The sequence below is a fragment of the Schistocerca cancellata genome, chromosome 1, assembly GCF_023864275.1.
Source record: "Schistocerca cancellata isolate TAMUIC-IGC-003103 chromosome 1, iqSchCanc2.1, whole genome shotgun sequence".
Classification (NCBI taxonomy): Eukaryota; Metazoa; Arthropoda; class Insecta; order Orthoptera; family Acrididae; genus Schistocerca; species Schistocerca cancellata.
This window is the reverse complement of record NC_064626.1, coordinates 900,156,659-900,445,016: the sequence shown is the minus strand read 5'-3', so window position 1 is coordinate 900,445,016 and position 288,358 is coordinate 900,156,659. Positions and strand designations below refer to the sequence as shown.

At 44.4% G+C, this 288,358-nt stretch overlaps 1 protein-coding gene and 2 non-coding genes across 3 annotated transcripts; all 3 read left to right on the top strand.

Annotated features, from left to right (window-relative positions):
* Nucleotides 1-10,122: 10,122 nt before the first annotated feature.
* Trnat-ugu (transfer RNA threonine (anticodon UGU)) lies at nt 10,123-10,196 on the top strand. Its single transcript has one exon. It is a non-coding gene; the product is annotated as a tRNA-Thr (tRNA).
* A 31,818-nt stretch (nt 10,197-42,014) lies between these two features.
* On the top strand, nt 42,015-42,089 carry Trnat-agu (transfer RNA threonine (anticodon AGU)). The gene has a single exon. It is a non-coding gene; the product is annotated as a tRNA-Thr (tRNA).
* Nucleotides 42,090-91,708: 49,619 nt separating this feature from the next.
* On the top strand, nt 91,709-251,031 carry LOC126112715 (uncharacterized). Its single transcript, XM_049915013.1, has 7 exons — nt 91,709-91,729; nt 111,592-111,701; nt 121,660-121,872; nt 142,012-142,172; nt 174,474-174,611; nt 184,644-184,910; nt 250,922-251,031. The coding sequence occupies exons 1-7, from the start codon at nt 91,709-91,711 to the stop codon at nt 251,029-251,031; spliced, it is 1,020 nt and encodes a 339-aa protein (XP_049770970.1).
* The last annotated feature ends 37,327 nt before the right edge of the window (nt 251,032-288,358 follow it).

The following is a 288,358-nucleotide window of genomic DNA, read 5'->3' as shown; positions in this document are numbered from 1 at the left end:
CCTCAGGGCAAGACTGGTTTTGGTGGAGGAGAGATGGCTCTATTTATTGCAGTCGATCGGTGTCAATACATCATATTTGTGTAAACTTATTGGCCCTAGAATACACACTGAAGCGCCAAAGAAACTGGTATAGGGACACAGAGATATGTAAACAGGCAGAATACGGCGCTGCGGTCAGCAACGCCTATAGACGACAACATGTGTCCGGCGCAGTTGTTAGATCGGTTACTGCTGCTACAATGGCGGGTTATAAAGATATAAATGAGCTGAGAACAAGTGAATATCAGGAACCCGGTAAAATTTCAAATCTCCAACATCGTTGCGGCCGGAAAAAGATCCTGCAAGAACGAGACCAAAGAGGGCTGAAGAGAATCGTTCAACGTGACAGAAGTGCAACCCTTCCGCAAATTGTTGCAGATTTTAATGCTGGGCCATCAACATATTTCAGCGTGCGAACCATTCAACGAAACATCATCGATATGGGCTTTCGGAACCTTGATGACAGCACGACACAAAGCTTTACGCCTGGGCTCGCCGACACCGACATTGGACTGTTGATGACTACAAACATGTTCCTGGTCGGACGGCTCTCGTTTTGAATTGTATCGAGCGGATGGACGTGTACGGGTATGGAGACAACTTCATGAATCTGCATGTCAGCGAGGGACTGCTCAGGCAGGCATAGGCTCTGTAATGGTGTGGGGCGTGTGCAGCTGGAGTGATATGGGGTCCCCGATACGTTTAGATACGACTCTGGCAGGAGACACGTACGTAAGCATCCGATCTGATCACTTGAATCCATTCTTGTCCATTCTGCATTCCGACCAACTTGGCCAATTCCAGCAGGACAATGCGACACCCCACACGCCCAGAATTGCTACAGAGTGGCTCCAGCAACAAGCTTCTGAGTTTAAACACTCCAGCTGGCCACCAATCTCCCCAGACATGAACGTTATTGAGCATATCTAGGATGCCTTGCAACATGTTGTTCAGAAGAGATCTTCACCCCATCGTACTCTTATGGATTGATGTACAGTCCTGCAGGATTCACGGCGTCTGTTCCCTCCGGCTCTACTTCCGCCATTAGTCGAGTCCGCTCCACGTCATGTTGCGGCACGTCTGCGTCCTCGCGGGGGTCCTACGCGATATTAGGCAAATGTACCAGTTTCTTTGGCTTTTCAGTGTAATAGCCTAGTCATGACGAAAGGGGGGAGGGTAGGGACGAAGTTACTCGTGGGCTAGCAGGCTTGTCAGTGATTGGCCACAGTCTGCAAATCAGCGCTTGGTGTTTGGTGGGCGTGTTTTCTTCTTGGTGTGCGCGGAAATACACAGTCCTTTGTTTGTTTGTTTGGGCAGTCTTGTCCCTGCCCTGTGAGGCTTCTGCGCCGCGACCGCTCGCGGTCCATAGGACTGGGATAGGCGGCAGCCAGGACGCCGGAAGTTTGTAGTCGTCCCCTTTGTTGATGTTGTCAGGCTGCTTAATAATTTCAATTGCCTCTAGAATTTTACTCTGGCGTGTCCACGACTCTTTCGCCAGCACATGGGCTGCCTGGAACGAGACAGGCTGTCTAGAGCCATGGTGGTGTTCCGCTATCGCCGGTTTACTGTACTGTGCTCCGCTAATCGCACATAGCGTTCACGTTCTGCTTCTCGTGTGCTAACTTGTCTCCCTGTCTTCCCCCGGTAGCTGAGTGGTCAGCGTGACGGAATGTCAATCCTAAGGTCCCGGGTTCGATTCCCGGCTGGGTCGGAAATTTTCTCCGCTCAGCGACCGGGTGTTGTGTTGTCCTAATCATCATCATATCATCCCCATCGACGCGCAGGTCGCCGAAGTGGCGTCAAATCGAAAGACCTGAACCAGGCGAACGGTCTACCCGACGGGGGGCCTTAGCCACACGACATTTCATTTCCCTGTCTTCAATATGTACGCAGCTCCGCACTCGCACCGTAGTTCATATACTCCTGCAGTATTTAGTTTGTTGACTGTACCCCTGATGCTGCGCAAAATCGGATTGAAACGTCGTCGGCGGAGGACGCTTCTTAGCCGTTCACTGGCGCCATTCACATGCGGTAAGTGCACTAGCGAAAGGTTCTCTTCCTTTCCTTCTCGCCTTGTTTTATTTCGGTTGGACTTGGTGGCCTTTCTTAAAATGTTGTTGCTATAACCGTTGGTGCAAAACGTTTGGTGTAACTCACTAAATTCTTCTTTGATGTTGTTAGTGTTAGTTATTGGTTTTACAGTTTATAACTAAAGTATTTTATACTATGACGCTACACACTACCTAGAAGAATGTTGATCATTATGACACCGTCCGCGGAAGCCTACGTAGTTACGTCAACTACTTAACAGCATTATCTCATATAACTCGACTTGTAATTATCTTACAAGAAAAAAGTAAAGATTGTCTGATTCACCAACTGAAATTTTTTTTATGTAAGGTAATGAATTTGGCTTTCCAGGTGACAAGGGCATCACAAGGGGCAAAAAAGTTTTTTCTTTGTTGTTGCATGGGGCTAAGAGCATCGCAAATGAATCTAAGACTGGAGTCAGCACCGGAAAAGGCACAATGAGTAGCTAGGTTTATTGAAATGAAGTCAGACACCCAAGTTCAGAGAAATTCCAGAACACTATACGGGAAACTACCATCCATAAGATAACGGCACAGGAACTTTCATCGGAAACAGGGGTTGTGGGTTCGAAGCACCGAGTAGGTACCAATGAGAAGTGACGAAGATACGGAGAGAATTCAAAGGCTTGCCAGCGTTCACACAAGTCTTTTCGTAAGGCATCAAAAGAACTGCGAATCCCTCGTACGGCAGTGTACCGCACACTCCTGCAGTGTCTCATCGGTTTCCGTACAGACTACAATTGCAATACGAAATCAAACCAGAAGACAAGCCAGTGCTTGATCTTACTGATTAAAAGGCAGTTATTGAGACAGCTGGCGTTGACACGTGAGAATGGGTTTCCACTAAGTTGGAAAACCGACTAGATATTTCACGTGTGACAAACGGAGCGCTAGTAGAACTGGATTAAAGAACCAGAAAAAAAACTTTAGTGGTTGGGACATCAGACAAAGTTTACTTTTTTTCCTCTCTCAGACAAAGTTTACTTTTTTTCTCTCAGTTTCAAGTCGAGTTACATGGCGCAGAAGTCGTGACGTACCTCTCGGTACATCCTGTACGACTGGAAATTCAGCCTGCGCCTAATGAATTAGAGTACCACTGATTTCCAAAGTAGTGTATACACTCCTTATTGACATAAATTGAAATAAATGATGGAGTAGCCCGTATTGGAAAGTATAACAAATGTGGCTGGCTACAGTGTAGTTGCAACTGACAAAGAAATCGCTTCACTCGCAAGAATCCACCGTCGTATCGGTATATTAATCTAACTTATGTATCACTGAAGCGATTACGCAATAATACAAAAGGCGCAAGTACATTTGTTTAGTGTGAGCCGGGTCTTTTATATCTCCAAACAATATCAATGCAACAACACACGTCATAATACAGGCTGTGAAGAGTGTCTCGATATTACGCGGATCTATAATTAGATTTTTGGCTAAAGGAGTCCAAGTACATCGCAGATCAAGGAATACCATCTGTGTATATCTGTTACACCTTCTTGGGTGCGCAGGTGTAATGTCAGCTGCGCAACAGCATCAGACAGATTTCCGAGAAGTGCCAGGAGTGCAGAGCTCATCGTAAAAAACACGAGAGACGACAGTAGTTAAGATGACCATTACGCCTTATGTTCGTGTACGTGAAGCGCTTAAGGGTATCCCCGGCCGCTAGTTTAACGGCAACAGTATGAAAACCCGTTGGCAATGTTACCCGCAACAAGAACGGATTGCGATTCAACAAGAGAACGCAATGCGTAACCAAAGGCAACGTTCCACACACACACCAGTCACGACTTCCCGCTTTTTGCGACGAGATCAGGAAATCTGTGGCGCATAGCTAGGGAGGAGTAAGTCCCCACCTCGCAATAGTGGCAGGATGGATTATTACGAGGGCTAAGCTGGGTTCTGTTCCCTCTCCATCTCAGTTAGCTCTCCGTCTTTGATGACCTTGATATTCGTTAAATTTTAATCTCTCTTACTTAGCTCGGCTTTCGTAAACGACAAACGATAATCCTAGAGACCAGCAAATGCATGGCAACATATTTCTGGGTTAGGTACCACTGCTTGAAAACACATGTCAATATATTAAGACTGGAAGTAGTATACGTTCTAATTGCCATCTTTTTTCCTTTCAAAAACGCGTATTCATTGTTACTGTGTTCTCTGTACTCTGCTGCACGTCTCTAGACTTGTTCCAAACGTGAAATCACGGAGAAAATGATTCAAACGTTCATTACTAGGGACTAAGGGGTATTTCCGCCAAGCAGTGCTTCCCTCAGGTGTTCCTTAGCGAAAGCTATGAACCCACTGCACGTAGTTCCAATGCATACAGCTGTATTCTTTGATTTTAAAGGCGCTGTTGAAACATTGTCAATGCAGGTGTGTGTGTGTGTGTGTGTGTGTGTGTGTGTGTGTTTCTTTGTTTTTGTGTTCTCCAAATGCGGGTATGGGCAAGTGCCTCATACTCGCCCATTTCAACCAGTTATTAAAAATTCCTACTTTGACACAATAGTGGAAAAGTGTCAAGGCTAAGAGCTGGCCAGTCAGCTTTATGGCTTTAGTATTAGAAAAACCGTCCCGTTAACTTAACGTTATGGATGGGAGGGTTGTAATACCACAGTTCTGTTCAAAATTTAACTTGCATGGGCGACCGTCCGGTTACTGTCGGAGCAGCTTCGCCTGATTGTTTCAGACATTAAACACATGGCGCTGCGAGCAAAACGCGTCAAGTTAAAATACTATAACGCTTCTTTCTCTTAATTCCGAATCTTAGTAACTCTCACTTAACATCTGCCACATCAGCCGGATTGCCGGAACGAATCACTTGATTTGACATCTTACGTAAGATATATATATATATATATATATATATATATATATATATATATATATATATATATATATATATATATATAAAGGGTTCAAATGGCTCTGAGCACTATGGGACTTAACATCTGAGGTCATCAGTCCCCTAGAACTACTTAAACCTAACTAACCTAAGGACATCACACACATCCATGCCCGAGGCAGGATTCGAACCTGCGACCGTAGCGGTCACGCGGTTCCATACTGATGTAATCTACACATTCCATGGAAATTCACTGCAGGGCCGCGCGGGATTAGCCGAGCGGTCTAGGGCGCTGCAGTCATGGACTGTGCGGAGGTTCGGCGGAGGTTCGAGTCCTCCCTCGGGCATGGGTGTGTGTGTTTGTCCTTAGGATAATTTGAGTTAAGTAGTGTGTAAGCTTAGGGACTGATGACCTTAGCTGTTAAGTCCCATAAGATTTCACACACATTTGAACACATTTTTTCAGTGCAGGGTACCTCTTCGAAAGTAGATCCATGTGCATGAGTTTTTGATGATCTTTCGACTTCACGGTTTGCACGTCCCTAAGAACCTGTAAACATTATAACAAGTGTCGTATTCAAACTGACGTGCTTGAGAGGAGTATGGAATCAATCTTGAAGTTGACGATCAGTTCCGTGCGCAGCCGCGGAACGTAACTGGAAGACAATGTCGCTAGACGGATCAAGAGCCTCAATAGGATTGGCTATAAAAAAATGACTTAAATGTTGAAACCGCACTGATAATAGCTGCTAAGGTTCCCAGAATGAGATTTTCACTCTGCAGCGGAGTGTGCGCTGACATGAAACTTTCCTGGCAGATTAAAACTGTGTGCCCGACCGAGACTCGAACTCGGAACCTTTACCTTTCGCGGGCAAGTGCTCTACCATCTGAGCTACCGAAGCACGACTCACGCCCGGTCCTCACAGCTTTACTTCTGCCAGTATCTCGTCTCCTACCTTCCAAACTTTACAGAAGCTCTCCTGCGAACCTTGCAGAACTAGCACTCCTGAAAGAAAGGATATTGCGGAGACATGGCTTAGCCACAGCCTGGGGGATGTTTCCAGAATGAGATTTTCACTCTGCTCTCACACGGATAATCAAGCACTCTCGAATCGAAGACTCGGTTGAACATCACAGTACAGTATTCGGCGATGCAAGTTTCGAATAGGAGGGGAGGGGGTGGATCTTTCAATTTGACAGCTATAGGAGGTACTTTGATTTAACTTGGTTTCCAAATGACGATGAATGTTGTATATAAACAACCGCAAAGCTTTGTAGGATATGTCATCCTTGATTAGATTGTTGATTGAACTACGAAACTAGGCGCTACAGTCTGGAACCGGGCGACCGCAGGTTCGAATCCTACCTCGGTCATTGATGTGTGTGATGTCCTTAGGTTAGTTAGGTTTAGGTAGTTCTAAGTCTAGCGGACTGATGACCTCAGCAGTTAAGTCCCATAGTGCTCAGAACCATTTGAACCATTTTTTTGAACTACGAAACTTAGGTGTTAAGCTGAGCTATGAAGTCACTATCACATAACACGGTACACCAAGTATTAGTTAGGTACTACTGAACGTAACACACACACACACACACACACACACACACACACACACACACACACACACACACACGAAACAACCATTACAGTTTAGCAGAGGTACTAGAGTTACGGAAAATCACGTAATTGCCACTACGGCATAGAGTATGTAGTGATTCAGTGTGGAGGCATGCAGGCGTCATTAGGTTTACAGCTGTATCGTGTCGACATGAGGCCGTAGGTCAGCAGAGCGCAGGAAGACGCTTAGCGGCCGGAGCCTGGAGCCCACTTGTGAATGCCCACAGCACGCGCCAAGCCTGTTGGCCACAGGAAGGGGCGTCGGCGCGGCGCTGACTCTGTCAGCAGGAACAAAGGCCCACCCGAGCAGCGAGCCCCAGACGTTCGGGCCGGCGCGCGGGGAAGCCAGCTGCAAGGCTAGCCCCATACCTAATAAGTCAAGGGCTGCCAACTTTACCTCTCCACAAACCATTGTATTAAAGCGCCTGTGTACACGGCCACAAAGGGTGCACGCAGCTGCTGATGCAAACTGTGACGTGCTACACATTAAAATAGATTTGTTTGTTTGGATGAGAATTTACGGAAGTATTTTCGTTGCTGTTTGTGATCAGCCGCCAACGCTACATCGGAGTAAAATTTTCTTCGTCCAGTAATTTGGTTTACACGAGTGACACAAAAATGTTACGACGAAGACGACTCGTTATGTGTCGAATGTCGCATTAAAAATATTCTCAGCATTAGGTACATACGTCATCCTCTATTATTACAGACTAGTGGGATCTGTCACTACGTCTTTCTTTCACCTTGGAAAGAAAGCATTATGGTAATCTCGAAAAAGCGTTTCACGAAACAATTAGTCATAGCTGACCAGGTGAATCGTTTAATGCCTACCTCATTACAGCCTTGAGTGATTAACATAAACCATGAAATCTATATGAGAAACGCCGCCGCTCGGTCTTGTAAGCTCACGCCTGTGAAGAAGCATACCGGAGTATTATAATGTAAACGCAACTCGGCGACAACTTCATGGTTTCCAAATGGTTTGTGTAGTAATGTGCATCTGTGTATGAGTTTCCCATATACTGATGACTACTCTGGGGCGGGGAGGGGACGTGCGGAGGGGAGACAGATAAGAGGGGAGTGTGCACCTCCTGGTGAAGCGTGCTGGAAGTTTAATAACACGGATCGTCGCATGAAGAAATGCAAAATTCAAATTACAGGTAAAAAAAAAAGCACTGTGAAATGAAAGCAAACGAGAAGGAGACCAAAACAAAATTCATCCATCACAGTTCGCCAATATGGTTTACGTAATTGCTTTTATACGCGAATTTTGTTTTTGGCGTGTTCTTTAAAATATTGTCATATATTTCTATGCCGAGCGTCACCGTATACTGAATCTTGAAAACGTATACAATCTTAGCGGTCGCTCGGTTCCAGACTGTAGCGCCTAGAACCGCACGGCCACTCCGGCCGGCGTCAAGTCTCTGAAGCGTCTTGTCTCTGTAGCGTCTTGTGTGTATTCGCCACAAACATTTCTCTCAATTCCGTTCACTGAAGCAGGAGCACCAGGCAAAAGTTACCTCGGACGCTAAAGAACATTACAATTTACGAAAAGAACCAGTCGTTTTCAAACTGCAACATGATTTTCAAGCGTTTTCGTCTGAGTATACAAGCAAAACACGAATTATATTATGTGAATGGCGTAAGGACTACAAAATATCATTGCACATTGTGACGAGGACACAGTGAAATTGCTATTCTATTGCAACTACAAGGTTGTGTGCAAAAAGGGGCCGGCCGAAGTGGCCGTGCGATTCTAGGCGCTACGGTCTGAAACCGAGCGACCGCTACGGTCGCAGGTTCGAATCCTGCCTCGGGCATGGATGTGTGTGATGTCCTTAGGTTGGTTAGGTTTAAGTAGTTCTAAGTTCTAGGCGACTGATGACCTCAGAAGTTTAAGTCGCATAGTGCTCAGAGCCATTTGAACCATTTTGCGAAAAGGGTAGTATTGAAGAGTTTTTGCAACCAAGGTGGTTTCTGTACCAGAATCACCTACTGGGGGATTCATCCCTGTCAGACGGGGCTGAGTGCTTAAGACACAGGGGTTGCGTCACGTGGTGGCGGGACGCAAAAGCCATATTGATTTTAAGTATGGTGGTGTAACGTTAAATCAGATGGTTGACTGCACTATTTCGTCAACCAGAACACCACCCCTCCTTCTTGTCTAATGACATCTATGTCGATGAGGGGTTAAACTATAGCGTTGGTAACCTAATGTGGTGTATTCCGTGTTACGATGCAGCACACAGGGTTAGGATGAACGATAAAATGAGTTTCAAGTAGGTCGAAGATTCAACGACATTCTCTATACCTACGTCATCAAATACTTTCTATACCAAATACTAATACTAAATGCTAAGAGCAGCACGTCCAGCTAGATCAGAAACGTGAAGCCTTCTTTGATAAAAGGCAGAAGTAGTTCTTCCACCACGTAAAAATATACAGTAACTGATCATTTAGAGACTGTTACTTTAAGTACTAACTAGCTGCAGTTCCCGGAGTTGCCCAGGATGTTCAATACCTGCCACACAACGTGACTAGCCCTGTGCCTTGACACTCATAGCGAATGCAAACCAGACGGAAAACTGCAATCGTTTTAAATCGAATGGCATATTTGAATCACTGGGTATCAACGGAATGCGAGAAATGAATATGTTTTCACCTGTAGCATACCCCGTGATAGTAGTGGTGTCTATAACGGTCGATATAGGTCCTTCATGGCTAGCCTTGTTCCATTGAATGGTGAAGGCGGGGTCGATGTTGCGCAATAGTATGATAGGGGAGAGCTTATGTGACGGTAATCCTAGGGGCTCAAGAGCATTTAAAAATTCTGTCACGTAATGCACACCTAGCTGTGTATGCACTACTGAATCAATGCATGTGGAGGTGAAAGAGTTGTCGGGAAGCATTTCTTGGATAAGCTCAATAACATATTTAACACTGTGGTTTCGTGGCGCTAAAATAGCCTTTTTACACAGCCATCGATGAGAGTTCTGCCAGTTCTAGCTTACATGAACAAATCAGTTCTTAAAAGTACATTAGTATAAAGGAAGCAGGATGAGTCAGCTGATAGATGGTAATACAATCTAACAGCCACGCTTACTGACGACCAAACTAAGCTAAAGTCAAATACGAAATGGCGATTTAAAGCTTTCGCTTCCTGAGAAAGCTCTATTGTGCTTTGTTATCTGTATTCGAGAAAGAAAACTTCGATATTTCTGTTAAACTTTGATAGGGACTAAATGATTTTCTATTAGCATTTTTAATTCATTTTTTCAAGCAAATTTTGAAAATGTTTTATTTTCCCTGTGCAACCGCACAGAAGGAGGACAATGGCCGGTTAGCCTTCTTCTTCTGGATGCACACGCATTGCTCGAACTCTTACGGGACTCGGTAAGATTGTCTGCCACGAGTAATGAGTATAATGGGCAGGGGTACTACGAATGTAGTGTGTGGACATTAAGCTGGGAATGTGGGTCTCACGGGGAGCGTGCAAGGGATAAATCCCTGCAGTCGCGGTATCCTCTGTGTCCTCGATGGCTCAGATGGATAGAGCGTCTGCCATGTGAGCAGGAGATCCCGGGTTCGAGTCCCGGTCGGGGCACACATTTTCAACTGTCCCCGTTAATGTTTATCAACGCCTGTCCACAGCGTAGGGTCTTGATTCAATTATCATTTCATTCTGTAGCGCTGCATGGTCACCGATTGTATCTGTTCTTTCGGACATGTCTTCATGTACATGCTAATAGCGTAGAGCTTCGATACGGCAGAACTGAGGAGTGTAATCGGCCACGCAGTGGAAACAGTACGTGTGAGGTTGTTGATGAACGTTATTGCTGTTTATCGTACCTTGCCTGGGTTTGTTAGACGATCTATGTATTTGAATCGATGCGGGTCCATCGCAAGTAATTTGTGTTGAGTGCTAGGTTGCCATTTATGACGCACGTCAGTGTTTGTTGAAGGGGCTTCCAGACAGTGCGTTTAGCCTCTGTATACGTCCTTGTATTACGCTAGTTTATTGGTGTTAGGCATTGCTGTGGCAGTTAGGGCTGCGATGGCGGCCGGCTATGTGCGCGCACGCAAGCTCTTGGTTGTAGATAAGGTCACATCAAGCCTGTCTCATTATTTGTAGTTGCCTGAGTGAGATCGCCTGATCTTTAATTTGCTTTTTTCTCAACCTGTTTGTTACTCTGCTCCTAAAGTCCCTAATGATTACTGTGTCTGGAATATGAAATCTACTGCTGCCACTTCCTTAAGATTTTGTTATTTGATGAATGTTGTAACTGCTAGTATAGCTTAGATTGTAGATTGTTGGTCAATTCATCGGTGCCCGTCTAAGTAGCTGTAATTAAGCTTCGAACTGTTATACACTAATTTTTAACTCGAGAATCCTTAATTTCAGGTTTTTAAGGTACGGGTGTTAAAGGGGAAAACGCCGGTACTACGATGAAAGGGAGTTGTTACTAAAGGTTTCTGTGATCAGGTTTTAATACAGTTTCCCTTTCACATCAGCTTACTGTGAAAATCATTTTTATTATTTGTCTCGGCCTGCTTGCGGCGGAGTCCGTGGACCGTTACATTGTATACAACTAAGGCGTCCACTTACGTTGACCGTACTGTGGCGGTGGACCCAGCTGACTTGAAAAGATTATACGATTAATCATATTATTTACTGTGTACACAAACACTAACTGTAGTGCTATGGTTCAAAGGAATGTTTAAATTTCACTGTGCATTGAATTTTAATTGCTTGGGCAATTAAAAATGTTCAAAATTGCCAGTCTGCATTTAGTGGATCCATTTCACGCTTCACTCCTATATATGTGACATCGGCCTTATTCTCAGTTACAGCAAGCTCACAGGTTGTATGGCGGTGAATTGTACTTCTATATCTACTTACAGTGAACCGTCAAAGAAACTGGTATAGGCAACCGTATTCAAATAAAGAGATACGTAAACAGGCAGAATACGGCGCCGCGGTTAACAAGAACGTGGTGTTACAGTTGCCGCACGAGCGATGGGACACGGCATCTCCGAGGCAGCGATGAAGTGGGGATTTTCCCGTACGACCATTTCACGAGTGTATCGTGAATATCAGGAACCCGGTAAAACATCAAATCTCCGACATAGCTACGGCCGGAGAAAGAACCTGCACGAACGGGACCAACGACGACTGAAGGGAATCGTTCAACGTGACAGAAGTCCAACCCCTCCGCAATTTGTTGCAGATTTCAATGCTGGGCCATCAACAAGTGTCAGCGTGCGAACCATTCGACGAAATATCATCGATGTGGGCTTTCGGAGCCGAAGGCCCACTCGTGTACCCTTGATGACTGCACGACACAAAGCTTTATGCCTCGCCTGGGGCGGTCAATACCGACATTGGTTTGTTGATGACTGGAAACATGTTTCCTGGTTGCACCAGTCTCGTTTCAAATTGTATCGAGTGGATGGACGTGTACGGGTATGGGGACGACCTCCTGTGGCTACAGGCACACTCTTCCGAGTTTAAACACTTCAGCTGGTCACCAAACTCTACAGACATGAACATTATTGATCGTCTCTGGGATGTCTCGCAACGTGCTGTTCAGAAGAGATCTGCACCCCCTCGTACTCTTACGGATTCATGGACAGCTCTGCAGGATTCATGGTGTCAATTGCCTCCAGCACTACTTGAGACATTAGTCGAGTCCATGCCACGTCGTGTTGCGGCACTTCTGCGTGCTCGCGGGGGCCTTATACGATATCAGGCAGGTGTACCGGTTTCTTTGGCTCTTCAGTGTATATACACTCCTCCCACAGTACCAAGAATTAGCGCCTCTTCCTGTTCCATTCTGTGCCGAGCGCGAGAATAATGCTTAAATACCTCTATACGTGCTTTAATCAGTCTAATCCTGATTACGCGGCCTCTAGGGGAGCGATACGTGGGAGGCTGTATTACGCTCCTGGATATCTCACTTACAGCTAGTTCTTGAAGTTTTAGAAAGTTTTCGCGATATAGTTGTCGTCTATCTTCTTCAAATATTTGAGCAGGACCGTGACGCTCTCTCGAAAGTCAAAACCAAACCTGTTTACATTCGTGATGGCCTTATTTGTATATGTTCAGTATCCCCTGTTAGTAATATCTAATATGTGATCGTTCCATATCGCGTTCTTACAAATTGTTCCATCCAAATATATGTAAGACTTCACTGATTCCAGTTATGAGTTGTTCATGTTGTTCTCATTTGAGGATGTGTTCTTTCGTTTTGCGAAGTACACACTATACCGAACATTTAAAACAACTTGTCAGTCTTTGCACCACTTTGAAATCACATCAAAATCCCTCTGAACAATAGTGTTACTGCACATGGTACTACAGTTCATCGTCTTCAAAAGATTTGAGACTACTATCAGGTCATCAATATACATCATGAACAGCAAGGCTTCTAACCCCTGGAACATGCCTGGGTTAGTTCTGCATCTCTTGATGACTCTGTCCAAGATAACACGCTACGCCCTCTCTAGCAAGAAATCCTTAATCTAGTCGGAGGTTCCGCTTGATGCCTCATTTGATGTTACTCTCGTTAATAAGCGTTTCTATGACACTGACTCAAATGCTATTCGGAAGACAATACGGCGTTCCGTATTACCCTCCTGAACCCACCGATTCCATATTCTGCTAACAGTCATTGGATCTCGACCAACGCGAGCAGCAATGTCGCGATACGATAAACTGCAATCGCGCTTGGCCACAATCCGACCTTTATCAAAGTCGGAAACGTAATGGTACGCATTTCTCCTCCTTACACGAGGCATCACAACAACGTTTCACCAGGCACCGCCGGTCAACTGCTGTTTGTTTATGAGAAATCGGCTGGAAACTTTCCTCATGTCAGCACGTTGTAGGTGTCGCCACCGGCGCCAACCTTGTGTGAATGCCCTGAAGAACTAATCATTTGCATATCACAGCATCTTTTTCCTGTCGGTTAAATTTCGTGTCTGTAGCACATCATCTTCGTGGTGTAGCAATTGTGATGACCAGTAGTGTAATATGGTGTATTGGTATCCTGAAGAAAACCAATCTGCTTTCAGAAAAAAAATTGTTGCATCACTTACTGAATGCGCATCGTACGTTTGAGGTGAGAATATATTTTGAGATTCTGCGACAGATGGATGTGAAAGATACTGTACTGCAGTTCTGAGGGTCACTTTCTGCTACCCCTCTTGTAGACGTGGTCATACCGGTGTAACACTTCACTCATTACCAGAATGAGATTTTCACTCTGCAGCGGAGTGTGCGCTGATGTGAAACTTCCTGGCAGATTAAAACTGTGTGCCGGATCGAGACTCGAACTCGGGACCTTTGCCTATCGCTCAGCCACCCAAGCACGACTCACGCCCCGTCCTGACAGCTTTCCTTCTGCCCAGCTTTGGAAGGTAGCAGACGAGGTACTGGCAGAAGTAAGGCTGTGAGGACGGGGCGTGAGCCGTGCTTGGGTGGCTGAGATGGTAGAGCACTTGCCCGCGATAGGCAAAGGTCCCGAGTTCGAGTCTCGGTCCGGCACACAGGAAGTTTCACTTCACTCATTAGTTTAAGTCTCAATTAGCCTCAATCGGCGCTAACTGCTTATTTTTTCGATAGCGAGTGCGTGGGGTGGCATTTTTATTTGTGCAACGTGAAGTGTTGCAGCGAGGGAAGGCCGGACGGGCCGCGAAGTTGGCAGTGTGGTGTCCCGTAGGAGTCACAAGGCGGCCGGCGATCTGGCACGCTCGGCACGTCGCGCCCGGCCGCGCATTACGCGCGCTAAATAATGGAGCCCCAGGCAGACCAGCAGCAGCAGCAGCAGGAGGAGGAGTTTACAGCCGATATAGCGCGCGGGTCGCGGGCCGCAATCACTGCGCCGCTCCCTCTGGTCACGCCTCTTCTTCCAGACCCTCTGTGTGTGTGTGTGTGTGTGTGTGTGTGTGTGTGTGTGTGTGTGTGAGTGTGAGTGAGAGAGAGAGAGACAGAGAGAGTATAAAGACTCCTCAGATTCACATGGATGGCAATGTGTCTCCTCTGAACAGCAAATGAATGTGTCAGAATGGATCCACCAGTCTGCAGCGGAATATACGCCGTTTTGAAACTTTCTGGCAGCGTTAATACCGCCTGCTGGAGCCAGCCTTCGGCAAAATGTGCCTTTAGCGGCTCAGCCGTCCAAACCTTCGGCGGAATGTGCTTATACCGACCCAGCCGTCCGAGCACAGAGTTTGACACTATATGTGTCTTGTTGTTCAGTTCTTCTAGGATAGATAAATTTAGAAAAAAAAATGTTGCTTTTACTGACTGAATCAGTGCCCCACCGTTCGAGAAAAAGAGAAACCGCGGAATGAAAATGGTTCAAATGGCTCTGAGCACTATGGGACTTAACTTCTAAGGTCATCTGTCCCCTAGAACTTAGTACTACTTAAACCTAACTAACCTAAGGACATCACACACATCGACGCCCGAGGCAGGATTAAAACCTGCGACCGTAGCGGTCGCGCGGTTCCAGACTGTAGCGCCTAGAACCGCTCGGCCACTCTGGCCGGCAAACTGCGGAATGATTCTGCCAAAATTTGATGTTTCCTCACATTCTAGTACGACCGAATACATAAGAGATTATTTTGATGTCGTGCAGTACACAGCTGATGAAAAGACAAATCATACCTCCTTTCCCCGGAAGTCTTCTCAGTGTTTCTTTCCGGCGTTTTGATAACGCTCAGCGAGACGGAAAAACGAGGAAGGAAACGTAAAAATCACTGAGAGAACCTTTAGACATGTACCAACTTCTGTGTACATGGCAGAACGAGGACATACACGGTCCGGTCACATTAATGCGAGTACCGCCTATGGTAGACCTTGTCGTTCAATAACTATTCACACATGGCAGGTGACAACAGTAGCTGTGAAGGGTATAAGAAGAATGTGGGGGCACACAGTGCAGCCGTTGTCGTGAGGAATACGGAGCCGTGCTGAAAGTATACTGCGCGTGGGAAAATGGCGCTGTCCAAAACCGGCGTCGACGCAGCTGTGATACACCGCGGACCACAGATGGCAGAGATGAATGACGGCTTTGAGGATGTATACGGGCGAATAGACGAGCTACTGCTAAGCAATTAACCGACCAGATGAACCAACAGCGTCTCCTCAACGACCGTTCAGCGAACGTTGCTGCGTATGTGCCCCCGTAGCAGGCGCTTGGTGAATTCACCATGCTGATTGCTGTTCATAGGCGTCGAAGGTTGTAATTCGCACGGAAAAACCGCAATTGGACGTCCACTGAACGACAGGTGATGTTTTCAGATAAACGCGTTTCATGCTTCATCGGTCAGATGGTCATTGGCGTGTATCAACAATCGAAGGGGGATATGGTCTAAGGAATGTTTTCGTGGCACTCCCTGGGTGACCTCGTCATTCTTACGTGAAGTCTGTTTTCCTTCGACACAAAGGCATCTTCCAACAAGTCAATGCAACGTGTCACACAACTCGCATAAGTGCGTGCTTTGAAGACCACCAGAATGGCTTTACCGTATTCCCCTGGCCACCAGACTCCCCAGGCTTAAACCAAATCGCGAATCTGTTAGACCAACTCAGTGATGGCGTCAATCATACCACCACACCGCCGCCCGAGAGATCGATCCGCCGGATGCGATTCTCTCGATAAACGGAACAGAAGAACGGCTGTGCTAGCCAAAGAGTACACAGCCAGTCGCAGTACCTACGCTCGCCGCGAGGCGCCGCTAGGCCACTTCATGTGCAGCAGGAGAATAGTGCAGTTGTGCCAGTCTACAGTTCGTAGCCACGCTCAGTGGTCAGCCAGCGCCGATGTTAGTCATCGTCTGCGGCTCAGTCATTGCTGCCATCAAGTCTTTGTAGCCCCGTTCCAAGTTAGTCTTCAAATTCATCGGATTCGACATTCAAGATTACGAGAGATTAATTCGTCACTGCAAGATTTGCGACTTGTAAATTATGTCATTCTACAAACGCTTAGTCTAGTCGCGTCTTCTATAATTGTCAACCAACTGATCATGGACTACAGCAAAGTTAACTAATAAATACTTTCTTATTTTGTACTCCTGCTAATTAATTGTGTTTTCCTGTTGTAGCTACCAAGCAGTCTTGGCATAGTAGAACCCACGTTTCCACCTCCTTGGCTACCTCATATTTGCCATCTCATGTTGATGGACTCGATTATGGGGGAAGATCGAGAGCCCTCAAAATCGATCAGGCTGTTTTCGCAGTGTATTCGACCGAGATACCTAGTGCAGCTGTAATCGGCATGGCTCTACATTCCTGTCGGTACCAGGCAGAACTTCACTGACACCATTCCTGCACGCCCGTGCTGCTCAGGCTTTTGACAGGTGGTCACACTGATACGACTGGACGGCGTACGATCAGCATATCGCCAATCCATCCATCCGTTGTTGCCAGTACGTAAATCCCGATGGTGCTACTGCTTCTTTATTCAAGTACCTCCTCATTTGGCCTCAAAGCGGAGTGGATCCCGTTTCAGACCTCCCTTTTTTCACCAGACAAAAATCTGAGGCAGTACCGCTACGCTAAACTTTTGGCTATGGAGGCTGTCGACACAAGGTAGCAGCAAGTGAAAATTTGGTACTGAGTCGATGTCCTAGTAATTAGGGAGTCGATGTCCTAGTTAGTAGGGCACTACCCGTGAAATTCAGGACTATGAGGCCGAATCCCAGATCTGCACACAGTTTTAACCTGTGTCATTCACCACTGCACTGTCCGAGATATGAGTTACCCAAGAATTGCTGGCTCCTTACATAACCGAAATGTTTCAAGGGAATGAGATAAAGTTATGGATGAAGTTAATTTAAGATGAATCATTAAGTCAGTGTGATCAGACATTTCGGTAAATAGAAAAAGAAATGCACTTGTTTTTCAGAAGGCCGGATTTAAAGACCCAAAGTTCTTAGCATGCATCTGTCTCCCGTTATAATCTTCTTCGCATCTATTCACCAACGAACGGCCTAAGGCGCATTTCACCAATTGCGAGCAAAAAAAAAAGAAAAATTACCGAACGACCCTTTTTACCGTAAAACAATAAATTCCCTTTTCTCTTTCTCAGCCTGGGGATCACTGCCGCCGGACTGTCAGCTCTGTGACCATGACTGGTGACAGGAATAGGGCACAATTTTTTTGGAAAGGGGTAGCGGCGGACAAGGAATAGCGTCCTTAATCCACGGATCCCAAGAGTGATGTAACTGACATCGTATTTTTTGTAATAGTAGTAATAAAGTCGTAAGTCCACGGGCCTGGTGCAAGTCTTTCAGTTGGTAGCCACTTCGGTAACTTGCGTGTCTTTGCGCCAGTGGCACCAGCTGTTTCCTCGCCGTCATCCATCAAATTACTAACCGGACCCGACGTTGCGTAACTGCGGTGATCGGGCGAGTACCGGTGTATCCTACGTGGCAACGCCGTTGACGCCATATTTTTAAAAATTTTTCCTGTAAGTTTATTCAAGTTATAGAAAAAACGTGGTTTTACAACTATCTCAATATCGTTTGAGCATTTCTCTTATTAAATGCACGTATCAGTCAGAAGAGATACAGATTCCGAAATGGCGACCGTGTTTTATGTCGATGAACTCTGCGCAAGACATGGCTCGTATTTCGAAACGAACGGGATTCGAAGCCATGTTCCTACCATCTACATTCAGGTTTGACGTAATACGCTGTGTTTTGCAGAAGGAAAAGTAAAAAAAAAACATATTTAAGTCGCAAACATGAGAAAAACGTCACGAGCTTCCAACCCAAGCGAGATGATTATGATCTTGAAAACGTACTGTACGCAGCGAGAAAATAGAAATGTATCTCTGAGGGACGTAGTTCAACAGGATCAATACGCTGTGCACATGTGGGTCGCAATCCGAAAGGGAAGACACCTCACACACACCCGAATACAGCATCGAGAGGCAAGCAACGTCACATCTGGATAAAAGCCCTTTTCGACATATTTCCGCGAGCAGACGGTCGTAGGAGGGAAAACAAGGCAGAGTTGAGTTATTCAGTGACTGGTGAAAGCGTATCGACCGGCAGCAGAGTGCGTGACGAGGCGACGGCAGACACCGGAGCGACCGACCCAGGGCTTCACCGCCGCTCCTGGTGAACACCGCCGCCCGCTGCAGCTACAGCTTTGGCTCGCGGTAATCCAGCCACGTTAAGGGTGGACGCACACGAAAGCGGCCAAAACTGCGAAAAATGTTTTACTGTTCCATTTACCATATGGTGCTGATACTTTAATTCTTGAATATTACGTTCCAATTCCACTCCTAAGTGTGATAAAAATAGTAACAGGCAAAACTTGCATGATGCCACGCCGTTTCCTTGTTCTGTATGTTCTCATACTATTTATTACTGTGGCGTTTTATTCACACACCATGCAGGGAATGTTCGTGTAACGCATCAAGAAGGCTGTGACATAGCGTCACTGCCACTGATTTTGTGTTCTTTGCCTTATAGTGTTTGCTTACAAGAGGTTGCAAACGCGTAAAGTTTACAAAAGTTGCGTGTAGATCTACTATTAGAATCTCCAGCATGCCCCGAACAGTGAACTGTAATTCCTAGAATTTAATAATCTTAGCAAACTATGAACTCTACAGAGGCTAGGATTTGATCTAGGAGCTCTCACACTGTGGATAATGAAGAAAATCGATAATAGAATTACTGCAGCTGATATTATTGCTATCTACTCAAGTTTGAAAATCAAATGAAGAGTATGCACGTGGTTTGCATTAGTTTACCCACAGGGCATTATACCACCACTGTCAAATCTTTGATTCGGGTTTCCCATAATTTACAACTTGGAAATTTTTGTACCCTTTCCTTACAAACCACTGACGTTAAGAGCACTCAGATTTGGAATGCAAATAGGCAGACTATAGTGAAATATTCAGTGGAAAATATTTTCATTTAATACAATAGTAAGGCATTTATGTAAGAGAAAATCCTTACAATTTGGTGCAATTTTTTTCACAGCTATTTGGAGAGCTGTAAAAATCCAGGAAAACATTATATTAAAATTCTATATTTGCAATAAAGGTAACCAATTTTTGTAAAAAATTGCATTAGTTTCGTTCTGATAAATTTTTCAAAAAGGGAACATATGTACTCACCTTGTTAAAAAAGTTTCCAATAGTTTATAATGAAAAACGTAGATCGTCATCAAGCATGAAAGGTTATGTGTTTATGAATATAACGTTTCTTAACAACTACGTCAAATTTAGTTACGTTGTATTGAGGACTTCGGATTATGACCCCTATGACCCCCCCCCCCCCACCTAAAGCTTGAGTTACTAACACCTGAATAGTTCCCCCGGTGTCGAGTAGACAAAAAGTTTTGTAGGAAGCGGATTTTCTTCGATCTACAACGGATCGTCGTTTATTGAGCCCTCATTAATGAATTATTATTACTATTTTTTTAGTGTAGTAACTGTACAGTATTTGCTGCCCCTCAAGTAACAGCGGCAACAATCGACCGTTTTCGATAACCCGGATGACGTGAGGTTCCTCCTAACTCGGATAAACGAGGATGCACAATACTAATTTGAGATTATGAAAGGTCCATAATAAAAGAGAAAGAACCGTGTGATATCTGATGACAGTTTTTTGGTGGCGATCATCTTGTGCACGTCACATCGTATAGATATTTACGAATAATACCGACAAGCTTGTAGTGTAACATATCACTTGATGAAGTGATATGTTGCAGAGCATCTACTGAACCCTACTAAACAGTTTTATGTAAGTGTTGTTGAGTTTAGTATAGAATGCTGTTGGGAAGCTTGTTTTCTGTATGTGCATGTATTCTGGAGTGGATGGACGCAGCGTATCTGCGAGCTGGGGCGCAGACAGCCACATCCCTGCGTTTCGCGATACCTGCTGTTTGCACGGATTATTCCGTGTTGTCGGGTCCTTCCTTGGAGATACGGTGCTTGTCATGGAAGAATAACGGCCGTGACAATTGCAATGACGTCACAAGAACAAGTGAGAAACTTTTATCTGACAAATTTAAATCGATTCTGTTACCTGGAGCTGTCAATTCAGTTTGTCCGTACTAATGTATTTGTGGTGTTCCGAGTAACGAGGATTTGTTATGAACAGTCATTGTACAATGTAAGTGAAATGTACGTCACGTTATTTATGATAAGTGTCATATTTATATCGAGAATTTCAACACTGGACTGTGCTCTGGGTTACCGGCGATAACTGCAGCACTTTGAGAAACGAAACCCGCACAAGATACATTGCCGCATGTGAAGAAATACAAAGGGTTTTCAATAATTAACGCAAATTTTTTTTTCTCGACCAATTTCGGATGAAATAACGCGGAATTTGTTGCGGGAAGCCGCGGAATATTCTCGCCTCAACTCCTATAGTTTCATGAAGTTATGATAGGTAGCCTTCAAAAGGGCGCCAGTAACGGATGTGCGTTCCAAGCAGAGAGCACTCATTGAGTTTCCTACGCGGAAAACCAGAGCATTGCATATATTCATAGGCGCTTGCCGAATATCTATTGAGGCACGCCAGTGAACAAAAGCACGGTGAATCGTTGGGGGTTTGGGGTTGTTTTTGGGGAAGGAGACCAGACAGCGAGGTCATCAGTCTCATCGGATTAGGGAAGGAAGTCGGTCGTGCCCTTTCAGAGGAACCATCCCGGCATTTGCCTGGAGTGATTTAGGGAAATCACGGAAAACCTAAATCAGGATGGCCGGACGCGGGATTGAACCGTCGTCCTCCTGAATGCGAGTCCAGTGTCTAACCACTGCGCCACCTTGCTCGGTCGTGAATCGTTGGACGAGACGCCAGTCATCATCACAACAAGGCCTGTCCCATCTCCCTCGTGCCGGCCGGCCGGCCGCACACACCTGTGACTCCTGCAACGTTAGAACGTGCGGACACACTGATTCGAGGTGATCGACGGATCGTAGTCAAACACGTCGCTGCTCAGCTGGACGTCTCTGTTGGTAGTGCTGACGCATTCGTCCCCCAGTTGGGGTACGAGACTAATCGTGACAGATGATGGGGAGTTTATCGATGCAGCAAGATACTGGCTCCAAAAGTGTGAGGTATAATATGGTGTATTGGGATCCTGAATAGAGCGAATCCGCTTTCAGAAAAAAATGTGTTGCGTTACTGAACGCCCCTCGCAACGAGGCGAGATAAACAGTAACAGGGAATCGTAGCTCCCGAGCACACTATATCGCCACTATGGAGCACACAGAACATCGCAAGCCTGTAATCGAATCAAAAGACGCGCTGCAAGGATCGACACAGTCTATACGAAGGTGAAACAGAAATGCCCGAGAATTTAAATGGGAATCCTTGGAAGAAAGATGACGTAACTCGCGCGATACCCTGTTGGGTAATTATAGAGAATATTTATTCGAAGAAGACTGGATGACCATTATGCTGCCACCTACTTATATCTCACATAGGAACCAGGAGAAAACGACAAGAGAGAGGGAGCGTACTAAAGCATGTGGACAGGTACTGAAGCATGTGGACAGTTATTTCTCCCTCAGTCAATGCGCGAAGGAAACAGGATAGAAAGTTGATAATACTGGCACGAAGTATGTACTGTACAGTGTCTTGAGGATACTTATGTAGATGTCGAAAGACAACCTAAGAAAAGTAGTGGCTGATATGACAGACCGATTGAGTGCTCATCGGCGCGCTACCGTGTTCTTTCCGAGTATAATATGCATGTTGGATCTGCTATAATACGAGGGGCGTTGAATAGGTAATCTTTTGCGAAAGCAGGTTGGTTTTTGTCAGGGTTTCAACACACCATGCTTTTGGCTACAAAAGCTTATTTTTTCAACATAATCTCCGTTCAATGCGATGACCTTACGTCACACACTGGGAGGGCCTATATAACCGCGTGGTAACACTGGTCGACGTCGGAGCCAACGCCTTGCTGCATCAATAGCTTCTCCAACACCCACGTACTGCTTCCTGCATTGGGCCACACAGATGTAAGTCGGAAGGCGCGAGATCCAAGCTGTAGCGTGGATGAGGAAGAACACTCCAATGAAGTTCCATGAGCTCCTCACGGATCCGCAGAGTTATGTGAAACCTTGCGTCCTGAGGCCGAGCGGTTTTAGGACCTCAATCTGGAACCGCGCGACCGCTACGGTCGCAGATTCGAATCCTGCCACGGGCATGGATGTGTGTGATGTCCTAAGGTTAATTAGGTTTAAGTAGTTCCAAGTATAGGGGACTGATCACCTCAGATGTTAAGTCCCATAGTGCTCAGAGCCATTTGAAGCATTTTTGAGGCTGTGTGCGGTCTGCCGGCACGCGGGAGATCGAACAGACTTGAGCGACCTTGTTGCAATCAAGACAGACGCCTCGTCCAACGAGTCACCACGCTTCTGTCCACTGACAGGTCTTCGTAGACATTCTGAAAGCGCCTATATGAGTGTCTACGATGCTTTAATTTTCCACCATAAGAATCTCAATGACAACTCTCTGCTTGGAACACGCCTCCAAATCCATATTTATAGCCAACATAGCGCCGCAACCTATCGAAACCTCCTGACATTACAGGAATATTCCATGATGTTCTACAATAAATTCCTTATTTTTTCAACCGAAAGTGGCCACAGAAAAGTGTTGCATTAGTTATTGAACGCCCTTCGCAACTCACTTCTTGCGAACGTTGAGTTCGTTCCATTAAGAGGGTAATCCTAGTCGACAATATAAAAAAATCGATTTCTTTGTGTAAAATGTTCCCTGAGGCTTCTACTTTAGTGTTCATCTAAAGTTCGCCAGAAACTCCATTATCGTGTTACAAGACGATTTAGAAGAAGTGTCTCCGAAAACAAATCACAACGGGCAAAAGAAAATCGACATCGCGGCCAATGTGGCAGCATTTTAATTTCACCAACAGTCTAACAAACATTATGGAAATCATGGATGTGCTCGAACTTGAAATCGGACCAACCTGTTACAACTTCTGCACAGAAGCGGACGAAAAGTATCGAGCGAGCAGAGCAGCGAATCTCACGAGCTGACAAAGAGATCCGGAGGACGACCATGGCAACGAAGAGGCGTACGAAAGGCTTGCTGTTTGGTCCAGGGTCGGTAACTAAACGTATGTTTAACTAAACTACATGTCAACTACCAAAATTTTATGAGCGTTTTTTTTTTCGAAACCGTATTTTTTTCAGTTTGGCGGGAAACATAACCTCAGAACGGTACATATGATTTTTATCGAAATTTGATGCTGGCATTCTAAACCGAATTCTCTATCAGCGAACGTAGCCGTTTTATGATATCTTCAAAAGCCTATTTTCGGTGCACGCTTTAGTCTCGATTTTGTGGGCGAAGAAAATCACATTTGTTTCAACATTTCACCATTTTATTAGAACTTAATATTTCACAATGAACCTATGTATGCTGATAAAAAATATTTTGAAAATTACTTATACACCATCGTAGGTCCAACAGAAGGGCTTTGGGAATTCCCGTCGATGACCACTGTTCTGGTTGGAAGGGGTCCTTCCCCATGGTGCAGTGGTTAGAGGGAGCGGCCGCCGTGGAAACAAAAATGATTTCTTAAACATAAAAATGTAAGGAATAAAATTATATCATCAGGTTTGGCATTACGTTTTATTTTATTCGGAAGAAAAATAACGAAAAATACCTATTTTTCATGCGTGCAAAGAGTATCGCCACCTTAAAGGCTGTAGGCCGCTTTCATTTTCCACCCTTGTCCGATCAGAGCTCGTGGTCCGTCTCTAATGGCCTCGACGTCGGCCAATCGTTAACTTCTAGCTTTACCTAGCGTGGTGGCACTTTGGTTAGGACAACAGACTAAACATTAAAGGCCGCGCGGGGTTAGCCGAGCGGTCTTGGCGCCGTAGTCATGGACTGTGCGGCTGATTCCGGCGGAGATTCGAGTCCTCCGTCGAGGCATGGGTGTGTGTGTTTGTCCTTAGGATAATTTAGGTTAAGTAGTGTGTAAGCTTAGGGACTGATGACCTTAGCGTTTAAGTCCCATAAGATTTCACACACATTTGAACATAAACATTAAGGAGGACAATGATTCAAATCCTCATTCAGCCATCCAGATTTACGTGTGTGTGCTATCGGTTAATCACTGAAGGCATTTCCTTTTAAAGGAACGCTGACGATTTCCTTCCAATTCTTCCCTAGACCACTGGCTTGCAGTCCGTCTCTGATGACACTGTGATCGACGGTACGTTAAACCCTCATCTTCTCTCTTCCATCAAAGCGAACCTACCTATGGGCGCGTCGTTTTCCAGACATCCGAGAGTAGCAAACATTCGTGAATATTTGTTTGCAATTAACAGTTGAAAGACTATGTGAAGGAAACCCAAACGTTAATTACTAACTGCACTTCTGAATCCCTGTTCGCTTCGAAGCACCTAGAGTAAATTAAAAACTAGGAAAAGAGTTACTAGTCCGTACTAACGGACAGAAACTACTGAAGCATGTGGTTAAGTGTTTGTGGGCTTGCTACCTTCATCAGTGTCGTTTCTGGCAGACTTGAAACCGTTGTACCGGTTTGCCCTGAGTAGCAATGACGTCAGACCGACAAGACGGCATGCGTTAAGTCATCACCTGCTGCAGCTCTCTACTAAGCGCTTCATACAAAGCAGAAAGGAATTACAGGTATCGTAATATCTCCCTCCGGTTTTAATGTAGGGAATATGGTGTTAGTGTTTTCCTCTGCTTCTTTCGATGATGTCATAGCCAAAACGAACTGGTCTACCTCGCACAGGTATTAGTAACATGAATGTGTTCATTATAGCCTCGTCATCGAAGAAAAACAACTATTAATAGCAGCTACAGTTTAAACTGAAATCATGTAAGTGGGATTTGGAATTTTGCTAAATGTAACAGTGATTAATTCCTTCGTTAACACGGTTAGTATCGCACAGATAACGTTTGTGGTAACACTGCATCGATAATAGCCTGCTGTTGTTGAATGAGGGGGCAGTGTTTGAGACAATGGACCGTATCTACGAATGCCAGAATATCTACTCTTCCTTCATAATCTTCTTTTTACACTGTATCCCAAAACAATAACCGAGCGAGGTGGCGCAGTGGTTAGACACTGGACTCGCATTCGGGAGGACGACGGTTCAATCCCGCGTCCGGCCATCCTGATTTAGGTTTTCCGTGATTTCCCTAAATCACTACAGGCAAATGCCGGGATGGTTCCTCTGAAAGGGCACGGCCGACTTCCTTCCCCATCCTTCCCTAATCCGATGAGACCGATGACCACAATGTCTGGTCTCCTTCCCCAAACAACCAACCAACCAACCAAAACAATTAACGATGAATATTTGTAGAGCTTCTTCAATAGGCTCATGGCCCATCCATCGTCCAACTGAGATAGTGTTTCAAATGGTTCAAATGGCTCTAAGCACTATGACACTTAACATATGAAGTCATCAGTCCCTAGACTTAGAACTACGTAAACCTAACTAACCTAAGGACATCACACACATCCATGCCCGATAGTGTTTTAATTATCCCGACGGCGACAGAGCCATAAACGAATAACTCTTATTAAATTGGATGCCGATAACCTCATCATTGAGCACTCACACACCCACAAACACAACAACAATACAATCAAAACTTAAACTCATGTGTCCGAGTGGTTGTAGGCACTTCAGTCTGGAACCGCGCGACCGCTACGGTCGCAGGTTCGAATCCTGCCTCGGGCATGGATGTGTGTGATGTCCTTAGGTTAGATATGTTTAAGTAGTTCTAAGTTCTAGTGGACTGATGACCTCAGATTTTCAGTCCTATAGTGCTCAGAGCCGTTTGAGCCTTTAAACTCAGATCTCAAGTGATTCTTGCTTTATGGTGACTTCACGGCCGATTTATTCTGAAAGACATTCATCACTTAGATCTGTGGGGTTATGTCTGGTATTAAACAGCCATGAAAGGTCTTCTCTCCTTTGTACGAGTACCCACGACTACTCCCATTCTCTTTCTCCCCCACTACTAAACTACGCTCGGAATGATTTAAATCAGCAACTTACAAACGAGATAGAAGTGAATTAAACGCCATCTCTGATAGGAAGTTAATTTGTTCCTTTTTCCTTACATTGTAAGAAAAGGTGCAGAAAGCTCCTGTATAAAGTTAAAAAAATGAGAATATCTACTTATGATTTAGCAAAGAGGCTGTTAATAAAAGTTAAAAATCGGTTTATAGCACAGCATCGGAGGGCGTGGGAGGCGCATTTGCAGGCTTTCAAGATTAATAATCGTCTGTGAGCGAAAGAACCCTCTACATACAGCCACAGCCGCTCTCGAACAACTTCACCGTGCTTTAACCTATAAACAGCCTACCTACACAGGACAACGTCTTCTGTAAGCAGCGACAGTGGGCGGTGTTCACCGCCTTCTGCGATGTCGCGATCCTGAGATAGCGTTCTAATTAGCGTCACAAAGTGCGTGGGCGTAGTATATCCGAGACCTTAAGCCAATTGTAATTGGCTGCTAATAATTCCGTCCTCAAAGGCGACGACTAGGAGGAGGTTTTAGCGAAATCTGGTGTTAGTCAAAGTGCTGAAAGACGAGCCTCCTTCTCTCTAATTATCACGCCGAAACGAGGAATGCATTTCCCTATTGGTATTGTAGGGAAGCAGCCTACTCACGCTGTAGTAAATTCACATCAGTTTCCATTGTGTGCCAGCCAGTCTGCTGTAACTAGCTCTGACGTCATAAATGTTGCGCAATACCTTAAAATTCAAGCAAATGATCTGAAACTTTTCCAGCATGTAAGGAATAATACTAAATTAATGTGTATTAAATATCAGTGCGATAACTTCAGCCATTTTTGTAATTTGGACGTTTTTCTAAAAAAATAATTGGCGCAACAGAAAGGAGCTAGAGACTTCAAAATTTATATTTAGACTCATCTTTCATAATGATTTAATAAAAACAGTACTTTGGATTTCACAGGTTAAGACTTTAGTGGAAATTCATGATTTTCTGGTTTTCATCTCAAAACTGAAGGAAGCAAGATAGATTAAGTAGGCTAATGAATAAGGCTAGGATGTTTAGATTTAAATAGGTTGGAGGTCCGCTATGACTATGAAGATGTGAAAAGTTTCATTTGAATACCTATAAAATTATAGCGATAGCGGATCTCAAAAGGACCAGTTCAGAGCTCACCTGCTGCGTGCAGCGTAACTTAATTATTTCTCTCGCCCAAGATATTTAACTTAGCCACGTCATAATTTTATTATAAATACTTACCTGCGTGCTAAATGCACGATTAAATTAACAGCTTCATAAGCCATCAGCAAAAGAAGCTATAAATTATTATGTAACTTGAAGTGGTGCGTTACTAGCCCAGCGGCCAGTCGTGAGAGCCAAGTTAGAGCCGGCGTTCTCTTAGCCGTCCGCACCGAGGCTATATACAATCGCACCAAAAAGTATTGGCACACGTGCGTATTTATCGTTGCTGGTTACAAACGCCGCACTTTCCGGTACACAGTACATGTACGTGCTACCTCACATACCAGACATTACAATTCTGCCCATAGTGCCTACCATTAACAAAGAAATGCAGTGTTATGGGCAAACACGTATCTCCTCTGCACACAAAAAGTATTGGCACAGAGCATGGCATCTCGGTATATTGCTGGGTTTTCAGGTACCGGAACGCCATCTGCTGACACATTAGACACTGCGTGTTGTTGACGGCCCGGTCGCCAGTATGTTGCTGTAGTGCGCGATAGTGGTCAGCATGGGGCCGAAGAAGAAGGAACATTCAGTGGCGTTGCGTGAGAGAGTGGTATTGCTCCATTCACAAGGGAGAAGCTATCGACAAATCGGAGCAGAGGTGTCTGTGAGCTACACCACGGTAAGAGCCATCATTCAGAAATATAAAGAGACTGGAACAACAGTGAATAAGTGTCGTCCTGGACGTCCAAAAGTGCTTACAACCCGAGAGCGTCGCCATATCATCGCACTTGCTCGGAAGGAACCTGCTACAAGTGCAGCAACTATTGCTGAGATTGTTCAGACAACGTCCGACAAGACGGTTAGTGTTCAGACTATACGAAATGTGTTGAATGAGGCTGACATGCATGGACGTTCTCCCAGGAAGAAGCCATACATTTCGGAAATTAACCGGCAGAAACGCCTGCAGTTTGCCAAGGACTACATCAGCAAGCCGATGGAGTTTTGGAACACTGTGATATTTAGCGACGAATCGAAGTTCAATGTGTTCGGATTTGATGCAAGAAAGAAAATTTGGCGCAAGCCGAATACGCACCTCGACATCAAACACATGCATCCCACAGTCAAACACGGTGGGGGCGGTATCATGGTCTGGGGCTGTATGGCGGCTTCCGGCGTTGGAAATCTAGCTGTAATTCACGGCACAATGGATCATATGAGATACATTGACGTGTTGCGAGGTAATTTACACGCTAGTGCACAGAAATTGGGCCTTACTGGGGTGTTTCAGTTCCAGCAAGACAACGACCCAAAACATACCGCCATGAAAACCCGGGAGTGGTTACTGTACAATGCCCCCAGAAGGGTTCTAACACCACCTCAGAGCCCTGATTTGAACCCCATTGAGAACCTGTGGGCTCATCTTGACACACAAGTCAGAAAAAGGCGTCCGTCCGGTAAAAACGACTTGGAGAAAGTGCTCCTGGAGGAATGGTCGAAAATTACCCCTGATATCACCCGGAATTTAATACAAAGCATTCCTAGGCGTTTACGTGCTGTTATAGATGCTAAAGGGATGCACACTAGCTATTAGATGGTGAACATCAATGAAGAAAACGAACACACTGTCCGATTCATATGCGTGTGCCAATACTTTTTTGGGTGCAGAAGAGCGATGTTTTTTTTCATGACACTGTATGTTACTTTAAGGACAGGTGATTTTGACATATTTGTAAACTATGTAATGTAAGGTGTCACATGTATGGGTTCTGTTCTGAAATATATGTTTCGTTTAACCTACAACCACTAAAATGTAACTGTGCCAATACTTTTTGGTGCGATTGTATATAAGAGCACTGCGCGAGTAAGGAAGGCCCCAGTTCTCTCCAGACGCTGAATAGCACGTCAGCTGTGTCGGGAGTCGCTTCGTTACGGTAGCGCTGCTACAAACTGCCTCGGGTGCCGTATTGAGTTACGATGTATACGCGTAACTGTGAAAACATTTCAAATGAAGGACTATTTTTGGAATGATTTTCATTATCTAGCTTCAGTTTGCGTGTTGTTGTATTTTCACGTGCCGTCGCGGGACAGACATTCTACCAATCATTTTAGCGTGGCGTTTGATGAGATTTTCTCATCAAATTTTGGCGAGCATTCTTTTGACATTCAATTCGGACATTTATAGTTGCATCAGCGAATTAGACTCTGAACTGCTCTGTTTGTTAGGCTGTTGGGATAATTGTGATGTTATCAGTGAATTTCAGAATATACTCAACTATTTTGGAAAATTGTTTTTGATTAGAAATCCCGAACAATCTCCTACTTCTTCAGAGCTATAAGCTGCAGCTATAATAATATTCTCAGGTTAAGTGGGCACTAGGAACTCTCATTACAGGCTCCACGTTTCGTTAAATCACTTTCTGGGTGCCAAAAAGCAAAGAGAGAGCCAGTGTTGAGAACGGCGAAAGACAGCATTATAAAACATTCCAAAAGCCGGGAAGTGCAGTGTTTTTCCCACATTTAAATAACAAACTTTATTTCACAAGCAATTTGCTTACACCACTCGCCGCCCCACATATGGTGCATCGGCCGGGAAATTTAACTAAGTGAAAGTGATTTTAACTATTCGGATTCGCGAGTGAAATGCGACACGCAACTGAGTATAGAACAGTGAAAGTGTTACATAGGCAGGTGGACAACGCAGTTGAATCAACAACGCATCTAGATTGACGGAGCTGGCACTGAGTCTAGCGGTGCTGCCGGCATCGCGAGAAGCCAGTTTCGCCGTACCGCAGTCGTCTGCCGCAGCAGCCGGGGGCCGCGCCTGCAGTTACGGGCCACGTAAACACACCACAGCCGTCGGAGTGCCGTCTGCAGTTCAACGTGCCACGTCGCATCAGGATTCCTGGTACGCCGCGCCGGCAACAACAACGTCGTGCAGAAGGAAATAAGTTAAGTGAAAAACTGTTTAAAATTTTACTAACCTGCACTAAAAGACTGTCGGCGATGGAACCGCCAAAAGAAACTAAGGTTAAACTTATATCAGAACCAATGTCTGTTGAAGGAACTGTAAATCCAGACAACGGTTCAAGTGTAAATATGCATAAAAGTGGTAATGTTAAAGTAAAATATGAAGTATTATCTCCTGACAGTAGTGTGGGAAGGGGTAATGATTCAATAATAGAGACCCCTGTAGTAAAGCAGAAAGTAGAAATTGTAAATTTATTGGATGACAGTTTCTCTGGTGAATTAAAAATGAAACAGTCATCAGAAATGGTAGAGTTTAAACAGGAGAAGTTAGGTATGACTGATCAATCAGGAGTTTCATTTAGTTTTGATGATTCTGGTGTTGGAGCTAGTTTTTCGTCACCTGAGTGTGATAAAAAGCCAGCTAGTGAGCAACCCAAAGATGCTGGGGCTGTTGATTTAAATGTGATATTACAAGCAATAGCTGCCAGTCAAACAAATTTTAATAAACGGTTTGAGGCAATGGACAATACTTTCAAGGCTGGTTGCAATAAGTTGAAAGAGGATCTAGACAGCTTGAATTATAAAATTGACTACAACCATGAGGATATTAAGAAAAAGGTTGCTCAACAATTTTCTGAAATGTATAAAACAGTTAAATCCGAAGTTGCTGAGGTTCGCAAAGACTTCCAAATGGAAGATGCGAAGCTGGAGCACAAGTTAACAGAAAAGATCGAGGCGGAATCTGAACTGTGCTCAGATAGATTTAAAGATGTTAATATAAAAGTAAACATATGTCAGGCAGACGTAGATGCAATCAGAAGTGATACTACTCATATTGTACAAAGAGTAGATAATGTCGAATTGAGAGTAGAAAATATCAGTACTAACATTGCTAACATTGAGAGTAAAGTAGCTTCAGTAACTTCTGGTAATGGTTGTGTACAACAAGTTGTAGCTGCAAACGCCGCTTTTATCGGGTGTCGGCAGTTCTTGCGGTTTGATCCAGATAAAAATATCCACCCGCTAGATTTCTGGAACGATTTTGAAGATGTGATTCCATCAACTTGGTCTGAACGAGAGAAAATTTCATTTATTAGAAGTCATTTAGCAGGTGACGCCATGCGTTGGTCAGCTGATGTTATGTTAAAGTGTAAAACATTAGCGGAGTTTAAAACAGCTTTCATTAATGAATATTGGTCTAGCAATAAGCAAAATGAAGTGTTAAGAGAATTTTGGAGTGGAAAACGCTTCAGTGCAGGCAAGGAATCGATTAAAGAGTTTGCTAGGTCATGGATCTCACGTTTGTCACATTTGTCGGAAAAACTAAAGCCAGAAATGATTATATTAGGTCTTGAAGCCAAACTGCCATGGTATTGGCAAACCAGAATTATATCGGCCCCTAGAGACAATCTTGATCGTTTCATTGAATATTTGGAACGTGTAGAACGTGTTGCTGCCAATGAGGAGCAGGCACGTAATAACAGAAATGCCACTAACAATAATAGTAATTTTAGGAATGAGCAAAATGGTAATGTAAACATCAGAACAGTAGGTATTCGCCATCCTAAGAGAGGTAGGAATTGGGGAAATAATTATCAGAACCAACAATGGCGTCCAAGAGATAATAATTTTGTTCCGAACAGAAATATGCATGTAAACAACAGTACGGGAAGCAATGCTGTGCCAGTCAATTATAATGAAACTAAAGAAAACAGCAATAGGCCGAGGCAGGAAAACTAGTTCCCGTCTATGAGGACACTGGCGCTCACCAGGCGGTTACTTTTCCTAAGCCAGTAGTTAAGGGAATTGGTAAGACAGATCAGAATACTCAAACTGAACATGTGGATGAAGAGTCGGTAGCATCTAAAGATACAACAGAAATATTAGATCACTCACAGTATTTGATAGATACCGTGTTAGAAACGCTTTCTAAGTGGGAAGAGAAAGAGAAGGCGCAGCAGTGTAACAATAGGGAAGAGCTACAAAGTATTGAATTGACAGGTGAAGAAGCAGAAGAAATTCATGCTTATATTTACGATGAGGATGATGTGCTCTTATCTAAAGTGCCTGTGCAGGATGTTGATAATGTACTAATAGACTTAGGACAGGAGATATGTGAGAATGTAGAGGGTAGGCTGTTGAGGGTCGATGAACCCAGTAGCTGTGACCAGTTGTCACTTGAGAAGGAAACCGACGATAATGGTGAAAGTGGTTTAGCTGTAACTAGTGTTATGCCCGGTCTGGAGGCGCAGAATCGCTCAGACTGCAGTAATTTGGGTTATGTTCAGCAAACTAAATGTAATGAAGTCGTGCGGTGTTTCGATTTAAAATTAATAGACCGACTGGAAAAGGCAGCTGAAAATGTAATTCAGGAAACCCCTACACACTGTGACCTAAATGTAATGAAGACAGATGTCAATCACTTTAGTTGGAGTCAAATCCAAAAGGAACTACTAGATGAATTTGAGGAACCACCTGTACAACCTAGAATAAGCCACCCTATAATAATAGTGAATATATTGGGTATCAATGTGCGTTGTCTCTTAGACAGTGGAAGTGAGGTGAGTGCAATATCTCAGTCCTTCTTTGATGCATTACCTGGTAAAGACAAGCTTACAGTAATGAGAGTATCAGGACTAAGAATAATTGGTGCTACTGGCAAGGTTTCAAAAACGGTAAAGCAAGAAGCTTTACTACCCTTTAACATTAATGGTAATTTAATAGATCATCCATGTTTAATTGTAAACAATCTCAGTATTGAGGTTTTAATTGGCATAGATTTCTTGTCAAAATATCAGAGTGTTGTGGACTTTGAGAACAGCCAATTAAAAATGGGCTTACCAATAACCGGAGTAATTATAGTACCTTTTAGTGATAAGCATGTAGTAACTGATCATGAAACTTGGGAGTTGCCTATAAGAATTTTGAAAAATAGGAGGTATTGGGACGAAGGTGTTAATCTTAGTAACAATAAGCTGAACACAGAAGAAGAAGAAGCAATTATTTTGGACAAAATAGAAGCTAAATTGCAGGAAATAGATAAGATTTCAGACAATCAGAAGGAAGAACTGAGACATGTTCTAAAAAGGCATCATAAGGTATTTTCAGATCGACCTGGCATAGTCAAAGGTTATGAGTGTCAATTAAAGGTGAAACCCGGCCAAGTGTTTTTCAGGAAGCCATACCAAATACATGTAGCTAGGAAGGAGGCGGTTCGAAAAGAGATACAGAGAATGCTGGAGTGGGGTGTGATTGAGAAAGCGGTCAGTGAGTACAATAATCCTCTTGTTGTTGTACCAAAAAGAGACGGGAGTGTCAGATTGGTCTTGGACGCTCGTTGGTTAAATGAAATAGTGGTTAGGGAAAGTGATAGACCGCAGAATATGGACGAATTATTGCAAAAATTCCGGGGAGTAAAATTCTTAACTTCTATGGACATCACGTGTGGATATTGGAACTTGCCACTGGCGGAGAGTTCAAGAAAGTACACAGCTTTCTTGTACGAAGGAGTTTGTTACCAATACCGTGTGGTACCTTTCGGACTTAATATCTCTGTTTGTGCTTTCGTACGTGTGATGTGCCATGTTTTAGGACCAGCTTTAAGTAATAAAATAACAGTCTACGTAGATGATCTGTTAATAGCAACTCCTACCTGGGAAGAACACATAGCTTTATTAGAGGAAGTGTTAGAGGCTATTGAGAGAGGTGGCATGAAACTAAAGATTGAAAAGACAGAGTGCGTTAAAGAGGAAATAGGTTTCTTGGGATATAGGATAAGTGGAAAAGGTATTCTGCCTGACCCAGGCAAGCTAGCAGTCATTGAAAAATTTGAGGCTCCCAGAAACAAGAAGCAGTTGAGATCAATGTTCGGTCTTTTCGGCTTCTACAGGCGTTTTGTTAGTGACCAGGCTTTTAATGCTCCCTGTCTTCACCTCCTGCTGAAAAAGAATACCCCTTGGGTTTGGACAGCAGAATGTCAACAGGCGTTTGAGGTGCTTAAACAATCTTTAATTAATAGTCCAATTTTACATCATCCTGATTTTGAAAAGCCATTCTGTATGTCTGTTGATGCTAGTGGCTATGGTATAGCTGTGGAAATATTCCAGGTAGAAATAGAGAACGAGCAAGAGGTGCACAAGACTATAGCTTTCGCAAGTCGATCTTTACAGGCAGCAGAGAGAAATTATGGCATCTCCGAACTGGAAGCATTAGCCATTGTATTTGGAGTTCAAAAGTTTGAGCAGTATTTATTAGGTCACAAGATAATTGTTTACAGTGACCATAAGGCGTTGACCTTTTTAAAAACCTGTAAGTTGAGGAATTCTCGGTTGGTAAGATGGTCATTGTATCTCCAGCAGTTTGACCTTGAGGTTAGATATATTCAAGGGAAAGACAATCTGGTAGCAGATGGGTTATCTAGAAGTGCGGAGCTCTGTGATGACGCGGGGATTACAGCAACACACCTAAATGAAGTTCGAATGTTTGCATTGCACGAAGTAAAGGAAGAAGGTGCATTAAAGAGAGTGATTAAGAACTTGAGACGTGAGCAGAATGCAGATGACCAACTGAAATTAGTGAAGAGCTATTTAGGAAATGCGAACTATCCTAAGGTTTCACAATACTATTGTTTGCATAAAGGTATTCTGTTTAGGAGGAAAAAGATAGGTGTTTCTGAGTGGAAGCTGTGCTTTCCCTCACAACATGTAGACTTGCTAATCGACTATGTACACCTGAGGTATGGGCACTACGGTGCAAAGAAGTGCATTGCAAAATTAAAGGAAAAGGTTGTGTTTGACAACATGTACCGCCGTGTGGCCAAGCGTCTAGCATCTTGCGTAGTGTGCCAGAAGGTCCGTGCTGCTAACAGCAGAATACAAGGGGATATGCATTCAGTAGAGCCCACTGAAACCCTAGAATTACTGGCTTGTGATTTGTTTGGCCCTCTTACTGTTTCGAGAGGTGGTTGTACCCATGTTTTTGTTGTTGTGGATGGATTCAGTAAATATGTTAAGCTATACCCAATTAAAAGAGCGAATGCAAAAACATTGGTTGAAAAGTTGGAAAAAGACTTCTTCGTGAACGTTGGCGTTCCGAAGAATTTGCTGTCAGACAATGGGCCTCAATTTACTTCTGATAGATTTAAGGAATGTCTAGATAAGGCCGGCGTGAAACATCTGAAAATATCTGCGTATTTCCCCCAAGGAAATATGAGTGAACGTATTATGAGGGAATTGAATAGGCTTTGTAGAACTTATTGTGCTCGAAAACACTCAAGTTGGGCAGATCACATTAAGTATTTTGAGAATGTAATTAACAACTTAAGACATGATGCAACTGGTTTTGCACCTTGCGAATTGATGTTTGGCCAAGAACCTCACAATGTGATAGCAGATAGGGTAGAATTCCCTATTCTAACGCAAATATCCACAGACGAAAAGAAACTAAAGGCTAGGGCTAATATGAGAAAAAGAGCGTTGGAAAGGAAGAAGCGGCATGACGCAAAAGCTGTACCTACTAGCTTTGAAATAGGTCAATTAGTCCTTGTTAAAGCCAAAGAAAAATCCAAGAAGGTAAATGCAGAAACAAAGAAATTCATGTTCGTATACCAAGGACCTTTCAGGATCATAGGAAAACCACATGCCAATGCATATAGGCTAGAATACCCTAAAAGTAAGAAGCTATTAGGTCTAAGGAACGTGATTGACCTAAAGAGATTCATAGGCAGCCAATGAAGGCTGTAGGGAGGAGGTTGTTCTGTAACCTCTACACAGTGTGGCAGCTGTGCAGTCCCAGCTGTGTGAGATCTTCTTTCCCTTTCAGGTCTCACTCATTCTTCATCTTTCCTATCCACAAAAATTTTCGACCCCTTCTTACCAATTACTAAATTTTCCGTCATGTCTATTAATACAGCATTCAGCTAATGAAGGCTGTAGGGAGGAGGTTGTTCTGTAACCTCTACACAGTATGGCAGCTGTGCAGTCCCAGCTGTGTGAGATCTTCTTTCCCTTTCAGGTCTCACTCATTCTTCATCTTTCCTATCCACCAAAATTTAGATCTCTTCTTTCAGACATGAAATTTTTCTGTCATGACTATCAGGCCAGGAGTTATGTTACCATTCTATCTACCGATCAGTGAAGAAAGATACCTAATGTGATAAACTGAATAGTGACAAACAATAGAGAAGTATGACGTAATTAAGATACAAATGTATTTGAGTAACAATTATGTGTAGTACCCTGGTAATATAGTAAGTACAAAGTGTTGTTTGGTTGGAAATGGTCCATCAACAGTAATTTAAAAAGATGTATGTATTCGTGTACAAGCAGAATCTGAAGTGGTAATGAAACCTAGTGGATACATTAGAGCTAACTAATAAATAATAAGAAAGAGATTGCTAAGTGTTATGAAAAATATGCAGATAAGTTGTAAGTTTAAACTCACCTGATGTAGCAAGGAAAGGCAGTGTAATAGAAGTGAGCAGTGTTTGTGGTTGAGTCGTGAAGGACACGTCCCTGAAGTATTTATAAGGTTGGAGCTGGCCATTATTTTAGTGTAGTGTGTGACAGGATACACCTACGCGTATTGAGGTTATGAGTTGGAGGCGTGAATGCGACCATAGGTACCCTTATGTTAGATGAGACAGAGCAGCTCATGGTGTCCTATAGGTTTAAGGAATTTAGCATTATGCTCGTCCATAATTACTTGATGCACTTTAGTGGTAGGTCTGAGAGAGACTACCTGAGGTTTCAGCGTCTGATCGAGTGAAAATGGTTTGCCACGTGAGTAAACTAATCAGCCGCAATACACTATGAATATGAAATAAATGTGCTATCCTATGCTTTAAATATTAATAGAGTGAGTGGTAAATAAGTACATACACTAGCAATATAAATAAGAAACATAATAGCAGACGTGAAACAGTAATTTTAGCTCAGCATAAATACACTTCAAAGTAAGTAAGACCCTAATTGCAGATGTGGAACTGACAACAGCAGAGGACCAATAAGTGGATTTTGTAGGCAACTAAACGTAGTGTGTTTTGAACACTCAGGACTGTACTATTACCAAAAGTTACTCACATGTACAAAGAAGCGGAGAAAACAACCACTAATCATACTCATACTATCTCTAAGAATAAGGTAATCAAAGATGAGTCAGTTAAGTGCCTAAAATACAAATGTATCAGGAATGTACCGAGCATTGGTTCAGTGTTCCGGCCCAGAAATAATAAATTGACGTTAAATAGGATTCATGATTGTATGCCATGAGCATAGATTTTCTCTAGTACGTGACTAACGGCGTTTTGAGCCATTTATTTACCGATTTTATGACATTTAAGTAACCGCAAGAGTAATGTTGAAAAAAAAAGTTCTGTTAACTTTGTTCCAGTAATATATTGGAAGTTAAAATGTATATATCCCCATTTCATTGTGACCCACCCTTAGATATTAAGTGAACAGAGTCTGAGGCACTCTTTTGTTTGTTCTACAGGACAAACCAGATAATGGCAGCCTGGTAGCTGCGTGAAAGCGTGGAGTGACTTGGACACAACTCACAGTGACCCTCCCCTTTCCCCCACGTAAGTTAGAGAGAACGTGAAGGACGCACACCATAGCAACTTCCCCTCCTCTACCCTTGTGAATGGAAGTGTAGGACGCCAGCCAAAGCGGCTACCACCACGTGTGTAAAAATTATTTGTGAACTTTCTTTCAGGTTTAGAAAAGACTGCTAAGAGATACTCATCTGTTTATGTATCATGTTATTTTCTTTGAATTTGTGTATGTAAAAGTGTATTTAATGTATTTAATGGGCCTAAGATTTTCATAATTTTTCAATTATTATGTGTTTGTTGGTCTAAGGCAATATGTATGCCGAAATATTTCAGTGACTTCGCTTAAAATTTTGAGTACTGACATTGTTTAAAAGGCAGTGAACATGCCCACAATTTAAATAATTAATGTAGATAATCAGTTTTCTTTAATGTTTCTACATGTTTATATTTCAATTTTGATTTTTATAGGGAGTTAAATTGTACTCTTGCTTCCCTTTTTGTACTTAAATTTTTTTTCATTCATTAACATTCATAAACAAAAAAATTTAAGTAGAGGGTGATGTAGGGAAGCAGCCTACTCACGCTGTAGTAAATTCACATCAGTTTCCATTGTGTGCCAGCCAGTCTGCTGTAACTAGCTCTGACGTCATAAATGTTGCGCAATACCTTAAAATTCAAGCAAATGATCTGAAACTTTTCCAGCATGTAAGGAATAATACTAAATTAATGTGTATTAAATATCAGTGCGATAACTTCAGCCATTTTTGTAATTTGGACGTTTTTCTAAAAAAATAATTGGCGCAACAGAAAGGAGCTAGAGACTTCAAAATTTATATTTAGACTCATCTTTCATAATGATTTAATAAAAACAGTACTTTGGATTTCACAGGTTAAGACTTTAGTGGAAATTCATGATTTTCTGGTTTTCATCTCAAAACTGAAGGAAGCAAGATAGATTAAGTAGGCTAATGAATAAGGCTAGGATGTTTAGATTTAAATAGGTTGGAGGTCCGCTATGACTATGAAGATGTGAAAAGTTTCATTTGAATACCTATAAAATTATAGCGATAGCGGATCTCAAAAGGACCAGTTCAGAGCTCACCTGCTGCGTGCAGCGTAACTTAATTATTTCTCTCGCCCAAGATATTTAACTTAGCCACGTCATAATTTTATTATAAATACTTACCTGCGTGCTAAATGCACGATTAAATTAACAGCTTCATAAGCCATCAGCAAAAGAAGCTATAAATTATTATGTAACTTGAAGTGGTGCGTTACTAGCCCAGCGGCCAGTCGTGAGAGCCAAGTTAGAGCCGGCGTTCTCTTAGCCGTCCGCACCGAGGCTATATATATAAGAGCACTGCGCGAGTAAGGAAGGCCCCAGTTCTCTCCAGACGCTGAATAGCACGTCAGCTGTGTCGGGAGTCGCTTCGTTACGGTAGCGCTGCTACAAACTGCCTCGGGTGCCGTATTGAGTTACGATGTATACGCGTAACTGTGAAAACATTTCAAATGAAGGACTATTTTTGGAATGATTTTCATTATCTAGCTTCAGTTTGCGTGTTGTTGTATTTTCACGTGCCGTCGCGGGACAGACATTCTACCAATCATTTTAGCGTGGCGTTTGATGAGATTTTCTCATCAAATTTTGGCGAGCATTCTTTTGACATTCAATTCGGACATTTATAGTTGCATCAGCGAATTAGACTCTGAACTGCTCTGTTTGTTAGGCTGTTGGGATAATTGTGATGTTATCAGTGAATTTCAGAATATACTCAACTATTTTGGAAAATTGTTTTTGATTAGAAATCCCGAACAATCTCCTACTTCTTCAGAGCTATAAGCTGCAGCTATAATAATATTCTCAGGTTAAGTGGGCACTAGGAACTCTCATTACAGGCTCCACGTTTCGTTAAATCACTTTCTGGGTGCCAAAAAGCAAAGAGAGAGCCAGTGTTGAGAACGGCGAAAGACAGCATTATAAAACATTCCAAAAGCCGGGAAGTGCAGTGTTTTTCCCACATTTAAATAACAAACTTTATTTCACAAGCAATTTGCTTACACCACTCGCCGCCCCACAGTATCAAATAACTCCTGGAATTGAGGACGAAATTCCTAACGTGGGCGTCTGACGTACGACGTGGTACGGATGTGAAACGGGTCGTATCGTAAATCCAAAGAAGACGAAACTAACTATTTTAGTGGACCTATAAAGTACAAAATGGAGAAATGCTAAAAATAATAGGTGAGGGGACAAATCAATGGCGGTCTCTCAACATGAGAAGTGACAGACTAGGGCGTCATCTGCTACAGCATCCTGAAATAGTTTTTGGCATTGGAAGCGGTAGCAAAGGGGAAAAACTGGGTGGCAGACAGACCAGAACACTGGTCGTCAAACTTTCTTGCTCAAGGGCCACAATACTGACACAGTGAGTCGATACCTAGGGCCGAACCATCGATCTTCTTATTAATTGGTAACCTGTATAAATTATTTGAGTGGATGGTGTCTGTTCCTTCGAAAGAAAAGATACCACGCAGATTACTCACCTGTGAAACATTTTATGTAAACTGAAGAGGGATCACCGCTATCAGCTGCAGCGGGACATTAAGCGGAAATGTGTAGATCACGGGTTCGTATACCGGTCCGGTACACATTTTCGCCCGCCGCCGCTGGTTCCGCTTAATGTCCCGCTGCAGCTGACAGCAGTGATCCCCATGTGGCGAAATAAATTTAAAAAAATTAAATTTATTGATTTTTTGAAAAGAGAAAAAAATTATGGATATGGAACTTTAGAACTTTTGAAAGGCTTTTTTTACGGTCCGTATTGAGCGGCTTGAATGCGGTCAAATTCAGTGCTGCATGAAATTTGCCTGTAGTATAATTTACAATTCCGATTAATTACATTTTTGAATTCTACGTCATTGCTGAGTTAATCAGAGTTCTCATCTTAGACGCAGAATTAGTCCTTCTGCCACAATATTTGTTCATTAGTCGCCATCGATGTTCTCTTTGTTGACCGTGTGTATCTTCCTAAGTCGGCATCGGTTTACTTCACTAAGACGGTGGAAACCAAGGAAGACAATGCTATGTCGCTTTAAATAATTCTCGTAAAACTTAAGATACTTCTCACACTTTTTTTTTTTTTTGACAAGACAATAAGACTTGCCTTGCTTGTCGCACAAACCATAAATACTAATAAGATGGCTGCCTTTCCGCACACACCAAAAATTACGTCCATCCCCTACAAGATAACAATCGAAAGTGTATCTTAACTCCTTCTTGGAGTATGAAACAAAAGAGAATCCAATATGAACATTACAGAGATTATATTCTAAATTCCTCTCAATTTTATCTTTGGCGCAGACTTTAAGGTATTGTATGTCTCTGGGTCGGAATGTATCATTACTCCCATTATATTTACATATAATGTTTCACAGCTGCGGGAGCTGTGTGGTTTCTGTTCTTCCGAAGGAACAGACAACATGCATTCAAATAACTGATAAGCCTGAGTGGGCCTTGGGTCCACTTTCTTCAGTGCCAGTGCACAAATGCGTCCGACCTCCTGTGGGAATCTCTAATAAGCGAACAGGACTATAATGGACAGGGACTGTAGATAGGTGTGGGTGGCGTTCGGTGGGAGTGTGGATCGGCCGTGAGACGTACCGGGATAATCCATGCAGTGGCGATAACGCTGTGTCCCGGATGGCGCAGTGGTTACCGCATCTGCCTAGTACGCAGGAGATCACGGGTTCGAATCCCGGTCCGGTACACATTTTCGCTCGTCGCTGCTGATTCCGCTTAATGTCCCGCTGCACCTGTTGTCAGTGATCGTCTTTCAATTTACATTCTATATAAATTAGCTGTAGTAAGGGCGCGGTTGACTGCCGCCCCGAATTACTGATAGTTAAAACTCGGCACCAATCGGAACATACCCTGTCACTGTTCTGTTTCGGACTGCTGCCACCCTCCGTGACCCCGAAGTTATGGCTGTAGCTGCCTGACGAAAACTGTTGTGTTGTCTGTGTAAGCGGATTGATTAATATAGTGATTGTATATAAATCCACAATCCACAATCCAATATTATACACGATTATAAATGTTTACTAAATGTTCTGAATGTCATTATTCTCTTACTCATTGCTTTGTATGGTAATGGCCTGAATTTCATATTCCTTGCTACAAATATGTACCGCATTTGAAGATTACCGTGTCTGTAAAGCGCATCCACGAGTCAATGATACTTCGGTGTCAAATTTTATACAACAGAGGAACTAATCGATACGAGCTGCGCACGCCCTTCGCTTGTCATTACTAGAAGCCAAACAATACTTTTCCCCTCGCATATGCTGCAATGCCTCAGCGGCCGCGCTACTTACCTCTCTGTCCCTGAGGCAAGTGGCCAACTTTAGTGTACTTAGCTCACAACCGAATTCAGGAACGTTAATTACATTTAAGCGCTTCATAAAATATTACTACTGTATCTGTAAGTAGTTTTGGTTGTCACTGCCAATGAGCAGGAAACGTACGCTCTTGGCAGGTTCTAAACATTAGATGACGTCTTTGGATTCGGCTCTTAGTCGTTGGAGGCATGTTGACGCTGTTCGTCCACTGGAGCAACGCAACGTTTTGGGCACAGCTGGATCAGAGTTGCGTTGCTCGTTCGTCCACTGATGCAATCGTCTCAAAAGTGCTGATTTTTGTCAGTCTGCTCCACAATGCCAAACTATGCAGTTCGTAACGTTCTCGTTACGTATTGGACCATGAGAAAGTTTCAAAGCGGAAATTAGGGATTCAAGCGTTCATTCGCAATCATCAGACAGCGAGAACTCGAAAAAGACGAAGAAAAAATTCAAAGGAATTTATACGATGTCGAAGAAGCAGCTTGAGAAGCTGGCTGAAAATCTTCGCAGTTTTATAAAGAACATACTGGAGGAAAAGTGTCTCGCCTGAAGAAATACTACTACTTAGTTTGAGGTACGATGCTTTTTATTGATCATTATAATCTATAAAAGAAATTTATTGTGAAACAAATCCATATACTTACGTATTTAAACTCATAACATACGATATAATTCCTCCGTATTTTTTTTAAAAAATACTGTACTTATATTTCTCAACCTTTCCGTACTGGGGGAAACTAAAATATACAGAAAAATTTACTACTTAAAAAGTTCCTTCCACGAATTTCTTTGACCTACATTGACTAAAGCTGCACAAAATTTCAGATTCTATCAGCAATGGTATTCCAGAAAAATGTACATATTTTTTTCAAACTTCGAATTTAATTTAATTATTTTAGATAACACCTCATGGCACTGTAAATATTTAGTAGCATTCCTTTAAGTATTATGATTTTAGTTGCTAAGTTTCAGTTTTCTAGGTTTGATAATAACTGGATAAAATTATAAATTTTAGTAGTGTAATTTTGCCTACATCTCCCTTATACAGACACTTCTGTTTCGGGTACTTGAGAAGTGAGTGTAATCTCTCCACTATCATTTTATTTCACTCGTGGGAGTTATACTATCGGAAGGACAGTGAAGAAATGGTGCGAAGCTATATGGAAAGAGCTGCAGAAGAAATACATGCCAGCTCCAGATAAAACCCGATAAATGTAAATGTCGTGTGACTCGGGCCTCCCGTCGGGTAGACCGTTCGCTGGGTGCAAGTCTTTCGATTTGACGTCACTTCAGCGACTTGCGCTTCGATGGGGATGAAATGATGATGATGAGGAGGAGGAGGATAACACAACACACAGTCCCTGAGCGGAGAATATCCCCGACCTAGTCAGGAATCGAGCCCGGACCCTTAGGGTTGACATTCTGTCGCGCTGACCACTCAGCTACCGGATAAAACCCGATGAAAACAACATCACGGCGTTTTCACTCTGGAACTTACCCAACTACACAGGTGCGATAGTTGGAGAACACATTTCAACTATAAGGCATATCATTCAATCGTGCTGGTGGCTGCAGCCGATTCTGATGGAAATTTTACTGCGGCTGAAACAGGATATCCAGGAACAAACAGTGACGGTGGAATTTTCAAACCTTCAAGGTTGAACCACAGCCTACAACAAGAAACCGCCAGTTTGTCTGTGCCTTGTACCTTACCACATAACACTACAAGATTAAAGTTCCCAGTTTATCTTGTTGCTGATGACGCATTACTTCTCAAGAAAAATCTCGTGCGACCATATTCTAAAAAAATAAGGAATGACGCCACACGTATTTTAACTGCAAATTGAGCTGAAGCCGGAAAACTGTAGGGTGTGCATTCGGCGTGATGTTACAAAGAAAAACACGGTAGTGAGCAACATTATAAAGGTTGTGTGCGTGATGCACAACTTCATCAGAAACACAGGAAAGAAGGCACAGTCAGTAAGTGAATATGGCGTTGACCAGGATCAAGTTGGACAGCCAGTGCAAGTAGCTGACATCATTCCCGCTGATTACACCTCGAATGCACAACAATTACGAAATCATTTACCGCAATATTTCTTGACACTGCACTTTGCTTTACCTTGACAATGGAAGTATTTTGTTAACAATAATTACATCGAAATAAAAACAGTTATCTGCTGAGCAAGCGCATGATAGTTTGTTGTTGCTCTAATAAAAATGGTCTACAGCAAGTTTTTAAAAAATCAGATGATAATAGTGAAAATTGCTGTACATATTCCACGATTTCATTATGTATAATGATTCTACTGAAATAACTAACAACGTACTTACCACTTACATCCGTTTCTTTTCCTACAGTTTCCCACGGCTTTTCTACAGCAATTTTGTTCGAATACTCTAGCAAACCGTTACTGTACAGACACGGATGCGTCTCAGTGCTGCCACAAGCGTTGCCACACTGAAGAGCGCACCATCTGTCGTACCAGTGATAGCTTTCTGGTTGCAGACCTAAAGACGTGCGTTCGCTTTTCAAGTCGTTTAAATTAGACATAAAAATGCGAATTAATAAAGTCAGTTGCCATACACTTATCGATACGAAATTTTATAGAACCTTTTAGATAACTGTTGTACAATTTCGGAGACATAAAAGTACATAAAACCAAAAATTGCAAGTTCTCATACAATATACAGTCACGTACTTTAATATGTTTTTCTAAGTGCATCACAGAATGACAAACTCAATACTCACCAAAATAGTTAGCAATATTTGGTTCAGAGCTGGGTAAATTAACGTAATTTTCCAGTTCCGAAATAGTAATGACTCCTTTCAGTTGTCTGATACATTATTTTAGTTTGCTGCGCAATCAGAACAAAGCGGTGAATGCAACATGCATATGACAAATTCAATACTTCGTCACCAAAATAGTTAACAATATTTGGTTCAGAACTGAGTAACTAATTTTCAGTTCGCAAATATTAACGACTTTTTGGTTTTTTGGCATCATTATTTTGAGTTGTTACGCTGTCTTAATGAGGGGATGAATGCACCTTGTATGTAGTGGCCAGCTTAAGGATCGTAGTTCGAGTCCTCCATCGGGTAGGGGTGCGTGTGTTGTCATTAGCGTAAGTTAGTTTAAGTTAGCTTAACTTGTGTGTAAATTTAGGGACTGATGACCTGAACAGTTTGGTCCCATAAGATCTTACCAAAAATAACCAAAGGATCGCAGAACCAAAATATGCACTTCTGTCCTCAACACAAATAAGGATGATATTATTTTCGGGTTTATTTACTTCTCGGGAAATACTGATTTTGGTAAATGATTAGTATATATTTTGAATCTGGATTGTTCAAAAGAGGGAAATTTCCGCGCTCTCAGCGAAAACTATGAAACTGATTGGCTGCAATAAGTTTCAGGCAGTCAGATGACAGAACGTTCTAGCATTCTGTAAGAGAGAAAAATATGCGCGCGAGGGTCTCGGAGAATCGCTAATGATCTGTGGTTGCATGTAGAACTAAGTTAATGTGAGCAAGTAAAAATGTTGTACGTTTCCAGAAGTTTTCGGGAATCTGAATTTCTTCTGATGGGCTGAAAAAATTCCGGGTGGCGTGCAATGTAATCATAATTTTGATCTTAAGGTTACTGAATATGGATGAACTGTGCAGTACTGAGCGAGAATACAGAACCTGGTAACGTTGAAGATTTGAAACGTTTATTGACTTCAGGCAACGGGCCGCGAGTTCTGCAACGTTGGCTGCTATTGAGAGAATGTGCGTGAACAGTCCAAACTGTGAGAAAATGTGTTTTGACATCGGGAGTTGAGTGTCAGGATGGACATGGTAGCAGTTTACGAATCATTAAAATGTGAGTATTGTGCAAGAGCCTGTTTAATTCAGTAGCTTCAGTTAGACCTAAAATGAACATTTTTACAGCATGTAACAGAAAGTTTTATGCACTCTGCTGATACCTGAAGTGCATCCTGCCGTTCTACACATCTTTTCCACGCTGAACTACATTACACGTCCTTCAGGGCAGGACATGGATCTAAGGAAACTCACGGAGGTTAATGAGTAAATTCCAATAGGCAGACAAAACATGCATCGTCGCACGCAAAGATGAACAGAGTAGCTAATGCAGGAACAGTTGGAGGACATCACCAAACCAGACTAAATATTGCCAGTTTAAAGAAAGTAACTACGGCGAGCGAACTCGAACTTTGAGCACATGTTTATTACGAGTAATTACTTCATGTTACTTCATACTAATGATTGGTGCAAGGGTTACACGCAGTAGCCTACACAAGGCTCCATAATAATTGCAGTTTTCGTTAAATTTTACACTAACTCTCATCCCATTGACGCAAGAGGTTATGGAATCTTTATCGCCTTATTTCTGCTTGTGAACTTACCAAAGTACACAAAAAATTGAAGATACACAATATTTAGGTAAGTCGACAACGATGATTTCCTCGCGCTTACGCAAGTCTATTAGTAAACTGGACTACGAAACTGTCGAGATATATTGTTTTGCGTCTACCGTGACTTTCGTAGTCAAATGGAGGCTGGATAAAAAGCATTACTATCCTGAACTTTATCTTCGGAGAGAAGTAATTTACTGTTAAAAAAAAAAAAAAAAAAAAAAAAAAAAAAAAAAAAAAAAATTCAAAGTTCAAATGGCTCTGAGCACTATGGGACTCAACATCTTAGGTCATAAGTCCCCTAGAACTTAGAACTACTTAAACCTAACTAACCTAAGGACATCACACACACCCATGCCCGAGGCAGGATTCGAACCTGCGACCGTAGCAGTCCCGCGGTTCCGGACTGCAGCGCCAGAACCGCTAGACCCCCGCGGCCGGCAATTTTCTGTCGATTTTATCGGGTTGTTAGTGTGGAGATAATATGTAATTACTGCGTAAGACTCTACATTGTTTTCTCTGTGTGGGTGCAATAACAGGAGAGTGGAAACGAGAGAAATATTCTTGCTAAAATTAAAGACCATATTAATTAAGTTATACTCCCTAAAGAAATAAAATTAGTTCATGGATGATCATATTATTGCATGGACGAGGGACTTCAGCTGATATTATATAAGAGGAAAAGTACCACCACAGCTTACTACCACCACAGCTTACCTTTATTCTATCACACGACTAGTTTTGGCGGCACATTACCGACATCCTCAGTCTTTTTTAATGTTGCAAAGTTGCGGAAATTGTCTATCGTTTTATTAGAGCAAAGAATTTACGAAAATCGAATTATTTACTTGGAGTAAATGGGAGTCACTAAATACCTGACCAGGATTTCATGTTCGGAAACAAAAATGAATATTAGCTGCACTAAAATTAATAAAATACTAAGAAGTGGAACTGCATGGAGGGATTCAATTCCGAACACAAGAGACATGCTTGCACGGTTCTGGCGGTGTTTGTGAATGAAGCCGCAGCCAGCCACTTGTTACACAGTGCGGCGACTAAAGCAATTGTTCTGAGTGCTTTCGTAGTCCCGTCACGACTAAGAGCCGTGTTGCGATGCGCGCTGAGAACAAACCACGCTTCCATGGACGGAGGCTTCTCGGTTGGTGCGGAACTAAGATGAGTAAAAAGGAAACTGAGCAATGAAACTCACTTTTGAAATAGCGAACAACTGCCAATAAATCTGGAGCTCAAATACATGTGAAGGTGACGACCTTCCTAATGATGCATAATGGTGGGCAAGTCAGGCGTGCCTGTCGTCACCAGCAAAGTGTGAAGAAGCACTCCCGATAGAATCAGCGGTCATGCATGCTGTACTAAATGGCGTGGCCTGATAAGGTGCAAATAGTTGCGCAAAGATTAGTTGTGCAACGCCTACAATCAAGCATAAAGCGCTGTAATGGCCGGCTTTGGTGACCTAAAGAAATCTCGCACTTCCACGAATAAGGCAGTGAAAAGAACCCTTCTGAACACTACGTCTCCATGCCTCATACGAAATACAATTTAACAAATATTACATTTTGTGTAAGTCCTCTATTTATCGACCTTCATTCCTTACAACCAAACTTCTAATGTTTTATCGCTTCAAACAAGAAAGAGTGCTAAACCATATGCAAGAAAGTAAAAACTTTATTTTATAATCTGTTGTTGTTGTTGTTGTCTTCAGTCCCGAGACTGGTTTGATGCAGCTCTCCATGCTACTCTATTCTGTGCAAAGCTTCTTCATCTCCCAGTACTTATTGCAACCTACATCCTTCTGAATCTGCTTAGTGTATTCATCTCTTGGTCTCCCTCTACGATTTTTAGCCTCCACGCTGCCCTCCAATGCTAAATTTGTGATCCCTTGATGCCTCAGAATATGTCCTACCAATCGGTCCCTTCTTCTTGTCAAGTTGTGCCACAAACTCCTCTTCTCCCCTATTCTATTCAATACCTCCTCATTAGTTATATGATCTACCCATCTAATCTTCAGCTATCTTCTGTAGCACCACATTTCAAAAGCTTCTATTCTCTTCTTGTCCAAACTATTTATCGTCCATGTTTCACTTCCATACATGGCTACACTCCATACTAATACTTTCAGAAACGACTTCCTGACACTTAAATCTACACTCGATGTTAACAAATTTCTCTTCTTCAGAAACGCTTTCCTTGCCATTGCCAGTATACATTTTATATCCTCTCTACTTCGACCATCATTAGTTATTTTGCTCCCCAAATAGCAAAACTCCTTTACTACTTCAAGTCTCTCATTTCCTAATCTAATTCCTTCAGCATCACCCGACTTAATTCGACTACATTCCATTATCCTCGTTTTGCTTTTGTTGATGTTCATCTTATATCCTCCTTTCAAGACACTGTCCATTCCGTTCAACAGCTCTTCCAAGTCCTTTGCTATCTCTGACAGAATTACAATGTCATCAGCGAACCTCAACGTTTTTATTTCTTCTCCATGGACTTTAATACCTACTCCGAATTTTTCTTTTGTTTCCTTTACTGCTTGCTCAATATACAGATTGAATAACATATGGGACAGGCTACAACCCTGTCTCACTCCCTTCCCAACCGCTGCTTCCCTTTCATGCCCCTCGACTCTTATAACTGCCATCTGGTTTCTGTACAAATTGTAAATAGCCTTTCGCTCCCTGTATTTCACCCCTGCCACCTTAAGTCTACAAATGCTAGAAATGTAGGTTCGTCTTTCCTGAATCTATTTTCTACGATAAGTTGTAGGGTCAGTATTGCCTCACGTGTTCCAACATTTCTGCGGAATCCAAACTGGTCTTCGCCGAGGTCGGCTTCTACCAGTGTTTCCATTCGTCTGTAAAGAATTCGCGTTAGTATTTTGCAGCTGTGACTTATTAAACTGATAGTTGGGTAATTTTCACATCTGTCAACACCTGCTTTCTTTGGGATTGGAATTATTATATTCTTCTTGAAGTCTGAGGGTATTTCGCCTGTCTCACATTTATAATCTAGTTACGGTAAAGTATCTGCCCACAGGCTGCAGCGCTTATTGTTAAAGTTCCAGTGTAAATAAACAAAAAGTAAATACCAGAAATATATACCAAAAGGATACATACTCAAAGAATGTACGAGCAATTTGAAAATAACAGCGTGCACCACATCGGTTTCACTGTTCCGGTAATTTAATCATTCGATTTGATTTAGTTTTTGTGAAATGTCGTTACAAGAACCTCGCAGCACTGATTCAGCTGTTGCTCAAATATATTGCAATCCCCTATGATTACAGTCAAATTTAGGAGAAAGGGATGAAGTAGAGGGTCACCTGAGAAACAGTGGTCACTCTACAGCGGAGGATACTGTTTAATTAGAATGTCTGGGGAGATTACAGCCGTGTAGTGTACCAGGATTCGAAATGAAGTATGTCACAGATCTAGAATGGATTTGTAGCCCTGTAAGGTTACTGTACTCTTATAAAATGCTGTTACGATTGTGATCGAAACATACGTGTCTGGAATGTGATAGTCATCACCCTGTAGCACGTATAGCTTCTTCTTAGGCATGAGTATTGTTATCACGAGTTCTCAACACAAGCAATGCGAAAAAAACCTCAAATAGCAACTAGCACAACAGTCTTCCAGATGCGTACACTACTAAACTAAAACCTGGAGGCCGAAATAAGCTAGCAGGTAACACCGCAGCAACAAATTAGTAATAAAACTCTTGATTTCTTGTCTTGATCTATCAAAACTACCACCTGGGAGCGTTATCAGCAGCCATCAAATCCGTAACGTAAATAAAGTATAGATAGGATCTGGTGCGGAATCATAAACGTGGGAAGAAGACCCTTGCTCCACCTTTGAGATATCTGCTCATCGATAATCTGGACCCAAATGCTAAACGGGATATGGTTCAAGCTTGCCACACCTCTGACACTGAAGAACGTCATCTTTAGCACGCCGGCCGCTGTGACCGAGCGGTTCTAGGCGCTTCAGTCCGAAACCGCGCTGCTGCTACGGTTGCAGGTTCGAATCCTACCTCGGGCATGGATGTGTGTGTGACGTCCGTAGGTTAGTTAGGTATAAGTAGTTCTAAGTCTAGGGGACGGATGACCTCAGATGTTATGTCCCATAGTGCTTGGAGCCATTTGAATTTGAATCTTTAGAGCTACAGCGCACCAGCATCCACAGCAGAGTGAACCTGCACCATGTATCTTCTTATTCCCTAAGCCCAGAGAAAAGATTCGAGCATAATAAGTTTTCTTTGAATCTAGAATATACAGTTGCCAACATCAGCGTGATGAAAGTCTTTTTCCAAGGATATGGACAACGTATTGTTGCAAAGAATGGAAAGTAAAAGAGTTTAAGTGAAATGTTCGAAAAAGTAGTAGTGCCGAAGGTGAATGAATGTTGCAGCTACCAACATTGGGTACGGCTCCCGTACCAATATCAGACTTTGGTCGTTTAGTGTAACGGCATGTACCACGTGTTTTATGCATTTCCGATGATTCCTTCGTATTTAACAGTGTAGTTTATGCGAAGCGGTCACAGGACTGGTGGTTCTACAACGGGCAGGTGGCAGAGCATTCAGGGCTCTCCTGGCCCTGAGCCTACGAATCTATGGTTTGGGAGCAGCGGAGCTGGTAGGCCAGACACGATGGGCGCCGTGGGGCCCGTTGTGGCGCCGTTATTATGCTAACCGGGGCCTCGCTTGTCAGTCAGCCCGCCGCAGCCACCTGAGAACTTACCCACGCATCCACTGTGCGCCGCCGCTCTTGCCTACCGCCCACAAAACACCAAGCAGTCGCCGGTGATCCTCCTCACAGGCTTCTCCATACTTACGTTTGGCACTGAGTCGGGTTCTATGCGCTTATTATGAGGACTGTCTACTACATTCAACATCAATCCCCACCCCCAAATCGTTGCATCGCTCCGTACAGCACTACGGGCACTAATTACAACAGTCTACTAATATTCTAGTGCAGGACAAGGCATTAAACTTGCCTGTCTTATTTTACGGACGCAGTAAACAAACATATCGGACACTGTTCTTTCGGCTACTTTATTTGTCCGGGAGCAGTGAAGAGTAACGCCCAACTACACTACTGGCCATTAAAATTGCTCCAAGAAGAAATGCAGATGATAAACGGGTATTCATTGGACAAATATATTATACTACAACTGACATGTGATTACATTTTCACGCAATTTGGGTGCATAGATCCTGAGAAATCAGTACCCAGAACAACCACCTCTGGCCGTAATAACGGCCTTGATAAGCCTGGGCATTGAGTGAAACACAGTTTGGATGGCGTGTACAGGAACAGCTGCCCATGCAGCTTCAACAAGATACCACACTTCATCAAGAGTAATGACTGGCGTATTGTGACGAGCCAGTTGCTCAGCCACCATTCACCAGACGTTTTCAATTGGTGAGAGCTCTGAAGAATGTGCTGCCAAGGCAGCAGTCGGAACATTTTCTATATCCAGAAAGACCCGTTCGGGACCTGCAACATGCGGTCGTGCATTATCCTGCTGAAATGTAGGGTTTCGCAGGGATCGAATGAAGGGTAGAGCCACGGGTCGAAACACATCTGAAATGTAACGTCCACTGCTCAAAGTGCCGTCAGTGCGAACAAAAGGTGACCGAGACGTGTAGCCAATGGCACCCCATACCACCACGCCGGGTGATACGGCAATATGGCGATGACGAATACACGCTTCCAATGCACGTTCACCGCGATGTCGCCAAACACGGATACGACCATCACGATGCTGTAAACAGAACCTGGATTCATCCGAAAAAATGACGTTTTGCCATTCGTGCACCAAGGTTCGTCGTTGAGTACACCATCACAGGCGCTACTGTCTGTGATGCAGCGTCAAGGGTAACCGCAGCCATGGTCTCCGAGTTAATAGTCCATGGTGCTACAAACGTCGTCGAACTGTTCGTGCACATTGTTGTTGTCCTGCAAACGTCTCCATCTGTTGACTCAGGGATCGAGACGTGGCTGCACGATCCGTTATAGTCATGCGGATAAGACGGCTGTCATCTCGACTGCTAATGATACGAGGCCGTTGGGATCCAACACGGCATTCCGTATTATCCTCCTGAACTCACCGATTCCATATTATGCTAACAGTCATTGGATCTCGACCAACGCGAGCAGCAATGTCTCGATACGATAAACCGCAATCGCGATAGGCTACAATCCGACCTTTATCAAAGTCGGAAACGTGATGGTACGCATTTCTCCTCCTTACACGAGGCATCACAACAACGTTTCACCAGGTAACGCCGGTCAACTGCTGTTTGTGTATGAGAAATCGGTTCCTCATGTCAGCACGTTGTATGTGTCGCCACCGGCGCCAACGTTGTGTGAATGCTCTGAAAAGCTATTCATTTGCGTATCACAGCATCTTCTTCCTGTCGGTTAAATTTCGCACGTCATATTCGTGGTGTAGCAATTTTAATGGCCTGTAGTGTATAATCTAAATTAGTCGCCATAAAACTAATCGCAGATTCATTACAACAATCCTCAGAAATGTAGTCCATCCACGATGCAGGTGGGCCGATAGAGGGAGTAGAGATCCTAAGAGGAACAGCGCGTTTCGTCACAAGTTCATTTACGAAGGGGACATTGTATGTCCTATGCCGTCGATGTTAAATTATCGAATTTTGTGACCCATTCTCTTGGAAACTTTTTAAGACACCAACTTACAATTTTCCATAATTACTGAATGCACCTTTCTAGATACACTGAATTAGAATTATTACTAACATTGTATTATCGTGCATGTTATCTTTTTTTTTTCAAACACTCAATTTTTTGACAGAATTTTGTAAACAAATGAACATAAAAACGAAACAACTCAGATATTTTAATTATTCTAGTTCCATATGAGTTAAATCTCGCACTTGACATGCTGTGAAAATTTCATGCCTCTTCCATGAGTACCTTTTTTAGAAACCGGGTCATTTATTGCAAAAAATGTAGTTCAGAGATCACCACACTGCAACATCAAATCGCTACGGAAAGAAGACAATGCTCTGTGTTTGGTGGGATCAGAAGGGTGTCATCTATTTTGAGCTGCTGAAACCTAGTGAAACACTGATCGCTACCAACAGCAAATTATTGATTTAATTCGAGCATTGCGTGAAAAACGACCGGAATATGGAAAAAGGCAACACAAAGTCATATTGCTCCATGATAACACCCCATCACACACAGCAAAACGGGTCAAAAACACGATCGAGGCGTTCAGTTGCGAAATACTACGGCATGCGGCTTATTCTCCAGACTTGGTTCCTTCCGATTATCATCTATTTGCATCACTGGGACACGCTCTCGCTGAACAACACTCCAATTCGTATGAAAATGTACGAAAATGGCTCGCTGACTTGTTCGCTTCTAAGACTGTTTTTTAGCGTGGCATTCATAGCCTGCCGGAGAGGTGGGAGACATGTATAAATATCAATGGGGATTATTTTGAATAAAATATTGTTTATAAGCTTCAAACAACAGACGTGTAATTATTGCAATCAAATTCCAGTTTCATACTTCTACACCGGGTAGATGTATATAGATATAGGTGCAGAAAGTTCCTCTTAAAGAAGTCTTACTTCGGGAAACAGCAACGTGAATGGTCCCAAGAAAGAAAAATACATAAATTTACCATATCTGATTGGTGGAACGAGTGCCTCAGGACGCAAAATCTCCCAGTCAAGCTTCTGTTTCAGAGGAAATATGGTGACTTCTGCATCTACAGTTGAATTATCCTCTTGCCTCTGGGCCATACATGGTAGAACTTGCACAAAAGTGATTTCGAGTCACAACATTTATTAGCCGATGGTTCTCAGCAGAAAAAAAAAAGAAAAAAAAAAAGGATAGGAATTTTCGCTTCCATTAGGCAACCCATCCACTCACTGGTTTTCCGGTTATCTGCAAATATTTTCGGTAATTCCAAAGTGTAGATGAATTCATGACCAACGGGCTCTGTCATGGCGCACTTTTTCAGTAACTTCATTTCGACGAGGCATTGCGTATTTCAGTACATATTTGGAAAAAGGTCTTTGGTACATTTTGACACATGTGCAGGTCTAACAGAGTATATGTTGTGTGCACAGATCGACTGCAGCCTCCGAAGCGGGCTCCTCAGGTAGGCGAGGGCTGAAAGGCAATGACGGGTCTAGAGGCTGAAATGAAGATTTAAATACGGGCACCCGGGCTCGAGCTTAATTAAACGCCAGCGGGTCTCCCACGTCCAGCCATCGTCTGCCGTCCCTCCGCCTTCTTCGATACGATGCAGGCCCTGGTGTTCTCTTCTAATTTCATAACTCCTGCTGCACCAGAATACATGAAAGTTAACTTCCAAAACTAAATTCTTTTCAAAATGAAGCTGAGAGAATTCATGAATCCCTTTGTAGTATATATTGACAAGAAATCAGTAAATACAATATCAATGGTACAGTTAAGTTCCAGAAAAAAGGACATACAGAGTTCTCTGTGTATTTCTCATCATTACTCAAGACTCTTTCAAATATGAAAAATATGCTAAAGAAAAAAGGAAGGAAAAACATCATGCATCAGTACTCTCTTGAATTTCCCGAAGACGATCCACATACAATTCTATGTAATCAAATATTGTTCTATGGCTGATATTTACTATGTTCGAGCTACGTTCTATTTGGACGCTCATATGTGGAGGAAGTAAACATTCGATTATCACGACAGGGTGGTCGATGCAAACTTCTCCTCAATTCTTACTAACGTTTCTTTCTTTCCCTCTGCAGGTGTCTTCCTAACGTTTGTTTCATGGTTTGTTAGACTTTTGCACTGTGCTGCCTGCTTAGCTGAACTGTTATTCCCCTATGTAAAAGGCATTATCATAGCTTTTATCGCCGTCACCCACAAATGCAGATTATCTTGCAGTCTTCACGTTGATCCCAGAGGTTGAAAATACCGCTTCAGGTGTAAAGTTCTTTTATTATCACACGACGGGTTTCGGGCTATTATAACCCCATCTTCAGGTGTCACTTGGTGTTGTGGCCCCCGAGCGCCGCGGTGGGCTTACACCAGGCGCAGTGTGCTACCTACGAGCGCAGAACAGCGAGTGCGGATGATCCACCACCACGAGTGTTCACGTTGATCGATTTTTTTTTTGACACGTTTTTGGAGTACAAATGTAGTTATATCAGTTCCCGTGTAACAGGAAACGGGAAAATGACAATCTTCAGTTTTCTATAAAAATTACAATTCCGCAACGCAATATGTTGATAAGCATAGCTAATTCTTTAGTACAATTTCAGTACATTATCTCTCATAGTCAACATTTCTCGCGACTGAGCAATCCGGGCACGACTCTTGTCAAGGGACTCAGTTTCCCTTCTGCCAGTACCTCTTTTCTACTTTCCAAAATTGACAGAAACTCTTCAGCATACCTCGGCAGGTTAGTACTGCTTAGAAGAAAGGATATAGCTGAGAAATTGGTTAGTTGTAATCTGAGTATTGTCTCCGGAACGAATCTATCACTCTGCAGATCGTTGGTTGTGCCAGTATAGCTCAGCGGTGAAAATAAAGTCTCGGGATCTGCGCTCGAGTTCCGTGCCGAACAGAGTTTTAATCCGCCAGGAAATTTTAAAACAGCCCACACTACGCTACAGAGTGAAAGATTTCGGTCCACTGTCAATTGGAAAAGCACTGTGGACTGATCAGTCGATATTATTACAGTCAACTTAAAATCTGGGATACTCTTCGGTGTTGCTTGAACCAGAAGAAATTTCCCGTTCACGTGTAGGTTACACTTAAAAAAAAAAAAAAAGGTTCAAATGGCTCTGAACACCATGGGACTTAACATCTGAGGTCATCAGTCCCCTAGACTTAGAACTACTTAAACCTAACTAACCTAAGGACATCACACACATCCATGCCCGAGGCAGGATTCGAACCTGCGACAGCAGCAGCAGCGCGGCTCCGGACTGAAGCGCCTAGAACGGCTCGGCCACAGCGACCGGCGGTTACATTTCAGATCGGTGATCATATAGCTTATGCCGTAGGTCTCAAACACTGAATTTCGAGACGTTGCCCATGCAGCAAATGCGCAGCCGCAAGAGAAAAGACATGGGGCATGTCTCCAGTAACGCAATACATGTGGGAAGCTGCACGACCACGGCTGCGGTCTGCGGCCGCAGGCAGACTGTTGTAGCACCTGCCGAGTGAGGTGCGGTCGTTGCGCCACCGGACTCGTGTTTAAAGAGTTCTTGAGTTCAAGCCCCCCTGTCCAGAAGCCCTGACCCAACTCTCCTGACGCTTCACGCGAGTGGCGGGAAGACAACAGTCGATTTTTTGTTCTCATACAACTATATTTATACTACGCAAGCCACCCAACGGTGTGTGGCGGAGGGCACTTTACGTGCCACTGTCATTACCTCCCTTTCCTGTTCTAGTCGCGTATGGTTGCGGGAAGAACGACTGCCGGAAAGCCTCCGAACGCGCTCGAATCTCTCTAATTTTACATTCGTGATCTCCTCGGAAGGTATAAGTAGGGGGAAACAATATATTCGATGCTTCATCCAAAACGCACCCTCTCGAAACCTGGACAGTAAGCTACACGGCGATGCAGAGCGCCTCTCTTGCAGAGTCTGCCACTTGAGTTTGCTAAACATCTCCGTAACGCTATCACGCTTACCAAATAACCCTGTGACGAAACGCGCCGCTCTTCTTTGGATCTTCTCTATCTCCTCTGTCAACCCGACCTGGTACGGATCCCACACTAATGACCAATACTCAAGTATAGGTCGAACGAGTGATTTGTAAGTTACCTCCTTTGTTGATGGACTACATTTTCTAAGGACCCTCCCAATGAATCTCAACCTGGCACCAGCCTTACCAACAATTAATTTTATATCATAATTCCACTTCAAATCGTTCCGTACACATACTCCCAGATATTTTACAGAAGTAACTGCTACCAATGTTTGTTCCGGTATCATATAATCACACAATAAAGGATTCTTATTTCTATGTATTCGCAATACATTACATTTGTTTAAGTTAAGGGTCAGTTGTCACTCCCTGCACCAAGTGCCTATCGGCTGCAGATCTTTCTGCATTTCGCTGCAATTTTCTAATGCTGCAACTTCTCTGTATACTACAGCATCATCCGCGAAAAGCCGCATGGAACGTCCGACACTATCTACTAGGACATTTATATATATTGTGAAAAGCAATGGTCCCATAACACTCCCCTGTGGCATGCTACTTAAACGTCTGTAGACGTCTCTCCTGTCAGAACAACAGGCTGTGTTCTGTTTGCTAAAAACTCTTCAATCCAGCCACACAGCTGGTCTGATATTCCGTAGGCTCTTACTTTGTTTATCAGGCGACAGTGCGGAACTGTATCGAACGTCTTTCGGAAGTCAAGGAAAATGGCATCTACCTGAGAGCCTGTGTCTAATATTTTCTGGGTATCATGAACAAATAAAGCGAGTTGGGTCTCACACGATCGCTGTTTCCGGAATCCATGTTGATTCCTACACACTAGATTCTGGGTTTCCAGATATGACATGATACCCGAGCAAAAAACATGTTCTAAAATTCTACAACAGATCGATTTCAAAGATATAGGCCTACAGTTTTGCGCATCTGCTCGACGCCCCGTCTTGAAAACTGGAACTACCAGTGTTCTTTTCCAATCATTTGGAACCTTCCGTTCCTCTAGAGACTTACGGTACACGGCTGTTAGAGGGGGCAAGTTCTTTCGCGTACTCTGTGTAGAATCGAACTGGTATCCCGTCAGGTCCAGTGGACTTTCTCCTGTTGAGTGATTTCAGTTGCTTTTCTATTCCTTGGACACTTATTTCGGCGTCATCCATTTTTTAGTTCGTGTGAGGATTTAGAGAAGGAACTGCAGTGCGGTCTTCCTCTGTGAAACAGCTTTGGAAAAAAGTGTTTAGCATTTCAGATTTACGCGTGTCATCCTCTGTTCTTGTCATTGTCTAAACCAGTTAGTCCACCCTCGCTAATGATGGACAAGTCAATGAGAGATTAAGTTCTAATTTGTCTTCTGGCACACTATCAGTGGTCAGCTACTGACACTTTTACGCGGTGTGAATACCAAATATTTAACTTACTTTCTACTAAACTACTTAGAGTATGAACTTCGGAAAAACTCGAAACAGCAAAGACGAAAAAAAAAAAACCAAACAATAACACCAAGAAGGAGTTGTTGTTGTTGTTGTGGTTTTCAGTCCTGAGACTGGTTTGATGCAGCTCTCCATGCTACTCTATCCTGTGCAAGCCTCTTCATCTCCCAGTATCTACTGCAACCTACATCCCCCTGAATCTGCTTAGTGTATTCATCTCTTGGTCTCCCTCTACGATTTTTACCCTCCACACTGCCCTCCAATGCTAAATATGTGATCCCTTGATGCCTCAAAACATGTCCTACCAAACGATCCCTTCTTCTAGTCAAGTTGTGCCACAAACTTCTCTTCTCCCCAATCCTATTCAATACCTCCTCATTAGTTACGTGATCTACCCACCTTATCTTCAGCATTCTTCTGTAGCACCACATTTCGAAAGCTTCTATTCTCTTCTTGTCCAAACTAGTTATCGTCCATGTTTCACTTCCATACATGGCTACACTCCATACAAATACTTTCAGTTAAGCGAGATAAAAGAAAATTGGCAGGCGCGTTTCTACATCTGAAAGATGGTTCAAACTTCGCACCAGTCGCTTACGAGTGGCGCTAGTAGCGGTACAATCAGGACGCATATCAGGTTTGCATTAAATACTGGCTGTAACGGTCGTCAACGTTAGGTAACTTTGAGCTCGGGCGTGGAGATGGTGAATTGATGTTACTCAAGAATGCCCTTAAGACGACAAAGACGTCATTATCAACATTTCACTGAGTTTGAACGAGGTCGTGCAGCGGGACGGGTGAGAGGTACGCCGATATGGTACAGAATCGCATCATCCCCAGCCTGGCTGATAAACACCTGCTGGAACGTGCGATCTTCATGCAGGATGGCGATCCACCCCATATTGCTAGACGCGTGAAAGATCTCTTTCGAGCGTCGTTTGGTGATGATCGTGTGCTCAGCCGCCACTTTCGTCATGCTTGGCCTCCCAGGTCCCCAGACCTGAGTCCGTGCGATTATTGGCTTTGGGGTTACCTGAAGTCGCAAGTGTATCGTGATCGACCGACATCTCTAGAGATGCCGAAAGACAACATCCGACGCCAATGCCTCACCATAACTCCGGACATGCTTGACAGTGCTGTTCACAACATTATTCCTCGACTACAGCTATTGTTGAGGAATGATGGTGCACATATAGAGCATCTCCTGTAAAGAACATCATCTTTGCTTTGCCTTACTTTTTTATGCTAATTATTGCTATTCTGATCAGATGAAGCGAAATCTGTCGTACATTTTCGAACTTTTGTATTTTTTTGGTTCTAATAAAACCCCATGTCACTCCAAGCATGTGTGTCAATTTGTACCTCTCTATCTACATTATTCCGTGATTTATTCAGTTTTCAAATTTATACTGACTTTTTGATCACCCGGTATATTATTGCTGACAGCGGTGCTCACGAGAATGTATGATCGCAAGAACACCGGGCTCGGCCCTATCGAGAGGGAAGACCATCGTGATCGGCATATGGCTCTAGCGCTTCGTACTGCATCTGCAGCAGCAATCTGAGCAGCAGTTGGTACCACAGTGGCACAACGAACTGTTGGTAACTTCAAGGAAGTCTTGAGCCCGACGGCCTGTAGCGTGCATCATTCCACTGGCCCCAAACCACCGCCACTTGCGGATTAAGTGGTGTCAAGCGAGAGCTCATTGGAGGGCAGAGTGGAAGTCTGTTAGTTTTTCCAGATGAAAATGGATCTGCCTCGGTGCCAGGGATTGCTATGTGTTGGTTAGAAATAGGCCGGCTGATGGCCTGCAACCGACTGTCTGCATGCTAGACACAACGGACCTACACCTGGAATTACGGCCTAGGGCGCGGGTTCGTATGCCAGCAGGAGCACTGTCGTCGTTGTCCCACGCATCCTGATTGGAAATTCGTACGTCAATCTGTTGATTCGATTTGTCGTGCTGCTATTCATGAGGAGCATTCCAGGGCGTGTTTTCCAACAGAATAACGCTAACCCACCTACCGCTGTTGTAACCCAACTTTCTCTGCAGAGCGTCGACATGTTGCCTTGGCCTGCTCGGTCACCAGATCTGTCTCCAGTCGAGCACATATGGGGCATCATAGGACGAGAGCTCCGTCAGCATCCACAAACAGTATTAACCGTCCATTGACCGACCAAGTGCAACAGGCATGTAGCTCCATCCCACAAACTTATATCCGGCATGGAGAGCAGCGCGCTTCGTTACAGGATCATTTAGTAATCGCGAAAGCGTTACGGAGATGATAGATAAACTCCAGTGGTAGACTCTGCAGGAGAGATACTCAGTAGGTAGGGGCTTTTGTTGAAGTTTCAAGAACATACGTTCAACGAGGAGTCAAGCAGTATATTGCTCCCTCCTACGTATATCTCGCGAAGAGTCCATGAGGATAAAATCAGAGAGATTAGAGCCCACACAGAGACATACCGACAATCTTTCTTTCCACGAACAATATGAGACTGGAATAGAAGGGAGAACCGATAGAGGTACTCAACGTACCCTCCGCCACACACCGTCAGGTGGCTTGCGGAATATAGATGTAGATGTAGAATGTATTCCCGAAGTATCATTACTCTACATTAGTTATTCATCTTCGGATCTGCAAGGACAGAACCAGATTGATAGGGTAATAATTTTACAAAATGTGTAGTTGTAATGTCCACTGATGTGGAAAAGTTACATACCTTCAACTTTACAATTCAGAAAATCTCCACTGTCTGCGCTTTGTATACACAAAACGTAAGATTAATGCGCCCATTGTCCGTGTTCATGCTCGCACCACAGCTGAAAACGGTCTATGAGGTCAAGCAACTGCAACAGTACATCGTATAACTGGCACATTCAACCATTCCAGTTATATGTTATTCAGCCTTTTTAATAGCTCCCTTTAATATAAAAATAATTTTATAAACTTGTCTGGTCAACACCACTTAAGTCCCTGATTGTACTGGGCGCCGAGAAAGAATGACGACTAAAGTTGAAAATCTTTTTAATTATTACTTTAACAAATTATTGTACAGCTTCTGAACTAATACGGTAACAATTCTTAGTACTGTATAGCTGTACCTTGAGTTATGTAAAACCGAATTGTAAATTTCACTGCTGCAGCGCCATCTGCCGAGCTTACGATGCAGTGCTGCTTTTACTTGACATCGTAGCGTGTATTTAACTGTGGTATGTGCAAGAACACTAGCAGTCGGCGCATTAATCTTATGTTTTGTATATGAATTTATTTTAATTTTGACATGTCAACATACATTTGTGATACGACACGACACAAAACGCAGATGGCGGAGACTGTATGAATTTGAATATATGTAACTTTTCCATACGTAGGCCTATAGCATGCCAAATGCATTTGGTTAGACCTTTTGTAAAATTATTAACCTGTCAGTATGGTTCTATCCTTGCGGATCAGCCGGCCGCGGTGGCCGAGCGGATCTAGGGGCTTCAGTCCGGAACCATGCGGCTGCTGCGGTCGCAGGTTCGAATCCTGCCTCGGGCATGGGTGTGTGTGATGTCCTTAGGTTAGTTAGGTTTAAGTAGTTCTAAGTCTAGGGGACTGATGACCTCAGGTGTTCTCAGTTGTTAAGTCCCATAACGCTTAGAGCCATTTGAACCTTGCAGATCCGAAGATGGTAATACAGTCTTACAGAATGAGGTTATCTAAATACTTTACTAGCGAAAATGGCTGTCTGGAGTTTCTCCGGAGTACATTATACTACAGATCTCCCCTTTTGTGGCAATGTTTGGAATATGTATCGTTTAGAGAAGATGACTTTTATTCCTTTCACATCTGGAAGTTCGGAACTGGTGGAAAATAATCAAACAAATAGCGGTCGATACACCAAAAGAGACAGAATGAGGCAATCAAGACCGCTTTCGGAGCAATGATAGAGATTGTGGCTAAATTAGAATCGACGAGAAACAAACGATTTCGTATACTGGGGCAACATTCCGGCTATCACATGTAAGTTCGCAGAAACTGCAAAGAGTTTAGTTTTTGGTAAGATAAGAGATATTAAAGAAAATTTTACGCGTGGTCGTGAACGCCTCGACCTGTCAGTACATTCCATGGCTGAAACGGATAGATATGCATTTCCCTGCCATACTCATAAGAATATTGTTCTATCAATCCTGTGGAACCTACGACAGTGTTAATAAAATCTAGAGCGTACCCACGTGGAATGAAAGGCAACGAAGCGAACATCTGAGAGAAGAAGCATTGGCTTATTTTATAAACATGAGTGAAGGCGTCAGCCACTGCATAGTTTAAGCAATCATCCCAACATTCGGGTCTAGTGATTTAAGGACCGTTACGGGGAAACTTAGCCAGAATGATAGGATAAGAATACGAATTTTGCGCCTTCCGAATACAAGTTAACGACCGTCGTCTCTGGCGACAGTGGAAGTCAAAGGAACCGGCAGTTAATCAACAGCTGGTTGGGAAAAAACTATCGTTTCTGTTTCTCAGCGCAGGTTGACGCTATTAATACTGAAATAAATATTTGCTCTCGATACCTATACATTTGGTGTTTCCAATAATATACATTTTAGCTTGATAATTGCCATGTTATAAATTTTTTCTGGGTGCACATTACTTCCTCCAAGTGTGTGCTTCGATGCAAATGGAGACAGGAAAAAATCTGCTCTAAGGAATTCCAAGTAAAAACATCGAGAACAATCAGGTACAAAAGGAAATTTAAAATGAAATGTAAATAACATATTCCAGCTATCTTGTTGCTTAAAGTGAGGACACAAGAGAATCGGCAAAGAAAATTATGTGAGATCATTTTCGTTATACAGTCCAACTTGATTTAATATCTGTTATTCATTTACAGATTCACAAGTTCGTCATTCTTTATTATAAAACAGCAAAACTGTAGCTTTCACTTTAGTTGTGAAGCATAATTTGTACGTGAAATACAGTTTGTATGCAAGTCTGTTGGTTTTTAAGGAATTGCTTGTATTGCATTATTCTCTTCACCTTGGCTGCTCACAGATGGACTGCCCTGACAAATTCATCCGACAGGTAATGGATTTGGCTTCACTGCTGCACACGTTGTGCATTAATAAAACGCTGTCAACGAAATGGAACCTGCTATATTGAATTTCAGATATCACGCATAGTGAAATTTTCGTAATAACTGCCACCGGTACATAATGCAGATCTTAGGCTTGTGAATAGTAATTACGAACAGTATGATTGTAGATTCCAGTACGTTGTTAGTGCTAAGTGTAGCCTGCTCTTTCCTGATGAATTAATGTTTCATATTTCTAACCTATACAGGTGACTACTTAAAGAAAACCTGCGTTCCATTCGCGAAAAGAGAATTTATCTTTCAATTTCCAACAAAAACATTATGCACACGAGGTTAAGTACGTTTGTTCGAAGAAAGAAAGAAAATGTGATGGCTAATTATGTAACTAACTCTCCTTGCCTGTTTTGTTACACTGCACTCGTCAACAGGCAATCTCGCACCATGACCCACAGGGAGAAACAGAGGCAACTGCTACTGACTCATTGGTCACGTAATGGTTGTTAGCCTCCAACATATCCATCAAATAACATCAGAGCGCAGTAACGAACAAGGAATCTTTTTTCTTCACGAAGTCCTACTGAAGTTCCCACTTGACGTGAATTTTTACAACAGACAGTTAGTGGATGTTCCGTAGTTTTATGGTTCGTAATTGCAGCAAACAGTCTGAGAGAATACTTCGACGAACCAACTGCCTTCCGAATCCAATTTTATTACACAGCAAGTAAGGACATATATCGCACTCGATCTAACAGCAACCCATCTGAACAGCCTTTAAGAAGTTTCAGAACGATAACCGATCCGAAGGAATCTTATTGATTGTAGAGCTCTAACCTTAACCTCTTTAAAATTAATGGTTTATTCGTCATTTACAGCCTCATTAAATCGGCCTAAATTCCGAGACTCGTCGTCAGGTTCCTTCTGGGTTGCACATACTCGTATACAGTTGGGGAAGGAGAGGACATCACGGATTAATAAGAAATATCAGACTCTTGCATAAGCATACGCATGTGTCCCCTTCCCCGATCTCTATTTCATGGAGTGTGTGTGTGTGTGTGTGTGTGTGTGTGTGTGTGTGTGTGTGTGAGAGAGAGAGAGAGAGAGAGAGAGAGAGTGGAATCGAAGTATTAACATAGTGTTCCGAAGAAAGCTAACCCGGTCCACTTAAAGAATTATCTCGCCATTCGCTTGAAGTCCTGTTACTTAATAAGTAACTTGTATTCTACGAGCTGCCTCATTGTACTTTCCTCAGCACGTTTAAAAATTTTGCCAAAAATTCTGGCATGTGAAAATATTCGCTCTCTTTCTGAAATGCAGCTCATCTTTAACTCCCACAAGCTCCCCTAACTGTAACTCGCCCCCACTCATTCTTCCATCGCTGTAAGTCGTTACTACCCATCCACTCCTACTTGCCCATTCTGTCGTTACTACCCATCCACTCCTACTTGCCCATTCTGTCAGTCAGTCATTCAGCCCAACTCATTGTCATTATCTCTTTGTGTCTTTCTGTCAATCTCCCCTGTATCACAACCACAGTCACAATCACTCTCTCCCTCTTGCTCTCTCTTACTGCTATTCATTCAATCCCACTGCTGCTATCTCTTCTCACTGTCACCATCTCTCTCTTCCTCGTTGTCATTGTTATAGCACTGTCTCTCACCCGCTTCCACTTTCTTCTTCTCTTTATTCATCTCCTACCTGCACTGTCCCTTCACTCTTTTCCTTGTTCTGGTCTGTCACTGCCAATTATGTTCCACTACCACTGTGTCCCTCTCTTTCTCTCACAATGCCATTGTCTCCTTCGCGCTTACTATATCACAACCACCGTCTGTATCTTCCAGTATTATTACTTCCCTGCCTCTTTCCCACAGCCACTGTCTCCTCCTCTCTCAACATAAGAAAGCGCGAATCTGTTCAAAAGCCAGAATATCTGGGAAAATTTGTAAAGTGTTCAGAGAGGTAGGGTGAGGCAACTCGTAACTCACTTTTCAGTCACAGTGTTTTAATAAAGAGGACCATATTTGCCTTTTTGTGCTCTGTTAGGAGAATTTTTCTGCTGGTTTTCTTTTTTTCTGCTACAGCACGCCATGTCAATCATATGAAAAGAACTTCATAGACCGGTAAAATGTTGACAGTTTACTTGCGTGAAATTGAAATACAAGTAACACAACAGTATATAACTTTATACGTCAAACCGCATTTTACATGAAAAAAAGTGCAACAACGTGGTATTCCCAGAACCCTTTTGAGGATTAAAGAGACACTTTCAAACATGTTTCTCCGTGTTATGTCGCTTTATAAACAACGTTTTCGCCTCACACAGGATTTTACGCGTACAAGTAGGATAACTTTGAGCCTCTGTATCTCGAAACGGATAAAGATTTCAAGAAAATTTTCAATATTGTTCGAAATCAGGACCTTAGCAACATATGGTAAAAATTAATGCTGTTTCAGATGCGTAGCCATCTTGGAACACGCGGTTCTGTTTAGATATCCAAAAATCTTGTTTTCTGGGGGCGGCTCTGGATAACAGGTAAAGATTTTTGAAAACGTGAAGATGGGACTTCTAGATAAATGCAGAGAGAATTACACCGTTAAAATTTGAACAATTTTCTGCGATTGTTTAGTTTTAGATTTCGCGTCGCACCAAATGTTTGTATTGTACAGGGCGAATTGGTAACTCTGCATCTCGGAAACGGATAAATATTGCATTACCAAGTCGGGCAACAGGTCTTGAAACAGAGATATCGCGACTAGTTATTAAACATGTACGACTAGAAGACTCATATGGTGGATGAAAGGCTTAACTGTAATACTCTGTTGCAGCAACATAGCCTCCTGGAATACCGTAATCATTTGGTCTGCTGCTTCCGTTTTATGTTCCGTTGCTTCCGTTTTCTGTTCTTATTCAAATGCGTACTCTCTAACGTAAAAATGTATTGCTGATTAAACCTCTTCTGACCAGAGTAAGTCTATCATTGTTATCACAACAGTATGGTATCGTTTAATACCCTATTGTATTCATTGACCCACACTGTAAATATAAAAGCATTACTGTAATTACTGTTCTGCGAATTTACATTCTCCTCAGATATGTATCGCTTGTGTGCCATCTTTTCTTCGTTGGTGTACACTGTACTCACACAAACCTTCAACAAAAGACGGTTGACTGAATGACCAGTCAGTCTTTTCCTCGTATTTCCATTAGTTTCTACATCTACGTCTATACTCTGCAAACCACCGTGAAGTGCATGGCAGATGGTACGTCCCATTGTACCAGTTTCTTCCATCGTGAAATGCATGACAGAGAGTACGTCCCATTGTACGTTATTAGAGTTTCTTCCCGTTTCCTACACGTATGGAATATGGGAAGTATGACTGTTTGAATGCCACTGCGCGCGCGGTAATTATTCTAATCTTATCCAAACGATCCATATGTGAGCGATACTTAAGGAGTTTTAATATAATCCTGAAGTCATCATTTAAAGCCAGTTCTTAAAACTGTATTAAATAGACTTCCTCGGTATGGTTTACGTCTACCTTCAAGAGTCTTCAAGTTCAGTTCCTTCAGTATCTCTGCGACGCTCTTCCACGATCAAGCAAGCCTGCGACCAGTCGTGCTGCTCTACTCTGTATACGTATAATATCCCCTGCTGGGCCTATTTGATACGGGTCTCACGAACTTGAGCAATATTCTAGAACCGGTCGCACGAGTGATTTGTAAGCATTCTCCTTTGGAGATTGGTTGCACTTCCCCGTTATTCTACCAGTAATGGTTGCACTTCCCCGTTATTCTTCCAGTAACGTCTACCACCTGCTTTACCCAAGACTGAGCCTATATGATCATTCCATTTCAAACCCTTACAACTTGTTATATCCAGGTATTTGTATAAAACGGCTGATCCCAACAGTGGCTCATCGATATTATAGGTGCAGGATACTGACGTTTTTTTCCATTTGTGAATTGAACAATTTTACATTTCTGGATATTTAAAGTAAGTTGCTAATCTCTGCACCACTTTGAAATCTTGTCGAGATCTGACTGAATATTTAAACAGCCTTTTTCCGACTGTACTTCATTATAGATTAGTGTATCATCTGCAAAAAAATCTGAGTTTACTATTTACTGTCTCAGGTCATTAATATAGAACATAAACAGCAAGGCTTCCAACACACTTCCGTGGGGCACACCTTAAGTTCCTTCTACATTTGACGATGGCTCTCCATCCAAGATAACATGCTGTGCCCTCCCCACCAAAAAATCCTCATAAGCGTATGTGTGCTACTGTGTCAAATGTTTTTTAGAAATCAAGAAATACTGCATCTATTGCACTGCCTTCATCCACAGCTTTCAGTACGTCATGTGAGAAAAGTGCGAGTTAGGTTCCACATGATCGATGTTTTCGGGATCCGTGCTCGCTGGCACTGAGGAGGTCATTCTGTTCAAGGTACGGCATTAAGTTTGAGCTCAGAAAATGTTCTAAGAATCTGCAGCAAATCTAGTCAATAATACACTCCTGGAAATTGAAATAAGAACACCGTGAATTCATTGTCCCAGGAAGGGGAAACTTTATTGACACATTCCTGGGGTCAGATACATCACATGATCACACTGACAGAACCACAGGCACATAGACACAGGCAACAGAGCATGCACAATGTCGGCACTAGTAAAGTGTATATCCATCTTTCGCAGCAATGCAGGCTGCTATTCTCCCATGGAGACGATCGTAGAGATGCTGGATGTAGTCCTGTGGAACGGCTTGCCATGCCATTTCCACCTGGCGCCTCAGTTGGACCAGCGTTCGTGCTGGACGTGCAGACCGCGTGAGACGACGCTTCATCCAGTCCCAAACATGCTCAATGGGGGACAGATCCGGAGATCTTGCTGGCCAGGGTAGTTGACGTACACCTTCTAGAGCACATTGGGTGGCACGGGATACATGCGGACGTGCATTGTCCTGTTGGAACAGCAAGTTCCCTTGCCGGTCTAGGAATGGTAGAACGATGGGTTCGATGACGGTTTGGATGTACCGTGCACTATTCAGTGTCCCCTCGACGATCACCAGTGGTGTACGGCCAGTGTAGGAGATCGCTCCCCACACCATGATGCCGGGTGTTGGCCCTGTGTGCCTCGGTCGTATGCAGTCCTGATTGTGGCGCTCACCTGCACGGCGCCAAACACGCATACGACCATCATTGGCACCAAGGCAGAAGCGACTCTCATCGCTGAAGACGACACGTCTCCATTCGTCCCTCCATTCACGCCTGTCGCGACACCACTGGAGGCGGGCTGCACGATGTTGGGGCGTGAGCGGAAGACGGCCTAACGGTGTGCGGGACCGTAGCCCAGCTTCATGGAGACGGTTGCGAATGGTCCTCGCCGATACCCCAGGAGCAACAGTGTCCCTAATTTGCTGGGAAGTGGCGGTGCGGTCCCCTACGGCACTGCGTAGGATCCTACGGTCTTGGCGTGCATCCGTGCGTCGCTGCGGTCCGGTCCCAGGTCGACGGGCACGTGCACCTTCCGCCGACCACTGGCGACAACATCGATGTACTGTGGAGACCTCACGCCCCACGTGTTGAGCAATTCGGCGGTACGACCACCCGGCCTCCCGCATGCCCACTATACGCCCTCGCTCAAAGTCCGTCAACTGCACATACCGTTCACGTCCACGCTGTCGCGGCATGCTACCAGTGTTAAAGACTGCGATGGAGCTCCGTATGCCACGGCAAACTGGCTGACACTGGCGGCGGCGGTGCACAAATGCTGCGCAGCTAGCGCCATTCGACGGCCAACACCGCGGTTCCTGGTGTGTCCGCTGTGCCGTGCGTGTGATCATTGCTTGTACAGCCCTCTCGCAGTGTCCGGAGCAAGTATGGTGGGTCTGACACACCGGTGTCAATGTGTTCTTTTTTCCATTTCCAGGAGTGTATCTGACAGTAGCTTTGTCGATCACTTCTACTACCTACTACCCTTCTTATAGACGGGTGTGACCTGTGGTTATTTCCAGGTACTGGACGTGGTTTTTTGTTCAAATAATGTACGATATAGTTAGAAGAGGGACTGACTCAGCTGCAAATTCAGTATAGAATCTGATAGGGATTCCATCGGGCCCTGGCGCTTTGTTCAATTTTAACGATTTCACCTGTTGCTCAACACTACTAACACTAACATTTACTTCATTCATCTTTTCAGTGGTGGGGATTAAATTGGGGCCCTTCTCCAGGGTTTTCCTTTGTAAAAGAATATTTGCAAACGGAGTTAAGCATTTCAGCTTTTGTTTAGTGTCAGCTGCAGCAAGTGGACGAGTTACGTTACCCAGGATACCTGCACTGTGTGCCAGTACAGGAAGCTAAAAGACTGTTATGAGTTACGTTTCTAACGTCGTCATGTTTACGCGAACGGTAATATATGATACATTTTTTTAGAATAGGTCTTGAGGAGTGAAAACGGATTACGGAACAACGTAATGCGGATCTATTGTTTTGCTTCTGGACAAAAGGTTTATCTGGGGTGAGGGGGTCCGACAGCCGATCAGTTCCAGTCATTTTATCAGGAAGGAGGTACACGGCTCGTGTTTTCTGTAGTTCAACCATGCATAGACGGTCAATACGGCGGTTCGATCGCGTCCGCATTGTTACTTTGTGCCAGGAAGGGCTCCAAACAAGGGAAGTTTCCAGGTGTCTCGGAGTGAACCAAAGCGATGTTGTTCGGACATGGAGGAGATACAGAGGGACAGGAACAAGCGATGACATGCCTCGCTCAGGCCACCCAAGGGCTACTACTACAATGGATTACCGCTACCTACGGTTTATGGCTCGGAGGAACTCCGACAGAAACGCCACCATGTTGAATAATGCTTTTCGTGCAGCCACAGGACGTCATGTTACGACCTAAACTGTGCGCAATAGGCTGCATGATGTGCAAGTTCACTCCCAACGTCCATGGCGAGGTCCATCTTTGCAACCACGACACCGTGCAGCGCGGTGCAGATGGGCCCAACAACATGCCGAATGAACCGCTCAGGATTGGCATCAGGTTCTCTTCACCAATGAGTGTCGCATATGCTTCCAACCAGACAATCGTCGGAGACATGTTTGGAGGCAACACGGTCAGTTTGAACGCCTTAGACACACTGCCCAGCGAGTGCAGCAAGGTGGAGGTTCCCTGCTGTTTTGGGGTGGCATTATGTGGGGCCGACGTACGCTGTTCGTGGTCGTGGAAGGCGTCGTAACGGCTGTAAGATACGCGAATGCCATCCTCCGACCGATAGTGCAACATATCGGCAGCATATTGGTGAGGAATTCGTCTTCATGGACAAAAATTCGCACCCCTATCGTGCACATCTTGTGAATGACTTCCTTCAGGATAACGACATCGCTCGACTAGAGTGGTCAGCATGTTCTCCAGACATGAACCCTATTGAACATGCCTAGAATAGATTGAATAGGGCTGTTTATGGACGACGTGACCCACCAACCACTCTGAGGGGTCTACGCCGAATCGTCGTTGAGGAGTGGGACAATCTGGACCAATAGTGCCTTGATGAACTTGTGGATAGTATGCCATGACGAATACAGGCATCCATCAATGCAAGAGGACGTGATACTGGGTATTGGAAGTCCGGTGTGTACAGCAATCTGGACCACCACCTCTGAAGGTCTCGTTGTATGGTGGTACAACATGCAATGTGTGGTTTTCATGAACAATAAAAGGGCGGAAATGATGTTTATATTGATCTCTATTCCAACTTTCTGTACAGGTTCCCGAACTCTTGGAGCCGAAGTGATGCAAAACTTTTTTATGTATGTAGATTCCTTAATTGTTGTTTAATTATATTAGCAACGTCCCTTTAAAAGGGGTACTGACGTATAAGTAGAGTCCAGCACCGGAAAATACCTTCTATAACACTCTTAGTAGTAACGACGCGATTCCTATAACTTCTGACTTTTAAGGCTGCCAAAAAAAAAAAAAAAAAAAAATGCATATTTCGTTCATTGCTCTTTAATTGTACTCTCAAAATACTTGTTACAGAGATATTGATGTGTACGGCCCTGAAGCTGGAAATACTGAATGTCGACATTCCCTGGCACTGCAAGAGTTATACTGTGAGGATATACACGCCGTAGCCATCTTGACAACATTATGTCGAAGAAGGTAATAAAGAAAGGCAGCATGATATAAAAGTTTTTTCTTTTGTTTCGCGTTACAAACGAGCGCTCAATAATATGGAACTAAGGAAAACCGCTCTCCATAACAGAGTGCCCGCTGTTATCTCTTCATGCTGTTTTCTAATACAGAACACATGGTGTCTTTAAAAATAAAATGAAAAGAGAGAGAGAGAGAGAAGCTTTCATCACGAGCCCCTCTCGTCACGTGCATATGCTATACTGAACTTCCTCAAAACACACACCACTGGGACAAGAAGTAAATGAAAAGTGTAAATAACTCCTTCATGTCCATAAATCTGGACGAACACACAGCGAAAATAACCGGCCTCGTGGCCATTTTCACGCGCCTGAACTGACTCCACTCCCATTACGGCGCGCACACACTAGGCCAACGAACAAGAGACTGGATTCGGCCTAATGTTGGTCTCCAATGCATTAGCGTTCATCTTCTCACCCACACCAAATGAAGGACTTGAGGCCAAGGGATTCGGCCATGTAGAATCGCAGTTGGCTCTGATAACTTTTCGACTGTGCTCCCATTCTGTTACTGTTATAAAATAGCGTTTTAATTACAATTTCACCGGTAGACGTTATGAGGGAAGAGGGGGATTTAGTAGTCGTCGCATGTGCAGCAGTCAATTTACTTCACGAACCTGGTCATCAGAAAAGAAGAAGAAACGACGCTTGTGGACGAACTCTCTTTTAAAAAGCAAGGAGCAGTGCGAAGGGGTAAAATTAATGTCTACCTTAAAGCTGATTTGGACTATGGGATATTTCATTATTTTTTTCCGAATCAAAGCTATAGATTTCGAACTGTCTTTGAACTGTGTAGGCCCAAAAATTTCCAAAGCTGACACCTATTTTAGGAGAGCTGTACCTGCAGCAGAAAAATTAATTCTCAACTCCCAGTTTTGTTTGTTTCTCTTCGTCGTTCACGGCGAAAATATGTCAATACAGACTCTATTTTCTTTCTCACATCCTGCACATTTCTTTCTAATAACTCACTTATTTCTCTCCACGCGTATAATCTTTCCACTTTTTTTATTTACGTTTTTAAATAACCGCAGTTGGAAGGGCCCCATTATCGTTGCCATTCACGACAAGACTGTCAGCTTCAATGTTTTCTCCATACACCCTTAACGAGAATAGGCATTGAGTGCAGGGGAAACAATGACTGTTGAAATTAAATTTTTCAGGGCAACCACAAATCGCACTCGGTGTGTGTTATTGGCAGGTTTCACTCTAATTTAACAAAAATTCAAATGGCTCTGAGCACTATGGGACTTAACAGCGGAGGTCATCAGTCCCCTAGAACTTAGAACTACTTAAACCTAACTAACCTAAGGACATCACACACATCCATGCCCGAGGCAGGATTCGAACCTGCGACCGTAGCGGTCGCGCGGTTCAAGACTGCCACTCCGACCGGCCTAATTTAACAGCTAACTTCTGTGCTTATAACTGTAAATTTCAGTGTTTCTGAGTATGCTCTTGCTAAGCTAACGAGCGAAATCAGTCAATAAACGTACTACGTGCGTTCTACAGACACAGCAAATCGCTACTGAACCAACCAACATTCGACTCTGCGTTCACACTAGGAGAGGGGTCACAAGGCCAACCACCCGCCAACACTTCGATGTTCCGCCAGCAGATCGAACCGCAACCAAGGCCAACCGCTTCTTTGACTCCTATATGGCGCTCGCACATACTAAGCAAATCTCGGCCAACGAAGCAGTTGGCTGTCGTTCGTTGGCGTTGGTTGGGCTATGTGTAGGTGTTTTTACAAAGCGTGCGGAGCTGTACTGTGCCCTGCTATACTTCGGGGCGAAACTCGTTCAACTGTTCACACACTCGCTGCAAGTGAATCAGTATCATCTGGGGGAAACAAATTCAACTGTTCATACACTCATGCCAAGTTTATCATCTGTGACAGTTGGCATTCATTGGGGAGAAGGCAATAAAACATATTACGTGTCCAAGGCATCGCGTGTACATTGTGCATGAAATAGTACGGAAGCAGCCGGCCGCGGTGGCCGTGCGGTTCTAGGCGCTACAGTCCGGAACCGCGTGACTGCTACGGTCGCAGGTACGAATCCCGCCACGGGCATGGATGTTTGTGATGTCCTTAGGATATTTGGGTTTAAGTAGTTCAAGGTTCTAGGGGACTGATGACCTCAGATGTTAAGTCCCATAGTGCTCAGAGCCATTTAGTACGGAAGCTCAGCGTTGTCTTCACGAGCACACACTTCGCTTGCTCAATTTTTATATATCAGTTTCGATTAGAAACAGCGGCAGCACGCTGTGGCAGTGGAAGCATATGGGAAGCGTCAAGCTGAAATGTGTAGCATGCCGACCAGCCGGCTGCGACACTGGAAGGCAGCCGGCCAAACGAAGCGCAGCAAACTGGGTCTAACGAGGCAGGCGGCGCTATCTAAATATTGACGGGCGTGCTGTGCTGTTGGTGCCGCTGCTGCTACGGCTGTGGCCACTGCGAGGCCACACATCCTAATGACACGCGTCGTCAGCGCATCACTGAAAAACAGCCGCAGGTCGCTGACCGCCACAAGTGCCGCCTCCATTGGCTCCAAACGTGCGTCTTATGTAACCAGTCTGCAGCTCGACCAAGCCATGTGTTTGCCTACAATAACAACGGTGCAAGACCGCACTATCTGACGTGTGTGGTTTTGCCACGACGACGTTTACCTCATTCTTTTCTACTTCTTCGTTGCGGACTATAACAACACATTCTTACAGCTTAAAAACAAATCTTACTTGTTTCATTTGATTTAACTACACAGAGATATCCAGTACAGAGAGATACCGACGGTGTTAACTTCGACAGAAAAACCACCCAAACACGTCATTCAGCTTTGTCTCCCCCGACGGGGACATAAAACACACACACACACACACACACACACACACACACACACACACTCTTAGCTAGTTCCGCCTGCAGAGTCGGGGTAATGAAGAAACTGACCGTCGGTTTTACTGCTGTCTTGGGCAGTGCTGTCCGCACACGAACGCCAGCGGCTGAAATGCTAACCACTTACCTGCCTCTCCCCCATCGAGTAGCAACAGTAATTCGTACATGGTTACCTCCACGTGTCTACCTTGTGCGATAGGAGACGCACACAGACCAGTGGACGGAAGGAGAGGCAGGTTTTCGCCCTGATCGGGACGAGAGGCCGTGCGATATGAATTCCTTACAAAGACTTCTGCGTAAACCAACCTACACACACGAAAGGAAAAAATGTTCAAATGTGTGTGAAATCTTATGGGACTTAACTGCTAAGGTCATCAGTCCCTAAGCTTACACACTACTTAACCTAAATTATCCTGAGGACAAACACACACACCCATGCCTGAGGGAGGACTCGAACCTCCGCCGGGACCAGCCGCACAGTCCATGACTGCAGACCGCTCGGCTAATCCCGCGCGGCACGAAAGGAAAAACACGGTTTTAATTTTTCAAAATGGTTCAAATGGCTCTGAGCACTATGGGACTTAACTTCTGAGGTCATCAGTCCCCTAGAACTTAGAACTACTTCAACCTAACTAACCTAAGGACATCACACATCCATGCCCGAGGCAGGATTCGAACCTGCGACCGTAGCGGTCGTGCGGTTCCAGACTGTAGCGCCTAGAACCGCTCGGCCACCCCGGGCGGCCTTTTAAATTGGACACGATAGTTATTATCAATATGAATTCCTTACAAAGACTTCTGCGTAAACCACCCTACACACACGAAAGGGAAAATACGGTTTTAAATTGGACACGATGGTCATTATCACATATATATATACGTAGATATGATACATACTACAAATTAAAGTTCCCCGCCCGGTTTTTCTGTCTGTATGCGAAAGGTACTCTCAGGAACTACTGCAGACGTTTTGATACTGTTTTCACTAATAGAGTGACTCACGAGGAAACTTTCTGTGTGTAATTTATTGCGCCAGACAAATCGTCCGGTCATAGATACGTAGGTACTTCAGAAAGTAAGATATAGATGTCGACCAAGCTAAGAAAGACCTTCTGCTGCCAGTCAGAAATAATTCCCATTTCTCGAAACGCGTCGTGCGAAAAGTAAAATAAAGAAAAATCGTGACTGGTAGCAGAAAATTTATTTATTTATAAACAAACCTATTGTTTCTACACTCGCAGGCTTTCAAAAAACATTTATAATGGATCAAATCACACTAAGAAAGACCGTTACCCAACAAGACTGGCGCAGTCAGAAGAGAGTACATGTGCAGAGGCTGATCTGCTGCGGTACGGACAACAGCTGCATGACAGCGTGCGCGTAAAATGGCGCGGCGACTGGGAACGTGCTTCCAAAGTTGAAGCACACGCGACAACATGATCCTGGAGGACGCACAGATCTACGGCGAACTCCTGACGGTGTATGATTCAAATACAATGTCGTGTCCAGCCGTAGTGAAGTAGTGCCAACAAATTCACCATAGCCGCACAGATGAGGGTGATGCGGACCCGACATAATGTCCGGATCTTGCACCATGCAATTTCCGTCTTTTCTGGAAGCTGAAAGAACACTGCGAGGGTCACAATTTCTCCAACGATGAGGATGGTCACACAGAGGTTTTCAAATGGTTCCGGGGCCAAGAAGCCGATATTTCTCGTCGTTGAGGAATTGAACGATTGGTAGAGTGTTACGACAGTTTTTTTTGCAGAGCTATGGTTGCTATATTGAAAAAGTAGTGTAATGGATCTGGATCACATTGAAAGGTAGTGTAACATTCAGTAAAACTTGCTTTTTGAAGCCTCCACATCATCAGTGATAGCCGTGCGAGCACAGGCGGATCGTTAGTAAACAATTAAAAACGAGCGAAAAATGTTCTGGTGTGTGTGTGTGTAAGAGGATTCACAGAGAATGGTTACCGTCTCATATCGAAGCCTTTAAACACGCCAGCTTTTCAGACGCAACTGTTCGTTGGTGTTAAGTGAAATCATGCGTTTCAGTTGCTGAATTTGTATTCTAGAATTCGATTTCCCGTAATTACGAATAATTTTATAGCTGATTAAGTATTTATGCTGAGGGCAGCGCAACAAAACTACGTTCAACTAAGTGAGTCTCATATTCAGAAAATGAGCTCTGTGGGCAAGGTCTTAGTGGAAGTTTCTGCTCCTACCTGTTATGACGTGTCAAGTTCTTCTGTATGTCGCGTATATGATTTACAAGTGATTGTGCAGTGTAGTGTCATGCTTGTGTTGGTATGGATGAATGGGAGAGGATGAAACCCGCTGCCACCCATATTCTCTCGAATAGCACCAAGCGGACCGCCGAGCTTCACGTTCCCATCCGATGGAAGAGTCACCCACCATCAACAGTCACGTGTCCTCACAGCACAATATGCTGCAAAGAGGTTTCGAATTTAACCCAGGCGCAAAGTCTGGTACGCTATCATCTCTCCTCCCCTTGCCAGTCAAATAACACCAACGAAAATTTCTTCTTCGCCGATCTGATTAAGTATTCAATCTTGATCGGGGCTCAGTTCGAAGCGGGACTCATCACTGAAGACAATTCTACTCCAGGCAATGAGATTCCAGGCCCCCGTCGGGGGAGACAAAGCTGACTGACACCCACCATACCGCTCGACAAACAGGAATGATGGTCTGGGATGGCACTTCATTTGACAATAGGAGCCATTTGGTTGGCATTCATGACACCCTTGCAGCACAACAGTAAGATGCGATATTCTACGCCCCGTTTTGTTGCCCTTCATGATAAGCCACCCTGGACTTACATTTCAGCAAGATAATACCCGCCGGCACAAGGTGAGAGTTTCTACTGCTTGTACTCTTGTTTGCCAAACCCTACCTTGGGCAGTAAGGTCGCGGGATCCCCCCCCCCCCCCGCCCCAATTGACAAACTTTGGATTACTGTGTGCAGGATCCTCCAACCATCTCAGGAATTTGACGATCTAACGCGCCAATTGGATCTCGTGCGATGCCCTCGGGAGGGCACCCAAAAACCCTACGGATCAACGCCACGCCGAATAAATGCTTGCAAAAGAGCCAGATAAAATTGATAAAAGCTTGATAAATTTGTGAAAGCTCTGTCTCTTGAATAAAGCTTCCATTTTTTTCTGAAATTGTAATCATTTGTTTGTCTGTACAAATACGTCACATCTACCGATTTTCGTCCCATTCGGGTAATTCCTTGGTGGTGCCGTTCTTTTTTCTCCCTTTTTTTCTTAGTGTATTTCAGAACTGTCCGCAGCTCGTGGTCTCGCGGTAGCGTTCTCGCTTCCCGAGCACGGGGTCCCGGGTTCGATTACCGGCGGGTCAGGGATTTTTCCTGCCTCGAGATGACTGGGTGTTGTTGTGTCGTCATCATCATCATCATCATCATCATCATCCCCATTACGGTCGGAGGAAGGCAATGGCAAAACCACCTCCACTATGACCTTGCCTAGTAAGGCGGCGCGGGTCTCCCGCATCGCTCCCCTACGCTCTGTAAAGAAGTATGGGATTCATCATCCTCATCATTTCAGAACTATGATTACCCCTTGTTGTACTTGCCACACGGCTAGAAGCGTATCTGAATGGCCGACAGAACGCTACCGAGTTATCGATTACATTCCTTGTTCCTAAATGTTCCAGATCCAATAAACCGGTGTGTGGGACCATCATGTTCACCGTAATGGTTGTGTGAAAATCGCCGTTAATCAGCTGTAGGTGTGGTCCAGACAGTATTTCCCCGCATAATCGTGGAAAACTTAGCTTGTGCTCACGTTTACACACAGGGACCTGCAAGATCTTCCACATCAAACTAAAGAATTCGTTTCTTTTACTACTATTTCGTAAGAAAGAGCTTACCTAGAAAATCCGGAAAGCCAGCTACACGGTTAAGTGTAAGTGATGAGCCGCCTAACCGCAGCGTTTGCGCAGTGTAGCAACGATGAGGGCGAGTGGTGCAAAGGCTGCGCTGTCGCCTCACCTGGCGGCGGTGCCGTCACGCCGCAGCTGACTCAGGGACGGAGAATCCGGCCGAGGTATTCCGACAGGAAATGCGGCGCTACTTGACTAGCGATCTGACAGCCACAGCAGGAAGTTTGACACCGCCTCCTCTACTGGCGTAGAAATCAATAGCTCTGCGCACTAGAGCACCCATTCCTCCGACTACAGTGGATGGGGTAAAAGCAGATCTGAATTCGCGTGTAACTGCAGTGGGTTTCGTAAGGTCTTTCCTGCTGAACTCGCGTAATTATATCCAAAGGCAGTATGGAATTTTAAGGAAGTAATTCTTGCTTAGATAGTTGACATTTTTGTAATTAGCCAAGCAGTTTTTCCAATGACCCAATATAAAGAGGGTAATAAATCATTGAAACATGGATAGGATCCCTCGGTAATTAGTGCTGTATATGAACTTTTCATTTAAAATGACCAGAATGTGGGGTCTGAAGCTTGGCTTTTATGGGCGGGGACCTTACAGAACGGACGAACCAACTCAAGGCATCAACTTTCCACAAACTTGTAGAACTAGCGTCTCTATGCTCTTGAAAACACAATGCTTACAGGTGTTCTTCATTCTCACTGAAAACATCATTTGGTACTTCGATGACATGTAGACGTCATTAATCAATCGTTGCATACTGATGATCCATTCAATTGCGTAATATTATCAACATCTTTTTTGGGCAATCTTCGACATTATAATACGCTGATACTTCCATAACCATTATCTTAGGAGGCGTACTATCATTTGTTTCGATACCTACAAACAGCTTGTGAAGGTTGAGGGATGCGCTGAAAATAAGTGAGATCCCAAAGTCCGTCGAAGAATTTCCGGACGTTGTTCAGGAATATTTTGTGAACATCTTGGTACATGAGACCCGTAGTTTCCGGTACCTCGTTACAGAGTGATAATATAGGGGTAGTCAAATGAAAGCGAGACAGATGGGAATAAACTACACTGTTTTCAAATTTCAAAACTAAACTCCGTAACTGTTAACACGTTTATCTCACTTTGAGACACGACGGTCTTTGCCTTCATGGAACAATATTAGCGGTTGCCTACGGAACCAGGTGTGCCCCTCTTCGCCCGAAGCAAATCAACGGCCACGAACACCTTTCTTGATGGTGATATGAAAATCTCACGGGGAGAGATTGGGACTGTATGGATCGTGTGCAACGGCTTCCCAATGAAACTTCTGCAGCGTACACGAAGCAAATTTGGCAATATGTGGGCCCACCCAGAACAGGTGCACGCCTCGGTACAATCGTGGTAGCATCAGCAACCGCAAACACTTTTCCATGAGGGCACTGACCATCTTGTCTCACAGTGGGATAAATGTATTAACAGTTATGACGATTACTTTTGAAATAACCTCACTTGTCTCCACCTGTCTCGCTTACATTTGACACGTTCAGAGTCTGAATTTGAATTTGACATATTCAGAGTCTACAGATGCAGAAATAAATAAGGGTAAGAAACATCGAATGCAAAGGAATTATCCTGCAACGAGTAATACCAAAATACTCAGGGAATGTCCCTCAATAACCTAAGCCATTTTGTCGGTGGAGTTTGGTTTGAGCGCGTATATACACTGGCGTTATCTCAAGTCTCTGTGTTCGTTAGCAGAACCTAGCCCTTTCCTCGCGGCAGTTGTGTTAATGCGTCTGTAGCCTTCTTTCCAGCTTTAATGTGTGTGCTGCTATTCGACGTCTGCGTAGGAAGACAAGAGACCAGAATTGAAATCAAGTCACTCTTCAACCACTAAACTCTCGCTAATGCGGCCCTCAGTACTCCGGCCTACTCAATAATCCGGCACACTTCTAGTTTCTAGTCGTTCAACCTGAAATGACACCTACAATAATGAAACGTCGTCTGCAACAATGTTGTCAGTCAATTATAATATTCAACATTCTTGTACACTTTGAAATTGTGGCTTTCCTTACGGATCATTATCGTGGCTTCTAAAGGGAAACACGTGATGCTAACCCTCAAGCAGAAACTCTAAATTAAATATAAACTGAACTAGGTTCGTCACAGAAAACCATTGTTGCTGGCAACAGTGTTGGACGAGCAACTACACCACGGGCCATTAAAATTGCTACACCACGAAGATGACATGCTACAGACGCGAAATTTAACCGACAGGAAGAAGATGCTGTGATATGCAAATGATTAGCTTTTCAGAGAATTCACACAAGAATGGCGCCGGGGGCGACACCTACAACGTGCTGCCATGAGGAAAGTTTCCAACCGATGTCTCATACACAAACAGTTGACCAGCGTTGCCTTATGAAACGTTGTTGTTATGCCTTGTGTAAGGAGGAGAAATGTGTACCATCACGTTTCCGACTTTGATAAAGGTCAGATTGTAGCCTATGGCCGGCCGGAGTGGCCGAGCGGTTCTAGGAGCTACAGTCTGGAATCGCGCGACCCCTTCGGTCGCAGGTTCGAATCCTGCCTCGGGCATGGATGTGTGTGATGTCCTTAGATTAGTTAGGTTTAAGTTCTAGGGGACTGATGACCACTGCAGTTAAGTCCCATAGTGCTCAGAGCCATTTGAACCATTTTTTTTGAGTAGCCTATGGCGATTGTGGTTTATCGTATCGCGACATTGCTGCTCGCGTTGGTCGAGATCCAATGACTGTTAGCAGAATATGGAAACAGGGGGTTCAGCAGGGTAGTAGGGACCGCAGTGCTGGATCTCAACGCCCTCGTATCACTAGCAGTCGAGATGACAGGCAACTTATCCGCATGGCTGTAACGGATCGTGCAGCCACGTCTCGATCCCTGAGTCAACAGATGGAGACGTTTGCAAGACAACAAACAACAGCACGAGCAGTTCGACGACGTTTGCAGCAGCATGCACTATCAGCTCGGAGACCATGGCTGCGGTTACCCTTGACGCTGCATCACAGACAGGAGCGCCTGCGATGGTGTACTCAACGACGAACCTCGGTGCACGAATGGCAAACATTTTTTCGGATGAATCGAGGTTCTGTTTACAGCATCATGATAGTCGCATCCGCGTATGGCGACATTACGGTGAACGCGCATTGGAAGCGTGTATTCGTCATCGCCATACTGGCGTATCACCCGGCGTGATGGTATGCCATTCGTTACACGTCTCGGTCACCTCTTGTTCGCATTGACGGCGCTTTGAACAGTGGGCGTTACATTTCAGATGTGTTACGACCCGTGGCTCTACCCTTCATTCGATGCCTGGGAAACCCTACATTTCACCATGATAATGCACGACCACATGTTGCAGGTCGTTTACGGGCCTTTCTGGATACAGAAAATGTTCGACTGCTGCCCAGACCAGCACAATCTCAGGACCTCTCACCAATTGAAAACGTCTGGTCAATGGTGGCCGAGCAACTGGCTCGTCACAATACGCCAGTCATTACTCTTGATGCAGTGTGGTATCGTGTTGAAGCTGCATGGGCAGCTTTACCTGTACACGCCATCCAAACTCTGTTTGACTCAATGCCCAGGCGTATCAAGGCCGTTATTACGGGCAAAGGTGGTTGTTCAGGGTACTGATTTCTCAGGATCTATGCACCCAGATTGCGTGAAAATGTAATCACATGTCAGTTCTAGTATGATATATTTGTCCAATGAATACCCGTTTATCATCTGCATTTCTTCTTGGTGTAGAAATTTTAATGGCCAGTAGTGTATTTATGCCCAAAATTCAGCAGAAAAGCGATAATCATAAGCTCGTAGGAAAGTCACGATGAAACTGATGAAGAGGTGGCATAGGAGGAGAGAACATGAGGATATCTCAAGCTGAAGCTGGAGACGTCTTCCTGTAGTACATTATGCAACAATCAGTAACATGGTAGCACCTATGAAATGCTTGTAAAGCCGTTGTGTGACAATGCATACTACCATCGCCTATCATCATGGTGACAACCAAAACGTTGGGACATCTTTCATAGTGAATGTGGAGTGATACTAATATGTGTATACACACTCAAGGACTAAATTTTCTGTAAAAATGTTTGTATATTTTGATTTTGATAAAGTAAAATCCCTATGTGTTTACACTAAATTTTAGACACTCTCAACAATCCGGCACTTCCGCTAATCCGGCACCCATACGTGCGAGGAATGGCCGGGTTAGCAAGAGTCCAGTGTAGTTCAAAATTGTTTTTCCATATATTCGTACGAGGCAATGGTGTCTCAGAATTTGCGCTGCCACACCAGAGGGCAAGCGGGAAACCCGTATGGAGTTGGGTACGGAGTGGTGGCAGGTGTCGCCACGGAGCGGCCAGTGACCCGTGACGCGCGGCGCAGGATGCACACAGCGGCCGGTGAAAGCTTTCCCGCGTAGCGCCGGCCTTGCCCGCGGCGTAACCGGCTTAGCGGCCACACACGTCCGCGCTGACCGCCCCGCGCGTCTAGTGCCATCCGTGTAGACACTCCGTGCACGGCCTGAAACGTGTCTTCGCCAGGCGTGAACGCCGTCTTCCGTGTTGACCTCGGGAATGTACGTAGCGGAGGTCCCACTGACGCCGCGTTTCTCGATTCCTGAGAGCTTTTGATGCAGTTCCGTACGGTCGCCTAGTAAACTAAACTTACTGTCGGTAAGCGACTGAATCTAAGATGATGTCCAACGAAATGAGAACTTTTTATATAACATACGAGTTTTAGGAACTGATAGTATTAAAAGATCACGTAACTAATGAGGAGGTGTTGAATAGGATTGGGGAGAAGTTTGTGGCACAACTTGACTAGAAGAAGGGATCGGTTGGTAGGACATGTTCCGAGGCATCAAGGGATCACCAATTTAGTATTGGAGAACAGCGTGGACGGTAAAAATCGTAGAGGGAGACCAAGAGATGAACACACTAAGTAGATTCTGAAGGATGTAGATTGCAGTAGGTACTGGGAGAGTAGCATGAAGAGCTGCATCAAACCAGTCTCAGGACTGAAGACCACAACAACAGTATTAAAAGAGGTGAATATAGGGGGTGCCGCAGACAAAAGTACCCCGTAAGCACCGGCCGGGGTGGCCGTGCGGTTCTAAGCGCTAGAGTCTGGAGCCGCGCGACCGCTACGGTCGCAGGTTCGAATCCTGCCTCGGGCATGGATGTGTGTGATGTCCTTAGGTTAGTTAGGTTTAAGTAGTTCTACGTTCTAGGGGACTGATGACCTCAGATGTTAAGTCCCATAGTGCTCAGAGCCATTTCAACCATTTGAACCCCGTAAGCTGAAATGGATTTACAATTTATATACAGTTCAAATGGCTCTGAGCAGTATGGGACTTAACATCTGAGGTCATCAGTCCCCTAGAACTTAGAACTACTTAAACCTAACTAACCTAAGGACATCACACACATCCATGCCCGAGGCAGGATTCGAACCTGCGACCGTAGCGGTCGCGCGGCTCCAGACTGAAGCGCCTTGAACCGCTCGGCCACATCGATCGGCTTATATACAATGAAAAATAAATTTATAGGGTATGTTGAAAGTGACCCACTGCAAGATCTTAATACAGCTGTGCACGCCTAAGCATATTCAGATACACCCACTGGTAGCAACTTCACGGCTGATGTTGTCTTTCAGTTCCTGTACTGAGTGTGGATCTGTCTCATATGCATTGCTCTTCAAGTGTTGCCTCAGGAAAAACTCGTAAGTTGTTAGATCCGGCGAATGTGGTAGCTGCAAATTTTTTCTGCCAGTTCGTTCCTCACAGCGAAGATATCATGGACTCGTTCCAGCCATACCCTAGACTGTGGCACGTTGCCCCATCTTGCTGGAAGAAGCAGTATTTTCATATTCAGTGAAGTGAGCACAAAATGTATCAAAACTTCCCAGATATGCAACCGTGTTGAGCGTTGTGTCAAAAAATATCGGTCCTGTTACACCGCACCAAACGCCGATTTTTTCATAATTGAGTGGTTGCTGACATGCAATGTTAGGGTTCTCCATTGCCCAGTACCTCGTGTTCTGTGGAATCACATGACCGGAAAGATGAAACCATGCTTCATCACTGATTATGCAATGGAAAGGGTCTGACAAAATATCGTTGATGCTATTTCAAAAGCCACGTGCAGTAATCTGGGTGTCATCCTCCCGTAATTGCTGCGCAACCCTCACACAATATGGCTTCATATTAAGACTGACTTTTCAACATCCGATGGCAACTCCTCCTGTCGGGCCAATTTACGTGTAGACTTCTGTGGTCTCTGCCTAATTCTTCGGCGAATGTCAGCAATAACTTCTGGTGTGCGAACTGAAGGAATTCTTTGTCGTTTTACATCCATAGGTGCGCCATTTTTTATACAGACATTGTACTGCTCTCTTTGCTGGTAGCCCTCTATCCGGATGCTTGACCCCGAAAACTTCGCAAGTTTACTTAACCGCGCCTGTTTTCACATAGGCTTTCAAAGTTTAGATTATTTCTTCTATCGAAAATGTCGTTTTGCCTTTCTTCCACTGCAGTCGTCTGTTTGTGGTTTCACTCCAATCAGAAGTTCGAAAACTACACATGTTGTAATTTTTTATGTGCCAATGTTAGAAAACAGTATTTTTTGTTTAATTTGTGACCTAGGGCAGAGTTTTCTTTGCTATTCAGTTTTGCAGTGTCTACTGTGTTCTTTGTTGCCACTATGAACCATTTTAGTCTTTAACCTGATGTTTTCCTTCGCATACAAAGTAGGTATAAGTGGGCCAGTGCAGACGAACTATTTACCCCACGTTATAGGAATGTTGAAGACTGTGCGTTGCAGGATTTGCGTTGTCAGTAGTTTTAGTGCCATCAGTTGCCGACAGACGCCGGTACTGTTACGGCGACGTAGGGTTTAAAAACAAGCACCAATGCGCATTACAGTTGCAGGCACGGCCCTGGGCAAGGTGAGCAGGGCTTGACTCGTAAAGCTGTTTATCAAAACAACAGCAACAGTGCTGCTGCTCTTTGGGAGTGTCGACGCAGTAAACGAATACGGAGAGGTCTTGTTTCCGCACCGGGATTTGGAGAACACAATTCCGAAGTACGAATTAACTGACAGTTTGAGATTTAGGAATTGCACTTGGGAGATGCCTGCGGCCAACTGCGCCACACGTTGTTTCAAGTTACTGTTGCCACACACCACACACGCAGGAGCTGCAAGCTGAGCACAGCGACGGACACGTTTCGGGCAGCAGTGGAGCAATCTCTAGGGCCGTCCCACGCCGTCTGGATGCAGATGGTCGTCGCATTGGGCAACGTTTGTAACTAGGAACGTAAAACAATGGTTCAAATGGCTCTAAGCACTATGCGACAACATCTGAGGTCATCAGTCCCCTAGACTTACAACTACTTAAACCTAAGTAACGAAAGGACATCGCCGGCCGCGGTGGTCTAGCGGTTCTGGCGCTGCAGTCCGGAACCGCGGGACAGCTGCGGTCGCAGGTTCGAATCCTGCCTCGGGCATGGGTGTGTGTGGTGTCCTTAGGTTAGTTAGGTTTAAGTAGTTCTAAGTTCTAGGGGACTTATGACCTAAGATGTTGAGTCCCATAGTGCTCAGAGCCATTTGAACCATTTTGAAAGGACATCACACGCATCCGTGCCCGAGGCAGGATTCGAACCGCAGCAGCAGCGCGGTTCCGGACTGAAGCGCCTAGAACAACTCGGTCACAACGGCCGGCCCCAGGAACGTAAACATGACACACAATTAACAGATGATCCCCTCTAATACGGAAGTTAAAATGTGTGTCTTTCTATGGTTTATCTGTTATTTGTCTTCCGCATGTCCTTAAAAATATTTCCACGAAATCTCACTGTCCTACGACCACTCGATTTAATGGGGGTCCTCTCAAGTAAGAAAAGTTTAATCAGAACCACCCTCTATTTCAAACCTTTATTTAATAGGTTGAACTCTTTCTTGTTGAATTTGTGTTTGTGTTCTTCACTACTCTACTGACGAATAATACTATTTTCTACTACTGATACATAAAAAACATAAACTTTATATTCTCCGACCTTCTGATTGCAGTAAAACCACAATAAGCCGACTGCAGAACAGGAGAGGCACAACACGACACAAGCAAACATCACATAAAATGCCACAGTTAATATCTGAACTTGTAATAAGAATAAATTCTCGAAACGTGTTGTGTCATGAATGAAAAAAATAGATAATTGTTGCAGCGTTTTATTATTTAAACCACAAACGTGAAATTTCTAAACAATCATATCTATCATTGTGTAGTATCACTTGTATAAAACTATGTCTATTTTGAAATGTTCACACGGTACTAAGACACCCACATTGCGTCTGTTTTGCACACTCAAATATGGTTCAAATGGCTCTGAGCACTATGGGACTTAACATCTGAGGTCATCAGTCCCCTAGAACTTAGAACTACTTAAACCTAAGGACATCACACACATATCCATGCCCGAGGCAGGATTCGAACCTGCGATCGTAGCGCTCGCGCGGTTCCAGATTGAAGCGCCTAGAACCGCTCGGCCACGCAGGCCAGCCTTTGCACACTCAGCTGGCGATATACTAAACGTCGGATCGTGGTTTCATCCCATGCTATACAAGGAAGGAACGAACGAATTTAGAGTAGAATTTGACGTCTCGTTGACGGCGAGGTGGCTTAGAGACGGAGCACAAGTCCAGATTGGTGGGAGGATATCGGCAGCGCCCTTTCTAAGGAAGCCTCACGGCATTTGCCTGGAGCGATTTAATGAAATCATCGAAACCTGGTATTTGAACTTCGGGACGCGGATTTGAACTGCCGTCCTCCCGAATACGAGTCCAGTGAGCTAACCAATGTGCCTCGAGATAAAGTTACCGAGCCAAGGTGGCGCAGTGCTTAGCGCACTGGACTGGTATTCGGGAGGACGGCAGTTCAAATCCGCGTCCGAAATCCGGATTTACGTTTTCCGTGAGTATCGCCTCAGTTGTGTGACTGGATTCGTAATTTCCTGTCGGAAAGGTCATAGTTCGTAGTAACTGATGGTAGGTCATCGAGTAAAACAGAAGTAATATCTGACATTTCCAAGGAAGTGTTACAGGCCTCTGTTGGTCCTGATCTACATAAACGACATAGGAGACGATCTGAGCAGCCGTCTTACATTATTTGCAGATGATGCAGTCATTTGCTGTCTGCCGGCCAGAGTGGCCGAGCGGTTCTAGGCGCTACAGTCTGGAACCGCGCGACCGCTATGGTCGCAGGTTCGAATCCTGCCTCGGGCATGGATATGTGTGATGTCCTTAGGTTAGTTAGGTTTAAGTAGTTCTAAGCTCTAGGGGACTGATGACCTCAGAAGTTCAAGTCCCATAGTGCTCAGAGCCATTTGAACCATTTGATTTACTTTCTTGTGCGAAGAATGGCAGTTGACTGTTAACTAATGACACGTGTGAAGACATCCACATGAGTACTAAAAGAAATCCATTTCGGTTACTCGATAAATCATACAATTCCAAAGGCTGTAAATTCAACTGAGTACCGAGTGATTAAGGATTACAGTTACGAATAACTCAAATTGGAACGATTCACACAGACAAAGTTGTGGATACAGCAAACCAAAGACTACAATTTATTGGTAGAATGCTTGGGAAGTGCAGAAGTTCGCTTGACCGTCCTCTTCTGGAGTACTGCTGTGCGGTGTGGGATCCGCATCACTTACAACTGACGAAGGACATCGAAAAAGTTCAAAGAAGGACAGCTCGTTTTGTATCATAGCGAAATAGGGGACAGAGTGCCACGGACATGGTATGCGAATTGGGGTGGCAACCATTAAGGCGGGATCTTCTCCTGAAATTTTAATCACCAACTTTCTCCTTCAATTGCGAAAATATTCTCTTGGTGCCCGCCCACATACGGAGAAATGATCACCATGATAAAATATGAGGAATCAGAGCTCCCCCAGAAAGACTCAAATGCTACTTTTTCCCGCGTGCAATTCTGGAGTGGAACGGCAGACAAATAGCCTAAAGGTGCTTCGATGAACCCTCTGCCAGGCACGTAATTGTGGATTGCAATGTAATCATGTAGTTGTAGATGAATTTGTCGAGCTGTCAAATAACAATGTAAATATAGCGAGTCAGGCTAACGAAAATTACAGAAAACTGCTGAAGTGTATACATAAAAAAAAAGCGATTCAGCTCGACAGATTACGACGATATGTAATGCCTGAGCCTGGTAACAATGAATTAAGTGATATTTTTTTAATTTGAAGGTGGCTCGTCAATGAGCTGACACTAGTAACCAGTAAAGGAATTTTAGCGATATTGACCTACGATTTCTATGCTCACATTCTGATCTTGCTTCCTCTTTTTCTGTAGGTATGTTCCTACGGTTCATCATTTCCGTGAGTTTATATTAAGCTTGGTTTATAGTTAATTCGTGGTCGTTAGCTGGGTCTGGACCTTGTAAATATCCGGTTCGTATCACGTTGGCTAGATACATTTTCATCACGTGTTTAGCTTGTCCAGTGAGAATGAGAAAGGGGATGGAGTACAGTTGCTAGTCAGAACCTGTGCGCCCTTGTCTTTGTTTTTAACCAGAATCTTTGCACAATATTTCGTGCAACGAGACTGTGTGACATTGCTGATAGTAATGCGTCCACTGAAGTGCGGCCCGTTTCAATGCTATTAGGAAGGAGTTGGCTACACGGTTCACTCATTCCGTCCCACATTAACCAGAAAAACAGTATACTTTATAAGCAGTCGTCTCTATTAAACTGAGCCTCTTAAAACACAAGAATCACCAGCTTCCAACGGGCGCGGAGGACGAAATTTGTAAGTATGCAAGCGATAAGACTTTCGTTTCTTTCGCAGTGAACAATGCTTTATTTTCAACAGACTGACAATGATAACTGCATAAATTTACGAATCCAAGGCATTCCATCGAAATCCTCTTGCGCGTCCCAAATGAATCGTGTCATTTTCCGCCACGCTCGAACGCTCACTACGTTGCCCAGCGCCATTTCGATGAACTTCAAAGGTGTGCGATGATACCCTGTTCAACACACTAGGTATTTCTTCTTTGATAGCATTTAAAGCTCCTTAGGTTATCTGATGGAGTAAAAAATGGTTCAAATGGTTCTGAGCACTATGGGACTTAACATCTGTGGTCATCAGTCGCCTAGAACTCAGAACTACTTAAACCTAACTAACCTAAGGACATCACACACATCCATGCCCGAGGCAGGATTCGAACCTGCGACCGTAGCAGTCGCGCGGTTCCGGACTGATCTCCTAGAACCGCTAGACCACCGTGGCCGGCTCCTTCCTAACAAGGGAACCTCCCCATCGTACCCTCCTCAGATTTAGTTATAAGTTGGCACAGTGGACAGGCCTTGAAAAACTGAACACAGATCAATGGAGAAAACAGGAAGAAGTTGTGTGGAACTATGAAAAAAATAAGCAAAATATACAAACTGAGTAGTCCATGCGCAAGATAAGCAACACCAAGGATAGTGTGAGCTCCGGAGCGCCGTGGTCGCGTGGTTAGCGTGAGCAGCTGCGGAACGAGAGATCCTTGGTTCAAGTCTTCCCTCGAGTGAGCAGTTTAATTTTTTATTTTCAGACAGTCATCACCACACGTACTGTTTATCAACACAAATGTAGGAAATAATCTTACAAATGTTGGACAAACGTTCGATCCCTTAAGGAACTTTCCCATGCCTTACAGTTTGGAAAATATTCATTGACATTGTTATTGAAGTCGCGAGCTATATTTGCTGGATTCATATTGCCCACGGAATGCATCCCACGTATTTAATGCACTCTCGTTCAAAGTAGCGAACAGTGAACTGCCAGCCGGGGAGCCTCGTTAGCAGGAATACTCTCTCTTCCGTGCGCTGTAGTCGACTGACGTCATGTGTTTCGATGTTTGTTTAGGTGTAGCGTCATCATACTACGGCGCAGTTACCTCGCATCGGACAGATAATAATTGTCTGAAAATAAAGAATTAAACTTTTCACTCGAGGGAAGATTTGAACCAAGGACCTCTCGTTCCGCAGCTGCTCACGCTAACCACGGCGCTCCCGAGCTCACACTATCCTTGATGTTGTTTATTTTGCGCATGGACTACTCAGTTTGTATATTTTGTTTATTTTTTTCATAGTTCCACACAACTTCTTCCTGTTCTCTCCATTGATCTGTGTTTTTCAAGGCCTATCCACTGTGCCAACTTATAACTAAATCTGAGGGGGGTGCGATGGGGATGTTCCCTTGTAAGGTAAGCTACTTCCCGTCTGTACCAATCTGTCTGGCGACGAGATATTAAGTCGTAACAAAGAGAGAAAACGGGATGCGGGCTGGATGATACGGTGTCACAATACTGTAAGAGGATTGAGAATGGATTTCGATACGCGGTTGGAATTAGCAACAGCTGTCCGACTGTCGAAATGAGCGTCCCCGGCGAATCCCCGAGCAGCTGCAAAGCACGGAGCGCAGTGACACAGACACGCCAGGTCTAGACGATCGTGGCGCTGGGTTCATTACCATGTGACGGGACTGCCGCTACCTTCCGCTTCCAAATAAAGGCCGGCCTTGACGGCGATGGCCATAACCGCAAGACGGGCGGGTTTTTTGTGTCTGGTCTGCCTCTTTCCTGTGTGTGTGTGTGTGTGTGTGTGTGTGTGAGGGGGGGAGGGGGGGGGGGGAAGCGCAGGGCGCAGTCATCCGACGGCCGCTGTGTACGCACAGCTGCGCCGCACGCAACGCACTGCAGCCCTCGTCGCAAGCTATCCATCCCGTAGTAGCACCAGGCCTTCTGGGATGCAAGCAACTTGCTTCAGAAACTCCACGCCGATCTCAAGCGATTATCGCTGGCTGTTTTCTGGTGGCAATGAGTCGTTGTAATGTTATCCACACCTGCGAATTCTGTCACACAGTCGCAATATTATATTCACTTCGGATATCGGACATCAGTCTACACCTTTGTGTACACATATACTCCACGAACCACCGCACCGTGTTTGGCGGAGAGTACTTCATGCACCATTGTCATTCCCCTCTTTCCTGTTGCATTCGCAAATGGTGCGAGGAAGAAAACGACACACTGCTATTTTGCATCTGTATACGCTAGATATTCGATTTTGCCAGCATGGTCATTTCGCAAAGAGTAATATGTTGATCGGCTCCTTTACGAATATACGCTCTCGTAATTTCAAAAGGATACACTCTGTGATGCACAACGCCATTCTTACGGCGTCTCGCACTATACAGAGTTGGCAATAATTCCGTGACGCTCTATGTCTACAATCGGTGACGAAACCCGCTACTCTTCTTCCGATATTTTCAATCATCTGCCCTACTATCTACGCTCAATTCGGACACGGAAGGATCGTGGGCACAAACCCAGAGGAACCACATGTAAATTACATACATGTATTTAACAATAAATTAAAATATATCTGTAAGTTACAATAAGCAATACACAATATCACAGCTTGCACAATTTACAACAAATTCAAACATCACTGTCGTTGCAGATGCAACGGGAGCGTAGCCTTGACAATTAGAGATGGGCAAACTCGTTCATCCTTGGGAACCGTTCATTTTTACTCGTTCACCGTTCATTTGTGCTTGGTATACGGTTCTTATGAAAAATTGAAAAGTAGTAGCATAGGTGCTTTGATGTTGGATGGCACCAAGAAAGGGCACTTGCTCCGCCCTGGAGTACAGAGTTTTTATTCATAACAAAATTCTCACACAATTGTAATTTTCGTGATTGTGCAAAACCTCTCGTTTAGCCAACTGTAGCGTTATGTGGCTGATCGCAGTGAAATAATATAAGGTGGAGAACGAAAAACCGGCCCCGAGTACAATTCGCTCGCCAATTACGCACGATTTGTTGACCGCTACGAGCTGAACAGATAAACATGTAATAATTAGGCAGAGAAGAAATAACAAATGAGCTAATGCAAACAACAACTTCAAAACAATAGATGACGATTGGTGGAGGACAATGAGTAGTCTAGTACACGGGGCCGATTTTTCGTGCGCCACCCTGTACCACTGAAATAATATTGTAGAAGTTATCATATTCTTTTTACAAAATGTGACACCATGCACTTTATTATGGAACGCGGACTTGATTCGGCTGTAAGTCGGTCTGCCTTCCATAACAATGAACATGCTCTTTTACCTTGGCTCAAAGAAAGACGGAAAATAGCCACTCGTGTGTGCCGTGCCGACTTCCTTTGCATGTGTAATAAAAATATCTTGCCTTTTTACAAGTATTTCTTCTGCTGTTTATCGAAATAGTGAAGTAAGCTGATATGCTGTTTTGTTACGTGAAAAGATGTATGTATTACATACCACGTATTTCATGTAATGCTGAATAGAATACGAAAAGTACCAGAAGTTCAGAGTTCAAAAAAGGTTTGAAACAGATCCAGAATGGGCGTGCGCAGGGAACGAAACGAAAAACAACTCGATACTGAACTAACTAGGAGCAGTCGTCAGTGGAACTGCAAGGAGTGGCCACGCAAAGAAGGACGAGTCCGGCCGAGGGAGACCGAGACCGAGGCTGGAACGAGACCGGCCGACGTGCCGTTGCGGGAACGAGACCGACCGTTTCCCGTTCCCGGGAACTGTAAGTAGAAAGCCGCGACCGAGACCGACGGAAAGGGGCCGAGGCTGGAACTAGAGAGTTATCTGCGTTCAGCTCTGGGCCGAACAAAAGTGCCTGTTCAAATGGTTCAAATGGCTCTGAGCACTATGGGACTCAACTGCTGTGGTCATAAGTCCCCTAGAACTTAGAACTACTTAAACTTAACTAACCTAAGGACAGCACACAACACCCAGCCATCACGAGGCAGAGAAAATCCCTGACCCCGCCGGGAATCGAACCCGGGAACCCGGGCGTGGGAAGCGAGAACGCTACCGCACGACCACGAGATGCGGGCATAGTGCCTGTTCTGCAGCGCATAGCTCTATCGCGTTTTTTATGTTGTCTCGTCATCGGCTTTTCCTGGTCATAAAACACACGACGCGATAAACTTTATCTTTCTCTTTACTCAACGAGTCTTCGGTATTGCATCGTAATAAAACACATGATGACTTATCTTTTCTCTTCTTAGTTCAATGATCGTTAGCCGACTCGCCGCCTTATCTATGTGGAATTCAAGACATGTGCCCTAAAATCACGATTTAAGTATGATAGTCTTGTTGTGGACAAGCAGAGATTCTGCACAGAGCTGCTCGGTCATTATACTTACTCCCTAACTCTCAAGCTGCTTGGAAATGCCAGGATTCGAAAAGTAGCACGTGTTTGTTGCATTAAACGTGAAAATTTGGTCTGAATGATTTTATGCTTTCAGTTGTGTTCTCTAACATAAATAAAACGGATTTCAATTACGGGGATGACACAGTCCACGAAGAAGTCATAAATGACCCTGAACCGTCGGAAAAGAATGTGTCCGAAGCTCCATGAGTAAACAGAAAACGAGACGGGCATCTGCTTGAGCACGACCCAGCTATCCCTGTCATCACTCACGTGGCCCTGTATATACATTAGCATACGTAGTCCCTCATGTGCACACGTAGGACTTCCTTGTTTGTTTTAACACAACGTTTCCGGTACTGTCATTAAGATTCCCTCATTATACAGTGTTTAATATTCAGAGAGATGACAGGAATGTCTGATACTGATAAGCATGGGCTCTAAAATGCACTTAAGAGGTATGAGCACTACTACATCTCCGTTACTGTGAAACATACGTCTTCTATTGCAAGCTCTTTGTTTTCCATATTTTGAGAGTGGGAGGTGGTAGTAAACATGTGTTCTGAAGTGCATACCTCAAGAGCAATCTTCGCTGCTACGAAACACATCTCTTCTACTGAAGAAGTGCTCATACCTTTTAAGATACGCACTTTGTTTTGGTCTATACTATACCTCTCAAAATATGGAAAGCAAAAAGCTTGCAGTAGAAGAGATTTGTTTCACAGTATCGAGAATGAACAAGTGCCCGTATGTCTCAAGGTAGCATCTGAGAGCCAATGTTCACTACATCTTTTTGTTTAGTGATGAGTCCTTTCATATCATGAACATTGACCAGTTCTCCTTGGACACCTGTATGAAGGCGAACGAAGCAGATTAAGCAATTCCGTTACTGACAAAAATAACGGACGAAGGCAGAAGAAGAGGTGATGGAAAACGTAGAATCGCAACAGAAAGTTAAGTAATTCTGAAAATGAGAAATTTGTTGACATCGAAAATAAATGGGTTATAAAGTCTTCACTGAAGGTGTTTGTTTGGAATTTGGAGTTGTACGGAAATAAAACTGGACGATAAACGGTTCAGAGAAGAACGGAACAATAGCTTTCCGAATGAGGTCGTACAGAATAATGTTGAAGATTAGATGAACAGACAGGGTAACTAATGATGAGGTACTGAATCGAACTAGGGAGAAAAGAAACTTACAACATAACTCGACGAAAAGAAGGGATCGGTTGATAGGACACGTTTTAGGGCATCAAGGAATCAAGTCTAAATTTGATAATGGAAGGAACTGTGGAGGAGTAAAAATTGTAGAGGGGAGACTAGACTACCGTATGAAGGTTCAAACTGATATAGGTTGTAATAGTTACGCCGAGTAGCATAATACTGCTTCGTACTGAAGAAGACAACAATACAGATTATATGGAATACATAATGTATAAGTGTTTGAGACTGGAGCTACCGGGAGGAAAATGACCACGACAGGTATGAAATTCTCTTCAATAACGTGATTGCCGGCCGCAGTGGTCTAGCGGTTCTGGTGCTGCAGTCCGGAACCGCGGGACTGCTACGGTCGCAGGTTCGAATCCTGCCTCGGGCATGGGTGTGTGTGATGTCCTTAGGTTAGTTAGGTTTAAGTAGTTCTAAGTTCTAGGGGACTTACGACCTAAGATGTTGAGTCCCATAGTGCTCAGAGCCATAGTGCTCAGAGGCAATAACGTGATCTCCGGAGGCAGCAATATCTCATCTGCACAACGTTTCGATACCCTCCCAACATTATTTGCGGCCGAAAAACGATACGAAGTATGAATGCCCGCCCCTCGAAACAGTTTAGTTTCCACTCTATTTTTCGGAACCAACGAGAGTTAGTGAAAGTTGTGCAGCACGGCATAAGGATCAGTAGGGTAGGAGAAAAAAAATGGGTCGAATCTGTATTAGCTACTTACTGTTCCGAAGACGCTGTGCAACGACAGCATGTACGGAGCGTGCTCCCGCTGTTCGTTAGGAGAGCTCTCGGCTAGATTTGACGCACAGCAAATCCTACCACGCAGTGGACTACATCGGCTGAGTAACGTTCACACAACGGGCGACAGTTTGTGTACGATATAAGACTGGTTGCAGCCACGGCCCGGTAAGCCGCTTGCTATAGGGCGGAAGCGGGCGCGCGTGCTTGTTTAGCCCGCGTCTGGTTAGCGGGAGCAGCAGCAGCAGCAGCAGCAGCTCAGCGGGATTGAAACCCTGCAACAGAGGGGGGGGTAAGGCGATACAGGGGGCTGGCCGGCCCAGAGAGCAAGGGCTGCAACTCGAGCAGGCGCGCCGCAGCTGCGCGGCCACCTCACAAGTGAACTGCGCACCGCCTCATCTCAACAAAAGGGACCCCTCGTGTCGCCACAAACTCTGCCCACATTGACACAAGCGCAGTGGCTACATTATTTACCTCGTGAACGCGTCTTCCCACATATCCAACCCGTTATGCCAGTCTGAATGGTGACATACGCAGAGCCAGCGTTCGGTTCTGGAGGGTAAGGTGGCTCTTCTCTCTCTCTCTCTCTCTCTCTCTCTCTCTCTCTCTAGCCAAATATAACTTTCAGTCACCCTCACTACTGTTGACCATCATTTTAATTACAATAAAAGAAATGAAATGAAATAATCGTATGGCATTGTTGGCCGGAAGGCCCCATGCGGGGTAGTTCGGCCGCCGTATTGCAAGTCCTTTTTAGCTGACGCCACTTCGGCGACTTGCGAGTCAATGATGGTGAAATGATGATGAAAGACACACACAACACCCAGTCATCACGAGGCAGAGAAAATCTCTGACCCCGCCGGGAATCGAACCCGGGACCCCGTGCGCGGGAACGCTACGGCAAGACCACGAGCTGCTTACAATAAAAATAAAATGGCTTAAAATAGTAATATTTTGTTCGAATTAGTACGTAGTATAATTCATATTCCGTTTTCGAACATAATGAATTACCTTGAAGAAAACAAGTTATTGATTAACAGTTAGCACGGATTCAAGAAAAATCGTTCTTGTGAAACACAACTAGCTCCCTACTCTCACGAAGTAATGAGTGCTATAGGGAGGCGTTGTCAAATTTATTCCATATTTTTAGATTTCCAGAAGGCTTTCGTCACTGTCTTCTAATCAAACAGCGTGCCTATGGAGTAGCGTCTCAGTTGTGCGACTGGACTCCTGAGTTCCTGTCGGGTAGGTCGCAGTTCGTAGTAGTTGACGGGAAGTCATCCAGTAAACCAGAAGTAATATCTGGTGTTCCCTGTGGAAGTGTTATAGTCCTTCTGCTATTCCTGATCTACATAAACGACATAGGAGACAATCTGAGCAGTCACTTAGATTGTTTGCAGATAGTGCTATCATTTACCTTCTTGTAAAGTCATCATATGATCAAAACAAATTGCAAAAAGCTTTAGACAAGACGTCCGTATTCTGAAAAAAAGTAGCAATTGACTCTAAATAACGAAAAGTGTGAAAATATCCACATGATTACTAAAAGAAATCCGCTAAATTTCGGTTACACGATAAATCACACAAATCTACAGACTGTAAATTCAACTAATTGCTTATGGATTACAATAACGAATAATTCAATTGGAACGATCATACAGATAATGTTGTGGGTACAGCAAACCAAAGACTGCGATTTACAGAACAGTTAGAAAATGCAACAGATCGAATAAACAGACTGCGTGCACCACGCTTGTTCGCCCTCTTCTGGAGTTTTGCTGTGCGGTGTGGGATCCGTATCAGGTGGGACTGACGGATGACATCGAAAAAGTACAAAGAAGTGTAGCTCGTTTAGTATTATCGCGAAAAAGGGGACAGGGTGCAAAGGACACGATGCGTGAATTACAGTAGCAGTCATTAAAAGAAAGGAGTTTTTCGTTGCGGCAGAATCTTTTCGTGAAATTTCAATCACCAACTTCGTCCGAATGCGAAAATATTCTGTTTAACTCCCATCTGCATAGCGAGAAATGATAATCGTGATAAAATAAGAGAAATCAGAGCTCGCACAGAAAGATTTTAAGAGCTCGTTTTTCCCGCGCGCTGTTAGAGTGGTACAGTAGAGAGAGAGCTTGAAAGTGGTTCGATGAACCCTCTGCCATGCGCTTAACTGTGAAATCCGGAGTAATCATGTGCATGTAGAAGCAGTTGTAGATTTAGATGATAGTTTTACCGAAACTTCCAAAAAAACTTCATTTCAGTGAAAAATTTCATTTGAAAAGCATTTCTCTGAAAATTGAAGTCGAACATGTCTCCTGTTACTGATTTAAGAATGACGATAGCAACAAACTCTCACAACTTTAATAAAGTTATAATTTACACGGTATAATATCGAATTGTGAAATCAACGTTCTCAGTGTTACACAAGCACTTGCGACTGTGGAAACCATTCTGAGGAATATGGATTGCGAGCGTGTGAAGGGGAGGAATGCTGGATTTTTAGCCTACGTTTGTTTCTCAGCTGAAGGTCTTCCCCATTCTGCCTGGTCTTATTCAAGTTCATGCGGTATGCAGGGCTTTAGCTGTGGACTCACGAACCGTGTCGGGCGGGTGTACTGTTGGCAGTAGGTTCGGTCAACATATGAATAGGAGCGCCGGCTAAGCTGTAGGCTCATCCACGTGTTCTGGCACTTGGTAAGTATAAAAGTTTTTAGTAAAATATTCTTCGAGAAGGAAGAGGGGGAGGGGGCGGAATGGACATCCTCCCTCCACCAATCTCTGCACAGGGGCCACTGTGTTGTGCACGACTGTTGGCAATGTTTTGCGTTAAACTTTTAAGAAGCAAAATACCAACATACACTGAAGTCACAAAAGTCATGAAATACCTGCTAACTTCGTGTCGGATCTCCTTTTGCCCAACGTAGTGCAGCAGTTCGACGTGGCATGGACTCGACAATTCGTTGGAAGTCCCCAGCAGAAATATTTAGCCATACCGCCTCTACAACCGTCCATACATTGTGAAAGTGTTCCCGGTGCAGGATTTTGTGCACGAACGAACCTCTAGATTACGTCCCACAAATGGTTCAAATGGCTATATCTGAGGTCATCAGTCCCCTAGGCTTAGGAAAAAATTGTTCAAATGGCTCTGAGCACTATGGGACTTAATGTCTGAGGTCATCAGTCCCCTAGAACTTAGAACTACTTAAACCTAACTAACCTAAGGACGTCACACACAACAATGCCCGAGGCAGGATTCGAACCTGCGACCGTAGCGGTCGCGCGGTTCCAGACTGTAGCGCCTAGAAGCGCTCGGCCACTCCGGCCGGCCTAGACTTAGATCTACTGAAACCTAATTAACTTAAGGACATCACACACACATCCATGCCCGAGGCAGGATTCGAACCTGCGACCGTAGCAGCAGCGCGGTTCAGTTGCCTTGTTGACAACATGGGTCCATGGTTTCGCGCAGTCTGCGTCACGCTCGAACCCTACCATCATCTCTTACCATATGAAATTGGGACTCTTCTGACCGGCTCTCGGTTTTCCAGGCGCCGAAGGTGCAACCAATTTGGTCATGACCCTAGGAGAGCCGGTCACGTCGGTCGTCTGCTGCCATAGTCCATTAACGCCAAATTTCTAACGGATACGGTCGTCGTACGCCTCACACTGATTTTTGCGATTATTTCACGCAGTGTTGCTTGTCTGTTGACACTGACCACTACGCAAACGCCACTGCTCTAGGTCGTTCAAATGCAGGCTGTTGTCCATTGAGGTGTCCGTGGAGAGAGCTAATGTCTGAAATTTGGTATTCTCGGGTCACTCTTGACACTGTGAATCTCGGAATACTGACTTCCCTAACGATTTCCGAAAGGCAACTTCCCATGTCTAGCTCCAACTACTATTCCGCATTCAAAGCATGTTAACTCCCGTCGTGGGGCCATAATCACGGGAGAAACCTTTTCGCATAAATCACATGAGTACAAATGACATCGCCGGCTGCGGTGGTCTAGCGGTTCTAGGCGCTCAGTCCGAACCCGCGCGACCGCTACGGTCGCAGGTTCGAATCCTGCCTCGGGCATGGATGTGTGTGATGTCCTTAGGTTAGTTAGGTTTAAGTAGTTCTAAGTTCTAGGGGACTTATGACCACAGATGTTGAGTCCCATAGTGCTCAGAGCCATTTGAACCATTTTTTACAAATGACAGCTTCGCCAAAGCAATACCCTTTTATCCCTTGTGTACGCGATACTACCGCTATCTGTACATGTGAATATCGCTGTCCAATGACTTGTCACCTCGGTGCAAATTTCTTCTCAATTACTCTCGAATGTAAGAAAAGTTTCATTTTTAATCAAATCCAGCTGCTTTAGCATCTCTCTATATACAAAAATATTACTAACGTTGGCAGTACAGCAAAATACTAGCCCTTTCTGCACCGGACTGTCAGTAATCTTTGTATTCAACTGTATTGGAAGGATTTGATGTTACCCGGTAGGTAGGTAATTAAGTCCTGTCTACTATGCCACTTGTGTTATTGGATGCAGTGTTTCTACTGCTTCTTACCATTTAAAGCGAAAGAATTCAGTCCCTTTGAAAACACACGGTGACAAGCCTGATCATGTATTTCGTTAGCATCACGCCTTTCAGTCGCCAGATCACACGATACTATACCGACGAGAGGCATGAACACTTGTGAATCTGTGATTACTGCCAATTCGCTACAGTAATGGCAGCTAACGTATTACACGAAACGGGGATAAAATTACGAGCTAAATTATGTTCGTTTGTGTGTACTGAAAATCACGGCATGTCTGAAATTGGCTACGAGCGAAACATGGGAAATGGAGATCACTGCCTCACTGTGACGGAAACTATTAGCGCAAATGAGAAGCGAAATTGTTGTCAAATGTTTCAAACAAGTGAAGGGGGCAACGTAAGCAGATACACCGTGCCTGTGAGGTTTAATAGAAATTTGCGCTAAAACTTGCGTTTCTACAGCTGAAACGTTTCAAATAAGCTTAACGCTAATGAGTCGCTTGAAACGATTTCGAAACTATTTCTCGAGCTTACTAACTACCACGGAAAAATGTTTCAAACATGATGTAGTCTCAGTACAACCGGGACACGTTTTCTAGAAAAATGATGGTCGGCGACAGTTAAGTGACTCACACTAGAACTCATTAATGAGATAAAATGAAATGCCGCCATGTCGCCAGTTACGTCTACACTGCCTGAGCGCATTCTATATTCTTGTCTGCATGATGGGATTTTTCTATCGCTGAAATACCTACAGAAGGAACTTATGTTGGTTACAGATAAATCATTAGACACCTGTTACTACTGGAAGAGTAGCGATTCCACAAATGGTGATTTTCCACTTAGGTCAAGAACAGGCATTACTTTGAACGTTTTCTGAAACAGTTGCCATTTGTTATATTCCTTCAGCGTAATTAGTTCAAATGGTTCAAATGGCTCTGAGCACTATGGGACTCAACTTCTGAGGTCATTAGTCCCCTAGAACTTAGAACTAGTTAAACCTAACTAACCTAAGGACATCACACACATCCATGCCCAAGGCAGCTGAACCTGCGACCGTAGCGGTCTCGCGGTTCCAGACTGCAGCGTCTAGAACCGCACGGTCACTTCGGCCGGCTCAGCGTAATTAAAACGATATATCTGAAAAGAGGCAAAACGATCTGTACAGATAGATTCATTCGGTGTATCCTACTCGCTGAGAAGGATTAGTATAGTCCGATTAAAATTACTTGACCGTTAACGTCTGTCACTTACGCTCACTGTTGGCACGTCGGCTTTCGCTCGGTCAAAGGCGACATGAGAACACGGCAGTCACTTTACAAATGGTGAAAGGGTGATCGTGTAACACGGGGCAACTTTGGAAGTGGCTGCCGCGAGGAATGGTGGGAACGTAAGAGACTCCGCACACACCTGATTTTAAGTGACTAGTGACAGCTGCGGCAGATGGAGTGTTTTGTAGCCCTGAATTTACACTGATGTCCTAACCATTGCTGTGCAATGTATCCGACAAAACGACGGCCAACAATCTGCGACAGAACTATTAATCAAGCTCGTTGTTTAAATCAGACCTCTAAGAGCAAACAAAAGACGGAAAATTTTTAGTTTCAGCACTAAAGGCGAACTGTAACTTCTTGCTTTCAATGTTTGTCTGAAACTACCTTCATACTGGTTATACGAGCTGAAGCGATATCAACCGATGAGCAGTCCAGCTCGGCACTCGGTTACGGGTTATAGAGTACACACGCAAATTCCAAATTCCAAATGAAAAAAAAAGATAGGTGGAAAAAGTAAGAGCAAATTTAAAAAAATAATCCAGTGATGAAAATGGTGCGACAAAAGATAAAAAATCATTTAAACCAATTAATTGAAAACAATAATCAGAGTTAATTTGACATCAAAAATTTATATCACCTCACCTCACAATATTCGAACCTTGACATTCTGCACATCAGAAATGTAACTTATCCATTGCTCTACGAAATCACTTATGGATTCACATATAGAACAAGTTGCAAAAATGATTTGCTGTTTTCAGAAATGTCGTGTGAAGCTTACCTACAGTAGGCCAATCTCTATTATTATAATAATGGAATATGTGACGCCGAATCACGTCTTGTGTGAAAGGATCCAGTATTTTTTGCTAGTGCTGTGTATGAAACGTGAGGATGAAACACGAAATAAAGGGGCCAGACCCCGGGACTCGGGATCCGAGCATATTAAGAACAAAAGCCTTAAGAGGAACTGAAAGTGAACTGACCATCTGTTGTGGTATTTTGGCAATGGCGAATAGTTGGGACGTCACGCTGAGTGCTCTGACTGGAGGAAGACAGCTCCAACGCGTGAAGCGTTAACTGTCAAGTGATTTTAATCAGAATGTAGTCGTTCACACAGTAACTGCTCGATAGTCTGCCCCTTTCAGCGGCAGAAGGCTTACTGCATCTGGAAACATGGGAGAGATCTCTTCGAACGCCGCAGTATTTGGGTGCTGATAGCAGAATTAAACAAATTCAGTTTGAAGAGGATTACTAGCCGTTCACACAGTAGCTGTTTGCTAGTCTGCCTCACTTCAGCGCAATACGGAAACAACGGAGACATGTGTTCGAGCCGTCCGGTGTGACCGAGCGGTTCTAGGCGCTACAGTCTGGAACCGCGCGACCGCTACGGTCGCAGGTTCGAATCCTGCCTCGGGCATGGATGTGTGTGATGTCCTTAGGTTAGTTAGGTTTAAGTAGTTCTAAGTTCTAGGCGAATGATGACCAAAGAAGTTAAGTCCCATAGTGCTCAGAGCCATTTGAACCATGTGTTCGAACGCCGCAGTATGTGGGTATTCATGCAGTACACTGACCATGTGCATGCTCTATGTTTTCGCCCATCAGAACGTAGCACGCGTCACACAGCGCCAGCGGCACTGTCCAGCGTCGGTGGCGGAATTACATTCCTGGGCAGCTCGCCAAATGAGGCTCATTTGCGTCAGAATGTTGCCGGCGTCAGCCGTGGATCAACGTCGGCATAAATTTCAACACCTGCTCCCGGAAGATGGTTACTTTCGTTCAGTATTACCCCTAAAAGCAAGACATCAGTTGATTCCGATATTGCCGAGTCAGATTAGAGAGAAAAAGTTACGAGAGCCAAAAATCCTCATCTGTGTTGACGAATTTACTCATACTATTCGAGATATCACAGTAGTATAGGACACACACCGTCACATGGGGATTCCTTACCTCCGTTTACATGAAATGCTACTAGAATAGAACTTAGCATCACATTGTCATTACTTACTTAGCGCTTTAAATATAATGCACCTCAAATACACAACTGAGCACTGATAAAGAACGTGAAGATGACTACAATAAACGTACTGGCGTCCCTCCCTATACCCCACTTTTCTAATAAAGTACGTTATGGAGCAAACTTCCTTACATATACCTTTGAGCCTGCTTTGTGATGTCAAACCCTAGCCTTCTGTTCACGATACCATCTATTTATTATACACCTTCTATATTACAAAGATATGTGAGGAGTGCCAATATGATCTGCATCCGTCGGATATACACTCCTGGAAATTGAAATAAGAACACCGTGAATTCATTGTCCCAGGAAGGGGAAACTTTATTGACACATTCCTGGGGTCAGATACATCACATGATCACACTGACAGAACCACAGGCACATAGACACAGGCAACAGAGCATGCACAATGTCGGCACTAGTACAGTGTATATCCACCTTTCGCAGCAATGCAGGCTGCTATTCTCCCATGGAGACGATCGTAGAGATGCTGGATGTAGTCCTGTGGAACGGCTTGACATGCCATTTCCACCTGGCGCCTCAGTTGGACCAGCGTTCGTGCTGGACGTGCAGACCGCGTGAGACGACCCTTCATCCAGTCCCAAACGTGCTCAATGGGGCACAGATCCGGAGATCTTGCTGGCCAGGGTAGTTGACTTCACCTTCTAGAGCACGTTGGGTGGCACGGGATACATGCGGACGTGCATTGTCCTGTTGGAACAGCAAGTTCCCTTGCCGGTCTAGGAATGGTAGAACGATGGGTTCGATGACGGTTTGGATGTACCGTGCACTTTTCAGTGTCCCCTCGACGATCACCAGTGGTGTACGGCCAGTGTAGGAGATCGCTCCCCACACCAGGATGCCGGGTGTTGGCCCTGTGTGCCTCGGTCGTATGCAGTCCTGATTGTGGCGCTCACCTGCACGGAGCCAAACACGCATACGACCATCATTGGCACCAAGGCAGAAGCGACTCTCATCGCTGAAGACGACACGTCTCCATTCGTCCCTCCATTCACGCCTGTCGCGACACCACTGGAGGCGGGCTGCACGATGTTGGGGCGTGAGCGGAAGACGGCCTAACGGTGTGCGGGACCGTAGCCCAGCTTCATGGAGACGGTTGCGAATGGTCCTCGCCGATACCCCAGGAGCAACAGTGTCCCTAATTTGCTGGGAAGTGGCGGTGCGGTCCCCTACGGCACTGCGTAGGATCCTACGGTCTTGGCGTGCATCCGTGCGTCGCTGCGGTCCGGTCCCAGGTCGACGGGCACGTGCACCTTCCGCCGACCACTGGCGACAACATCGATGTACTGTGGAGACCTCACGCCCCACGTGTTGAGCAATTCGGCGGTACGTCCACCCGGCCTCCCGCATGCCCACTATACGCCCTCGCTCAAAGTCCGTCAACTGCACATACGGTTCACGTCCACGCTGTCGCGGCATGCTACCAGTGTTAAAGACTGCGATGGAGCTCCGTATGCCACGGCAAACTGGCTGACACTGACGGCGGCGGTGCACAAATGCTGCGCAGCTAGCGCCATTCGACGGCCAACACCGCGGTTCCTGGTGTGTCCGCTGTGCCGTGCGTGTGATCATTGCTTGTACAGCCCTCTCGCAGTGTCCGGAGCAAGTATGGTGGGTCTGACACACCGGTGTCAATGTGTTCTTTTTTCCATTTCCAGGAGTGTATTTTCGGCGGCGGCGATTACGATCGTTAAAGTTCTTTTATTCTTTTGTTTTTCGTTTTTTGCTATCGCACCATAGATTATTTACTTCAAATCTTGAAAGTAGCGAGTCAGCTCTTATTTGCAACCCAAGCACCCTCGATAAACTGTGAAGTACTTAAATGATTTTCTTCGCAAACCAATATTTTTTATTTGTAAATCATAGATGAAAGGCAGTACGTCTTCTCAGTTTGTGACCATTAACGAATTATTTACGACCATTTACTTTCGTTTCATATGACTGGCTATTAACATTCTGAAATGACATGAAAACTGTAAATTAGATGAGGAGGCTACAAGCAACATTAAATGTGAGAAACTTATGCCAACGGGAGCAATTTTATGGGGCGAAAAATCAACTGCCGTGTAACTATGACAAAAACATTCCAGTCCGTGAAAGAAAAAATTAAAAAACATTTCATCTATCCGTCCCGAAGGTTGGAACTTAAAAAAAAATTAGAATCCTACATTTACTGAGAAGAGTGAGTTTATCCACAACGTGCAAAATACGGTATTGTGCTGGAGTAATACCTGTCCAAAAAAATCACATATTTAAATTGTACAAAATAACAGCTACCGCTAACAAAGAACTAGAAGCCATGTCAAGTGAGTCACAACTTTTCACGACAAAGGTCCTTTCATTATGTGTGATGATTTCATATTAGTTAATAAATGCTTCCAGCATCTGTTTTTGCAAGCTTCAAAGAACTACAGTACATAAAATAATGAATCAAAGCGTTGGAAACGGTGCCAAACCAGGACATTACAGATTAAACAAATATTATTACTACTCACAAAGCCGGCCGCGGTGACCGAGCAGTTCTAGGCGCTTCAGTCCGGAACCGCGCGACTGCTACGGCTGCAGCTTCGAATCCTGCCTCGTTCACGTTCTAGGGTGCTGATGACCTCACATAGTGCTCAGAGCCATTTGAACCATTTTTACTACTTACAAACGACGGTTTGGTGGGTCGTACACCGCCCTCCAAGAAGTTCCTAGACTGATTTTATTCCTGGCGTATAGGCGCTGTTAGTGCAGAAATTAACGATGGCAGCTTGCAGCACATGTCCATTCGGGCAAGCAGTGTTAATAATGGACCTGCGGCTGTACTGTGTCAACGTTATTGTAACAAACCGCAAATCACGTGGTCATGACGTTCCCCAAAATGTTTTGAAGATAAGAAAAGGGTGTGCAAAGTTTATCCCAAATCCCGAACGAAAACAACGATGTGAGTTGACTGAAATGAAATGATTCTGAGAAGAATCATCTTGGGTGACGACACGTGGTATTATTAATACGCATCTACCACAAAACGACAAAGTGCAAAAATGTATGTAAAGGGTCAATGCTTTGAAGACGATCAAGGCAATGTGTCTGGCTTGTTGAACAACACTCCAAAGGACGACTTCTCTTACGGTTTCACGTGGTTCTATGAACGTTCTTTGCTTTGCACTGAAGTAAGGGTGGCTATGTGGAACAACTGAAGCATTAAAACCGCCATCTTTCCTTTTCTTTATTTTTATTAATCCAGTCTCGAAATATTTTGGACTATTAGGAGTGCTATTCTTGTATATCTGAAGTAACATAAAGCTTTGGTGCATAAAATCGACATGGTTCGACGAAGCGGAGTTTGAAACCTTTGCCTAATACTGGGTTTCTGTGTGAAGTACTTATAACCTGATTTTCTTCCTTCAGTAAGTTTTTATTTGAGAGTGTGTTGGAGAAATTCACTTTATTTCTCATTCTTGCTCTTTGGGACAATGTAGATTATTCTTGTTGTGGCCTACTGACGCAGCATGTATGGTCAGCGTGATCTTGAGCCGAGTACGCGAATTAATGGGGCTGAGAGTTCTCGGCTTTTGCGTAAAATATTCTTGCGGCTTCTTTGTACCACTGGCCGCAGTACTGGAACGTCCGCGATGACGTGTAATTCTTGTGTCCGGAAGTCCCTGCATAGATGCTACACCCCTTCCAGCGCCCTCATCTGGCTTGTTTGTAGGCGCAGTAAATTTGTGTCGGCAGTATTGCCCGAGACGACGGCTGCGTTTCCAAGAACTGGGCGAATCACAGCCTGATATAGCGTCAGTCCGAGCTGCTCTGGCAGAGTCGATATTGGAGTGAGCACTGGGTGTAGTAGTCGGAGTCCCCCCCAGTGCTTTCCCGCTGGTATCTCCTACGTGCTGACGCCTCGCCAGTCTGCGAACGATGGTGATACACAAGTATCTGGGGGTGGTGCTCCAAGGTACAGGGCTTTCCCGCACCGAAACTGTCGGCAATGCAGGTGGGATATGCCGCTTGCTGGTTATCATTGCCCGGCCGACTGCACACGACATTGCAGCTGCGACTGTATACAGCATTTTTATCGGCCTACAGAGGTAACTGGGCTCGCTCCGTTCGTGGTTCGTCTACTGTGTACAACGAACAAAGGGTTGGTCAGATGACGCTCCCTGGACGATCCACTGTCTGCCCCAACGTGAAACGTCCTCCCTCCGAGATACGAGGCGTGTTTTTTAAGTAAGTACCGTTTTGAAATTAAAAAAGGACGTGCTAAGATATCTCAATAATTTTATTTTTACATGAAAGCCTGTACCTTAATCTACTTTTCTACATAATTTCCGTCAATATTAGGGCACTTGTCATAACGTTGTACTAGTTTTTGAATACCCTCCTCATAGAAGTCTGCAGCCTGATTTGAAACCACTGCATCACCACTGTTTTGACTTCGTCATCGTCTTGAGCACGCTAACCGCCCAGGTGTTTCTTCAAGTGCAGGAACAGATGGTGGTCACTGGGCTCAAGATCGGGGCTGTACGGAGGATGATCTAGAGTTTCCCATCGAAAAGATGTGATGAGATCTTTGGTCTGATTCGCCACTTGCGGACGGGCATTGTCTTGCAGCAAAACGATGCCCTTGCTGAACTTCCATGGGCTGTTGCATTGATTCTGGTGTGACGTAGGCGACCCATGTTTCATCGCCCGTACCAATTTGGCTGAAGATATCATCACCGTCGTTGTGGTACCGTTCAAGGAAAGTCAATGCACTGTCTAAACGTTTGGTTTCGTGCACACCCGTCAACATTTTCGGTACCCAACGTGCGCACAATTTACGGTAATACAAGTGCTCGATCACAATACCACACAAATGGCCCTGAGCACTATGCGACTTAACTTCTGAGGTCATCAGTCGCTTAGAACCTAACTAACCTAAGGGCATCACACCCGTCCATGCCCGAGGCAGGTTTTGAACCTGCGACGTAGCGGTCGCTCGGTTCCAGACTGCGGCGCCTAGGACCGCACGGCCACTCCGGCCGGAAATGCCATATAAAACACTACGAGAAACATTAGGAAAGTCATCCCGCAAGGAGGAAATCGTAAAGCGGTTGTTTTCTCTCACCTTATTGTCCACTTCCTGCACCAAACTTACATTAACTATCGAAGGACGACCACTCCGTTGTTCATCATGTACATTTGTGTGACGATCTTTAAATTCTCTCACCCACTTTCTTACTATTCCATCACTCATAATGTTTTCTCCGTAAACTGCATAGATCTCCCGATCAATATCGATCGCTTTTAGGCCTTTACCACTAAGAAATCTTATAACAGCCCGTGCTTCACAGTCCGCGGGACTCAAGATTATCGGAGGCATCTTACTCAGTAAACAACGTAAACAAGGAAGAATCAGAGTGTAATCGCGTCAGTGCGTAGATTAAGGTACAGGCTTTCATGTAAAAATAAAATAACTGAGATATTTTAGCACATCTTTTTTTAAATTTCAAAACAGTACTTACTTAAAAAACACGCCTCGTAGCTTTGGAGGAGACTCATGTGCTACGCCGGGACACCTAGTACAAAGGGGTTGATCCACGTATATAATGTGTCGTCTGTAGTGACCTAATTGCCAAGATAAAGATTTGAAAAGTAAACAAATGCATATAATACACTACTGGCTATTAAAATTGCTACACCACGAAGATGACGTGCTACAGACAGGAAATTTAACCGACAGGAAGAAGATGCTGTGATATGCAAATGATTAGCTTTTCAGAGAATTCACACAAGGTTGGAGCCGGTGGTGACACCTACAACGTGCTGACATGAGGAAAGTATCCAACTGACTTCTCATACACTAACAGCAGTTGACCAGCGTTGCCTGGTGAAACGTTGTTGTCATGCCTCGTGCAAGGAGGAGAAATGCGTACCATCAAGTTTCCGATTTTGATAAAGGTCGGATTGTAGCCTATCGCGATTGCGGTTTATCGTACCGCGACATTGTTGCTCGCGTTGGTCGAGATCCAATGACTGTTATCAGAATACGGAATCAGGTGGGTTCAGGAGGGTAATACGGAAAGCCGTGCTGGATCCCAACGGCCTCGTATCACTAGCAGTCGATATGACAGGCATCTTATCCGCATGGCTGTAACGGATCGTGAAGCCACGTCTCTATCCCTGAGTCAACAGATGGGGATGTATGCAAGACAACAACCATCTGCACGAACTGTTCGATGACGTTTGCAGCAGCATGGTCTCCGAGACCACGGCTGCGGTTACCCTTGACGCTGCATCACAGACAGGAGCGCCTGCGATGGTGTACTCAATGATGAATCTGGATGCACGAGTGGCAAAACGTCATATTTTCGGATGAATCCAGGTTCTGTTTACAACATCATGATGGTCGCATCCGTGTTTGGCAACATCGGGGTGAATGCAAATTTGAAGCGTGTATTCGTCACCGCCATACTGGCGTATAACCTGGCATGATGATAGGTTGTGCCACTGGTTACACGTCTCGGTCACCTCTTGTTCGCATTGACGGCACTTTGGACAGTGGACGTTACGTTTCAGTTGTGTTACGACCCGTGGCTCTACCCTTTATTCAATCCCTGCGAAACACTACATTTCAGCAGGACAATGCACAACCGCATGTTGCAGGTCCTGTAAAGGCCTTTCTAGATACAGAAAATGTTCGACTGCTGCCCTGTCCAGCACATTCCCCAGATCTCTCACCAACTGAAAACGTCTGGTCAATGGTGGCCGAGCAACTGGCTCGACGCAATACGCCGGTCACTACTCTTGATGAACTGTGGTATCGTGTTGAAGCTGCATGGGCAGCTGTACCTGTACACGCCATCCAAGCTCTGTTTGCCTAAATGCCCAGGCGTATCAAGGCCGTTATTACGGCCAATGGTGTTTGTTCTGGGTACTGATTTCTCAGTATCTATGCACCCAAATTGCGTGAAAATGTAATCACATATCAGTTCTAGCATAATATATTTGTCCAATGAACACCCGTTTATCATCTGCATTTCTTCTTGGTGTAGCAATTTTAATGGCCAGTAGTGTAATTTGATTGTGGTGTGTGTGTGTGTAGAATGTAGCTTTTGGTTCATGCATTTATCCTCATAAGCGCAAGGTGGCGCAGGACGCCGGGGGCGTGTTCAACTCGGCGGGCGGCCTTGCTGACAGTTTTCCACGATTCAAGTAAATTTTGAGAGAAGGTCACAGCCCATGTCGTAGTCCACTATTTTCCAAACCGGGCCTCTGTTCACTCTGTTATCTACAGGACGTAAATTTTTACCCATTCCGCCCTTCCTTCTCGTAAGCTGTCACCCACTCGCACTGCTCTGTTGAAAGAGGCACGACACAAGAAGGAGGCTCGCCTGAGGCAGCGACAGTGCGGAAGACGAGCGGTGCAGCGGCAGCTCGCGCTGATGGCGGCCATGCGCGTCACGGAACAGGCGAGACGAGCCGGGATGAGACAATTGGCGGCAGCTGCCAAGTGACCCGCCACGGGATCAACTGGCCGCCTCTCCGCTTACGTTCGTTCGCTGCAAACAAAGACCAGCCTCTCTACGTCTCCTCGTATTCTGCACCTCGCGATGTACACCAACACTCGGCAGTATTTAATTACGATGTTGCTCGACGCCTTGTGTTTGTTTGGGCTCAACTTTTACTCCCAAAGCAAGTCTCCTTCTTGATTTCAGCGTCTCCTGGACGATGCAGCCATCGTAATCGGACAAGCCAACATTATCTACCGCAGGTATTCGATTTGTCATACCGGTCTCCTACCGGGGTAAAGATTGTTACCAGTACATCTAGTCTTTGTCTACGTACATTTGAACGTCTCTGGCATTATCGCAAACATTTTAATGGGTAGATAAATACGGTAGTAGTCTAAATGCTTTCGCCAATATTTATTTTACACGATGACCGGAGAAAAAGACGAAGGCAGACCAGAGATTTGAAACCGGTCCCATCGGCATACGAATCCGATGCCTCATTCTTCGCGCCGTCAACTAGTCCGTGTGACCGCGGTAGTTATTTGATGACGCTTAGGGTCAGCATTAGCAACGACGCATTAACAAGGGCTATACAGTCATAATGAAATCTTCGATGCCTACGACATATTAGCGAATATTGCAATGAAAGCAGTTGTTTCAAAGCACACCGTAAGGGGGGAAGAGGCCACCTCACGATCATCTCTGAATAAAACAAGTTTTTCTCATTTTTTAAAATTTTATTAACCTTCAAAATAAACAAGACAGTTCATCGAAGTACCAGGATTCTCAAAGAATTCTGTCAGGAAATGTTTGGGAACCCCTGCCTCATTGCATCAACTTATCCCTTCTTTCCGTAAAGGTGCACCTTTTTTCATATCAATCTAATCTTCAGCACTCTTCCGTGGCACCACATTTCAGAAGCTTCTATTGTCTGTGCTTTTTTTCCCCCCCTTCACGTTTTACTTCCATGTACGCCCCAGTAGCTGAGTGGTCAGCGCGACAGACTGTCAGTCCTAAGGGCCCGGGTTCGATTCCCGGCTGGGTCGGAGATTTTCTCCGCTCAGGGACTGGGTGTTGTGTTGTCCTAATCATCATAGTTTCATCCCCATCGACGCGCAAGTCGCCGAAATGGCGTCAAATCGAAAGACTTGCACCAGGTGAGCGGTCTACCCGACGGGAGGCCCTCGTCACACGCCATTATTATTATTATGTGTCTGTACATATATTCCACATGGGATTTATTACTGCCAATATAACTAATTCAGAACAAACTGAAGCACTCTTTCAGTGAACACCAGACGATAAAGCGGATATGTACTTGCATAGCGTTTCCTTACTCACTGAAAACAGAGGTATGCACTAATCAATAGGTTTAATTTTCAATCGGCTTGCAGAACTGAAAACTACAGTTATAACCACAAGTATTCAATTCCAAGTTGACAGCATTTTTTTTTGTGGCACACTCATTGTATTCTATACGAATTCCTTGCAGTAGCTGAGAACTTTCCTCTCAGATGTCGTCTTCTTTATTCTTATATTCTCTTTCAGTTTTTTCGTTTCTTATCAATTTTTTCGCTCATAAGTTCTCAATCAGTATTACGTAAACTATGTATTGACTCGTTCCATGACCAAGTTCCCGCGGAACCTGATAGACAAATAAAATGAAAATCAAACACTCCAGAGAAATGCTCTCAAGAGAAGGTTTTCCATCAAAATAAATATACATCGGATGTTAACACACTTCTCTCTTTCTGTAAAACTCTTCTTCCTATTGCTAGTCTGTATTTTATTTCCTCTTTCCTCTACCGCTGTCACCTATATTACTGTCCAAATATTCGTAGGAAAGTTGTTCTACCCGTACTACTTTTTGTGTATTCATTTCCCAATCCCTTCACCCATCGCCTGATTTAATTCGATTACAATAAATCACATTCGTTTTACCTTTGTTCACATTCATCTTATAAACGCGTATCAATAAACTATTCATTCCATTCAACTGTAATTATGAAAATAACTACCTATAATTAACGCTTTATTATAAACATTGAAATTTAAGTGACTTATTTTTCATGCTCTCTAGTACCACATCAACAGAGCTATTCGGCATAACAATGGTGAATCTAACTGTGACCCAGAATCCAGGTCGACAGCTTGGATGTCTATACGAATAAGAGCTTGAGAACAAAGCTGCGACAAGAACTTGTCTAGGGAATAGATACAGCTACGGAAAGTCTATTTCCAATACAAATACTTTATCAGCTATGGACCCGGGGAACAGAATTCTCCACCGAAAATAATAGAGAAGATTATGACGAACGGTGGAAATCGCGAAGGTAACGGCCTTCAGTTTCTGCAGTTCGAGGATTCCACGTCGTTTGCGCTGATTTACAATAATCTGGTTGACATGGCAAGAATACCGCGTAATCCGATAAAAGTAGTTTGCAATTCCAGTCGGCGTTAATTAGGCGCCGAATCCGTCCTCTGGCAGAACTCGCGCTTGGGTCGACAGCACAATTGAATAATTGCGAAGCTAAACTCTGGATGGCTCGATATGAAGTTTGGCTCCTTTCAAGGCAGAAACCGTATAACTTATCCCTTTGAGGTTGAAAGAACTCGGAATGAAAACAGAAAAAAATCCTTTGTATGTCTTAAACAAATGCCACTCACGAAAAATTCCAGCAGCTCACTGAGACCCTCCCCCCGTGATAAACTTTACATAAGAGGAAAGTAGCGCGCGCTTTGATACGAAGAGGATCAACCCCCAGCAATTTATGTCAAAATCAGTTTTCGGAAAAGATTATCAGTGCTTCCTCTTCAAAGCATCTTAGTGGGGAAATAAATTCCAAGATGCCGATGAACTCTGACAAAGTTACACAAAATCAAACTCAACTGGTTTCACAGCTGACTACACTAACGTGAAATGTTTAGAGTTTTCCAGCTGTTAGTGACGTAAATTCGTATGGCATGGTTGGCTGGGGGTCCCTCAAAAGTGTTTGCATTCTGTCAAGTGGATGCCACTTCGGCTACATGAGCTCCCTTAACCTACCACAGTAATCTATCCGTGGAAAGGTGGCGTCCAGTTAACGTGGAATCCGAACCACTTATCAAATGGTTCAAATGGCTCTGAGCACTAAGGGACTTACCATCTGAGGTCATCAGTCCCTAGAACTTAGAACTACTTAAACCTAACTAACCTAAGGACATCACACACATCCATGCCCGAGGCAGGATTCGAACCTGCGACCGTAGCGGTCCCGCGGTTCCAGAATGAAGCGCCTACAACTGCTCGGCCATACCGGCCGGCTACATAATATAGACATGAACTTTGCCTACCAGGCATCTTTTGTGGCGAGTGCCAGCTGAAGTTTCCTGAGATGCTGCGCGAAGACTCGTTCCGACAACCTTGGCTTTTTGCAAGCGGACAATATCCAGGCATGACCTACGACCTCTCTTCCCACTACCACTTCGCTTCTGTTCTTATAACTGTATAATATCCAGTGTGTCAGTTCTGTGCAAAGTAGCTAATCCTACTATTCTGTGTATACACGGTGATTCAGTTGCCTTTGCCGATTACATTTTATGCAACACACAATATTATATTTGGCCTTCAAAAACCGCGCGCGAGATTTTCCTATTCTCTTGCTCTCTGCACGGGAACTATTAGTCCTACAGAAAAAATGAACAGGCCTTTTTGTAGGAAATTTAATTTAGTTAAATATTGTATAGGAATAAGTTTTCTCTGGAGCCATTTAAGATATTCAAGAAAAACGTACAAAATCGACCTTCAAATGAATTTCTACCTCAACACCCATCCCATGTTGCTCGTGGCACTGCCTCCTACTATTGTACAAAACTTTCCGACTACACGAACTATTCATTTTCGACCACACAAACTATTCCAGATATTCGACTTTCTTTGCTCTCAACTGACTGGGCTATTACGCCACCAGCATAGTGGGCTATCTCGTTAACATTACTAATTTAAACGTGCCAGTGAGGGTAATGAAAGAAAAACTACTTTTGCAATCTAATTATGTTGACAATTCGATTCAAACTTAATCCTTACAAGCACAGTAGTTTCTTAGTCAGAAGGCCTAACGAATATAACGATGTAACTGTTTGTTTTATGTTGTTAATAACTCACAAAATTGTTAGGTAAAATTTAAACAAAGGAAACGCCGGTGGCGTTTGATAAGCCCACTCAATGAAAACAAAAAAAGGTAGAATGTGGGAAATAATTTGTGCAGTCGCAAATTTCGGTACAATGCCATGGACAAACATCCTAGAAACGCTGACTGGTGAAGGAGGAGTGTGGGAATGGGAGTACGTTTGGCGCTCACTTCCGTACGTTTTTCTTCAATAACTCGATATCTATGGCCCCTAGCGGAAACGTACACCAGGTCAGAATTTAACTACATTAAATTTCCTACAACAAGATCCTGTTAATTTTTCTTTAGGATTAATAGTTCGCGCTTAGCAAGCAAGAGAATATGAAAATCTCGCGCTTGGTTTTTGAACGCTAGATATATTGTTGCGGATTGCATAAATCGACATCGATAGGGGCATGTCAATCACCCTGTATTTTAAGATATCAAAAAAATATTTTCCGATGTTGACAGAAAGCAATGGGGAATTGTTTTGCTGTGTAGTTAATAGTCGCACTGAAGAAAATATATTTTTATTTCAAATAGGACAACCCAGTATTTAACAGTATTCGACATATATACCAGGAGCGCTCAGTAAAATGCAACATACTTTTTTCTGGGCCAATTTATTTTTATTTCAAATAGGTCAACCCAGTTTTTAACGGTATTCGACATATGTACTAGGAACGCTTAGTAAAATGCAACACACTTTTTTCTGGGTGAATGCGAAATTAACTATGGGACATCGTGGAATATTCTCGCTTGTTCCTGCAGTTCCAATATGTGGAGATGGTACATGTAGCCAAAACGGCGTCTGTAACACAGATTGGTTGCAGGCACAGAGCTGTCATTGCGTTCCATCTCTTTTCGAAAATCTCGTTTTGATATAGCGAGCCGATAATGAAGTATTAGTGTTACTCGGACTAAAGTGTACCTTCTGAAATGAACAAAGACGAGTCGCACACTCACTAATCGGCAGCCATACGTTTCTTGTGTATGCGAATATGGTTTTTCGTCGAGTTCCCGCAGCCTGAACACCACGTGCTGTGGGGATGGCTGAGGGCTTGTGCAGCCTTAGGTGCGTGTCAATGCTGTTACCGCAGAGTAAGGAAGGAAACTAACCAAGGCGATGAAATGCCGGACCCGCACGTTAGCTGTTCCTCTCGAAAATGTTCTGCCTCTACATCTTCATTTGACGAAAGCTCACAGAATGTACTTCGTACATTCCATGTTACACACATACCGGTATGCATTTGTGGCCACGTAATCCACGTAAAACACATTCTCAACTACTGAAAAATCACTGCGTATCCCACTTTCACTACTTGAATGTGCACACCAAAATCCGTTGCTGGAGTACTGAGAAAGATGGAATGCTCTTTTAACAGAATGGAGAGCTGCACATCCCTAGCAACTAGTGGTATGGCTCCTCAGGGGCGGGCACCGGATCAGTCGTGGCTGCGACACTGCATGGGCGACAACTTTCTTCGCTACATTGTCGTTGCTAATTACCAAAGTCTGTAGACAAAACGCGCAATGGACTAATTGCATGGACAGGTATAAGAGATTTGGCGCAGTGACGAAACAGGGACATGGCAGCCGGGACGCGCGCACTGAGCCCAATTTCCACTGCGGACAGTTTTGTAAAGGGTGATAAACGAGGTATCGAGCACGGCGGCTATACATGACCAGGGTTGAAATCCTCATCCGAGTATCCAGATCCAGTTTTAATGAGGGGAATTGCTGGAGGAATAGGAGCTAGTGTTTGTGTGCGGGGGGAAAGGGGGGTGGGAAGAGGAGGGGAGCGGATATAGGGAGGAGGGGAGCATAGTCGCAGTTTATGCAGGTAGTCAGTGATCCTAGTTATGCCAATGCTTGGGGACAACGTTAAAGATGGTAAGATAACCAACACAGACTCTAACTACTCTAACAGCAAAGTGCGCTTAAGTTAACGGTAGTATTTTTAAATATGAGTTATGGAGGAAAATCGGACAGCTGCGAGTAGCAATCGCCCTCTGAGAGTCCCTTACAAACTTAATTACGTATCCAGATAGTTCATCTACAACATTTAATGTGAGTTAGAGTACATCAAAATATGTAACATAAATGGTGGCATCTTTTGATAGCACACTGACTTAGAAGATTAAAATTTTTTACACCACCAAGGCACCGTAGACCTTAGTATTTGACATAAATTACAACTTGATACCTCTACTCGTTCCTGACAAAACTAGGTCTTCACTTAAACAGTGGGGCAGACAACAACAAAGTGATCCTTTAGTGGTTCAGTTTTTACCAAGTAAGGAAAGGAACCCTAAAAATTAATAACGAAAGAGAGCAAATTGCAAAATTTTATCTTTTAATACCATTCCTGACAGGTTAGAATAGTTGTTGAGAGCAGAACATTTGTTTGTACAGTGATAGCCCTTCAGAATACTACATTATGTTATCTCTCAAGGTTTAAACGATTCTCTTTTTCGTCCCTATACAACACCTTAATTGCAGTAGCTCAGATGGTAGAGCACTTGCCTGCGAAAGGCAAACGTCCTGAGTTCGAGTCTCGGTCCGGCACACATTTTAACCTGCCAGGAAGTTTCATATCAGCGCACACTCCGCTGCAGAGTGAAAATCTCATTCTGGATCTTAAAATTTAATTTTCGAAATGCCTGCCTTTAATAGGCACCAGCAGAAGCCGTCCGGGTTATTCTAACTCACTACGTTGAAGATGTACGAGTGTCTCCGTTCTTTTCTCTGCCTCGTGATGGCTGGGTGTTGTGTGATGTCCTTAGGTTAGTTAGGTTTAAGTAGTTCTAAGTTCTAGGGGACTGATGACCATAGATGTTAAGTCCCATAGTGCTCAGAGCCATTTGAACCATTTTTGTCTCCGTTCTTAAATCTCCTGCGCTTTCCACACAATACTGGCTGACTGTTGTTCTCATAACTGACCCACACACACTTCATTAGGGTCATCACCAGTCCATATTCTTCAATACGCTCAGATCTCAGTTTAGATGGACAGCGCACTCTGCTAGGACGGACCGCGTTCTTGGCGTCGCCGTGCCAGTATATAGTAATCGCTTTTCCCCCAAACGTGTATCAGCTTAGGACGTTGGTGACGTCCCGTAACAGCGTTGTGCAGCTGCAAGCATCCAGCAACGGCCACGTCGATGCTATTAATTACCGTGAAGCGTCATGTCCCGCCGCTCCGTCGTAAAAACGTAATAAGTGTTCGCCGCTGCCAGGCCACTAACGACACAGCCGTCAAAGCTCCATTACCGGCTACGGCCTCCCCACGCTACCTTATCGGACACTCTGACCCTGCGCAGCGTCAAGTACACTCCGTTCAACATTTCTTCCTAGTACTGCTTACTGAGACGCTTTAGGAAACGATGAAAACTGTATTTGCATCTTCTCTGCATATTTATGTAAATAATTATTTAAAATCGTCGCCATCAATACGGTATATGAAGGAACGGCTGAAACCAACTACCTCTCTTCGCTTCTGTCGTACTATTCCACCACATCAGATGCATTTTTCAAATAAATAAAATGGCCCCGGCTTTGTCTCAGCTGCACAAGCAACATCATCACTTAACAAATTGACTATCGTCCTTGTGTTTGTACAGGAATATATTTTCATCGTCATATCTAAATACGCCTCACAATATAACGACGTCCACGATGAGTTATAATTAGCTTGAAATAAAAATTTACACTGCTCCTTCTCAAATAGCAAACTAGTTACATTCCTATGTTAATGAATGTTGTTGAGAATTTTAACTTTAAATTCCCCGCGAAGTTATTTTTATTAGTATTATCTTATCATGAAGAGAAAATATTATGTTTATCGAAAGAAAACCTGTGTGGAATTATGCCACATAGCGAATATGGAAGAAACTCGTCTGATATTTGGTGTGCCGAGTAGCATAACTGTTGCTATGAAAGGTGCTAAAAGTGAAAGGTGCTGAAACTGCAACTGTTGGTATTTCATGTTGTGCTGATGGTACTAAATCCAATTGTTATTTTCAAGCACAAAACAATGCTAAAACCTTCTGAAATACCGTCCGGTATTCTTGTTCACGTACATGACACGGATTGAATGGTCGAGGCTGGTACACAACAGTGTGTGGGAGAAAAGGAAAGGTGCTTCATTGATGAAGAGTTCCCTTCTTGTGCTAGATCAGTTTAGTAGTCATTTGAAAAATTATATAAAAGAGAAACTGAGGCAGGGAAATACAGAGCTTGTTGGTATTCCGGAAGAGTGACAGAAGACATTATTATTAAATCTTTCACGAGGTGTGGCACAAGTAACGCTCTCGATGGCAGTGAAGACCATCATATGAAGTGGGCAACGACGACGACGACGACGAAGAAGGATAAAGTTCAGATGACGATTTTCACGGATTTTAAATGTCAGTTCGGTTTAATAAACTAAGAATTTTTTAGTCTGGCTTTGAAATCTAATAATTAAAATGTCAAAAATGTATTTTAAAAAAATCCTTAAAAATTATGGTGCATCTTGTAGTCCGTAGCGTCTTATAGTCCGTAAAATGCGGTAGGCCTATCCTGTAGGATAAGAAATAACTTGTTATCAACAACACACACCTGTTTCTCATACGACACGCTAATACTCAGAAAACTTTGGTTTGGGTCCATAAGTTACTCGAAAAACGACTAAGAATGACGTTATGAAATTAAAGTAAGCGAAGTATGCTAGTATTTTTAGTTTTATTTGATCAACATGCGCACTACAAAAAACAATTTGTTTCTACAGTTGCCGGCCGGTGTGGCCGTGCGGTTCTAGGCGCTACAGTCTGGAACCGAGCGACCGCTACGGTCGCAGGTTCGAATCCTGCCTCGGGCATGGATGTGTGTGATGTCCTTAGGTTAGTTAGGTTTACGTAGTTCTAAGTTCTAGGCGACTGATGACCTCAAAAGTTAAGTCGCATAGTGCTCAGAGCCATTTGAACCATTTTTTTTTTCTACAGTTCTGGGGTACGCTCATCCCTATTGAACTTATAAAAGTTGTAATTCCAAGAAATTAACTCTATCAGCTTCTTTTATCGGCCTGTCGTCATGTTTTAGACATATAGTTGGAGTAAACCTATTACGAATTCGGAAACTGCGTATTGCGTGTTGACGTTTAGAGCAAAGAATTGGTTCGAAAGAGTACACTACATTCACCGTTCATTCAAAAACTGTACACGATTAAATGGTCTACAGCGAACCCAGTAATGGCACGGTTCCCTCGTCCGGACGACGAAAAAATGAGTCGGATGGTCTAAATCTACATTACATTAAGTCGCAGATCTAAACATATAGTCTCCCGATGCATTCAACTCGGCCGTATGTGGGTCACACTTTTCTACTATGCTAATGCCCTGTAAAGGAATAAGACGGTGCAGAGCAGCCGCGATCCCTCGGGAGACGTGGACTAGACGGAACAACCTCTGGAGTGAATCGGTGGCAGGGTAAGCGCATTGTGGGATGCGCTTTCACGGGGCGGCCCCAGAGGGGTAGAGGAACGCAGCGCCGGAGGCCGACAAAGAGTGCGCAGCCCAGCGCCTCAGAGCCTCCTCCAAAGGCCGCGCCAGGGCCCTGCGCCAAGGTCGCCGCCGCCCCCGCAACAGCAGCTGCACCAGCAACCGCCGCGGCGGCTCTGCTCTACCTGCGCGCCGGCATAATAACAGTCCGTGGCTGCACAACGAAACTATACCACACTCACATGTAATATGTTTCTTCATGTTTCGACGCTCATCCCACCGTCCGGCGACAGTATATTATGTTAACGATTACAAAAAGGAAAACTGCTAAAACTGGGGTAAGTTTGAACACGACAGTGTTCTACAAGTTGTAACACCATAGCTCTAACGCTGTACGGATTTATTTTGCCTTTTGTTTTGGTTTAATGTTATAACATTGAGTATCTGTAAAGGTTGTTGGATTAAATCGATATGAGAGTGTTTATTCTTTTCTGTGTAAAAAACTTTGATGCCATGGTTTGATTCTATGCAATGTAGTGTATCTATCATTTAAATTCTTTGTCCCAATTGGAGGAAGACAAAACTTACTGTATATATTTGGAATTTGTTTAAATAATATTTTGTAGAAATGTCAATATGTGCAAATGTCCTGTTTTATTTAATATGCTTGGTTGCTGTTATATAAACTGCTAACCTTCACTTAGGGTTCTTAGTTATTTTGTATGTAAAAGGTGTTGTGGTTCCCCTCGGGAACGGAACTGTGTAACGCGCGCAAATTGTGGTTGGCCTAGGTAGGAAAGATGGAACCAAGAGTCAGTCGGGGACGAGCTACCAAACTGTCAACTGCTTATGTAAAAGTTGTATATTGTGCTGGTGCCGAGAGAGGCTTTCCGTGCCGCTTTCCAATGCCTCCGATGGATGGATAAAGAGTTGGAACTATTCTGGAATTGATATCTAGCATCGCCACCAAGGAATGACAAGAGTCCAGCAATTCTACCTGCAAATCCACCTACCAACATGCAGACGCCACCACATTGCGCAATCACTGTAATGTACAGTGAAAAATCAGCTTATTGGATGTGTTAGTGTGCTCAAATATAAGGTAATTTATAACTGAATTTATGTACCTACCTCGATTTTTTTTCCTTGTCGTAACACCTCTCAGGTTCCTCTCCGTTTGAACTAAAGTGATTACCCTGTGTCCTTATTGAAAGAATATTAAAGCCTAGTGTTTTAACTAATTAATGCCTCTTGAACATAGTAAAAAGAAAGATAAAGTTAATGTGGCAAGAGAGAGTGAACTAAAGTAATTGATGCTTGCAGAAAATAAAGCACAACGAGCATGATAAGACATAAGAGCAAAAATATCACATTCGACATCCACAACAGTTTCGAAGAGCGATAAAGAGACAATCTGGGATAGGTGCATGCAAATGCGTGCGTTGCGTCTGTGGCCTTCCAAACTCTCATTGGAGAAGGTTTTCTAGTTTTTTTACAAGATCTAATCGGAAATGAATATATGTAAATAGTCTCTAGTTATATATTATACATGCAATACGCAGTTCTGTGTTCTGCATTAACTGTTACAAATTACATTTTTTTTTTTTTTTAAATTCTACACACACGGCTGTCATGTATTTTGGTTCTGAGCACTATGGGACTTAACGCCTGAGGCCATCAGTCCCCTAGAACTTAGAACTAAGGACATCACACACATCCATGCCCGACGCAGGATTCGAACCTGTGACCGTAGCAGTCGCGCGGTTCCGAACTGAAGAGCCTAGAACCGCTCGGCCACCACGGCCGGCTGTCATGTATTTTGTTCATCAACTTCTTCTATTACATTAAAAAACTGAATCTATTTTGTGACTCATTCATTACGCATTTTTATTTTATTTTTCATGTACATATAAAGAATAGTTTTTTCCCACACAACAGTCATGAAACAACTTTGTACATTTATGAGACCAGTGTTGCTCCTGGCGCACACAATTTTCAAACAACTTACGGGAATTCAGCCAGGTACTTTTTACAGCTGTAAATAGTACCTGACTGAGTTCCTGTAACTTGTTTGAAAATTTGTAATTTTGATTACAGCAGTGAAAAGTTTGACTTCTTAGCTTATGCTCACCAAACGAATCGTGTCACCGTCTTCTCAACAAGACAGCAAGGAAATGCAAAGATCTAACACTATGAAGATGAAATAACAAATTCATTAAACGTCTAAGCATCACGCGTGCACTTTTCACTGTAGGCCACTCACTTGTCACCCTTCGCTGATTTCTCGTCCGCTACGAGAACCAGCGACTGTGCTCCGGCTAGTCTCCCGGTTCCCCTCTACTGAGCTTGATGCGCGTGCTGCCAGCTTCTAGTACGTAGACACGCGAGATCCTTCAAGTGGTACAATACATTGTATGTTGTAGATAAACTATACGTAATAGCAGTATATACACTGGCGAGTATAATGATGCCACCTGAACGAACACACGGCAGGACGTGATGGAGTTGTCGAAGACTGGACTGTTCTTCGAAGGGAGAGCTTAATATCTCACGATAATTATAATGATACCGACGAGTCGGCAGAGACGCTGCTAGTCTCCAAGTGGGAGACTTAACAAAAGTTCTCGCGAGGGGCGCTCAAAACGAGCACAATGGGAGGGTCCAGCGACGTGACGGCCACAATAAGCAAGGGCGACGGGGAGGGGGACTGATAACACAATGCAGTGTTTAGTATGAAGCCGTCTGCGAGCGATGTTCAAATATCTACCTATCTTCCGTGTCTTCTTTTTTTGCACTACATGCTAGGCTCTGGGATTCTAGACTTGGCTTGTACTTTTGTAACAATTTGATTCTCCATTCACTTTTGTTACCAACTATGTCCGTGTCCGCAAGTTCTTTGCAGCGTTCAAACATATAAGCAAAGAAGGCAAATATATGGGCACAACAACTTCTCATCGACTGACTATTCCCTTGCCGTAACTTAACTGATATTTAATGGCTAACATTACGTTCTGATTACGCTTAAATTACAACATGCACCGGCTCACATCACCCTCCGGTAGATCCCGTGATATAAGCATTGCTTACAATAGACATGGTTGTAAGAAAGACTCGCGACTGGTCACGTACTTGTTAAGCGTTAGGCAGTTTCGTAACTCTTTATATGTTTCCAAAAGAATTCTACACACATTATAAGTTGAATTACGGCCTTTCCGTAGTGGTAACACCGGTTCCCGTCATATCACCGAAGTTAAGCGCTGTCGGGCTGGGCTAGCACTTGGATGGGTGACCATCCGGCCTGCCGAGGGCTTTCGGCAAGTGAGGTGCACTCAACCCTTGTGAGGCAAACTAAGGAGCTACTTGATAGAGAGGTAGCGGCTCCTGTCTTGTAAACTGACATACAGCCGGGAGAGCGGTGTGCTGACCACATGCCCCTCCATATCCGCATCCAGTGACGCATATGGGCTGAGGATGACACGGCGGCAGGTCGGTAAATGGTGACAGGTCGGTACCGTTGGGCCTTCCAAGGCCTGTTCGAACGGAGAGAAGTTGAATCAGACTAACTCAGTTTCTCACGAGCGTATAAGCGATTATTAGAGACAGCTGTTGAGTTTGGCAGACAGCACTCCTAGCACCGTGGCGTTGGAACAGTTTGGCATGGATCTTGTCAGACTTGGTCTGTAAGAGTCGAGAACAGAGTGGACAAGACGCGTGGTATCCGAGCAGTTGGTCGCAACCAGGTCATGAGTGACCAACATTTGAGGCAATCAATCTCTGAGGTTACACTTTTCACGTGCCGCTACGTGAACGGTATATCGTGGGTATTTCAGTTCTAGGATAACCGTCGTCGATGGTCGAGGGGGTGTATACAACATGGATCGTAGTTGACTGTCGAAGATTGTAAAAGTGATAAGATGAGCAGATCACTCACCAATTCATTGTTGGACGACAACAATTTGTGTGTGGCCATACCACCTCGTCGCCACGGGGCACAAAGCCCACCGCATCAGGTATGTCCATCTGATCAGCGAACGTCAAGAGCATACAGTGGTCACTATGGCCTTTGGATCGGCGAAACACGGAGAAAAGTTCACCTGGATTGACAGGTCAAGCTAAATGCTGTTACCTACCTAAGAGTACGTCGAAATCTTCCTCAGATAGTGCATCCCACTTATCAACAGGGCATCGTACAGGCAGGAGGCTGACCTGGTATTCTAATGTGGTGCATGTTCACTTGGACTCAATTCCCACCAGTCTCGTAGAGTTGTGGGCGTCTGTTAAGTGTCCGTATCAGAATGACTTGCGGGGTATACGCCACAAGGTTTCGCCGCTTACATCTGGCCGAAATCAGGAGCTCCATGCCGCTATGTACGGGGTTTGTGCAAAAAATTCCGGAATATTCGTAATTTCGCGCCAATGGTATATTAGAGCGAAATGCGGTTGGCATCCCTGAACAAGCCTATATTTAATGTGGAACTGCCGGAAGTTTCATTGTTGTATGTCAGTTAGTTATTTTTCAGTGCTGTATTTGAGCAGAACAGTTTGCGAATTTCGAGATGGCCGAGTTAGAGGAGCGACGCGTCAGCATTAAATTTTGCTTATAACTCAATAAAACAGTTACAGAGACAAATCAAATGATGCAGGAGGCCTACGATGATGAGTGCCTAAACCGTACCCGGTGTTACGAATGGTTCACGCGGTTTGAAAACGGCCGGACGGAAGTTAAAAGATGACCCTCGTTCAGGATGCCCTTCGACGTCTACCGACAACACCTATGTCAGGAACGTCAACGAAATTGTGCGTGCCAATCTAAGACTGACTGTCCGACAGACTGCAGAAGAATGTAACATTTCAGTTGGATCACGTCATGAATCATGACGCAGAATCTTGGAGTGCATCGTGTTGTTGCCAAGTTCGTCCCACGGTTCATGAGTCAAGACCAGAAAGACTTTCGCTTCGCATCCTGTGAAGAGCTTTTGGATCGCGCAAATGAGAACGAGATGTTCCTTAAAGGAACGGCACGTAACTAGAGAATCATACTAACTTTCGTGCCTTGTCACTACACATCCATTCCTGATTATTTCGACGCTTGAGACTTCACGTTGTATACAACGTAACCTTTGAGATATTTTTCCTATCAAAGGTTAGTTTGCAGACTATATTTTGTAAATGCTTGACCTACGTCGGTCAATAGTACGTAAGTGTGATCACGGGGGCGTTGTATGCCCACTCACACCCTTCTTTAAATATTAGGTTCTGATTTATGCTATTAACCTACGTGAAACACTTATACTTGCTCACTATTACACCGTATTCTTAATTTATGTTTGCATTAAAAAGGGAAGAATACAACTCATGTTCACATTATTAGCTTGACCTTTGTCGGTCAATAAGTGTGTTGGCAGTGACGTTGTACGTCCTGACACACCCTACTTTAAACATTAGGTCCTTATTTCTTGGTAGTCTATGTGAGAATTTCCATCACGCTCACAATAATCCTCATCCTAAATCGTTAATAGCCTAATAGGCAATATCCTAAATAGGTAATATCTGATACACTAGAGTGTGTATTTCGACAATTAGGGTGATATAACCTATTTAAGTGCGTAGGGGTCTTGAACCCACTACTAACTAATAATTAACTTGTTCCTTTAAGAGTTTGTTCCACGTCACCCTTGTGACTATATACAGTGGACGGACTTCCATATTATATTTGTAGTTAGTGTATGTTTGGTTAAGTTATTTCAGGTTTCTTAAACACAACGTTGACCATATGTGCATAAAGTCATAAATGATACCCTAAGTTTTACACACCCAGCCAATCATAAATGCGTAGCAATGTAGTGCCATAACATAACAACGTTAGTCAAATTTCGCGTTAGTAAGGAAATTTCTTATCAGTTAATAAAATTTCGTTTTATACACTCCTGGAAATTGAAATAAGAACACCGTGAATTCATTGTCCCAGGAAGGGGAAACTTTATTGACACATTCCTGGGGTCAGATACATCACATGATCACACTGACAGAACCACAGGCACATAGACACAGGCAACAGAGCATGCACAATGTCGGCACTAGTACAGTGTATATCCACCTTTCGCAGCAATGCAGGCTGCTATTCTCCCATGGAGACGATCGTAGAGATGCTGGATGTAGTCCTGTGGAACGGCTTGACATGCCATTTCCACCTGGCGCCTCAGTTGGACCAGCGTTCGTGCTGGACGTGCAGACCGCGTGAGACGACCCTTCATCCAGTCCCAAACGTGCTCAATGGGGCACAGATCCGGAGATCTTGCTGGCCAGGGTAGTTGACTTCACCTTCTAGAGCACGTTGGGTGGCACGGGATACATGCGGACGTGCATTGTCCTGTTGGAACAGCAAGTTCCCTTGCCGGTCTAGGAATGGTAGAACGATGGGTTCGATGACGGTTTGGATGTACCGTGCACTTTTCAGTGTCCCCTCGACGATCACCAGTGGTGTACGGCCAGTGTAGGAGATCGCTCCCCACACCAGGATGCCGGGTGTTGGCCCTGTGTGCCTCGGTCGTATGCAGTCCTGATTGTGGCGCTCACCTGCACGGAGCCAAACACGCATACGACCATCATTGGCACCAAGGCAGAAGCGACTCTCATCGCTGAAGACGACACGTCTCCATTCGTCCCTCCATTCACGCCTGTCGCGACACCACTGGAGGCGGGCTGCACGATGTTGGGGCGTGAGCGGAAGACGGCCTAACGGTGTGCGGGACCGTAGCCCAGCTTCATGGAGACGGTTGCGAATGGTCCTCGCCGATACCCCAGGAGCAACAGTGTCCCTAATTTGCTGGGAAGTGGCGGTGCGGTCCCCTACGGCACTGCGTAGGATCCTACGGTCTTGGCGTGCATCCGTGCGTCGCTGCGGTCCGGTCCCAGGTCGACGGGCACGTGCACCTTCCGCCGACCACTGGCGACAACATCGATGTACTGTGGAGACCTCACGCCCCACGTGTTGAGCAATTCGGCGGTACGTCCACCCGGCCTCCCGCATGCCCACTATACGCCCTCGCTCAAAGTCCGTCAACTGCACATACGGTTCACGTCCACGCTGTCGCGGCATGCTACCAGTGTTAAAGACTGCGATGGAGCTCCGTATGCCACGGCAAACTGGCTGACACTGACGGCGGCGGTGCACAAATGCTGCGCAGCTAGCGCCATTCGACGGCCAACACCGCGGTTCCTGGTGTGTCCGCTGTGCCGTGCGTGTGATCATTGCTTGTACAGCCCTCTCGCAGTGTCCGGAGCAAGTATGGTGGGTCTGACACACCGGTGTCAATGTGTTCTTTTTTCCATTTCCAGGAGTGTAGTTAATGCTCAAAATGTTCAAATGTGTGTGAAATCTTATGGGACTTAACTGCTAAGGTCATCAGTCCCTAAGCTTACACACTATCCTAAGGACGAACACACACACACACACACACACACACACACACACACACACACACACACACCCATGCCCGAGGGAGGACTCGAACCTCCGCCGGGACCAGCCGCACAGAGTTAATGCTCATCGGGATTCTATCAACTTAGTGCCTTGTTCTCTCACAAATTACGGTTTGACATTATAGGTTATTTCCCAGTACATAACATAAAGACAGCCAAAGGCAGGCACCGTTCACTTTCCGTGCGCGGCAGTGGATGACTGCTACCTACGGATTATGGCTCGGAGGAACCCTGACAGCAACGCCACCATGTAACGTTGACTCCAGGCCGACGTGGTCCTGATGACACGACAGCTCTTCGGAATGGCCGCGGCGCCCGCTGCCCGCTAATTGCCCACTCGCGGCCAGCCGTGTGATAACAGCGCGCACCGCCACTTAAACTTCGGCGCCGCGCGCACAAAATAACGCCGCCGATCGCTACACCAACACTGCACGCGCTCTGCTCGCCTCGCATAACATGGCGCCCGCCCGTCACTGAATTACCACCGTGTTAGGCGTAGCTCCAGTGTGGGCTGCTGTGCTGCGCTCGCAACGTTTCCACAGTTGTAAGATTAATCACCAGTTCTGAAATAAAAGTCTCTCCTTGCTCTTGTCTCGATTTATTCTATCTGCCCTCTCATCAACAAATTTAGTAGAAGTGCGTCCATTAACAAATTGTGTCATCAAACCAACGCTTGACTGCAGCTTACTTACGGAGAAACCGTTAACTGGCGCATCGACATTGTGCGTTTGCGGTCCTTTTGGTTAGGTCGTCATATCCTAGCTCCTTGCTCTGTTTTCAATCTCAGCTATCTGCGTTCAAACGCGGGTTCAAAAATGGTTCAAATGGCTCTGAGCACTATGGGACTTAACTTCTAAGGTCATCAGTCCCGTAGAACTTAGAACTACTTAAACCTAACTAACCTAGGGACATCACACACATCCATGCCCGAGGCAGGATTCGAACCTGCGACCGTAGCAGTTGTGCGGTTCCGGACTGACGCGCCTAGAACCGCTTGGCCACCGCGGCCGGCTCAAACGCGGGAATTCAACACTATTCTATATATAAGTATCTTACTTTCGCCATAAAAAGTTTAAATTTGTGGTAAGATCTTATGGGACCAAATTGCTTAGGTCATCGGTCCCTAGGCTTCCTTAATCTAACTTAAAGTAACGATATGGACAACACACATACCCGTGCCCGATGGAGGATTCGAAACTCCGACGGGGCAGCCGTGCAGACCATGACAAGACCCCCTAGACCGCGCGGTTTCCTCAGGCAGATGGGCAGCTGTGCAATGTAAAAATGGCTCTGAGCACAATGGGACTTAACAGCTATGGTCATCAGTCCCCTAGAACTTAGAACTACTTAAACCTAATTACCCTAAGGACATCACACAACACCCAGTCATCACGAGGCAGAGAAAATCCCTGACCCCGCCGGGAATCGAACCCGGGAACCCGGGCGTGGGAAGCGAGAATGCTACCGCACGACCACGAGCTGCGGACGCTGTGCAATGTACATACAGACAAACGCGCAAGTAAGTTGTGTCTCTGTTCGAGCGGATGAGTGTGAAGTAACCGACAACGACGAGAGAGGTTAATCCGGTGGTAGCAGAAAGCCTCATCTTCGCCAATAAAACCAAACGACGTGTAGCACTAGTTCAATGCTGGGATGGTTGCCGAGGACTCAAATCACTTAAGGCGGATTTCAAGATGGCCCTGAGCACTATAGGACTTAACTTCTGAGGTCATCAGTCCCCTAGAACTTAGAACTACTTAAACCTAACTAACCTAAGGACATCACACACATCCATGCCCGAGGCAGGATTTCAAGATGTTTCTCTGATAGGTTCACATTCGATATCTTTGCTTATGTTTGTCCATTGAGCTAACGCATATATTCCAATGACTTCGCTATTGATGGACTTTTAAAATTAATCACCCTCTCTTTACCCTCTTAAAAAGTGGTAAATGGACGACACTAGGGCTACGTTTGATATTTAATCCACGCCACTGGCGAGAAATCGGGCGATCTGGATCTCTGCTATCCACACGTTCACAGTGATGAGAAAGTACTGCCTCTCCCATCGGCTTAGTGACTTCGACCAAGGAGGGTGTGTGCTGTGTTTCAACAGCCCTCCTTTTAGAAGAATAAAGAGGTGATTTCTACAATTTGAAGAACTTCTATAGTTCTGGACTACGCTACTGGTCTAGCACAACGGAACACTTCAGTGCAACTTCATGCATTTTTCTGATGTTCTTAAGGCGTACGCTTTCTACATAACAACTTACATAAAATCAGTATACATACACGATGAAAATTATTGAACTACGTGAAAAACGTAAATCAGTTACAAACTACGGCGTGCAAGCACTTCAATCAACATGTAAACGTCACTACAGATAAACAAATTTACGTTTTGACATGTTCGATATGCCTGCCGTCATTGGCGATGATATGGCGCAGAAGAATAGCGAAATTCTGCATGACCCGCTGAAGTGTCGCCATCGATGACCTCCTGAATGGCTGTTTTCAGCTCAGCAATGATCTTGGGATTATTTCTATAGACCTTGTCTGTAATATAGCCCCACAAAAAGAAATCGCATGTGTCCAGATCCACCGAATATGATGACCAATCGAGGGCCATGCCGGTGGCCTTCGATATCCCAGACCCAGAATGCGGTCCTCACAACTGCTCCTCCAAGGCATCAAACACTCTCCTGCTTCTATTACCTCGAGCTCCGTCTTTTTGAACCACACCTTGTAGAAATCAGGGTAACTTTGGATAATGGGGATGAAATCATCTTCCAAAACCTTCCTACTGTTCGGCAGTCACCGTGTCATCAAGGAATATCTCACCGATTATTTCGTGCCTATACACTGCACACTACCCACGTGACCCGTTGAAGATGAAGAGACTTCTCGATCGCGAAATGCGGATTCTGAGTCCCCCACATACGCCAGTTTTGCTTATTGACGAACCCATCCAAATGAAAGTGGCCGACAACAAGGCGCGTGCGCAAGCGCATACTAATTTCCATCATGCCCCGCGGTCAGCCGTGCAGTTTGAACGTCCTAATGCAAACCTTTGAGAAGTTACGACGATATAATTGTCAGCCTGTAGCTTATGTCCGAAAACATGCGGTATAAAATTTCCATCTTGATCTGGAGATAGGGGATGTACCTTTATCCGCAGTTTTACGTCAGTCTATGTCACTACATATATCAAAGCCTAAAAACAAGGATTTAATGGCTCGTTTACACAGAAGTCATAAGAATCAGTTGAAAGAGAATGGAGGAGAGTGGCCTTGCAGTAGCCACATTCTGGTGCTCTGCTTAAGTGATTGAGGGTAACCACAGAAATCGTAATTCTCAATCGCCAGAAGTACGGCGGCAAAGCTGTTGGCAAAAACACAAAATAATTTCTGCGATATTTCGGGGCAACTTGGAACGTAAGCAAGAGCACTCTCTACGTCGCAAATAGAACTTGCGAGACGTCATACAGCATTTGTCGTGTTCAGGTGAAGGGCGTAATTGGTGTGTTACAACTTACACCTTATGAATATATGCTGCTTCTTAAGCATCAGCGCCGGCCGGTGTGGCCAAGAGGTTCTAGGCGCTTCAGTCTGAAACCGCGCGACCGCTACGGTCGCAGGTTCGAATCCTGCCTCGAGCATGGATGTGTGTGATGTCCTTAGGTTAGTTAGGTTTAAGTAGTTGTAAGTTCTAGGGGACTGATGACCTCAGATGCTAAGTCCCATAGTGCTCAGAGCCATTTGAACAACTTAAAAAAAAAAAAAAAAAAAAAAAAAAAAAAAAAGCGTGTCACGAAAATACGCCATTTTAGGGCAACGGCACATTAAAGATTCAACAAAAACGTATCGTTCATTGTGGGATTTGTTATAATTAAATGTCAGTTAATAACATATCGTTGATTAAACCCTTGAAGACCATAATATAAAATAAAATGAGCTTTATGGTAGAGTAGTTGGTAGGGACGCCACATTAATAAACAGAGGATAGTGGGTTCGCGTCCCGCTATATACAAATTTATTTTCAGCTTCGCATTTTCTAAAAGATTGTGGGATTTTCTTATGAAATTAATAGAAACAATTTCTGTAATATTTGAAGTGCGCTTTCTGTCAGGAGTGAGTTTTGTTCGATTTAATGAATTTTTATAGGCTGATATCTTTACTGGCTAGAACATTTATCTTTCGTTTTTGTCTTATCACATTTTCATGGATTTTGGAGTTTTTACTTATGTATACTACAGACAGAACAAGGTGACCAGCATATGGACAAGGGAGGAAACGTGCGCTTTATTAGAGATAATGTAGGAATTTTACGCGCGCCCGTTTTCGTGTGATTTGCGAACAGATTAAAGCCGACAATTGCCGCTGGCAGAGCGCAACGTCACGTTAAACATCTCGTCCTGTGAGGCGACGGCGCTGAGCCACGTGACGCTGCATTTCCCATCCGCGTCCACGTCTGCTTTACGCTATGGTTCAAAATGGTTCAAATGGCTCTGAGCACTATGCGACTTAACTTCTGAGGTCATCAGTCGCCTAGAACTTAGAAGTACTTAAACCTAACTAACCTAAGGACATCACACACATCCGTGCCCGAGGCAGGATTCGAACCTGCGACCGTAGCAGTCGCGCGGTTCCGGACTGAGCGCCTAGAACCGCTGGACCACCGCGGCCTCTCCACGCTTTTGAAAGCTACTGGAAAGAGACTGTCAAGAAAGCCAGCCAGATAAGCTGAGGCTGACAAAAAAATTAATTAAAAGCGGCTAGCGGGTCTGGTGTAGAGGCGTGATTTAATTGACAGGGAGACTGAGATCGGTTTGTGTGCGCCCGCGGCTACTCGACCCCGGCGGCCCGGGTGCAGTAAAAACGCGCGTCCCTCCAGCGCCGGCCTTATCTCGAGTTATCGCCCGGCTTCGGCGCCAGACCAGCCAAACGCATTTGGAATTCAAAACCAAGGGCGGCTGGGAGTCGCGTTCCCAGAACTGGGCGCCGTCCAACACACGGCTGCTGGGACGAAGAGGCGCGTGCCGGCTCGCCGTGGAACGCCCCGTGCTACACCGCACTACTGCGGCCGTACGAAGGAAGGAAGATTAGGGATGAACGTCCCGTTGAAGACGAAGTCATTAAGATGTTAGGGGCTACGAAACTGCACCGATTTATTTTGGATATAGGAGCCTGGAAAAACGTTTCGAGAATGTACTAGGACACATGCTAGAGTGCTGTCTGAATATTTGCAAGACTCTTAAAGGTAACTTGAAGAAGAAGACGGAGAAGTGAGAAGCACGATGGTATGTTCGTAATCAGTTCCTGAATCTACATTCGTTCTTTGCAAACGGCCGCGAGGTATCAATACAGATTAGCCCAAATGCCGAGTTAATCGTCGCCTTTGTCGTGTCACCCGTCCGTGTAAGTGGACGTGTATGTAAATCTTGAGTAGACTCTATACAGGGTGGACGTGTATGTAAATCTTGAGTAGACTCTATACAGGGTGTTACAAAAAGGTACGACCAAACTTTCAGGAAACATTACTCACACACAAAGAAAGAAAATATGTTATGTGGACATGTGTCCGGAAACGCTTACTTTCCATGTTAGAGCTCATTTTATTACTTCTCTTCAAATCACATTAATCATGGAATGGAAACACACAGCAACAGAACGTACCAGAACTTCAAACACTTTGTTACAGGAAATGTTCAAAATGTCCTCCGTTAGCGAGGATACATGCATCCACCCTCCGTCGCATGCAATCCCTGATGCGCTGATGCAGCCCTGGAGAATGGCGTATTGAATCACAGCCGTCCACAATACGAGCACAAAGAGTCTCTACATTTGGTAGCGGGGTTGCGTAGACAGGAGCTTTCAAATGCCCTCATAAATGAAAGTCAAGAGGGTTGAGGTCAGGAGAGCGTGGAGGCCATGGAATTGGTCCGCCTCTACGGTCACCGACTCTGTTGTTAAGAAGCGTACGAACACTTCGACTGAAATGTGCAGGAGCTCCATCGTGCATGAACCACATGTTGTGTCGTACTTGTAAAGGCACATGTTCTAGCAGCACAGGTAGAGTATCCCGTATGAAATCATGATAACGTGCTCCATTGAGAGTAGGTGCAAGAACATGGGGCCCAATCAAGACATCACCGACAATGCCTGCCCAAACGTACACAGAAAATCTGTGTTGATGACGCGATTGCACAATTGCGTGCGGATTCTCGTCAGCCCACACATGTTGATTGTGAAAATTTACAATTTGATCAAGTTGGAATGAAGCCTCATCCGTAAAGAGAACGTTTGCACTGAAATGAGGATTGACACATTGTTGGATGAATCATTCGCAGAAGTGTACCCGTGGAGGCCAATCAGCTGCTGATAGTGCCTGCACACGCTGTACATGGTACGGAAACAACTGGTTCTCCCGTAGCACTCTCCATACAGTGATGTGGTCAACGTTACCTTGTACAGCAGCAACTTCTCTGACGCTGATATTAGGGTTATCGTCAACTGCACGAAGAATTGCCTCGTCCATTGCAGGTGTCTAGGTCTTCCCCGGTCATAGGCTGCAATGTTCCGTGCTCTCTAAGACGCCGATCAATTGCTTCGAACGTCTTCCTGTCGGGACACCTTCGTTCTGGAAATCTGTCTCGATACAAACGTACCGCGCCACGGCTATTGCCCTTGCCAATCCACACATCAAATGGTCATCTGCCAACTCCGCATTTGTAAACATTGCACTGACTGCAAAACCACGTTCTTGATGAACACTAACCTGTTGATGCTACGTACTGATGTGCTTGATGCTAGTACTGTAGAGCAATGAGTCGCATGTCAACACAAGCACCGAAGTCAACATTACCTTCCTTCAATTGGGCCAACTGGCGGTGAATCGAGGAAGTACAGTACATACTGACGAAACTAAAATGAGCTCTAACATGGAAATTAAGCGTTTCCGGACACATGTCCACATAACATCTTTTCTTTATTAGTGTGTGAGGAATGTTTCCTGAAAGTTGGCCCTACCTTTTTGTAACACCCTGTATACACTACAAACAACCCTTGAACTTTTTAAAATCTCTTGTTCACTCGGACCAAATACTGATCCCTGAGTAAGGGGTAGTAATCTTCACGCTCGCTTTCCAAAATGTGTGTCAAATATCTTCTGATTTGGCACTTCTACTTGGGAAGAGAGCGTGATGAATGCCTGCGCCTGAGGATGTTACTGTATACCGAAACTAATAGCTGGTAGGGGGGGGGGGGGGGGGGGGAAGTGGCTATACGCTAAAACGTGTATCATTTCTGAAGTGTATTGGTCGCTGTTTCTCTAATGATCTTTTTGTCAACGGGACATTAAACACAAGCGTTCCATTAAAAAAACACAACTTCAAATTGTTAGAATTTAGGTTCTTACAGACGTTTTCCTAACAAGTATTTAACAAAAACGAAACAAGTGATCGGTTGCGGTTATTGTAATTTTTTTGTCGAGTGACTAGGGCCTCCCGTCGGGTAGACCGTTCGCCGGGTGCAAGCCTTTCGATTTGACGCCACTTCGGCGACTTGCGCGGGGGGATGAAACGATGATGATTAGGACAACACAACACCCAATCCCTGAGCGGAGAAAATATCCGACCCAGCTGGGAATCGAACCCAGGCCCTTAGGATTGACTTCTGTCACGTTGACCACGCAGCTACCGGGGGCGGACGGTTATTGTAATAATGACTAAGACGTATGTTTTTCACAACAAATGCAAGCCGAGTAAAAACAGGTTGGGCCCGAATCTAGGTACACCAAAATAAATAGCCCATTCGACAGGACTGTAACATCTCCACATCGGTGCTGAAGGGCGCAATTCTGAAAGTACAGTTGGCCATACCGCCTATAGAACTGAAGAGTGAGCACTGCCTGTGGTGGGGGAAGTAGCCTTTCCCGGAAGAACGCTGCAAATGACATATAGGCACATGAGGAATCAGATCCTCGTCTAGCAGTGCACTGGAGTGTGTGGTGACTCACCTAGACCCTGTTCTGTGCGTTTTTTTTTTTTTTTTTTTTTTTTTTTTTTTGCTTTAGTCCTATCAGTTCCTAATTTCTGCATTTCGTTAGTATTAACTGATTTAGTAAGAAATGCTCTCCAGAAGCGTGTCTGCACACTGCGTCGCCACTGATTCAACATAGCCTGTGGAAGTTCCTTGTTACGTCACTGGGTAGAGAGAGTGGGGAGTCGCCTGCTCGCCCTGCAGTTTACGGACTGACCTTACAAGATTACCGCTGAAAACTCGTTACAACACTACCACGTTGGATCGTTGTTGCATAAAATTCGAAGGCTCAGGCAGCAAAATTCCGCTAGCAGACAGTGTGGGTAGAGGCTGGTCTACACATCACGTTTGTCGCCAGTCTTGCACGATCACGCCAGACTTATCAAATAAAACGTTACGCATGCACAGGAGTCTGACAATCTTGCACGGACGGAATGAAGTTTGACAAAGTCGGAAAAAAGGAATAAAACTGATGTGCTGGAGCTTTGTCTACACACAAGACTGCCGGCAAATCTGTGCATCCGTCTTATCGCTCGAACTTCATTCTGCTTACAATCTACTCCTGGTGACGCTAGCTGTTCCAACTGTCATTTCAGTGCGTGTAGTGGCAACAGAAAATGATACATCTGCGACACTGGAATCATGAAATTTTCACGAAGTTTAGAGATGTATCGATGTTTTCCTGCCTCTAGCAAGTAAACTCCAAGGATTACGGCAACAGAGACAAGAAAAACCAGGCATACGCAACTTTGGTTAATAAGTACAAGAACGTGGATCGTGAAGCGACAAACGAGTTGCTCACAAAAAGGTCAACTCATTTCGAATAATTTACAGTAAAGAGGGTGCGAAAATATAAGCGTCCATAGCATCTGGAGTCGGAATGGAAAAAAATTATAAATTTTCTTTTTGGTACTTTGATTTACTTGCGTTCTTGAATGTCGAAGTTCATGGGCAGGCACAGAAGATTCAGGAGTTAAGTAATAAAAATCACTTTTAAGTTTCTTGGCCAACAACCATTATTTATTCCGCTCCTCATGCGAAACAGCTAATTCAAGATCCCTGTAGTTCCTGCCATCAATAAAAACCTTAACGCTGCGGTTAGTTCCTCGTGAGAGTTGGTAGCCACCTCCGCGACACTACCTTTTTTAATTTCTGCGTTACAAACGTTAATAGTTTACAATATGTTTCTACGTCCATACTTAAGTAACTGCTCCAATCCTTTGGTTCCCGCTATAGATCTCGTACAAAATTCACACGGGAGAATACTATCTCTTCAATAACCAGTCCCGGAACCATCGTGAACTATGTGCAGAGTTTGTCTTCTCCTGCAGTTTAAGAGCATATAGCGCAACCGTCGTTACTGACTGTTCTTTCCCCATGCCTACTTCGGAACGACTGAGTTTGAATTATGTAGCTGCGCCATTTTTCTCAATCTTGTCATCAGTCTTGCATGAAGACGGATTAAAAAAAACAGCGCTACGTGTAGACCAGGCTTAAGGGGACCACATCCTGCCTATCCAACCCATGTTAATTAGACAAGTATTTGATCCATTTCTGAAAAAACTATTTGATGCAGGATCTTAATATTTTTACTGTATGTTACATGATGCTAACAGGGCTCAACTGTACTAAAATCTACTGTATCCATATTATAGTTTTTAAGAAATACTTTTTTAAATTTATTATCAAAGGATATTAAGTTTTTTCTGGAGAAAATATTTTTTGTGAACTTCCTAATGGGGGGAATATTAATGAATGTAGTACCAGAGGTGGCTTTTTTTATGTTATGCAGAGTCTCTGAAAATTTCATTCATTTATCTATGATAGTTTCTGATATAATGGAGTATATGTACTGAAAATTTTAGTTTGCAGAAAATTGACTTTAAAGAAAAAACTTCTGAAATTTGTTACTTACAGTTAATTAAAACTATCCTGCTGCATAAGATGGCCCTTCTTTGGCCTCTAGCAGGTCTTCCAGCTTCTTTTTCACCTTCCTGGATGTTTGTCTTGCTTTCTTGACCATATTAGATGCAGACCTGTCTCCATCGGCTATCCTCATTTTATCGCAATGTTGCAGCCCAGTGATCACATTTTCACCAGGATTAATTCCCAGGCCGGCCGGTGTGGCCGTGCGGTCTAGGCGCTTCAGTCTGGAACCGCGTGACCGCTCCGGTCGCAGGTTCGAATCCTGCCTCGGGCATGGATGTGTGTGATGTCCTTAGGTTAGTTAGGTTTAAGTAGTTCTGAGTTCTGGGGGACTAATGACCACAGATGTTAAGTCCCATAGTGCTCGGAGCCATTTTTTATTAATTCCCAGCTTTTTCAGTACCCAACACTTTCCAGTATTACCACAATCGAATGTAATAACAGCATCATGAACTCCTAGTTTAATTGCATGCATGCCTACAAACACAGTTTTAGGAAGGCGGTTCCAAATTATGCTGTTGAAACATTCATTTGGGTTCTGTGTCTGCCCATGCAGACATTTCCTTAGAAGGTCAGGATGAGCCAAGTCTCTGAAAATAGATTTAATTGCTGTAATAACAGCAGCAGGAAGAGAATGTAGGTGAGAATAAGATTCTCCAGTTGCCTGAGCCCTATTGTATTTACACCACGAATTTTCTCCTGATGGATACAATCCATGACATGGTTTATAATCAGTAGAGGACTTATGGAAGAATATGGCCCGAACATCTCTCTTCATTGCCTCCTGATTTTCTTTATTTCTCCTATATTACCTGCCCACAGTATACGTACAAGTTTTCTATTTCTGTTTTAGTTAACCGACCCTCTCCGGTCAACAACTGAAGGGCTTATTTCAATAGTGGTACAGGTCCATTTTTGTTCATTCTGAGCCGGCCATTGTGGCCGAGCGGTTCTAGGCGCTTCAGTCTGGAACCGCGCGACCGCTACGGTCGCAGGTTCGAATCCTGCATCGGGTATGGATATGTGTGTGATGTCCTTAGGTTAGTTAGGTTTAAGTAGTCCTAAGTTCTAGGGGACTGATGACCTCAGATGCTAAGTGCCATAGTGCCCAGAGCCATTTGTTCATTCTGAGATACAGAGTCCTAAAGTTAAATGAGCGCTGAAAAATCTGCAGTTGAGATACCAGAAATATTTCTGATATTTCAGCTGCAGATTTTTCAGCGCTCATTTAACTTTATGACTCTGTATCTCACATTGAACAAAAACGGACTTTTACCACTGTAGAACCAAGCCCTTCAATTTTTCCATCTTCTAATTTTTTCCTCTCATATCAACAGTTAGTTTTCTCAGCCTTGTTCCCCGACGTCAACAATTTTCCATCTTCTAATTTTTTTCCTCTCATACCTACAGTTAGTTTTCTGCCTTGTGGCACATTAACACACGAGGTAGGAAAATGCTCTTTAAATGCTCGAAAAGAAAAATTTTCAGCAAAATCCTTTTCAGAGTACTTCAATAAAACCTTAATTTATCTGAATATGATGAAAACCGAAAATCGATTTTTTTCGACCTGAACCACCCTAGGACACCTAAGGGGGGGTTCGTTGAACCCACAATTTTTTTTATGTCCCCTGCTTTCGCCCAAGTAACTTTCATACTACATATTCCCTTTCAGTTATTGTTTGTTGGCTATTTTATGAAACGTTAGTGTCAATATATTTTATAGAAAATTCCTGCTTTGAAAGAAAAAATAAATAAACTTATTATGGGCCCAACAAACACCCCCCCCCCCCCCCCCCCCAGGCTTCCATGCTATAGAAAATTTCACTCAGTAGGATTTCGTATTTCTCATCTCTACAACAATGCTAGTTGGTTGGTATTCTTGATATTCAGAACAATCGGTTTACTTTCAGAGGAAGTGATTGTTGATGTCAGTCAGCTGTTATTTATCTTGTAAACTTGTGAGTTAGTGCAGTTCCAAACACGTAGGCCTCCAGTAACTTTGGTGTCCTACACAGCAAAAATGAAACCAAGTAAAAACTTACTGATGTTGTCAACAATGCACCAAGATAAAGGCACTGTTGGAGGAGAGAATAAAACCGAGATAAATGCATATTATAATTCCACTAAAGGTGGAATTAATACCATTGATCAAATAAATGGCGCGTATGTGCACCTGCAAGAGGGGAACAAAGAGATGGCCTCTATCTGTATTTTACTCTCTCATTGACATTTGTGCTATCAATGCAACCACCATATTCATTCAGCAACATCCAAGATGGAAAGAAAAGAAACACAACAAACGGAAACTTTATCTTCTGCAAGCTGGGATGGAATTAGTGAAATTGCAGGTAGAAGAAAGAGGTGCCAATGCAAGAGGGTTATCTAACCAAATTGTTCAATCAATGGAGACTATTCTACAAAAGAAAATCAAAGAAGGGACAACAGAAGCACGTCAGCCTCCTGCAGGGAAAGGTCGGTGCCATATTTGTGTAAGAAAAGCTAAAACAAAGAAGCAGAAGTACAACAATCTAAGTAAACCAAAACAGTATTGTGGACAGTGTCATAAACATTGGTGTAACACACATTCAGAAAAAATTGTGAAGTATGTCTCTTGCCTTGAAGTTGAGGACTCAGAGTAGTCTATTGTATATGAACACATCTGTATTTTGTACTGTAATATGTCAATTTTTTACTCACTCAATTCAATATTTATAACAATGAACAACATTTATAAACCGATGCCTTAATTAAAATACATAAACCATTTTGAAAGTTGTAATTTTTCGTCAGTAAAACTTATTTAATACCTGTGGGCTCGCCGAACTCCCCCCCCCCCCCCCCTTAGGCATCCAAGTTAGAAAAAAAAAAAAGGCTTGGGCATCCTAGGGTTAAGACAAGTATTCTGCAGCGTCCAGTCTGTTGCTCGGTGGGCGCAGAGGTGAACGAAGAGGGCCGACGGCGGCGTGCGCGCACGCGCGCCTATCGTGCCGCACGAGCGCCGCCGCCGACTTGCTCCGTCTCTTCCGAAACGACCGGCCCGCCCACGAGCCCAGCCGTCGTCAAACTTGCGAGCAGTTTCAAGAGAGCACCTCGCCAAGTCTCACTCGGGCGGGCGACAGTTGCCGAACAACTTTAGCCAATCGTTATGGGACATTATCTCCAGCGGGCGTCCTAGCTTCCAGGTTGTCCCACTTTAACTTTCTTTCTCTCAACATTTTCGGCCGATCCTCTGCTGCGACAGACATACCGACTTTTGTGATACGTTCTGCTGTCGGCATCGGGAAGCAGCAAACCCGTAATGCCTACAGGTTCCTTGCGGGTCGAAACAGCTAACTGGTACATGCAAGTTTTATGTGATGAAGACTCTTTCTCACTTTCACTTTCGGTCAAAAGACGGAACACTCCAGGAATTGTGACTATTCTACCAGAAAATGCACTAAAAGAAATAACACTTGCAAGAGAAACACTAGTCACACAGAAATTCACATACGTACCAACTAGATGTTACGAAAGATGTCTAGTAAAATTAACTCGCTACTATAAAAATGTGAGATTCCCTTCTAAACACTACTCAATCTAAGTTCACAAACTGAACCCAGTAAAACGAAATTGCCAATTTACTCGAACCCAAGCATATGCAAAATTCAATGAAAACACTACGATAAATTCTACATTCGTCAGACGGGTAGAAACTTCAGTATTAGACACCGCTAACACAATAAATACAGGGACTTAAAATCCTAAAACACAGCACATAATTTAGAACAAGATCCAATTTCTACGTTAGAATCCAAAGGAGTACTTACGAACATTTTCAAAGATATGGAAATGCGTTTACATACAAACAGTTACCCACTACAGATTCTAAATGAACAGATCGACCTAAGGGCAAAAAATACACCCAAAACTTCATTGAAATTATCAATCAAGAAAACAGACACACAAAATATGATAAAACAACCACAGATTACATAAGACCACTAACGATACCACTAGCGAAGATAACCGAAATTACAGCACGATAAACTGATTTCAACCATAGGATATCGCTCGAACATCTGTCAAATAAGCAGTCACGTAATTGTTGCTTTAAACAAAAGGAACACAATCTGAAAATAATATCAGATAACAAGTCATATCTAGTGTTATTACTTCAAGAACACTAATGGGATGTAATCAAAACAGACGACAGAACCACGATAGCGCATGGCTGTCAAACCATTGTCACGTATATGTAACAAATTTTATAATAACGTTTTGTAATTTATATTTACCTATAATGCTAGAAATATTGTACCAAAATTGTGTAAAGTTAACTAACAGGAACCCTCACGATCGTTATTTGCCAAAATAGGCTGAACAGACCAATCAAATGGTTCAAATGGCTCTGAGCACTATGGGACTTATCTTCTGAGGTCATCAGTCCCCTAGAACTTAGAACTAGTTAAACCTAACTAACCTAAGGACATCACACACATCCATGCCCGAGACAGGATTCTAACCTGCGACCATAGCGGTCGCGTGGTTCCAGACTGAAGGGCCTAGAACCGCTCGGCCACCCCGGCCGGCGAACAGACCAATCCTGGCATAAAACTGCGTCCACACAAATCGCACTGAATGGCTGGAGGAGGATGGGGTTCTAATTGACAGAACTTTGTTGCTTGTCGCTTGGTCTTTTCATGTCGGCAGCGTTCTCCTTGTAACAAGTGGCAGCGGTGGATGTTGTGTTCTTTCACAGTACGCGGTCCACAGCACGTTCTTCCCATGCCTCTATGTTTTACCAGTCGGCGAACAGACCAATCCTGGCATAAAACTGCGTCCACACAAATCGCACTGAATGGCTGGAGGAGGATGGGGTTCTAATTGACAGAACTTTGTTGCTTGTCGCTTGGTCTTTTCATGTCGGCAGCGTTCTCCTTGTAACAAGTGGCAGCGGTGGATGTTGTGTTCTTTCACAGTACGCGGTCCACAGCACGTTCTTCCCATGCCTCTATGTTTTACCAGTCGTCTTCGTATTGTGTTTTATCTGGCCTTTAAAGAGGTTCTATATGAGGTCTAATTGCCAGAGTTCACCATACAGCACACGGCGGGAAGCCTTGCATCACTCGTGCGATGAACATGACCTAACCGTCTCAGCTGATGAAAGATGATGGTTGTCTCAATGCTGTTTAGGTACGCTTCCTGCAGAGCCGCAGTGTCTGTCCTCCCATATAATGTTCAAGCTTTATTTCTTTTCTGTTGGTGGAAGCACTCAAATCTGTTATCACGGCGATAGTGTGTCCAAGTTTCACAGCCATACACAAACGTGGAAACGACAACAGGACTGTAAAGTGCGAGGAAAGATCAAAAATTTATTTTAAGATTCACACAGATAAATTCAGTTTTCATTTTCTTTTTCTTCCAAATAGTCATAACCTGTACACCGCCGGTTCTTTAAAGAATCGAACTCCCATGGATACAACGGCTCCAGACCTCTGATTACTTTACAAATGAGTTTATGTGTTAAATATATTACGTCGAGCATGTAAGCGAGAAAAAGGTTAGCAAAGGTTTGAAATTATGTTCAAAGTTTGTTGGAAGTCGCTACGTCCCATCATCATGAAACAATCGATAAATATAATTTTGCGCTCCATTTTAAGCAAATGATAGATGCATATCAATGTTTATGACGTCATAAATACTGAACTATTTGTCATACAATGGTAATTTGTAGGTACATTCAGTGGTATATATGGATACTGTTGGCAAAATATGTTGCTAACAGAGACAGCAGTAAAGAAGTAATAATTAACAAGTCTGGCCTGATCCCGGAGTTTGCTGCATGAACGGCGACAATGCAGTCAGGGACGGACGTATTTCCTTTCAGTGGGGCATGTCAGAGAGAAAGCGTTTCAAAAAGATTTGAAAGTATGTGTTAAGTTTGCTGCTAGTCAATACCTGACTCATTCACAAATACTGGATGAATATAGTCTAGGTAAATTGCGCCTCGCGAGTTGCAGTGCCTCAAGATGTGTACACATTTCCATCTGTAGTACTTGTTATATTGTGTTGAAACTTTAAAATAAGATTGTACATCTTAATGAGTAAATTATGACAACAGTTAAAATTTTTAAGTTCGGTAAATAATTAAAAGAAATAGGCTACTGAAAATCAGATTTTGGTTGCCCCTGGAAGCCGTCAGATAGGCAGACTGCAACAGAGATCCAGTACCTGTGCCCCAGTTTGGTCGTTTCGAAATACAGGTGTTACCAACCCTCTCCTGGTAGGTACACGAAGAGGTAATAGATCCTGGTTGCGAAATGAGTGCTATAAAAGTACAGCTCGACGACACGTGACAATCTTCCCTAAGTATTACGTTTGACTGATATTTTAAAGCTTCACTGAATTTGAATGAAGTCAGCACAGGGAGTGTTTTAAATAGAGTTAAGACATGTATGTTCCATCGCTTCACAGTACTGTGAGAAAAAAATTCTTCTCCAGTCATCCGGCATTGACCAAATCGTAAGTCTGCATATGTCTTACAATATGTTTTACAATGCATATGTCATACAATAACACAAAACTTGTGAGCTTCTATCAACATCTTTTGATATCGCCTTGTACACAGTTTCAGACAGTTAGGTTCCTCGGTAATAATTCAGTGTAAGACTGTAGGAACACCAACCTTACAAAAGATATTCAAGCATGACATTCACAAGAAGTATTTCTGTCTCATTGTTGGTGAATGACGCAATCAGACACAAACTTTTGGCTGGTTGCGTCATTTCTCCAACTATCTTTAAGTTGTCCGCAGCTCGTGGTCTTGTGGTAGCGTTCTCGATTCCAGCGCAGGGGTCGCGGGTTCGATTCCCAGCGGCGTCAGGGACTTTTCCTGCCTCGAGATGACTGGGTGTTGTGTCGTCTTCATAATCATCATCATCATTCATCCCCATTACAGTCGGAGGAAGGCAATGGCAAACCACTTCCACTAAGACCTTGCCTGGTACAGCGGTGCGGGTCTCCCGCATCGTCCCCTACGCTCCTCGGAGTATGGGACCTCATCGTCATCATCATCGTCGTCATCTTTAACTTCCGCAAAATTCACAAGATTTAACATTGATGAAATAACATCTGCTGATTTCGGCGAACATCTGGAATTGTTGTCTGCTTGCACATTTTCAGCGGTATCCTGCACTTAGCACTTTTTTTGGGGCTGATTTCGCGTTGGCTTCCAGCGCTACACATTTCTTGGCGTATGCCATTTGATTCGCTGAAACGTCAAACCCAAATTTATTTAGTCGAAGTATAGTTGGTGTTTTTCTGCTCGAGGTGGTGTGCAGTTGTCTTCGTCCAAGCTGTAAACCAACTAACCCGTCCTTTATAGAGGGTCTACGTGATAATGAAGGAGTCAACAACGGCCCAAGACCCAATGGATGTTAAAAAAAATTGTACGTGCTAAAACACACATCAGCTTTACATCCTCGAGCATCCCACGAATCGCGGCTTGGTGATGCAAGGTTTCTTAAAACAGTGCTATACGTACTTGCTTGATTATGCCGCAAGGAAAAGTACTGCTGTTACATAGAATAGGTGGAGAGCGTCTGACGTGGCCTTAAGTAAATGACTAATCTCGTCTCGCGGTTAGCATGGATGTAGGATAACCACGGAAAGATGAGTGGCATCATCTGGTCTAATATAACCACGAAATCCTTCGCAACAGATTTGTTGTATTAACTGTTGCGCTTGTGGAGACTGAGGTCATCAGCGCCCTGACACACATTAAAAGGAACGAATGTGGACAGACCTAATAAAACTGAAAAACACACTCAAAGAAAGCAGGAAAAGAAGGAAAATACTACATAAGAAAGTAAAACCGAAGGAAAGGGAAAACACAGCAACAAGAATGCCACACAAAATTGCCATTGGCTGGCAATATGGGCGAGCTTGTCACACAGTGAGCAAATTAAAATCCTCTCCCTAAAATCTTTGTAAAAACATTTGACATGGCACAGAACTTTAAAACTTTAACCACATTCGTCAGAGTGTTGCCTAAAAGAGATGGCAGGTCTGCTGGCAAGTCAGCCGCGGCCCGCTGGTCAGAAAATAAAACACAATCCAATAAAACGTGGCGCACAGTGACCTGAACGCCACAAGCACCACAAATTGGAGGGTCCTCCGGCCGGAGCAGGAAGCCATGAGTGAATAATAACAGTGCTAAAAATGTGGTTAATCAATAAAAACAGCAGGCTTCTCAGTGATACAATTCGGTGGTCACGAAACGCAGTTAGAACTCAACACTGGTGAGTATTTCGCAATGTTCTAAGAGTATTTAAAAATCCCCTTTCAGTTGGTTCTTTGTCATGAGTGGATAATACAGCTCCCCATCATACCATCATGCCGCGAGTGAAGAAAGACACCGATTCTGTTGTGGGTAACTAAATATATTCTTCTTGACCCCGAACACAGTCACAGAGGACCTGCTCAAATATGGTTTTTCTCTATTTTTCATAAACGTATAACGGAATTTGATCATGTCGAAGAGTTGGTCAGTGGTTAAGATGCGCAGTATTCATCGGCGTACGTGTGATCTAAGTAAGAGAGTTGGTGTTTTCAATGAGACGCTCCGCCTGTTCCCGAAGTGAATGACGGACTGCAGAGGTTCGGCGTGGCCCGCTGCCTGCCGCCGGAAGTGACGCAACCCTGCATGCACGCAGGTACCTGTTGCCTCCCGGCAGCCGGCCGCTTACCTGCTGCGGTCCATTCATCCGCGTGGCAGTGTCGTCTGTTTGGCCTGTTTGCTCTTAGAACACGAGTCTTAACCGACTGTACCACAGTGAAAATCAGTTTCTCTTTTCTCGCTACTTTACATTTTGAGTTGTGTTACAACAAGTGATCTTATCGACTTATGAATGGAATCTAGCAGGAACATCAAAAAATGGTTCAAATGGCTCTGAGCACTATGGTACTTACCATCTGAGGTCATCAGTCCCCTAGAACTTAGAACTACTTAAACCTAACTAACCTAAGGACATCACACACATCCATGCCCGAGGCAGGATTCGAACCTGCGATCGTAGCGATCGCGCGGTTCCAGACTGAAGTGCCTAGAACCGCTCGGCCACCGGAACATCAGCTGCATTTTTTCTTGACCATACAGAAAATAAGTTTTTCAAAGAGCAAACAATGCTAGCTGACTAGATAATGGATTATAGATGTTACGTAAAATGACACGATTATTTTGTTCAAGTGAATAAATAAGAAGCATTAAACACTTCATCAGAAAGTCAGTGACCTTCATAAAACATAAAAACATACAATTCGCCACTGAATATGAAAAAGAGAAGAGCACGAACATTATCCACAAAAAAACTCATACATCTTATATTTTTCGAAAAGAAGCGCATCGGATGGGATGATACACAATACCTCATGTCATCCCACGACATAAAAAAAGCGTTTTTTCATTCCATGTTCGACAGAATAATCCACTAACCACAGTCATGTAAGAACAGTGAAACAGAGCTCAAATGGCCGGCCGGTGTGGCCGAGCGGTTCTAGGCGCTACAGTCTGGAACCGCACGACCGCTACGGTCGCAGGTTCGAATCCTGCCTCGGGCGTGGATGCGTGTGATGTCCTTAGGTTGGTTAGGTTTAAGTAGTTCTAAGTTCTAGGGGACTGATGACCACAGCAGTTAAATCCCATAGTGCTCAGAGCCATTTTTGAACCAGAGCTCAAACGTTGAGACACATAGCCATAGTAATTGGATACAGTACTGAATTTGTTAATAAAATCTTCAGAGTACAACCTGACTAAAAGAAGCGATCGGTTGCTAGCACACATTCTGAGACATCACGGGATCACCAGTTTAGTACTGGAGGGAAGCGTATGGATAAAAATCGTGAGGGAGACCAAGAGATGAATACAGTAAGCAGATTCAGTAGGATGCAGGTTGCAGTAATTACGCCGAGATGAAGAGGCTTTCACAGGATAGAGCAGCATGGGGGGATGTTTCCAGAATGAGATTTTTACTCTGCAGCGGAGTGTGCGCTGATATGAAACTTCATGGCAGATTAAAACTGTGTGCCGGACCGAGACTCGAACTGGGGACCTTTGCCTTTCGCGGGCAAGTGCTCTACCAACTGATCTACCCAAGCACGACTCACCCCCCGTCCTCACAGCTTTACTTCTGCCAGTATCTCGTCTCCTACCTTCCAAACTTTACAGAAGTTCTCCTGCGAAACTTGCAGAACTAGCACTCCTGAAAGAATGAATATTGCGGAGACATGGGTTAGTCACAGCCTGTGGGATGTTTCCAGAATGAGATTTTCACTCTGCAGCGGAGTGTGCGCTGAGATGAAATTTCCTGGCAGATTAAAACTGTGTGCCGGTTCAAATGATTCATATGGCTCTGAGCAGTATGGCACTTAACTGCTGAGGTCATCAGTCCCCTAGAACTTAGAACTACTTAAACCTAACTAACCTAAGGACATGACACACATCCATGCCCGAGGCAGGATTCGAACCTGCGACCGTAGCGGCCGCGCGGTTCCAGACTGTAGCGCCTAGAACCGCTCGGCCATTCCGGTCGGCTGTGTGCCGGATCAAGGCTCGAACTCGCGACTTTTGCCTTTCGCGGGTAAGTGCTCACCCACTGAGCTACCCAAGCACGACTCACGCCCCGTCCTCACAGCTTGTCCGCGAAAGGCAAAGGTCCCGAGTTCGAGTCTCGGTCCGGCACACAGTTTTAATCTTCCAGGAAGTTTCATGAGGGGATGCATTTTACCAGTCTTTGGACTGAAGACCACAACAACAACGACACCTACTACACAGAAAAATTTGTATTTATTGTTAGTATTTTACTACAATTTTCAAACATCCTTTTTGCATAATAATTGTACTGTACCCATAACGTCGTACAATTAAAACTGAATTATACCGCAGCTTCTTCACGTGTTACAACATGTCATTCCTAAAGCGCAAAATAAATCGTAGGTACCGGTAGCTGCAAAGACTACGGTCACTATAGCTACAGAAACGGAGAATACAGTGACGGCCGGTCAAGCGTTCCCTGGGCCAAATCGTACGGTGGAAGTGGGCCTGCAGGCTTGGGGCAGGTAGACATCCGGCCGTGCAGACAATGCGCCCCCACTCCAGGCTGTGCACGTGTGGCTGACAGCGAGCGGCGCACCAAAGCCCCGACCTTGGCGGGGGGCGCGCATTCCAGGCAGCCCGCGGCCGCCGTGGCTCCGGCTTCTCAACTGTGACGCGCCGATCACCCTTCCGCTTCCTCGGTTCAAACCATTATACCACGATTGCAATCACGGCGCCAACATCCCGTCGGTGTCACGGGAGAGGGATCACAGGCTCCTCTACGCGGGGGAAAAAAACTGTCCTTGTCCTGTCGATGAACCGCAACGAGCTCTACAAGTGATTTACTGGCGTCACGACAAACACTTTTACTCTGCAGCAGTGTGTGCGTTGAGATTTTCGACTTCTTGGCAGATTAAAACTGCGTGCTGGACCGGGATTCGAAAATGGAACCTTTGCTTCTAGCGAGCAAATGCTCTATCGACAGAGTCCGCTCGAACAGCTTCATTGCAACACTTCCTCCTACTTACCAAACTTCACAAATTACGAATTCGAATTCCGATCTGGCCCTCCGGTATGTGCCAAGACGTATCTAAATCAGAATGTCGGACAGGTATACACTCAGTCGCAAAAGTATTCTGACAGCACGTAACGGCGCATAATTTTGCGGTTTGCCGCATGAACAAATACAGAAATTGCACTTTGTAATGTATTTGGACTCTGGGTACGATGGCGCAACGTGAAACACGCGTCAAATACGAAGAACTGTTGTTGGAAATGTGTCTGTTACGTAATATTTCCTGAAAACGGCATGGGAAGGTGCGACAAAAGTATTCGGACAACATGAGAGAATAGTTCATTCCGAGACGCACAGAGGGTGAAGCGACTGCAGTGTGTCCGACATTTCCGCGAGACGATGGCGATGATTAGTAAACACGTATCGCGAGCCTGTGCAGGTCGACGATGGGACGCAGAGGGAAGTGTTCTACGTTAGAGCAAAGGCAACTTGTCGTTTATCATCACGCGAAGGGGAAAACCTGCAGGGAAACTGGCGCAAAAGTGAACATGAAGAAAAGTACAGTTCACGACATTATTAAACGGTTCGAGAAAGAAGACCGATTGGAATTCCGTTGCAGTACAGGACCGCCACGGACATATCACAGAGGGATGAACGTGTGATTGTGCGAAAGGTACAACAGAATCCGAAAATATCTGTCACACGAATTGCAAGTGAGGTGGAGGGAGACCTTGGTATAGAAGTTCATCCCGAAACCGTGCGGAGAGTACTACGGCGATCGCAGTACCATGGTCGAGTGGCACGGCGAAAGCCATTCATAAATGCAGTGAACCAGAAGAAACGTATGCAGTTTGCGAGGGAATACGCCGAATACGATCAGGCTTGGTGGAATCGGGTGATATTTTGCGACGCATGTAAATTTACATTATGGCAAAGCGACGGAAAGGCAAACGTGTGGCGAAAGACCAATGAAGAGCTGAATCCCAGGAACCTCAAACCAACAGTAAAGTTTGGAGGTGGGAGCATCATGGTGTGGGGATGCATGTCCGGCAATGGTGTGGGTGGTTTAGTGTTCACTGATGATACGATGAACAAGGCAGCGTATTTGAATATACTGCGAGGACATTTGAAGCTGAGAGCACGACATCTAGGTATTGCGAACAACTTTCATTTTTATCAGGATAATGATCCCAACCATACCGCACATATTGTACAAATGTGGTTACTCTTCAATTGCCCGAAAGTATTGCACCCCCCTCCCCAATCACCAGACCTTAACCCAATCGAACATTTGTGGGATACATTGAAACGGACCATCCGCGCGGACAACATCTATACGAAGGAGACCTTCAAAGAGAAACTGCGCCCAGAATGGGCAAATATAGGCCCAGATTTCACGAAAAAACCCGTGGAAAGTATGCCTAGTAGATTGGAGGAGGTATTGAAAATGAAAGGTGGACCCACAAGGTATTGACATTTTTGTCGTACAACTTATGAACATTTATTGGACAGTGTCCGAATACTTTTGTAGCAGCAAGGTGTGCAGGATGTTTCATTTTTGTTGTTAATTGTTCTGTTATTTATGTTTTGGAAACGAAATAATACAATAATTCTTTTGTAATTAATGTTGTTACGCATATATATTGCTAATAAATATGTCTGGGTTTCATAGCCAGTGTTTCTCGAGTACTCATTGTGAGGTGTATATCCTCCTGCGCACGGTCGTGTGATGGCGCTCGACTCTTCATGGAGAAACATCTTTCCACTGATAGTGTCTCTCCGGCGAAGCGCTCAGGAGATGAAGGACTAAAGATTTTGCGCCTTTGTCATGGATGCCTCTCCACAGTGAGAATATGTGACACTGCTATCTGATAGAGACCTCGACCTCCATTGCTCCCTTCATACTATTCGACAATGTGCTGTCCATGTCTCGCCCTCTGTCTCTGTCTCTGTCTCATCTCCATTATGCCACTAACACACCAACAATCATCTACATTACACGTAAGACAATTTTTTCACTCTTCGGGAAAGAAAGATGCCATGATGGAGGAACAAAATATTTCCAATTAGGCAGCTGAACCCACAGCTCAGAGGTCTCCTAGCCAACATTATCATACGAATTTCATTCTTCTTTTTATCCTGCGCCAACTTGCTCGACGTACCTGTTTGGCCTTCTAGGAATTGTCTGAAGAAATACTGAGGGCTAGCACACAACACTCTGTGAATCATAATAATAATATAACAAGCATCACCATTGGTCACTTGAGATTCAATATTGGATAACAATCTCCTGCAGACTTTTCCAAGTATTGATGTCTTCCGCTACCCTCGTCCATATTACTTCCCATGTCTTATAATGCTCATCCGTTACATATGGCCGGTGGAAGCCTGCGATTGTAAAAATTGTTATAAAATACAATTTGATGCAGCCTGACACAATTTTCCTTTGTTCTCTGGACGACGCCTTTCGAGACATGATTCCCATTACTAAGGGCGTTTTCGTGCATTTCAAAGGTTACAGACGGCAGTCAGCAGCGGTGTTGATAATGGGAATTATTTTCCGAGACGAGTCGTGCAAAAAATTAATAATGGAAAACCGAGACTGATGGATGCAAATGTTTTATTTTATAAAAATATCGTTGCTCTTAATACTGGTTGTAAGTAGATACAAGGTGCATTCAAGTTCTAAGGCTTCCGATTTTTTTTCTCTGGACTGGAAAGAGATAGAAACATGCGCAGTGTTTTAAAATGAGGCTGCGTTCATTGTCAATACGTCCCAGAGGTGGCAGCACGGTCCGACAGATGGAATTTTACCGCCAGCGGCGAGAATGAGAACTGTTTTAAATACTTAAAATGGCGACGTTTTCCTTACTTGAACAGCGTGCAATCATTCGTTTTCTGAATTTGTGTGGTGTGAAACCAATTGAAATTCATCGACAGTTGAAGGAGACATGTGGTGATGGAGTTATGGATGTGTCGAAAGTGCGTTCGTGGGTGCGACAGTTTAATGAAGGCAGAACATCGTGTGACAACAAACCGAAACAACCTCGGGCTCGCACAAGCCGGTCTGACGACATGATCGAGAAAGTGGAGAGAATTGTTTTGGGGGATCGCCAGATGACTGTTGAACAGATCGCCTCCAGAGTTGGATTTTCTGTGGGTTCTGTGCACACAATCCTGCATGACGACCTGAAAATGCGAAAAGTGTCATCCAGGTGGGTGCCACGAATGCTGACGGACGACCACACGGCTGCCCGTGTGGCATGTTGCCAAGCAATGTTGACGCGCAACGACAGCATGAATGGGACTTTCTTTTCGTCGGTTGTGACAATGGATGAGACGTGGATGCCATTTTTCAATCCAGAAACAAAGCGCCAGTCAGCTCAATGGAAGCACACAGATTCACCGCCACCAACAAAATTTCGGGTAACCGCCAGTGCTGAAAAAATGAGGTGTCCATGTTCTGGGACAGCGAGGGCGTAATCCTTACCCATTGCGTTCCAAGGGGCACTACGGTAACAGGTGCATCCTACGAAAATGTTTTGAAGAACAAATCCCTTCCTGCACTGCAACAAAAACGTCCGGGAAGGGCTGCGCGTGTGATGTTTCACCAAGACAACGCACCCGCACATCGAGCTAACGTTATGCAACAGTTTTTTCGTGATAACAACTTTGAAGTGATTCCTCATGCTCCCTACTCACCTGACCTGGCTCCTAGTGACTTTTGGCTTTTTCCAACAATGACACTTTCCGTGACCGCACATTCACCAGCCGTGCTGCTATTGCCTCAGCGATTTTCCAGTGGTCAAAACAGACTCCTAAAGAAGCCTTCGCCGTTGCCATGGAATCATGGCGTCAGCGTTGTGAAAAATATGTACGTCTGCAGGGCGATTACGTCGAGAAGTAACACCAGTTTCATCGATTTCGGGTGAGTAGTTAATTAGGAAAAAAAAAAATTGGAGGCTTTAGAACTTGAATGCACCTCGTACACCTGTACAGCATTGAAGAGATGGTAAACTTAGACATTAGTTACACTAAGATGCGGTACTATATTTTAGTTGTTTTACACCAGCTAAGAGAGTGCTATACTTGTTGACATTGTATAAGTATCATTTGAAAATTAACTAATGATCTTTAACGGCATAAAGTGGCAATAGCGATGTTCTTTCGTTAAACCAGCAAGTCATATTTGATAACAACAAACAGCAACTCTGTGCGTATTATCACCAAAGAATTTCCTTAAGTAATTTACCTCAAATCGAGGGGGGGGGGCTAAGTTGAGACGTCTACGCTAACATTTCAGAATACTTGGGTTTCTATCGTGTAAAAAATAGTACTTCACAACTTCAATGTAATATAAGTCGACTGCTAATTATGGAGAAAAAAATAGTTTGTCCAATGCACCAATTCAAAAAGTTTTGCTATGTAAGTTAATGATAAAAAATCATTCGCATTTCCATGTGACAAGAGCAACTTAACTGAAAAGGGTTGTTGTTACAAAGTGGTAGGAGCACCACAATGAATTGAAGAATGGAAAAGGTATAGTGAGTGGCTTGGTTTATTGAAAAGTCAAGACACAGAAGATCATTGAAATTTCAAAACGCTATGCGGCAAACCACCACCCTCTCGGACATCCATAACAAAAGGGCACAGGAAATGAATGGAAAGAGGGAGTGTGGGTTTGAAGCACCATATAGGCAGGCCAATCCGAGAAGTGACGAAGATATGGACAGAATTCCACAGGCCCCAGAGAATCAAAGCCATCAGCTGCCAGTGGGTATTAACTTATGGGTAAGTTTAAAATTTGCGTTGTACCGGGATTCAAACAAGGCTCTCCTTCTTACTAGGCAGATGTGCTGACCACTGCGCCATTCGGACACAGTGGCCACCACAATTGCACAAACTACTGTAGCGCGTCTCCATCAGACCCAAATTCTCAGCTTATACCACACACTACTGACGTAGTGCCCCTACCCACTAGCATAATTACATACGGCATCTCGTCAGATCCCGTGAGAGTTCGAGCTTTGTGTGCGTCTGGACTGAAGGGGTCATTGGTCGTCATCGTCTGAATTATATATGTGGTGTCTGTTCTCTCAGACATGACATGACCACACATATAACTCAGGCGATGATTGCCAATTATCCCTTCAGTGCAGATGCCAAGTTAGAACTCACATGGGAATTGGCGATATGCCGCAAGTAATTAGGCTAATGAGCAGGGGCACTAAATCAGTAGTGTGTGGTATAAGTTGAGAATTTGAGTCTGACTGGAGGCTTGCTAGTGTTGTCTGTGCGGTTGTGAGTGACCACTGCGTCCAGATGGCGTAGTGGTCAGCGCACCTGCCTAGTAAGAAGGAGAGCCGTGTTCGAATCCCAGTATGGCACAAATTTACAAGTTACCCCAATGATATAAATGAATGCTCACTGGCAGCTAATGCCTTCAATTTCCGTATGTCTTGATTCAGTCAGATGAGCAATATTCAGGAATAGGTCGAATGCGTGTTTTGTATGCCATTTAATTTGTGCATAAATTACATTTCCTTCAGATTCTTCCACTGACTATCAGCCTGAATACTTCCTCTAGGGACTGGACGCACGTCAGTCGGAATTCGCTTCCGATTCACAAAAGAAAAACCGAACTGAATAGCCACTATGCCATTCGAACAGACACACGTAGCATCATGTAAAACATAACTGACAAATAAAGATGCATTTCACGATTATTGGGTCGTATAGTGAATCTCTGCTCCAACCACAGCTTATGGCCAAACGAAAGAACAGCATTATCGTGTTCGAAATAGCATAACCACAGCATAAAAAGGCGGACACGATGATATTTCCGGGCAGGTGAAAGTATATATGAGACACATCGACAGTGCGCCATCCGCTCGTACAGAATTTAGATGGTGAAAGCCACACATCAGTGCCATCGGTAGGGACGATACAATGTTGTGCATTCAGTTGGTTGATTTTACAGAATATCTTTTGCAGTTCACTTGAGAATAAGTTTACCAATTGACCGTTATACGCGGAATTTCAACGTCAGATCAAAATCAGTCCCGAAGAACTGGGGACACGAATCTAAAGACTATAAATCAGCTTACTAATAGGAGAGTAACGGATTAACAAGGCATCTTCATCTGCTCCTGTTTTATCATTTCGCTCAACAGCAATTTGTTGATAAAACCAATCCTCAGTCCACGAAGTTCTGATAATGTCACAATCTTTATTCCACAAAAAAGTGTGGGTGTACTTTGGTATAATAGTAGGACTGCCAAATGATACTTCATTTCGTAACTGATAAAAACCCCTGCAAAATAATATAGGGAAGAAAATATACACTAGATAATGCTATGAAATGTAACGCTCGAAGAGAAAAAATGTGTAACTTACGTAGTGCCGCAGACTGCAGAAGAAATAGAACTCACCTGGAAAAGAAAATATTCCATTAGTTGACGCAAAATAAGTACAAAGAAAATAGCAAAGTAAAAACAATTTTTAGCAAATGCAGGCATCATCTGAACGGGACACAGTGATCGATCTAGTTAATGCACAGGTAAAATGACACAGGTCGCGCATTATGCGATTCATTTGACTCGCTTCACTCGTCAATCACTGTCCTGGTGGTTTAAAGAATCAGTCGGCATCGTCGCCAACACAAAGCGACGATTGTGCCAGCCGGTGCTTTAACCTCTAACGTGTGGCCGCCAGGGCAAAGACCATCTGACGTGTGAAGCGCGTCTAAGAAATCAAATAATACGCGACATGTGATGTTTTATCTAAACAGTAATGCGTTGCTTCTTAACCAAAGGCACAGTAATGCCTATGAAGCTCTTCATGGCGTTTCGCACATTAAAATCTTCGCTTTACTATGCAACACCCCTGGTGTCCGCGATGTTTCGGGAAGTACATACACTGACGGTATGGTGAAGAAGATTTTATTGCAAGGTCAGAAACGTCTGTTCTGCAGTTAGAGCCCAGTTCGCATCTACATTATTGGCTCAGATGGCTCTGAGCACTATGGGACTTAACTTCTGAGGTCATCAGTCCCATATAACGTAAATCGAACTAACCTAAGGACATCACACACATCCATGCCCGAAGCAGGATTCGAACCTGCGACCGTAGCAGTCGCGCAGTTCCAGACTGCAGCGCCTAGAACCGCTCGGCCACCCCGGCCGGCCTACATTATTGACTAAAAACAATTGCTACTCAGGGTGGCTGAAAATGAAAGAAAATTAAAAAGATTATGTCCGGGTTATAGCGTCGTTTTAAGGTCTTCACTGAAGATGGGAACGCAGCTGCCAGTCTTAGACCATTTTCAAGTATCCTGCTACTTCCGTTTGGCTTGACATAAAAATTGTACAATAGTACAACAAACAAAAACGACAGCTGCAGGCGGTATCTGATCAATTAAACAACTGTTTAAGATTAAAAACAGCAGACACGTCCGCAGCCGTAATGATGACCTAGCATTCTCCTACACTTCGTACGAGTGTGTGCTAGTTGACGATACACACTGTACTGATGTTTTAAAGTATGTCATCCGATGTTAGCAGTCAGCCGAAACGTGTAACCGGAATCACAAACAAAAAGTGCGAACAAGAAAGAAAAAATTTATTTGTTTGTTTAAGATTATTCTGATGCTCAGCACAAAACCGTAACAATTAACTATGTCTAAAACTCAAAAGAACACATTTGAAACACATCTAAGGCAAGTCAAGGACGTAGTACATACAGGAAACGAAGGAACAAACTCCACTTATCGCAGTACCTTAAAGGAGCTATATGCATCGGAATGGCAATGCGAATTTCTTAGCGCCACTCGAATCCGGATGATGGAGGAAATTTTTATCGCAATAAACTGGCAGGTAAGGGAAAATACAGCTCATGATCCTTAATACACTTGATTAAATTGTAGAACTCTCCACACAGCCTCAAGGTTGCGTTTGAATGCTAGCTGGACAGTTTATCTGGCGTGAAAATTGGTCAACGGATACAAAATATCTGTGCGCCCACTGACGTCGACAGCCAAACTACTGCACCCAGCTACGTGCTACTGCTCAAAGAGCAACGTGTAAACTAGCCTGAACAAGTGCTGACTGAATACTATACAGCTTTACCCGCAGTCAAATCCCCGATTTGAATATGGCTGAGCATTTACAGACTGTTAGGCCGGTATTATACTATCAAATTTCTTTGTCCAATATCTTTGTCAAAGAAATTTGATGGTGTAATAGGGAACTTTGTCAAATGTCGTCAAACATTTGATCAAATCTAGGGCCTCGCTGTAGATTTTATCAAAGAAGTCGCTTGTCTTCTGTTCACTGCAATGTGAAATGTTACCACGTAGAGCGCTAGCAGCGCTGCAGCGTTCTGTCATCTGTAGTGTTTTTATAAACATTGGTGGTAAATACAATTGGTTGTACCGACAACTACAAAATTAATAAAGATGTATAAAGCTGATGAGGCGCTTTACAACGTGAGGCACACTGAATACAAAAATGGATTTAGAAGATTGGAGACATAACCTAACTGTCTCCTGTAGCAAGGAATCAAAGTGTTACAGTGAGCCTGTCTTCTGCAGATGTAGCAGTTCTTAAGTGAATATTATGCTTTGTGATATGAGGATATACTTCACTTAGTACATACAGAAATGTATGCTCATCCATTCTTAAGTAATTGATGTACGACTTGACGTCCTCCACTATAAGCTCACGTAACAAGTTTTGTTGAATGCTTTTATCGTGTCGTCTTAAAACCCACGGTTTCACCCAGGTACGTTTCCTTTTTTCCTCCGCTTTTCTTCCGCAAGTGCACACAGTGCAATTGTGGTACATGCAACTGCTGCGGTTAATAACAAGTTGTTGTTGTCAGCCATCTTGACGAAAAATATAATTCTAGCGCTACGTCAAAGATCTTTGTCAAATATATTTGACGGAATATTTGATCACATCTTTGACAAAGAAATTTGATAGTGTAATACCGGCCTTATGGAACTAGATTTGATGCCAAACGACAGACATCTATGGACTACTCGAGAGCAGAGGCTGTAATGTCACGGACAACCCAAATCATTACGAGATGCTTTCAACCCAACACATTTCGAGATACTTTAAAGCGAGCACTTTAAAAAAGTGGCAATTTTAGGTGGGAGGGGTGAGGGAGATATGTTTTGAACTACGGTTGTCTGTAAGATACTGGTAGAGATAGGGTGTATACTACCACCTATGTTAATCCAGCAAGCAACTGCACGGTATCATTTACCAAATGCTTTTTCACTCCCCTTTGCTGTGTTTTGTGTGTTGCTCTCATTCTTATTTGCAACCGAGTGGAGAGATCCTGGTTTATTGCAGAGTTCGGGTACGAAACCCAAGATAGCAAAAGGGACCGGCGATCGCTATCATGCGTCACTTCCGCTTTCGCAGAAATACAAAATAAGAGGAGGAGGAAGCCTCGTTCCCCCGTACCACTCCTCTCTAGGCTCGCAGCCGACTGCCACGTTAGAGCGTCCGCGAGATACATTTGTGAGCAAACAGACTGCAACTTGAGATACGTGTCTGGCTTTTCCATAACCTAGTTTACACGATCATCACACATATCCCTAGCTGGTTAAACGAAAGGTCAGAAATTTGAAATTTACGTGGATGAACTTGCCTCCTATTCACTAATTTAGTAAGGTGCAACGCTGTTTCTTCAGTACATTACACGAGATAACGCATTTCCACAATAAGGGCAAAATGTTTCTGCCAGATACCAGAAAAGCAAACAATGTACTGGACGGGCAGTACGTACGTGCCTGCCCCTACCTGCGGAATAGCCCTGAGCAGAGGCCGAGGAGGCTCTCCACTGGTAATGTCTGTAGAGGGCTCGAGGTGAATAAGATGGCAGCGCCGGCCATAGAGCGCGCTCATCAGCGGAGCGAGTGTTTACTCTGGCGGCCGCAGCCAGCCGGCGGCTATGCCGCTATACGCGCCGCTGCCACGCAGCAAAGGCGCTCCGTGCGGTATCGTCCTCCCGCATTCAAGGGATCGCCGGCAAGCCTTACCCATGCGAATACGCTTCAGAGCCAATACCTACATCGGAGGGCTCCAGTTCGACTGGTAGACGAAACTTAACAGGAACCTGTAAAGTGTACCCATTGTGAAGAGCGTTAGCTTCAATCGTCGAAGTTAAATTCGGGCATACTCACAGGGAGTATTACATAACCATTACCGTTCGTAATATACAGGGTGTTACAAAAAGGTACGGCCAAACTTTCAGGAAACATTCCTCACACACAAAGAAAGAAAATATGTTATGTGGACATGTGTCCGGAAACGCTTACTTTTCATGTTAGAGCTCATTTTATTACTTCTCTTCAAATCACATTAATCATGGAATGAAAACACACAGCAACAGAACGTACCAGCGTGACTTCAAACACAGGAAATGTTCAAAATGTCCTCCGTTAACGAGGATACATGCATCCACCCTCCGTCGCATGGAATCCCTGATGCGCTGATGCAGCGCTGGAGAATGGCGTATTGTTATCACAGGCGTCCACAATACGAGCACAAAGAGTCTCAACATTTGGTACCGGGGTTGCGTAGACAAGAGCTTTCAAATGCCCCCATAAATGAAAGTCAAGAGGGTTGAGGTCAGCAGAGCGTGGAAGCCATGGAATTGGTCCGCCTCTACCAATCCATCGGTCACCGAACCTGTTGTTGAGAAGCGTGCGAACACTTCGACTGAAATGTGCAGGAGCTCCATCGTGCATCAACCACATGTTGTGTCGTACTTGTAAAGGCACATGTTCTAGCAGCACAGGTAGAGTATCCCGCATGAAATCATGATAACGTGCTCCATTGAGCGTAGGTGGAAGAACAAACTAAAATGAGCTCTAACATGGAAAGTTAGCGTTTCCGGACACATGTCCACATAACATCTTTTCTTTATTTGTGTGTGAGGAATGTTTCCTGAAAGTTTGGCCGTACCTTTTTGTAACACCCTGTATATAAATGACCTAGTGTTCGCGGTTGATGCTATTGTATACAGGGGCGATTTATAGTAGATGATCACACAAAAACTAATCGCATGAAGACTGATGCGTAGAAGATTAATTGGAGGAATCTCCAGGAAAATTTTGGAAATTTGTGGTAAGGTCTTATGGGACTAAACTGCTTAGGTCATCGGTCCCTATGCTTACATACTACTGTATCTGACCTAAACTAACTTACGCTAAGGACAACACACACACACTCATGCCCGAGGGAGGACTCGAACCTCCGACGGGAGCTGCGGAAACCCCGGCAAGGCGCCTCAGACCGCACGGCTACCCCCGCGGCCTAATCTTCAGGAAGTGTGGTTCACCAAGAGGGCGTTCGATCGGTACTTTAATACTGATCGACAGTCTAGGACCTGTCCCGTAGAGGATTGGTGAGACCAACTAAAGGCGATCCCAAGTAGAGCAATATTTTTACGTTTAGTCGCAGGTTCGTTTAGGAACCGAGAATGCGTCACTGAGACGCTCATCCAACTCGAGTGGCAGATACTAAAAGCATGTGGTTGTGCATCACGGTATAGTTTACTGTTAAAATTACGAGAGGGTACGTTCCTAGCAAAATCGGCCAATATATTGTTTCCTCCTACGCATATATCTCGAGGAAAGACCATGAAGGTAAAAATTAGATGGATTCAAGCTAACAAGGAAGCTTGCCAACAATCTTTTTCCCCGCGCACCATTCGGGACAGGAACAGGAAAGGCGAGAAGTGACAGTGGTAAACCAAATACTCTCTGCCACAAAAAGTAAGGCAGCTTGCGGGATAAATGTTTCAAATGGCTCTGAGCACTATGGGACTTAACTTCTGAGGTCATCAGTCCCCTAGAACTTAGAACTACTTAAACCTAAATAACCTAAGGACATCACACACACCCATGCCCGACGCAGGATTCGAACCTGCGACCGTAGCGGTCGCACGGTTCCAGACTGTAGCGCCTAGAACCGCTCGGCCACATCGGCCGGCTCTTGCGAGATATACACGTATATCTAGATGCGCACGGGCCGGTGCCTAGTTTCATGGTCTTGTTGTCGATGATCTGACCCGACAATGTTATATCCAAACAGCGACGCTAAATTTTCTATGACGTCTTATGCAAAACGAAATATTTTGAGGCAGTTCAAAACAGCCCGTACAATGGGAAAAAAAACTAAATTACAGAGAGTGTAAGAAATTGGCCAAACTGAACTACAACAAACCACAGAAAGGATGAGAGAAAATTTGTGACTGAGGAGAAATCACCAAGTTCCACAGGGTTCAATTTTTGATCGACTACTTTTCCTTGTATTTGTGAATGACCTTCCGCTTAACATACATAAGTTGAACTGCTATTTTTTACAGACAATACTGCCGTTATAATAAATCCCAGTAGAGGAAATAAACTGTTAATGATGTTTTTGGAAGAATTATTAAGTAGTTCTCTGAAAATGGACTGTCCCTAAATTTTGAGAAAACACACGCCATTGGGTTCTGTACACCAAACAGCGATCAACAATACTGATGTAGCACATGAACAGGAGTCAATAAACACAGCAGAATGCTACCCTCCACATATTTGCGTGTACATGTACATACTGATGAAAACTTGAGCTCGAGAAGGCATACTGCAGAACAGCTCAGTGTTTCGGTTACTTTTGCTGCTGTGTAATTGCTACAGTTGGAAACAAAGAAATCAACTGCTTAACATATTTTGCATATTTCCACTCAATAGCATCTATTTTCTGAGTCATCAGCCTTCTGAGTGATTTAATGCGGCCCACCATGAATTCCTCATCTGTGCCAAACTCTTCATCCCAGAGTAGCAACTGCATCCTACGTCCTGCTGGATGTATACCAGTCTCTTTCTCTACAGTTTTTACCCTCTAGTCCCATAATGTCTTATGGAATAATCTTCTGGGGCAACTGATTACTTAGAAAGGAAGTTTGTGGTGTAGACCTGCCATCATTTAAAAGTACATCTTTAGGGAATTAAATTTTCGCTAGCGAAATTCCGTCATACCTAATCCATTACTCTTAGAGAAGAATATTGATTTTTTTATCAGTTGCCCAATAATAGAAAATATGTGAAAGGTAGCACAACAAGTGCTCTGTACAACTCCTTCTATTCCATAAAGGTATTTTTATTTAAAACTTAATAACATGCAGACGACATGGTTTTAACGGTTGTTGCATTAGTAAGACTAAAAATTAATACCTTCATTAATGTTAAAAACAGCTCATATAAACATATCCAGTAAAAGACTCATTCCACATCATTTCGATAAAAAAAATTAAAATTATCTATGGCACAACGAAAATACCAGTCAGCCGTGCAGCCTGACACACACCGACATTTATGCAAGATGATTTTATAAACAAAGTTTCTCAAAGTGTACTGTTTTTATCGACCGCCTACATCGATGGAGGGCGATACGTGGCAGACAATAATTGCATAAACTGTACTCGGTGCACTTTAAGATCAGTTCTCTATTAAAATCCCAGCATTCGACAATAGCCATCACTGTCTCCCTCAGTGAAGTAACTGACTGTCAAAGAAGTAACGGAACACACAGATTATTTTACTTATATTTCATACTCTCTCCTGGAGGGAGATAGTAGGCTAATGTGAGAGATTGTGCTCTTTTCATTCATAGGTTTGGTTGTACCATTCGGATTCTATTTATTTTCGAATTTTCAGTTTATTATCTATTGCTCTTTCTCATTTTGATTTTGAGGGGGTATGAAGATGTAGAAATATAAAAAAAGACTATGCAAGTGACATTTCATCGTAGGCGCCAACGTAATCTCTAGTTGCAATGAGCACTGCTACATATACGTGATTCCGTTACTACTTGCACAGTCGTTTGCTTTTCTGGCGAAGAAAATGGTGGTTATTGCCGAACGCTCGACAAGTGCAACGAGAACAGCGACGCAGTCCCCCTCCCTTCCCAAAGCATACCTGATTGTCCTATCCCTTTTACGCTGGGCGAAAACTCGACGCTAAAGTTGCTGAGGAGTACTAACTCGACGTTAAAGAACGGAGACTATTCGCATTACTAAGAAACTGTTTATATGGTGTATTTGTGTTTTGCGACCATAACTATTTTTTTTTATGCAGTGACCAGCTTCATCATAATCAAACAGTTCAAAACCGGTGGAAGGACAGTTTATTACAGACGTATTCTTGCACTCCGCCGAAGAAAAAGCAAATATCCTTCGCATCCTAGCGGAAAATCGCAGCCAGAAATAATCAGAGCAAGAGAAGAAACGAATGAAGACGTGTATGGATTCAAGTGAGCCCTCCTTTGTAGGCGACCACTCCTTGTCGCGATGCCTTTGTCTGGTACAGTTAGCATCGGGCGTTACTCTTCGACAATAACTGCTTGGAAATCAATCGGTGGAGCAACACTTCCCTTGACGACTACCAGATCGCTGACTTCCTCAGATTATGGTAACTGTATGGGTTTTGTCATCGACACATTAGTTCACTCACTGTCGCAACAGAAGCTATGGCTTTTTGCTTGGCTAAAAGTCAGTGGCATTGAATCGTCTATCTCACTGCGTCGTGAAATAGCTATGGATATGGTTTCCGGAAAACAAAAATTTTCATCCATTGTAAAAATCGAAGATACCTTTGCCATACATGTGCTGCTATTAGGACGAGTCTCTACTCTGGATGTCGTGGCATGGAAAGTACTTGTACGAATACGTGGTGCTCCAAAATTATCTTCACAACTTCGATCACGTATATTTCAGAAATTGAGATTTTTTCGACATAATGTTCACACAAACATAGAGTTTTAACTGAAGCACGTAAGATATCTACGCGATGTTCCAGTTCCTCGTAGGTCTGGCCTGTATAGCATGCCCTCGATAACCTGCGTAATTGCTGCTCTGATGAAGAGATGGCAGCTCATGTAGGTCCCACACTTGGATCTGGTAGACAGCATTCTTGATAAAGCCATAAACAAAAAATCCTAATCGGGTTATGTCGAGACTTTGGGGCTAGAAATGGGTCTTCTTCTATATATGTGTTGTCCAAAGATCGAGGTCCAGTGAGGAGAGGCACCAACCAGCTGCAGCATGATGTGAGGTTGCAGTTTTTCGATCTGTGGAATGCAAACTGTTCCAACAACGGAAAAAGTGCAAATTCTACAAATCCAAAATATGAATAAACAGTCAAGGTTGCTTACGCCTCTGGAAAGGAAAACGGTCCCACCACACGGTCATGAAGCAGACCACAACACACGTTTACCTTTGGACTGTCCCACTCAATTTAAAAGCTTAACTTGGGTTTCTCAGATCCTTACATTGTGTCGGTTTACTTCCCGAACACATGAAAGCAACCTTCGTCCGTGGACTTTTTTTTCTTTCTTTTTTTGGCCTGGGAGATTACCTGCGGGAGTCGCTACTACAACCTTGCGATTCTGGCTAAAAATGGGGGTGAGATGCGAATACAAGAACTCAACAAGAGAGTTCTCTTAGCCTCTCTCACCTCAATTCTCTACAATCCTACCTACACGTGGTGGCCCCGTTAAGCTGAGCAACCCAGTGGACGGTTGGGTAACCGACCCCAGCGGGAAACTAGGTCAGCAAGCCGACAGGATGTGGAGGACAGTGAAGGCAACGGGAAACCACCACTGGAATTACTTGCCGAGACGTTCATGGGATGGACCTCTTTTTAAAATATTCCTGAGGTAAAGGTTCCCCTCAATCGGATCTCCGGGAGGGGAATACAACGAGGACTCCAGACATAAGGGCAAATGGAAAAGGATGGAAGGAGAAGAAGAAGGAATTATTGAGGATTGGCACGTGGAATGTTTTAAATTTCTCCAGGAAGGGAAATTAGAAAACGCCAAATATGAAATGACATTGCTTCGCGCTTTGGCCTGTCATCAGACTGAAGCGTATCCAGCAGCTGCACCTTGAAGCCAAGAAGCTTCAAGCTCTTGTGTAGCCCAGAGTGCCTTGTGCACCGTGGCTGGTGGCAGCTGCAACTGCCGAGACTCTTGACGGACTGATTTAGTTAGGTTCCGGACAAAGCCCAGTTATACCCGATCCAAATCGACATCAGTCGTGGTCTGAGCCCAGACCTCATCTTCTTCATGAAATTTCGCATTCCATTATATCGAAAACCGCGCCTTACTGTCTATCCCTATTTCTGAAATATGAATGATCAAACTTGTAAAAATCCTTTTGGAAGACCTTGGACATGGGGTTTGATGTGGAGGACATTTGTAACTAATTAACTAATAATAAAGTAAGAATCCACTTCAGCTCCAATGAACATTTGTTTATTTACACTATTGGCCATTAAAATTGTTACACCACGAACATGACGTGCTACAGACGCGAAATTTAACCGACAGCAAGAAGATGCTGTGATATGCAAATCAATAACTTTTCAGAGCATTCACAAGAGGTTGGCGACACCTACAACGTGCTGACATGACCAATTCTCAAACACAAACAGCAGTTGACCGGCGTTGCCTAGTGAAACGTTGTTGTGACGCCTCGTGTAAAGAGGAGAAATGCGTACCATCACGTTTCCGGCTTTGATAAAGGTCGATTGTAGCCTATCGCGATTGCAGTTCATCGCATCGCGACATTGCTGCTAGCGTTGGTCGAGATCCAATTACTGTTAGCAGAATATGGAATCGGTGGATTCAGGAGGGTAATACGGAACTCCGTACTGGATCCCAACGGCCTCGTATCACTAGCAGTCGAGATGACAGCCTTCTTATCCGCATGGCTGTAACGGATCGTGCAACCACGTTTCGATCCCTGAGTCAACAGATGGGGACGTTTGCAAGACAACAACCATCTGCACGAACAGTTCGACGACGTTTGCAGCAGCATGGACTATACGACGTTTGCAGCAGCATGGCCTATCAGCTCGGAGACCATTGCTGCGGTTACCCTTGACGCTGCATCACAGACAGGAGCGCCTGCGATGGTGTACTCAACGACGAACTTGGGTGCACGAATGCCAAAATGTCATTCTTTCGGATGAATCCAGGTTCTGTTTACAGCATCATGATGGTCGCATCCGTGTTTGGCGACATCACAGTGAACGCACACTGGAAGCGTGTATTCGTCATCGCCATACTGACGTATCACCCAGCGTGATGGTATGGGGTGCCATTGGTTACACGTCTCGGCCACTTCTTGTTCGCATTGACGGCACTTTGAACAGTGGACGTTACATTCAGATGTGTTACGACCCGTGGCTCTACCCTTATCTGATCCCTGCGAAACCCTACATTTCAGCAGGATAACGCACTACCGATGTTGCAGGTCCTGTACGGGCCTTTCTGGATACAGAAAATGTTCGACTGCTGCCCTGGCCAGCACATTCCCCAGATGTCTCACCAATTGAAAACTTCTGATCAATGGTGGCCGAGCAACTGGCTCGTCACAATACGCCAGTCACTACTCTTGAACTGTGGTATCGTGTTGAAGCTGCATGGGCAGCTGTACCTGTACACGCCATCCAAGCTCTGTTTGAATCAATGCCCAGGCGTATCAAGGCCGTTATTACGGCCAGAGGTGGTTGTTCTGAGCCAGCCGCGGTGGTCTCGCGGTTCTAGGCGCTCAGTCCGGAACCGCGCGACTGCTACGGTCGCAGGTTCGAATCCTGCCTCGGGAATGGATGTGTGTGATGTCTTTAGGTTAGTTAGGTTTAAGTCGTTCTAAGTTCTAGGGGACTGATGACCACAGACGTTAAGTCCCATAGTGCTCAGAGCCATTTCAACCATTTTTTTGTTGTTGTTCTGGCTACTGATTTCTCAGGATGTATGCACCCAAATTGCGTGAAAATGTAATCACATGTCAGTTCTAGTATAATATATTTGTCCAATGAATACCAGTTTATCATCTGCATTTCTTCTTGGTGTAGCAATTTTAATGGCTAGTAGTGTAACTACATATCTGGCTTCTGACCATTAGAGCTCCATCCTCAGGTGGTAACAAATGTAAAGACAGGAGAGGTAACCAGTTACAAAGTCCATGCAAGGAGTTGCCAAAAATTAGTTATCCGCAAGAGAGTGTCAAACTCAATTACAAACAATCACACATGCGCGGTGGTCAAGCTAGTCAGTCTCATTCTCCGCAAACCGGTTGCGCAGTTAAACAAATAAAATCTCATTACAACTGAAGCGGATTCTTGATATACGAAGCCTGTTCGTAGCTTCAATTCATTTACTTTTGGTTTTTTAAATTCTTCGCATTGGACTGTTTATGCTTGTAACAACAGCTCTCTCTAGTGGTAAGAACAGGAAATGAGAATCGGTGGGTAATAAAGAGTTTTTTGTTTCGTGTGTAGGTGGCATCTAACCGGGCAACTTAGTTTCTGATCATTACGAGAGCACCCGAAGAACTCCTTAACATCGCTATTTTTAGCTGAACGTTTTTGTAAAGCTGGCTTCATTAAATTTAAAGTGAAGAACAAAATATCGCCCGACTTATAGATGCGGTGCGTGGGCCAGCTGCGCTACAACTTGCGCTGGAGTTGGACGCTAATGACGCCGCCTGTTACTCCTGCGAATTCGAGACGAGTCACATCACACAGGGGGCAGGATAGCAGGCCACCTTCATTAGAGGCCCCTGTCGTTCGATTCGACTTCCTACGCTTCCAAGAATATAACGAATTCTAGACGCGGTGCACTTTCCCGGACGACGCGTGGGCTGCGAAAAGGGAGCGAGCCGGTTGAAAGCATCCTTGTACGACGCCTATAACGCAGCTAGTATCGTTTCTCACCGTGAGAACTGGTCAAGTACTGATTGGGTGGGCGGCAGTGGTAACACTGCTCAGAAACCGGGCACGTGGAGTTATTCTCGCCTCGAGTGCAACGATCAAATTCAATTAGAAAATGTCAAATCTGGTAAGAACTAAGACAGAGTGCGGATGTCAAATTGTCCATCGAGATTATGCTGTAAAAAGAAATTATCATCCGTTCGACATTCAACTGGTCTGCTTAAACGGGATGGAAACTTCAAAGGCAAACTTTTGGTTCAGAAAGAAATGAACTTAGGACCGGGCGTGAGTCGTGCCTCGGTAGGTCAGATGGTAGAGCACTTGCCCGCGAAAGGCAAAGGTCCCGAGTTCGAGTCGCGGTCGGGCACACAGTTTTAATCTGCCAGGAAGTTTCAAAGGTTTCATTGTATGCAACAGGGGACAAGAAGACAACGACAGCACTTTTTTGGAAATTTTCAACCTGAGTTCTGAATATATCACTGCCGTTTTGATATTTATTCTTTTAAGTTGTTAACTCCTTATTTTGCGTTAATATGCATATTACACACACTTTTGGCTTTACAGACGCACTGTTGTCGCACGGCATTCGCGCTGTGGACAATTTTTGGATGCATCAGTACATTAGTGAAGATTAGGGTGCATTGTATACCAGTCAGGTTCATCTCAGAGTAAGCTGATAAAATAGCTCCATATTTAGCAATTTTATCCGTACCTAAAGACTGGAAAACTGCTAAAGTCACACCAATACCCAAAAATGGAAGTAGGAGTAATCCGCTGAATTACAGGCCTATATCACTAACGTCGATTTGCAGTAGAGTTTTGGAACATATACTGTATTCGAACATTATGAAGTACCTCGAAGAAAACGATTTATTGACACATAGTCAGCACGGTTTCAGAAAGTATCGTTCTTGTGAAACACAACTAGCTCTTTATGCTCATGAAGTAATAAGTGCTATCGACAGAGGATATCAAACTGATTCCATATTTTTAGAAGGCTTTCGACACCGTTCCTCACAAGCGTCTTCTAACCAAACTGCGTGCCTACGGAGTATCGCCTCAGTTGTGCGACTGGTTTCGTCATTTCCTGTCAGAAAGATCACAGTTCGTAGTAATAGACGGAAAGTCATTGAGTAAAACAGAAGTAATATCCAGCGTTCCCCAAGGAAGTGTTATAGGCCCTCTATTGTTCCTGATCTATATCAACGACATAGGAGACAATCTGAGTAGCCGTCTTAGATTGTTTTCAGATGATGCTGTCATTTACCGTCTTCTAAAGTCATCAGATGATCAAAACGATTTGCAAAATGATTTAGATAAGATATCTGTATGGTGTGAAGAGTGGCAATTGACCCTGAATAAGGAAATGTGTGAAGTTATTCGCATGACTACTACAAGAAATCAGCGAAATTTCGAAGCGATACGTCACACAAATCTGAAGGCTGTAAATTCAACTAAGTACTTAGGGATTACAATTACAAATAACCTAAATCGGAACGATCACATAGATAATATTGTGGGTAGAAGGTGTAACAGGTCTGCGAATGAGGCTGCTTTCACCACGCTTGTCCGCTTTATTCTGGAGTATTGCTGAGCGGTGTGGGATCCGCATCAGATGGGACTGACGGATGACATCACAAAAGTACAAAGAAGGGCAGCTCGTTTTGTATTATCGCGAAATAGGGGAGATAGTGCCACAGAGATGATACGTGGGGGAGTGGCAATCATTAAAACAAAGGCGTTTTTCGTTGCGACGGGATCTTCTCATGAAATTTCAATCACCAGTTTTCTCCTCCGATTGCGAAAACATTCTGTTGGCACCCACCTACATAGGGAGAAATGATCATACGATGATAAAATAAGAGAAATCAGGGCTCGCACAGAAAAATTTTAAGTGCTCGTTTTTCCCGCGTGCCGTTCGAGAGTGGAACGGTAGGGAGACACCATGAAGGTGGTTCATTGAACCCTCTGCCAGGCACATTATTAGGAATAGCAGAGTAATCACGTAGATGTTGATTGTTTGAGGTCAGCCAAACGGCTGCAATGATTGTGACATTTAAGTAGTCATTCGACGCAAACTTGAATGGGCATTGATTTTGGTAGTTGGTAACATTTTAGTAAAAAGGTACTGAAGCAGTGATGTTATACTGGGTGTTCGGAAATACCCGTTACAAACTTCTACGATTTGCGAGTTAGTACATAATATTTTGAATAGGAAACGAAGCACGTCAAAACATGTTGGTAAAGCGAACTCTTTTACAAGCAATTTACTAGGCGTAACCCAGTATATGAGTTGTTTTACAGTTCCACTCATTAATAAGCGAAGAAACTGCTCGCGTACTCGTTGACGGTTTCTCTTCAGCGTGGTGCAGTACGGCCTCTTCCACTTCGGGTGTGCGGCGTCTCCTCGGAGCACCACAGTCGCGCCTGCTGACTGTTAAGGTACCTCTGTTTCGAAGCCGTTACGTAATTGTGGCGAAAAGGGTATGCGATGTAGTCGGGTGTTGTGGAGACGGTCTCGATAAAGGCGACGAGAAGCTCTTCCATTACCGTGAGTTTCGCCATTCAGATGGATCATGTTGGCGTGTTCCGCAAACCATCTTGCTCTAACGCTCACAGACACGTGAATGAGACTGGAATCAGGTCAGAGAGGTAGGATAGGCATCAGAGCCCACCAGAAATACGGGTCCTGCAACGAAAGTGTGATACCACACTAATCCGATAATGCACCACGCTTTGCGGACGCAATGCTCCGTGCAGGGTCAAAGGGAAATCAAAATGTAATTGAAAAGGTCTTAAGTTTGTCGTTTGCTATCGACACCTTGCATGCATTTAAAAGCGCAGTGAAAAACTATTAAATTCGTCTCAAAGTTACTCGCTCCCCGTCGGAGACCGCTCATAAAACTGGCCTGTCTTTCTCGTGGGCCTCGGACAGACGTCAGATGACATCAGTCCATCCCATTTAAGCACCCGCACAACGACTATGCTGTTGGATTCCTACCTAAATAACATATTTTCGAACGACTGTATCAAGGAAATGGTACGTTCCCGGGCAAGGGTTCCTATTCCTAGACATTAAAATTGCTACACCATAAAGATGACGTGCTACAGACGCGAAATTTAACCGCAGGAAGAAGATGCTGTGATATCCAAATGATTAGCTTTTCAGAGCATTCACAAACGGTTGGCGCCGGTGGCGACACCTACAACGTGCTGACATGAGGAAAGTTTCCAACCGATTTCTCATACACAAACAGCAGTTGACCGGCGTTGCCGGGTGAAACGTTGTTGTGATGCCTCGTGTAAGGAGGAGAAATGCGTACCATCACGTTTCCGACTTTGATAAAGGTCAGATTGTAGCCTACCGCGATTACGGTTTATCGTATCGCCACATTGCTGCTCGCGTTGATCGAGATCCAATGACTGTTAGCAGAATATGGAATCAGTGGGTTCAGGAGGGTAATACGGAACGCCGTGCTGGATCCCAACGGCCTCGTATCACTAGCAGTCGAGATGACAGCCGTCTTATCCACATGGCTGTAACGGATCGTGCAACCACGTCTCGATCCCTGAGTCAACAGATGGTGACGTTTGCAAGACAACAACCATCTGCACGAACAGTTCGACGACGTTTGCAGCAACATGGACTATCAGCTCGGAGACCATGGCTGCGGTTACCCTTGACGCTGCATCACAGACAAGAGCGCTTGCGATGGTGTACTCAAAGACGAACTTGGGTGCACGAATGGCAAAACGTCATTTTTTCGGATGAATCCAGGTTCTGTTTGCAGCATCAAATGGTCGCGACCGTGTTTGGCGACATCGCAGTGACGCACATTGGAAGCGTGTATTCGTCATCGCCATACTGGCGTATCACCCAGCGTGATGGTATGGGGTGTCATTGGTTACACGTCTCGGTCACCTCTTGTTCGCATTGACGGCACTTTGAACAGTGAACGTTACATTTCAGATGTGTTACGACCCGTGGCTCTATCCTTCATTCGATCCCTGCGAAACCCTATATTTCAGCACGATAATGCACGACCGCATGTTGCAGGTCCCGTACGGGCCTTTCTGGATACAGAAAATGTTCGACTGCTGCCCTGGCGCCGACCGAAATGGCCGAGCGGTTCTAGGCGCTACAGTCGGGAATCGCGCGACCGCTACGGTCGCATGTTCGAATCCTGCCTCGGGCATGGATGTGTGTGAATGTCCTTAGGTTATTTAGGTTTACGTTGTTCTAAGTTCTAGGGGACTGATGACCTCAGAAGTTCGCATAGTGCTCAGAGCCATTTGAACCATTTTTTGCTGCCCTGGCCAGCACATTCTCCAGATCTCTCACCAATTGAAAACGTCTGGTCAATGGTGGCCGAGCAACTGGCTCGTCACAATACGCCAGTCACTATTCTTGATGAACTGTGATATCGTGTTGATGCTGCATGGGCAGCTGTACCTGTACACGCCATCAAAGCTCTGTTTGACTCAATGCCCAGGCGTATCAAGGCCGTTATTACGGCCAGAGGTGGTTGTTCTGCGTACTGATTTCTCAGGATCTATGCACCCAAATTGCGTGAAAATGTAATCACTTGTCAGTTCTAGTATAATACATTTGTCGAATGAATACCCACCCGTTTATGATCTGCATTTCTTCTTGGTGTAGCAATTTTAATGGCCAGTAGTATATGTAGTCACTCCCCTCTTACAAGTCCTAGAAGTTTGTAACCGGAATTTCCGAACGCTATATAAAATGTGGCTGGCTGCATTATTTCTTCCACTAATGTGCATTAAAGATAGGTCCATCGAATGGGACACTTATGTGGCGGAGGTACCTATTGATGTTCGTATTCACCCGAGCAAAAGAGACATTTATTGTAGCTTTAGGAAAGAAAGCACCTCGTATATACGAGTAAAAGACGTAATGCGTAGACTGTGTGTGTGTGTGTGTGTGTGTGTGTGTGTGTGTGTGTGTGTGTGACAAGTTTGCAATATTGTGTCGTTAATTGTAAGCCTCCCCGGAGGCACGCTGTGTTCGCAGAGAGCAGCAACTCGGTGCGGCTGTGGAGCGGCAGCTGTCGCCACTCGCGCTGTACCGGGGCCGCCGCTGTCGTGTGGAACAATGGCGTCCGTCGGCGGCGGAAGCGCGGCGTGGCGTGGCGTGGCGCGCCGCGCAGAGGTGCGGGGGTGGCCGCCGCTTCCGGGGGATCCCAGCCCCGCGCTTCCGCTCCGTCCCCCCCCCCCCCCCCTCTGCGAGGTCACAGTTACTTTTACGCCCCATTACCTACGCCGAAGCGATCGTGTTCTGCGAGCTGCACCTGCTGGGAGCCCTCCAATTCCCAAGCCAAACAAATTACGCTTACATGTGGAACGAGGGTTGCCAAAATCGATACATGAAATCACGATTTTTCCGCTGGACAGAAGGTATTGTCGGATTTGTTTGCTCGTATGGGAGGGGGGCGGGGACAGTCACGATCGAATTCGATGGCTGGATTACATCCGTAGGTCTGCCACAATGGCCACTGCAAGCACGGTTTCTCACAACCACCTGGGCAAATAGGGGGCTGGATCTCCATTTCGATTTCAGAAACCTGTCAGAGAATCAATTGAAACATAAAAAACGCAGTTTTCACGATGCGCAGAAAGCCGCTCTTCGTCTTCATGAATCGAACCCGCCTCCATACTCGAAAGCTTGCAAAAAGTGGCCTCCGGGCAGGCGTGGATCCACGGTTCGGTTCCGGGACGGGCACTGTTTTTGACTGGCTCCATCTCCGCCCCGCCCTAAAAGTAATTTGCCGTCGGCGCCACATTTAATACTCCACACACGCCTCGGATTTTAATAATTACAATAAAATGTTGTAATATAATGGTTTGCAAAACTTTGGAACGATTCGCATCATCTGTCGCTGGCAAATAACATAGTTCGATGAAACTTGGACCATACATAGAAAGAATTACTACTGCAGAAAATAACTGAAATAAATGCGCAAGGCGAACAGAAATGACACTTTTACTCAGAAACAATAATTACACTGCAGTCACCGCGATTTATAACGGTCCCCTTGACAGACTAAAGGCAGTACTTAGTTCTTAATACAGTGTGTGATCACCACGGACGGCACTGTATGCTCTGCAATCTGTTCCCATGCTGGTCACAAGGTCAGATAGGTGTCCTTTTGGCAGAGCGTTTTATTCCACCACCAGCGCGGTTAACTGCTGCTGGACGGTCGTCGGTTCATGTCGCTGTGCTGCAATACGCGTCTCCAACGAATCCCAAACGTGGTCGATGAGATTTCAGTCGAGGGAACGGGAACGCCAGTCCATACGCGCAATACCCTCTCGTTCCGGGGGCTCCTGCACCTGCTCATTTCGTTGCGGTCGCGCACTGCCATCCATAAAAATGAAGTCAGGTCCGAATGAACATGCCAAATTTAAACAGACTCAAAATCCCCAAGATTGGAGATCTTTCACAGAAGCTCGAAATTTAGCGCGGACTTCAAAGCGAGATGCCTATAACAGTTTCCACAACGAAACTTTGTCTCGAAACATGGCAGAAAATCCAAAGAGATTCTGGTTGTATGTGAAGTATGTTAGCGGCAAGAAACAATCAATGCCTTCTCCGCGCGATAGCAATTGAGATACTATCGAAGACAGTGCTGCCAAAGTAGAGTTACTAAACACGGCCTTCCCAAATGCCTCCACAAAAGAAGACGAAGCAAATATTCCAGAATTCGAATCGGGACCTGCTGCCAAGATGAGTAACGTACAAGTAAATATCCTCGGATTAGTGAAGCAACTCAAATCACTTAATAAAAGAAAGTCTTCTGGTCCAGACTGTATACCAATTAGGTTCCTTTGGGAGAATGCTGATGCTTCAGCTCCATACTTAACAATCATATACAACCGTCCGTTCGACGAAAGATCCGTACCCAAAGACTGGAAAGTAGCACAGGTCACACCAATATTCAAGAAAGATAGTATGAGTAATCCACTAAATTAGAGGCCCATATCGTTAACGTCAATATGCAGCAGGATTTTAGAATATATATTGAGTTCGAACATTATGAATTACCTCTAAGAAAATTGTCTATTGACACACAGTCAACATGGGTTTAGAAAACATCGTTCCTGCGAAACTCAACTAGCTCTTTATTCACATGAAGTGCTGAGTGCTATTGACAAGGGATTTCAGATCGATTCCGTATAACTGGATTTCCGGAAGGCTTTTGACACTGTCCCACACAAGCGGCTCGTAGTGAAATTGCGTCCTTATGGAATATCGTCTCAGTTATGTGACTGGATCTGTGATTTCCTGTCAGAGAGGTCGCAGTTCGTAGTAATTAACGGAAAGTCATCGAGTAAAACAGGAGATTTCTGGCGTTCCGCAAGGTAGTGTTATAGGCCCTTTGCTGTTCCTTATCTATATAAACGATTTGGGAGACAATCTGAGCAGCCGTCTTCGGTTGTTTGCAGATGACGCTGTCGTTTATCGATTAATAAAGTCATCAGAAGATCGATCAAAAGAAACTGCAAAACGATTTAGAAGAAATATCGGAATGGTGCGAAAACTGACAGTTCTTAAATAAGTAAATGTGTGAGGTCATCCACATGAGAGCTAAAAGGAATTCGTTAAACTTCGGTTACACGATAAATCAGTCTAACCTAAAAGCCGTCAATTCAACTAAATGCCTAGGTATTACAATTACAAACAACTTAAATTCGAAGGAACACATAGAAAATGTTGTGGGGAAGGCTAACCACCAAAGACTGTGTTTTATTGGCAAGACACTTAGAAAATGTAACAGACCTGCTAAGGAGACTGCCTGCACTATGCTTGTCCGTCCTCTTTTAGAATACTGCTGCGCGGTGTGGGATCCTTAACAGATGGGACTGACGGAGTACATCGAAAAAGTTCAAAGAAAGGCAGCACGTTTTGTATTATCGCGAAATACAGCGCGAAATATAGGACAGAGTGTTACAGAAATGATACAGGATTTGGGCTGGACATCATTAAAACAAAGGCGTTTTTCGTTGCGACGGAATCTTCTCACGAAATTCCTATCACCAACTTTCACCTCCGAGTGCGAAAATATTTTGTTGACACCAACTTACAGAGGGAGGAACGATCACCAAGATAAAATAAGGGAAATCAGAGCTCGTACGGAATGATATAGGTGCTCATTCTTTCCGCACGCTATGCGAGATTGGAATAATAGAGAATTGTGAAGGTGGTTCGATGAACCATCTTCCAGGCACTTAAATGTGATTTGCAAAGTGTCTATGTAGATGAAGATGTAGAACCCGTGAAAAGACGCGCGTGTGGGAAGGGTACAACGTTTAACAGTGAGTCTACCATGTTCAAAGATGTGGAGGTCAGCAAGCCCATAGGACATTATGCCTCCCCACAACATAATACCTGGACCTTCATGTGGCATAAGTGGGTACATTTTCGAACATGATCTAGGCGTCAAGGTATCGGAAGGCCTGATGTTCCCAGAGCGCCTGATGTTCCCAGAGCGTACTCACCTCCAAATCTTTGAACACGATACTCTCAGCAGGCAACTTTACTGTGCCACTGCACTCCTTCCCTGTTTGCATCTTTTCCGTTGCATTCGACCCTGATTTCATTTTTATGGACGACAATGCGCGACCGCGTCAAACTGAGCAGATAGAGGAGCTCTTAGGCACGGACGGATATTCAGCGAATCGACTGACCTGCCCTTTCTCCCGACTTCTTTAATCGAGCACTAGTGGGACACGTTGGGGGAGAGTACTGCGGCACGCCCACATGCACCAATGTCCATTCAGTATATGCGACCCGCGCTGGAGGTAGACTGGAACGCCCTGCCGCAAGAAATCCTCACCGTCTTGTGACCAGTGTGGGAGCCCATTGCAGAGCTGATGATCACATTACTAAGAACCATTTCCCGCCTCTTTAATTTCCAGAGGACCATCATATATTGCGGTGGCTTCAGCTAATAATTGTCTTTGAGTAAAAGTGACATTTCTATTTGCCTTGTTGTTTATTTCCGTCAGCTACGGTGCGTACTATACTGTAGCGGTTATTTCTATGCATGGTTCAAGTTAGGTCGAGCTTCTTTATTTGACGATGACACATAGCAGAAAAATCACTTTCTACTTTAACTTTAGCACACAGTGCATAATCATAATTTGTCTGCATCAGTGGTTAGTACAGGGGCTCATTACGCACGTCCCTCCACTTGGTTTCGTGCCTGACTCCAGTCACTGCCACCCAAGAGCGCAAGAAGAGGCGCTCTACTGCAACTGCGCCGGCCGCCGCCGCCGCCGCTGTTTGCCCGTCCGGCGAGCGGCCTTTCGCCGTCCGCAGAACCGGCCCAGGAATGCAACGCCACGCCGCACCGGAAAAACGATGCGCCGCCAGCCAGCCCAGAGGAGGCGGCCACTGCGCTCTTGTTACACTATCGTGGCTACGGCTTCCTCTTGCAACCGCCAGCGAGCGCAGCATTACAATGTGCCGCTATCATTCACCTCTGCTTTCCCAGCATACTATCCGGCCACTCTCGTGCCTTGCCAAACTCTTATACACACTGCGTGAGAAAAGGTTGGAAAGTGTGTCATAAAGCCGTTGTATCCTCTTCTGAGGCAAGCTGACCAACAACTGTCTGGTTGTCAACATCCTGGATATTGGCACTGGGGCAAAGTTGACGTCCAAGCGCCGGCCGGAGTGGCCGAGCGGTTCTAGGCGCAACAGTCTGGAACCGCGCGACCGCTACGGTCGCAGGTTCGAATCCTGCCTCAGGCATGGATGTGTGTGATGTCCTTAGGTTTAAGTAGTTCTAAGTTCTAGAGGACTGATGACCTCAGCCGTTAAGTCCCATAGTGCTCAGAGCTATTTGAACCATTTGAAGTCCGAGCTGGTCACTCGCATTTTCTATTAAGAACGTCCGCCTGCTTTAGGTGTACCGAAAATCACAATTCATGCATGTGGGGCGTGGACTAGAACCAGGAACGGAAGAACCCTTACCTGCGGTGCAAACCCTCCGCTGTTTGGGTATCACCTTTCATAAAGAGACATCGGTAACGGCTGCGGACAACTACCGAAGGCTGTTACTCAGAGTCCGCACCGCAGTACGACTAAACGCCCTACGGTCGATGGATATGCTGCAGCGAGTGTTACTCGTCAACCTTTATCTCGCGCCCATTATGTGCCACCTGACACACCTTCCCTTGACGCGCAGGGTGGCTATGAGGATTCAGGCGGCTTTTGGGTCCTATGTGTGCCTGGGACAACTCTTTAAGGTACAGTACAACAGGCATACCCTCCCAGTGCGAGAGGGGAGCGTTGGTTTAGTGAACGTGCACGAGAAGGCGCGTGGCATGTGTATTAACACTATCCTCAAACGGTGGCGCAACAGGAATCACTCGCTTACGGGGACGATCATCGAAGAACTAGTACCAACATCGCATCTTCCTCCAGTCAGTGTCGGCCATATATCGCCCCCTTTAACGTATGTGCGCACGTTCATCGTGGAACACAGTTACGTTCGAGAGCGTTTACCGACGACCCGACAGTCGACATCGAAGGACGTGTACCATCTGCTTCTTCGACAGACCGCCCGGAATAGGGCGGAACGGAAACATCCAGCTGTTAATTGGCACGTGGTGTGGCGCACGGTCCACCACCCCCACCTACCTACAACAGTCAGATCACCATGGTACATTGTCGTGAACCGATAATACCGTACGAATGATAAAAAGTACGCAATACATTTGGCGGATTCGCCCTTGTGTCAGCAATGCGACGTGCTGGATACGTACGCCCATCGGCTGGTCTGCGGCGCGGCATTGGCTGTCTGGACTCTCGCAAGAAAGATAATAGCGTTCATGCGGCGCACTATCTATACAGCAGTCTCTTCTGACATAGTATTTTGTCCAGAGGAAACGTATTTTCCGCGTCATAAGACGAACGCAGTGGCATGGATCACAGGTATGACGGTCCATTACATCTATAGAGACACACAAAAAAATGGTTCAAATGGCTCTGAGCACTATGGGACTTAACATCTATGGTCATCAGTCCCCTAGAACTCGCTTCCCACGCCCGGGTTCCCGGGTTCGATTCCCGGCGGGGTCAGGGATTTTCTCTGCCTCGTGATGGCCATTTGAACCATTTTTTTTTATAAATACTTTTCTTTAGGGTGCCGGAGATGCCCCCACTTTGATTTTGTTGTTATTTCATGCTGCATGGTAGGACGGCAGCGAGGTTCCTGTGTCAGGACGTACTATGTTTACTTTGTGAATAATAAAGGTTTCTGTTTCTCCTACCTTGCTTAATAAAAAAAATAATAATAAAAGACCCTCACTCCTGACAAAAAAGTGGTTCCCTTGTAAAAAATATAATTACAAAAACAAAGTGAGTGGTAACGTATTTGCCTACAATTGCCCGGGTTCAAATCCCGGCCGGGTTGGAAATTTTCTCCCTAGTGGACTGGGTGTTGTGTTTTCCTCCTCATCACCGACGCGCAAGTCTCCCAATACGGCGTCACCCAACTTCTCCGGTAGGGGCCTCCTGGCCAACAATGCCACGTGATTACTTCATTTCTATCAAGAACGGATCTAGGGATCGTGTTGACAACAGGAGTGCCGCAACATTACGCAGACGGTTCACAGAGACATGTGGCCTTTGTGGACGAGCATTGTCCTGTCGAAACATTCCACCACAGAACTGACACATGATAGGAAACTCGTGAGCGCTTAGCATCTACGTCTATATCATTACTCTGCAATTCTCAGTTAAGCTCCTGACAGACGGTTCATCGAACGACCTTTAAGCAACTTTCTCTACCGTTCCATTCTCCAATAGCGCGCGGGAAAAACGAAAACTTAAATCTGTCCCTACGAACTCTGATTTCTCTTATTTTATTATGATGATCATTTCTCCCTATGTAGATGGGCCCCAACAAAATAATTTCAAAACTCTGAGGAGAAAGTTGGTGACTCAAATTCCATGAGGAGGTAGGTCCTTCCGCAGCAAAAAAACTGTGTTAATTCGTGTATCATATCAGTGGCACTCTCTCTCTCCCATTTCCTGACATTTGTGTCATCAGATTTCTTTTTATCACTACTAGCTATGACATGTGTTCATACCCAATGCTTCCCTCAAGCGTGAAGCCAGGAGTAACACCGCTGTGCCTCTCCAGAACAATGGACGAATGGGACGTCTCCCCAGGTTGCTGTCATATTCCTCGAGAATGGTCGTCCATGATAGTGCAGAACCGCGATTCATAGCTGACGACAATGCGACGCTACTCGTCAACAGTTGGTGCTTCCCAGTCACGGCACCGCTCTACAGGCAGCTGTTTGTGTGGCGTGTTAAGGGCAGCCTATGCATGGGACGGTAATTCCGTAGTTCAGCTGCTGCTGGTTCGACAAGTGGTACGGGCTGACAGAGAATGTTGCACGAAGTCCATCACTTGTTCTCGGATGGCAGCCACAGTTGTAAAGAGGTTCCCTTGTGGTGGTCATACGTGTTCGACCGGACCCTTGACCATGAGCATGTCTGCCCTCACGTTCCCATGTATTTTCCATCATCGGGCCACCGTCACATCCGAATGCCCCACAAATCTGAAAACTGCACGATTCGACCAACCGGCAAAATGAGGACCCACCATGAGGCCCCTTTCAAACTCAGATATAATAACGCTGACTGGTACGAGCATGCGGCATGTCCATGTCCTTCACAGTGGTCAATCAACATCTGATGTGCCCAGGTTCGATTCCTGGCCGGCTCAGAGATTTTCTTCGATCGCGGACTGGGTTTTTTGTTGCCCTTACTTTCGTATCGTCGTAACTGACATTGCTATTGAGATGGCTGAATGGGCACGGCTCGAAAGCCCAAGAAATTGGAAGAAGAAAAAAAAAAATAAAACATCTGACGATGTCCAGGCCACTTTTAGGTTATACCCCATCAGACTTGGTAAAAACATTAAAAACGAAAAACACTAACGCACTCTGATGGCTATTCCACCTGTCACAGACAACTACAGCTTAATCATTTCCATACCCGCCGATGGTCTGCACGTGTAAGAAGTTATACTGACACCCGACCAAATCTTCTAGATGTTTTTCATTTATTATCTGCCAGAGTATTAACCCTGAAACTCGTATGCATACACTGCCATAAAAAAATTAATAAAAAAGAAACCAAACAGACAACGAACTAGCTATACCATAGCAAGACGATGTCATCGGCAACGAAAAAAACTGTAATTTGGGTTTTGTGGTATAAATACTTTCAGCGCTACAAAAACAAGATGCTGCTATGCGATTTGGTGAAAAGCGTACGTCCATTAAATAATGAGCTTGACGAGACGCTGAAGGAGGAGGGCGGAGAGAGAAACGGGCAGCATCACGAGAAATCGTTCAAGACTGCTGGGGTATGTGACGACTAACAATTCGCAGCGGCTCTATCCTGTTACCTGCATACGGACGCCGTAGTCGCCTTGCCGAGGTAAAAGCGGGAGTAGTTATTTAAGCCCGTCTCACACGGAGCAAGGTTCGCCGCAAGTTTGCGAAATGGCGTGCATGCCTGCCGGCTTGCAGGAAAAGGAGCCGGCTATCTTCCATGCCGAAGCTCTCCCACGGTGCAAGATCGGCTGCTATATAGTTGTGTTGTGATCGGCTGCATGTTGTGTCGAACGAAGATGGCTACTTCAGGTACAGATGTTCAGAGCAAACTGGCGTTATTAGCTGTTTTGGTGCTAAACGATGCAGAAATGCATGCTAATGAGAGAAGAAGAAAGAAAGAATGGACGAGAAACTGGATTAAGAGGAGAAACGCTGGAAAAGGTGTGCTCTCCATGCTTCATAAAGAGTTGAGGTTAGTTCGCTAACACCTACTTTTGTTTGAAAAGTATCAACATTTCATTATTGTTTGACTTTATAAATATACCAATAATGACTGTTATATACGATTTTATTTTATAGGATAGAAGATCGTACATCCTTTGCAAATTTTATACGAAAGCATGTACTGGTCCTTGCTCGTCGAATATGGTCAAACAAGACACATGGCACTTGCAACTCTTTCGGGTGCTTCTGCACGCAAGTGTTTTTAATAATAGTTCGCGCTTTTCACGACGTACATACACTGTTCTTCCCTGTAAGTACATATCAATGCTTCAATCGCTTCCTTGGACCACTGCGGTGCCATTATTTAATACTTATAATAACTTCCTACCGCACCTCACAACAGCAGAAAAGCGACTATCAACAAAGGCTTCCCGCCCAAGCTTTCCGCGTCTGACGTCACAAACGAAACGTCTCATGATTCGCCAACGCAGGTAGCACGCAGGGAACCTTACAAGAAAAATAGCACCGGACCTATCCTGGAACTTACAAGGTTCCCAGCAAGGTAGCCCGCTAGCAGACGACGGAGCCCGCAAGGTAGCCGTCGCGCGAGCCAGCAAGGAAACTTACAGCGAATCTTGCTCCGTGTGAGACGGGCTTTAGGATGAGCCACTGCTACTCCACATGGCTCCCGAAATCCACAATGCCATTGGAATCTATGGTGGTACTTCTGCGATGCTAAGATTAGCGATCGTAATAAACAACAAACAAACAACGTCCGAACAGGCCTCGTAGGGCCAACGGTAGCCACCGGCCGCCGTGTCATCCTCGGTCCTTAGACGTCGCCGGCCGCGGTGGCCGTGCGGTTCTAGGCACTTCAGTCCGGAACTTCCTGATACTTAAATCTATACTCGATGTTAACAAATTCCTATTCTTCAGAAACGATTTCCTTGCCATTGCCAGTCAACATTTTATATGCTCCCTACTTCGACCATCATCAGTTATTTTGCTCCCCAAATAGCAAAACTCCTTTACTATTTTAAGTGTCTAATTCCCTCAGCATCACCTGACGTAATCCGACTACATTCCATTATCCTCGTTTTTGGCACTGGGTGGGATATGATAAAACAATTGCTCTAAGTACAACTCTGCATGTCCTTTCAACAACATGCCGCAGGGCTGTACATGGTCACGTAATGCCCCACCACGCACGAAATTCCACCAGAAATGCGACGGGAAAAGTGTATGAGTAGAGCAAGCACCAAGCACGTGCTGCCTGCGTCATCGTAGCTGCGCATGCGCAGTACAGCCTGTCTGGTAACTGCTAAAACGAACCTAGTTTTGGGTCCTGCCCGGCACTGTTTCTGGTCGGCGCGTACAGCATCCCAGCTGTCCAGAAGAGAGGAGGCGGCGGCACCAGCTCCCGCGTGGGCCCGCAGCCGGCGTGAGCGGGCCGCGCCGTGCGCTGTTGTCACGCCTCTGGCCCGCCGTCACGCTCTGCCGCTGACGCACGCCGCCGGCCGGCCGGCCCGCGCTGCATTTTCGGAGGTGCGCACAAAAACCAGGGGCTGCTGCGGCGCGGCGCGGCGCTGCCAGCTATACACGCTACCTGGACACGGGCACTCGCCGCTACTGGCCATCCGTACCAGTAGCTTGCTAAATCGACAACAAATTCCAAAAATCCCCATAGGCACTTTACTGTTCTGTAGAACTTTCCGCAGAACTTGTCACTTCATACTTCCTTCTCGAGAAGTATCATCCATCATCCTTAGTATGAGGCCGGTCGATGTGGCCGAGCGGTTCTAGGCGCTACAGTCTGGAACCGCGCAACCGCTACGGTCGCAGGTTCGAATCCTGCCTCGGGCATGGATGTTTGTGATGTCCTTAGGATAGTTAGGTTTAAGTAGTTCTAAGTTCTAGGGGACTGATGACCTCAGATGTTAAGTAAGTCCCTTAGTGCTCAGAGCCACTTGGACCTTGGTATGAAAGTGGTCCTATGAATCCTCTGTCAAACACTCAAGTTCCAGAGTACATATAAATGTTCGCAGTACCTCCCTTGATAATGACCACACGGCCAAAATTACAGCCGTGGATGGTGTGAATAAATAGTAGTAATAATAATAATAATAATAATGGCGTGTGACGAGGGTCTCTCGTCGGGTAGACCGCTCGCCTGGTGCAAGTCTTTCGATTTGACGCCACTTTGGCGACTTGCGCGTCGAGGGGGATGAAATGATGATGATTAGGCCAACACAACACCCAGTCTCTGAGCGGAGAAAATCTCCAACCTAGCCGGGAATCGAACCCGGGCCCTTGGGATTGACAGTCTGTCGCGCTGACCACTTTTTTGTTCGCTTTTTTTCGGTGCATCTGCTCGGGGCGGACGTCGTAAGACATCCGTTTAAGTTCGTTGTTCATCCATTTATTACAGAGGGCAGCTAACCCTCTGACCGAACACGCTGAGCTACCGTGCCGGCGACCACTCAGCTACAGGGGGCGGACATGAATAAATAGTACTTACAGCCAAAGGCGACCGTGATGTCCTTGAAAAAATTCTACACGACAGCGTAGTGCTTACCCCAGCCGCGAAACGTTACTCCAACACGAAACTCTTAAACCATTCGATTTCAGACACGTAATAAGAAGACTGGGCAAAATACGGATGTACTTAATTTGCGACAAATTTCGTAGGTCGTATGGGAATAGGTAACACGTCGTGGTCACTCTTAATTAAACCGAATACAATGACTAAGCTACAGCACAAATATGTATCACGCTTTCGCCAAACTGTATCCTTGGTTATTCCACAAATCCCTCTGGAGTACAGCCGGCCTCTGTGTCCATGCGGTTCTAGGCGCTTCAGTCCGGAACCCCGCGACTGCTACGGTCGCAGGTTCGAATCTTGCCTCGGGAATGGATGTGTGTGATGTCTTTCCGTTAGTTAGGTTTAAGTAGTTCTAAGTTCTAGGGGACTGGTGACCTCAGTTGTTAAGTCCCATAGTGCTCAGAGCCATTTGAATTAAAAACCAACGAGAAAGAGTTGTTTCTCTACAGCCATGACGTAATTTAATAACTACACGCGAAAGTTCCAGGCGATGCTCCTGTGCTTATTTGTGTTTGATGTGGCATCTATCTCCTACTGCCACGTGCGTATTAGTTGTAGGAAGAACTATGAAGTATAGCTGTTCGTTGTATTACTTTGTATTAAAGGTAATAACTTAGAGATTCTCTATGCTTGCTGATGAGCGAAGTCGCTAAAGCTTCAGGTCAGTACCCGTTTTAAAAGACCGAATCAAATGCTTAGCGGAAGATCGTCACATGAAATCGGAAAACGTGCAGAAGCACGATCGGTACATGCACCTAGAGACAGTTGTGTATATAGACTCCTGCATGAAGTTGTTTCTCAGCATTCGATGTCTTGTTACCAGTTATACACGCATTCAATTGACACATCGCAGATATAAAGGGCCTGAGACTGTCATTAAAAGTCATGTTACCAACTTCGTCTTCAGTGAAAACATTTATAGTCAAGACCGATAACTACCACAAAAACTCTTACGCTAGCGTTTTAAAGCAGGCCACTGCTATCTACGGTTGTGTAAACACCCAGCTTTAGGAGAAACGTTTTTAAACGTTCATATTAAATCTGTCGGAGATAACGACTTTCTGTAACCGATAATGTGATAATTTTTGGAGTGATTAGTGTAAACATCCAGCTTTAGGAGAAACGTTTGTAAACGTTCATATTAAATCTGTCGGAGATAACGACTTTCTGTAACCGATAATGTGATAATTTTTGGAGTGATTATAGATCCTAGCTAAATAAGAAATGATTACTAAAGACATCGTTAACACATTGGGGAAAACATGTGGAAGGATGTTTGTTATTAATAAAGTGTTGTTTCGCAGTTTCGAAGATAATTACATTTCTTAATTACTATCGGAAACAACAATATTCTTCGTTGACCAAACGGGACAATTTAAGAAACGAAGCACACATAGTTTCGTAGCACACGTGGACACCATGCTCGAACCGTTGGATGACTACTTCGCCAGTCGGTGTTTGAAAATAAAGTGTTATGGGAGGAACTTCTTCACTGATTTCACTTACCGCTCCGATGTTACGAGATCGTGCAGCCGTAATACATGGGGAAGACTGGAAAACCATCTGGCACTGGATTTCGTGTTGCTGATAGTAAAATTTATGTTGAATTAACACGTCGCTGGTAGACGGAAGATACCTGTGGAAGGCTGACCTTCATTATTTCAGAGTGAAAGACACGCGGTATTTATCCTGTAAACAGAAACATTATGACTGGCTGTTTCGCTCATTGCCACCAAATTTTTATATGAAGACAGATTTTGCCATTCAAATTACATCTTGGAAGTTACGTACACCACGGAGAAAGTTGAACAGCAAGGTAAGTTAAAAATGCCGATTTCCTTCGTCAAGGGAACGAGGCCATTGAAGCAGTGCAGCATACGTTACGTTAACGTTTCGGTTGTCCGTGTATTTCGGAAGGTTACTCACATTTAACAGTCGTCCTAACAATTACATGTAAATTTGTAGACATTTTCGATGTTACGAATATATTACAGTTGAACACAGAACAACAGTTTAGATTGGCTTTTCCGTCCTTGGAGGACCTGAACTGACGTCATCCGTACGGAGTAGCACGTGGTCTTCCAAGCCTACCTTTAGAAGGGGCGGCAGCTAGAGACATTCCAGGCGCCACCAAAAACAGCAGCAGGGATGGCAGCATCACGAGCCGCAAAGTCTTCTCCACTGACATCCTCGGGCACATCACCTTGGCTACACAGCCGTCCGCCGCGTCATTGCAAACAATACTGCACAGCACTCGCGAGACATACACAAGAGACACAGCGCGACTATTACACTTTATTCGAGCCCTCTGTCAAAAGTTACGGCGGGGGCAGCGGTTCATCAACTCGGAGTTAGTACTGACTTAGACTACAGAAGATATAAGATTCGAAGTTCACCCCAGCGATTTGGTGGAAGCTGCACTACCTCTTCCTTTTTAATCTGGAGTTTAGCGTGTTGTCTGTAGCGCTTAGGGCAGTACAAGCCGCGTCTCACTCTTCGCGATCGACCGAAAGCGTCGCCACGGAGGTTGCGGCGAGAGTGTCCGCCGTGAACGCAAGTGCGAACAGCCGAGGCGGGCTGCGCGCTCCCGACTGCCCCCACTACCGGCCTCATAAAGGCAGCCCATTCAGGGAGGGGGGGGGGGGGAGAAGCTACCAGGTTCGTTCCTATGCACTCTTCCCGTTGCGCAAATGTTTCTCGTTTAAATAATGGAACAGTGCACCGGATACGTATTTTTTTCATGCTTAGCACTGCGCGTTTCGAGAATTCATTCTCACTGTCGAGTGAAAATATTTACGTGAGTATTCTGCGTGCTGTTTGCAATAGAGATGGGCAAACTCGTTCATCCTTGGGAACTAGTTCACTGCTGATCGTTCTTTTTTGGGAACCGTTCATTTTTACTCGTTCACCGTTCATTTGTGTTTGGTATATGGTTATTAGTTGAGTTGACGGTAAATTGAGTTCATGGTTCAGAGTAGTTTCAGGTGTAAGACAAGGCTGCAACCTGTCTCCACTGTTGTTCATATTATTCATGGATCATATGTTGAAAACAATAGACTGGCTGGGTGACATTAATATATGTGAACACAAAATAAGCAGTCTTGCATATGCGGATGACTTAGTTGTGATGGCAGATTCGATTGAAAGTTTGCAAAGTAATATTTCAGAGCTAGATCAGAAATGTAAGGACTATGGTATGAAGATTAGCATCTCCAAAACGAAAGTAATGTCAGTGGGAAAGAAATATAAACGGATTGAGTGCCAAATAGGAGGAACAAAGTTAGAACAGGTGGACGGTTTCAAGTACTTAGGATGCATATTCTCACAGGATGGCAACATAGTGAAAGAACTGGAAGCGAGGTGTAGCAAAGCTAATGTAGTGAGCGCTCAGTTACGATCTACTCTCTTCTGCAAGAAGGAAGTCAGTACCAAGACTAAGTTATCTGTGCACCGTTCAGTCTTTCGACCAACTTTTTTGTATGGGAGCGAAAGCTGGGTGGATTCAGGTTACCTTATCAACAAGGTTGAGGTTACGGATATGAAAGTAGCTAGGATGATTGCAGGTACTAGTAGATGGGAACAATGGCAGGAGGGTGTCCACAATGAGGAAATCAAAGAAAAACTGGGAATGAACTCTATAGATGTAGCAGTCAGGGCGAACAGGCTTAGATGGTGGGGTCATGTTACACGCATGGGAGAAGCAAGGTTACCCAAGAGACTCGTGGATTCAGCAGTAGAGGGTAGGAGGAGTCGGGGCAGACCGAGGAGAAGGTACCTGGATTCGGTTAAGAATGATTTTGAAGTAATAGGTTTAACATCAGAAGAGGCATCAATGTTAGCACTGAATAGGGGATCATGGAGGAACTGTATAAGGGGGGCTATGCTCCAGACTGAACGCTGAAAGGCATATCAGTCTTAAATGATGATGATGATGATGATGATATGGTTATTAAGAAAAACTGAAAACTAGTAGTGCAGGTGACTGAAGGATGGAGGGCACAAAGAGGGGGCACTTGCCTCCGCCCTGAAGTATAGAGTTTTTATTCATTACAGAATTCTTACACACTTTTAGAAGTAATTTCCGTGATTCTGCAGAACCTCTCGTTTAGCCAACTGTAGCGTTGTGTGGCTGATCGCAGGGAAATAATACAGGGTGGCGCACGGAAAACCGGCCCCGAGTACAGACTGCTCGCCAATCACGGACGATCTGTTGCCCGTTAGGAGCAGATACAACAAACAGACAAACATGTAATACTTAGGCAGTGAAGAAATAACAAGCTAATGCAAGCAACAATTGCGAAACAATCGATGACGATGAGTAGAGAGCTGGAGAAGAGAACATGAAAATCTCACGCGACGCGCATGGGCTAATAGCTCATGTAGTCTTGTAAACCTGTTGGTGGCTGTGCCAACTTAATAGACCACAAGTGTCTTGTATAAAATTCTTCGTTTCGACTTCCACTACATAGCTATGCTACGTTGAACAATAATCGTTTACACACGTTGTCTCTGAGTTCGTAGGCGAAGTAGAGACTTTATGGAAGCATAAAATAAAATGTGGTTATCTCATCATACTTGCGTCACACGCTTAGTAAAAATTAGGTTTTTATGTTGCATTATTAAATTTAATGCAGCAATAATAATAATAATTAAGTTCGCAGTAATAAAGTTTTTGGTTTGAAAGCTCCTTCTGAACAAATGTTTTTGAGATAATAAGTAAATACGATTTTATGGCAATCTATATCTTTTCAAATGGAGGGGCACCGCTTTTCCTACTGAGCCAAAATGACCCACAACCCACTTTTTTTTTTTTCAAAGAAACCAAACTAGCAGGTAATGCAAATTGGAAACAACCAAAATTAAAAATAAATAGAGCCTTCCTAAATCTAAATGTAATGTTTTGTATATGGAAGATACACGAAAATCGTTTTATATTAATTTTCTTACACTAAAAATTTAGCAAATTATTGAAAGTTAGTTGCTAAATCAAGTCGATGAAACCAAAAAAATATTAAAAACAAACTTGCCTTGTTATAAGTATGTCATCTGCTGTTCATCGATATAGTGAAGTGAGCTGATATGCCCTTTTGTTACCTGAAAAAACGTACCTATTACATTTTTATGTAATTTACGTAACTATAAAATACTTTTTGATTACCGGTTGTGGACGCTGAATAGCCAGAGCCAAGTGCAAGAACAGTTTCGAAGACATGTAAAATGGGCGAGCGCAGTGAACGAAACGAACAACTGGATACTGAACGTTACTAGGAGCAGTTGGTAGTGGAACTGAGACACGTGGTCATGCGAAGAACGACGGGTGCGGCCGAGGGAGACCGAGACTGAGACGAGCACGCGACCGAGGCTGGAACGAGAACTGCCGAAGTGACCGCCGCGACCGAAGTGAACTATGAACCTTTCGTTCCTCGTTCCCGGGAACTATAAGTAGACCGCCGCGACAGAAGTGAATTATGAACCGATCGTTCTTTGGAATTCGTTCCTCGGTCCTTTCGTTCATCTTGGTGAACCGTTCCTTTGCGCCCGTTCGTTCGCGAACTACCCATCCCTAGTTTGCATGTGTATTGTGTCGTCATTTGAGGTTAGGGTACCGAACGTGCCTACTACATTTTGTAGGAAAATATACTCTCACTGTGAAATTTCGTAACAGTATGTCTGATGGTGTGTCTTGTTTTCTGCATAATGGAGAAGGCGCAGTATCTTATAACCACAAAAAGATGGCTGCAGTGCAAGACAGGCAGCACGACACACAAATACTAATTTAAATATTTGATCATGACATCCCTGAGAAATTTTCGAATTGCGTCGTGCGAAGCATGAAAAAATATGTGAGTGGTACAGTCTCATTACTGTATTTAAAGAATGAATGAATGAATGAATGAATGACAGGCTTTCAAAAAACATCGATTATGGTGAATGAAATTGAGTCCAACGATTCCGTTTCCCACTTGTGGTCGGCACTTCTTGGAGAACCAGTGACACAAAATGTTAACTCAAGACATTCGTAATTATCCTTGCTACCACTTTCCTCATAAACATCCTGTTTTCTTTTACATATTTTGATTACATGCATATGATGAAAAAATTTGATCAGTTTCTGTTACTGATTTTGGTAACACAAATTTTTTTGCTGACTGACAATACATTGCAGATAATAAGTAACAATTTAGTCATTTTGATGGAGACAAAGGATAATGAGATCGTTTTACTTTTGATACCCAAGGTTGTATATAATGAGATCCTTTTACTTTTGGTGCCCCAGGTTGTATATGTGCAACACATTTCTACAGAAAACCTTTAAGGGAATAAAATTACACAAGGATGTTATAATTTTCACAAGTTTGAGATATACAGCTCCTTTAAAAGATTATTAGGAACCTAGAACTTCTTACCTTCAACGAGGATAATACGAGACAACAAAAAATGCTCTGAACATGCGCACGCTCAACTCTTTGGAACCAGTGAGAAGAAATTCATCCGATCCGCCGAAACTTGTTGTAACCGTCCATTGGCCGCAACCTCAACAGCTTTCACTCAGTCACAAACCGCGGGAACCTGAAGAATGCCTGCGTAGAAACCATTCGCGTGGTTGCAATGGTTGCAACTGTACCTCGAACCAACCTACTGTCACCCGAACGTTACTGGCACGTGACGTCGTTCTGACCTGCACATGTCCAGCAAATTTGTCGACTGCTGAGCGATGTCTATCAACTTGGGTAGTGGCATCGGGTTCTCGTGGAAGGACTTCCGAATTGTTCAGTTCCAGAATGCGCGGTTATCTTGCTAGTTGCTTGGTGAGCCATCGAACAAAATGTGCGAAGCTTATCTTTTGGGAAAATGAAAGATTTCAGGTTACAGGAGGAGGTCAAATTACTGGCTTCTGTAGTTCGTCACAGGAGGTAACAATAATTGTATGTTTTATTTTATCCATTACAAATGGCTAGTGAAAGCCTGCGACCCTAAAAACAATTTATTTATTTTTTTTAATAAAAGGATTTCTTCTGATGTCCAGCACGATTTTCTTTTTATGTACGAGCATATTTCGCATGGCGTCTTCGGGAAACGACTCAAATTTTCAAGTGGATTATTCGTGTATTACCCATTTATTCGTGATGTTTTAGATGTGAGAGGTGCTGCATCGATCTTATGCCTTTATTGTAATACATAAACACGCAATGTTGTAGTTACTGACCGATAATCGATCTTTGTATTAAGTTAATGGCAAATTTTTTCAGCATTTTAAGTACGTTTTTCGTGTATTACGCTATCTATTCGTGATGATTGCGATGTGTGAGGTGCTGCATTGTTCCGTTGTATTGTAAACCGTAGCATCCTGCCATGCTGGGCCGACGGCGGCTGGTGGTTGTTTTTATTTTATTGATTTATTTACACGTCAAGTTCCGTAGGACCAAATTGAGGAGCAAATCTCCAAGGTCATGGAACATATCAGTACATGAAATTACAACATAAAAGTAATAACAGATAAAAATAAAATGTTTATGTACCCGAAAAAATTCAATCCATACATAAACGCAATCAACAATACAACAAGAATCAGCTTAATTTTTCAAGGAACTCCTCGACAGAATAGGAGTGACCCATGATGAAACTCTTCAGCTTCGATTTGAAAGCGCGTTGATTACTGCTAAGATGTTTGAATTCGAGCGGTAGCTTATTGAAAATGGATGCAGCAGTATACTGCAAATCTTTCTGCACAAGAGTTAAGGAAGTCCGATCCAAATGCAGGTTTGATTTCTGCCGGGTATTAACTGAGTGAAAGCTGCTTATTCTTGGGAATAATCTAATATTGTTAACTAGAAATGACAGTAAGAAATATATATATATTGAGAGGCCAATGTCAAAATACCCAGGCTCGTGAACAGGGGTTGACAAGAGGTTCGTGAACTTATTGCCCAAACCGCCCGTTTCTGAGCCAAAAATAACCTTTTAGAATAGGAAGAGTTATCCCAAAATATAATACCATACGATATAAGCAAATGAAAAATCAGCAAAGTAGACTAATTTTCGTGTCGAACGATCACTCACTTCAGATATAGTTCGAATAGTAGAAATGGCAGCATCAAGTCTTTTAACAAGATCCTGAACGTGGGCTTTCCACGGCAGTTTACTATCTATATGAACACCAAGAAATTTGAACTGTTCAGTTTCACTAATCATTTGCCCATTGTGTGAAATTAAAACGTCAGGTTCTGTTCAATTGTGTGTGAGAAACTGTAAAAACTGAGTCTTGCTGTGATTTAGCGATAGTTTATTTTCTGCAAGCCATGAACTTAGGTCATGAACTGCACTATTTGAAACCGGGCCAATGTTGCACACAACATCCTTTACTACCAGGCTAGTGTCATCAGCAAACAGATATATTTTAGAGTTACCCGTGCTACTTGAGGGCATATCGTTTATATAAATAAAACGGTTGAGGTGGGCTCATGGAGAACACAGCATCCTTTAGAGCCTTAGCTTAAAATACATGGATTGCTGTTTTGTCACTACTAAATTGATTTAAAGAGGGATAGGGATCCAAATATTTCGTTTGAAATTTGATCTTCCTTATTTTTAAGCTTTCTTTGGTTGTTGGTTTTCACTTTTCACTGAGTTGTTTGTTTCATGTCTGTTGTCTCTATAGATTACTATTTGTTTTACTACTCTCTCTTCTATCGCGTCCATTTCTCTATTTCTTGTGTTGTGGTTCCTTCATATGGTATTTGTCCAATGGTTTGCAGCATTCTTCCGCCAGTGGATTTTATTCTATGGCAATACGTTTCGGTTCCCCTATCCCGAAAAAGCAACTGTCAGGATAGGCAATATTTTCTATTGCCACCTTATACGGCCGATCCTACAATATGCGCGCATTAACGGGCGTCGATTACATACTGAACCAATCGATAGCTGTTTGAGCGACAGTCAAACAATATATTTAAAACAAATTTCTTTCGGATTCACCGTGTCTGTTATTACACATATTAGTGGAGTTCCCACCCCGGGTTACCTGGAGATGTTTGACACCTGGCGCCGGTAGCTGTGGGAACCAGGGCGGCAGCCGTAAGACAGCTCTCACGAAAGCTACGCTCCCACGCACTTGACGCGTGGTAAGGGATCTCCATGGGCCACAGAGCGCAATTTAAATTTGTAGAGACAAAGGAATTAGAAGACAAAAGGGTCGCGAGGAGGCGGACACGGTGTCGTGGAGACCGTATTAGGGCTAGATAGCGGCCTGCAGCAAAAAGCCCAGCCTTCCAAATACAGCACCGGCCGTGCACAATCTCGCCCAAGGTCGCCGCTACCGGTGGGAGCCGACTCGACGAGCTGCCGCCTGGACAGACGATGGTCGACGAAGAAGCCGCCAACGAATCTGCGGCAGCAAAGGTTGCCGTTCCCAGACCGTCACTATAACATTTAGACGCTAAAATAGCCTAATTTCAAATTTTCGAACTACTTCATATGATTATAATCTCATCAACACTATATATAAGAATATAATTTCCCTTTCATGTGAAAAATGGAGGTTTAAAGTTTTTGTATCAATTTTAAATGCGTTAGACATCATATCATGAGAACACAAATAAACTTGTAATATCTTTGTAAGCCAATAGATGCTAAATACTGTAGCACCTCAGGTAAAATTTTATACAGTGCAAGTGCAGTGCTCTCGAGGAAAATAAGCTACGAAGATACATAGGTTTGTAGATATACCACATCAGTTCCCAAATATTTCTACTTCGTAATCTACCACATGCATTCTGCAATCAAAGTGATAAACTTAAAACATTCAAGATATTTTGATTCCGTTAATTTTCTGCGAGCAACGCACATGGATTAACCATTGGAATTGTTACCAGATGACAGAACAAAGCCACCGCAATGAGTTAGAAAAAAAAGGAAGAGCAAGAACAAGAAACCTTCAATTTTTTTTGTATGAGGACTGGGTACACAGCTTAATGTTGTTACTGAATGACTTAAAAATACGAGGAGCGTACATTAAGTAACGCAATACAGTTTTTTTCTGAAAGCAGGTTGGATTCCATTCCACCATCTTATTCTCCACTCTTTTGGCTATAAAACCATATCTTTCAACATTATGTCCGTTCAATGCGACGGCCGTACGCCACCTTACTGGAAATCTGAAATTTGTGGTAAGGTCTTATGGGACCAAACCGCTGAGGTCATGGGCCCGTAAGCAACCTTGCAGAACTAGCACTCCTGGAAGAAAGTTTGGAAGGTAGGGGACGAGATACTGGCAGAACTAAAGCTGTGAGGACGGGGCGAGAGTCGTGCTTGGGTAGCTCAGATGGCAGAGCCCGCAAAAGGCACATGTCCCGAGTTAGAGTCTCGGTCCGGCACACAGTTTTAATCTGCCATGAAGTTTCATATCAGCGCACAGTTCGCATGGCAACTATCTTTTGGGATTGTCATGGTGTTTCGTTCGTTCCTTCGTTCCCCGCAACGCCAACATGCAGAGAGACTCTGTGATGGCTTGAGCAATCTGCGAGCTCCCATGGAAAGAAAATGTCCTGGACTTTTGTCTCGCAAAGCTGTCTATCTTCATGACAATACTCGGCCTCATACAGCCCGAATGATCCAGGCGGAGCTCGGAAGGTTCAAGTGCGAAGTGTTCCCGCATCCTCCATATTCACCAGATCTTACCCCAAATTATTTTCACATGTTCCTCCAACTCAGGGATTCTTGGAGGCACGCACTCCAACACCGATGACGAAGTCACATCAGCAGTGAACAACTGGTTACGAGCATAGCATCCGACTTGATACAACACTGGTTTGGAAAAGCTTGTGTCACGACATCAAAAATGCTTGAAAAAACATGGCGACTGGAAAGAAAACTAACAACAAATAAAATGTTTTCACCATTATAAATGGTATATAATTTTTTTTATAAAATAAGGAAACTTACTTAGTGGACGCCCCTGGTATGTTCCTGCATGTCCGACTTAACGTCGTAGAGCGGGGTCTTAACGTCCCACTATGCTTGAAAATGACAAAAAATCGAAATTTCAACGCAATAAATATATTAATAACCCTAAAAGGAGCGGTTACTTTCAATATTTAAATTTAATGAATGATTACGTTGAATTTTTATTTATAATTGTAAATTTGCATACTGTGGTACTTTTATATATTTTATAAAAGTTGAAGCATGGTCCTGGCGTTAATAAAATGTGTTCCAAACATCTCTGACTGAGTAATGGGAGCCCAACACAAGAGATCGTACAAAAGTGGGCTCGTTGGACGACATTAAATATTTCCGTTGGTTCGTAATCGAAGTTTCATGCTTCTTGAACCACCAAACGCCTTTCTTTGGATTCATCTGATTACGAGAGGTATGTGAATAGTTGTTCTACTACGAATATCTTTTTACATAGTTATCAACGTACTGTTTTAATTAATACCATGTTCTCAAGATACATCTCAATCTTACCAATTACGGTCGAGGAGTGGTTTTCTTATAGTAACTTACCATTTTCTTTATATTCGTCGGTGTCATTCAGTGATACAATAGCTCGAGAGAGCCCAACACATTTGTCGCATACGGAACAACTAAGAAGGCTGCTGCAGCTGATTAAGGGTTTGAAGGGACAAAACATCTAAGATCATCAGCTTTTATTTACCTCTCAGGATGGAATCTCTGTCTAGAGTTAATCCTATGTCCACGTATGAGAATGCTTATGAATGTTTACGTTAGATGTATCTGTGGCGGGGCCGGCCGTTGTGGGCGAGCGGTTCTAGGCGCTACAGTCTGGAATCGCGCGACCGCTACGGACGCAGGTTCGAATCCTGCCTCGGGCATGAATGTGTGTGATGTCCTTAGGTTAGTTAGGTTTAAGTAGTTCTAAGTTATAGGGGACTGATGACCACAGCAGTTAAGTCCCATAGTGCTCAGAACCATCTGAACCATTTTTTTTACCTGTGGCGGAACGTGGATACCAGCTCGGTATTTATCTAGTGGGATCTCTTGTAACAACTCAATTACTGTTTCATCGCATGGTTGGCAGGAGCTGCATGCAGCACCAAGTCTTCCGATTTCTACCGACAACTATGAATCAGAACTATAAGGCTTGAGGGTCAAGAAAACCTGAAGAACCAGTAGATACGCTGTATTTATATATTTAAAAACAATCACAGTGCATTATTATTCGTTTCGTGTCATTTGCTCCTGTTTAACCGTAGGCCAAGAATACTTTTTCCGCCCGCTGACCCCGGTTCGATTCCAGGTACTGTCAGGGATTTTTCCTTGGTAGGAGGACTGGTAAGGGGTGCTCACTCAGCCTCGTGAGGCCAACTGGGGAGATAATCGACCGATTAGTAGCGGTTCCAAGCTCAAGAAACCTCACAACGACCGGTAGAACAATGTGCTGACTACATACCCTTCCTCACCGCACCCGATGACGTCACTACAGCTGGTTAGGCACGATCAACCCGTCTATGGCCAAAACGAAGAGCTTTAAAGATACATTTCCGTAGAGCACGTATTTCTCAATGGTTGTTCATCATTCATCGGGTAGCTGTAGATTCCTTGCAATTAACAGCTTTAAAATTATACTCTAGGCCCTACATTCGCGTTCAAGTCTAGTCTGGTAAAGTCTAAAACTTGGATACTTTTTCTTGCATTTCTTTAGTGAACTTGCCCTTTCGCCCAGATATGTTAGCAACGAATTTAATAGCTTATGAAACACCAATAACTCACATGAAAGCACGACCAAACAATGACATGGGATTACCGTACGTGAACGATGTTGCCGTACACTGGGTATACTTCGATCGATTTTCACTTTCAAATGTGATTATTTTGACAATTTTTTAACTTCTGTGGTGTTTCCGTTAGTGAACACTGAGGCTTGTATATTACATACTAATTGGTACAATACATTTTCTTACATGCAGAGGAAGTAATGGAAAAAAGATAAGTGGTCGAAGTTAGCATGGATTTGGGGATACATTGACTGGTCTATACTTCCACAACTGTCAGCTACTATTTCATTTGTAGTCAATATTCCAAAAACACGATGAACTTTGAAGTAAATACATTGATCTACTGTTTTCTTAAGTGCTTCATTAAGCCTCATAAAATAAGAAAAATCTAATTCGGTACATAAATCAAACACTGTGATACACCATCTACATTATAAATTAATGAAAGGTGCTAAGATGAAGTACCATATACGTAGCTCCAAATTTAGATGAGCATAGTATCTTCAGTTCCATTTATCTTAGACCTAAATCCTCGATACAAAAATCACTTATCGCGAAACTGCATTCTTTGTATCCGGAGATATTTGACATTATACGAGGGTTGGAACTTCAATAGAGGTAACTATTTATTCACAACCGATGCAAACGATTTACATGTTTGCACCTGCTACTGTCCTTCAAAGTAGTCACCAGCATTGTGTAGAACCCGTTGCCAGCGATGTGGAAGGCGTAGTATACCGTTAGCAGAGCCTGTTCTGTTGATGGTGCGAATGGAGCGGTCTAAAGTTACAGTGACTCTCGTGTACGACTGTGATGGTGTTATCCCAACGCATTACGTTCCTCCACAGCAGACCGTCAATGCACAGCATTACTGTTCGTTTTTGGAGCATAACCTGCGGCCAGCTTTGCGAAAGAAGCGGCGACACTTTTAGCGCAACCCACCCATCATTTTGCACGACAATGCGCGGGCGCATACAGCGCAAGCTGTGGCTATTCTGTTCGGTCGATGGGACTGAGAAGCACTGTACCATCCACCATACTCCCCGGACTTAAGCCCTTGTGACTTTGATTTGATTCCGCAGATGAAGGAACCAAAAAATGGCTCTGAGCACTATGGGACTTAACTTCTGAGGTCATCAGACCCCTAGAACTTAGAACTACTTAAACCTAACTAACCTAAGGACATCACTCACACCCTTGCCCGAGGCAGGATTCAAACCTGCGAGCGTAGCGGTCGCGCGGTTTCAGACTGTAGCGCCTAGATCCGCTCGGCCACCCCGGCCGGCATGAAGGAACCACTTCGTGGCATTCGCTTCAGAACTGTTCCAGAGATTCGACAGGCAGTTGACCGCTCCATTCGCACAATCAACAGAACAGGCTCTGCTAATGGTATACTACACTTCCACATCGCTGGCAACGGGTTCTACACAACGCTGGTGACTACTTTGAAGGACAGTAACAGATACAAACATGTAACTCTTTTGTATCGGATGTGAATAAACAGTTGCCACTATTTAAGTTCCAACTCTTGTTCGTTGTACCTGAATCACTGCGGGAACCACAACAGTTTGGAATTTGAGTAATATATGACTGACATTCGTTTTTATCATTTGTAGGCTCATTAACAACTACAAGTGCGCCTTCGTCTATATACCGATGGGTGACGTATGTATTCCATAGTTTCACACTGTCTTTGGTACCAATACTGTTAAATAAACTGTGTATCTGTAATCATACGGTAACAAAACAGAGAAATCTTCTCACACACATGACCCCAGAAATAGTAATATAGTGTCAGATATATATACATCCAAACAAAAGTCTAACCCGTGGTCTGCTTCGAGAATCAATCGAACAACATACATGATATGGTTGAAAACACCGATCTCTCTGCAGTTAGGTATTGTGGATTTTGCACAACCTGCTACCAACATACTTTTTCATATACAAGTATAAGTCGCAACAAGTTCGGCAATTGTTGCGCAAGAAAATTGGCACTACATGGCACATGGCGCCAATCAGCAGATATTTTTGGAACTTTACCACCAAGCAGTATATACAAAACATCCAGCAGAGAGCTGCGAAACTTTTGGTTTGTGAGTGGTCAACGTAATCACTGCGGTTAAAGTATACACGGTCGGGGCACTGTTCATCTCCACAGGGAGAGGAGCAATGCGGGAAAACAATTTCGACAATTTGCTCAGTATCAACAACACAAGGATTTCACTTCGTACTGATCACTTACTAAGGTAAAGATTAAAACTGAAAGCGCTCAGCTCATTTTAACAAATACGTTGCAAGTTTTTCCCAATATACACAGTGGGTTTGTTCCACAGTTCATGCAGTTTATGTAGGCACTTTTTATTTTTTTAGTTTAAGGCTTTTTCTAAGCGCTCTTATTTAGTTGTATTTTGACACTAAAAATGAAGTATGTAGTTCATTTGAACTAGATCACCGAACTATCTCAAAAGGACCGGTTCCACAGAAAGAATTACTTTGCCCATCTCTACAGTTATACAGGGTGTTACAAAAACGTACTGCCAAACTTTCAGGAAACATTCCTCACACACAAAGAAAGAAAATATGTTATGTGGACATGTGTCCGGAAACGCTTACTTTGCATGTTAGAGTTCATTTTATTACTTCTCTTCAAATCACATTAATCATGGAATGGAAACACACAGCAACAGAACGTACCAGCGTGACTTCAAACACTTTGTTACAGGAAATGTTCAAAATGTCCTCCGTTAGCGAGGATACATGCATCCACCCTCCGTCGCATGGAATCCCTGATGCGCTGATGCAGCCCTGGAGAATGGCGTATTGTATCACACCCCTCCACAATACGAGCACGAAGAGTCTCTACATTTGGTACCGGGGTTGCGTAGACAAGAGCTTTCAAATGCCCCCATAAATGAAAGTCAAGAGTGTTGAGGTCAGGAGAGCGTGGAGGCCATGGAATTGGTCCGCCTCTACCAATCCATCGGTCACGGAATCTGTTGTTGAGAAGCGTACGAACACTACGTACTGATGTGCTTGATGCTAGTACTGTAGAGCAATGAGTCGCATGTCAACACAAGCACCGAAGTCAACCTTACCTACCTTCAATTGGGCCAACTGGCGGTGAATCGAGGAAGTACAGTACATACTGACGAAACTAAAATGAGCTGTAACATGGAAATTAAGCGTTTCCGGACACATGTCCAAGTAACATCTTTTCTTTATTTGTGTGTTTCTTGAATGTTTGGCCGTACCCTTTTGTAACACCCTGTATACTGTGGAGATAGTGTAACTAAATATTCCAGGCCTTCAACAGATACATTTCGGTGAAAACAGCGCCGTTTACATCCTTTTCGTCCGTATAAGACCCGAAACAAATACACTGTACGACAGGGAACCTAGCAGGGGGAGTGTGAAGGGTGCAACCCGACACGGGGCGCTCGTGTAAACAAAGCAGAGTGACGTTTTAGTGGCTACACCTCTCTGTCGGGTGAGGACTGCTTTAAGAAAGGCAGCCGCGTAAAGTGCGGGGCCTACTGTGACAAAACATGAAGCCGCCTTGTGGAGGACACGCTACGTATCCCCGCAAGCCTGTAATTGCAGGCGGCGGGACACGCACGCTCGCGGGCACGCTACGCTCGTCATGGGAGACGGAACGACCGGACAGCGAACAAAACATCGCCCTGCAGGCCTCATTCCTGCTCCTGCGTGACCGTTCCACAGGAATTCTCGACCAAAACTGACTCGCAACTAATGTCAACTTTCTGCAAATTACAACCAGGGGTTGTTCATACCGTCATTCTAAAACTATACCTCGTTTTTGCAAGTCTCTGGCTAGCATTTCAAACAAAGAAATTACGTGGTGTGTTTTTTAAGTAAGTACCGTTTTGAAATTAAAAAAAGACGTGCTAAGATATCTCAATAATTTTATTTTTAAAAAAATGGTTCAAATGGCTCTGAGCACTATGGGACTTAACATCGGAGGTCATCTGGCCCCTAGAACTTAGAACTACTTAAACCTAACTAACCTAAGGACATCACACACATCCATGCCCGAGGCAGGATTCGAACCTGCGACGTAGCGGTCGCGCGGTTCCAGACTGAAGCGCCTAGAACCGCTCGGCCACATCGGCCGGCTAATTTTATTTTTACATGAAAGCCTGTACCTTAATCTACGCACTGACTCCATTACAGTCTGATTCTTTCTTGTTTAAGATGAGTGTTTAAGATGGCTCCGATAATCGTGAGTCCCGCCGACTGTGAAGTACGGGCGGTTATTTCTTAGTGCTAAAGGCCTAAAAGCGATCGATATTCATCTGTGCAGTATACGGAGAAAACATTATGAGTGATGGAATGGTAAGAAAGTGGGTGAGAGCATTTAAAGATGGCCGCACAAATGTGCATGATGAACAACGGAGTGGGCGTCCTTCGGTCGTTAATGAAAGTTTGGTGCAGGAAGTGGACAATAAGGTGAGAGAAAACAGACGCTTTACGATTTCCTCCTTGCGGGATGACTTTCCTAATGTTTCTCGTAGTGTTTTGTATGGCATTGTGACCGAGCACTTGAATTACCGAAAATTGTGCGCACGTCGCGTATCGAAAATGTTGACGGATGTGCACAAAACCAAACGTTTACACTGTGCACTGACTTTCCTTGTGCGGTAGTACAAGGACGGTGATTATTTCTTAAGCCAAATTGTTACGGGCGATGAAACATCGATGGCCTACGTCACACCAGATTCAAAGCAACAGTTCATGCAAGTTGAGCAAGAGCATCGTTTTGCCTCAAGACAATGCCCGTCCGCATGTGGCGAATCAGACCAAAGATCTCATCACATCTTTTCGATGGAAAACTCTAGATCATCCGTACAGCCCCGATCTTGCGCCCAGTGACTACCGTCTGTTCCTGCACTTGAAGAAACACCTGGGCGGTCAGCGTCTTCAAGACGATGACGAAGTCAAAACAGTGGTGATGCAGTGGTTAACAAGTCAGGCGGCAGACTTCTATGAGGAGGGTGTTCAAAAACTGGTACAACGTTATGTCAAGTGCCTCAATATTGACGGAAATTATGTAGAAAAGCAGATTAAGGTACAGGCTTTCATGTAAAACTAAAATTATTGAGATATCTTAGCAGGTCTTTTCTTAATTTCAAAACGGTACTTACTTAAAAAACACGCCTCGTATTTTCATTTATTACCCACATAACGACACGTCGAATATTATATTGATTACAGTTACGGATGGCTGAGGAGCTATGTGATGGTCTGCAAGGTACAATACTGAAAGGATACGTCCGTAAACGTGATTTTATTTACGAAAACCTTATTCATTTGTACTGTAAACAGATATGAAATGAAATTTTTGGAAACAGCGGTCAATCTGCAATCTTGGATGTGAAGTTCAGGTCATGTTATAAACAAAGAAAGAAAAATGCAAAAAAATCAGACTGATTCCCAAATATGCCTCAGTTGGAACTTATTGGAACATTCACAACAAAATAATGACGTTACCTGAAAACTACGAGCCTTTATGCAGAAATCGATGTGATAAAAAAATCAACAGTCACAGAAAAAGCAGGTAACTCTTTTAGCACACGAAAAATTGCAAATCTCAGATGTAGGCCAACAACTCACTTACGCAGATTTTCAAAATGCGTTCGAGGCCGTACATCGCTGACGACTGATTTTGAAAGATGATGATACAGAGGACCAGCTGAAGTATGGAAGTGCCTGGGATAATTCGATAGTGCCCAATACCTTATGCAAGGAGGCCAATAAATTCCTGTAATGCTGACATTTAATATGCAGTGTGGTCAGAAACAGTGTGGAAAGCTTGTAAAGTTGTTGCAGATTGTGCTGATAGATGTCTTATAGTTAATTAACATTGAAGTTAGTCTTTCAAGCCGTCGCGCGCGCAAATTCAAGCGCCCCGCCAGAGACGATGGCGACAAATTTCGTTCTCATTTTGGTTTCATAAAACCGAACATGACAGCGATACGAAAATTGGACATGGGACAATAGTACGGATTGAAGGCTGAACACTCTGTGCGCTGTCATCTACGCTATGAGAATAAGTGACTCTTAACGTATTTGGCGGGCCTCTTGAATTTGCGCGCAAAGGCCTGTAAATAATAATAATACTAATAATAATAATAAAAAAATAAAAAAAAGTTCAAATGGCTCTGAGCACTATGGGACTTAACTGCTGAGGTGATCAGTCTCCTAGAACTTGGAACTACTTAAACCTAACTAACCTAAGGACAAAAGGAACACGAAAGTGATACTATCTTGCTGCTCTGGGTACGTGAATGATTACTGCGGGCATTGCTACCAGATTATTGCTTGATGAAGCTGTGGGAAAGTGCAATTCCCAAGTCATTATGTTAATGAATGGTAGCTTGCTTTATGTGGTGTCACCGCCAGACACCACACTTGCTAGGTGGTAGCCTTTAAATCGGCCGCGGTCCGTTAGTATACGTCGGACCCGCGTGTCGCCACTATCAGTGATTGCAGACCGAGCGCCGCCACACGGCAGGTCTAGAGAGTCTTCCTAGCACTCGCCCCAGTTGTACAACCGACTTTGCTAGCGATGGTTCACTGACAAAATACGCTCTCATTTGCCGAGACGATAGTTAGCATAGCCTTCAGCTACGTCATTTGCTACGACCTAGCAAGGCGCCATTACCAGTTACTATTGATACTGAATCATGTACAGTCAAGAGCGACGCTCATCATTAATGGATTAAAGTTAAGTATTCCACCAGCTACGTCCGTTTTTCTAAAATCTAATTTCCTTGTCCTGTTCCAGACCTCACGCCAGCCTGCGTGAGGTAAAACGCGTGCCTTTCGGCTTCCTCTCATACCCGGTGTTGGCTCTCCTGCCAACCCACAACACTTTAAACATGGATAAAGCCTGGGTTAACTCCGTACTATCCAGTTACATACATCGTTAGTGATAAAAACTGTCAACAAATTTACATGAAGTCCGATCGCGACATGCGGTGAATGATGCGCGAAGGAAAGAGTCCGATTAATTAAGAAAAACGGTTTTTCAGTTCTGGGTAATGACTCTTGGATCCGCAGAAGGTGGCTTCTCCAGCAAGACCTGATCCTTTGTCGAAAGGAAGTTTCATTTTGTCTTTCTTAGTCAACTGAATAGCAAAACTCCCGACATCTCTTAACTGTAAAGCCAAAGAACAATGTTTCCATTTTCAAAATAAAATCTTTTAGTTCCTTCGTTCAGGGGTAAAAATAAGTCGTTTGAACCAAAGACATTTTTGTGTTCAGTTGCGCCTTGATTTAAGTTGTTGGCTCGTCTCTTCAATGTCTTACTGGGAATAATAAATATTTTACTTGCTTTCTTGCAACCCATTTCGCCACTTCTCACTGCTTTAATAGCCTGCAGCATTTTAATGGACTTCAGCACTGTTGTGAAGTCTTGCGAGGTCGATTTCTAGCCATCTGCAAGAGAAAACTTGAGTGATACGTTTGAATATGTTCGGGGCAAAGCGATCCCTTTGAAGAAACTAGGACCATATTGCCCCAGACGCTCTCAGGCTAGAAAAAGACGGCAACAAGATTCCTAGCACATTTTTAAATCTCGAAACATGGAGGTGACTTAAGTTATCTTCAAAACAACCCAACAAATTATCCCACCGCACATTCTACTGACGCTTGAAACATAATCAGGGCATAGCATAAAATTCCACCGAGAGATAGCATCATCTACCATAGAGTATAAATATCTATGGAGTGAGCATAGCCGGCCGAAGTGGCCGTGCGGTTAAAGGCGCTGCAGTCTGGAACCGCAAGACCGCTACGGTCGCAGGTTCGAATCCTGCCTCGGGCATGGATGTTTGTGATGTCCTTAGGTTAGTTAGGTTTAACTAGTTCTAAGTTCTAGGGGACTAATGACCTCAGCAGTTGAGTCCCATAGTGCTCAGAGCCATTTGATTTTTTGAGTGAGCATAGCCAACTGCGCATGTCCTCAACATCAAATCGGGCTAGTCACGTGCTAATGGGCCGTCACTGTTTGACTGCAAATTGTGGTAACAGCGAAACTTTAATATTACACGTATTCACCTGTACTTACATACGTTTCTACACATTTTAGTAGTGATCGCAGCTATGGTGCAGTATTGTTGTTGCAACGGATATAAAGAGAAGTACGTGAAAGGAGGACCAGTTACTTTTCATAGGTACGTACAATAAATCTCTAATAGTGAATATCATATTGATGTGAGGCGCTTTATATGTTTAAAAATGTCGAGACGCGTTATTATAATGTGTTGTATTGTAGAGCAAATATCTGCGATTTTTTTTTCTTTTTTTTCTTTTGCCCTTGTGTTTACGAAAGAAATGCTAGATAAGTTTGCAAGTGCGTTTAAGCTGCCAGTCAGTGTTTACGTATTCGTGCTATGTTCATCTAGCGAAATAATAACACTCAAAATACGCTAAGCGCTATACGGACTAACATGTGCCGTCCCAATACCACGTGAATTGAGCAGCAGGAGATTTTGCAGACAGATTTCTCGTTCTGCGCATCCAAATGCTCACTCTATAGATATTTATTCTCTATGCCTCCGACCCGCGAGATTTTGCAGGTGTTGCACACTATCCCGGGGAGTCACTACACTTGGGTCTGCCCTAGTCTTTATTCAGCACAATAAAACATTTAGCAAATGACGTCCGTAGTTCTTCCAGCACGTGCTGGAAGCAACAAAAGATAAACTGTACCGTCTTGCACAGTAGGTAGGTATACTCCGTTTAAAATAACTTTGCGACTGACAGACTGTAGAAAGGGGGCAAGAGTACTGTGTCGCCGGTGCGCAGCCAGCCACCCCAGACAAGGCTCTGCATATGCTTCGTAATGCTCCCCTACAATATAAATTCAATGATCTCTCTTCGAACCAGACGTTGACCTTTATTTGGAAATTAGCAGCATCGAACTGCGCATCCACATCTACGTAAAATCATAAGTTATTACTTAGCTGGTGGTCTAGTTGTCTTCAGCAGGGGACTGATGACCTCAGATGTTAAGTCCTATAGTGCTCAGAGCCATTTTTGTCTTCAGTAGGGCACGATGCTGGCCGCTGATCCTCTTTCCGTACGAAGAAACATTAACTGACGAAAGGATTCTGATATTCAAGATATCGAATGAAACAGTTTCTACACTTTGAAATAATTACATTCGGCAATATTTCACACTCTGAATGAGTAACAAAGAAAACATCAGTTCTATAAAGGTACGGCAGCTCCATCTACCAACTCTCTTGCCGAGACGCTACCGCCTAGGCTGTGCACAACGACGAATGGCCGAGATTAATCATATAAGCCAATGAGTTTACATCTTTGACGGTAGCAATCGATGGTACAACTTTCAAAAATGAAGACAAAATTTTATGTAAAACGCTTCAACATTAATTCAAAGAACAAGAATATGAATATTAAATCATGAAATAAAAAGTTTTTAGGGACATGTACTTATATGAAGTCATTTTTATATAACTGAAGACATCGATATCCTCTGGTATCGTATGGTCTTATTGTATTATTGGCGTGATTGCATTAGAACCTGCAAAACATACAACAAAGCGAGGGCGTTGCTCCCGAGAAAGAACTACAATTGGCTAGCGACTGGCCTCTACCACACGATTCGCTGAAACGCCAGTCACAACGTTATTTTATAGCTGCAGGTGTAGAAATTGCCATGCTATTTGTAATCGTTAGAAGAGAGAGAGAGAAAGAGTGTGATTACACTACCCGGAGACCTCGAGGGCAGCGATTCCGCTGTGCTGGCTCTAGTTGCGTTCAAACGGCGAGTAAGTCCGTTTTGTGCGAACGCAGACAATGGAGATAAAAAGCCGTGCCCCGCAGCGGCCGCAATTAACGGCCCACAAAGGTCCACGCGTGGTTCGATCAAACAATGCGCGCGCGCCTTGTAAACACGGCGCCGCAGAAGTCGCCAGACGTCAAATATTTTCCTCGGCCGCTCCTCGCGCAGCGCGGCAAATAAAAAAGAAGAAGCGAGATGCTGGCCGATGTCGGCCAAGTCAGGCGGTCTGCCAGACAATAAAGTCTCAGAGAGAGCGCTGCATCCCCAAATGGAGGAACGGCTCCGACGAGATTGTCTCTGCGAGCCGAGCCGGCGAATTACACGAGCGTGACGCACAACAGACCCAGATTAGAGCTCTGTTTGTAGCAATTACTGCGCCCTCAAGTCCAAAGGGAAACTTTGTCCGGTAAGCCAATATAAGTCCTGCAGACATCAAAAGTACAGGAAAGCAACGTAATTTGAAAGCCAAGCAAATGTACGTGATTTGAAAAAGTTTCTCCCGCATAGGTCGCTGTAAGCCGTAACGCAATCTTTTCATTTGTTACGCAGGTGAGGGATGGCAATCTTCCCTGCTGTTAGTAGCAGGAAGCTGAAGGTAATTTGTTGATTATTGTCAGCTAGTAACTTCATGACAGCATATATAAGCTTTTAAATCTAGCATGCGAATGAAGCCCATTGTATTAATCAGCGCCGCGCGGTATAGCCGCGTGGTCTTGGGCGCCTTGCCACGGTTCGCCCGCCTCCCACTGTCGGAGGTTCGAGTCTTCCCTCGAGCATGGGTGTGTGTGTTGTCCTCAGCATACGTTAGTTTCAGTTACATTAAGTAGTGTGTAAGCCAAGGGACCGATGAAAAGAATGGTTCAAATGGCTCTGAGCACTATGGGACTTAACATCTGTGGTCATCAGTCCCCTAGAACTTAGAACTACTTAAACCTAACTAACCTAAGGACACCACACACATCCATGCCCGAGGCAGGATTCGAACCTGCGACCGTAGCAGTCGCGCGGTTCCGGACTGAGCGCCTAGAACCGCTAGACCACCGCGGCCGGCAAGGGACCGATGCGATGACCTAAGCAGTCTGGTCCCACAGGAACTTACCACCACCAGCACCACCACTATGTTAATCAGCTGTTATCTAGCATAAGATAAAAAGAAACAAATACTCAAGGATTTCACCGAGGCTTTAGTTAAAGATTACAATTAGCATAATAACAATTTTTAACATGAGATGCATCCACTAATGAACGCACGCTGATACTGTGAGAAACGGCCGAAAGTTGGTAGACGCATTTGATTACATGATTTATGTAAACATTATTGGAACAACAGCGATCACAGTGCAAAATTTTGAAGTTAAAAATTAAAACAGTCTTGATCACACAGACATATATTACACTGATTATCGGTTTTAGTTTATTTGAGGACCATTCTCCAGTGGTGGCAGGTGGAGGTGGTGAATGCTGCAGTTACCGTCTGTTGCAAGACGATTGAGCATCGACGTTCGGCTTTTAACAGACTGTACGTACCTACTCTGTTCACCATCTCCATCTGCAACCACTGGCAAACGGCGTGAAGATGGTCTGCAAGTAGATTGAAACCAGTCGCCTTTGTAATAAATATTTTTATGTCGTCAAGACAGTTCCAATTTTTAATTTTACAACTTGACAGGCCTCTAACTCAAGGGAAAGCACATTTAACGCTGTATTGAACTGTACTGCCTGAATCTGGTAGTTGTTCCAGTCAATGGCACTTTATGGGGACTCATATAAGTGAAAGCAGAGCTTAAAAGTTAGACATATACCTACTTGTACCAAACTTAACTCACGTACGACGACATGTAATGATTTTGCTGTAATTGCTATAAGAGGGCACTGTGTATCTTTTCTTATAATTAACTTCCAAATATGCAAAGAATTTTACACATAGCAACAGTATGTAAGTAACACGCAACCTAACAACAATAACAGTCGGAATCCTTATTTTCTCTTCCAGTTTTAAGCGCGTTCTAGGAAGTAGTAACCTCTGAAAGGGGAGAAGTCAATTCTTGACATAGCTGCCAAGATAGAACAATAGCTGTTTGCCGATCGGTTCGGTACGCGAGCGCACCGAACGGTCTTGTTTTCGAAGGAGAGCACCAACATTATTCTGTAAGCATTTCGGCAGCGATGCCGAAAGGTCCTAGAGAACCGAAACGCTGTAGTCAGTTCACCTCGCGCCAACAAATCAAAAGCAATCTGCCTCAGATTCGCGCATGCGCACTGCAGCACCGCAACGGCACGAACTCGAAGTGGCTAGCAGCCAACACAGACATGCCATTCTTCACAGTACCGAAAAGTGTGGTTACAGTACGTCATACTGTTCAAATTTCGCTTACCACATGCTTCCATGAATGCATGATAACGTTAGAATATAACTGTGTTATGGAAACGGTCTTAAATGTCACATTATGTCATTTTATTCTCATTTACATCGATTCACATTGGATTTTACGTTTCGGAATATTAGTAAGGGATGGAGTGTAGTACCACATTGTACAGAAAATTCGCCATTTTTTCTGTTTTCTATCGCGCCTTAATTGTTTCAAAATTCACGGAGGTACGTTCCGTTTATGCAACTAACTGAAGGCAGTTTGTTTATTGCCGTACACGTTTCGCTTCTTTTATTCGTGATGATGCTTCACAAGTAAAAGAAGCGAAACGCGTATGGGAATAAACTGCCTTCAGTTAGTTGCATAGACGGAATGCATCTCCACGAACCCGAAAAATTGATTAACAGAGTGTCGAAGAATAAGAAGATGCATAGAATGTGGTTGTAACTCACTTCTAGAGATCCAAATGATGAAGTAGCCTACTTCTCTATATGGTACATGAGCGATTTGATTCATAAAAACAAAATTTAAAAAATCGCCTTTTCGAGGGCGTGTGGCGAGTGCAGCTATAGAAGTTCGTTGTAGTTTATAACATGCATCTCATGAATCAAAATGTTTCACATATGGTGGTATAGTCTGAAAATATTGTGGCGGGGATCTTCCACCCCTGTCTACTATTGCTAAGGATTCGATCGCAGGTAAATACTTGTGATTAGCTAGAGTATAAAGACGATTGCTTCTAGTTTCATTCGCAGTAATTTACGTTGTGATCTTAGATTCCTGTCCGACCACACTCTCGGAAATCGCTACGTATTCCGAAAAAAATGGGGAATTATTTGTGACAAGAAAAAGTCACTGTCAGTTGCTTCATGTACAGTAATTTTATCTTTCATTTCTTAAATATATCGAAGTCACGAAATGGGAGATACTCGTTACTGAGAAAGCGCGCTCTTTTGTGTAAAGCGCTTTGACACGGCAGTTCACTGCCTTACCAGCTTCGCTACTACAAATCGCACACTGTTGGTGTTTTATGTTACATAATTCTATTCGAGAGAGACGCAGGCTGACCTCGTTGTCGAATGATGCGGGCGTAAGCCGTAAATGCATGAAATTTTGGAAGGTTTCCTCTATCAGGCTTCACAAAATTCCTTTGCATTGTTACTTAAAAGTTTTAAACGCGTTTCGATAATTAATAAGTAAACCATCTGCGGAAAAAAGTCACTAGTAAATTCAGGTAACACTAAATTGATGTATGTAAGCAGAGCCGACCATTTGAAATTTAATGATTTTTTTAACTCTTAATTACGTAAAAAGAAACAGGTATTTTGTGAGAATATTGACCGAAACTGGTTTTTTATGTTATTATCATTCACAGTAACAACAATACAAACCACATTTCTTACAAAGGAACATAGTCTATTATGAACTCACTTTCCACCCGGACGCGTCCTGGCGATTCTTTAGTAATACATTCACTAAATTCAAAGCTAAAACCGCTGAATATGTTTAAAATAACAAATTCTAGATGTAAATAAACCATACCGAACCGAATGACGGGGCCATACCGAAATTCAAACCTCTCGGTACAGTTGTCGAAAACTCGACAGGTGACTGATCGGTAACAGATCACAGAAGCTTACTGAATAGAAACTTGGGATAAAAAAACTCAAATTGACGTCACTACCGAGGCTAACCTACTGCACCGATCGGTGTGAACGATGCTGAATACTGCCGAGTGCCGCCTCCCCTAGAGGTCGTTCTGACCACTATACCTCGGCATTTCTTTTGGAGGCCTATTATCTCCACACGCACACACACGTGCGCACGCGCGCTTTTTTAGCTCTGACCCACAGCTACCTTGAATATTCTCCAAAAACATATATTCACTACTGGGAAAGTTTCTTAGGTGTGCAACATTAGAGAGCAAACCTTAACACGGAACAAAGTCGACAAATTCGTTCCTACTGAAGTAGACATAAATACTGGGAACTTCGCCTACAAGGCAAAGATTTTACCCTGGCTTTTAAACTGACAAGGAAGATCACTGAAATTTACATATCACGTCCCTTATATAATTCCCTCTTGAAGGGATTCTGTGTTCTTTACGAACTGGAAACAGGCATTTACCCGAAAAAGGTACACAGGATGGGATGGAAAGCAGAACGGCCTTAAGAGAAGCCACTGACAAAACTAATTCGTTTATCAGATTATTTAAAAAAAAAGTGTATGCTTTATGCGATTGCAGCAGCGACACTTAGGAATGGTAACTCATAATTAGTTAAAAGGCGTGTTCTTTCCCACTGAACAGTCATCGGCGAACTTTGGCTTTTAGTACAGCGTCCATCACACTTAGAAAGAGTCTCTGTGAAACAGTAAACGCAAAGGGCAGCTGTCAGCTCTCTGAAATTCACAGACAGCTGCCAGCTTCGCAAGTGCCAGCCGTAAACAATTGCTCTGCTCCGACAGTTAGTTTAATTTGTATCACATGTATGTTAAAAACAAAGCCTTACAACTGAGAGGGTGAGATGACAGCATTGACTGTACGGTGCGAGTCTCTGCAAAAAGTAGACATACAACATTCGACTCCTATACGCGGCACCATTTGGTTCGGATATCCCTTCGGACATCCTTTCAACGAGGTCTTTGACTGAAGTGCGTAAAGCTGTCATCGTCCTCAAGGTTGCTCTAATAGACATTGTCCTGTTGAAGTTGGAATGCCCTTTGTCTTCCTCCGACCTTTGAACTATCCAGTCAGTTAAAGGGGATCTACGATCTAACGGAGACTCAAATCATGGTGCAACCTAGCGTTTTCCACATTAGAAAGCATGGCTAGAGGGGAAAGAGATGGTGTAAAATAAAGCTCACAGGTGTGACCGGGTACTGAACGCGAGACCTTTGGATCAGATCCGTTGTCTGGAACTTCTAATGTGCTGTGTCACCAAGCTCCACATCCTTGCGCATGGTGTACGCGTATAAGAGGACAAGAAAAAAATTCGCAGATTTCCCGGTTAAAAATACCCTTTTTCCTGGGTGAAAATACACTACAGCCCGGTTGAAAGAACATTTGTTCCCTCGAAGCTGTAAAACTTATCAAGATTTTATATCCCGGAGTAGAACATCTGAGCACTTTTGGAAACGAACTCTACCAAAAAACAACGTGGTTCTGAAAGATCTTTGATGCGCAGCAACACGCACACTGCATATTTTCGTATTACGAAAGTATAAATACGAATTCCACCAAATGCACCACGGTTGCTTCCGAAGCATTCAAATCGAGACTGTGCTCGGCGATGCGCTTTTTGTCTCCCAATTATACCTTGTCATGGGATCTCGCTAGCCAATGAAAGCAGATATTCAGAGCATAGGTTACGTGATGTAGTCAGCCAACAGCAACACCACTGTTAAGTAGTGCGAAGACATAAACAGGAAAAGTCAATGGTTTAAATTAATATACATACAGTATAGCTAGAAGACATCTCTCTGCATGCCAGAACACTTCGCCTTTAAAACAGAATTGTGTGAAATTACTCAGGAACTCCCCCCGCAGTTTTTTGAAGGATAATTACATTTCTGTCATCGTTATTGCATTATTGCAATAATAATAATAAACTATGAAAAACTAACTTTGAAGCTTGGTTGGGTTGTTTTGGGGAAGGAGACCAGACAGCGAGGTCATCGGTCTCATCGGATTAGGGAAGGACGGGGAAGGAAGTCGGCCGTGCCCTTTGAAAGGAACCATCCCGGCATTTGCCAGGAGCGATTTAGGGAAATCACGGAAAACCTAAATCAGGATGGCCGGACGCGGGATTGAACCGTCGTCCTCCCGAATGCGAGTCCAGTGTTTAACCACTGCGCCACCTCGCTCGGTTTTGAAGCTTGGTCTTTGCCGTTTAAGATATATCAAACATAAATGTGCCAGTAAAATTTTCGAAGTGGCTGGTACTCAAAGTGTCAAGCTTTGAATGATAATCAAACGCTCCGTGATTTCAGCAATACATCGCACATTCTCAGACGTAACGTAATTCATGTTGCATAAAAGGAAATTTACTTCGCCGCGCGGAGTGGCGTGGTTTGAAGCGCCAAGTCGCGATTGAGCGTCCCCTTCCGCCGGAGGTTCGAGGTCTCCCTCGGGCATGGAGGTGTGTGTTGTTCTTAGCATAAGTTAGTTTAAGTAGTGTGTAAGTCTAGGAACCGAGGACCTCAGCAGTTTGATCCTTTAGGAAATCACACACATTTGAACATTTGAAATTTACTTTGAAAGTAACGCTCCTCAAATCACCATTTACAATATTTTCTCGCGATGTGTTTGAAAAACAATTGTGACGTCACGCTAATTGAAAGTATTGTTGTTACGAAGTACTGCAATGGCGCTTTTTCTTTGCAACTAAAGTTTTATTTTGATGTTTTTCCCTCATTCCAGAACAATGAAATGCTCCCACGTTTTCCTTGGACTTCCGGTTGACCCGGGGCGCATACACCCTGTTTGACAATCCTGTCTAATCGGAGCTGGAGTTTCTCTTCACTCGAAAAACGTTGTTAAAGATAAACAAAAGGTCCGCAAGACTGTCTAAATAAAAAAAGTTAAGAGTAGGACTAGCGCTTTGTGGGTTCCGCACAAACTTAATTTTATGTATATTCCATAAGTAGGTTTTGAAAAAAAATGTTCAAATGTGTGTGAAATCTTATGAGACTTAACTGCTAAGGTCATCAGTCCCTATGCTTACCCACTACGTAACCTAAATTATCCTAAGGACAAACAAACACACACACCCATGCCCGAGGGAGGACTCGGACTTCCGCCGGGACCAGCCGCAGAGTCCATGACTGCAGCGCCTGAGACGCTCGGCTAATCGCGCGCGGCGTAGGTTTTGATTCGCGAGTATAAAATTACGTGACAAACGGCCATCTTTTGACCATATTGAATTAGAAGCCTAATTCGTTTTACACAGCCAATGGTCCATGGATCTCAGTATTTGACATAAATTTCAACTTGCTGCCTCTGCCCATTCCTAATAAAAAGGGGACTTAAAACACGGACACACAGACGGATGGACAAGGAAGTGAGAGTACAAGGACTTCGCTTTTACCAACTGATATATAGAACCCTAAAAATGTGGCAGAATTCCCTGACGTCTGTAGAACTGCTGACTGTGTTAGATCGAAGTGTCGCTGAAGAGTTTATTCTTCACTATGTCACACAGGATTAGATTGTTGGAATTATGTTGGTGTCGCATAACTACATCGATATTCAGTTCCTATTGGCTGGCCTGTTTTTTGCGTGGAGTCCGCATTTCTGGCTGCCGTTTATTTGGCAACTAATCCCATCGGCAGTGTGTTCCCTCTGATCTGTCAATTTTGTCACGCAGCTCTGCTTCCGGAAATAACCACCTGTGACAAATTAGCGGATCGTTTGATCAGTGCTACGCATGTTTATTCGATTTACTTTTTTTACCCCCCCCCCCCCCCCCGGTTTTCTTCCCATCCTGTTTTCAGACCGTCACGAACAGCAACAGTATAGAGAGTACATCTACACCTACATTTATACTCCGCAAGCCACCCAACGGTGTACGGCGGAGGGTACTTACCGTGCCACTGTCATTACCTCCCTTTCCTGTTCCAGTCGCATATGGTTCGCGGGAGGAACGACTGCCGGAAAGCCTCCGTGCGCGCTCGAATCTCTCTAATTTTACACTCGTGATCTCCTCGAGAGGTATAAGTAGAGGGAAGCAATATATTCGATACCTCATCCAGAAACGAACCCTCTCGAAACCTGGACAGCAAGCTACACCGCGATGCAGAGCGCCTCTCTTGCAGAATCTGCCACTTGAGTTTGCTAAACATCTCCGTAACGCTATCACGCTTACCAAATAATCCTGTGACGAAACGCGCCGCTCTTCTTTGGATCTTCTTAATCTCCTCTGTCAACCCGACCTGGTACGGATCCCACACTGACGAGCAATACTCAAGTATAGGTCGGACGAGTGTTTTCTAAGCCACCGCCTTTGTTGATGGATTACATTTTCTAAGGACTCTCCCAATGGATGTCAACCTGGCACCCGCCGTACCAATAATTAATTTTATATGATCATTCCACTTCAAACCGTTCCCCACGCATACTCCCAGATATTTTACAGAAGTAACTGCTACCAGTGTTTGTTCTGCTATCATATAATCATACAATAAAAGATCCTTCTTTCTATGTATTCGCAATACATTACATTTGTCTATGTTAAGGGTCAGTTGCCACTCCCTGCACCAAGTGCCTATCCGCTGCAGATCTTCCTGCATTTCGCTGCAATTTTCTAATGCTGCAAATTCTCTGTATACTACAGCATCATCCGCGAAAAGCCGCATGGAACTTCCAACACTATCTACTAGGTCATTTATATATATTGTGAAAAGCAATGGTCCCATAACACTCCCCTGTGGCACGCCAAAATTTACTTTAAACGTATGTAGACGCCTCTCCATTGAGAACAACATGCTGTGTTCTGTTTGCTAAAAACTCTTCAATCCAGCCACACAGCTGGTCTGATATTCCGTAAGCTCTTCTTTGTTTATCAGGCGACAGTGCGGAACTGTATCGAACGCCTTCCGGAAGTCAAGGAAAATGGCATCCACCTGGGAGCCTGTATCTAATATTTTCTGGGTCTCATGAACAAATAAAGCGAGTTGGCTCTCACACGATCGCCGTTTCCGGAATTTGATTCCTACAGAGTAGATTCTGGGTTTCCAAAAATGACATGATACGCGAGCAAAAAACACGTTCTAAAATTTTACAACAGATTTCCGGAATCCATGTTGATTCCAGCAGAGTAGATGAAGTTGGGGGAACCCACATGACCACGCAGCAACGCTCTCCATCGCCCAGAATTCTGAGGTACGGGATCTAATGAACACTATGCATCTATAACAGTATAGTTAATTACACAAGTGGAACATACACCACAGTAGTTTCTGAAGAATAAGGTAGGATACCCAAAGAATATGGACTCCTGGCTTCTTCATCTGTGGTATTGGTTCTTAGCTACAAAATACATGTATTGAATGTTTGAAGAATATATGATTTTTCTCCAATAGAATAGCCTGGGTCGTATTGGGAAATATTCTTACCTATTTTAAGAACTGGTTCTACATCTACATTACACTTAGCAAGCCACCTCACGATGTGTTGCGGGGAAGGATGACAGTCGGTAAGTCTCGAATTTTCTCGTCGTAGTCTTTACGCGAGATTTAAGTGGGAGGTTTTCTGTTTTTGTCTCCCGCCTTCTGTCCAGCCTTACAATAAACAATCGTGTAAAAAGAGGGTCGACGTATATGACCACGCCCGGAGTTGTGAGAGGTACAGATGTGATGAACACTACACAACCATCTTTGCTAAACAACAATTTATATGACATGTGGAATAATCGGGTCTACTGCCGGATGTTTGTGTCACTCTGGCACAATATTTCGGCCACGTAACTCGTTGCTTTCTTCAGGTGCTACCTGAGACTGCCATATTGGAGGATCTTGTCCAGTATTTATGCCCAGAGGGCGCTGGGTGCTCTCTTTGCCGTCCGTGCCCGCCTGGGAGCACGAATGGCAAAACATCATTTTTTCGGATGAATCCAGGTTCTGTTTACAGCATCATGATGGTCGCATCCGTGTTTGGCGACATCGCGGTGAACGCACATTGGAAGCATGTATTCGTCATCGCCATACTGGCGTATCACCCGGCGTGATAGTATGGGGTGCAATTGGTTAGACGTCTCGGTCACCTCTTGTTCGCATTGACGGCACTTTGAACAGTGGACGTTACATTTCAGATGTGTTACGACCCGTGGCTCTACCCTTCATTCGATCCCTGCGAAACCCTACATTTCAGCAGGATAATGCACGACAGCATGTTGTAGGTCCTGTACGGGCCTTTCTGGGCACAGAAAATGTTCGACTGATGGCCGGGACAGCACATTCTCCAGATCTCTCACCAATTGAAAACGTCTGGTCAATGGTGCCCGAACAACTGGCTCGTCACAATACACCGGTCACTACTCTTGATGAACTGTGGTATCGTGTTGAAGCTGCATAGGCAGCTGTACCTGTACACGCCATCCAAGCTCTGTTTGAATCAATGCCCAGGCGTATCAAGGCCGTTATTACGGCCATAGGTGGTTGTTATGGGTACTGATTTCTCAGGATCTATGCACCCCAAATTGCGTGAAAATGTAGTCACATGTTAGTTCAAGTATATTTGTCCAATGAAAACCCGTTTATCATCTCCATTTCTTCTTGGTGTAGCAATTTTAATGATCAGTAGTGTACCTTTACATTTGTCGATTTTGAGCCGTTAAGAGCCACGTGTTCTGTAAGGAAGTCTTTGACTCCAGCCGAAAATCTGGTCCGATACTCGGTAAGTTCTTTTTTTATTTTTATTTTTCCCCACTAAACAGCAACGCGGGACGGTGCCAAATTCCTTCCTAAAGTTCTGAAAAGATAACTGTGGCCGAGCGGTTCTAGGCGCTTCAGTCTGGAACCGCGCTACTACTACGGTCGCTGGTTCGAATCCTGCCTCGGGCACGGTTGTGTTGATTTCCTTAGGTTAGTTACGTTTAAGTAGTTGTAAGTAGGGGACTGATGACCTCAGATGTTAAGTCTCATAGTGCTTAGAGCCATTTGAATCCTACATCAGAATCGAAGCACGAAGACTTGAATCCGGCTCCATCCGAGTACGAGTCCAGTGCCATTGGCACTGCGTCAATTCCTTTACTCACGAACGCACTCACGCCAGTTCCGTCCACACTGCTGTGTCAGCTCACGAGTGCCTATATCCTACGGCAATAGCTTCCGCTATACGGTCGAGCAGCGGGTGTCTGTGAAATGAACGAACACCCTTCTTGCTAGTGGTAGGGGGGGTGGTGTGTGTGTGTGTGTGTGTGCGTCGACCGGGCCGTGCGAAGAAATGAAAGTTCGCGCAGTAGCTGGGCGCTAGAGGCGGACGTGTGCAAGAGGCGGCAGTAGCGGCAGCGGCGGGCCTGTGTCAGCAGGTGTAGAGGATCCGCCGGCCGCCGCGCCGGTTGAATGGGCCGCCAGATAATGGAGCCCGAGGCGGGCCCAGCTGCGAACGCCCGCCCGCTCCGCTCTGCTCTTTCAGGAGCCGGCGGCGCGGGCGCGCGCAATAAGCCGTCTTATCACGTGGCCGCTCCCTCTCGCATTGATAAATCTATCGCCACTTCATCTCTCGCGGGCCATCTAGCATTTGGCACCTGTCGGTGACACGTCTGCCGCTGAAGGGCCAGCGGCGAAACATTTGTCCAACAAAACACGTTTGCGCTCACACTTTCAATTCAGCGTACGGGACACTCGCGCAATGACACTAGCAACTACGACACCGCATAGCTTTCACTGCAGTGCACAAATGCTCAGGGCCGCTTCTACCACTAAGCGAGGCTAATCGGCCGCCTAGTATGGCAAAATTTTAAGCATGGCAAAAAGAAAAAAAAAAAGAAAAGTAGATCACGAGGAAAAATTAAAAACACCGAATTGTTTTCAGAATGAGATTTTCACTCTGCAGCGGAGTGTGCGCTGATATGAAACTTCCTGGCAGATTAAAACTGTGTGCCCGACCGAGACTCGAACTCGGGACCTTTGCCTTTCGCGGGCAAGTGCTCTACCAAATGAGCTACCGAAGCACGACTCACGCCCGGTACTCACAGCTTTACTTCTGCCAGTACCTCGTCTCCTACCTTCCAAACTTTACAGAAGCTCTCCTGCGAAACTTGCAGAACTAGCACTCCTGAAAGAAAGGATATTGCGGAGACATGGCTTAGCCACAGCCTGGGGGATGTTTCCAGAATGAGATTTTCACTCTGCAGCGGAGTGTGCGCTGATATGAAACTTCCTGGCAGATTAAAACTGTGTGCCCGACCGAGACTCGAACTCGGGACCTTTGCCTTTCGCGGGCAAGTGCTCTACCAAATGAGCTACCGAAGCACGACTCACGCCCGGTACTCACAGCTTTACTTCTGCCAGTACCTCGTCTCCTACCTTCCAAACTTTACAGAAGCTCTCCTGCGAAACTTGCAGAACTAGCACTCCTGAAAGAAAGGATATTGCGGAGACATGGCTTAGCCACAGCCTGGGGGATGTTTCCAGAATGAGATTTTCACTCTGCAGCGGAGTGTGCGCTGATATGAAACTTCCTGGCAGATTAAAACTGTGTGCCCGACCGAGACTCGAACTCGGGACCTTTGCCTTTCGCGGGCAAGTGCTCTACCAAATGAGCTACCGAAGCACGACTCACGCCCGGTACTCACAGCTTTACTTCTGCCAGTACCTCGTCTCCTACCTTCCAAACTTTACAGAAGCTCTCCTGCGAAACTTGCAGAACTAGCACTCCTGAAAGAAAGGATATTGCGGAGACATGGCTTAGCCACAGCCTGGGGGATGTTTCCAGAATGAGATTTTCACTCTGCAGCGGAGTGTGCGCTGATATGAAACTTCCTGGCAGATTAAAACTGTGTGCCCGACCGAGACTCGAACTCGGGACCTTTGCCTTTCGCGGGCAAGTGCTCTACCAAATGAGCTACCGAAGCACGACTCACGCCCGGTACTCACAGCTTTACTTCTGCCAGTACCTCGTCTCCTACCTTCCAAACTTTACAGAAGCTCTCCTGCGAAACTTGCAGAACTAGCACTCCTGAAAGAAAGGATATTGCGGAGACATGGCTTAGCCACAGCCTGGGGGATGTTTCCAGAATGAGATTTTCACTCTGCAGCGGAGTGTGCGCTGATATGAAACTTCCTGGCAGATTAAAACTGTGTGCCCGACCGAGACTCGAACTCGGGACCTTTGCCTTTCGCGGGCAAGTGCTCTACCAAATGAGCTACCGAAGCACGACTCACGCCCGGTACTCACAGCTTTACTTCTGCCAGTACCTCGTCTCCTACCTTCCAAACTTTACAGAAGCTCTCCTGCGAAACTTGCAGAACTAGCACTCCTGAAAGAAAGGATATTGCGGAGACATGGCTTAGCCACAGCCTGGGGGATGTTTCCAGAATGAGATTTTCACTCTGCAGCGGAGTGTGCGCTGATATGAAACTTCCTGGCAGATTAAAACTGTGTGCCCGACCGAGACTCGAACTCGGGACCTTTGCCTTTCGCGGGCAAGTGCTCTACCAAATGAGCTACCGAAGCACGACTCACGCCCGGTACTCACAGCTTTACTTCTGCCAGTACCTCGTCTCCTACCTTCCAAACTTTACAGAAGCTCTCCTGCGAAACTTGCAGAACTAGCACTCCTGAAAGAAAGGATATTGCGGAGACATGGCTTAGCCACAGCCTGGGGGATGTTTCCAGAATGAGATTTTCACTCTGCAGCGGAGTGTGCGCTGATATGAAACTTCCTGGCAGATTAAAACTGTGTGCCCGACCGAGACTCGAACTCGGGACCTTTGCCTTTCGCGGGCAAGTGCTCTACCAAATGAGCTACCGAAGCACGACTCACGCCCGGTACTCACAGCTTTACTTCTGCCAGTACCTCGTCTCCTACCTTCCAAACTTTACAGAAGCTCTCCTGCGAAACTTGCAGAACTAGCACTCCTGAAAGAAAGGATATTGCGGAGACATGGCTTAGCCACAGCCTGGGGGATGTTTCCAGAATGAGATTTTCACTCTGCAGCGGAGTGTGCGCTGATATGAAACTTCCTGGCAGATTAAAACTGTGTGCCCGACCGAGACTCGAACTCGGGACCTTTGCCTTTCGCGGGCAAGTGCTCTACCAAATGAGCTACCGAAGCACGACTCACGCCCGGTACTCACAGCTTTACTTCTGCCAGTACCTCGTCTCCTACCTTCCAAACTTTACAGAAGCTCTCCTGCGAAACTTGCAGAACTAGCACTCCTGAAAGAAAGGATATTGCGGAGACATGGCTTAGCCACAGCCTGGGGGATGTTTCCAGAATGAGATTTTCACTCTGCAGCGGAGTGTGCGCTGATATGAAACTTCCTGGCAGATTAAAACTGTGTGCCCGACCGAGACTCGAACTCGGGACCTTTGCCTTTCGCGGGCAAGTGCTCTACCAAATGAGCTACCGAAGCACGACTCACGCCCGGTACTCACAGCTTTACTTCTGCCAGTACCTCGTCTCCTACCTTCCAAACTTTACAGAAGCTCTCCTGCGAAACTTGCAGAACTAGCACTCCTGAAAGAAAGGATATTGCGGAGACATGGCTTAGCCACAGCCTGGGGGATGTTTCTCATTCTGGAAACATCCCCCAGGCTGTGGCTAAGCCATGTCTCCGCAATATCCTTTCTTTCAGGAGTGCTAGTTCTGCAAGTTTCGCAGGAGAGCTTCTGTAAAGTTTGGAAGGTAGGAGACGAGGTACTGGCAGAAGTAAAGCTGTGAGTACCGGGCGTGAGTCGTGCTTCGGTAGCTCATTTGGTAGAGCACTTGCCCGCGAAAGGCAAAGGTCCCGAGTTCGAGTCTCGGTCGGGCACACAGTTTTAATCTGCCAGGAAGTTTCACCGAATTGTTTTGTTGCATACGGGACAGATAAAAGATTTTACCTACTTTGACGAAAGTAAACACATTTCCTCGAAACTCCAGCTGTCGCTAGCGAGTACGAAACGGAAACAAACCTGACCCTGACACATCTCCATCAAGCGCTGGGGCAGAGCACCTGTGCTGCCTTGCCATCATGTTGGGATTAGATACCATATCTCTCTCAGCCCCTCTTTTTGTTTGTCTCTGTAGAATATTTATTAAGCGTCACCATAGTGCAGTTTATCATTCCCATACATTAAAATGAGTTTATCTGTCTATAAGTCTATCTTTGAGTCTCTAAGACTCGTAGAACTTGAAAATAATTACATTATCTTTTCTCAAACAAATTAGCTGTCTCATCCAATACATTTTTTCTGAGTTTGTGACCGCATTGTCAATATATATATAAACTACTGACCCTGTTGCAAGCGACCATCTTCAGGGTGTTTTTGCTTGAAGAAGGTCGCTTGCAAGAGGGACCGAAACGTCGGTAGTTTTATATATTGACAATGCGATCACAAACCAAGAAAAATTTTATTGGTTTGACAATGGCCGCGGAAGCCTACGTTTATATTAAATTAGCTGTCGTTTTCTTAACATGTAACGTACGCGCAAATGGCAACCAGGAAGAGAGAATCATGACTTGTTTATCGACACGTCACAACTGCAGAAATTGTGTCCCTTGTGCTTGCAGCCGGCCGCTGTGGCCGAGCGGTTCTAGGCGCTTCAGCCAGGAACTGCGCTGCTGCTACGGTCGCAGGTTCGAATCCTGCCTCGACCATGGATGTGTGTAATGTCCTTAGTTAGGTTTCAGTACGACGGTCACTCAAAAAGAAATACATACTATTTTTGTAAAAATACAGTTTTTATTCTGCATGTGTGAAAGTTTTACAGTGTGTAGATACATTCTCCCGCTTGTTTTCAAACTTAGTTCAACCTGTTCCCGCGCCGTCACTGCATGTCTTCAAGATGGCTGCTGCACTTGACGTTCGTCAGAAGCAACGTGCTGTCATGGAATTCCTGTGCTGTGAAAACGAGACAGTGGGAAACATCCACAAGAGGTTGAAAAAGGTATATGGAGATGCTGCTATCGATCGCAGTACAGCTAGTTGGTGGGCAAGCAGGTTACGTCATGAAAGCGGGCACGGCAATATTGAGGATTGTCCTCGCAGCGGCAGGCCTCGTACTGCAGACACTCCAGACAATGTGCAGCGAGTTAACGAACTGGTGACTGCTGACAGACGCATCACAGTGAACGAATTGTCACGCTACGTTGGGATAGTGGAAGGAAGTGTTTGCAGAATACTGAAAGTGTTGGCGTTACAAAAGGTTTGTGCCAAGTGGGTTCCCAGGATGTTGACAGTGGCTCGCAAAGAAACAAGAAAAACGGTATGCAGCGAACTTTTGGAACAGTACGACAATGGTGGAGATGAATTTCTTGGAAGAATTGTGGCAGGTGATGAAACATGGTTCCATCATTTTTCACCAGAGACGAAGAGGAAATCAATGGAGTGGTATCATGAAAATTCACCCAAGAAAAAAAAAAAATTCAAAACCACACCTCCTGCTGGAAAAGTTATGGCTACGGTGTTTCTCGATTCCGAAGGACTCTTGCTTGTGGACATCATGCCAAGTGGAACCACCATAAATTCTGATGCATATGTGACGACACTGAAGAAACTTCAAGCTCGACTGAGTCGTGTTCGACCACATCGGCAAAGGCAGGATGTTTTGCTGTTGCACGACAATGCACGGCCACATGTCAGTCAAAAAACCGTGGAAGCGATCACAAAACTCGGATGGACAACACTGAAACACCCGCCTTACAGTCCTGACCTGGCTCCATATGACTATCGGGTCTTTTGGAAACTGAAAGACTCTCTTCGTGGAACAAGGTTTGAAGATGATGACTCCCTTGTGCACGCTCCAAACATTGGCTCCAATAGGTTGGTCCAGAATTTTACCGTGAGGGTATACAGGCGCTGGTTCTAAGATGGCGTAAGGCAGTTGAGAGGGATGGAAATTATATGGAGAAATTAAAATATTGTTCCTAAAGGATGTATTCAAACATGTAGAATAAAAGATGGATTTAAAAAAAATAGCGTGCATTTCTTTTGGAGTGACCCTCATAGTTCTAAGTCTAGGGGACTGATGACCTCAGATGTTAAGTCCCATGGTGCTTAGAGCCATATGAACCATTTATGCTTTCAAGCTGTTGTCTCAGTATAATCTACACATCAGTGCATAAGCCAGAGTATAGATTGGGTATTGCACTTCGCTGACGGTTGCAGTTACACAAGTAACATGCGAAACGGACATTTTCTGCTTTAACGCGCATAGAGACTAGGCTTCGCGCGCTGTTAGGACAAGAAATCTTAGAAGCTTTCGTAATCTTAAACGTTGAAACAGACATTGTCAATAACATTGGTGCTGAGCTTCATGATACAGTTATAAAAGAGTTTGCCCCGTCATCCAAAAATATGACGAAGTTGTTGATTGATTACCCAAGTTTGAATAAAATTCACCATGTGTGATAACATCGTAGAAACGACCTAATACGATACTTCAGCATGTCTCCCGTCAGTGTAGCATAATTCTAAATTCAAGGAAAAAATCATTCGCACAAGAAAGTACTTCCACACCTTTATCAATCCATTTTCTCGCAACTACATAAAATAAGTAATTGACACCAAATATGGTTGCATTTCTGTATTCAGTTGAATTCTAGTTTAATATGTCCAACACGTTCTTTCTATTTCAATTTCCAAAATTGAGGACAATAATACGAAACTGAGGATGTCTTTTGCCCTCAATCACTGTTAAAAGAATTGAGGACAAAGCATGAAAACTGAGGACTGCCCCCAGAAAATGAGGGCGTCTGGTCACTTTAGTTTAGCAGTATAACAGGACATTTGCACTGTTGTGCCGCTCGACGTTGGTGGCGGGGGGTATGGGGGAGACAAATGATAGTACAAAAGAGGGGGAGTCTTTTTTCATTTCTCGCCTAGAGCGCCAAAACACCTAGGGGCGTCTTTTTTCATTTCTCGCCTAGAGCGCCAAAACACCTAGCAACGGCCCTCCAAAACGCCTTATTTAATTCTTTAGGAGAATCACAAATTTAGTTTTCAGCGGGGGTGGCAAACTCTAAAAAATTCTGTAATCAGGTGATTCTGACAAGGATAGGCCCGAACAAAATTAGCAATGCGTAACTTTTACTTCTAAAATCATCAATCCCGCTACTGATTGTCATGGCTTCCCAATTCTTCTGTCTTATGCTAATCCCTTTCATCTCTGTACATCTATTACACTCAACCTCCTCCAAAATGTGTGATACATATTCTGATCTTAGTCTGTCCCAACAGTTTCTCTCTTCTATTGGACTGTCAGGTCCATAATTCGCAGCCGTTGTACAGGTGTCCTCTGGGTAACAGTTTTCTGCAAGAATCTTTCCTTGTCTGTTCTTAACAGCACATTTTTATTTTGCACTCTACCAGTCCACTTAACAACATTCTTCTGTACGACCATATTTCAATTTCTTCGATCTCTATTCCTCCTATATTTCTTCCATAGTCGCGTGCACAGTTTCACAAACAAGTTCTTGAATAAAATGTCAAATTTTTGTGCCAACAGACCCCTTTTGTCGAAGAAACGTTTCTTTGTCCGTACGATACTGCTTTGTCTTAGATCTCAGAGATGTGGATTTTAAACGTACCTTTATTTAGTGAAAACGCTATAACAGCAAGAACTGATCAGAAGAAAACTATGTGGCATATTTTAAGGCAGTTAGTTTCATAAGAAAGCGCTGGCTCTATGGTAAAGCCTAGCGCCATTTTATGAATAAAATTAAAACAAACAGTTCTTACTTCTTATTCTCGTTAAAACAGTCATATCATCTGCGAAATGTGATATTGGTACAGAAATTACAGTTTTTGAGCATATCTTTCTTAACATGTACCGAAAGTGTTTGCAGTTTCCCATAATACACAATTTTTCATCTTCGTCGTTTAATTTGATCGTTATCAAAAATATTCTTAAGCCTTGTTAAAAACACAGGAAAAGAATCTTAGCTTTCTTTACAGCTCGTTCATTTATAGATTCTGTTACACAGTATGTTCACACAATAAACACTATCTCGTTCAATAGTGCATCTTACGACTATCGTACAGGTGTTATAATGTCGAACTTCCTCCTCCAGGTTTACTGGACAGGATTCTTTTCAACATGACCCGTGCGTTATTATGCTACTGTTGTGTATGGTTATTTGTTTCATAATTAGAATGATTAAAAAATCAATAGAGTCAGTTCCGCAAGAATGGTCCTGTAACTGGCAGAGGTTTCTTTGAGCAAGCATATCGGAACTCGCCTGCGTTACATTCCAAAGGCTGTGCATATCAATGTGATCCGCTACGAATCAACATGTATGGACTACATGCACCAAGAAAATACAATTCCACAAACCCCTCCACCTATCTCACATAATGCAGTTTTTTTTGTCGGTTTGACAGAGATCTGCATTTAAAGTTCTCTACCGTAAATTTTCTCTTTCGGAATGAAATAATAGTCTCAGTCTCAACGTTTGGTCTCTCTTCCTATTCTCATAGGCGTCGTGGTTTGCGCGGGTGAATCTGTTACTGGCAACGCTAGCCGAAGCACACTGGCATCCTATGCGATCCCGCCACGACGGCGTAGCGCTGACTGCTAAAATGCTGCTGTGTTCGAACTTCGCAACAACTAACTGAACGAATGGATCAATAATGAATTTCAACGGGCGTCAGGGGACGTCCGCCACGAACAATTGCAACGATTCCAAACTGCATACAGAAATAATTTTTACCTCCGTCATTTGACTAAGAGAGGTGGGGCGAAATGCAGTTCTTGGTCACAAGGTAACTACAAGAGTTAGCTAATTCAAAATCATAAACAATACCGCAAAGCATATTGCCAATGCCATGTCATTCACTGAGAAGGAAGGCTCAAGTTGAACTTCTCATCGGCGTCGTGACCTTCTCGCACTGAACACTATTACCAACCACTGAGGGAAACAAACTGGCATTTTCGAACGAGTCATCTAGGCATGCATGTGAAGTGATGTAGGAAAACTGCGAGAAACCTAAATCAAGATAATCGGATGGGTATCTGAACCACGAAAGCTTGACGCTTCCTTTTCCAAAAGAGTCGGCTATGACTCGGTAAAAGAAGTCACTTATTTTCTCTCATCTATATTACGTACCGGTTAAACACGGCATCACATTTTAAACTCATCTTGTCTATGCGAAGTCACCGCTTGGGTCGTGTGGTACAAGCGGCAATGTGACCAAATGAAACAAAATCTTCGGAGATGAGCAAAGGCTCTCAGGACCTAACATCCCAGCATAGACGTAGCTGTCTTTGGCATGTTCGATGGTTTGAAGATACACTCCTGGAAATGGAAAAAAGAACACATTGACACCGGTGTGTCAGACCCACCATACTTGCTCCGGACACTGCGAGAGGGCTGTACGAGCAATGATCACACGCACGGCACAGCGGACACACCAGGAACCGCGGTGTTGGCCGTCGAATGGCGCTAGCTGCGCAGCATTTGTGCACCGCCGCCGTCAGTGTCAGCCAGTTTGCCGTGGCATACGGAGCTCCATCGCAGTCTTTAACACTGGTAGCATGCCGCGACAGCGTGGACGTGAACCGTATGTGCAGTTGACGGACTTGGAGCGAGGGCGTATAGTGGGCATGCGGGAGGCCGGGTGGACGTACCGCCGAATTGCTCAACACGTGGGGCGTGAGGTCTCCACAGTACATCGATGTTGTCGCCAGTGGTCGGCGGAAGGTGCACGTGCCCGTCGACCTGGGACCGGACCGCAGCGACGCACGGATGCACGCCAAGACCGTAGGACCCTACGCAGTGCCGTAGGGGACCGCACCGCCACTTCCCAGCAAATTAGGGACACTGTTGCTCCTGGGGTATCGGCGAGGACCATTCGCAACCGTCTCCATGAAGCTGGGCTACGGTCCCGCACACCGTTAGGCCGTCTTCCGCTCACGCCCCAACATCGTGCAGCCCGCCTCCAGTGGTGTCGCGACAGGCGTGAATGGAGGGACGAATGGAGACGTGTCGTCTTCAGCTATGAGAGTCGCTTCTGCCTTGGTGCCAATGATGGTCGTATGCGTGTTTGGCGCCGTGCAGGTGAGCGCCACTATCAGGACTGCATACGACCGAGGCACACAGGGCCAACACCCGGCATCATGGTGTGGGGAGCGATCTCCTACACTGGCCGTACACCACTGGTGATCGTCGAGGGGACACTGAATAGTGCACGGTACATCCAAACCGTCATCGAACCCATCGTTCTACCATTCCTAGACCGGCAAGGGAACTTGCTGTTCCAACAGGACAATACACGTCCGCATGTATCCCGTGCCACCCAACGTGCTCTAGAAGGTGTAAGTCAACTACCCTGGCCAGCAAGATCTCCGGATCTGTCCTCCATTGAGCATGTTTGGGACTGGATGAAGCGTCGTCTCACGCGGTCTGCACGTCCAGCACGAACGCTGGTCCAACTGAGGCGCCAGGTGGAAATGGCATGGCAAGCCGTTGCACAGGACTACATCCAGCATCTCTACGATCGTCTCCATGGGAGAATAGCAGCCTGCATTGCTGCGAAAGGTGGATATACACTGTACTAGTGCCGACATTGTGCATGCTCTGTTGCCTGTGTCTATGTGCCTGTGGTTCTGTCAGTGTGATCATGTGATGTATCTGACCCCAGGAATGTGTCAATAAAGTTTCCCCTTCCTGGGACAATGAATTCACGGTGTTCTTATTTCAATTTCCAGGAGTGTATTTGCTTCGGAGTACGTAGACATTCTCTTTCTGAAATCTCAGACGTTTTGCATTGGGTACAAATACATTCTGCTTTCCACAAATTCAGAAATTAATATTTAATTGAACAGTTTAGAGACACGTCTTAAATAGCAAGAAACGTGCACACTGGAACATGTTTCAAAACCATGAAGTGTCGACTGTACAATTTTGGCGATGTTAACTGTCTCTCTAGAAGTGCTAAATATAGTAGCACCAGAGATATTTAGAATCCATGTGGTATCTAAATCTGAATCATCCCGACCTACTGAACGTCTGTCTCGAGACATCATCGTTTCATTATCACATTCAGTATCATGTATTGTTCATACGTGCACAACACATCTTGATTTATTGAGTTACACCATCAATCACTATCTTTCACACGAGATTATGTAAGGGTCCCCTATCGCGCTTACAGAACGATATCTCCCGGCAACGCCTAACACTACAGACTGGCGTCACATTGCGTCTATCACCTCGGCAGCTATCATCTGAACAGTGATACGACTACAGAGTTACTAAATAAGATACCTAATTCGCAGTTGGGCTGCTGAAATGAAGGGGTATAAGGGAGCGAACTAATGGAATGTGTTCCGAAACACTCGCAAATTTTCTTATGAACTATTCTAGCGTTAACGGGGCTTGATAAATAATTTTATATGGTCGCTTGGATCTCTCTCTACCCGTTCAACGAACATTGGGTGGAGCAACTGGCACAAGAATATTATGTAAAATTACTCCAGCGCAAATAGGACGCGATGGAGTAAGAGGAAATGAGAAAGATGGAGGAAGGGCGTACGTGAACATCTTTAACTGAGTCGCTAGTTATCGAGATTTAGTATTTTGACAGAACCCATTAACGATCAACCCACGAAACATAATAGCAGGGGCAGCATGAGTCAAACGACAATGACACGGCTTTGCATGGCCTCCACGTTCAACCGACCTAACACCATGCGATTTTTTTCCTTTGGGCCTTAATCAGGGGTCTTGTTACGTGCCTCCGCTACCAGCAGACCTAACTGATTTAAGAAACCAGACTGAAGCAGCTGTTATTATCATCACTGAATACACACTTATCAACGTTTGGAAAGAACCCGGCTATAGACTTGATGTGTGCCGTGTGACAAATGGTGCTCACAATGAACATTTATAAGGTTCTTGGTAAAACTGAGTTGCTCTTTAATTTGACATATCATTTATAACTGTAAGTTTAATATAATAAATATTATAAAGCGTTAAAACCCCGATATTCATTTACAAACACCCTCTAATATACTTTATTAGTGATTTCACACGTAAATCGGCTACGTAGATATAAACTGTTAGCTAGGTAGGCAAAGCAACTGTTTTCTGTCGCCAAAAAAGCTACCTGTCGTTTTATATTAACGAAACATCTAAACCCCTACACTGTCTCCAACTAGCGGTCAATATCACCGGCTAAGCCACTGAACTGCATTGCGGCAGCAAGAGATGTCCCGCTCCTAATCCAGCAAAACTGTCTGTAGGCCAATCTTCACGGTTGCCTGTCGGATAGGTAGATTGTGGAGCTGTGTACGCCCGCGTCTATACTCCATAAGCCAACTTTTGCTGAATAGCTGAGGGAACTTTACATACTACGATCACTTCCCACCCTTTCCTCTTCAGTCGTGATTGTTGGTGGGCCTCCGTGTGTCCCTGAATAACTTAATTTTACATTCATAATCTTTTCGAGAAGTATACGTAGGAGGAAGAAATACATTGGTCGAGACTTCCAGGTAGATGCTCCTTGACTTACGGAAGGCGTTCGATACAGTTCCGCACTGTCGTCTGATAAACAAAGTAGGAGCCTACGGAACATCAGACCAGCTGTGTGGCTGGATTGAAGAGCTTTTAGCAGAACACAGCATGTTGTTCTCAATGGAAAGACGTCTACAGACGTTAAAGTAACTTCCGGCGTGCCCCAGGGGAGTGTTATGGAACCATTGCTTTTCACAATATATATAAATGACCTAGTAGATAGTGTCGGAATTTCCATGCGGCTTTTCGCGGATGATGCTGTAGTATACTGAGAAGTTGCAGCATTAGAAAATTGTAGCGAAATGCAGGAATATCTGCACCGGATAGGCACTTGGTGCAGGGAGTGGCAACTGACCCTTAACATAGACAAATGTAATGTATTGCGAATACACAGAAAGAAGGATCCTTTATTGTATGATTTTATGATAACGGAACAAACACTGGTAGCAGTTACTTCTGTAAAATATCTGGGAGTATGCGTACGGAACGATTTGAAGTGGAATGATCATATAAAATTAATTGTTGGTAAGGCGGGTGCAAGGTTGAGATTCATTGGGAGAGTCCTTAGAAAATGTAGTCCATCAACAAAGGAGGTGGCTTACAAAACACTCGTTCGACCTATACTTGAGTATTGCTCGTCAGTGTGGGATCCGTACCAGGTCGGGTTGACAGAGGAGATAGAGAAGATCCAAAGAAGAGCGGCGCGTTTCGTCACAGGGTTATTTGGTAAGCGTGATAGCGTTACGGAGATGTTTAGCAAACTATGTGGCAGACTCTGCAAGAGAGGCGCTCTGCATCGCGGTGTAGCTTGTTGTCCAGGTTTCGAGAGGGTTCGTTTCTGGATGAGGTATCGAATATATTGCTTCACTCTACTTATACCTCTCGAGGAGATCACGAGTGTAAAATTAGAGAGATTCGAGCGCGCACGGAGGCTTTCCGGCAGTCGTTCTTCCCGCGAACCATACGAGACTGGAACAGGAAAGGAGGTAATGACAGTGGCACGTTAAGTGCCCTCCGCCACACACCGTTGGGTGGCATGCGGAGTATAAATGTAGACGTAGACGCATGTACACACTCAGAACTTTAACAGCAAACCACTGGAACTGGGTGAGCGTCTCCGTAACGCTTTCGCGTGTATTAAACGAAACCGTGACGAAATACGCTGCTTTTCTTTGGACCTTCGCCATTTACTCTATCAAACCTATCTGCTAAGAATCCCAGATACTCAAGTATTCCTCGGAAGGTTTCGTGAGTTACCCCTCTTCATGGGCCATTACACTTTCTGCGGATTCTTTCAATGAATCTCAGTCTGGCATCACAATGAATCTCAGTCTGGCATCTTCGTTTCTAAGATTAGTTTTATGTGGCCGTTTGCTTTTGAATCTCTCCGTACGCATACTGCCAGATATTTAACGTATTTGACCGCTTTCAGTGATTCTTCGGGAATCATGTAATCATACAATAACGGAACTTTTCGCCTATTAATTCGCAACATGTTATATTTGTTTACGTTGATCTCATCTCTCACTCCGTGCACTAAGCGACGATTCTTTACTGGTCTTCCTGCATTTAGCTACATTTTTCTAACATGCGATTTGTGTATATACAACAGCACTATTCGCAGACAGCCTCATGGAGTTCCCATCCTTATACGCCAGATCATACGCTATGTGATCAAAGGTATCCGGACACCTGCCTGAAAACGACTTACAAGTTCGTGGCGCCCTCCATCGGTAATGCTAAATTCAATGTCGTGTTGGTCCACCCTTGGCCTTGATGACACCTTTCACTCTCAAAGGCATACCTTCAATCAGGTGCTGGAACGTTTCTTGGGGAATGGCAGCCCATTCTTTACGGAGCGCTGCACTGAGGAGAGGTATCGATGTCGGTCGGTGAGGCCTGGCACGAAGTCAGGGTTCCAAAACATCCCAAAGGTATTCTGTAGGATTCAGGTCAGGACTATGTGCAAAATGGCTCTGAGCACTATGGGACTTAACATCCGTGGTCATCAGTCCCCTAGAACTTAGAACTACTTGAACCTAACTAACCTAAGGACATCACACACATCCATGCCCGAGGCAGGATTCGAACCTGCGACCGTAGCAGTCACGCTTTTCCGGACTGCGCGCCTAGAACCGCTAGACCACCGCGGCCGGCGACTATGTGCAAGCCAATCCATTACAAGGATGTTATTGTCGTGTAACCACTCCGCCACAGGCTATATATTATGAACAGGTGGTCGATCATGTTGAAAGATGTAATCGCCATTCCCAAATTGCTCTTCCAGAGGGAAGCAAGAAGGTGCTTAAAACATCAATGGAGGCCTATGCTGTGATAGTGCCACGTAAAACAATAAGAGATGGAAGCCCTCTAAATGAAAAACACGACCACACCATAACACCACCGCCTCAGAATTTTACTGTTGGCACTACACACGCTGGCAGATGATGTTCACCGGGCATTCGCCATACCCACACCCTGCCATCGGATCGCCACTTTGTGTACCGTGATTCGTCACTCGACACAACGATTCCCACTGCTGAATCGTCTAATGTTTACGCTACGCTACTTACACCAAGCGAGACGTCGTTCCGCATTTACCGGCGTGATGTGTGGCTTATGAGCAGCCGCTCTAGCATATAATCCAATTTTTCTCGCGTCCCGCCTAACTGTCGTAGTACTTGCAGTGGATCCTGATGCAGCTTGGAATTCCTGTGTGATGGTCTGGTTAGATGTATAGATGTCTACCTATTACACATTACGACCATCTTCAATTGTCGGCGGTCTGTACGCTTTTGTGCTGTTCGTGTCGCTTCACGTTTCCACTTTACTATCACATCGGAAACAGTGGACCTAGGGATGTGTAGGAGTGTGGAAATCTCGCGTACAGATGTATGACACAAGTAACACCTAATCACCTGACATGTTCGAAGTCCGTGAGTTCCGCAGAGCGCCCCATTCTGTTCTTTCAAGATGTCTAATGACTACTGAGGTTGGTGATAAGGAGTACCCGGCAGTAGGTGGCAGCACAATGCACCTAATGTGAAAAACGTATGTTTTTGGGGGTGTCCGGTTACTTTTGATCACAAAGTGTATCTATGTGTTATAAACAGTAAAAGTCCTAATGCTGCCTTGAGGTACACCAAAGCTACTTTCACGTAAGTAGAGTTCTCTTCGTTATGTACGAAATGCTGTGAGCTATTTGCTACAAGCTCTTGAACACAATCATAAAGTTCGTCTGGTATTCGATACGGTGGTATTTTTTGATAGGAACTGTACTGAACGACTTTCAGAAGTAAAGGAACAAGGTATCGACCTACCGTCTTGTGAACGAACAGATCGCTGTTTGGAGGCCCCTAGCGTGGTTTCCTCGTGTGCTGGAGACGGTGCGGAGTGCTGGAGAGCTCGTGGCAGCGCTGGCCGGCCCACACGCGGTAACGGGATGACGCAGAGTCCGGCGCTGGTTTCGGGTGTCCGCCCGCACCTGCGGGGCTTCTCGCCCGCCCCCCGGTCCATCCACCGATAGCTGCACCACCAGCACTCACCACTGACGCCCACAGTTTACACCATCGTGCAGCGTCAGCATCGGTCATAATGTCACTTGTCTTTTTTTTTTGGATTGCAGATCTATGTACATTTCAGCTGACACTGCAGCTATCATCAGCTACCATGGAAGTAGTCATGTAGACTGAACGTAATTTAACGACACATGTTGTGGTTGTTGTGGTCTTCAGTCCTGAGACTGGTTTGATGCAGCTCTCCATACTACCCTATCCTGTCCAAGCCTCTTCATCTCCCGGTACCTGCTGCAGCCTACATCCTTCTAAATCTGCTTAGTGTATTCATCTCTTGGTCTCCCACTATGATTTTTACCCTCCACGCTGCCCTCCAAAACTAAATTGGTGATCCCTTGATGCCTCAGAGCATATCCTACCTACCGATCCCTTCTTCTAGTCAAGTTGTGCCACAAACTCCTCTTCTCCCCAATTCTATTCAATACCTCCTCATTAGTTATGTGATCTAACCATCTAATCTTCAGCATTCTTCCGTAGCACCACATTTCGAAAGCTTCTATTCTCTTCTTGTCCAAACTATTTATCGTCCATGTCATACATGGCTACACTCCATACAAATACTTTCAGAAACGACTTCCTGAAACTTAAATCAATACTCGATGTTAACAAAATTCTCTTCTTCAGAAATGCTTTCCTTGCCATTGCCAGTCTACATTTTATATCCTCCCTACTTCGACCATCATCAGTTATTTTGCTCCCCAAATAGCAAAACTCCTTTACTACTTTCTCTCATTTCCTAATCTAATTTCCTCAGCATCACCCGACTTAATTTGACTACATTCCATTATCCTCGTTTTGCTTTTGTTGATGTTCACCTTATAGCCTCCTTTCAAGACACTGTCCATTCCGTTCAACTGCTCTTCCAAGTTCTTTGCTGTCTCTGACAGAATTATAATGTCATCGGCGAACCTCAAAATTTTTATTTCTCCTCCATCGATTTTAATACCTATTCCGAATTTTTCTTTTGTTTCCTTTACTGCTTGCTCAATATACAGATTGAATAACATCGGGGACAGGCTACAACCCTGTCTCACTCCCTTCCCAACCACTGCTTCCCTTTCATGTCTCTCGACTCATAACTGCCATCTAGTTTCTGTACAAATTGTAAATAGCCTTTCGCCCCCTGTATTTGACCCATGCCACCTTCAGAATTTGAAAGAGAGTATTCCAGGCAACATTGTCAAAAGCTTTCTCTAAGTCTACAAATTCTAGAAACGTAGGTTTGCCATTCCTTAATCTTTCGTCTAAGGTAAGTCGTAGGGTCAGTATTGCCTCACGTGTTCCAACATTTCTACGGAATCCAAACTGATCTTCCCCGAGGTCGGCTTCTACCAGTTTTTCCATTCGTCTGTAAAGAATTCGCGTTAGTATTTTGCAGCTGTGATTTATTAAACTGATAGTTCGGTAATTTTCACATCTGTCAACACCTGCTTTCTTTGGGATTGGAATTATTATATTCTTCTTGAAGTCTGAGGGTATTTCGCCTGTTTCATACATCTTGCTCACCAGATGGTAGGGTTTTGTCAGGACTGGCTCTCCCAAGGCTGTCATTAGTTCTAACGGGATGTTGTCTACTCCCGGGGCCTTGTTTCGACTTAGATCTTTCAGTGCTCTGTCAAACTCTTCACGCAGTATCATATCCCAATCTAACTCAGGAATGTACAAGCATTAGTCCATTACTGGTCTCCCCAGTGTTTTCCTTAATCTTCTTGTCAATTCTCCTTAATATGACTCTCGTTACAGTCTTTGGAACATGACTTATGAAACTAGTTGTCCGATAGTATTTACAATTTTTCGCGTAGCACTTGTTAGGTAGAGGTACTTGAATGGTCTTAAATAGGTCGCCTGGCCTAATTCCTGTGTCAAAAATTTTGCTTACTAGCTCAGTCAATCTGGTTACTGAATTTGGACCGAAAATGTCCTCATGGTATTCTGTAACAGCCCAATGCTTTCTTTTCCCGGAGCTTCCAAATTGCTTTCTCCATCTCCAATTCAGTATCTTAGAACTTTGGTCTTCTTCATTCTGTTCCCATTCATCATCCAAAAGCAGTCTGGTGTTATCCGCCTGTGCACCATATAGAATACACCTACATCTACACGGATACTCTGCAAATCACATTTCAGTGCCTGGCAGAAGGTTCATCGAACCACCTCCACAATTCTCTATTATTCCAATCTCGTATAGCGCGCGTAAAGAATGAACACATATATCTTTCCGTACGAGCTCAGATTTCCCTTATTTTATCGTGGTGATCGTTCCTCCCTATGTAGGTCGGTGTCAACAAAATATTTTCGCATTCCGAGAAGAAAGTTGGTGATTGGAATTTCGCGAGAAGATTCCGTCGCAACGAAAAACGCCTTTCTTTTAATGATGTCCATCCCAAATACTGTATCATTTCTGTGATACTCTCTCCCATATTTCGCGATAATACAAAACGTGCTGCCTTTCTTTGAACTTTTTCGATGTACTCCGTCGCTCCTATCCGGTAAGGATTCCACACCGTGCAGCAGTATACAATAAGAGGACGGACAAGCGCAGTGTTGGCAGTCTCCTTCGTAGGACTGGTACATTTTCTAAGTGTCCTGCCAATAAAACGCAGTCTTTGGTTAGCCTTCCCCACAACATTTTCTATGTGTTCCTTCCAATTTAAGTTGTTCGTAATTGTAAAACCTAGGTATTTAGTTGAATTTACAGCTTTTAAATTAGACTGATTTATCGTGTCACCTAAGTTTAACGAGTTCCTATTAGCACATTAGCACCCATGTGGATGACCTCACACTTTCCGTTATTTAGGGTCAACTGGATAAGCGATAGCGTCATCTGCAAACAACCGAAGACGGCTGCTCAGATTGTCCCCCAAATCGTTTATATAGATAAGGAACAGCAAAGGGCCAATAACATTACCTTGAGGAACGCCTGAAATCACTTCTGTTTTACTCGATGACTTCCGTCAATTACAATATGGAAGAATGGATAACAGGAAGTACATTAAATAAAATGGATGAACGCAGGAACAGGAAAAACGAAAATTCGGAAGAAGGCAGAAAACTGAACAATGAATTAAGAAAGTTTAGTTATCGCGTCAGGCAGGATTGGAGAATGTGAGGAAATAAAAGAACTGGAAGAGAAAGGGAAATTGGAAGAAATGTATAGAAAAGTAAAATCCTTAACACGAAGTAAAGAAAGGAAATAAGCACTCAAGGAGTGTTAAAAAAATGGGAAGAAGTATTAGAGAGCCTGTATACAGAGAGAGTGGTCACAGGTGAAGTTGCCCGTGATCGGTTGATTAGCTTTGGCAGAAAATGGCGCCAAACGTCTCTCGCCCTTCCTATGTTCGCCGTGCTTTTGAGTTGAATTGAAGTTCAGAGGCCTTTGGAAACGATTAAAAGGTATTTGAATTATTGAGAGACTTGTTATGCGTTGTGCATGCAAGTTCGATTTAGTTGTCTATCGTTTTTAATACGTAATTAGCGTTTGCGATCTTAAATACGAGTTGAAATAATGAAGCGTTTTGTGATGAAGTCGGTAGACCTACATGTTTGAAGTAAACACGTTAGTAATCGCACAGTATTGTTTTTGACATCTGTAATTCGTTCTGCAGACGTTCGTAAACGATGCCAGGTCGTGCTGCATTTGGTTGTTCGAATAGAGGGAAGGTGGATTTCGCATGTTTGCGTTTCCACGCAATGAAGAAAGACGAATGCAGTGGGCAGTCGCAGTCAACAGGGCTGACATAAATCAAACAGGAGCCTTGTGGAAACCAACCAAGTACTCTTATCTATGCGAAGTAAGTCGTTTTTGCTTTTTACTACATATAAAACAACTTGCAATATACATAGTTATATTTGAAAACAGATCTGTAAATTGTCTGTGTGAAAATTAGTATAACACATTATTCTTATAAACAAAGGCATTTAACGTATGATTTCGCCATATTGTCTTGTGCTTTTGATTCGGTGTGTACTCCACTACTGGCCATTCAAAAGTCCCGCCCGCAGTTTGGCAGAAAAATGGCCGCCGTATCGTCCGGTTGGCCACTCTCTCCCTGTACAGGCTCTCTAGTCAGTATGTGTGGAAGAGTAAAAGAAAGTTTGGATGGATTGTGTGGAAGAGTTGTACAGATAACATCAGATTAGACTAGCGTGGACAGCTGCATCAAATGAGTCTTCAGTCTAGAGACCACAACGATAACAACTAGATTACTGACAAAAGAACTACGAAAAGTTATGTGAAAGCGAGACGTAAGTATGTGAGACCTGTCACAAGGAAACCCATACAGCAAGCCAAATTCCTCCAACCTAAGAGAAGTTATGCTGTCTGTTGACCGGCCGGCAATGTTTCAAATTTAAGTCGGAACTGGGGTGTCAGTTACAAATATAAAAACTATGTAACGCATCTATTTCACGTGTCATATACGGCGCTACTGCAGCTAGGCAATGTGACAGGTTTCCTTACAGTACGCATTCGCAATAAGCGTCCTTGGACGGAGCAACCTTTGATCTGAAAAGATCTAGGTGAACGCTATGTCCAATAGGCGAGCTGTTTCGCAAAGGCGGGCGATCGTGACTAGCCGTGCTGCTGCGGCGGCGGCGGCGGTAACTAGCCATACGGAGCTAGCCCAAGGCCGTCCTAGCAGCCGGCCTTCTGTCGTAAGCATTCTGCACTTTCACAAATGCCATTATCGGCCACCATCTCCTATACAGCACACCACTCGCGAGAGAGACACAGATTCCACATTGGCTGCTATTGTTCACTGAGGGTGAACCGGAAGTGGGAGCATGTGATGTGTAATGAAACTGGTCTGTGCGTTAAATACGATACTGTTCCAGACAACGTAGAAAGGTGATGGAGAGAAGTAGCCCGCCGGAAAAATATTAGCACACCTGTAAAGACGACATCGAATTTGATACGATGACTGCTTATGCCACGTGATTTTTTTTATACTGTGTAGTGTGCGCTGAAGAGATCAGCCTTGATGACTTATTCTTCTAGGATGGGATGTAAGGATAAAACACTTTATTTATTACACATTCATTTAGGCTTGGGCACTCAATGGGTCCTTTAGCCTGCTGTCTTTGGTGATGTCTATCTCCTGTGGATGGTGGTGACATGTGTCTAGGCTGTTATGTGTGACTGCTTCCTCATGTTATGACAGATCGGCTATGGGAGGGTGAAACGTTATTGACTTCGGTACTCAATATTTGTGCCATCTTGCAGGCTTTATCGTTCCTACCGATTCTAATTGTCGAACTTCGTCCCTAAGGCATCGATTTTGTCAAAAACTCGTAGAGCCTTGTCATGGACCTTCTCTTGTATAGTGGTCTCGTGGAATGCGGTGCGGATGTCGACGTTTCTTGTCCAGCATGGAGCTCCTGTGATCCATCGGTAGCAAATGTTTTGCAGCGTTTGGAGTCTGTTGTAGTTGGAGATGCACGTAGTTTAAAAAAATGGCTCTGAGCACTATGGGACTTAACTTCTGAGGTCATCAGTCCCCTAGTACTTAGAACTACTTAAACGTAACTAACCTAAGGACAGCACACACATTCATGCCCGAGGCAGGATTCGAACCAACGACCGCAGCGATCGCGCGGTTCCATACTGTAGCGCCTAGAACCGCTCGGCCACCCTGGCCGGCTACGCACGTAGTTCCCCACGAGGTGGAGCCATTTAACATTGTGGGTTCCACCGTTGCCCTATACAAAAATGATCGGGCCATCTTCTGGGCTGCCGTCTTCTTGTCGTCAATATGCTGCGTAAAGAGCAATTTTTTGTCAAGGTAGACACCGAGATACTTCACTCCCGGCGACCATGGGATAAAATGATCAGCTATTTGGAGTCTGTCGTTCAGAACTGGTTTCCTCCGCGTGAACATAGCGGCTGCCGTCTTCGTCTGGTTGATCGTTATCTTATTTTGCAGCGCCCAGCGTTCCATTACAGCAAGTTGTCGTTGCATCCTAGCGATTAGCTGGTCCAAGTGTCGTCCAGTCACCAGAAAGGCCATATAGTCTGCACAAAATCTCGCCGTTACAACTGGGACCGTTGGGATGTCATTTGCATATAAGTTGAAAAGCAGAGGCGAAATGACAGAGCCCTGAGGAGATCAGTTTCATTTCGGAGTTTTTATCGTCGACCCGGACATACAGTTTCCTGTCCTGCAGAAAGTTGTCTATGAGTCCAATGTAACAATCCGCAATAGGGGTAGTGCGATGTAGTTCGACTGCCACGTGAGGGATAGTGGTACAATGGTTTCAACGCTTTACGCCAGCAGATGGCGTAGTGACACAGCTACCGGAGCGCCATCTGTGTCTAACCTTTAATAGGGAACGCTCAGAGCCAGGAGGCTCAGTGTGGTGCAAACATGTGGAGCAAGCAGGCATCACGCCACGGAGAACAGACTTTGAAAGGGGTCAAATTGTGGCCTTCGTGAGTGGCAGGCGTCGGCCGCTGTGGTCGAGCGGTTCAAAGCCGCTACAGTCCGGAACCGCGCTGCTCATACGGTCGCAGGTTCGAATCTGCCTCGGGTATGGATGTGTGTGATGTTCTTAGGATAGCTAGGTTTAAGTAGTTCTAAGTCTAGGGGACTGATGACCTCAGATGTAAAGTCTCATAGTGCTTAGAGCCGTTTGAACCATTTTGAGTGGAAGGTGGTCCTTTAGAGAACTTCCACACAAGTGCTGTGTTAATTGTGCAACGATGGCTGGTATCAGTGGTCACGTAAAATTTGTCACACCGGTAGATGGTGTTCTGTACGTCCACACAGTACACGCCTGCCAGGATCGTCGTATAGTATGGGCACCAGTGGCAGATCGTACAGCTATTACAGAACAGATAAGAGGGCTTGTGAGCCAAGTCGTGTCAACACGAACTGTTGCTAACCGGTTATTAGCTGTGGCACGCACCTTATAGCACGTCTTCCACTCATGCCACGGCTCCAACTGTTGCCGTCAGAGGACCACTTGGAATGGCGCGCCGCGCTCTTGGACGATGAAAGTGATGCTCGTTCGCGCGTGCGACGTAGACCTAGGCAGCGCTGTCTCGTCGAGTGCATTCGTCTAAGACACACTGGCCCCTCCCAAGCGTTATGGTCTGGGGTGCCTAAGCTACAACCCTCGTTCACCTTTGGTGCTTCTGGAAAGGACCCTACCCATTGGTCGGTACGTGCAGAATGTCGTTAGACCCGTTCTTTTGCCCTTTTTGCAACTGGAACGTGATATGTTGTTCCAAAAATGTAATGCTCGCCCACACACTGCCCACGAAACTCAATGTGCTCTGCAAGACGTATCGCTACTTCCCTAGCCAGCACGATCTCCAGACTTGCCTCCAATTGTGTGGGTACGATGGGACGCCAAGTGACTCTTGCGACTCATCAACCAACATCTCTTACAGAACTGCGTGAAAAGGTCAGCAGGCGTGGCATAACGTATCCAGGAAAGTATTCGCCATCTGTACGATCGACTGCATGACTGAGTCAGCGCGTGCATTGCCGCCTGTGGATGCTACACCACGTACGAATATGAGTCTTTCAGCATGGGGCCGGCTGCTGTGGCCGAGCGGTTCTAGGCGCTTCAGTCCGGAACCGCGCTGCTACTCCGATCGCAGGTTCGAATCTTGCTTCGGGCATGGATGTGAGCGATGTCCTTAGGTTAGTTAGGTGTAAGTAGTTCTAAGTCTAGGGGACTGATGACCTCAGATGTTGTCCCATAGTTCTGAGAATCATTTGAACCAATACCTCAGCATGGGTAGATACTTGATGCCTCTCAAACGCTTGTTACTGATCAGTAATGTAATCATTTCATGTACTCCACATGCAATGTTGCAACAATAAATTTTGAGTGAAATGGAAAACTATAAAAGGGTGTACTACGTTTTTCGTCAGTGTGTTATTGCTGTTCACAGACGATTCATTAGGCGCAAACGGATAGGCGAACAAATTGGTTGTCACTTTTCCAAGGAACGACACTCCGTTCACCTCTGAGGAGATTTCGGGATACAGAAAGAAATCGCCGGCGGCATGAACCGCCCCAACATTTTCTTGAATGCGATGTAAGGAAGCCATTGAAAATCTCATTCAGTACTGTTATACATGATTTGCATATCTCCACTCCCAAATATATAATGTTCCTTGAACTATCGCAATACTTCGCTTTGTAATAAGAGGAGATATCATGTAACGAAACGAGCGATACAAGAGGGGCAAGAGGCAGATAATAAATATCGACAAACAGAAACTGAAGGAAAACTTAACACAAACTGGCAAGCAAATGCTCTAAATAAAGAGTAGTATTATAGATACAGGGACCAAGCGACAGAAATCTTACTCGACAACTGTATGTCCAGACGATTATTTAAAGATTGCAGTTTAATAACGGATACTACAAGAAATATCATTTTGAATGTGTGTGACGTATACGATAAAACTGAAGAAGATGTCAATCACGTCTTGTTAGGGTGTAACACGTTGTCACTGGCGATCAGTAAATTAAAAAAGCCGCTCATGAACCTGAACTGCGATCTACACATCTGCCTGAAGACGCTGTTCATATCAGACTCGCTTAAGCATACAGAGCAGTATCTATTTAAGAAACGTAGAACTTTCAAATTTCTCTCTTTTAAGTGCAATAAGACAAGGATCCAGCTTCTAAAGTGGATCTAGCACATTGGATCACTTGCAAGTTATGAACCACACTGAAGAATACGTCAATACGTAAAAACTGATACCTTACTGGTTGAAATAAATAATTTTATCGTGCCTGATGACGATCGGTTGTCTGAAAATGGTACAGAATGAATGTTCACTTCATTAGCATCCTTGACTGTTCTTCAATATGAGTTTCTACACCTTACATTTTCTTGATACCACTGTACTGTTTACCTCCGGTGCATATACATTTCAACAAGAAATGCAAGAAATAAACGGAGTAAGTTTGACATTAGGTGTGAAAATATGTTTAATGTAACTAAAATAACGTCCCACCAACACATCGAATAGAAAACTGTGCAAATAAAAAAAAAAACAACAGAAAGTTACAGAATAAGCTGACAAGTATTTGTATCTAGGACAGCTGAAGGCCACTGGATGGACAAGGAAAGAAGTACACAAAAGAATAAAAGTTGTCTAAGTGCTTTTGGTAAACTGAATGTAGTTTTCAAAACGAAGATGCCAGTGTATCTGAAACGGTGAAGTTGCACAAACAATGTATTTATCTACTCTTATTTGCCGGCCGGAGTGGCCGAGCGGTTAAAGGCGCTACAGTCTGGAACCGCACGACCGCTACGGTCGCAGGTTCGAATCCTGCCTCGGGCATGGATGTGTGTGATGTCCTTAGGTTAGTTAGGTTTAAGTAGTTCTAAGTTCTAGGGGACTTATGACCACAGCAGTTGAGTCCCATAGTGCTCAGAGCCATTTTTTTTACTCTTATTTGCGGCAGTGAGACAACAAAAATATCAAGATCGTCAGATGCGTGAAGCTTACTCAGCCACAGATTCACGCTGCGAACTACTAGGGGAGACGGAAGACGTATGTGAACGAGTAATTCCAGGTTAAGTAATTGGATTAAAATTTAAAAAAAAAAACAATGTTATGAATTCTAAGGAAACTACTGGTACTCATTCAGAAATTGAAATTTATGTAGCTGCTCGATATGTCATAGAAAAGAGACAAGAACCCGACAGAAAGAGAGGAAACAACTAAGCGAATTGCGAGCTAAAAGGCTTCTTTACAAGTGTCAGCTTCCGTACCTCGTGAACGTACCACCTTGCACAAGTACTAAGCCACGGAGTCCTCCGTCCCGGATGACGACGTAAATTGTGTGTTTCCAAACCGTAGCGTGCGTTGCACAAACTCCGTGTCCCGCACTTCGCGAGCTCCGCGCCGTTCAAAGCGCGAACTCTCGGTGATACGGCCGGTGCGGCTTTAAGCACCTGTAACCTAATCTGGCTCGCTGACAAGGACGCCTACACCTTAAGTAATTTATCGCCTCTCCGGAGTGCGCCGTCCTTACTTCCTAGGGTAGCTATTGGGAAACAGAACAAAGCCAGGCGCCAGGACAAAAGCGCGACGGCTAATGCCGACTATTTGATTCCGGCGCACCTGTGAGCGGTTTATAAGACTTCACAGGCGCGCTGAATAAGCTGAACACTTAAGTTCACTGATACTGGGCTACAACGTTCAGCCTTCCTAAAAGTCTCCGAAATATAAAGCCTCTGTACACTACCTACACGCTATTTACTTTCATAAATAATAACACTCTGACCAAGTAGTATGTTTGCCAAATCCTGTGATTAAACAATACCATACTACAGTAGAAACCACAACGCTGTTTCAGAAAGCTGTTTGTATTATTATTATTGGCATGATATCCTGCTCTTTCATGCTGTTTCAAAGTACTGACTTAAAGCAACATATTAGTGAGCCTTTGTAAAAATTACTGTTTTGAAGTAGTGTGAAGGAGTCGCCCTCCGTTTCTGGAGGTGGCGCCACTGTGGCAATCGCAGCTTTGGTGTCTCCCTCTGGTGGGAAACGGGAAAGGCTGCCTGTTCACGTGCATTTAATGGGCGCTATGAGCTCGCCAGTCGGTCAGTCTGGGGTCAGTCTCTCGTCCCCAACTTGCTAGTCTGTCGCTTGTCCGCATTTGTTAGGCAGTTAGTGTCTGTCTGTCGTTCGGAGTGCTAGTATGTGTGTCGTTCGGATCAACCTTTAAAGCCGGCAGAATGAGAGTCTTTCCACTCCGCCAGTAAGAGAACTCAGCGAGTGGTCGCCCGGTCGGGGCTTAGTTCCTGCATCTGAATCTGCGCGTTACGCCGCCAGTCTGCTCGAGTTTGCTCAGGCACGATCGGTTGGTCGGTCGCGCACTGAGACACAAGATGACTTGTCCGTCACGAGCGTCGGCGCATGTGAGGTCGCCACGTGAGTCCAGTGGGCCGCGCCGTATAGCGAGGGGTAGTGGCTTCGCGGTCTACACGAGAGCAATCGGAGTCAACCCACGACATCGGTCTGGCCGGTGCGAGCTGCGACGCCGTGAGACGGGAGATCGGCGCGCCTTCCTGTGTCCGTTGAAGCGGCTGGCAGCGGACGGTTCGGGAGAGCGATTTGGGGGAGCTGCGCCAGGTCTTCTCGAGAAATCACAGTTTATTAGAGGTTAAGTGATTGGTGATATGTTGTGAGATTTACTCTTGTTAAATTCTACTAGTTTTCTTGGTCAGTCTCTCGTCCCCAGCTTGCTCGTCTGTCTCTCATCCGCATTTATTAGACAGTTAGTGTCTGTCTGTCGTTTCGGAGCTGCCTCTGTCATGTTTGTCGGGTTTGGTGTGTTAACGAACTTATTGCTGGGAGTCTAACGGCTTAATTCCTGAAATATGTTTTGACCTTGCCTATCATCTTGAGAGGCGGTATCTGTGTACTGTAGAGCATCTTAACTTGTTTGACCAACTCTGTAGAATTTTATATAAGATTGCATTTCATGGTCTTTTATTTAAATGATCATTTTAGTACATAAAGTTGCCACCCTTTCACCGTAAGACTTTTCTTAGAAGTTAAAATCAAATTGCACCTTGGGTGGCAAAGTTAATATTTTAATTTTTAGTGTTTTGTACCATTTCCATCCCTCCTACGAGGGGGCATAGTTTGTGTACTTGTGTGAATTGTTAAAACTTTTAGTTTAAAGTAATCTGGTGTGTTGCAGATTTTCACCAGTGTAGTCTTTCAGAGGCTGTTGTGAGTGGTCAAAACTACGGCCGTGTCTAAAGGGGAGCGGCAAGGTTCTCTGCCCGAAAATAAGATACAGTCAAAACCTGTTTCTTTCTTCCTCTGAATAAATTGTAACTTGATATTTAGAGGATACTTTCTGATTATAATTTTAAATCTGTTTCTTTAAAAAAATGCTTTTAGGCATGATTAAAGTGAATAAAATTCCCAATTGTTAAATGCAATTTGATTATGATTTCATCAGTTACTCCCTGGCAACTACTTCCACGCTTACATAGCGTGATTAAATGTGTTAATGTTCTTGATGAATCGCTAGTAAACGAAATAAATTCTTACGTATATTCTTTGAAAATAAATCACGTTTCAGTTAGAAAACTGTATTCTGTATTGTGGAACACAAACTCACGTTCTAGTGACACGCAGTACCCCTCTTTTCGCCGTAAGATGGCGGTGGCGCATCTCCGAAAGCGATGGGATGTGATAAATGATTAGGGTTTAGCGTCCCGTCAGCAATGCGGTCATTAGAGACGGGTAATCTTTGGTGAGCCATTCTGATCTGTGACCATTCAGCCACAGGCCACAACCCGTGGAGACTCATATGAACTGTGTCCATGGCGTTCGTTCGATGGCGTCCTAGATGCAGACAACTGGATTTACATTATGGAAGCTGGGGAAACCAAATACGCAGCCCGATACAACAGTGTGTTCAATTCGCTCTCTCTTCGACGAGTCAGTACCTAATTTACTTGATCGTGAGTGTACTGGACATTCACATAAAGCTGTTGAATCACCAATAAAGCGAACAGTCGACTTCTCAGAGAGGAAACTTTGAAGTTTCGTAACAGATACGCACTTTAGCGCCAACACTGGCACGATGACGCCACAGGCAAAACAAATACTGCGCGACAAAAAAGTACAGACATGAGGTATCCGTTGTGAGCTCAATCATTGTTTACATTGATAATTAATTGAAACCCTCAGCTGCCGACGGATTTTGTTGATATACCTAGATGGGGACAGCTGAAAATGTGTGCCCCGACCGGGACTCGAACCCCGGGATCTCCTGCTTACATGGCAGACGCTCTATCCATCTGAGCCACCTAGGTAACAGATGAATAGCGCGACTGCAGGGACTTACCCCTTGCACGCTTTCAGCTGTCCCCATCGAGGTATATCAGCAACACCTGTTCGGCAGCTGAGGGTTTCAATTAATTATCATTTATTCTAGAGAAGATGCACGGTCATTAATGGTATCTGTTCTTTCGAGAACTTTCTATCTTCATATATATTGTTTACATTATTAGCGACTCAAATCTGAAGCCATTTTTTCACACAAGGAACTTCGACCGACTACCACAGCAACGAGCATATAGACGTTTTAACGCCAAAGAGCTAAAGTCGTTGAAAAACAAGTCCGTAGTGCCAGAGAGAAGTCCGTAAGTATAGCCCAAGACAATAATGTGTGATCGTTGCACTGTTTAAGACACAGAAAGACGCATTACTGCATGATTATGAGGTTGTAGAACAATCACTAGAAGCAGAATACATCCATAACATATTTAGGATGATTTTATGCGTAACGACCACATAAACCAAGGTTACTAAATAATAAGGTTGGGCAGTAAGCGCTGTGCTCTGCCGTTAGCTGGCCTAGTGACGTCAGCGTGGAAGCAAGCGCTCACAAGCAGACGACACGGTATGCGCGTTTACGTCAAGTTTTTGGCGAAAGATTTTGTTTATACCAGAAATGAGATGTTAAACTGCTTTTCTGCTGCTAAAATATTACAGTTAAAACTGATAAGTTATATTCTTTTGCAGCTTATGTCTTACGCATCGGTAAAATATCAGATCACGACCACACTGACACACACTTGAAATTCGAAACCTCGGCTCAAATAAATCAGAAACTATTCATTTAATCGCATTGAAATGAATTTACTTAAGAGCTCGAAGTTGCACACACTTGTTTGTAAGAACAGCATTCCTTCTTTCTAATGCCGCTATAGTATTCATCAAAGTAACTTTATCTGTGTCTGAAAAGAAACTGTCATCTGTACATGCGCTCTTATTATAATGTTTCTTATTTGGTGACAGCTTTTCCAGAGTTTCCAGAGATCTCTTGTGTAGTTCTCGTTTCTTATACTGTTTGGTTCTGTCTTCTGTAGCGGGTGACACATTGACAGTCGCACTACTGCACGGCAAATTGCACGAAGGAACTTCATCTGGCTTGAGCATTCTTTTTCGGGGCAAATTAAGAAATTCAGACTGTAAATCCCTTAAATAATCAATTTCTGCGAAATGGCGAGAGCATATTCGTGCATGCGCAACATTCACACTGTCTTTCCTACAACATTTCGACAACCATAGTTTTTTGTAATGTTTCATTACGCCGGAAACCGTGATACATTACGTCAGTTCCCTTTGTGCTCCGGTTGTAGGAAAAACAGCCCGTAACAGCACAGCCTGGCATTGTAAAAATTAATTTTCTCACTCACTTGTAGATTCTCCAATAAGAATTTCACAGGACGAACCATAAACTATAGAGCTGACGAACAAAATATTGATCCCGCTGTCAACTATTTCAGTTCCGAATGAAATATCAAAAAAAAAATGGTTCAAATGGTTCTAAGCACTATGGGACTTAACATCTTAGGTCATCAGTGCCCTAGAACTTAGAACTACTTAAACCTAACTAACCTAAGGACATCACACACATCCATGCCCGACGCAGGATTCGAACCTACGACCGTAGCAGTCGCACGGTTCCGGACTGAGCGCCTAGAACCGCGAGACCACCGCCGCCGGCTAATGAAATATCAATTACAGCAAAAACCGTAACACTCCCGAATTCCGAATGTTTCCGCTGTTGACTGAGTACCTCAGAAGAAAGAACTCAATCAAAATACTCCTTCATACACAACACAACAAAAACAATCACACGCAATTCGAACTGTGTACTGTTTGGCACAGCTGCTTCCATCGTGACGTCATGCGCACAACTGAGAAAACACGTTGCTTTCTGCGCCCCCCTGGCATAAACCTAATCGCAGGAAAGACTGGGGCCCGACCGATTCACTGCAAGTATCGCCAGGAAATTCATTCCATCAACAATGAATATAACTTGTCTGTATGGGATCCGTACTAGCTAGGATTGATGTAGGAAACACAGAAGATCCAAAGAAAAGTAGCGCGTTTCGTTACAGGTTCATTTAGATAGCACGAAAGCGTCAGAGATGATCAACTAACACCAGTTGCGAACGAGTTTTAGCCGGTAGTTTCATTTCGGCGAAAAAATACAAACGACTAAATCCACACGATATTCTAGGCGATAGTCACAGTCTTTTTCCCTAATTAATAGTAAATAACGAAGGTAGCTTTTAAAAGTAGGCGAAAATTGTGCAAAGAGTTTCCCTGAAGCACGACAAGCATCGGAAATGAGGCACAAATTTCATACAAGTAGCAAAAGCTGTGATTGCTGCGTGAGGCCACGCAATAATTGGCGGCAGGTGAAGGTTGGTGCGGACGTGCACCGGAAGAAAGGAAGCGCCGCATAAGGGATGATTGGGCGATGTCAATGGCCGGGCGGGGTGGGTGCAGGGGTGGGGGCGCTATCGGCGGATAAAGAAGCGCGTAGCCGCTATTATCCGCGCGGCCCCATTGTGGCCCACAGAGGCGGAGGCCCTCGTCCTCATCGCTGCCGACCCAAGGAGCCGGCCAGCCGCGCCGCCGCCGCCGCTCCACGACGCGACGGCTCCAACAAAAATGTCCACGCTTGCTTGACTTTTGCGAGATGTTCATGACACAGACGATAGCAGCTTAGATGAAACACTTAAGCGCTAGTTCCTATACCCATACGTAAGCAGGATACTGTCCTGGGAGGATGTTTCTGCAGCATCGACATTTTTGAAGTAAGCTACAAAATACCGATCGCCGAAGCGGTCGTTTTATTTCAAAGCGCATATTACGGAATTATAAATGAAATACGATATTCCTACGCGTAGTCGAGAAGTAATGATGGCTTACTCGTATCATTTGTAGAAACAGACCAACAGACAGCTCATGCGGAGTCGCGCCACCATCCAGCAGAAAAGAACGCTTTGCTGCGTACGCTGACAGCCCGAGTTCACCGGATTTGCGGCGATGGCAACCTCCAACATGAACTGAATGACCTCCAGACAATACTCCGTACGGCTGGATACAGCAACAAGAACATATAGCGAACTATGAGGTACGGTGAAGATTACACAGAAGAGCCTCTTCCTGTTCCTCGCTTACGTAAGAGGCGTCAGCGACCATGTGGGCAAGGTGTTCAGCTGCGGAGGAATTGAACACTATTCCAGAGCGGCCGCAAGATAGAGACCTCTCGAGGCCCACGGAGGATTCCGTAGACGCTCTCCACAGTGCAGACGTCTACGAACTTCGATGTGAACGGCGAAGTCTACGCTGGTGAAACCGGGGAGACCAATTGACACTTGAATGTCGGAACAAGAATGCTACGAACGACTGGAGCAACACGACAAATCGGCAACAGTTGAACACCACCAGGACTGTAGTCGATCTATTAATTTTCGAGAACCTTGCGTGCTTGCTCGGCAGCCGTGGTTGCAGAAGTAAAAAGTAAAAGATGCTATCGAAGCAATTAAACACCCTAATGATAAGGGAGGTTGGGTGGGATGGCTACAAGTTGCGACGGCCTTGCTCCAGCAGTCACAGTCCAACGGGCCACTTGTGTTCGCCGGCTAGCACCTCCGCATGGTTCTGGTTCAACAGTACAAGCAATAGGCCGTAAAAGATCTGCCGTGCGGCATCAACGTCTTGCTGCAGGAAAGCATAATCCCTGGGTACAAGCTGTCGATTCGCCACGGCCTATCACTCGTTTGCCAAAGTAGTACAAGCAATAGCCTACCGTACAGCCATCCATCTATAGCAATCTTTACTTCGAATTGTCCAGTCACATCCCAGAATGAGACATCGGTAGCCACCAAACAACCGACATGAAACAGTATATAGGAGAAGACATCACCAGAATATCGCAGTTCCAAACTTTGGTATTTTAAGTATTTTAGTGTTACTTAAATCACACGACCTAATATCCGAAATGACTTCATTCACATTCACACCAAGAGAGTTTTGAAATACTGAGGCAAGCTAGACGTAACTGCCTTTTAGAACATTATCGAGAGCCAATATAAAACTTATTTATTGACAGACTGGTCAGTCGCATGGGTATAGTGTTGTCGGGATCTGTTTTGACAAAATTTCCTCATGGGACATTTTCTCAAATTTACCGCTCACAGCCGCCCCCTTGGCCGAGCGGTTCTAGGCGCTTCCGTCCGGAACCGCGCTGCTGCTACAGTCGCAGGTTCGAATCCTGCCTTGGGCATGGATGTGTGTGATGTCCTTAGGTTAGTTAGGTTTAAGTAGTTCCAAGTCTAGGGGACTGATGACCTCATATGTTGTCCCATAGTGCTTAGAGCCATTTGAACCATTTAACGCCCATATCGCGGAGCAAAGGAACCTAATTAACGAAGAGGATGTGCAACTGACGTCCGATAGCGTGTTGATTATCGCAAGAAATTGACCTCCAAAAGTCCGATAGGTATGTATCGAGATTCGTACATTCTACAAACCAATTTGAACAGTGGTTACCGCTTCCGCCAATGGCTTTAAAAATTACGGAGGACCGCTGTCTATGCCTTCCACCTTATTTTATAGCAAGTCTTCCAAAGCTCTATTAAACTCTAACACTAACGACGGATCCCCTGCGTTATCCATATTGACTCTCATATTTTCGTCTACAACACCATCAGACAGTTCCTTCTTCTCGTACAAGAATAATCTTAAGAAAATGCAGCTCATCTATAAAAGAAGTGGCATCTATTATTACTCACGAATAGCTGCGTGTTTCGACAATAGAAGATCTAGTAAGTGCCAGCGAATAACGGAGATCCTCAACAAAGTCTAATGACAGAGGCTACAAGGCCGAAATGCTAACTTTATCGCAAATGACATACACAAAACTTTAAAATGTTATAATAGGAGCACTGCCTTTACTATTTGACACAGGGAAAATTGGCTACATTCGTTAATTTTGGGGGAAACGTTGTGCGGGTGACAGAAGGTCAGCTTCTTAAAAGCAACAAGCTGCTATACTGCGCGCAGAGTGCAAGGCAGTTTACTCCAGGGCGGACACAACAACAGCGATGGAGTTTGCGAACGTTTTTGTTTTATGAACGGACACGGCTAGGAAACTAGGTAAGTGGGATCTTGTGTTTACATAAGTTGAGATGGCAGGTATTTAATCTCCGATGCGAGGTGCTGTGGGATCCGATGACAGTGTGATGGTAGTCACGTAATCTGCCTGACCGCAACCACCCCAACTGGGCGTACGAAGCACTGGCATGGCCATATCGACGAATGTTGCAGGTATAACGCGTACAAGTATTCACGGTTATTCTAATCATCTATTGTTTTCACTACTCGTGCCTTGTCAAATTATGTAAGCAGGCTGTTTCGGTATTAAAATCGCTGACTCGTTGTGTGCAGTCTGTGGCTGGTTGGACTCAATGTTGGAAGTTTTTCGCTAGTGTAGTGTTGGGCAGTAGGATGTGAACAGCCCGTAGCATTGGGCAGTTGGAGGCGAGCCGCCAGCAGTGGCGGATGTTGGGAGATAGATGCCAGAGTTCTGAAATGTTAATATGAGCGGACGATCCTCACGTGTGTAAGTCAGAAAAAGAAATTTGTTAAACTGGATGTCACGAATATATGACTTTTGAACACTATTAAGGTAAATACATTGTTTGTTCTCTATCAAAATCTTTCATTTGCTAACTATATGCCTATATGTAGTTAGTGCCTTCAATAGTTAGAATCTTTTATTTAGCTGGCAGTATTCGCGCTCGCTGTATTGCAGTAGAGTTCGAGTAACGAAGATTTTTGTGAGGTAAAGTGATTCATGAAGGGTATAGGTTATTGTTAGTCAGTGCTATTCTTTCGTAGGGATTATAGAAAGTCAGAGTGCGTTGCGCTAAAATATTGCGTGTCAGTTTAGAAATGTTGAGAATAAGTAAAGAGAAAACAATCTCAGTGCGTTCAGTTTCACTCTGAAGTTTGAAAATGAAGTAACGTAGAAGTTTCACCAGCACAATCATTCTTTTCATTCAAAGGGGAAGTTTCAATTATATCGTAGTACTGGACGTTCGGCAGAGCGAGTGACTGCACGAGTTTATGTTTCACATCCTGTGGAAATATGTTCCCAAACTTTCTGAGGGCACAATGGCAAGCAGAAGTCTTCTTCCAAATGGCGACAGTATTTTTCTGCCCTGCTGAGATAGTCATCCAAAGTTACAATCAAATTTTCCACTACACTCTGATACGAGATTGGAGTACCATCGAGAGTACGAAACTATTGTTCGCGAAATTCTGAACTTATTAATTTTTGATTACAGACTAATATTACTTGTGGTTTTTTTTGCATTAAGTCCCAGTTTTACGTCCGCCTTACCACTGAAGGCAGATCATCATTGTATTGATATCTTCAGGTTTGGAGCATGGATAAAGTCGTCGGCACAGAAATAACATTTACAGAAGGACAGAACGAAGGAGATATTGACATACGAATTATCAGGACTTCACTTGTTTCCATTCAGTTACAGAGCGCGGGACGAATGACTGTTGAAACTCTTCTGTACGTCCTTTAATTAGCCTACTCTTGTCCGATGGAGACGGAGTCATGTGTGTACTTACACCTATTACCGAGCTCTTGCCGCTCAAGACTGAGCCTTTTGGCTTCGTAATCGATAGGATTTTAGCGGGGAAACAATACATGCGGAGAGAAGACAGAAAAAATTGGGATATTTTTACGCATATCCATGAAGTTCTTGGCATCCAACGTCCCCACCACCTTTAATCACTATAGAAGCAACTCTTGAACTAAGTTAGGTTTCTGCAGAGTATTATCAGCAGTCCGCAGCTCGTGGTCGTGCGGTAGCGTTCTCGCTTCCCGCGCCCGGGTTCGATTCCCGGCGGGGTCAAGGATTTTCTCTGCCTCGTGATGACTGGGTGTTGTGTGATGTCCTTAGGTTAGTTAGGTTTAAGTAATTCTACGTTCTAGGGGACTGATGACCGTAGATGTTAAGTCCGATAGTGCTCAGAGCCATTTGAACCATTTTATTATCAGCACTGAAGCAGTGCTGTCCCGTTAGCCTGCGTTCGAACGCACCGCCAGTGGCCGATCGTGGTAGGCCAGCCGACCGCTGCGCTTCTGTCGCATTATGCGGAGCGCGCACCGCCGGGCGACTGTCGGCTAATTGTTCACAGGCTATTGTTCGGCCGCCGAGCAGAATGTGATGAAGACAGCGCGCACCGCTCTCGCTGGAAGATGTTGCCCGATGCACAAAAACGTATTGTTCAGCGTCGGCGTGCAGGTAAGTAAGCCTGATACGACGAGCTGACTTAAGTAATCATGGAGGCAGCCATTGCATCCCTGTCATTCAACCCCTCGTGGTGTACTGCTATTTGACTTTCACGAGATTAACGCCGTCTCTGCCCCATGCGAAGAACACTGTTAACTGCCCCTTTCTGACTAGAAAAATAGAAAGTAAGCAAAGTGGAAGTTCATTTGTTTTATTCTAGGCGCTTCAGTCTGGAATCGCGCGACCGCTACGGTCGCAGGTTCGAATCCTGCCTCGGGCATGGATGTGCGTGATGTCCTTAGGTTAGTTAGGTTTAAGTAGTTCTAGGGGACTGATGACCTCAGCTGCTAAGTCCCATAGTGCTCAGAGCCATTTGAACCATTTTATTCTATGTCAGGTCGAGAAAAAAAGACACGATAAAGAAAAGAATGGAGGGGGGGGGGGGAGATTTGAGGAGACACAAAGAGGATAAGTGGAGAATCGGGTGGAGGGTAACAAGTAAACAGGAACAGGAGGAGAGCAGGAGTCGAGAATAAAAGAAGGGGTAGTGTAACGTCTCACAGACGTCGAAAGCAGTGGAAACATAGCATAGATCAAACTGGACAAGAACGAGGAACTATATCGGCTATGACATTTTCAAGGAACCATTCCACTGAAATGACAGGATGGCCGGACATCGATTAGTATCCCGCTTCTCGCGGCAGGAGGAGGATGAGGAGGAGATAGGGCGGGGAAGCAGCAGACTAACAATGGAGGAGAAGAAAAGACTAAGAATAAATTTAAAAAATAGAGACAAAATTTCATTGAAACAAGTTGTATGTTATATTGTGGATTCTCTGTGAATCACAAAGTTTATGTTTTGTGCAATAGAGGGTCGGAAGTTCAGATGGTTCAAATGGCTCTGAGCACTATGGGACTTAGCATCTTAGGCCATAAGTCCCCTTGAACTTAGAACTACTTAAACCTAACTAACCTAAGGACATCACACACACCCATGCCCGAGGCAGGATTCGAACCTGCGACCGTAGCAGTCCCGCGGTTCCGGAGTGCCGCGCCAGAACCGCTAGACCACCGCGGCCGGCGGTCGGAAGTTCATAAATTGATTAGATTCAATAAAAAAATATTTCTTTTCAATAAGTGAAAGTCGATTACAAAGAAAACAGATACAAGAGTCATATACCATACAAAAACAAATTTCCATAACCACCGACTTAAATATAAAAATAGTTATCACACTTTTGGATTCCGCCGCAACAAGTTATAACCAGCGCTAACGTCCTTGACAGCGCGACGGGACGTTAAAACTCTGAAGCACTTTCCTTTTTTACGAAGGATAGTTTTGTCTCAAGAGAGTAACAAGAGAGAGATTAAATCAACGTTGCATTAAGTCAAGCCGGCCGGGGTGGCCGAGCGGTTCTAGGCGCTACAGTCTGGAACCGCGCGACCGCTACGGTCGCAGGTTCGAATCCTGCCTCGGGCATGTGTGATGTCCTTAGGTTAGTTATGTTTAAGTAGTTCTAAGTTATATGGGACTGATGACCTCATAAGTTAAGTCCCATAGTGCTCAGAGCCATTTGAGCCATTAGGTCAAACAATAGCAGTCTTTTAGAGTGCATACTAGATAGTGCATTGTCTATTCACATTAATGCGATCACCTGTCAAAAGTCTGAAAAATAAACTTTTGCGGACCGCTACGAGAGTCAGTGGAAATTAGCGTTTGGCTTCATTTGCCGGGAGGCCCCTTGCGGGGCAGGTCCGGCCGCCTTGGTGCAGGTCTTATTACATTCGACGCCACATTGGGCGACCTGCGCGCCTGATGGGGATGAAATGATGATGTAGACAACACAACCCCAGATCCAGCCGGGAACCGAACCCGGGCCCGTAGGACGGCAATCCGTCACGCTGACCACTCAGGTATCGGGGTGGGCCGAGAGTCAATGAGGTACTGAAAGGTACCGACGGGTATGTGGCGGCAGGACGAGTCCAGTGCCGCGCCCATCTGCTCCGGGCTTCTCTGTTGAGGACCCATAGAAGTGGTAACACAGATTCTCGACTGGGTTTAAATCCGGGAACTTTGAAAGCCACGGGAATGCGGTCAACTTCGTGCCACGAGCGTACACTGCGAGCTGTGTGACACTTTTGATTGTCCTACTGGCAGAAAGGGGTAAGATAGCACTGCCTACAGGAAAATTAAAGAGACCTTTGGAGAAAAGAGAAGCACTTGTATAAATATCAAGAGCTCAGATGGAAACCCAGTTCTAAGCAAAGAAGGGAAAGCAGAAAGGTGGAAGGAGTATATAGAGGGTCTATACAAGGGCGATGTACTTGAGGACAATATTATGGAAATGGAAGAGGATGTAGATGAAGATGAAATGGGAGATATGATACTGCGTGAAGAGTTTGACAGAGCACCGAAAGAACTGAGTCGAAACAAGTCCCCCGGGAGTAGATAACATTCCATTATAACTGCTGACAGCCTTGGGAGAGCCAGTCCTGACAAAACTCTACCATCTGGTGAGCAGGATGTACGAGACAGGCGAAATACTCTCAGACTTCAAGAAGAATATAATAATTCCAATCCCAAAGAAAGCATGTGTTGACAGATGTGAAAATTACCGAACAATCAGTTTAATAAGTCACGGCTGCAAAATACTAACGTGAATTCTTTACAGACGAATGGAAAAACTAGTAGAAGCCGACCTCGGGGAAGATCAATTTGGATTCCGTAGAAATATTGGAACACGTGAGGCAATACTGACCCTACGACTTATCTTGGAAGCTAGATTAAGGAAAGGCAAACCTACGTTTCTAGCATTTGTAGACTTAGAGAAAGCTTTTGACAATGTTGATTGGAATACCCTCTATCAAATTCTGAAGGAGGCAGGGCTAAAATACAGGGAGCGATAGGCTATTTACAATTTGTACAGAAACCAGATGGCAGTTATAAGAGTCGAGGGACATGAAAGGGAAGCAGTGTTTGGGAGGGGAGTGAGACAGGGTTGTAGCCTATCCCCAATGTCATTCAATCTGTATATTGAGCAAGCAGTGAAGGAAACAAAAGAAAAATTCGGAGTAGGTATTAAAATCCATGGAGAAGAAATAAAAACATTGACGTTCGCCGATGACATTGTAATTCTGTCAGAGACAGCAAAGGACTTGGAAGAGCAGTTGAACGGAATGGACAGTGTTTTGAAAGGAGGATATAAGATGAACATGAAGAAAAGCAAAACGAGAATACTTGAATGTAGTCGAATTAAGTAGCGTGATGCTGAGGGGATTAGATTAGGAAATGAGAGACTTAAAGTAGTAAAGGAGTTTTGCTATTTGGGGAGCAAAATAACTGATGATGGTCGAAGCAGAGATGATATAAAATGTAGACTGGCAATGGCAAGGAAAGCGTTTCTGAAGAAGAGAAATTTGTTAACATCGAGTATAGATTTAAGTGTCAGGAAGTGAAACATGGACGGTAAATAGTTTGGACAAGAAGAGAAGAGAAGCTATTGAAATGTGGTGCTACAGAAGAATGCTGAAGATTAGATGGGTAGATCACATAACTAACGAGGAGGTATTGAATAGAATTGAGGAGAAGAGAAGTTTGTGGCACAACTTGACTAGAAGAAGGGATCGGTCGGTAGGACATGTTCTGAGGCATCAAGGGATTACCAATTTAATACTGGAGGGCAGGGTGGAGGGTAAAAATCGTAGAGGGAGACCAAGAGATGAATACACTAAGCATATTCAGAAGGATGTAGGCTGCAGCAGGTACTGGGAGATGAAGCTGAGTGGTATTGACAAGGGATTTCAGATAAGTTGCCTATTTCTGGATTTCCGGAAGGCTTTTGACACTGTACCACACAAGCGGCTTGTAGTCAAATTGCGTGCTTACGGACTGTCGTCTCAGTTATGTGACTGTATTTGTGATTTCCTCTCAGAGAGGTTCAAATGGCTCTGAGCACTATGGGACTTAACATCTGAGGTCATCAGTCCCCTAGGCTTAGAACTACTTAAAGCTAACTAACCCGAGGGCATCACACACATCCATGCCCGAGGCACGATTCGAACCGGGATCAGTAGCATTCGCGCGGTTCCGGACTGAAGCGCCTAGAACCGCTCGGCCACATCTCCTCCCAGAGAGGTCACAGTTCTTAGTAATTGACGGAAAGTCATCGAGTAAAGCAAGTAGTGCAGGAGTGATTGCTGGCGATCCCCAAGGTAGTGTTATAGGCCCTTTGCTGTTCCTTATCTATATAAACGATTTGGGAGACAATCTGAGCAGCCGTCTTACGTTGTTTGCAGGTGACAATGTCGTTTATCGACTAAAAAAGTAATCAGAAAAGCAAAACAAATTGCAAAACAATTTAGAAAAGGTATCTGAATGGTGCGAAAATTGGCTGACGTAATAACGATAAGTGTGAGGTCATCCACAGGAGCGCTAAATGAAACTCGTTAAACTTCGGTTACACGGTAAATCAGTCAAATCTAAAAGTCGTAAATTCAACTAAATACCTAGGTATTACAATTACGAACAGTTAAATTGGAGGAACGCATAGAAAATGCTGTGGGGAAGGCTAACCAAAGACTGCGTTTTATTGGCAGAACACCAGGAAATTGTACCAGATCTACTAAGGACACTGCATACACTACGCCTGTCCGTCCTCTTTTAGAATAGTGCTGCGCGGTGTGGGATCCCTACCAGATAGGACTGACGGAGTACATCGAAAAACTTCAAAGAAGGGCAGCACGTTTTGTATTATCGCGAAATATGGGAGAGAGTGTCACAGAAATGATACAGGATTTTGGCTGGACATCGTTTAAAAAAAGGCGTTTTTAGTTGCGACGGAATCTTCTCACGAAATTCCAATCACCAACTTTCTCCTAAGAATGCGAAAATATTTTGTTGACACCGACCTACATAGGGAGGAACGATCACCACGATAAAATAAGGGAAATCAGAGCTCGTACGGAATGATATAGGCGTTCGTTCTTTCCGCGTGCTATACGAGATTGGAATAATAGAGAATTGCGTCAAGTGGTTCGATGAACCTTCTGCCAGGCACTTAAATGTGATTTGCAGAGCATCCGTGTAGATGTAGAACAAGGCGCCTGCTGCGTGTCGGTGAAGGTTGTCGCTGAGGGGACACTTTTGGCAACCCCTGGGTTCATCTGAGCGGTAAGCACTCAAGCGTTGCACGTGTGTTCGCCGGTACACGCCTCTGCAGCCTTGTCATCTCTTGCTCGTGGTGCAGCGCAGTTCCCTCAGCGCCGGTGTCAGATGGCGCCATTTTGCCATTTATATGCTCAGATACTTTAACCACGGCCCACGCGAACAGTTTACAAACTTAGCCGTTTCCGAAATGCACCAGCACGTGACCCGAAAGACAATGACCATGCCCGTTTGGGCATCAGACATAACGACTGGGCTATATTCCGCGTCCCCTCGACACGCTCAACATACCCTCCACTACTGCCACCTGCGAGTATTTATTGCACGTTGAGGTCGAACATAGGCGGTGGTCTCATTAGTATGACTAGACCGGCCCGGGGAAAAAGGGGGGGGGGGGGGGGGTGTTGCTCGTCTTATTAGTTTTTATCTTGTCCTTACGGTTTGACTGAATTGGTCGATTGCAGAACTTGCAGCACGGTTCTCAATTCCTTAAATGTCCGTTTACTACGTTTTGGTAACGAGGGCATAACACCCGAGAGGAGTATTCAAGCCGGCCGCTGTGGCAGAGCGGTTCTAGGCGCTTCAGTCCGGAACCGCGCTGCTGCTACGATCGCAGGTTCGAATCCTGCCTCGGGCATGGATGTGTGTGATGTCCTTAGGTTAGTTAGGTTTAAGTAGTACTAAGTCTAGGGGACTGATGACCTCAGATGTTAAGTCCCATAGTGCTTACAGCCATTTGCAGGAGCATTCAAGAAATGGACTGCACAAGATCCTAGCACACGGTTCTTATAGCAGACGTGCTACACTTCTCCTGCTCCATCTCAACAAATCTACGTCGTTCTTTGCCTTTCGTACAACTGATTTTGTAAACCTCCCCCCCCCCCCCCCCCCGTTGTCAATTCGTAACGTAACTTCAACACATTTAACCAACGTGACGGACGCGATGCACTTACACTTACTTAGGCGCTTTGTCTTGTCCTTGTCGACACTTAGCGCAGCTGTAATTCCGGTGACTAAACTGCAGCCTGACTTGTGCGTAATAACCCCGTAGAGGTAGTTTGCGAAGGCTGTTGAGGACGGGCGAACCGGCCGACGAGCCACACCGTTGGCCGCCTCTTGCTGCTCTCGCAGAAGCCGGCGCCGAGTTGCGTTGAGTCCGCACTGCCGAGTTGGCTCTGTGCAAACACAAAGCACGCCGGCCGGCCACGTCTGGGCCGCCCCGCTGCAACGCATGTGAAGCGCTTCCGCCGCAAAAGCCTACAGAACTGTTCTGCAACATTTCTACACTTTTATAATATCGGTTTCCACATCAGCAGAGATAACTAATGGGCCACGCAAAGGACACGTTGTTACACGTGTTTCGCAGTGCTGTAACCTCATGCGGAGGCTCAAGCGGCAGTCACTGTGTCATGTTAATTTTCTGGCTCTGGTAAGCGCAGGCTAAAGCCGTCGGCACACGGACCGTGCATCGGAACGTTGAGCGTGGCTAGTTTCTGACGTCATAGCGTGGAATAGCTGTTCGGGAGTCTTTCCGAACGTGCAGCCTGTCAGATATTCAGAGAGTGAGTCTGAGCGTTGACCATTCAGATAGCACAACGCCACCTACGTCACATGCACGCCATCTCCCTTCAGCATTGAGCTGTGAGGCGCCATACTAGCATTCAGTTCAAGCCTATACATACAGGGTGTTTCAAAAATGACCGGTATATTTGAAACGGCAATAAAAACGAAACGAGCAGCGATAGAAATACACCGTTTGTTGCAATATGCTTGGGACAACAGTACATTTTCAGGCAGACAAACTTTCGAAATTACAGTAGTTACAATTTTCAACAACAGATGACGCTGCGGTCTGGGAAACTCTATAGTACGATATTTTCCACCATGCGTAGCAATAATATGGCGTAGTCTCTGAATGAAATTACCCGAAACATTTGACAACGTGTCTGGCGGAATGGCTTCACATGCAGATCAGATGTACTGCTTCAGCTTTTCAATTGTTTCTGGATTCTGGCGGTACACCTGGTCTTTCAAGTGTCCCCACAGAAAGAAGTCACAGGGGTTCATGTCTGGCGAATTGGGAGGCCAATCCACGCCGCCTCCTGTATGTTTCGGATATCCCAAAGCAATCACACAATCATCGAAATATTCATTCAGGAAATTAAAGGCGTCGGCCGTGCGATGTGGCCGGGCACCATCTTGCATAAACCACGAGGTGTTCGCAGTGTCGTCTAAGGCAGTTTGTACCGCCACAAATTCACGAAGAATGTCCAGACAGCGTGATGCAGTAATCGTTTCGGATCTGAAAAATGGGCCAATGATTCCTTTGGAAGAAATGGCGGCCCAGACCAGTACTTTTTGAGGATGCAGGGACGATGGGACTGCAACATGGGGCTTTTCGGTTCCCCATATGCGCCAGTTCTGTTTATTGATGAAGCCGTCCAGGTAAAAATAAGCTTCGTCAGTAAACCAAATGCTGCCCACATGCATATCGCCGTCATCAATCCTGTGCACTATATCGTTAGCGAATGTCTTTCGTGCAGCAATGGTAGCGGCGCTGAGGGGTTGCCGCGTTTGAATTTTGTATGGATAGAGGTGTAAACTCTGGCGCATGAGACGATACGTGGACGTTGGCGTCATTTGGACCGCAGCTGCAACACGGCGAACGGAAACCCGAGGCCGCTGTTGGATCACCTGCTGCACTAGCTGCGCGTTGCCCTCTGTGGTTGCCGTACGCGGTCGCCCTACCTTTTCAGCACGTTCATCCGTCACGTTCCCAGTCCGTTGAAATTTTTCAAACAGATCCTTTATTGTATCGCTTTTCGGTCCTTTGGTTACATTAAACCTCCGTTGAAAACTTCGTCTTGTTGCAACAACACTGTGTTCTAGGTGGTGGAATTCCAACACCAGAAAAATCCTCTGTTGTAAGGAATAAACCATGTTGTCTACAGCACACTTGCACGTTGTGAACAGCACACGCTTACAGCAGAAAGACGACGTACAGAATGGCGCACCCACAGACTGCGTTGTCTTCTATATCGTTCACATCACTTGCAGCGCCATCTGTTGTTGAAAATTGTAACTACTGTAATTTCGAAAGTTTGTCCGCCTGAAAATGTACTGTTGTCCCAAGCATATTGCAACAAACTGTGTATTTCTATCGCTGCTCGTTTAGTTTTTATTGCCGTTTCAAATATACCGGTCATTTTTGAAACACCCTGTATATATGTCGTTTCTGAGCACCAGCAAATTGAGTATCACTCGTTGTTAACTGCGTGATTCGTTGCAATGAAATAGTGAGATAAATCATATTCGTGGCAAAAGAAGTACTGTAGCTTGCGTATTATGAGAGTACGTCATTTGAAGGTAGCAACACACTGAGGATCCACCAAAAACACTTTGTTCTTGGTACTATTTATTATAATTAAATATCAGTTAGTAACATAGCTACGATTAAAGCATGTAGCAAGTGGTAGCATCTTAGAATTGGCCATAAATGAATTGTTGACACTATAGTGTAGTGAATAGCGTTGATGATTCATCACCAGATACGTGATCTGATGATGGTTCGCATCTATGTAATAGGTTCTGATGCTTATTATTAGTTTAATGCAAGTATATACTACAATATTTGATGTTCTGTAAGGCTTAATCTACAGGACAGCTTGCGCTACTTGTATAAAGATATTTTGTTCCTGAGTGCGTAATTTACATGTTGTACAGATTCTGCAACAGGGTAGGAACAGTGAGCAACAAAGAATGACTTTACACGCGAACATTTTTAGATTAGCCTTTACCGTGACTGTTACTGACATTAAATGAAACAACAAGTTTACTGTTACCAGTTACCATTGTTGTTTCATTTAATTAACTAAGAATGACCTTAGGGTTTTACTAAAATGTGGGAAAGAGAAAATAGTGTTTATCTTATGTGGAGAACTAATGCAAATCTGTGTCGCACTGTTTGTAATGGAACTTTTATAAGTCTGTGTCCTCATTGATTGGACATGGTGCTTTCCTTTTTGTCTTAAAACATGTACATCGATATTGAAGTTTTTATTTGTGTATATTACATATAGAACGACGTGACTAGGATATGAACAATGGAGGAAATGTACGTTTTAATGGAGCTAACGGAATTTTACGCGCGCCTGTTGAGCAAACCGTGTGATTTACGAACTAGAGACATTCCACAACTGCCGCTGGAGCGCGTTGCGGTCGAGTGTACCACGTTGGGGCCCACGTACCGTATGCACAAGTCGCATCGTTCCTGAGCGTTCAGCAGCACGTTCAATTGGCACGCTCAACGTTAACGTTCGACAGCACGGTACGTGTGCCGACGGCTTAAGTTACGAATAGCACGCAAGTACCCGATCGCGCAGAAGCGTATGTCTATAATTCAGCAGACATCAGCTACTGACGAGATGGCCTTTCTGTAATTCTGTTAACAATGTATGCGAAGAATGAACATCACTATATTACTGCGAAACCTTTCGTATCACTTTGAGCCTGTGAAGAGAGATGTGAGAAGATTGGCTACTGGTCGGGCCCGGGGTCGTGACCCTGTCCGACACACAGTTTTAATCTGTCACGAAGGTTCTGATGGTGGTATTTCGACTGGAAAATCTGATTTCATGTAAACGGTGCGAGCAGAAGTCGACGTTCTGCTGTACGAAGACAGAAAAACAAACCGTTCTTCCCGGACTACTATGCACGCTACAGAATTAAATTATACCTGCTACTTGCCCGTTCTGCGTAGTACGCCCATTCCACTTTGTTGCTTTATACCGGCAGAATAATTTCGTCAAACACGCGATCGTCACCCCTTCAGTCTGAGATATCCAGTTATGAGAATATTCGGAGTTTCCTTCATTTTAGGGTACATACGAGGGAACTTGAAAAAATATTAAGTTACACATTATTGCGGATCACTAAATAAATTTTATTGCATGCTGCACTACACTTCAAAGCGACATAAATACTTGACAGTATTTTTCAAAACGTTCACTAAGTCCCCGTTAACAACAAACCGTTCAATCCCTCAACGACAGAAATCCACTCCTTGGTCCGGGGGCCACTCTAGAACCGCTGTGTTAAGATCCTAATCGTGTGAAATCTTTCTCAACGCCCCAATATTCCTTCAACATACCAAACAGAGTGCCTGGACACTGCTTCTGTGCTGGATGTCGCCGGTTTCCATCCTGAACAGCATCACCCACGTCCGTGTGGCCTTTGTCATGATGAATCTCTGTGTAATTTAAACGTTATCCCCAAGGTTATCGTTCTATCCCGCGTACTTCGACTGCGGAATAAGTTTCCAGTTACCGAGCCATTTCAGTAGCACACTGCGATGCAGATGTTGGTTGGTTGGTTTGGGGAAGGAGACCAGACAGCGTGGTCATCGGTCTCATCGGATTAGGGAAGGATGGGGAAGGAAGTCGGCCGTGCCCTTTCAGAGGAACCATCCCGGCATTGGCCTGGAGTGATTTAGGGAAATCACGGAAAACCTAAATCAGGATGGCCGGACGCGGGATTGAACCGTCGTCCTCCCGAATGCGAGTCCAGTGTCTAACCACTGCGCCACCTCGCTCGGTGATGCAGATGTCATGCGTACCACAGCAGAACTGTATATGCAGGGAACTTGGTACATGCACTCTCTTCTGACATAGCGCCACGCTTGTTGCGCAATGCTCTTAGCATGGGACAGCACGTGGAACTTAACTTCCTAAAGTGCTCATCATTCTACTTGTTTTAGTTTCAAATTTTACCCCTCTTAGCCATAAGTGGAAATGGGAGATGCAATCCTTTCACCTCCATTACCCCCTTAAAATACCCGCATTTTTTCTCAGCCAGAAGCACTTTCTACAAGGTGAAGCCGATCTCCACCGCTGTAATTTCGAAAAATGTTTAGAAAAACCTTTTCAATCCTTTGGTATAACGGACAGGTGGTAATTACGATTTATTCAATTTGTTACCACAATTACCTTCGTTCTTTTGAAATTATCTTCACAAGAGTACAAAAGCCTATAAAATACAAGCACCAAAACGTACGACATAACATTGAGACGAAGCACCTACACTTCTAAGATAATGTGTTCAATGTGTTCTATCAATGTACAGTAAAGTGGAGTAATCCAACTATTCTGAATTACTGTTAACGGTCAACTAACACTGCGGAAAAAAAGAAACCCGAGACAGAACCAAGCAGTAGGCCTGCTGAATGAAAGCTTGACGGCGAATAAAAAAGTGGGCATTACTGTTGTCAAAAGCAAACGCCGGGATTGATTGGAACAGAAAATTGTTTCCAAACGTTGGAACAGCGCATAATATCGCCGGCATTTGACTGTTGTGCAAATATTTTCAGTGCAACACAAAGAAAAATATACCTGGTGGTAGGAAATGAAAAGGAATGCAATTACTCTGTAACAAGTCATCGGGGACCATGAGTCCCTTACACCAAATTACCCACAAGAAGTCCCTGAACAACGTCGACATTCTGTCGGTGAAGTTCGATTTTACCCTGTATATGTTTCCTTAAATCCACGAGCGATACAGGAAGGAAACATAATTAGTGAATGAGATTTCTGTAAGACGGAAGAGGACAAAGACAGGAACATTCTGTCGACAACGAGATCATTAGACATGAAGCTAAACGTTGGAATGGACATGGAGAAGAAATCAGTAGTGTCCTTTTAAAAGGATTTACAGCGGCTTTCACCTTCAGTGATTTGGGGAATTTACGCAAAATACGAATCTCAATGACCTGACGAGGTTCTGCTGAGAGACGGAATACATCGTGGTCATTCGCCATTACTGATTTAGGGAAATGACAGAGAATAGTCAGATCGAAAATAATAATACATGACAAAATTTTTATCACAAGTACCACACTTAAGTTATCTAGGATGTATTATTAGTTTTAACTATGGCAAATACATTCAAAAGACGATCAATAAATATCAGGCGATCTGTGGAACAATTCGGAAGAACTGTGGGAAGAAATACAAGAGAAACACAAATGAAATTCTATAGAATTATGGCTGTACCTAATCTTGTATGTGGTTCTGAATCATTGACACGAAAAAAATCAGTTATACTAGCCGCAGAGGTGAAGTTCATGAGATATGTGAGATGCTGTAATAAAACGGATAAAATAAGGAACGAAAAACTGTAATCAGATATAAAAGTCTTTTCAGTTAATGACAAGACAGAAGAGAATGGAATGGAAAGACAGTTTATTATTTAAAAAAAAAAAAAGAAAAATCCAGGATGGCATGTACAATATTATGAAAAGGATAATTGCTACTCATCATACAGCGCAGATGCTGACTCACAGATAGGCCTATCTGCGATCAGCGTCACCGCTATATGGTGAGATTCAAAAAATGGTTCAAATGGCTCTGAGCACTATGGGACTTAACATCTGTGGTCATCAGTCCCCTAGAACTTAGAACTACTTAAACGTAACTAACCTAAGGACATCACACACATCCATGCCAGAGGCAGGATTCGAACCTGCGACGGTAGCAGTCGCGCGATTCCGCACTGAAGCGCTTAGAACCGCTCGGCCACCGCGGCCGACCAGAAAAGATAATGAATTGTCGGCCGACTGGAAAGAGGGAATGGTAGACCTCGTAAAAGGTGCACGGACGGATGATAGAGATCGAAACAGGTGACTCGAATAGTGAACGTGAATTTGAACTTCGCTCGTATTGAATAGTCAATGTTTGACGACGGTGAGCAGTTCAGTGTTCGCAAGATTTCAGGAGCTGCTCCCCCTCTAGTAGTGACACCACTGGGAGATGGAGGGAGGGAGGCAGCTCTTCCTGGACAAGGAGACAAAAAATGTGGGAATTCCGAGTCCTGGACTGCCCCCAGAAACACCAACATGCAGACAATGGCGTGCAGCCGACGGAAGGCATGCGGCGCCGGCAACACTGCAGACGTAGCGCATAGCGAGACCCAGAGCCAGCTAGACCCGTTGTGCCGGGCGTGGTTGCGGTTGGCACTGCGCCGGCACGCATGCTAGCCCTGGCCGGGTCAGTATTTGCCCCTTCTCTCCAAAGCCTATGCTAGCAGGTGCCCAGCTAACGGCAACTGGCACCTGTCGCCACAGTTACTACTCGCCGGCCACCCATGAGTTTCCGACAACCGTCTAACTTCACTGCCTTTCCCTTCTCCTTCCCCTCTCAATTACCTCTCCCTCCTCCCCTTTTCTTTTGACCTCCCTCACATATTTCGCTAGTCACACAACTGCGCCACCATGGAAAACGCGCCCAAAGCACACGCCCCTGCTGCCACTGCAGCATGGCCTCGGAATCAGAAGCGTATAGAGTGTGCCTAAGACAGTGGGGGACAGCTATTGCAGCTCGCCGGCCGGGGTGGCCGAGCGGTTCTAGGCGCTATAGTCTGGAACCGCGCGACCGCTACGCTCGCACGTTCGAATCCTCGGCATGGATGTGTGTGCTGTCCTTAGGTTAGTTAGGTTTAAGTAGTTCTAAGTTCTAGGGGACTGGTGACCTCAGAAGTTAAGTCCCATAGTGCTCAGAGCCATTTGAACCATTTTATTGCAGCTCATCGGCAGCCACTAAAGACCGCACTCCACTCGGCACTGGGACTGCAGGTAGAGCCCTTGTGGGATCTACAGCCAATACGGTCCTGGAACCCACTTATAGAGAGCGAAAGGAAGGAATTGCGTATTCTTCTTTACAAAAATTGGTTCATTCTGTTTAAAGCGTAAGACCTCAGCTGCGTCAACGGAACTGCCGAATCGAAAAGGAGTACCTTCAACTGGCTACCGTAATAAGTGCAGAGAAAAGCAGAGTGCAATTATTTATTGAGAAGGCAGGTGTTAAGCGACGTGTTGCGACTGCCGTACTGTAGTTACGCCACAGACCGCAACAAGCCTGATGAATACAACTCGCACAACGTGTATTTCATCTCCCTTGGTGTACTTGTGTATTAAGTAGATAACGCATATTAGCCTACGCTACAGTACTGCAATGCGCCATTACCGGTGAAGCTGTTTCTACACTACTGGCCATTAAAATTGCTACACCACGAAGGTGACGTGCTACAGACGCAAAATTTGACCGACAGGAAAGAAGATGCTGTGGTATGCGAATGATTAGCTTTTCAGAGCATTCACACAAGGTTAACGCTGTGGCGACACTTACAACTTGCTGACACGAGGAAAGTTTCCAACCGATTTCTCATACACAAACAGCAGTTGACCGGCGTTGCCTGGTGAAACGTTGTTGCGATGCCTCGTGTAAGGAGGAGAAATGCGTACTTTGATAAAGATCGGATTGTAGCCTATCGCGTTTGCGGTTTATCGTATCGCGACACTGCTGCTCGCGTTGGTCGAGATCCAATGGCTGTTAGCAGAATATGGAATCGGTGGGTTCAGTAGGGTAATACGGAACGCCATGCTGGATCCCAACGGCCTCGTATCACTAGCAGTCGAGATGACAGGCATCTTATCCGCACGGCTGTAACGGATCGTGCAGCCACGTCTCGGTCCCTGAGTCAACAGATGGGGACGTTTGCAAGACAACAACCATCTACACGACGTTTGCTGCGGTTACCCTTGACGCTGCGGTTACCCCTGACGCTGCATCACAGACAGGAGCGCCTGCGATGGTGTACTCAAAGACGAACCTGGGTGCACGAATGGCAAAACGTCATTTTTTCGGACGAATCCAGGTTCTGTTTACAGCCTCATGATGGTCGCATCCGTGTTTGGCGACATCGCGGTGAACGCACATTGGAAGCGTGTATTCGTCATCGCCATACTGGCGTATCACCCGGCGTGATGTTACGAGGTGCCATTGGTTACACGTCTGGGTCACCTCTTGTTGGCATTGACGGCACTTTGAACAGTGGACGTTATATTTCGAATCATTCGATCCCTGCGAAACCCTACATTTCAGCAGGATAATGCACGACCGCATGTTGCAGGTCCTTACGGGCCTTTCTGGATACAGAAAATGTTCTACTGCTGCCCTGGCCAGCACATTCTCCAGATCTCTCACCAACTGAAAACGTCTCGTCAATGGTGGCCGAGCAACTGGCTCGTCACAATACGCCAGTCACTACTCTTGATGAACTGTGGTATCGTGTTGAAGCTGCATGGGTAGCTGTACCTGTACACGCCATCCAAGTTTTGTTTGACTCAATGCCCAGGTGTATCAAGGCCGTTATTACGGCCAGAGGTGGTTGTTCTGGGTACTGATTTCTAAGGATCTATGCACCCAAATTGCGTGAAAATGTAATCACATGTCAGTTCTAGTATAATATATTTGTCCAATGAATACCCGTTTATCATTTGCATTTCTTCTTGGTGTAGCAATTTTAATGGCCAGTAGTGTAATTCCAATGATGGCTGATACTTTCATAATCGGAACAGTCAGCAGTGTCTTTTTCCGGAAAACTAGACAAAGCACCATTGCACCGTGTTAAATCACAAATTTTTCCGCAGTGACAGGTGAAAGGAAGGAAGATAAAGATTCAATGTATGTGGTTAGTTGGGGAAAGAAATCGGTACGGAACATTCAAAAGAACCATTCCGGTATTTCCCTAGGCGATTTAGGGAAATCTGCGGAAACACAAACCTGGATGGCCAGACAGTGTTTTAGACAGCTGAATACGACTCCGATGTCTTAACACAGCATTACTGCCGTGAGAATGTGTGATACTGCGTGGTGATCAGTATGCTTTGGCGCTACTCAATTAAATGACATGAGTAGAAAATTGGACGCCTCAACCTTTCCGAAAGTCTGCCATTCATAAACCAGTATTTTTTTCAGTACAGAAGACAAGATGAAGCACGTATCATTGTACATTACTATCGCAAAATTTTGTACATGGCTGCACGTTCAGGGACCGTGAATAGTTACAATTGAAAGAAAACAGCCCTCAGTCACTATTTTTAACGAATTAACCGGGTTTCAACACTGCTAGGAGTGTCTTCCTCAGAATTTAAATCAAAGAATGGTCTATAACACGGTCACAGAAATGACTAAAAACGTATGATACAGAGTATAAGTACAGAATCATTGAGAAAAATTGGCGGTAGTTATATGTCATTTATAATACAATAAATATGCCAAAAGGGCATACTCACAAAGATATTTATGATAAAAAATTGTGATGGCGAGCCACTAAGGGCTGCTCGTTACTTACGTGGTTACAGGTTGCAAACTCAGTCCGTTTGCAACCACATTAAGACATCGTGCCACATTCTTAAGTTTTACTGCGCACGTACAGTGAAAATGTATTGACGATAAATCGTTTTCCTTTCATCATTTTGTGGAGAGCATCAGGGAGAAAAAGTTTATCAGAAGTCTCAAAAAATGGATGAGTAAAGTCAGGATGTTTGCGAGCCATCAGTTACGCTGTCTCAATACAAATACGCCGTTTCTAATTGCAATACTTGACTTTGTGTATCAAACTTTTAGCATATGACAATGCGTCTGTATTGAGTATATGGCAGCATTTTAAACTTTTAAACTCGCTCAACAATTACGCGAAATATTGGAAACAAAATTTTTGTTACTCCTGGAAGCCGTCAAATAGGCAACCTGCAGGTGGTTTCGGGATAACGGCTAAGTAATTTACGTGCTGAGTAAGGAGGTGCGGATGCGCGGAGGGCGCTCACGTGTTCTGACAGCTCCCAACGGCTGCGCTGCACCAACCGTCGTGCCGCCCCCTCCACGCCGCCCACCTGGCGACACCGGCTTTTAAACCGGACAAAGAACCCGGCCGCTCCGCCCACCAGTACGTGGCAGACCGCTAATGACGCCGTCGTCCTGCCAGACGCCAGTCACCTGCCCTTTTTCTCATACGCGCATTCCGAAGCTCTCTTGGATGATCGTGGCGCTTATTAACGTGAATGATTTTTACCTTCCCTTCCAGCTTCCTTAGTTTCGTTAGGTGGACGTACTGGATCTGTGTCCCTGTACTGCGAGTTTGGATCTAATAAAACTACAGTGAAATTTATAAACATTAAATATATAGGCGTAATTATGTAAGCGAGCTTCTTCATTTAATGTTATACAGATTCTTACGAAGGCGTCGGACATTTGCCAGTCTTATTCTAACCACAATTAGAAAGATATCTTTTTATAATCGCCTGTTGTTTCAGACATGCCCGATGGAACAGAAATTTCTCTTCAGTGCGCATGAGGCTCGAACTCTTACCGGGAATTGATGAAATGCCGCGCGCAATGGGCAAGAGGCACTACATGAAGTGGATAAGTTGAGAATTTGGTGCTGACAAATAGCGTGCTAGGGTAGTCCGTGCAGTTGCGATGACCACAGTGTAGTTGCGATGACCACAGTCTCCGGATGGTGCAGTGACACTACATGAAGTGGATAAGTTGAGAATTCGGTGCTGACATATAGCGTGCTAGGGTAGTCCGTGCAGTTGCGATGACCACAGTGTAGTTGCGATGACCACAGTCTCCGGGTGGTGCAGTGGTCAGAGCAGTTGCCTAGTAAGCAGCCGACGCGAGTTCGATCCCTGTCCAGCTTAGCTTTTCAATTTAAATCGAGGGCCGCTTGCAGCCGATATTTGTAATTCCATATATATATATATATATATATATATATATATATATATATATATATATATATATATATATATATATATATATATATATATATATAGGGCTACTCAAAGTACTTAGTGGCATGCATTTGCCTTTCTTTGTGCCCATGCTTCTTTATTCTTTTGCTGTGGGCTTCTTTTCTTTCTTGAGACCACGTTGTTCCCGTCTTCTTCTTTGGTTTCTCCTCTTGGTCAAGAGATAGACATTGGTAGATATATGAGGAGAAAGTTGTGAAGGCGATATATATTGCATCGCCTTCACAAGTTTTCTCCTCTAAAATTATGAGAATTCAAGTCCACCTGTTGTACAACCAACTGTTCCTTTTTACGCCCAAACAAGTTTTGGTCCGTATTTGCCACCAACGTCGGATGATTCTGGTCGCATGTAAAGACTAATACTGACATCAAAGTTAGTGTCCAGCCACTCACGGGCGGCACAGGAACTGAAATTGATGGTACCAAATCAAAAACAAAAACCCTTAATTCTGTTTTTAAAATATGTTATTCTACACACGAAATCCCAGGCATACTGCTCCAATTTAATTCGTGTACCACGAAAAAGTGGGTGTCAATGGTAAAGTTTCAAACTACAAATCCAAAGATCTCGAGTTCAATCCCCACTAATCCTAGGATTTTTAGCTGCCACTTATCACTTCTTTCATCTCTCACAATGTTTACTGATGAGAAAAATGCCGAGTTGTACCGTGGTTCGGAATCCACGTTAAACTGTAGTCCCCCTATAACTGGCTAGGATTGATGAGTGCTTTACTTTATCGCCGAAAAATGAGTGAAATAGATATTAGTGTCAGAGTCATTGAGAAACAGCTGAAATCATTAAAATTGCTTACAGCTCCAGGGCCCGATGGGATCCCTATCAGATTCTATTCATAATTTGAGATTAAGTTAACCACTCTTTTGTTACCCACAATCTACAACTGTGAATCTCTCCAATAAAAAATCGTGTCCAGAAGTTCGAAGAAAGCACAGGTCACGACTGTCTACGAGAATGGTAGAAGAAGCAATCAACAGAATAACCGTCCAATATCCATCACATCTATTTGTTGTAGAATCTTGGAACATGTTCTGAGTTAAAACGTAGAGTTGTCTCGCACAAAATGCCAACCAACATGGATCCAGAAATTATCGATAATGCGAAACTCAACTCGCACTTACGTCACATGACATGCTGAAAGTCTTGGATCAAGGCAATCAGGTAGGCGTATTTTTCAATTTTCGACAAGCATTTGACTTAGTACTACATCAGCGCTTAATATGAAAAGTATGGGGTGTCAAGCGAAATATGTTACTGGGTTAACGATTTTTTGGAAGCGAAGACGCAACAAGTCATGTTTGACTGAGAGTCATCGACAGTTGGAGAAGTAGCTTCGGGTTTGCTTCAGGGGAATGTGCTGATACTCTCTCTGTTCATGTTGTGTGTTAATACCCATCGGGTCAATATTAATAGTGACCTCAACCTTTTCACAGATGACGGAACTGTCTGAAGTCACATCTTGATAAAAATTTGGAAGTGGCTGAAAGCTTGGCAATTTGCTTTAAATGTTCAGAAACGTAAAATCGCGAAAGAAAAAGTAGTAGCCTACGACTATATTATCAATGACGCACAATTGGAATCTGTCAATTCATACAAATTATCTGGGTTAACAATTCGTAGGAATACGAAATGGACAGTCGAAGGTAAAGAAGGAAGTGCACTCAATCGATAAAGGAGATTGCCTTGAAAATAGACTTAGTTATAAAGTTTCAAGAACAGGCTTGATGTGATACGCTGGGTAAATTCTTCAAACCCCTACACATATTGCTCCACAGTGATCGTCAGGAGGACATTAGATTAATTATAGATCGCATAGAGGCATTTAAAGTCATTTTTCCGGTACTTCGCACATTAATGAAACGGGAGAAAGTCCTAATGACTGCCACATTGGGACATACCCCCTGTGATGCACTTCATAGTCGTCTGCAAAGCGTGGATGTAGACGTACTTTTATTCGGATCTGTAAAATGGAAACTTGTTTCTACTAATAATGGCGTTCGAAGTAATAATAATGCGTAATAATAATGTTTCCATTTTACTGAGCAATAATAAAAAGTAGCCACTGATGCGGGCGGGCTCAATCGTGTCGAAATAAGTTGGGGCATTAAAAAGAACAGTTGTTCGGTAATAGGCGGACCTAATTGCCCATTATTTAGTCTGCAAACACGCTGCTGATTGAGCTTCGAAACACACCGGCAATTATAACGATAATTACTTCTACTTCCTCTTTTTTGATAAATTAAATTTAGTGGTAGCAGAGATATAAATGTTACTGTAAATAACGAAACTAAACGAATCAATTTACGCCACAAAGGAGGTGTAATATGACACAGTGTCCCTAGACCATCATGATAGTTTTCACTTTCGTGAATGGATTATAAACTATCTAGACATGGTTAAGACTGCGTCTTTACTTACTTTTCCGAAACGGAGGAAAGCAGGAACATTAGGGTTTAACGTCCTGTCGATGACGAAGTCATCAGAAACGGAGCAGGCGGGAAGGTTGGCGGGAAGTTAAGGGAATAAGGTACCGTCGGCTACGAGATTATTAGCAGATGGAGGACGAGCGCCGAGTGTGAAAGGAAAGGGAATCAGCCGTGCCCTTTCAAAGGAAACATACCGGCATTTAAGTGTTAAGCGATTTATGCAAATCACGGAAAACTTAACGCTGGATGATGAGAAGAGGATCTGAACGGCATTCCTTCCGAATGGGAATGCCGTTTCTTAACTACTGTGCCACGTCGCTCGGTATGTTTCCGAAAATTCGAGATCGACTGCTCAGCCAATGGTTCAGATGTTGGCCTACGAAGGGTCGTCCCTCCACTAACAACAAGTTTCTGCTCTATTGCGACAGTGCAACCACAATTTCCCTAGTACACACTGCGCGATATGTTTCTGAGCACTGAGGTACAAAAAACCAAATCATTCAGGTTTCATTCGCTACAGTTAGATTGCAGCCATTTTTACGGTTACGTAACGCAACCGTTAGAACCGGAACACTTATAGGATTACTCTGTTGTCTGTCTGTCTATCTATCTGTCCGTTCGACTGATAACACTCCTTTTTTCTAGGAACGGGTAGAAGTATCAAGTTGCAATTTATGTCACGTACTAGGGCGGAGTGAAGATCTTAACCCTCTATGTCAACGAAATCAAAAGATACGGCTATTTATGTCACGTATATTGACACAAAAATACAATGAAAACACCATAAAATTAGCGCTACAGAATAAAAGGAGCTGCAAGAAAGCTAAACAAAAGCTCATGATTGGTAAAAACGACATCATAGCAATCGACGGTGATAATGGGCGCATAATGGAAAAGGAAGAAATTCTAAAGCATGTAAAGAATTTCTATAGTAAATTGTACGAAAGAACACATGAACCACTCGGAAAACCTTACGCAGACGATGATGAAGTCCCCAAAATCCTCCCCGAAGAAATAAGAAAAGCTATAAACGAGATGGAGAATGACAAAGTAGGGGGTCATGATGGTCTGACAACTGACATACTGAAGCTTCCAGGGGAGGAAACAGAGAAACATCTGGCTAAAGTCTTTATTTCGTGTATACAGAATGGCACCATCCCAACCTGCTGGAACAAAGCAAACATAATCTTATTGCATAAGAAGAGAAAGTATTCACGATCTGAAGAACTACCGCCCCATTAGCTTACTTTCTGTTATGTATTAAGTGATCACTAAATTCCTGATAAGTCGCATTAAAATGGATGTGGAGACTGCACCGCCCATAGAACAAGCTGGATTCCGTAGTGGTTTCAGTACAATTGACCATATAAACACACTGCGTGAGGTAATTAGTCGAGCCAATGAGTATGAAATGCCACTATGCATAGCCTTCATTGACTTCGAAAAAGCCTTTGATTCTGACACCCACACTGCAGTCATACAAGCACTGGCTGAGCAAGGAGTCGAAACAAAATATATAAACATATTGTGCAACATCTATGACACGTCTGTAGCATCTATCAACATAGAAAAAAACAAGTGCGAATTTCCCATTGGAAAAGGAGTAAAGCAGGGCGATCCTATACCCCCGAAGTTATTTATAGCAGTTCTTGAGATGACTATGTCCAAAATTGTTTGGAACAACAGAGGAATAAGGATAAATGGTAAAGGGCTCACCAACCTGAGATTTGCCGACGATATAGTGGTTCTAGCTAACAGTAAGATGGAAATGCAGTCCTCTACAAAAGACTTAACAGGTCGTTGTCAGGAAGTTGGACTTAAAATAAATCACTCTAAAACTAAGGTTATGCATAATAAGTGGGTAGCTGCAGGACAAATAACACTGAACAGCAAAATCCTAAATAATGTTACAGGATATGTTTATCTGGGGCAATTAATTGACACAAAAGGGGATCTGAAACCTGACATTTTTCGTCGAATTAAACTGAGTTGGAGGGCTTACGGAAGGAATGCAACAGTTTTCAAATCTAACATGCAAGTCTACTTAAAGAAGACAATTTTTGACCAGTGTGTTCTACAGGTTTTAACGTATGGGTGTGAGACTTGGACTTCAATTGAATTTTTCAAAAGGAAACTTAGAACTGCTCAGAGAGCTACGGAAGGGTTCAAAAATGGCTCTGAGCGCTATGGGACTTAACTTCTGAGGTCATCAGTCCCCTAGAATTAGAACTAACCTAAGGACATCACACACATCCATGCCCGAGGGAGGATTCGAACCTGCGACCGTAGCGGTCGCGTGGTTAGCTACGGAAAGGTCAATGTTAGGTCTCACTAAGAAAGATCGACAGAAAATAGAAGACATTCGAGCAATAACAGGAGTAAAAGATATTATAGAACGGGTTAAGACGCTAAAATGGCAGTGGGCAGGACATATTGCAAGAACGAAGAATGGAAGATGGACAAATTCAGTTTTAGAGTGGAGTCCCAGAGAAAACGGAAGTCCACCAGGGAGACCACCTGACCGCTGGGATAAGGAACTCAGGAAAGTTGCGGGCTTCAATTGGCAGAAGACAGCAGCGGACAGTGCTGCATGGAAAAACCTCTTACAAATGTGTTTAATAACTTAAAGAGGCCACATCTTGTACAGATTGAATTAGCTGAAGAATAAATACTGACACAAACTCACTCATCAAAACTATATCTATGTGAGGACTGTGGCCTAGTGGTAAAGCGCTCGCCTGGAACCTTGGACGGCGTGAGGTCGAATATCGATGGACCACGGTTTTTCGGTCTTCTTTTCAAGATATCCTTCACCTTTCAACGATGTGAGGTGTTGCCAGAAACAACAAGTGGCTCGGATTCCACGTGAAACTGTAGGTCCCCTGTGCTTGGATAACTGGGAGTCGCCGGAGTGGCGTTCAGCAGAAAGACATGCTCCTGGCCACTGAGCCACACGAAGTTACTGTTATTATCTATATACGCAATCAAGTTTGTACGGAGCGCGAGTCCTGCACGCACTCGACCTGCTTTTACCGTCCTGGTCTTTAATAATCGTGAAATTTGGACGTTGCTTCTGTGGTCGAATGCCCCTCATGATGGATTCTCACTTTAACCTAATGGGGCTGTGAACAGAGCAGAGAAAATTTAGATATCCTGTGGGAATCACACTGAGTGAAACTGAAAGCAGGTGAAACGTTGTAAACCGATTAGCCAATTTCGCTGCGTACATGGAAAGTCGAGGACAGTGGAACAATACGTGAGAACGGCTGAACGTCCAGTGGGAATAACTGGAGAGGAGGACTGAAGAGTTACACTACTAGAAGCCCGCATTATTTTATGGTTCATATGGCCCTGAGCATTATGCGACTTAACTTCTGAGGTCATCAGTCGCCTAGAACTTAGAACTAATTAAACCTAACTAACCTAAGGACATCACACACATCCATGCCCGAGGCAGGATTCGAACCTGCGACCGTAGTGGTCGCTCGGCTCGAGACTGTAGCGCCTAGAACCGCACGGCCACTGCGTCGTATCGCTGCTACCTCTTTATCAGAAGTGCTAAAAAACAATAGGACAGATTCACTTGGATGGTACGGATGCCACATAAAACAGTATTTGCGTTTGACTAGTACTGGGTCTGCCTCGTGAGGGCGCTATAACGCTCCGAAAAGCCTCGCGGAATTGATCTATAAATGTTACTCCACGCAGTTATTTGAGAATTACATTTGATATTCGTAACAATCAAGGTGAAATGAACTCACTGGTTTATAACTATACGTGGAGGAGTGCTTATGTAATACTGGAGGTGGTTGTCATATTTTTGTGCATGCATTAGTGTGTCATGCACGCAAAAGAGGTGGCAATGGTGCGGTGACCCTTGCATATCAGTCAGGTGTCAGCAGTACCCTATGTCTGTGTTCTTCAAGAGAGCAAATGTAAATCCTTTCTTGTGAACAGTCAACAAGCCCCCACACCGTCTCTATTTGAATAACATAATGGAGCCTTCGCAGCACAGTACGTGATGTTTCAAAAATGACTTTACAACTTTGAAAAATTCATATAAATTAGTTCACAGTACCTACAGAGGTGACTGTAGTGTAAATTTGTGGGGAAATACATCAAGTTTTGTCTCGCTTAGTTTGCTAGTGCCGAATCGCACGGTTCAAATGGCTCTGAGCACTATGGGACTTAACAAATCGCACGGTAAAGAGCGTTAGCGGCACCTGCGTTAAAGATGGCTGCCTTCACTGGATCCGAGAGTGCTAGCTATGTGTTTTGGTTTGCAGAATCGAAGTCGGCGACAACAGTTCAGTGTAATTTTCGTACCAAGTACGCTAAAGATCCACCTTGTAGGCCTACAATTTATGGGTGGCATAAATGTTTTGCTGAAACACGGCGCTCGGTGAGAAATGGAAACTCATCAGGTAGTCCAAGCAAATCTGCCGACGTCGTTGAGCGAGTGAAAGAACGTTTTGTCAGCAACCCTACGAAATCGACCCGCCGTGCATCTCGCAAACTGCAAATCCCACATACGACTGTTGTTGTGTGTTGAGAAACCGTTTGCATTTGAAACCGTACAGATTGACGATCGTACAAGCAATGAAAGACACTGATAAAATTGCGAGCAAGAACTTCTGTGCTGACATGTTAAATCAATTACATGAGGATGGCCATTTCTTGGCCAAAATCATCTTTTCTGACGAGTCGACTTTTCACTTACGGGGAAAGGTTAACAATCGTAACTGTACGATTTGGGGCAGTGAAAATCCACATCAAACATTTCAACATGTTCGTGATAACCCTAATCTGAACGTTTTCTGTGCATTGAGCAAGAACAAGGTATACGGCGCTTCTTTTTTTCCACGAGAGAACCATCAACGGTATAGCGCACCTGGATATGTTACGACAGTTTTTGATTTCACGGATCGATGATGATGACCAAGAACGAAATGTTTAATTCAAACAAGATGGTGCACCACCCCACTACCTGTCTGACGTCCGGGATTTTCTCAGCGACCGCTTTCCAGGTAAATGGATATGCCGTGATGTGCCAATTGCATGGCCCCCACGTTCCCCAGCCCTGACAAAAATGGTTCAAATGGCTCTGAGCACTATGGGACTTAACTTCTGAGGTCATCAGTCACCTAGAACTTAGAACTACTTAAACCTTAGTAACCTAAGGACATCACAAACATCCATGCCCGAAGCAGGATTCGAACCTGCGACCGTAACAGTAGCGCGGTTCCGGAATGAAGCGACTAGAACCGCTCGGACACCCCGGCCGGAAGACCTGACACCACTCGATGTCCTTTTTTTTGTGAGGATTCATTGAGGATATCGTGTTTGTACCCTCTGTGCTAGGTTATCTACCTGGACTTTGAGCAAAAACTTACGCCGCCACTGAGCAAGTTACACCTACAGCGAGTTTGAGAAGAAATTGGCTTCCGATGGGATGCGTGCAGGATAACCAACGGAAGCCACATGCAACTTGATGTGTTTACCTACAAAAGAACACTATACCCAGCTCTATATCTTCTTTCAATAAATTTATATGAATTTTTAAAGTTGTCAAGTCTTTTTTGAAACATCTTGTACATAAAGCCTTTCTCCTTTTCTTGGCTACTGAAGTAACATATCGTCGACTGGAAACGTGAGAGTCACGTTCGTAGCGAAGTTATCTAAAAGTATTCCGTAGCATTTTGTAGACTTGAACTGCAAGTAACGTAAAAGGCGCTGCTTCTCTGATCAAATGCGTTGGCCAAAGGGCTGTCGAAACCGGCAACTCTGTAGTAATGTATACCGCGTGTCTGTCCTAAGAGTCGTCAGGCGCATTTTCTCTAGTTTTCAGCAGATATTTGCAATTTCGTTTTTGCATTTTGTAGCTGGAGACAGTTCAAACAGTTACTGTTTGTCACGTTCATACGACGCCTAGTGTCAACAGAAAGCGTCGGTATGCTACCAGTTACAAAGAAAATGTTTTTTTTTTTTTAAGGCTGAATTTTAAGTGCCAATTCGACAGAGAGGTCACAGATTACTCTAGTGCGATATTCGTTTTATCGACATGTATTAACAGGGACAAAAAAACCCTAAGAGTAACCAGTACTCCAGCAGCGGCAACACTACCCTGGCCTGAGCTCGATGCTTTACAGTTCTTGTTAATACATATCGATAAACACTAATCTGGGACCGCTCTATCGAAATGGCATGTAAAATTACGCTTTTAAAAATGATTTCGTTTTTAACGGGAAACAAACCGATTCTTTCCGTCGACCCAGGGCGTCGCATGAAAGACGTGGTGAGCAGAGTTTGTCTGGGCTGCCTGCAGCTACTCAATGGAAAAACGAAATTGGAAATATCTGCTGAAAGACCAGAGAAAATGCGCCCGACATTCTCCTGTAAACAGCCGATTATTCTATCGCTGCCAGTCAAATGTAACGTAAAATCACACTTTTCGCAAAATACATTCACAGTGTAACTATCATTCTTTTTTTTATAACACCGTAAATGTATATCCTTCGTTGCTAGGTTGTTGGTTCAACGAAGTCCCCGCGGAAGATATGAGGAGGAGACGAAGAGAGAGAGCAAGAGAGAGGTAGGTAGGTCTGAGCCGTTCCGTGTGTGTGTTCAGTCTGATGCTCTCTTAAAAGGTGTTTGTTTGTTATGAACCCAGAGACTTCACGACAGCGCGATAACAAAACGTCGAGTCAACAGCCCACAACGGGCGCACAAGGACGTCTCATATCCAACGAAACTTCATGCAGCGAGAGCTGCACAACAATATTCAGAGACATGTAGCCCTAGCGGTGCCATTGTGAATTTCAAGACACTGCAAAATTAGCATACAAAACGACGCATTCCGCGTCCCGTGTGGAGCAATGCCGGATGCGCTGTCCGGGCAGCTCTAGTCACGCTACTTGACTGCCAACCGTGGTTGCTCGCTGCGCTGGACCACTGGTCGCTCAAATGGAAAGAGGATGTGGCGCGCCAGCGAAACGAATCTCTGTGAAAGCGAATAATAATTGCAAGGCCTGCTGCATGGAATGAACAATCTAATGAAAACACACTATAGAGTGAAAGTGATGAGGAATATCAGAAATCAGATCAGAGATAAACTTAACGTCAACATTGGGGATCACGGTGAAGAAATTCTGCTGCTTTGGATGCAAAGTAACATTACGGACGAAGAAAGGACATAAAATGCAGACCAGTACAATCAAAGAGGGCGCGTAAGGTCAAGGAAAGCCTACCAATATCAAAAATATAGGACTTAATCTGAGAAAGAAATTTTTGAGAGTGTACGTTTCCAACACGGCAGTATATGGTAGTGAAACACATACTGTGGGGAAACAAGAATAGAAGAGAATCGAAGCATCTGAGATGTGGTGCTACAGAAGAATGCTGCAGATTAGATGGACTGATAACGTAAGGAATTATGAGATCCTCCGCAGGATCGATAGGGAAAGGAATATATGGAAAACACTGACAAGAAGATGGGACAGAATGACACATGTGTTTTGGCATAAAGGATAACATCTACTGTATAGAGGGTAAAAACTGGAGAGGAAGACAGAGATTGGAATACAGTATATCCAAGAAATAATTGTGGACTTTGGGTGCAAGTGCTACTTTTAAGATGAAGAGAGTGGTACAGGAGAGGAATTCGTCGCAGCCCACACCAAACCAGTCAGAACATTGATGATGGAAAAAAACCCTCTCAAACGTAGATTGCTTCTTAGTTCAAAAGCCCCATTCGCGATCGGTGTTTCATGGTGCGCATCGTGCATTTTGTCTGGAGGTGGTCGTGTATATTCGCGCACACGTACATGCGTTTTACGCAGTTTTACATATTGGTAGGCATCAGTCGAATGTAGAGACTCTTCTCACGCTTCTGGATCAAAGGGTTCATACCTGTAGCATGTGCTACGTACGCGATTATCAGCACTGCTCAGATAATGATAGAATTACGGGGTGTATACGCGGACAAGAAGAAAAAATTCCCGGATTTTTCCCGGATCTCCCGGTTAAAAATATATTTTATCCCAGGTGAAAATACGCTTTTGCCTTGTTAAGTGACAGTATACTTTCCCTCGGAGCTGTAAAACTTATCCTTTGGTAGGATATGGTTTTATACAGCAGCGTAAAATTTCCCGGCACTTTATAAAACGATACTCAAGGGGAAAAACACGTTTTGGAAAGATCTTTGCTGTGCAGCAACATGTACGCTGCATATTTTCGTATTACGAAAGTATAAATTCGAATTCCACCAACAGGATAAGTTAATTGTTTAAATTAATATACATAGTGTTGTTACAAGAAAAGCAAAGCTTTCGCATATAATATTTGTCTCGAAGACTAATACGCTATTAGAGAAGCTAAGCTTTCACTTATAACGTTAATCTGTTTAGCGCATGTTACACTTTAAGATGCAACACACAAATACGCCAGCAAAATTTTTAATGCCGACATAAATCTCTGATCTTCTATGCTCGAAATTCTTCTAAACGGCTCGTCATCAAAGAGTTGATTTTTAAAAGAGACCAAACACTCTGTGATTTAAGTTCATCTTGCGTAAAAGGATATTTACTTTGAAAATAACGCTTTCCGAACAACAGTTCGCAATATTTTCCCTTGACCTGTTAGAAATAGATTCATTTCAGCAGTTGTCAGAGAGCGCCAGATAAGAGGCGTCACCGCGCCTGCACAGCTACGGTGATGTCGGAAGGCCGTATGTCTGTACGCGTAAAACATTAAAAGATCTTACATTATGTGATCAAAGAAACAAGACAGTAGAGGATCCTCCAAGAACGTCGGAATTTCGTGAACCATACTAAAATGCATAGTCCGCCTTACAGTGCACATTCTTTATGTCCGGATTCTAAATGACGTACGCCTCGACCAGATATGAAGTTTTTCAGTGTGGTTTTCGGGACGTAAATTTTCTTGGAGTACCAGTACTGTATTATCTCATGTTTGGTTCTTTATTATGCCATAATGCGACACGTGCTAGAAGATCAAAACATGCACTTGAAATGCAGCGAACAGTTGAAACTAGTCAATAGTGTGGAATAAATTGACTGCCTCAGCAGTTGTGACGTCACACTCATCGAAGGCGATCTGCTGTTATGAAGCAATGCATAGTTTCCCGAAAGCCTTTGACACATTTTGCTGTTGGCAGACACTTGTACGAGCACTGTGTTATTTTATATGGCGCATTTCCTTTGCAATTTCAGTTTTTTTTAAGTTTTTTCTCTCCTTCATGTTTTAATGCTGCAGTATTATTCTGCAGTAGCGGGATACAGTAATATCCTTTGTTCGAGTACCGGTTCTTTTTCTCCCGGATGAAAAAATTCCCGGGTTTTTCCCGGATCGTCCGCTGGGGTGGCCAAGCGGTTCTAGGCGCTACAGTCATGAACTGCGCGACCGCTACGGTCGCAGGTTCGAATCCTGCCTCGGGCATGGATGTGTGTGATGTCCTTAGGTTAGTTAGGTTTAAGTAGTTCTAAGTTCTACGGGGCTGATGACCTTAGAAGTTAAGTCCCATAGTGCTCAGAGCCATTTTTTCCCCGGATCTCCCGGTTGACCCGCGTCGTATACACCCTGAATTAGTGTGTAAACACATTTGTGTCTAATAAATTTGCTACTGTGTTCATGCGCACATAGTATCTTGAGATACGGACGCTCAAGGACATGGACGGGCATTCGTTTACGTACTTCCACTGAAGGAGTCATGTGACCTGGGACGCTGTTGGAGTGTAGCTGTTACTAAAGTCCTAGGAATTATTCAGCAAATCAGCAACAGCTACAACTGCGAGAAAAAGTGCGCTATATTCCTATTCAGTGCAAGAGTGCCCTCAACAATCCTATCCTTTTGCACGATGCCCAACGTGTCAGCGGTCTCTACCACTGACTTCACGCAGATCGCAACAGGCCAGCAGCCGAGTTGCCTTGAATGTGGTGGAGGGGGGTGGGGGTGGGGGGTGGGGGGAGTGTACAAGAACTGCAGAAGAGTCGGGCAGTGGGCAGGCAGAACCGCTGATGCACGGGTAACGGCCGCCTTCCGCGCCCCAGGGTACGACTAGGGCCACGAGTTACGCCCTCGTGTTCCCCTTTTTCTGCCGAACCCATCTGCACGATGCCGCTCACCGGATGTCGCCGCTCCAAAACGTCTCTCACAACCAACACAGGAATCCCGTCCGCGGACGGCAGAAGCCGTGCGGCATCCGCAATTACCGTGCCGCAAAAAGACGGTCTTTCCCCTTCGCAGTAATGACCACGGGAATAATAGCTAATTATAATGATACATTTGTGAGATCTTCCAGCTTCCCATTAAGTTACCAGGTGACTGGTATCGAATAACAAAATTGATGAAATATTATGAACTACACCCTAGGAGGCACATAGTTTCTTTCTCATCTGTCACTAAAAGTCTGTTTTGAGGCAGGTGAAATGAACCAAAGGGCAAAGCTAAAGGAAGCGACTTCACTTTGGATGGATCGCTATGAACAGTTATAGACGCCCAAAACTCTATGGTTTTGGGACAGTGCAAACTTGATCAAAGAGCGGATTTAACGGAAGCGACTGCATCGTGGATGGGAGCAGGCTCGGATTCAGGCCGGGGCGGGAGGGCCACAAAAACATAAATTAATTATATAAAATCTTTAATTTATTATTATTAACGTGCTAGGCAACTGGGGCACGAAAACTGTGGGTTAGACGAGGAGTGGGAGGGTCATTTGGAATAGGGGTTAAAACTCTGAGGACGAAGTGACTCCTTCGTTATGTCCTACAAATGTTCAATGTGTGGCCAAATCATTTGTTCGAATTGTCCAGAACGTTCTTCAATCGCCAAGAATTGTGGCCCGGTGGCATAACGCATTGTTGTTGCTGTTGTGGTCTTCAGTCCAGAGACTGGTTTGATGCAGCTCTTCAAGCTACTCTATCCTGTGCAAGCTTCTTCATCTCCCAGTACCTACCGCAACCTACATCCTTCTGAATATGCTTAGTGTATTCATCTCTTGGTCTCCCTCTACGATTTTTACTCTCCACCCTGCCGTCCAATACTAAACTGGTGATCCCTTGATGCCTCAGAACATGTCCTACCAACCGATCCCTTCTTCTAGTCACGTAGTGCCACAAACTTCTCTTCTCCGCAATCCTATTCAATACTTCCTCATTAGTTATGTGATCTACCCATCTAATCTTCAGCATTCTTCTGTAGCACCACATTTCGAAAGCTTCTATTCTCTTCTTGTCCAAAATATTTATCGTCCATGTTTCACTTCCATACATAGCTACGCTCCATACAAATACTTTCAGAAACGACTTCCTGACACTTAAATCTATACTCGATGTTAACAAATTTCTCTTCTTTAGAAATGCTTTCCTTGCCATTGCCAGTCTACATTTTATATCCTCTCTACTTCGACCATCATCAGTTATTTTGCTCCCCAAATAGCAAAGCTCCTTTACTACTTTAAGTGTCTCATTTCCTAATTTAATTCCCTCAGCATCACCCGACTTAATTCGACTACATTCCATTATCGTCATTTTGCTTTTGTCATTCATCTTATATCCTCCTTTTAAGACACTATCCATTCCGTTCAACTGCTCTTCCAAGTCCTTTGCTGTCTCTGACAGAATTACAATGTCATCGGCGAACCTCAATGTTTTTATTTCTTCTCCATGGATTTTAATACCTACTCCGAATTTTTCTTTCGTTTCCTTCACTGCTTGCTCAATATAGAGATTGAAGAACATCGGGGAGAGGCTACAACCCTGCCTCACTCCCTTCCCAACCGCTGCTTCCCTTTCATGTCCCTCGACGCTTATAAGTGCCATCTGGTTTCTGTACAAATTGTAATTTTTCTGTACAAATTGTAATTTTACCCCTGCCACCTTCAGAATTTGAAAGAGAGTATACCAGTCAACCATAACGCATTACCAGCCATCAAAATCCCATCGTTGTTTCGGAACATGAAGTCCATGAACGGCTGCAGATGGTCTCCAAGTAGCCGAACATAACCATTTCCAGTCAATGATGGGTTCAGTTGGACACCTGGACTCATCTGAGCGGGGCATGGTTTTCCTGTCGTCTGGACTCCAGCTGATATGGTCATGAGTCCAGGAGACGCACTGCAGGCTATGCCGTGCTGTTAGCAAAGGCACTTGTGTCGGTCGTCTGCTGCCATTTCCCATCAAAGTCAAATTTCGTCGCCCTGTCCTAACTGATACGTTCGTCGTATGTCCCACATTGATTTCGGCGGTTGCTTGTCTTTTAGTACTGACAACATAACACAAATGCAGCTGCTCTCTGTCGTTAAGTAAAGTTCAAATGGTTCAAATGTATCTGAGCACTATGGGACTTAACATCGGAGGTCATCAGTCCCCTAGAACTTAGAACTACTTAAACCTAACTAACCTAAGGACATCACACACATCCAT

What these genes read in the sequence shown, in the direction of transcription:
- LOC126112715 (XM_049915013.1), top strand. Translation starts at nt 91,709, where the DNA reads ATGGGGATGTTCCCTTGTAAG. An exon ending in TGGGGATGTTCCCTTGTAAG is followed by an intron (nt 91,730 to 111,591) that starts GTAAGCTACTTC and finishes GTGTGTGTGTAG; the next exon opens with AATGTAGCTTTTGGTTCATG. An exon ending in GACAGTTTTCCACGATTCAA is followed by an intron (nt 111,702 to 121,659) that starts GTAAATTTTGAG and finishes GCGGCCCCAGAG; the next exon opens with GGGTAGAGGAACGCAGCGCC.